Source organism: Polyodon spathula, chromosome 3 (assembly GCF_017654505.1).
Source record: "Polyodon spathula isolate WHYD16114869_AA chromosome 3, ASM1765450v1, whole genome shotgun sequence".
NCBI lineage: Eukaryota > Metazoa > Chordata > Actinopteri > Acipenseriformes > Polyodontidae > Polyodon > Polyodon spathula.
Genome location: NC_054536.1, coordinates 70,784,288 through 71,040,556, shown reverse-complemented (window position 1 = coordinate 71,040,556; position 256,269 = coordinate 70,784,288). Strand labels below are relative to the sequence as shown.

General features: G+C 37.6%; 3 protein-coding genes and 1 long non-coding RNA gene across 11 annotated transcripts in view; 3 read left to right on the top strand and 1 right to left on the bottom strand.

The window, feature by feature from the left end:
* Window positions 1-91,479: 91,479 nt before the first annotated feature.
* Window positions 91,480-213,565, top strand: LOC121309305 (adenylate cyclase type 2-like). Its single transcript, XM_041242182.1, has 20 exons — window positions 91,480-91,554; window positions 94,003-94,200; window positions 121,777-121,929; window positions 155,023-155,172; window positions 170,378-170,526; window positions 176,124-176,235; window positions 178,894-179,021; window positions 179,941-180,099; window positions 181,482-181,614; window positions 185,701-185,877; window positions 188,091-188,128; window positions 188,648-188,728; window positions 203,521-203,691; window positions 205,071-205,155; window positions 206,937-207,095; window positions 208,669-208,815; window positions 209,151-209,258; window positions 211,034-211,148; window positions 211,670-211,794; window positions 213,118-213,565. Exons 1-20 carry the CDS (start codon window positions 91,480-91,482, stop codon window positions 213,268-213,270), a joined length of 2,616 nt encoding a protein of 871 aa, XP_041098116.1. The 3' UTR covers window positions 213,271-213,565.
* Window positions 213,566-213,571: 6 nt separating this feature from the next.
* Window positions 213,572-221,320, bottom strand: c3h5orf49 (chromosome 3 C5orf49 homolog). Its single transcript, XM_041245809.1, has 3 exons — window positions 221,131-221,320; window positions 216,414-216,530; window positions 213,572-214,834 (listed from the first exon to the last, which is right to left on the bottom strand). The coding sequence occupies exons 1-3, from the start codon at window positions 221,251-221,253 to the stop codon at window positions 214,655-214,657; spliced, it is 420 nt and encodes a 139-aa protein (XP_041101743.1). The 5' UTR covers window positions 221,254-221,320; the 3' UTR covers window positions 213,572-214,654.
* LOC121313370 lies at window positions 220,619-224,115 on the top strand. Its single transcript, XR_005949980.1, has 2 exons — window positions 220,619-220,753; window positions 223,287-224,115. It is a non-coding gene; the product is annotated as an uncharacterized LOC121313370 (long non-coding RNA).
* A 28,723-nt stretch (window positions 224,116-252,838) lies between these two features.
* The window catches only part of LOC121313368 (triple functional domain protein), a 194,089-nt gene continuing 190,658 nt past the window's right edge, over window positions 252,839-256,269 (top strand). For 6 of the 8 annotated variants that reach the window (XM_041245804.1, XM_041245802.1, XM_041245800.1 and 3 more), the window contains exon 1: window positions 252,841-253,084. In XM_041245804.1, coding sequence (XP_041101738.1) covers window positions 253,015-253,084 — 70 coding nt within the window. In that variant the 5' untranslated portion in view covers window positions 252,841-253,014. Of the gene's footprint in view, window positions 253,085-256,269 lie in introns of all 8 variants that reach the window. The other 2 variants (XR_005949979.1, XM_041245808.1) reach the window with 1 other exon arrangement.

Genomic DNA, 256,269 nt, shown 5'->3' with positions numbered 1-256,269 from the left:
AGGGTGTGGGGCATAACTGTGCCACAGGCTCGATGAGCATTTGATATATCTTATTCAGGTTTCTAACCTTTAGAAGGAAAATACTCATTCGGTAATGGTTACATTTTTATTTCTGGGAACCAGGGTTGTGATGTTTTCAGTATGTTTCAGCATGCAAAGCGCTGAAACAAGTGCCTGCAGTAAACCTAATTACTGCTACTCAGAGGACAGAAAAACAGATCTAGAATTCCGGTTGCGCCGTCATACAAAGTTGAATGCAAGATCTTTTACTGTCCTGGGTATTCCCTGTGTATTACCAAGCTGGCTTTATAGTAAGAAACCATTTTTAGAAAGTTATGTCCTAACTGAAATATTACTACATTGTTTCTTGATAGCATATTTATGTCTATGTTTTTTTTTTGTTTGTTTTTTTCTTTTTTTTAATATGAGACATTTTAAATTAGTGTGATGTATTATAGGGTATTTTTGCTGGGTTTTTTTTTTTTTTTTAGAGACAATTTTCTTGCTGCACTTCACTTTTTATTTAGTGATTATGTAACAATAGTTTAATCACTAGTACTTCAATATATTTGTTCAATATGGTATTATTTGAGAAATGCAATTGTAGTTCCCCACTGACAGTCTAATCTAATATTCTCTTTCATCTATTCCAGGACTTTACAAAAGTAATTTATCATCCATTGGCTCATGGCTCTAAAACACTTCTCAGCCTAGCAGTGGTAACTATATTTTAGAGTGAGATATATAGAATATACAAACAGCTTTGATCTTAATAAGAGATGTTATTATTATTATTATTATTATTATTATTATTATTATTATTATTATTATTATTATTATTATATGTTATTATCTGTGGCATTTTTGAGTCTTTAGTATAAAAACATGTTTTTCTGACACAACAGAAATAGGATTTAACAGATTATGACCCTGTCAGCTTTTGGTTAAGGTTAGCAGTGGATGCAATTAATGGTGCTCTACATTTTTCATGTTACAGATGGCTATAATTTTGCATTTACACCTGTCAAGGAATGACTGTTAATAACATGCTTGTTCTTTTATTTCTAGTACTTCTGTGTTGGACTAAGTCTCTTGCCAGACCAAAGTCTTTTTAAAGTGTTACCAGACTTGATTATATGTAAGTCTGCATTGCTCCCTTCATTGCAGATAAGTGAACGAGATGGTGGAACCATCCAAAGCAGTTAGCAAGCGAATAGGGTTGGGGAACCAATCCAGCCTTCACCCTGGAAAGAGCTATACATGCCGTCTGGAGGGAGTGAGGAAGTCACTTGAAATTAAAGACTAAATCAGCTCTATGTAGGGAGTTGGGTATGGAAATAGACTCAAGCATGAAGATGGGTTGTGCCTTTCTTCTCATTCTTCCAGCTGTTTAACTCTAGCGCCTACACCTTTTTCTGTGGGTGGCAAATACAGGAAATGAGAGAATCAGGATGTACCCATGACCTATCTTGCTTTCAAAGGAGTATAACTTTAATAATGTAACAATTCAAAACAAAACATCTGAAAAATAGAGGTGCTTTGTATTTTTCACTGGGTTATATATTATTTTTGTAGATTATTAATCTCAGAAAGCTAGCCCAGTGTTTCGTGCCAGTAAATGGATGTGAACCGATGTAAATGAATTAATTACACAACACATCAATTCATAAATCCATTCGTGTTTCATGTTTAATACCATTTTCATAAAAAAAAACGCTTTACGTATTTTATGATAAGTAAAACACTCAACACAAATTATAATGCAGAATCATTAAAAACAATAAGTGTCAGTGTTCTAGGAAAATCACTCAACTTTAAAATGTCTGTTTAAATGCAAGAAGCGTTTAAATGCAATAAACAAACTACTACAGTTGGAAGCTACAGTAGAACACAAAAGGACTGATGCTAGGAGTGTGCTGCAGACCAGCAAGCATGGATACCAACAACAGAACCCCTTTATACAATAACATTAGAGCTGCAAGGAAGGGGATGCCATAATCACAGGGGACCAACTTCCTGGTTATCAACTGCAACAACCCCACAGATTGTGAAATGGTGGAAATGGCAAATTATTGCTACAATTTGAAAATGTTCCTACCAGGGAGAGTGTGTACCTTGATCTAGTATTTTTCAGATAACCAAGACAAGCTGGACAAAATAGAAATCATGGAACCACTCAGAACAAGCGACCATATCATGATCAAATTTGATGTTTACTAGAAATGGAAAACAGCAACATCCAAAATGCTGTTCTTCAATTTCCAGAAGGCCTACTTTGAAGGAATAAGACAAAGCCTGAACAACATAAACTTGGACATGACACTGTCTGTGACAGTGGATGGACAAAATTCAGAGACATCATGCTGGAAATGCAAGACCTTTTCATCCCTAAGAAGGCCAAACTAAACAAACAGTTGCCAAAATGGTTTAATTAATCCATCAAGCAAAGTATCAAGAAGAAGAGGGAGTTCTACAGTGTACAAAAATATGCTTGAGCAGGTGAAAAATATATCTATCTGACACTCAAAAAAAGATACTCAACTCCACATTGCTTCAGACATTAAACACAACCCCAAACAGTTCATTCAATACCACAACAGCAAAAGAACAGTCATTGAAGAAGTGATGCAAAGGCACAATATGGGAAATGTAGTGGCGGATGACACCCTAAAGGGCCTTACTGCATTTCGGAAAAAAAAAGTTGTTGGTGCCTATCAGTCTGGAAAGGGATACAAAGCCATTTCTAAGGCTCTGGGGCTCCACCAAACCACAGTCAGAGCCATATTGTCCAAATGGAGAAAGTTTGGGACAGCTGTGAATCTTCCCAGGAGTGGCTGTCCTGCCAAAATCTCTCCAAGAGTAAGATGTAAAATCATCCAGGAAGTCAGAATGTCAGGCCATCCGTCTGTGAGCTGAAGAAGAAGCACAGCTGGGTCATGCAGCAAGACAGTGATCCGAAACACACAAGCAAGTCTACATCTGAATGGTTGAAGAACAAGAAATTTTAAGTTTTGGAATAGCCTAGTCAAAGTCCAGACCTAAATCCCATTGAGATGTAGTGGCAAGACCTGAAACTAGCAGTTTATACTCAAAAACCCACAAATGTCATTGAGTTGAAGCAGATCTGCATGAAGGAGTGAGCCAAAATGCCTCCATGGCTCTGTGAGAGACTGATCAATAACTACAGGAAGCATTTGGTTGTAGTGATTGCTCCTAAAGGTGGTGTAACCAGTTATTGAGTCTAAGGGGGATTACTTTTTCACACTGGGGCATTGGGTGTTACATAACTTTAATAAATGAATTAAATAAGTATCAAAATGTTGTGTTATTTGTTCACTCAGGGTCCCTTTTATTTAATATTAGATTTTGGTTGAAGATCTGATAACAATTTCAAAAATATGCAAAAATGCAGAAAATCAGACAGGGGGCAAATACTGTTTCACAGTACTGTATCCTTACACCAATAAAGAACACAAAACAGTGGTATTTTCTTTGATACTGCCGGCACCTTGCAAAGGACCATATGGACAGCTGGAAATAAATAACCTAAATGCATGGCTGAAATTGTGGTGCACACAGGAAGGCTTCACCTTCCTTGAACATTGGACCACATTCTACAACAAGGACATCTATATAGGCGGGATGGACTGCACTTAAATAAAAAGGGAACCAATCTACTTGGAGTAAGGATCCTCGAGGATGTTCAGAAGTATTTAAACTAGAAAGGAAGGGGGGAAAAATCAACAAAAAAACATAAGGGAGGCTACATCACAACAAGGGCAACAACTCAGGTAAGGCAGCCATTCAATGCTAGAAGTCTCAAAAATAAAATGTTAGAACTTGAAGCTACTGCACTAACAAGTACATACGATGTGACAGGTGTTACAGAAACTTGGTTATCTGAGAGTGATGGTGATGAATATAATATTAATGGGTATAAACTGTATAGGAAAGACAGGCAGGATAAAAGAGGCAGAGGGGTAGCGCTATACATCAAAAATAGTCTTGAAGCCCAGATGCTAAATTTGGAAGAAAAAAACAAGAATAATGGACAAAAGCTCAAAGGGCATAATAATAGGGGTATTCTATAGACTGCCAAATTCAGACACTGATCAAAATAATTTGTTATACAATGACTTTAGAAATGTGTGTACCAAAGGAGAAGCCTGTTTGTAAACTTGCTTATGTTCTAAATCTAAGTACATTCTTTTAATTGAAACATACAAAAGTGAGTAAATAATTAATTTAAACAGTCTAGTTCATTATTGATGGGTGTTGACTTGTATGTTGTCATTGAATGCTGAAAAGATCCACCAGGCGGCGGTGTTAAAACGATACAATCCGAGTCGTTTCGGTTGTCAGAGCTTCGGACTACATTCATTTTTGAAGGTCTGTGTCGGACAGAGGTTGATATTGTGCATGAAGTATCTTTTTGAATTTCCTGTAGCATTTACAACCCGCTACAAAGACGCTGTTTGAAGTGATGAAACTGGAGTGATTTCCAGATTCTGTTTTCATTTATATAGTGGCCGAATGGCCTGTTTTCATTTACATTTATTCCGAATTGAAGACTAATATTGCTTGACATTTGTGGCAGAGCAGTGGGAGGAAAGATGTAGTCCAGGGGTTGATGCAGGACTACACCCCCCAGAGTGCCATGGGGTTGGAATTAGAGCAGCAGGGCAACAACCTGCAGATTTGTCCCTGGAAGGTAGACCCCCCCCCAGGAACCCCAGAGAGGCCCCCAGCGGCCCCAGCAATGGGAGCCCCCACAGTTGCAGTAGCCAGTATGGGACTCTTCCCTATGCCCATGTGGCCGTTTGTGGTTGTGCCCCGGTTCAGCAGCATGATGATTTGCCCACTTTACAGGGGGAACCTGAGCCCATATTACCACCAGTTGAACCCCTGTGGTGCTCACAAAGAGCTAATCTAGGTACGAGACCTACCCGCTATATAAAGTAGTTTTTTTTAGCAATTATCGGGATGACAATAGATAAAGTGTGTAAGTGTGTGTGTGTGTGTGGGGGGGGGGGGGTCACAAGTGATGATTTTAGAATATATATCGTGTTTTTTAATGTGTAGAATCTGCTCTTCCCAAATCGTGATTTTTTTTCTCTTGCTGGTGGTTAGCTGCAGCACTTCCACCTCAGTAGTAGGAAGTCCCGCCTGCATGAAGCCATAGACAAATGACGATGCAGGGGGGACTATAAAAGGGGTAGGAACTGAGTACAGAGGAGGGCTGGAGAACAGGAAGAACCTGGAGGTTTGCAGGACAGGAAGAACCTGAGGAGTGTGTGCCGGAATAGCACGCAGATGCGGGAATACTTTCGTGAGGATTTGCTATTTTGTTTTTGTTCTCCTTTTTTGCTTTTTTCGCTGGGATTTATTAGAGCGGATTGGAAATTGCAGAATCTTGTGGCGCGGGACAGAGACCACACGAGAGGAATGGGTTTGGAATTTTTTTTTCTGTGATTGGGACATAACAGGGTGGGTTCTTCTTTGTTACTTTCTGATGGTTTTTTTTTATGAAGATGTTTTTTTTTTACTATCACTTTATTAAGATTAAGCACGCTTTTTGATATTTTTGTTTCTTTCATCTGTGTGGTAATTTTGACAGGGAACTTGCGCCCTCCTTTTTTTGTGTGGATTGAGCAGAGCGGGTCTAGCTGGTTCTGAACTGGAACTTGTAATTTTTCCCAGTTGAACTATTGTTAAGAGGCAGGTGACTGAGAGAGATAGAGAGATTAATTATGCCATCCTCCCCTTTTGTGTAGTATCCCACTGAATGTGAACTTTGTTTCTGCTTTTTGCTTACCTGCTCTGGCTGGTCCCCTGACCTTCCGCCTTGTTGTGCTCATGGCCGTCAGAGTTTTATCTACCTTCCCTTACAGGCCCGTGGCCAGGTATCCAGGTCAGGTACCAGCGACAGTGTTCAGGAGGTCGTGACGAGGTCTTCGTGTGTTGACAGTCAGTCGACGGTGGAGGGTTCCAGTGAGACGTGGTTCCCCCGTGGCGAGTGGGAGTCAACACCAGAGTGACAGAGGTGGGCGAGCGGGTCGAGGAGGATCTGGGGGGAGGGCATTGGGGTCCACCTCCCCATTGGATCTTTCTTTCTCTCTTCTTTTTTAAGGAATGGACGATTATTTTTTATAATTTTTTTTTAGAGAATACCAACAGGAGGGGACTGTGAATAATCATAACAGTAATAATAATAATAATAATAATAATAATACATTTTTTCACAATCTTTTGTTCTCTGTTTATCAAAAAAAAGTATACAGTTTTAAAAACTGCTTTTTGTACTCTCATTTCTTTGCTATGGTACACTCAGACCATTGTTATGGAGGAGTATATTTATAGAACATTCACTTTCTATGATATAAATGCCAGTATAGAAATTAGTAAGGAATTAAAACAGCAACACGTTCGTTAATGTTCTTTTTTCCTCTGTACATCTGTGAGTAGAAATAATTGTGATTCCAAACTCCATTGTAGATTTCAACAAAAATATTTTATTCCATACAGGACAGCAGCTGGGTACAATATTTTCCTTAAGCACTAGTCATAATAGAATCCACGATTGAGTACACATGTTTGCATTGCTATACCATTTCTTAACCAATCAGAAAGACATTCCCTTAATGACGTCCATTCTTATCAACCAATCATATCATTGACCACGTAGGTCAACTTTAGTTTTATTATTTACGTGATTGTAACATCAAAGCCTGTTTGACATTCCACTCAGGAAACCACACCATCATAAATTTAATGGAAGATTTTGTGCCTTTTGAAGATTTTAGCCCCAAAATCCCAAAAGAAAAAACAGGGTCTTCCTGCTTCAGTAATTAATATTAAACCCAAATGGCCTTCTGTCTAACTAACTTTAAAACCCAAATACTTACTCAATATAAAACCCAATACATTTAGTAAACTATAGTTCTTTATAAAGTGCATGTTCCTCCAACAGCCAGTAACAAGATAAAATAGATATTACACAAATTAAGCCCCAAGCGTGGTCATAAACAACTCCCTATAGACAAAGTGCTTATTACAATACAAGTGTTAGGACACCATGCATTATTGTTTCTAAATGCATCAAGTCAATTGTGCTCTTCATTGGGAAATTGCATTCTCTTCCAGCATAGCATGTTAACTCACTTGAGTGATTTTTCTTTTATGATTTTAATGTAAACAGTAATCGCTTCTTCAATTGTAACCCAATAACTGGAACTTAATCTCTTATGTCTGAACTTTGAATTCAGGTAGGGTTCTAGTTTAATAAGAGATAAGCTTAACTTGTCTTGTCATAAAGATAAAAAAATTAAGAAATTCTGCTATATTGCTTATACAAATCCTTTCTGATCTAAACATTGGCATTTGAATTGACTGCATTATATTAAAAGTCATGTTAAGCTTCTTATGACTTCATGAGTCACTGAGATATAATTGATCTTTTTTTAAACTTATTTTTCATTTTCCAAATTAGTCACACATGACAGTCCAATTACATAGCAGAATAAAGCTTCACAAATCCAATGGTCTACACGAGTACAAAAAAAAAAAAACATAGTTGTAGAAGAGGTATGATAAATTTCTCTAAGGAGAACTGTTTTTTTTTTTTTCTGAAAAGTGTATATGTTTGAAGTTATATTTGCTCATACAGTAGAGTTGGTCACACATGCATGCTGAGATCAATAAAGCTTACCTCCCATGTCATTAGTTTAAAAGCCTTTTTTTATTTTTCAGAAATACTAGATGCTATTTTCATTTTGTTCTAGATTATTAAATAAATGTATGTTGCTTGTTGAGATTTAATTCCTTTGCAGAAAAATTAGCTTAGTTTAGTTTTCTATGAAACAGAAATTAACAAATGGCTATAAAAGTCAGATGTGTCATGACTATAGCTTAATAAAAAATAAAAAATAAATCAGAAGTCAACTTCTTCAAGAATGCAAGATCCTGATTTATTTATTAACATTCCAATGCATTAAATTTGAATTAATTTCTCAGTTATTTCACATTTTACTGTTTATTTGGATGTTTTTCTCCTTTCCAAAAAATGGTGTGTCTGACACTTAGTACAGTATAACTTTATAATGATAATAAGTGTTTACAAATGTTATTATTGCAATGTTAATGTACTCTGAATTTCCCACATAATATTTATCATCCCCTAGCATACATTAACACTGCAATAATAACACTGATACACACTTATTACCACCATAAAGTTATGGTGTAGTACAAATAATCCTAGAAGGATTGAAAACAATGCAGTTCCAAAAGTTCAAAGCAGGTGATGATGCAGAAAAGAATAAAGTTATCTTAACAAGTAACAATGGCTTTAAAGACAAGAAGTCTAACGGTATGATAATGACTGTAAATTATTTAAATGGATGTAATTCACACAAATCACACTGCCTTTCACGGAATAATTTATACTATATTTTATTACACCAAAAAAGGAGAAAAAAGGCATAGCAATTAAACTTTTTTTAAAGACAATCAGAATTTTCAAACTTCAAAAGAATACCCTACAATACTGTATATGTTATATGACCATAGTATGTGTTATTAAGATCTATCATTTGCTCAAAACAACACAGAGATGCAGATTGTTTGTTTGTTAGAACAATTATAATGTCTAAAATAAATAAATACAGAAATGACTTTGTTCACCTGAAGGTAGACAGAATTAGGAAATGGTTGGTTATCTTGTTTAAAACACAAACATTTACTAATATGGGTAATTATTTAAGAGCAGAGATGAGTTGTTTATTTTTGGCACGGGAAAATAAAATATATATAGCAATACCATTAAAAATGTATTTTAATACTAAGACATATGTTATTGGATTTATACCTACAGTTCACATGACAATGCACAAGTACGCCTACAATGTTATACTAATGATTATTAAACATATGGAGTTTGTCTTCACTTCACTGAAAAGGTTTGAATACTGTAAATAACAAGAATAAGTTGGCCATCTCACTGCAGTCGATTGCGACATTGAAACTTGTATTCTGTGTCATTGACAGTTGACTTCAAAAACATTATCAAAATACAATATCAGTTCACAAAAAGATCTTCCTCAGGCTACAAGTATCATCGCTTCATTTAGAAGCATTGCAGTATGTTTGCAGTAGAAAAATGCAAAGATTAAATGGCTGCCATGATGGGGATAGACAGCAAGGGAAAAGTAGATGGAATGTTCTAGTGTGAGGCTGAGTGAGAAAGCTGATTAGTACTGAGAATTGTTTTGTGCAGTAATTTTAATAAAAATGTGTTTATATAAATATTGCCTTTTCCTTCACTTTGTTCCTACAGAAGGAACATGAACATAGTGTTAAGCAGTGTATACTGTAATTACGGTAACTGAACGGGTTCAGTAACCCTAGTTCTTAACCCTGTGTCGCAGACTTCAGAATGAGGCCTGTCACTACAACGAAGCATCACAGCAATTGTGTATTTTATGAAAATCTTTGGTTTAGCTTCACTTTATTATTCTGCCACCAGATGGCAGACACAAATGAAAGATTAATTAACAAAACAGCAGATGGCGCGCTGGACTTTCAGTAAATGTTTTAGTTAAAATGAACCATGTGATGAAGATAAGTCATCTCACAATAATATCACAAGCTTTATCTTGCTGTGGTTACAAGTACCGGACAATGAACCACCAGCCCCCAACTTTTAGCTGAAAGTAACATTTTCATCATTCATTTCCGGTTTTTATAGCCATGCACAAATAATGCTTGAAGGGAAATATCACAGCTCACATGAAAAAACTAGCTGCTCTATGCATTAATGATTAATGCTCCTTCTGCAATAATGCCTGTGTAGTGTTGGAATGTATTTTCTATTGTTTTGGCCAGGTTACAGTATTAGCACGGTTCAGATTCTTTTATTAATGTTATTAGTTGTTAGAATGAATAGAGCATAAACATAAATGATTAGGCAGTACTCTGTTTTGTACTGTGCAGCTAATGCTACTGAATCTTTAACAGGAAGACCTTATGTACTGTGATGTGGCTGCTGAACTGTTTTGAGTTAGGTTGTGTCGTGGAACTAGGGAGAGAAATCGTTACCATGGGGTACTTTGAGCAGTTGTCTTTGAGTTCTGTATTCTAATGCTGTAACCAAAAGCAAAAAACCTGTGCCAAAGAATACTGAATGTAGTCTTTACATTCACACACGCGCTTTTGGCTTAACGACAACTTTATGCCCCCTGAGTGTTGACTAGGGGCAGAATCCAGTAAAAGGCACTGCCATCACTGCCACAGTATGCAAATTGGTACATGTATAAATAGCTGGCATGGGCAGAAAGAGTGCCAGGGCTGTGCAAGTGAGCCTGTGGAAACACTATGATAGTAAAGTGAAAATACATTTTAAATAAACAAACAAAAAAGATGACCAGCAAAATAATAATACACTCACAAGTGTCTTAATGTGCTTATGAGAGGTAAGAAAATGTTATTAAACCATTGTCTCTTTCCCTTATAACTTTTATTTATATTTATAAAATGTTGAAATGACATGCTAAATATTGAAGAGCCTTCCCATGCATGACTTGCATCTATAATCAGAAAATTATGTGCCTACTGTGTTTCAACAGCCATAATTACAGATATAAATGTATTACATTTTTTGAGCTTTCAAAATGCATCCAAAATGTGTATCTGCATATCAATGTTTGTTTATCTTGCATTTACTTTTTATACAAGGCAAATAGACAGTTTGATCTATTAAATTGGTTTGTGACAAATAAGATGCTGGAAAATCTAATAATGAAGATGGGCTTTGCAAAAATTAAGTTCTTGGATGTAATTACTGTGTGCGTAAAGAATATAATGTACAAATATTTAAAGAATAATGAAAATGTTCTTATATGAATTAAGTAAAGATGATCCATGAAAAACATTTCAATAATTTACACTGATTGTTTTGTTTCATCAAAAGCTATACCTACAATGAATGTAAGCAGAGTGAAATGGGGTATTGCCAACATCATCACTTTGTGAGATGTGCTGTGTTATTTTTTTTTTTTTCATGTGCTTCATCTCACCCAGTGTATGCTGGCAAGTTTCAGTCACAAATATTTAATTGTATCTTACATTTACAGGCCTTTCCTGAGGGTTGAGGGTTTTTTTTTTTTTTTTTAATCTGTTTGGTTTGCTTTTTTTCAAACTGAATAAAAAATATATCCTCAAATATCATACTTGCCAACATTTGGAAACTGTTCAGTGGGATGCTTGTCTCCGGGTGGGGGGTCATATGCATTATACACATGGGAGGAGTCATACGCAAGAAAATACTCATTATCATATAATATACGTATCCCCCCCAACTCAACATGACACGACCATCGTGACAGTAAAAATAGACATGATGAAGTGTTCTTGCCTTTGTATAAGTTTGTGCTCAGAAGATGTGTCAGCTGCACGAAGAGAACATTGTGTGGTTTTCACTAACTCTGCTGTGCAGAATTTTTTATTTTATTTTCGGGACTTTCTTCCTATGCATCAGGACGCTGGACATTTGCTAGGAAATCGGGACTATCCCAACCATATAGGGACTGTTGGCATGTATGAAATATGGATGAGATACATGGTTAGTCCAATTTTAGTATTCTACAGAAAACTGCTGCTAGAATTTTTTTTCTCCAGGATGGTGGTACACACAAGAGGAAACAATAACACAAAGGCTAACGTCCAAAAAGGGAAACAAAACTGTCCACTTGTCCTTCAGATTTTAATTGCTCAGTCCCAGCATGGTCCCTGATTCCTTGTACTGTGAGGTAATGTCATTTATAAAGTTGTTTTGTGTCAAGACAATAATGACTTATGTGTGATAATATAAAGTGTTAAACTTCTTCAGGAAAGGATAAACACAATTTAATAATAAATCAATATATATGAGTGTTCCTTTGCTTTCCTATATTAGTAAAATATAATGTCTTGTAAGGAATTAAATTTAGACCTGGGATAACATTTTAAGAATTGTTCAAATGCACTAAGAAAATGTGTGTTACGGAATGCAAAGTAACTTTTTTTTTTTTTTTTAGAATGTACTGCAATATATTTTGAATGTTTTCTGAAATATATCAAAATATATTTACAAATATATTTCACCATACAGCATATATTTAGAAAAGAGATGACAATATATTACCATGTATTTTAAATATATATTTTATGCTTTGACATATACTGCAATATATATGTGTCCATATGAGAACAAACAAAGCATCACGTTTTAAATTAACACAAACCAATACATTCAAATAATAACAATACATTTATTTTTAAATCATACAACTACAACAATAATAACAAAACCAATATATTTATCAGCAGGGTTTTGCCTTGCCCCATTGAATACAGACATGTCTCTTCTGCCCTGCCACAAAGCTAATTGTTTTTTTATGTTTGTATTTAAGAGCCTGATTAATTTAGACATACATGTATCAATTATGTCAGCTGAAATGAAAATACATGAAAAGCAAACTGTAAGATTCAAAAAGAAGAAATTCTGAAAATATGGTTGAGCCAGGCTTATCTTTTGGGGTTCATTGTCTTTAAAATATATTGGTCACAAATACCTAGGGCTCAATGTAATCCATTCCATATACAAAGAAGCTGAAAACTAGTCCTCCAACAGCTGGATTTCTAAACATATACTCTTGCTATAGATGCCTACATTTCTTTCTCAGGTTCTTAGCACATCACTCGGCTACAAACCTGATCGCTGGGGTGCCTGGCTCAAAACGCATACTGTCTATTTGTTCATCTCAGATCCCAGCCATGTGTACAAGGACAATCATCCTTTTGAGCAGCAGTTGCAGAAGGTGAATATCTCCCAGGTGCATTAAGTAACCACAGACATTTCACTTTGTATCTGTTTTTGCCATTGGGGTTGTGTGATTTCGCCTGATTGAGGTATAGTAGGTGTATGAAGTTATATTAAATGACCATAAAATATATAGGCCAAAGTGACATAAATATAGTGTTAGTATAATATATACACCGTGCTTCATGTAAACCAATTAGAAAACCAGCTCTAGTTAAAGGGTGAGCATTGACTACATTTGCTTTTTTAGTTTGCTGTTCAGAAACTGTGTTGTTTTAGATTCCTTAAAGCTAGGTTCAGCTGCAGGCACACAAGCTTTGAAGTCTTTATGACTGTGAATGTAACAGCTATGCTCCAGCTACTACTTGCATATAACGTTATTTAAATGCAGCAAAACTAATATTTAAGTAACACAATGTTTACTATCCTTTCTTAACTACCACCAACACGTATTTCATGGATCTGTGTGGGCCTTCATTGACTGAACAGTAATGGAAAGTACCCCTGCTCACTGAGCCACTGCCTTGGGGTTTGCAGGTACGTACTCTCAACAAATTGAAATGTGCTCCGTCTGGTATGGAAAATGGACTCAAAAATAGCACCTACTTACACAATGCAGGGCTGGCCTTTGTCCGCCAGAGATTGAAAGCTCATTGACATCCGCTTGAGAGTTCCTGGGTCGTTCCTGGGTCGTTCCTGGCTTGGTCGTGTGATGAGGGGACGCCCACTGAACCTTTGGGTCTCCTGAGGGGGAAATCGATTGGACATTCTAAATTGGGAGGAAATTGGGGGAAAATAATAATTGGACATACAAAAAATACATAAATAAAGAAATAAAGAAATAACGCATAATTGTGGGTATGCCTTGACTAGATACATTTCCAGCTTGGTTGACTACATAGTTGGTCACATGCTATATTAAGAAACATTTATCAAGAACTGAATCTTTTGGGTATAGATAAAGCATGAATTTAGATGTGTCTTAAATAAAATGTTAGAATAAGAGTGTGGAAGAATGCTTTTGACTTGAAGCTACTGGCTGTTGAAATTAGAACTGGAATTAGGCAATTACCCTGTGATGAGTCAAAGGGTTTTCGGTCTGTGATTCAGCCTCCCGACAGTAGATGGCATCAAACCAACTCGGGACTTCCCTTACCAAGATCTCGTGACCATGGCAAAAGTCATCTTTTGAGGGGCGGCACCTTGGTGAGGGGCGGAAGTACGAGTATGTAACTTCCAGCCACTGGAGTCAAGTGAAGGATAAGGACACGTGTCGGTTGGGGATTGGTGTTCCACTGACTACAGAGGCGGGACATTACATACTAAAGGGAACGTACTACTGTGTTCGGGGTTGGTCCGAAAGTAAAGTAGGAGGAGTAACGGGTGAAGGGAGAGACTGGTTTGGTGCAGCGGGATTTTTAAAACACTAACATTTCTTTTGTCTTTTTTTGTTTATGTATGGGTCGCCACGAAGACAATTAAAGACGAGTCATCACAGTTTGTTTTGGATCTCACCCCTGCACTCCTTCCCTCACACCATTTTGTTTTCTTTTGTTATTTAATCATTTTGTTGTGTATAGAGAATAAAAATAAATTATTTTATTTCTGTACACATAAATTACTGTCTGGACATTCCATTTAATACACTCTCGCCTCACACGTGGTGTCAGAAGTGGGATGGATCCAGCTACAGTTTTGACAATGTTTAGGGAGCAGGAGGAGAAGCGAGAGGAGAGAGAGACACGGCACCAGGAACAGCTCGCCCAGTTCTTTGGACAGCTGGTGGAAAAACTATTAATATCAACATCAGAGAGAGCGGTTGCCCGGATGTTTGCAGCTCAGCCTAATCTTCAGAAGATGACCTCGGAAGATGATCCCGAGGCTTTCTTGATTACTTTTGAGAGAGTGGCAGAGGCTGCAGAGTGGCCTAGGGAACACTGGGCCATGAAATTGGCACCCTGCCTGACAGGGGAAGCTCAGGCAGCGTATCGAGCCCTGACGGCCACGAATGCAGGGGACTATGTTAAAGTTAAAGAAGCCATTCTCTCACGCCTCGGGATCACGGAGGAAACATACCGGCGCCGTTTTCGGGAATACCAGCTGTCCAAGGGGATGCGGCCCCGGGTTGCGGGACAATATCTTTTAGATCAGTGCACCCGGTGGCTGCGGCCAGAAGAACATACACCCCAAGAACTGGTGCAGAAAATAGTTATAGAACAGTTTGCGTCTATACCACCGCCAGGGAATCGAGAGTGGATTAAGAGGAATCGACCTACCACTCTCGAGGATGCCATCCTCCTGGCGGAGGCCTACGAAGACGCAAACGAAGACGCCGGGTCAGACCCCACTCCTGCCCCTAAACTAACTCGGACCAACCAACCAATGAAGCCCAGAGGGGGTAACCAGACCTTCAGACCATGGAGGTCGAGGTTAGCCCCATCCGGGGCGAGAGAGAATCCCTCTAACCTGCCGGTCGCGGACTCGCAGGACAGATTAACTCCGTTGATGCCTCCTAACCAAGTGTGCTACCAATGTAATGAGCCTGGACACATTGCCAGGAATTGTCCAGTAATAAAGGTGGACCTGGCGACAAGATCCTGGTCAGCAGTAACAGGTAGGAACACTGGGGAATGTCGGGAGGGCCCTTATCAGTTAAGAGTACAGGTCGGGGGAAAGAGTACTTACGCATTTGCGGACTCTGGGTGTGCACAAACATTGATTCGACAAGCTCTCTTGGATGGGGTAGCCTGGGAGCCACAGGGTAAAGTGGCTATCTCCTGTATTCATGGAGAAACTCGGGTTGGAAACTGTCTGGACATTCCATTTAATACACTCGCGCCTCACATACCCACTTATCCATTTCATGACATCCTTACATGAAAGGCTAAATGCCTGATACACATTCCACTTTGTTCAAAAAATGTATTTTAAATGCAGCTTTCATTCAATTAATTATTAATTGGCAGGTAATTTGTTCTTTATAACATTTTATATATTTTACTACAGAACATGAAGTGGATCATCTTATATTTAATATGCACTCTATAAGGAAGGTCTTGATCTAGCAATCAGGTCTACTTCACCTGACCTGACTGTCAGTCAGTTTAATCAGATGCCATGTTCAGCATCAAAACGAACGAGAAACGAGATGAAAAGCATGTGTTTGCTGCTATAGTCTGATGAAAGGAAATTATATAACTTTGGCACCTGTATATACAAAGGTCACATATTTAGTTCAGGTTCATGGAAAGAGGGTGCCTCACCTGCCAACAGTCAGAAGAAACACCTGATTAACAATACTTACGTTGCAGGACTGTCCACAGTAATTACTTTCTGAAATAGCCTGGTGTTCCTATCTATACAATGATTAAAGTGGCCATTTCAACCTGCTTCTCATGAATTTAATTTTCTTACTTTCATTTAAGACCACCAGTTATTAACTTTGTACTGAATTATTTAATGCAGAATCAATTTATTGTAATGTCCAAGAAGCTTATACACTACATAGGTGTTTGGTTGCATAGGACATGTACAGTCATGTTATAACATTGTGCCTTTAATTTGTAAACTATTCATCAGCAGCAGCATACCAACTGTACTCCATCTTGTTTTTAGTAGTTTACCTTTCATATTTTAATTATATTATTCTTTAGGTAAATTTAATTGGAGTACTTATTTCATCATGCAGAGGAAGAAGAACATTTGTCATTGAATGTAAGTTCCCTTTAGTATTTCTAAATGAAGCATTACTTGTATTTAATAGTTATGGATGAAGTCATCTAGAGGTGTTGTATAAGACCGAATTGCTGGTTATGTAAAATTGGCCATTCGTTTTTTCTAAGCATAATGACAAAAAGTTTAGAAATGTCCTTGAAATAAAGTGTGTAGGAACAGAACATGCAATATACAGAGATAATAGGAACTGTTATCATCCTTTCAAGGGCGGGTGAAAACAGCCTTAATAATTACATTTTTGTCAGAAATTGCAGCTCATTGTTCCATTCTCTGGTACAGTAAACCAAGTGCTATCACAGAAAATGTGTACATTTAAAATATGGACTTATTATATGAGAAGAATGTTAAAATGTCACTTACCGTATGTAAAACAGAAATAGGCTTTTAGTTGTCAAGAAATCTAGTGTCATAAATGCAGAATTGAATTGTATTTTAAGGGGGGGGGGGGTAATATCTAAGAAATCAACATTGTATTTCCTTTTATATTTTATTATAATGCAACAGAACCAATTCCTTGAAAGTCCCTTATTGTTGTTAAGTTTGTTGTTTATTTTTCCGTTTTCCAGATTTCTTTGTTGTTTATTGTTTAGTTTTCTGTTTTCCAGATTTCTTTGTTGTTTATTGTTTAGTTTTCTGTTTTCCAGATTTCTTTGTTGTTTATTGTTTAGTTTTCCGTTTTCCAGATTTCTTTGTTGTTTATTGTTTATTTTTCCGTTTTCCAGATTTCTTTGTTGTTTATTGTTTAGTTTTCTGTTTTTCAGATTTCTTTGTTGTTTATTGTTTAGTTTTCTGTTTTCCAGATTTCTTTGTTGTTTATTGCTTAAGTAGCTTGAACACGTATCACCTTGCTATCAGTACTGTTATTGTGACCATTCGAAGCGTTGTCTACCTGACAGAGCAGATGAGGACAATTTACTCTTCTCATCAATGTTTTCTGATTTAAAGAAATATCACGGACAGAATACACTTAAATATCCATCAGGAGAATATGTTATATGTATCACTTCGTTGACTGCAGTGGATCGCTTAGACAGCTTCAATAATAAACCTTTCAAAACACAATCAACTATTTATACCTATGCTGATATTTTACCATAAGACTGCCTTATTAATCACCTAGATGTATAGAATATGTTTTGTTTTCTTTTTAAATAGCAAATATCCACATTTTAACACATGTATTATATGTGATATATCTTGTTTAATTATTTAGATGAAGGTTGGATTAAAAAAAAAAATTGGAAATCAAAAAGCAATCACTGTAATATAAATTACATATTTACGTCAATGGGCTCAATGTTGTAAATTCTCCTGAGTGTCCCTACTTCTACCTAGGAACTGCTAAGCTACTCAGGAACATATTTCTTAAAGAGTAAGTAGCGGACTTCTGAAAAACGTAGTGTTGTACGTCCCCACATGTTACTACAACTGTGTAAATAACACACCTGTCAATTTCTTTTCATTGTTAACGTCCTGACAACTTTTTACACTTATAACTTTAAAGTCTGTTTCAAAGCCGTTTTCAAAATGTCCGCTCTTGTGCACTGACGGTGTAAGTATTATTGCCCACATTGTCAAACAGGTAATACATGATGTGGTACAGAACAGAAAAGCTGGAGCACTTGTTATGGCTTTAGGTTTTTTTTTATCGCTCTTCTGCAGTGCTTTAGAGGGCAGACCTCAAACGTCAGTGCACGAGAGCAGACATTTTAAATTAAGCTTTAAAACAGACTTTAAAGTTACCAGCATAAATGGTTGTCAGGATGTTAACAAAGAAAAATGACAGGTAAATTATTTAAAGAGTCGTAGCAACATGTGGGGACCGGTCAAACTCTATTTTTCGGAAACCCCGCTACTTAATCTTTAAGAACTTTAATATAATCTGGAAATAAATACAAGAAAACAGAAAAAAATGGAGATCTTTGTATATGTTATATACATGTGTAAAATCTGTTAATTTATTGGTAGATTTACCAGCTCATCAATCAATCTATAAAATAACAAGTATATGTGTAGATTTACCATCTCAGTGGTAAATGTATAAAATAACTGAGGAGATGGTAGTTAATGCTGTAGCATTTGAGGTCAATACGGAAATAAAGTAACACCAGGCCAGGGAGCTTAATGGCAAAAAAAAAGGAACTAATATTTCTGTAAGATCTGTTGTGTAGGGTGTGACGGGGTATACCAAGCCCTTGTGTGTATTTGTGTTACTTTATATTCATATTTGTTGTATTATTATTTAAAATGTACTGTTTGGTGTATTTAAAAACACATCATTTTATTGTTATTATTGTTTACAGCGTGGATGGTGTTAAAATGCTCCATTCAGATAAAAGTGTGAGACGACGCATATGAAAAACCTGCGCGGAATGTGGTCGAGGGATAAGCCGGGTAATTGATAGGCAGTTAATCCATCAGCCACCATAGAAAAACAAGCAGCTTTGGCTGAAAAGGGTTGAGTGTTCAGAGGAGGGACATTAAAATAGCTAAATTAGAGAATATAACCAATTGATACTCCAGATTCTTCACGATACTTGTTTATACAACGTTTTGTTTTGTATCAATCTATTTATTTTGGCCACTGTGCCATTTTGATAATGTTTTGTTTATAATTAAACTCACACATCAGCGCTTTTATTTACCGCAGTGCTGTTTGTCTGTGCGACTATTCTCTTCCAGGTCTGACATCACCACGAAGCCAACCTGTCACATAGGGTAAATTAACAAATGTATTATTTATATTTCTTAAACTCCAGCCTAAGGATTTTTGCTTACATTATTATTATTATTATTATTATTATTATTATTATTATTATTATTATTATTATTATTAATAATAATAATAATAATAATAATAATAATAATAATGTATTTGTTTAGAACATGGCTTTTATGTATTATACATATTTTTACGTAAATGTTTTGTCCCCTAATATACAGAAATAAACCGCAGCACATTATAGTATTAAAGACAGATTTCAGGTGTTATTGCTAAAAGTCTATAGTAGTACAACAACTGTACTTTTGAGTGTTTGGAGTTAAAAACAAGGAGTGATATTTATAGCTTTATTAAAGATTTAAAGCTTAAAACACAGTACAGCAACTTTACAGATTTAAACACCTTGCTGTTACATGATCAAATTGTCTTTGGAATTAATTTTTTAAAAAAGTGAAAAATTCCAAGCCAGTAAACTTGTACAATTACACATTATGGGGCTGATGTAAGGATACGTACAAAGTGATCTGACAAGGAGCACACCTTTGTAGAAGCGAGTAATTAAGAGCTGTATAAAATCACACACCTTCAGAGACCTGTCAATGGCCTCAGGATGACTGCTTGTTGAGGACAGGCAGGAAAACCTTTGGGGGAGAAGGGCAAGATGGAGAAGACCCTGCATATTCAAACTCAGGGCCACTTTGTTTGGGATGGCTTGTCCTCTACAGTGGCCTCTCCACCACTGTCAGCTGTGATGTGGATGGCTGGCGGCTCTCCTGTTCCTGCCACCTTTTCATCACCTGCTTTACTGTCCTCCAGGTAACAAAGAGAGCATTGACTTTCTCAACCTATTTGGTAGCAAAACAGATGTTGGTTGAGGCTTTTCCAAATAACTCAATTTCATGCTGAGTGACTTTAGCCGTAAGGACTCTCAGCTCCTTTTCAGAAAAAGAGGACCTTGCTGCCCTTCCTCTGACATATTGTTTTTGGTTTAGTTTGATTTTTGTGCTCCACACATCTCATATAGCTCCTACTGCTCTGTACTCCTGACTCACCTTAGTTCTGGGCTGTAAGTGCAGCCACTAAATAGCCAGATGCACAGGCGGCGCTCACTGCGAACCTCATTATCATGACTGCAGCTCATTGTTTTGGTTTTCTCGAATAATTTGCATTACTCTTAAGCTTACTTAGGCCAATGGTGCAAAATAATTGCCTGGCTGCTAGGCAATTTGGATTTTGCAGCCGCAATTGTTTTCACTGCACCTACCCTTACATCAGCCCCTAAAATGTTAAATATGAATGCAAGGTTGCAATGGCTAATGACAGTGCAGTTGTAAATGTAATTAAAGGTGACAGCAGAAAATGCATTGAATATAAGAATACCAAGGAAGCAAGCAAAAAGCAGTATGACTACAAATGATGTGGAAGAAAGCATCAGCCTAAACAGTGTCCAGCATTTGGAAAAAAAAAAAAGCCAAATTCTGTAGAAAGAACCACTTTGCTAAAATGTACTTTACAAAGGCCAGAATACAGAAAGAAAGCGCTGTACATATAGTGGATGGGACTGATTTGAGTGAGAGAGTGTTTGTGGGAATGATACAGTGTGATGTAAATGTGGGTACAGCTGAAAGAGAAAACTGAAGAAACTAGAGAAAGTAAACAGCAGAGAGCTTTGAAAGTGCTACCAACCATGTGCATACAGTAACAACTGATAATTGGTTTGCAGCACTAGAGGTGAATAGATGAATAATTGCATTCAAACTGGATACAGGTGCAAAAGCAAACCCAATGCTAATGAAAGATATACAAGCTCTGACGATAAGACCCAAGATAATAAGCAAGAATGTAGCACTTAAAGCATATAATGAGCAAGTTATTCAGTCAAAAGGTTATGTGCAGACTAAATGTTACACTGAAGCAGAAGAGACATGAGACATACGCTGATGTTTGTATCAGAGAGTTGTGACTCGCTGTTAGGAGACAAATCATGTGAAAATCTCTGATTTGGGAAGCGAGATACATCATCAATCACAGTGATTGTGAATTCCATCAGTAATTCACCCACCCTGCAGAATGCCTGAGACTTAAGGAAAGAACTAGAAAGGCTGGTTGAGCTCAGTGTCATCAGAATGATTGAGGAATCAACTCCACAGTTTGTGTAAAGAAGCATAATGGGGCACGTTGTGTGTGCCTGGATCCTAAAGACTTGAATGCTAACATAAAGAAGGAACATTGTCCATATTCGAAAGTAAGAGAGATAGCAAGTGAAATGTCAGATGTGCTATATTTCTCCAAGCTTCATGCCTCCCATAGATTTTGGCAACTGAGGGGGTCGTGCAAGCAGTATTACCCACTACAAGCTGAGCTGACACTGGTGGGTGTAATGTTGCTCAAAGCAAGCAATTCATGATACCACTGTCAATGCAAGATGTTTAAATTGATACACGAAGGACATCTTAGTGTTGAAAAACCCAACAGAATGGCTCATTAAGTGGTTTACTGGCCAAGCATAAATAATGACATTGAGCAGGTAATGTGAGTGAAGTACATGCCTAAAATATCAGCATAAGCAAGTGAAAGAGCCTCGTCAGAAAGTAGGATCTGATCTATTTTACAACAAAGGTAAAGACTACTTACTGGTAATCGGTTAGTACGCAGACTCTGAGATTGTTCTGCTGTCTAACATGTTTGCAGGCTAGGCACATGTTTGTATGCTAGGCACATATTTTCTGCAACTGTGGTATCTGATAATGGTCCACAGTACTGTAGCAGTGAATTTAAGGATTTTGCTGCACACTGTGAGTTTGAGCATGTGACATCTAGTCCACTGTACCCCCAAGTTAATGGCAATGCAGAAAAGGCAATGCAAAATATGAAGAGACTTCTGAAAAAAAAGCAGCAGGCAGTGATGCAGATCTGTGTTTTGCTCTATTAGCTTATCAAGCAGCACCACTGCAATGTGGATTATCACCAGTAGAGCAATTGATGGGACGCAAGTTGCGTGTAAGACTTCCTTCCACGCTACAGGCAAGAGCAGTAAAACCGAGGAACTGAAGTACAAGCAAAAGGAGTACTATAATAGAAAAGCCAAATCCTTAAACCATTAAAGATGAGAGAAACAACATGATCAGAGTTCTACAGTTCTAAAACAAGTAGCACCAAGAACTTATGATGTGACAACTGGGGATGGACAAGTCTATCACAAAAATCAATTTAACTTTTTAAAGCCTATATTTGAACATTGTCAATCACATGAGGGGGGCGTCTACAGTCGATCCTGCTGTCAAAATTCTTTATGCCTTAGTGACGAAGTTGGGTCCTGCAGGCACGGAACGTGAAACTAATGATATTCTGGACTGCACAAGATGGCAGCCTGAGTGGAAGGGAGCTTTTGATGCTGAGGAAAACATGAGTATTTTTCTTACTAAAATAACTCATGCACTGAATTAATCTGGTTGCAACTGTAGATGTGGATTACACCTGTAATAATAAACAAGAAATAACTAAATAACATATCACCCTAACAAGAAATCCAAAATAAGGAGAAAAAATGGATACAAAATTGAATTATTACTAAAATGTAATTTTGATGTGAATAAACTTCCTATTGCTCTTACTAACTTTCATATAGCAGGCATTGCATAATTGGACAATGGTGTACAAACAATATTTTTACCCACACAATTACTTTATTTGGAATAACAGGGATATAAGATATAAAAATAGTTCTTTGTTTTTTCCAAAGATAGTATGATGAGAACATTTTCGTGCTGAGTCAATTACTTAACGATGATGGACAACTGTTAAATTATTCAACATTTATTTTTTGAACTCTCAAACAACATATATTTAGGTGATGTTGTCACCAGTTGTCAAAGCATGAGGCTGCTTAATCTAATACCTTATTAGGACCCGAATTTCAACAAGCTTACACAGGTTTGTTTTAAAATGTGACAAGTTGAGAACCACCACAAACACTAACCACACCAAGAGACAGACACAAATTACATTGTATAAAACAGTTTATTAAAACAGCACAATAAACCACTAAATTAAATCACAAAATAAAAACCTAAAACATAACACCAATGTCAATGGCTAGGGTGTTAACCCTCCTATTAGGTTTCGGGTCTATTTGACCCGACTCCTAGTTTCCAATTAGCTTAAATGCTATTTTTCTTTTCATTTTCTGCATAATATTTTATGACTTTTCCTAAGTTGGGGTCATGAACTTACACAGAAAACAGAACCTTTGAGATGGTTCATTTTTTTTTTAGAACAGGTCATGTATACAAATATGATGTTTTGGGTCACTGTGATCCGTGGCATTTATCTATGTAGATTTGTGTGCAGGAATAAAACATTTATTTAATAAAAGCTTTCTTTAATTTGTTAATTAAATAAAACTTTCTTTAATTTGTTATTTTATTATTATATTTTGTATTATTATCTGGAAATGGCTGCACCTGTAATAAACAAATATATATATATAATATATATATTATAATATATATATATATATATATATATATATATATATATATATATATATATATATAGGCAGAGCCTAATTTTCTCTGTCAGTATTGCAACAGCATCTCACTGGTAAAGACATTCCAAAATGAGGAGCTCCCAGGTTGGCAGTCAAATAAGTTTTATGACAGCTCCTGGACTAAAAGAGCATGAAAGAGTAATACCTTTGCAAATAAAAACATTTAATCAATTTAAGGCTGCTTTAAATTAGTTTGAAATTGCATCGGGTCAGTATGACCCAAAACATAATAGATGGACCTAAATTCTGAACATAATAGGAGGGTTAAGTAACAAAATAAAAGCCCCAACTACAGTGGCTAGGGAGCAAAGTAACAAAATAAATTAGTAAAACCCTCCTATACTAGCTAAGGTGCCAAAGTTTCAATTCGCTCAGTCTCCACTTCAGTCCCCAGGAGCAGGTAAACAGCTTCTTGCTAACTCCGCAAAATCCCCGTCTTTTGTTCCAAGACCAGGACAATCCTCCATTAACATGTGCCCCCTCCTGGAGAAAAGGGAAGGAAAGAACAAAAATAAACACACAGAAGTAATCTATTCCAACAGCACTTCACTCTTTTCAATCACACACCTTGCCAGACAGACTAAAAAGATGGCAATATAAAAATGGCAAATTAAAAACATATTTAAAACTCCACAAAAAAAATAGAAACATTTCCAAATTAGAATCAATACAACCAATGGGAAGAAAGGGTGCGCCAGGGTTCACTGTAACAACTAGGTTTGCTGACAATTGTAAAATCATACTGCAATTTCCTTTACCCAGCGGTCTGTTTAGTACACCCCGTTGTCCAGGTAGCAGCCACAGTCCAACGCAGCCTCGTCCAATAATTCCAGTTCCAGTTCCAGTTCCATGTTGGTTTGTATTATATTGCTATGTTTTGTTGAGCAAAAAAAAAATCCACACTGCACGCAAAGGAATAAGGGATATAAAGAGAGCTTGCGTGAAATGTCTCTGTTGAAAGTGAGTGGAGCAGTTTTATATTTTGCATATTTTTTCAATGTTAAAAAATGCAACAAACTTTTGAAGTTAATTTGACTTTTGATCAAGGTCTCTTGAAGAAAACAGCAACATTGTTAAATCATGACAGAGTACGTAATTATAATGAAAAATGTTATTTTCTGAGCACAGTCTTGTAATGTGGCGCACGCGCAGAAATACAGTAACAGCACAGCCAGCACATATTCTACTGCTGGCACAGTATAGTATTCAGATGGGTAAAGCTGAATAAACTTTCAAAGCTATATCAAATATATTAAAATCCTTGGTTCTATTCTTTATTAATTCATAAAATAAACAACATTTTTAACAGGTTTTCAAAAATAAAATAACCACACAACACATGTATGGGGATGCCTATCCAATGACTTGCTTTGTCCCAGTAGCTTATTATTATGTGCATTGTTAATATGTTTTAATGTTATGTATTCCCATGTTACCAATGCTACCCAAATACTACATAATTAATAAGTGTATTTTATTTTTATTTTAAAATATTATTTGTAATACATGCAATACAATTACTTTTTCCCCAGCATTTATTTCGGTGCTTGTGTTTATTTGGTAGAACTTACAAAAACCAACAAAACATACGCTATAACTGTATTAGGTAAGTTATCAGAGGCTATTGTTAGAAGAAAAGAAAATGTATGTAGTTAAGGCTCACTGTATGATCTGGATATGCATATGTTATCTGTCAATCAAATCCATTTAATATGAAAAGTATAATTATGTAACATTTTTGGTGATGTTGGTAACTTTGGGAATACATAACATTAAAAATCAAAACATAGTATGGTAATAAGCATTACATTTTGCTTTACTAATGCAAATGGATATTTTAAATATTACCGTAATTAAATATTTTGTGAAATAATTAGCTTAATCGATTCCGGAATTCATAAACCTCTTATGTAAATATATAAAGAAAAATGATTGAATGCAAATGATAATAAATTAATAAGGGTCTTTGTTTTATAAATGTATTATATAAGTTACAGTAGTAAATGATCAAAATGAAATTTGAGTATTAGTTAATTTGTCAAATATATATATACTTATTTCATGCTGTGCGAAGTTTTCTGCACATACGTCATCTCTGGTACTGCGTTTGGAAAAGTGAATTTTTATGGTATGTTATCATTGGGGTTGTTTTTTTGTCAGGACACCCTGGGCAATAGTAAACAGGACCACCATTTTAAAATATATTTTAAAATATCAATAAAACTAGATCAAAACAGCTCAATCCCACATTGCTCCATTAACTTCTCCTGAGCTCTTTATATCCCATAACCCTTTGCACGCAGTGTGACAGAAGTCCTGAAAGTTCTGTTGGCAAAAGAGCTAATTTACAAATTAATTTAAGATTTGACCAATTCATTTACAAATTAATTCATTCAATTGATTCATGAATTGACAAATTAACTAATTAATTTACAAATTAACAAATTAATTCATGAATTAACTATTTCATTTTGGGAGTTTTAATGCTCCATACACTTGTCTCCAATGATTCCTTGAAGATCACAGGCTAGCATTAAGTCTCCTGTGAGTCTGCCTTTAGAAATAACTTCTGATACTTACAAAGGACGCTAGAGTAATCAATTTATGTTTAATAAATAAGAAGCTAGTAATGTATTTAGTGTGTGTAATAATAAGAAGCTGGTTATACTTCTTTTGTCTTTTTTCTTTAAGGGGGGTTGTAGTATAGTATAACTGTCATAAACATTACATACGTAAAAGGAGCTGCCGCTCAGTTGTTTTAACAAACAGCAAATGTTGCAGTAAAGATATAAGATCACCCTGTAGTAGTAGTATTGCCATATGAGTATAATTCATGAAAAATATTCCAATAGCCTGGAATACATGCAGTACTGTATTTAGTTTAGATATATTTACAAAAGCTTAACAGATACATACATACTGTAATAACCCTGGGCCTGTTGCAACCACGTTTGGGAAGGTTCTGCGATCTAGAGTCAAAGGTTCAACTGCAGCAGGTGTTCAAGGACGTCAGAGATGGGAGAATCGCCACCATTAAAAAGATGTTGCAACAATCAAGGGACTGAGAGCGGGAAGCCGTGCATGCTTGGGATTAGTGGTTGGTGCACCAGGTGCATGGTCAGGACATGGGGTTAAGAAGTAGGCTGCTAAGAAGAATGGGGTGGTCTGAGACCAAAGAGAGCTAAAGAACAGAAATAAATTAGAGAAGAAACAGCAAAAGAAAGCCAGAGAGAAGCAGGACTAAGAGAACCAAAAAAGAAACAGGAGGCTGCACTTAGGTGGCTGTAGCACACGACCAAAACAGTGTGCTTTGGACTTTCTTTTCTTTTATTATTTTGTCACAGTCTGAGCAGTTGTACACTGCTCAGCTGTAGCTGTACCACTGTTTGGTAAAGCAGCGTGCTTTCAGATCACACTTTACCTATTAAGTGTAGAGTCCCTGGTTAATAAACTGCTGCATTTGAGAACCGGCAATATCTGTGTGAGCCTGCCTTCATTTCCACGCAATGCTACAATACATAAAGGCAGTGGTTAAGAGGCCTTAAATAAAGATGACAGTACGAAAAAAAAAGAATAGATACAGGGGCTGATTTTCTAATTTTTATCTTCAAAAATTTAAGTCCTATTTTTTTAAAAGAGAAACATCCATGCTAATGAAACAAATCTGTTGGCAGTGGTTAAGAGGCTTTAAATAAATGTGTTTATCATGGTGTAGTATTGTCCTTTAAAAAAAATTGAGGTTAATTAAAGACTGGTTGTGGCAGGGTTTTGTTTTGTGTTTCATGTTGTCTGTTATATGTATTATTGTAGTGGTGCACTACAATATCGTAGTGTGGGTTATGTAGCACAGGTGATGTAAAATGTATATTTGTATTTAGGCATGTGGAAATGTACAACCACTTCAGATGCAGATTTAAATGGGTATTTGTATGAGAGCACAGGAAGTGCACAATTAGTCCATGTGCAGTCTGTGCCGAGATTCAATTGAATGATTGATTAGCAATCGAGTCTCAGCACAGCTGTTGAAAAGAATGAATGTTTCATGCACAGTGTACAGTGAGGAGGTACGGAAGAGAGAGGAGAGAAACAGATAAATAATAACAATTGCTATTTGTGCTGGAAGCACCAGTACGGTACTTGTTGTTTGTTAGTCTATTTGTTTTAGTCACCTAGCCATTTTGTTTATTTTGTGTTGCTGTTTTGTTAAACCTTTTTATTTCTTAATTGACAATAAACTGGCGCAACAGTGCATTTACTAAACAGGCTGTTCCTGGTCTGACGTCACCACTCGAGCCATCCTGTCTCACTGTTGTAAACAGTTTAAAAATATACCCCAAAATCCTGAATTCTACTTTGCAAGAGCAAAAATAAATTGCTTTAGCTTTTTTTTCTCTTTTTAGACACGGTCAATTTGTCTCTCAGAGAAGTAAATGAAAAGGAGTGAATGCATGATTGAGAATGTGTACATTATTCATGGATAATCTGGCCAGCTAAAAATAACACAACCCTTGTTTCCTCATTTGAACTTCACAGACTGTAATTACTTTTTCATATCTAATTTTGTGTCTCCAGAGCATGTGAACAACTTTAGTCTAGACCTAATACAATTTATTGAATACATTGGAAACCGTTTTGGATGAGTAGAACAATGGACTTGGTGAAATTGCTTGTTTTTATTTTTAATCCCTTACCATACTTGTAGATCACTCTATTTCACCACAAGCCATGCAATGCATTTTAATGCTAGCACTTTAAACTTGTGATGTATATAGCTATAATATTATAGGGTTCGCTGTTCCAGTCTGGGAAACCATGCTACACTATTTCACTTGTTATTTAATTTGTTGTAGTGCAATCTCTTCTTGTGGGTGCTCAATCATGACTTGAAAGCTTCTCTTTCACTACATAGCCAGGAACATTATAGTACAAAGAGTCTTAATATTTAGAAAAGGCTGTGATGGCTTGGCATCTCAGCCCACTTAATTGGATGGAGAGGCAATGACTGGACACATACCTGTGAACTGGTGGTTTAAAAACTTCTTTCCATTCAACTGCAGAGCAAATTCCCTGGTTGAGAGGTAAGCCTTATGCTATGGAGCTCCATTATAGTTGCAGAAACAAAAATTAACTTTCTCCTCCCCATTACACTAAAAAAACAAACCGATGCTTTAATGATAGTTGGGAAGATGTTTGCTGTTCTTCACAAGCACTTCAGTAGACTTTAAAATACTCTGCTTTTATCAAAGCTTTTAGTGACTCAAGTACAAGCATCAGGAGACATACTGTTTAAAAGGTTATGCACTGGACAAAGATGACCTATATTCAATAACTATGAGATACCCATATGACAAGAAGGTACTGTTAAACTATCTAGGTAAACTGAAACCTAGAATTGATGTAGTTTTCACAAGTGTATGTTAAAAAAAAGTTATTTTGCTTTTAATACATAGCCAACATTAATGTTCCTAATGCAGTTTAATGTACACAAAACAAGTGCTTTCCGTTTAGCAATAACTTTGGACTGAATTCGAACTCGAATTTGTTTAACCACCAGTTTCACAAATTCAGAAAATACTACTGTCAGATTCACTGATAAATATATATATATATATATATATATATATATATATATATATATATATAGTAAACGATCCTCTCACTCACGGTGTTCGTTGCCCCTTTAAGACCAGACCCAGAAATGGAATTTTCTTAGCGCTGACACGCACTTTTAATAAACACCAATCAAATAAATTAAACAAAACAAACAAACACCTAGCTCCTATTTGGAGCACTAACTAAACATAAACAGGAACCTAACTATCACGCAGGACGGCTAAACCGTTTACCTGCCACAAACATTCAAAAACACACCCTCACACAATACCTCGATACGACTGCTCACTCACACAGTCGGGCTCTTCTCTCAGCAGCAGCCTGGAACAGGCTGGCTGCCTCTCTTAAATACCCTGCACCTGGCTCTAATTTACAATTACCACCAGGTGCAGGGGATTACTAAACAATAAAACAATTACACAATTAAACCCCATAACACCCAAATGTGCATTATCACAAGGTTTTTAGCAGGGAAGGATTTTAACCCCCTCCCTGGTACCTTACTATATATATATATATATATATATATATATATATATATATATATATATATATATATATATATATATATATATACACACACACACACTCTAAGCACACTCTTAAACTCAGGGGAGACATTCAGGAAGACATAAAGATGTTTTGGACTCCTGTAAGTGGATCGTTTGTGCACTAGGCTTGCAACATATCCAGATGACTTTTAATAATCAAGAAACTCACACAGACTCATTCAATTTGAAGTTTTAATGAATCAGAGTAGTATTAGTACCCCTTTGGTTTATTAAACGCTTAAAAATGGATTGAGCAGTTACAGACTACATCGAATCCCAGCTGACAGGCAATCTGGGAAGTCCAGTGCCTTAACAGGTATAACAGCATTAATACTTCAATATATTTATGATTATAACATGTTTTGCCCTTAAGCTATGCATGCATAAAGCTAAAAACTTAGACTAAATCCTAGAACATCCAATATATCACTCACTTAGACTAAAACATAAATCATATACCTTATAACAATGCATCAATATAAAAGGGATGTAGATTAAAATAGTTCTAACCTTCCAAAATTATATATGGAAGCGTAGAGTACAATGTAAGGACAGAAACTGTCTTCAAAGGCAAAGACTTCTAAATATGACACAAACAGCAATCAGCTTGATCAGAGATCTACAGAGCATGGATCACATCAGCTTGTGGTTAGCAAGTTGAGTGATACTTGACTGGGATTTTTACCTCTGTTTTTATAGAGTTTTTGCATTCCTTCTTACGTCAGAAGTTTTAATTAAATCTCAAACATTAATCTGCCTTAACAGCTCCTGTCCTTTAATGAATTTCAAAACACCTGGTAATTTCTTCTACGAGATTAATTATCCATCATCCAATAGTCCACCTCTCCTACATCTCCAAAATATGTAAGATGAACTTTTGAACTTATGTTATTCTTTTTTGGTACCAGGGAGTCCTTGAAAACAGCATGCATGTGAATACAGTGCAAGTATATAAATAATACATAGAAAGATATAGTTAATACATAACACCTACTTTGGTTCCAATCCTGGGTTAAAAATGTATTTCCCTTTTAACATCAAAATACTCCTTCTTAATAGGTTGGTTTTATTACATGTATAGATGTGGTTTAATAATTAACTAAAACATATTGGATATGGTTTCATAGCAAACTTCAAAACCTGCAATTATATATCTAATTATTCTCATTTAAATCCTGTCTATCAAGAGCATAGTCAAAATATAAGAGTCCCATTTTAGCTATTCAATGCTTTAAACTAAACTTGACCTCTCTTTGTTTTTACAAAAATCCTATTCAGGCAAGTTCCGAACCACCTGCTTCTCTGTCGAGGTCATCATTAATAGAAAACTTTTCTGTAAGCATTTTCTCAGACATATGGCATAACATGGTCTTACTGTCACTGGTTTTTACCATGTCTTCATTAATTTCTATGATTTAATGAAGCCATATATAGTTCACCACTGACTCCCCTTTCCTGTACCAGGAGGTTTTTCTTATATGTAAAAGATCACTCATTATAGAAACTGTGGATTTCAAACTGCTGACCAGTAAGTCTAGCTTCAGTGCCAAGAGTTATTTTCTCTAGTTACCCATGTGCCTGTTACTGTTTTGTTACAAGCAAAGACAAGGTTAACAAATTAATTACATTATCTTTGGCAGATCCTACTATATGCCTGACACAGACTGGCACCATTTTGCTTTGACTGATGTTTTTACTTTAAGTTAATTTCTGCACTATATTCTCTTATTTTCAAACTTAACAGTTATTCTGTGAAAATAAAATATTTACATTTATATTCTTTTTTAATTATTCTAGAATACCTGTGTTTAGCTTAAAGACTACTTTCAGATCAAGCTTACTTCTCTAAATAAGAGACTTGACTGTGAACATTTGAGTTAATTAAATGAGATGCTTGTTTCTGCTTTTCTCCTCAAGGTTATAAACCTTGGCACCATTAGTTCAGATAAAGACAAGCTTAGCACATTTCACAGTGTTTTTTGGTGAGCATGACCTCAACCTAGCTCCCTTTTTACTTAGACTTACAAAGATACAATAATATTTGTCACTGTTATAACAGAATAAACAGGAATATAGAATGGCTCTAGCATAACTATAGATTAATACAGAGCATATTATAACTTTTTGTATGAACAGTGTATTTAAACAATTAGTTTAGTATTTCTCCTGGCTTTATATTCTTTATAACACAGTACAGTTATTATTACATTTTAACACACATGCAGTTTCACAAATGTTCATTATGCATTCCAAAGATCAGCCTGCTTCCAGTAGCTGTCACAGTCTTGGGTCAGTTTCTGCTCACAGTGAGTCTGTCAAAGCCAACACAGGTGTGCCTTTAAAAGCCTGATCCCTGCAAAAACGTAAATCTTGTTAGCAGGGCTTCCATCTCTACATTCTCATTCCCATCATCAGTGGGAAGACTTCAAATAAATTAAACTGTTTCTATCAAAGAGACACCTATCTCTGCTGCATAACCCTTTTACTCAAACAAATGTGATTAAACCTTGTACATGGGAAGACAGGTACATTACCCAAAGCATTACAGAAAACCCTGCAGTTTTATAATAAAACATTGTTTTACATTTAAATGGTAAACTATGTTGTCCATATCATAGTATTATATATTGTTTTACATAATCTGTCATTTCTCAACCTTTACAAGGGATGTTTGCCATGAGAAAGAGTCTTATGAGCATCAGAATGTATTCAGATGCTGCTCCCTCCAGCAATGTAAGTTGTTTTCTGTTCCCCAAGAGACTAGGGATGCACCGATTGCAGGATTCGGTTTCGGATTCGGCCCGAGTATCTACTTTTTGAGCAGGGTTCGGATTCGGCCGAATACTTAAGATAGGTGATCTGAATCCGAATCCTACATCCGCCCAGACGCACATCCATTGTAATGCATACCTTCAATGAGTGCAGTTCTTTAAATAAGACACAAATCTGATATTGAACGTAACTGTTGTACTTAATAACACTATGTAACACAATTTTTGTTCCTGGGTAGTAAGCGTTATTTCCTAATTGCTTATGCCTCAAAAGTATAGAAAATGGCTAATATTCCCCACAAACTTTGCTTTTGTGACCAGGACAGTGATATTTTGAAATTTACCTATTTCCAATGACAAAGCGGGTGAATTTATGTCTTTTCATTCACATAAAGTCAGAAAAAAACAACATATGAATCCAAATTAACATGTATTTATACTAAAGTAATACAAAAATGACTACAAAAGATTTAGAAGTGAGTAGTTTTTTGAGATTTACGATTATACTGTAAATCACTTTCACGAATCAGCCCCCAAATGTAGTCTCCCATCATGTTCTCGTTATACTGTCCTTGGTAGCGGCGTTCAAAGTCCAGTATATCCTGGTGGAAGTGCTCACCTTGCTCCTCCGAGTACGCTCCCATGTTCTCCTTGAATTTATCAAGATGAGCATCAAGGATATGGACTTTGAGGGACATCCTACAGCCCATTGTGCCGTAGTTCTTCACCAGAGTCTCAACCAGCTCCACATGTTTTTCGGCCTTGTGATTGCCTATGAAGCCCCGAACCGCTTCGACAAAGCTGTTCAAGCTGCTTTCTCCTTACTAGTGAGCTTCTTGGGGAATTCATTGCACTCCAGGATCTTCTTTATCTGTGGTCCGACGAAGACACCGTCTTTGACCTTTGCCTCAGACAGCTTAGGGAAGAAGTCTTGAAGGTACTTGAAGGCTGCCAACTCCTTATCTAGAGCTCTGACAAATTGTTTCATAAGGCCCAATTTGATGTGCAGTGGTGGCATCAGCACCTTCCAGGGGTCCACCAGTGGCTCCCACTTGAAGTTGTTCCTCCCCACAGAGAACTCGGTCCACTGTGGCCAGTCCCGCCTGTGGTAGTGCGTCTTGGTGTCCCTGCTGTCCCAAAGGCAAAGATAGCAGGGAAACTTGGTAAAACCGCCTTGGAGACCCATCAGGAATGCCACCATTTTGAAGTCTCCTATGACCTCCCAGCCGTACTCATCATACTTCAAGGCGTCCAGCAAGGTCTTGATGCTGTTGTAATCCTCTGAGGTGCACCGAGTGAGCCAGGGGAAGAGACGGGTACTTGTTACCATTATGGAGCAGCATGGCTTTGAGGCTCCTGGATGAGCTGTCAGTGAAGAGGCGCCACTCATTCTGGTTACAGGTGATTCCGATTGCCTCGAACAGACTGGTCACATTGTGGCAGAAGCAGAGCCCATCTTGAAGAAGAAGTTGGAAAAAGGTTGGTGACGCTTCCTCTGATCTGCGACTTGCTTTCATCCAACAAGTTCCATTGCTTGAGCCTAGACGTCAAAAGCTCAGCATTGGACTTGGTGAGACCAAGATCTCTAATCAAGTCATTGAGGTCTTTTTGGTTGGGGTAGTATGGGTTTCTCTCCTCAGCTCCACCTCTGAAATTGTCATCTGGATCTACAATGTCTTCCTCGATCTCTGACTTGCTGCTCTCTTCTAAAGACAGCTGCTCTCTCTGCGGAGGAGTGGGTACGGGGACCGTGTACTAGAAATCATTCTGTTGTGGGGGGAGGTGGCTAGTGGTAAATTGTGTTTCAAACTGAAATCTTATTCAGGGATATATTTCCATTCGGTAGTAAAAATACTATTAACTAAAAGTTTCAAAACTATAGATTGTGCGCGTATCCCTTGTAAGTAGTTGCCAGTTTGTTTTTCAATCAACAGTTTCCTTCAATTTTCTTTACCGTTTTTGTAGATTCGGTATTCTGTTTGGTATTTGGTCGAATCTTTTGAGATGGATTTGGTATTTGGCTGACTTGGATTCAGTGCATCGTTACAAGAGACCCAACAAAACTTTCCTATTTTTTATTAAAACTGTATTATTTTATTATTATTCGATGAGCAAGCAAGAGGGTGTTAAAGCATTGTGTGTAAAAGAAAATGGGGTTTACCATCTGTGAGTGAATTGTCTGTAAGAGCAGAGCTGATATTACAGTAAACAAATCAAGAAAACAAGATGCAGTCTGCCTCATTTGGCCATGAAAACAAGACATAGCATTACACAAATATTAAGAAAATAACATTCCGTAAGAAAGATGTGTACTATCCTTGTATGATTTTTTTTTTTTTACTGCATATACAAGGCCGTAGCCAGCTATGAGGCACTCGAGACATGGGCCTCGGTTAAAATCATACTAATAATTATTTATTTAGGCTCTTTTACACTTTGCTTTGCCACAAAATAAAAATAACACTATGTAACACAATTTTTGTTCCTGGGTAGTAAATGTTATTTCCTAATTGCTTATGCCTCAAAAGTATAGAACATGGCTATTATTCCCCACAAACTTTGCTTTTGTGACCAGGACAGTGATATTTCAAAATATCACTATTTCCAATGGGAAAACTGGCAAATGTGTGTCTTTTCGTTCACATAAAGTCCGAAAAAAACAACATATGAATCCAAATTAACATGTATTTATACTAAAGTAATACAAAGATGACTACAAAAGATTTAGAAGTGAGTAGTTTTTTGAGATTTACGATTATACTGTAAATTTACATAGCATGCCAAGGAGGAACTCACAGATCGCAGTTTTTGTGAGTTTTGGGCAAGTTTTTCTAAGCACACGCTGGAGAAGCATGTGTCTCGCAGCTCTACAGAGCACTCGGTCTATTCCAGAACAGTGCTCTTCCCCATCGCCCTCTGTTAAAGAGGTGGCTGTGTCCTCTCCACTTTGCTCTGTGCCAAGGGAGGCATCATGCTCGGGGAAAAAGCAGATGTAGGAAGTCATCTTCACAGTCTGCCTCATCCTCCTTTGCCTCTCCTTCTCCTTCTCCAAGGAAGAGGAAGAGAAAGAGTGACCGATCCAAGAAATAGGCAGACTCCGAACAGCTGGAGAAACTCTGGGAAGCTGTTTTCCTTCAGGGAATGGTGCTTGCAAAGTTGCTATGTGAGCCCTCCAAGCCTGGTTCAATAGAAGGGTTTTTCAGTCCATGTTGAACCGTGGCCACCTGGTGACAGTGTCTTGCCACTCTCTGAAGGCGCTCTCTTGGTGAACACAGCCTGCCTATCTACGCCTAGGCATAGTGCTGGACTGTGTCCGAGCTCGGCTAGAGAGCTGTGTGGAAAGGCAGAAGGAACGAGCGCATGTTTCTCACCCTGCAATACTAAGAGTCTGTGTATTTCCTGGTCTATGAGGTTAACCACACTGCCATCCTGTTTACACAACTATTTCATCTTGCCAAGTCAAGACTGACTAGGTCTCCCCAGGAGCTCACTTCTCGGGAGGGCAATTTTTGAAGGATATTGTTTCTCACTGGAGACTTAACGTGGTGCTTGATGCACTCATGAAGCCTCCATTTGTGCTGCTTGAATCTCTTTGATTGGTTGGGGGGCGGGTCTTGCAGTGTGGCCAATCAAATAAAAATGATGTTCTATTATTTCTTGGGGCTACTCGTATAAGCAAATATTTTTAATATAAGTTAACTGCTCTTAGTCGAATCTGTTCTTGCATATAATTATTTACTGTCTTCTCTATTTTTTGCTATTATTTGATTTGATTTTTGCTATTATCTTATCTGTAATGTGATATTCTGAAATGTGATACTTTACAATGTGATATTTTATAATGTGATACTTTTGTAACAATTGAAAGTCACCCTGGATAAGGGCGTCTGCTAAGAAATAAACAAATTAATAAGAAGAAGAAGAAGAATACAGATTTGTAAATATCTACGAATCCTGCAAATATTGAGTTCACTGCATTTTGCCTAGTGTCAAAATTTGTATCGTTAGTGTTTTATCACACTTCATAAAACCTCACTTTAACCTTTAGCCTTTTTTAGAAATATCCCATTGTCACAAATCAGCATTTTTTAATTTTGAAAACTAATTATTATGTGATTTTAAACATCACTGGGCATCACATCAGCAAACTGATTTTCTCTAGATGTAATGTTGCATTCTGTCAATGATTAATGGCCTTGAGAGCAGCTGCTGTGTTTTACATCCTAGTCTCCCTCGACTTTCTTGTTTGCTTTGCTGTTTTTCCAGAATCTATGAAAGCCGTCATTGAGATTTTATATATTTATGTCAGCACTTATTTTTTTATAATCAATTGATGGATGATCCAAAGGTTGTATTGAGTCCATACCATATCCATAATAACTTTCAAACCAAATGAAAGCTATAGTTGAATCGAGGGCTGGGGAGGGGAGTGGTTGGGCAGGGTGGGGTGGAAAGCAAAGACATTTTCTCCCAACTTAATCTCTGCTCCCACTTCTAAATCAAACACAGTATTGGACAGGACGAACATTGCTCCTGAGTCTTGTTGTCAGAACACATCGCCCATAGAAAACAATTGTGCTTTAAAAACAATTGCTTGTGATGAAATAATAGCAAAATAGTATGGAGATAATATTTCTTTTAAGATATTTTTAAGGCAGTTATTCAATAAAACCAAACAACCCTCTGTACATCATCATCACTTATATAGCTACTGAATGCACATATAAAAATCTTAAAAGCTCAGACAAAGGTTTACTACAGTTGAATAAACCATGCTCAAAGCAAATCATATAAAATGTGCAAATCACACAGAAAGATTCCAAATGGAAAAAAGGTAAATCTTGTACAATCTATACCAAATTCATCTCCCCAAGAGGTCCCATCATATTTTAATTTTGTGTTGAGAGACTTCTGTGGTATATCATGGAAACATCACAAGTTTCCTACATTAGCACGTTGGGTTCTAGAGTTTTACATGATATCTCAAGGGTTAGCCTAGAACAGAATGTACTAAGCAGGTTTTATTGTAACTTTTACTTCAGTCCTTTATTGTAATACACTCTATGTTTAGTAGTATGTGCAACTGTTATCTACTAAACAACATATCCATTGTACACAAACACAAGAAAAAATGCAATGCTATGCAATGTATGCCTCATAAATTGATTATTGTTGCCTTGCCTTTCCAGAACCAAAATGTTCTTTCTGTTTCTAAAACTACCATCAGAAAGAACCATCAGCCTCCAGGCTCGTTGATATTGCTCCATGCTTGTTCACTCCAGTCTTGACTTTCATCTGCATCTCTCCATGGGACTGAGTGGCTCTGCTCCTTTTCTTTGACCGCAACAAGGATGTGGAATCCTGAAGCCTTCGTGGGGTAACAGCATCCTCTGCCACTGAATTAATTTGTCTTATGTATTTCCATTCTTGGCCCTTTTTTTCTCTTTTTATTATGCTTTACTACAATACTGAGGGGAATGTGGCACAAAGACAATGTCAAAGTAGTTGAACTGGGCCTTGCATTCTCCACATGTTAACTCAAACCACAAATTAAATAATTAAATGCATGAAATGAACTAATTATAAAATTAATATAGAGTGAAAAACAAACAAAAGCTATTGCAACAGGTATGTAGCACCCGCATGGAACAGTTTGTGGCGACCTAATTCAAGCATTCAAAATTCTAAAAGGTATTGACAGTGTCGACCCAAGGGACTTTTTCGACCTGAAAAAAGAAACAAGGACCAGGGGTCACAAATGGAGATTAGACAAAGAAACAAAAAATAGGAGGCACTTTTTTACACAGAGACTCGTGAGGGTCTGGAATCAACTCTCCAGTAATGTTGTTGAAGCTGACACCCTGGGATCCTTCAAGAAGCTGCTTGATCAGATTTTGGGATCAATAAGCTACTAAAAACCAAACGAGCAAGATGGGCCGAATGGCCTCCTCTCATTTGTAAACTTTCTTATGTTCTTATGTTCTTATGTATTATGCAGTTTTTCTGTAGCTTGCTAACAACAGGCCCTGTTAATACATGAAGATACTATTGCCCTTATAAATATTTATCAGGGTAAATTTACACAGTACTTTTGCAGCTTTCCCATGATTTTCTGATTATACTATGCATTCACCATAGTTTCCCACTAATAAATGTTACACGCTGGAAATGAGGCACAGACTAATTCCATTCATGTATTTTTCAAAAAATACTACAAGTTTACAAAACAGTACCGTACACAATACATTCATCTCTGTTTCTTGGTCTCTCAATTAACCCCACAGAACACATATATTTAACATAAGCATTGAAATATAGATATACTCATAACCATAATAGTATATTGACATATTCAGATGCCTAGTGTTGTGAATAGTGCAGATTTACAGACACATTCAAATGATATTCTTCATTATGAATGATAGTAGTTATTCATTTTTAATATATATTGTATTTTCATGGCTCTGAGCTTTACAATGCTTACCAATTATTTCACTATACAGTACTTTATTACACTATGCTATGCTTTAATATAGTGAATTCTTGTCAGGGTGTATACCACTCGTGGATAAATTCCCATGAGGCATTCTTTACAGTATGTCAGGCAGTGAACTACTTGAACGGATAGTTCTAGAAAGCTTAGTTGGTTTGTTTAAACTATTTGTTTTGTTTGAACCGTGTGTTTTGTTTAAACTGTTTGTTTTGGTTAAAACATTTTGTTTGTTTGGTCCGCTGACAACGAGTTATATTACGACGACCAAACCAGCGTAGGACCAGGACTTTGTATTCTGTCAGTGAAACCAAATATGGTCACAACGCACAGCATCGCGTTACTTTCCCCTAAAGTGGGGATATTAACCAGGATTAAGAGGACAGGAATAACACACAGGACAACTGGGTGGGGTTATACAAAGGACTGTTTATTTGTAACCCAACACATTGTTTTGATGTGCACCTGGTGGGCTTCCCTCGTTCTCCAGGTGCAGGGGCCGCTGTTCTGTGCTGGTCTTCCGGGGAGTCTGTCTATCTGTTTATGTGGGCTGAAGCCACACAGCTACTTACCTGTGTCACCTCCGCTCTCCAGCAGAGGGAGCCACCCTTCTACGTACCTGTGTTGTCCCCACTCACCAGCGGAAGAAGTCCATCTACCGATGGCATTCTTGTTAGCCTAGAGAGGGTTCAAGAAGTGAGGTAGTTAGCCACCCACCCACAGCGCCAGTTCCAATTGATGGACAATTCTTACATTTGTAAATATTGTAAATAAAAAGTACTCACCGTCTGTAATCTCGAGCGGTTCATTCCTGTTAGGGAAAACTACACTAACTAGTGGCGAGAGTCGGCATTGTATATATATATATATATATTATATAGGCATTTATATATTATATATATATATATATATATATATATATATATATATATATATATAGATATATATATTTGACCAAGTCTCCTCTCAGACCCCTGACCAATTCTCTCATATTACTGAATTACAAATGGTACATTGAAATTTCGTTCTGTTTGATATTTTATTTTTAAACACTGAAACTCAGTGTTTAAAAATAAAGTGGAGCGATAAAGTGGAGCGATAAAAAAAAGCAAAGTTAGAAGCAACAATTCTGTAAATGTTGAGCCCCAGCACCTTTCCAATTGTGCCTATTTGCTTGATGCTTGACAAGGTTGCCCCAATTGCTTCTCCTAACTTGGGCTTTTGTGTTTGATATCACCACTTAAAAATGGCTGTTGCATCTTTCTAACTTATGTTTTTTTAAATTGCTATAGATTACAAATTACGGCGAGGGGCACAAGGCTCGGACTGTGGTCATTTCCCCAACCATTAAATGGACTTGGGTTTGGACACTTCAAGAAACAAGGACTACCAATGCTACAGAGGCTATATATATATATATATATCAGTGGCTTGCAAAAGTATTCAGACCTCTGACCAATTCTCTCATATTACTGAATTACAAATAGTACATTGAAATTTCATTCTGTTCGATATTTTATTTTAAAACACTTAAACTCAAAATCAATTATTGTAAGGTGACATTGGTTTTATGTTGGGAAATATTTTTAAGAAAAATAAAAAACTGAAATATCTTGCTTGCATAAGTATTCAACCCCTGTGCTGTGGAAGCTCCCAGTTTGCACCGATGAAAGAAATTGCCCAAACGAGGACACAATTACCTTACCATTGGCCTCCACCTGTGAACCATTAAAGTTGCTGTTGCATTTTATGAATAAAAACCCCACTATTGAAGGATCGTTGGTAAGGAAAATGAATACTGAAGGAAAATGAAGACTAAAGAGCATTCTACAGAAGTTAGAGATAAAGTAATACAAATGCATAGATTAGGGAAAGGGTACAAAATAATATCCAAGTGTTTGGATATCCCAGTGAGCACAGTTGGATCAATAATCAGGAAGTGGAAGCTGCATCACACCACCCAGGCACTGCCAAGAAAAGGCCGTCCCTCAAAACTCAGCTCAAACAAGAAGCAGACTTGTGAGAGAAGCCACAGAGAGGCCAACAATCACTTTGAAGGAGCTACAGAGTTCAGTGGCTGGGAGTGGAGTAATGGTGCACCAGTCAACCATATCAAGAGCTCTGCATAACACTGGCCTGTATGGGAGGGTGGCAAGAAAGAAGCAGTTACTCAAAAAGTACCATCTGAAAGCACGTCTGGAGTTTGCCAGAAAGCATGAGAGTGACCCAGCTGCGATGTGGGAAAAGGTTTTGTGGTCAGATGAGACCAAGATAGAGCTTTTTGGCCAAAACTCAAAGCGCTATGTGTGGCGCAAACCTAACACTGCCCATGCCTCAAGACACACCATCCCTACAGTGAAGTATGGTGGTGGCAGCATCATGCTGTGGGGGTGCTTCTCATTAGCAGGGACTGGGCATCTTGTTGCAATTAAAGGCAGAATGGATGGAGCAAAATACAGGAAAATACTGCAAGAGAATCTGCTTCAGGGCGCTAAAAAACTGAACCTTGGGAGGAAATTTACCTTTCAGCAGGACAATGATCCCAAGCACAAGGCCAAAGCAACATTGGAGTGGCTCAAGAACAAAAAGGTGAATGTCCTACAGTGGCCCAGTCAAAGTCCTGATCTCAATCCCATTGAGAATCTGTGGCTCTATTTGAAAATTGCGGTCCACAAGCGTCGTCATACCAACCTGACAACCTGGAGCAAATTTGCCAAGAAGAATGGGCCAAAATCACTCCGACACTGTGTGCAAAGCTGGTACATACTTACCCCAAAAGACTTAAAGCTGTTATTGCAGCGAAAGTGGCTCTACCAAATATTAATGTGTGGGAGTTGAATACTTATGCAAGCAAGATATTTCAGTTTTTTATTTTTCTTAAAAATATTTCCAAACATAAAACCAATGTCACCTTACAATAATTGATTTTGAGTTTAAGTGTTTTAAAATAAAATATCGAACAGAATGAAATTTCAATGTACTATTTGTAATTCAGTAATATGAGAGAATTGGTCAGAGGTCTGAATACTTTTGCAAGCCACTGATATATATATATATATATAGCCTCTGTAGCATTGGTAGTCCTTGTTTCTTGAAGTGTCCAAACCCAAGTCCATTTAATGGTTGGGGAAATGACCACAGTCCGAGCCTTGTGCCCCTCGCCGTAATTTGTAATCTATAGCAATTTAAAAAAACATAAGTTAGAAAGATGCAACAGCCATTTATAAGTGGTGATATCAAACACAAAAGCCCAAGTTAGGAGAAGCAATTGGGGCAACCTTGTCAAGCATCAAGCAAATAGGCACAATTGGAAAGGTGCTGGGGCTCAACATTTACAGAATTGTTGCTTCTAACTTTGCTTTTTTTTATCGCTCCACTTTATCGCTCCACTTTACACTTAAATGATCATTCCTTTATCAGCCGGGTAGTAACCAGAATAATGATGCTGAGACACATACGTGCCAAGGAAAGTGCTCAACACAGACTGAAGTGTTCTTGGTTATCCTTACAAGCACTACTACAGAGAGAAAGACAGACAGGGAATAGGAGAGGCATCATCACAGGTGCAGACAAGTATGCTTTGGGAAGACACACAGACAACATGCAGTTAATGCACAGGTAGATCAGGGCACACATGGACAGGCATTTAGCCCATACATACAAGAATACCTGAAAGAGCATGAAGCAATACATTTCCAACAATGAAGATGATGAACAAGACCAAGAATGTCAACAAGTGCAAGGGATAATGAGAATGCAAGATAAGTGTATGAGAAGTGACAATGCAGATCCAGGACAGGCATTGCAGATCCAGGGCTGGGGAGCCTTGTTTTTGGTTGTGTATTGTCAATGTTTTTTGTTGTAGATGTGACTTAAGAGCATTTCAATGTGAAGTTGAGCAAACAAAAAAAGAAGCCAAGTTAGAAGCAACAATTTTGGGGCCAGCACCTTTCCAATTGTGCCAATTTGCTTGATGCTTGACAAGGTTGCCCCAATTTCTCCTCCTAACTTGGGCTTTTGTGTTTGATATCACCACTTTAAACAGCTGTTGCGTTTTTCTAACTTGATTTTTTACATTGAGAATGTAAACAAAAAAAAAAAAAAGTTATAGATATCTTTTTTTTTTTACTTCATCAAATAATGAATACAGTGAAGGAAAGCTATTCGAGAATGTGTATGGTAAATAGACAGACAAGACAAGAGAGTAATAAATAGAGTAATATAACAGAAATGAGAAAATATTTTAAAGTAAAATAATGGTAGAAGGGACTTTTGGACAGTTTTGAAAGTGTAAACATTGTATTCTTTTAGTTGCAAGTGTACATCCATGAGTGGTGAAAACAATATGTATATTTTGGTAGGTATTGATATATTGATATTTACGTAGGTACAAAACAACAATGTTATGAATGGTTAAAAAGGTACATATGCATGTCAGTGCTAAACGGTAGTATACTAACACATTTTATTGCTGAAATAAACATTATTCTCCTTGTTATAGAGGTGTTATGAACTTAGGCCAATGTAAGGCATTTGTAAAGCATTAGATCTCTTCATAAAAGGCCATATCCATGACCTTTGCATTTGTTGGCCATGGTTTGACTTCATTGAGAGCATCATTTGCATGCACCCATTTTCCAGTGGCACCCACAGCAAGAAGAGTCACATAGTGTCCTGAAATAACATCCTGTTCTTGGTGGTCATTCCTGTTGTCCACAGAAATTGTGCTCTTCTGCACAGCAATAAACTTGGCAGTGTGTCACTCTATAACGGTCCTGTCTGGTTTGGACTGCAATCATTCCTCCTGCTGACTGAATAAGTTCATGTTTCATGACTGGAGAAGTTTTGCATTGCCTATATTTGCTACGAAAAATCATTGCCCATTTGTCATTTCTATAAATTAGTTCTTCCAAACACATGGAATCTGTACCATCAGGTACATGTAGAGGGTAAACATGCAGCACCTGTTGGTTTGATGAGCAGTAGATACATCTAGTACATAGAATGTCATGATTTATTGTGACTGAATAATGCAAGATACTTCAGGACAAATTTCAGACAATTTGGTGAGAAACTCTGCAACATCTTGCTGCTCACCTCTATTGAAGGATTCTCCTAAGAAGTGACAAATACCCACAGTAGTTAAAGATGCAGTGGGTGGCAAGTGATTACAGTTGTGAATAAAGCTCCTGATAGCCTTTTGTTGACTGTGTTTTAATGAATCCTTCAGAGGCTGCAAGTGAAGAAGGCACTGCAATGTTTCATTTGCATAGCATGAGGTGAAATTCGGTTTGCTCAAGACTCTGAATGGATGTGTAACTGCAAGTGTTATCTTAGAAGATTGAGGCTTTTGCTGTTCCTGAACATTAGTGATGTCTCTGTGAATGAAACACACTCAATCTTTTACCTTGTGTCCCTTGTGTGTGTTGGTCTCCTTCAAGCTTATCAACTTATGGCAATAAATCCCTCTGAGCCTATTGTACTCTGCAGCTGCAATTTGAGGTGCCTTAATGCAGGTGAGGTCAAAAAGTTGATAAGGTGGACACCATTTAAGGATGTAACTTAAAACTGCAACAAAACTTTGTCCATAGGAGGAAATGGAGTTACCAAGATCCATCATAACTGTTTTTAGAGTCATACCCTGGTATCTGTGGATAGTGATTGCATGAGCACCAATGACTGGGAACTGCTCTCGAACACTGTAGACTCTGTCCATGATTTCAAACTTTGAGCATAAACGTTTAAAGGTATGGGTGACTCCATTGTTAAATTAGATGGTTATTGTTTTGAACATACTTGTGTTTTCCAGATAGTAGGAAACAGCTTGAAGCTTCCCTAAAGCCCCATTGATGAGACCAAACCCATTGTTTTTACTATGACAGTCTACTGAAGGTTTGAGATATTTAATATTATATATAAGTTAATAAAATCACAGGTGCCTAGCTGCCAAATCAGTGGAGAAAAATAAATTAAAAAAACGTAATGCTCCAAAAAGACCACTCCGGTAGTTCTAGTTTTACTCTTATTACACCTTGGCCATGCCTCAGCCTATACTGTTGACTCAAAAAAATAAACCAGCCAAGATTGGCAAAGAAATTGCCCTTCTGTAGTTTATTTAGATTGTCAGAAGACACCTTCTTGTGATCATTAATTGGTACCATAAAATTGAATAAATTAAATTTTCTCATGCAATTAACAAGTTTTAACAGGTTCCTTTCCATTTTAAGTGATGCCCGTCAGTTTACAGCATGATAACGAGGGAATTTAGAAACACAACTATTCAGAGACATGTAAAGGTGTTTGCCTACATTATTATTTACTATAGTTCACGGGGCGATGGTGAGTGGTAAATATAGTGGTTCATGACAGCTCGGAGAGCACCATGATACTTGAAGGGAGTTAAAGGGATACAACAGGAGTCTTGCTCTCTATGATGTAGAAACTTATTGCTGAAGGCTGGTCTGGCGACCCAAGACCCGAAAACACATAGATAGAATCCCCCACTCTGCACAGAGACGCTTCCGTGGTATAGACGATAAAGATAGATGATAAAAGCTAGGATCCAGCTCTGGTTTAATGAAGTAGGAGATATTTGGCTTTGGGAGCAAAAGCGGGAGAAGACTGACCAGGCTGTAGAGTAGGAGGTGTTTGTGGATGGAGCGAGAGCAACTGACATGTACTGCCGAGCTGAGCTGAGCAGATCGGACAAGGAGGAATTCAGTCCAGGATTAGTTGATGGAATTCCAGGACTTGGAGAGGGAAGGGAGCGGCGGAGGGCGTCAGTTGGTGGGACCAGGCTACCTGAGGCAAGAAAGAGCATTGGCAGAGTTATTAAGAGATCCAGAAATATAGCAAGTTTGAATGATGAAATTATTTGAAACCGATAGCCAGACAAGGGGGCATAGGAGTTGCATGATTAGAGGGACTGAGAATCTGCTTTTATTGATAATATGGACTATTGCTAGGTTGTCACTAAAGAATAGAATAGATTTTCTGGCCCAAGTCTTACCCCAGAGTCTGGGGCTGTGACAATTGGGTAGATTGTTGAGGACTTCTGTTGGGGGTGCAGGTTCTGGATTTGCAGGGTTCATTTGCTGCTGAACCATTGTTTTCCAAAGATGCCCCTGAATCCAAGGTAGGAGGCATCTGTAAAAAGTGAGAGGTCTGGGGCTGCGATGAAATCCTGGTAGAATAAGGATAGGTTGTTCCAATGTTGGAGGAGAGTGGACCACATTTTTATATCTTTTCTGGCATCTGAAGGAATGAAGATATGAGAATTGAGGTTTTTTGCTGAAGTGGATAGCCTGAGCAGCTGATATATGAAGGTTCTGCCTTGAGGGATAATGCGGAGGGCATAATTGAAGTGGCCTAGCAGAGAGGGCAGGCTCCGCTTTGAGATGGACCTTTATGACTGAAAGGCGTTGATGAGTGTTCAGATGCGATCGAACCCGTATTTGACAAAGTGGTGGGTTTTTAGAGCTTTGGTTAATGGGATGATGTTTATGGGTGTGGAAACTGAAAGTAGGGTGGCTAGTCATTTGCGGGACATGGGACAGATAGATTTGGAATGGGCCTCACCACAAAGCTGCATAAGTGGAGATAGCGGCAGCCTTTGACCTGGCAGGTTCCAGTATTGAAATTATTGCAGATCTGCCTGGTGCCTGTGAATTTAATAGAGCAGGTGTAGTTAACCTGGGAGCGAGATGCTGACGGGGGTGCTGAGCAGTGAATAGGATTGCCAAAATAGACGTGATGGGTCGAGGGTGGAAAAGAAGGCAGCGGGGTGCGAGAGCTGTGGAAAGCTGTGAAGCGTGGGCTGTCGAAGCACAGATCCCACAATCTGATTGAATAAATCCATGTCTGGAGTGGCCCAGTTGATGATGACGTTGTCAGCTTCCAGGATTGAGGCTGCTTTGGCGGAGAAAGCTTTACAGTAATCATAAAATATGGTACCCCGTATCTAACGGACAGCTCGGAAATGTACAGGAGATATTGATCCAGCTCCTGTGAGGGTAGGCTGTGCAGACGACGTCACAGTATGCTGAAAAAACGATGACCAACTCTGAGGGTGAGTCTTTTTAGAAGCCGTGGATCGCAGGACGGAGAGGTCGCTGCAATCCGCTACCTGATGGTCGAGGTACTGCAATTAGGATGGATACGAGGTTGACGTCCTTACCCTGGATGATTAGGCAGCAGAGATGTGAGGAGATAAAGTGGCGTCTGAAGGAAGTAGAAGGCTGGTAAGATGAGGAAGCAGAGACAGCTGTGGCCAAGTTGTACTGCGGGGCCTCAGGATCGGTCACTGGGAGAACGAGGCCTGAGGTGGGGGCTGAGGCTGAGGCTAGATAGGAGGCCGAGGCTGGAGTGGAGGCTGAGTCTGAGGTGGGAAGGGCTGGTGCGGGTTCATGTCTGAGCTGTGCCTCGATCGATTGGAGACGGGAGAAGAGAGATGAAACGGACTCTGTGAGAGGCTGCAGAAGGCCTTTGATGTCTGACAAAATCTCTCTGTTGAGCATGGATAGGCTGGCTGCATATTAGAGTGTTGGGCTGGATTGTACAGAGAAAGTAACTAGAGCCTGGCACTGAGATTGAAAGTACTGAGCATAAAGCTGAAAAGCTGACGCATTCAGTGGGCTGCGCAGCTGAGCAGGGATGTGCTGGAAGAGGAGAGACAGGCTCTTGATGCTGCTGGAGTAGGAAAGACCGGATTAGCTGACAAGGAATCTCACAGGAGGAGAAACATTGCTCCTCTGTCGGTACATCCTGGTATCGATATTCCAAGATCGAACAATGATTTAAGTAACTTGTTGGTTGGCCAGTCTTTGAAGAAGAGGCAGCTTGGCGATGAATTAGACGGAGCGGATCTCCTACTGTGGCACGGTTGAGGAATGGCAGCAGCTGCTGCTTATACTGGAGCAGAAGAGATATCTGGGAACCATGAGGGACTTGGGTTTTCTCCAAACTCCAGTGGAGTAGAGGTACTGGGCAGAATATCCAAGCTTGATTGAAGCAAAATTGCTGCTAGTGGGATAGCAAGTAGGTGGTAGTTCTCTCTCCCCCTTTTTTTTTTAATAGCTTTGGCTAGAGATATTTTGATTTTTTTTTTTTAGACACACAGTCTATGAATAGACTGGAAGCTTACCGGCTTGTACGAAAAACAAACAAACACTAGAGATAGCAGAAATGGAAATAGGAGACTTATATAGACGAGGGAGAGCAATTGACAGGGAAATTAGAGATACGGGAAGGGTAGACGCAACTCACTAGCGCCCTCTAAAGGTTTACATTTAATAACTATTTCAGAAGGAAATTCCTGTGTCTGCAATCAGAGCATCTTCTTAAGAAAACTCAGAAAAGCTGATTAGTAGGCTTAATTTATTGTACACAGTCAAAGGATAGGATATATTATTCCATCACCTTTAATAGTAATAGTTTAATAGTAGAACTGGCTGGAAAAAAATCCTAGTATCTATTAATCACAGAACACCAAGTAAAAAATTGCAAAATAAAAGAAATACTGAACAAACACCATGTCATACTAAATGGCAAGAAATTAAATATTTTGGGGGAAAAAAAGATTCTATGATGTACCCATTTAATAAATATAAATATGGAGATATGTAATGTTTTCATACAGGTTTGCAGATTGGACACTGGAGGATAGAATATAGATAGAAATAGATTGAGATGGAAAGTGGAAATCAAAAAGAGAAGAACTTTGTAATGTAGTAACTATAGTTGTGTGAAAATGAAGTTACAAAGACAATAATTGTTGATAATTGCAGATAATTGTTTTTGAAACATTCTAGGTCACAATATTTTGGCTAAAAACTGAGCAAAGGTGTTTTTTTTTTTTTAATGTCTTATTCTTCTACTGCTTTGAAATTAAAATCCAGTACTTGTACATTAGTAAGAAGGAAACATTTCTCTACTGTTCTATTGTGACATATAAATGAACACACCGTTCTTTCAAGTTAAAGGACTCCTGGGGCCATTTTAAATTCATTGTATCCATTTGTACTGATATTTTCCAGAATGTTTAAGTCAAAGCTAGGGTAATAGGCATTAATGATGTAAAACATGCACATGGTCCTAGGGAAATTATATAAAAGAGTGTTCAATTAAATCAGATTTACTTCCCTGAAGCCCATTTAATTTCCTTATCATTTACTTTTATCACTGAGCTAAGGATTTGATTAAAGGATTCTTAGTATTACAGGTGTGTTTACATAGTAATCTAGATAATGCCAGTTTTTTTAATCATAGAAATGTTTAAATATCTGCAGCTTCAGTTACATTGCATGGCTTTCTACTAATGGGAGGAGGAGCGGGAGGGGAGGGGCAGACAACAACGACAAACAAAACTAAACAAGATTGTCTCTTGCAACATATATAAAAGAAGATGGACTTTGACCCAATTCCTTTTGTCTGAGAAGGTAATGCTTTCTTGCTGCCCACATTACATCAAGTATCATAAATGCTTGTACCATGAAGCACAAATTGATCTTCAGATAAATTGAATAAAGGGTAAAAAAAGGACAAAGCTTTCTTAAATTATCTTATTTCAAGGAGCTGTTGTCAAATCTTTTTTATTGCTTTATTTATTTTTTCTGCTTATTGTTTATGTACTGGTCCCTTACCTTTTCATGGTGTTCTTAGTTGAATTACTTTATAGTCTGTATTATTTGTATTATGATTTATGTAAACATATATGACGGCAAAAAGCCATGTTATTTGTATTTTATTATTGCTTGGCTGGACGAGCGAGATGCCCTCCGCCATGGTACTGGTTTGTATTATTTCTTGTTTTGAATTCCTTGTGAGAATGCCTTACTGTCAGGTAATGATTATATTACCAGTTGACAGTCTAACAGACTTAATTAAACCCGTGCAGACTATGGCCAGGGGGGTAATAAGATAGATAACCCCTCAGTCATAATATAAAAAAACCTGCAGTTTGCCAGTGCAAGGTGGAGCGTATTTGGAAGGAGGTATGTAAACGAGAGAGAAGAAAGGAGAAAAAATACAGTAATAACAATTGCTAGATGTGCTGGCTCCAAACCCAGCACGATACTTGTTATAGTTGTTATTTCTGTATGTCTATTTGTTTGACCAATGTGCCATTTTGCTTTATAAAGTGTTTTATTGAAATCTTTTGTTTTGTTTATTTAATCAAAACACTGAGCACCTGTGACAAAGTGCCCGCCCCTGTGTGTATTTTCTGTTATAGCTTGCATGTGGTGTGTTAAATGTTGGTGTATAGTCATTGGTACTCGGGATATAAACAGGTCTGTGACAGGCTGACGAGTGGATCGAGGCCCAGAGACAGACTGCAGTCCAAAAAAATAATACTTTAATTATAAATAAACACAAAATAAAAGTGCACAAGGGCAAAAATAAAGATATTTAAACACAAATAATAAAACAAAAATCAATCTTACAAAAATAAAGGTTTCCAGGCTGGGCGATGCCTTCACTGGATTAGAAAAATTCACAAAACCAAAAACAGCAACCACAACCATCTTCTTTCTTTCTTTCTTTCTTTCTTTCTTTCTTGCTTGCTTGCTTGCTTGCTTGCTTCTTCAGCTCCCTCCTCTCCTAATGGGAAGCTGAGGCCTCCTTTTATGTCAGGTGGCTGGGTGCTGACTGATCATTAATTACTCTAATTAACTAAACAACCCCAGCCACCTGAACACAATAAACCCAGGCAGGTAGGGGAATTTAACCCCATAACTGCCAATTTCTAAAGGGCAGAGCTCTGCTCTGCCACAGGGTCCGTGTAACACGAGTGTTTAAAATATATATTTGTATTTAGGCACGAGGATTGCACAGCACTTCACGTGCAGGTAAAATGTAATATGTGATCACCGGGAATTGCACTTTATTAATTCATGTGCAGCTGTACCGCGACTCTAATGGAATGATTAGTTAGCAGTCTAGTCACAGTACAGCTGCATAAAAGCCGTATGTTTTCACATACTCTGGGTTGTGTGTTCGGGAGTGGAGAATGGGTGAGAGAGAGAGAGAGAGAGAGAGAGAAGCGTAATTATAAATATCAATTGTTTTGTGTAGCATTCCTCCACCCTGTTTTTGTCAGTGTCTATTCGTTTTGTTTGTCTATTTATTTTGGCCTTATGTGCAGTGTGCTGTTTTTGTTACAAACCTTTTATTTTCTGTCTGTTTCATTATTAAACTGTGCATCAGCGCCTTCACCATTCCAAAACCTGTGTTCTGAGTCAGTTCCTGTTTCTGGTCTGTCGTCACCCACTGCGGCCGTCTTTGTGACACCACCGTAGCATTTCAGTTTCGCCCCACGGTTGCCTTGTCACTGTGTTTATCTTCCGGGTCTGATGTCATCCACCAGCCAATCACAACATGACTAGAATTATACTAATTTATCAATGACATAAGGCCCTTATGTTGTGAAAACACACATGCACACATTATATACTGTGGGGGTTATCCAGTGCCAAGTCAACCAGATGTGGTTTATTTCTTTAAGCAATTTTCAGGTAACTCGGAATCAGTGAAGTATTAACAGCAAAACTGTACCGTACATAGATTATTTCAAAAAGAATGGTTGATCTCCCTGAACAATATTTAAATGTGTATTGCCAGACCTAAGTGTAAATTTAATAGTGAAATAAACTTACAACAGCAATTCTAAGTAACACTTTTACATTACGTGTCTCTAATTACACATTACTATAATAAACATAATTTGCTATAATTACACTGCAAATAAACAACCTTCTGTGAAAGTACTGTACAATGTAACTACAAAAGAAGATAGCAAATGCTAGCATTTTAAATGTTGTAATTAATATAACATGGGCAATTACTGTGTTATTGCCGTGTAACTACAGTGTGATCAGTGTGATCTGGCAGCAAATTCACCCAGCTAAATGGAGAGGAAGGAGCTCCATGTGACATTACTGAATTTAGCTACTGCATAAGGTTCAGTACCACACTTACTTCTTTGGGCAGCATTTGATTTTTTCAGTGTACAGAGGACAATAACAAACTTAGTGAAAGCCTACTTTGGAGATTTGCAATTTTGTTTTTCAATTTCAGCATTCACTACTACATGGCAATTGGAATTGGAATAATGCCACAATGCACCATTTCTCCACTGGCTTTTACCATGGCAATGGAAGTAATTATTAGGGCATCACAATGGGTGGAGAACACTTGGCTTCTGGAATGCGACTACCACCAATTAGAGCATAAATGAATGACATGACAATCATGATTACAACAGCAGCCTGCACAAATCGGTTATTGGGCAAACTAATCAATAACATTGGTTTAGTTCAGTTTGGTTTAGTTCAGTTTGGTCTACTGCCAAGACTTTTGTGGCCACTCACTGTGTATGAGGTTTCCTAGACAACAGTAAAGAAGTTGGAAACATTAATCAGTTCATATGTCAGCAAATGGTTAGGAGTTAAAGGTAAAGTTATGGTAAAGGGATATTGCAGCTACCAGTCTCAGCTTTAACCGAGGAGTTTAAGTGAGCAAAGGTTCGATTGGAAATGACATAGGTAGAGTCACACAAAAAAATGTGAGAAGGAGGCAGCCCCTGTTTTGAAAACGGGAAGAAAGTGGGTTGCAAAGGAAGCTGTAAAAGATGCAAAGGCTGCCCTTTATATCAGTGATATCATGTGGCAAGTACAGCATGGAAGAGGAGGCCTTGGTCTCAGTTCAGCTCCTCCTACATGGCACAAAGCACCCCTAGCTCAACAGAGGAAGCTAGTAGTCAATGAGGTGCAAAAGCAGGAAGAGAGGATCGGGTGCATAAAGTCAGTTTTCCAAGCCAAGCAGGGAGAATGGACGAGATGGGAAAGTGTGGAACAACGCAAGATCGGCTGGAGAGATCTATGGACAGTGGAACAGAGCAGGATCAGTTTCCCCATCAGGTCAACACAGAACCTTAATCTATGGGTAAGAGAGGATCCATGATGTCCTTTGTGCTCATCACCAGCTACATTAGGACACATTTTGACAGGATGTAAGGTGGGTCTTAGCCAAGGATGGCTTACCTGGCATCATCACCAGGTGCTGCGATTTTTGGCCTTAGCATTGTTAGACAAGCGCAGCATGACCAACAGGTTGCCACCAATTCCAACAATACATGACACAGGAAGAACAAAGTATTAAAACCAAAACTTGCCTAGGGCAACTGGAAACTGCTAGAGACTGGAAAATGCTGGCAGATGTTGGACAGCGGTTTATATTCCCTCCTGAGATAGCCACCACTAACCTTTGATCTGATATTGTCTTGTGGTCTGGAACAGCATGCCTTGTTCACCTTGTAGAGTTAACAGTGTCATGGGAGAATGCTGCGGATGAGGTGTTTGAAAGGAAGAAACTTTGGTTCGTCAACTAGCTGCTGAAACGGAACAGAAGGGTGGAGAGTCCAGGTTTACCCAGTGGAGGTGGGCTGTCAAGGATTTGTGGCACACTCCACAACCCGGTTTCTCAGACATCGGATTTAGTGGTCAAGAGTTGCGAAGAGTGAAGAACTTATCTGAAGCAGCAGAGTGTAGCAGCAACTGGATGAAAAGATTATGTTTGGAGACCTCAAACACAGTAGAAAGAAAGCAACATTGACGGAAAAGGCAGCAAGTAAGCTACGCTTAGCTGAGTGGGGAACGGAGGGGGGTGATGCTGGTATGCCAATCACTGTCAAGCCCTCTTAAGGTGTCGTGGGTGAGTTGACGAAATACCAAGGATGGAAGGTGCCCTTTTGAAGACCCCAAAGAAGTACCATGGTTGTCATGCTGATGTGCTAGGGAGACTGCACAGTGGATCATCCCTGGAGCCAGCATTGCAGCCGTTGTGTGTGCTGATGCTCCAGGGAGGCAAAATAGGCTGATCCCTGGAGCCAGCATTACTCTTCAGCCATCAACACCAGGCAGAAGGATATTTACATCATCAGATGGAAGGAAGTGCAGATGGATCACATTAGTTTACAGTAAAATAAGCTGTGTCTTAGTTGGTGCTTAACTTGGCGAGAGCTGAGTCTAATATCAGCATGAAGTTTTAACACCGTCCATTTTGTTTTGTGTCGGTTTGGCAGATCAACAAAAGAAGTGATGTGAAAACAGTGGTAGTGCAGAGAAACTGGTAGTGCAGAGAAACTGAATATGTGAACGAACATTGTTGCACATAAATTGGCACTCAAATTCCTTTTTGTTTGGTTAAGAATATATATATATATATATATATATATATATATATATATATATATATATATATAAAATATAAGAATATACATATCGACTTGACCGTCATATTGTTCACTGGAACTGTGCAGTATAACAAAATTTGACACAGAAGTCGGAACTGGCAGTATAACAAGTGACACTGACACAGAAGTATGGTTTTAAACTGAGCAGGCTTTTATTTTTCACGGCAACACAAAGTGTATTTGTAGTCATAAAAATAAACAAAACCAAAATAACACCTGCCCACTAGTTTTTGTTAGGAAATGTACTAACCAACTGTGGGACCTCTCAGAGACAGGTCTATTTAACCTGAAATCATGTGAAACACCTTAATTGCACACAGGTGGACTCCATTCAACTAACTCTGTGACTTCTATAGACAGTTGGTTGCATCAAAGCTCATTTTGGTGTGTCATAGCAAAGGGGGTGAATACTTATGCAATCAATTATTTTCTGTTTCATATTTGTAATTAATTTAGAACAATGTGTAGATTTTATTTTTTACTTTGACATTATGGACATTTTTTTGTGTTGATCAGTGGCAAAAACTCCTAATTAAATCCATTTTGATTCCATGTTGTAACACAATAAAATGTGTATATATATATATATATATATATATATATATATATATATATATATATATATATATATATATATATATATATATATTCTTAGAACCAAACTAAAAGATCAAGCTTGGATGCACACAGCACATTGATGTTCATGCCTCCCTCCAATTATGTTCAGTAGACTTTTCCACATCTTTTAAACTAGAAAGCCAGGAATAAGAACTCATGACAAGGTGCAGCTGTGCTATGCATACCTTTCTTTTTAAATAGAGCCCTTGATGAATAATACAAAATTGGCTCAGGTGGTTTATAGTATGTTAATTTAATAATGTTTTTTTTTTTTGTTTTTGTTTTTAAATTTAGTATGTCCAATTATAATTTTCACCCTGATTTTTTCCCAATTTGCTATTCCCAATTACTTTTCTCCTCATCCCAGAAATTCTCCACATGGCTCAGGAGACACAAAGATTCCGTGGACGTCCTCCAATTCCACGACCACGCCAGGCGAACCAATCAAGGACCTTTTGTTTAATAATGTTTTTTGAGCACACACACAAAAATATAGTCTCCTATGTGTGGTAGTCAAATAAAATATGCATTAGAAATTATGGGCATCATTTTCTTATTGAAATTGCCATCTTCATCGGTGCATCTAACTGTACTCAGGCATTAGGATAGTTTAATCAAATACAGTATGTTTTTTTTTATTAACAGTTTATATTTTTTACTTTTTATGAACCCCCATACATTGCTTATTTTCAGACATTTTAATGATTTTTTTTTTTTTTTTCCCGGTCAGATATTTCTTTAGAATTTCAGTGATGCAGTAAATCTAATTTGTCAATTTGCAGCACATGCTGCCATTTCAAGAATTGGGTTGTTTCCTGTCATGTCAAGGTCTGGTTAAAAAAAACCCATCATCCTGGCACATTTTATAGGACTATTTTTAAATGATTCATGAATAGAATGGATGTCTGCTTTCTTTTATAGAAGATGTCTGTAAACCACAGAGTTCTATTATCCCTACCAAATGCTGTCTGAAAGAGATTGCACAACCTTACTTTTCAATGTGGGTTATTGTATTTGTATTTGAAGAAGGATTGGTAACATGCTCTTATAATTGCACTGTGTATGGTTGAACAAATGTTTAAATGTGCATTTCCGAATCTGAGTGTTGGGATTAATAACACAAGTTAATTGTTAAATGTCTGTGTTCTTCCTCGAGTCTTCCTCTGAACAATCTGTCTGTTGAAGCCCCAGCATGATATTTAAACGAGTCTTCCCTTTATTAAGTATGGACTTAAAAGTTTTAAAAAAAGACTAAATATATCCCACTGAGACAAACACCTGGATTATTTAGAACAGTTGTCTACTTGATTAATCGCAGTTGAATTTTAATGGAGAATTGTATAGCACCGGGCATTCACCATTTATTTTGAAGAGTAAGCCCAGGATAACCATAAATAGGTTGTTGACGCATCAAAGGTGATTCCTCTATGCTGTAAAATGCTCCAATAATATTCAGCTGTGGCTTATCTTAAGCTTTGACAACCAAACAATTAATACTTTGGTACAAGTTACTGTTTTTTTTTGTTTTGTTTTGTTTTTTTGTTTTTTTTTTTTTTTTTGTTTTTTTTTGTATGGAATATATATATATATATATCTATATATATATATATATATATATATATATATATATATATTTATATATTTATATGGATACACTGATACTTTTGTTGATCAAGCCCAGTGTTATACGGTTAAAATGACCAAGTTCTTACACAAGTGTTCAGACATATGACAAGTTTCAATGAAGACCTTGGTGCCATGTGCAGTACAATTGCCTAGTATTTAGGTGTCATTGTAATTGGTAATGAGAGTATGGCACACCACAGCCAGACACAGATGGAGCCCATTAAGTATGCATTATGGGGAGGGGGATGAAAAGCAAGCTGTGCTCAATACGCTTCAACTGCTTTCTGATCAACTGCTTGTCCGTGTTATGTTACAATATTGCTGATATTCGCATCAACTGAGATGCAATGTTAAACGTGCAATAGCACAGAACCTCAACCCCCCCCCCCCTCCCCCACACACACAACTCGTTTTATCAACGAGTATTGTATTGATATGATGGACAGCGGTAGTGTGTTTACATATACAGTTATATGTCTTCTTCACTGCTCCACAGGCATACCGGCATGTACCATCAAAATATGGAGATGAAGATTGAGAGAAGGATGAAGAGGGGAGGGGGGTCCTGTCTGTTATCTTTGCTGTGTGTTGTGACACATCTGTAAATTAACTGTATAAATACGTATACACCAATCTTGTGGCGCATTGCTTTATTTGGCTATTCCATAGGCTGGTGAGTATTACTGGTGTAAGTGTGGGCAGGTGCAGTTCAGAGAGCCAGTCACCATCAAGGCACTCTTGCTGTGAAAGGCATGCTAACATTTTGCTAAAGCCAGACCGGTTATACGATCAACCAATCAAAGACCTATATTTTCTCTCCAATCATAAGTTAGCTGAGGTGGGACAAACAGTTCTGTTAGCTGTAATTTCTGGCCGTTTTTATGCAGCTGTCCAGTCTCGTGAATGCCGGTGTTGGATATTGTACAGAGACTGTTCATTTATTGAGAAATCATAGTAGGCTACAATTAACATTTTAGGAACGTATTTAGAATTAATTATTATTCTTACAAAAAAATGGCATAACGAAAAAAATCCATTCTGGCAACACTCAAAACCTTACAAACTGGGCTTAATCATGATGTTCAAATGGGTGAGTAGAATAAATAACATAACGCATTTCTGTGTATTGTATATACAGTGCCTTGCAAAAGTATTCAGACCCCTGACCAATTCTCTCATATTATTGAATTACAAATGGTACATTGAAATTTCGTTCTGTTCGATGTTTTATTTTAAAACACTTAAACTCAAAATCAATTATTGTAAGGTGACATTGGTTTTATGTTGGGAAATATTTTTAAGAAAAATAAAAAACTGAAATATCTTGCTTGCATAAGTATTCAACCCCTAACATTAATATTTGGTAGAGCCACCTTTCGCTGCAATAACAGCTTTAAGTCTTTTGGGGTAAGTATGTACCAGCTTTGCACACAGTGTCAGAGTGATTTTGGTCCATTCTTCTTGGCAGATTTGCTCCAGGTTGTTCAGGTTGGTTGGACAATGCTTGTGGACTGCAATTTTCAAATAGTGCCACAGATTCTCAATGGGATTGAGATCAGGACTTTGACTGGGCCACTGCAGGACATTCACCTTTTTGTTCTTGAGCCACTCCAATGTTGCTTTGGCCTTGTGCTTGGGATCATTGTCCTGCTAAAAGGTAAATTTCCTCCCAAGCTTCAGTTTTTTAGCGGACTGAAGCAGATTGCAGTATTTTCTTGTATTTTGCTCCATCCATTCTTCCTTCAATTGTAACAAGATGCCCAGTTCCTGCTAATGTAAGGAGTATTAATATTCATTTGTATGTATTTCACCCAAATCCTTCCGTTAGTTTTTATTTTTACATATCCGTGGAGAGTGTTGATTGCTCTGTGGTGTATTGCTCTGGCCTGCGGGACAATCCAGTCAGCAGTGCACGGTTTTTACTCCTCAGTCTGTCTTTGGCTCTACTGAGGAGAGGTGTGCTCTGCGTGCAACATAGAGAAGCTCATCACCATTCATTCCATTGTATTCACTGCATTTGTTTCATTTAATTTAGAATAAAAGACCAGAAACCGGCAACCAGTGTCCAGAGTCCTGTTCATTATCCATACACCAGAACACAACGCAGAATCGTAGTCAGACGGGCTACACTCATGAGAAGCATTCCCACAGCATGATGCTGCCACCACCATACTTCACTGTGAGGATGGTGTGTCTTGAGGCATGGGCAGTGTTAGGTTTGCGCCACACATAACACTTTGAGTTTTGGCCAAAAAGCTCTATCTTGGTCTCATCTGACCACAAAACCTTTTCCCACATAGCAGCTGGGTCACTCTCATGCTTTCTGGCAAACTCCAGACGTGCTTTTAGATGGTACTTTTTGAGTATCGGCTTCTTTCTTGCCACCCTCCCATACAGGCCATTGTTATGCAGAGCTCTTGATATGGTTGACTGGTTGCCTGGTGCACCATTACTCCACTCTCAGCCACTGAACTCTATAGCTCCTTCAAAGTGATTGTTGGCCTCTCTGTGGCTTCTCTCACAAGTCTTCTTCTTGTTTGAGCGATGAGTTTTGAGGGACGGCCTTTTCTTGGCAGTGCCTGGGTGGTGTGATGCAGCTTCCACTTCCTGATTATTGATCCAACTGTGCTCACTGGGATATCCAAACACTTGGATATTATTTTGCACCCTTTCCCTAATCTATGCATTTGTATTACTTTATCTCTAACTTCTGTAGAATGCTCTTTGGTCTTCATTTTCCTTCAGATTCACAGCCTTACCAATGATCCTTCAACAGTGGGGTTTTTATCCAGAAAATGTGACAGCAACGTTAATGGTTCACAGGTGGAGGCCAATGGTAAAGTAATTGTGTCCTCGTTAGGGCAATTTCTTTGATCGGTGCAAACTGGGAGCTTCCACAGCACAGGGGTTGAATACTTATGCAAGCAGATATTTCAGTTTTTTATTTTTCTTAAAAATATTTCCCAACATAAAACCAATGTCACCTTGCAATAACTGATTCTGAGTTTCAGTGTTTAAAAATAAAATATCAAACAGAACTAAATTTCAATGTACCATTTGTATCGGTAATATGAGAGAATTGGTCAGGGGTCCGAATACTTTTGCAAGGCACTGTATATATAAATGCTTGATTGATGTTTACTTTGCAGGTGAATGAACTTGTTACATTTACAAATCAGAGAGTGTGCTACCACAGTAGACTTTGTCACAGCATGACTTATATTAAAAATAATAATTATATAATTATTAATTTTTTTTTTATTTTACTTCAAAAACTTACCGCTTTGTCGGATCAGGTGGCCTTTAAAGAAACCTATGTAGTATTTCCTCGTGATAGAATACTGTTTGTATATTCAATAAAACAGTGGCGTTATCAGTACATTCATTTGAAAACGCTGCGCCTAGCTATGGAGCCAATTGTGTATTTGAATGGTCCGTATGTATCTGTGCATGATATATTGTGTACATTCTGTGGCAACACCAATGATAGCAGCTTATCACATTACTAATGGTGACTGTCCATCATTCTGCATTCTCGTTTGGCTGTTGTGTGCAGTTGCTATATTGGTAGTGAATGCGCAGACGGTTTTGCGAGGCACAAACTGATTTGCAAATTGCTTGAAAAACTGCTATATTCCAGTGTCTCACAACTGCTTTGTGACTCTTTGGAATATCTCTCATTTTGTGCCAAAGCACTATTTTTTTGCAAGGCATACATTTAGCGAGGGGATTGCGTGAAGATCGAAGATCGGGCCCATATGTCCTCCAATAAACTGGCGGTCCAGATAAGCTGAGTACCTGCCACTTTTATGCATTAATAAACTCACAAATACGCAAACAATTTTAATTTAATGCATAAAAATGTGCATAGCAATTTTGCTGCAAAGCTTGCCTGCCTCCCCTAACAACTACATTTCTCAGAATACAATGTCTTCAGTTAACTGTGCACAATAAAAACCCAGCCATCAAAACATTATCCAATCTTTGGCTAGCCCTATTGTCTTTGCAGACAATCACAGTAACAATAAGAAAAATGCGAAGCTACGCAGGTTGAAGCTTAAACACCCCAGTCCAGCTACAAATCCAACTGGAACCATCGTCAGAGGCAACCATTACAAAAGGTGCCTATAATACTAAACAAACTGTTTCTAACTTATTAATGCATTTCCTTGTTGTATTTATCTGTATGGCTTTATATTTATATTGTAAAATGTTCACTGAGTTTAAGAATGTAATGTTAAAATAGAAGTTCTGTTTCTGTGTCTATCTTCAAAGTTGCATTGATTGTGGTCAATAAAGTGAATAAGCAAAGTTGTGTTGCAGTTAAAATGGAAGGCTTTAACTTAATGCTTACCCCATTGCCATTAAAGATTGTACAGTCTTTATCAAGAATACTCGTGTCTTCAAGGTAATGTTACATTTTACTTCCTGAAAATACATTTCAGTCTCTCAGTGTTAAAACTAGAGGGTAAGATACCACTAGACCCAAAATGACTTCACAACAGCACATAAACTGGCAGTTTATGAAAATGACGACCAGATTTCAAAATGTTACTGATGAAAACAAAGACGTGCTCATTGAAAATCAGGAAAATGCTGCCACAAGAAAAAAGATGTTGAAGCATAGTAAAAGCATAACTGGAAGAAAGTGGAGAAAACAGGAAAAGTCATCAAATACGAGAACAGCAACTCGACAACATTACGGTTTACTGGGAAGCAAAGACGGGTATTTAATGCGGCACAAATATGACAAATTTAATATGAATTAAATTTACTACTGTAACCAAATGGATGAAAAGTTTAGTAGCAAAACATTACAAAAAAACAAGGCAATGGAAATGGCCATGTGTTCTACTTTTTCAAGCTGTTGTAAATGGCTACAACTAATTATAACAAATAAAGTACACCAAGGTGTGCAATAAAAAGCCTGGAATTGTATCTCGGGCTTCTGGTGACGTGGACTCTCCCACTTCAGTCTCATCATTTATCTTGTCATGATAGATTATTCCTTATTATTATTATTATTATTATTATTATTATTATTATTATTATTATTATTATTATTATTTATTATTATTAGTGATGTTTTATTTTTTTAACTGCCTGTTTTCTCACTTGAGGCATAAAAAAAGTTTATGTTTATATACCATGCGTCAGGGATGAGTAATGATTATTTGTAGTGATTGTGAGAATAAAATTATTACAAATGGAACCAGCAGAACAGATTTGTGAGCTACTTTTTGCCCTAGTTTAAGTCTGTATTTCATACAAATCACGTATTCATTCTGATTACCATAGTATGACACAATAAAATAATGTGATAATGAATACAATTGCAATAGTAAATACGGAAATCATTAACGTGCACAGCAATTGGAATTACCATAAAGTTCAGTGCCCTTTCGTAAACGAGACCCTTAATTTACAAAGAATTTCAAAAATTATTTAATGTACAGTCCAATGCAAGTAGTCTACTGTATATACAAATGAAGGTATATGAATGCGTTATACTAAATTAAAAAAACAAAGCCAGCGACAGTGCCTTTAACTTGTAATACACCTGTAATCCCTAATGTCAGTGTTGCTCCTTGACAGCAGAGACTTGGATGAAGTACATTTTCTCGATGTTTAAAAATGATAAAACCTTTTCTGAACATTGTCCAAAACAGCTCACACATTTTCTTTTTCTAGTGCTAAGTAACAAAGTTATTTTATGATTACAGTCGCCATTCGGGAGCTGTTACTTGGCCCTTAGCACAATAAATTACTAATTAATTACTGCAGGAGTACAGCTTACTGTATGTTCTTTAATCTCACTTTATAGTAAGAGATTGCATATGTTTTATCACTGCATGATATTAAATATTTAATTAGTGCTAGTTTTTAAATATTTAATTAGAAATAGTTAAACATATATTTTTGTATTTAGACACTAGCACCTAAGAAAATAAATAGATAACATAACTTTCTTCACTGGATAAGGGTGTGTCCACACTGCAGCTGTTTAGAGTGTTTGGTCTGCACTCGGTACGGTTCGGTACGTTTGGTGTGAAATGTGAACAACAAAGTCTGCTTGAGAAACGAACCATACCAAGTCCACCTAAAGAGTGGTTCTCTTGCTAAACGTCAATGTGAACAACTGCTGCAGCCCCTTTGCACATAGGAACCAAACTATACAAGGTGACTCAGAAGTAAACATTTTGCACGATGTTAAAATTCTGAGGAAACAACTAGAGCAAAAATAAAAAAATGTCTTTGGGAACTTGTGGCAAAGTGGTTTGCAGTGCACAGGTGTAGAGGTGATGTGGTGCTTAAGTAATTACAAACAAGAACGTTCAAAGTGCAATGGTGGTTTATTTATAATCCAAAGTCACTTGACAACTGTAAATTTATAACCAAGATTCACTTGTTATCTATCGCAGAACTACATTAGGGTTACCAGACATCCAGTGAAAACTGGTATTGTCACATTTTCAGCATTAATTTGTTAATGCATATAACAGCGGTACACACCCGTACCCAAAACTGTGGAAGATAGAAGACAATGATATGGTGCGTTTGTGGTAAACTTACTTTCTAATCATCCTTTATATGATGTGATTAAACATTTGCAACGCAGGTTTTCTGATGTATATGTACTAGATAAAGACGTTATCATTGTTGAGATTTTGAAGGGCGTCTGCTTAGGAATCTATAACACAAAAAATAATTTCTAAAGTGATTTAACTGCACAATTACTTTTTATTGCACTGTTATTATAATGCTGCATTTGAAAAAAAAAAAATCTGTTATTGTTTTGAGGTGATATTATCATGGGCAGCAGGTATTTCAGCTTCTACTCCTGTTAAATTTCTAAGAAAGATGCCAATTTGCATCCAATAGAATTCTGAGGTGGACAACTTCTTGCCACTGCTGAGACCAACTTAGCTAATTTCCCAAAACAGATGTCAGAAGACCTTTTATCACTTCCTCCCGTGGCTTCACCCAAGCACATAAGAAAATGAGATTCAAGAACAAGAATAGGCCATTTGGCCCACCTATGAGCGTTCGCTTTGGTGCCAGCATGGTCATTTAGCTCTCAGGAGAGGAAAAACAAAACCCTAACCAGGTTATAAACTCATTTGCATCCATGGTTTTAAAGCTTTTAACATCATTTCTTCTCACCATCGGCACAGAACAGAATCCATAACGGCAGCGTATCACACAACATTGCCTGTTAGACTTGCATTTATTAAGAGATTATGAGTACCCTCTGTATGTGCCTGCAAAAAACAGGATATTGTTTTGTTATTTACAAGTATGGCTATCAAAAGGGCTAATAGAACTGTACTGTTTCAAATATGGCTGTAAAAAATCTAAGATGAAATTAGAAGTTCTCAACACAAAATTAAGTTGGTACTATAATTATAGATGGTATTTGAATGTGTTAACAGTAATAACAATGCCATTTTTTTCCCATTGCGTTTGCTCCAATAATTCATATACTCTATGGGCTATATTCATTAAATATTAGCATTGACTGCGTTTACATGTGTTTTGATACTGCAGTATTTTGTGAATGGGTGCTCTGCCTGTCTGCTAGAAAAATTCAGTTACTTTGCAGCACACACAGTATAAATTATTTCCCATCTGCTTTGCTAAAGTAAGCTGCTTGAATCCACCCTTTGCTTTTACCTCTACAGGTACTTAAGATATTGATTCCAAATAAAATCAATTAGAAATGTTTTCCTGCAACAAGTTTTAATTATGCATTTATATGGCATGGTGGATAGTGCTGCTGCCTTACAGTGCCAGAGTCCTGGATTCAATTCTGGCCTAGGGGTCTGTCTGTGTGGAGTTTGCATGTTTTCCTCCCTACAGTTTCCCCACCTGTTTTGAAGAGTTTATTATTCCATACAGGGTGGTTTGATTTTTTTTATACAGGCCAACAGTTTACACCTCTTACCTGACAAATGGGCCTGATTTATCAAACAGAAATTAATTACAGCTTCTCTTTTGACCCTTTTTACATTATAATAATGTGAAGACATGCAAAAAAAATATATTGCCTTGTTTGAAAAGTTTTAATCTGATGTGGATGGTTATATTAAGCTCATATGCTAGTAAATACAAATTTAGCATTAACACTAACATTAACTAATTGTCAGCAATTACAGAAACATTAAATGCAAATTGCAGTGGCAATGAAAGGGCATTTGTTTAATAATGTGACTTACTGAGTGCCAGTAGTTATCTGTAATTTCCAAATTATTTTAATGAATATTATTGTTGTTGCTCCTAATGAGAGAGAGAGGGTTTCCATGGAAAAATAAAAATAAGTCTTACCTTTCTCTCATGCCATTTTTGTAGTACGTTTTGGTTAATTAAAGTTGGAGGAATTCTGCTTCCAAATGCAATTGACCTAATTAATATTATAATATAGGAGGTTATATTTAAATGTTTCTGTCTAAATTCCAATTTGGCCTTGTACGACTAGTATAAGGAATGTGGTTTAGGTGACTATGTTGAGTATAATCACCATTCAAGTGTATTGATTCACAGAAACTTTATTAGACAGAATTTAGACAGAATATTTAACAGGGTTTAGACAGAATTCATTGGCTCCAAATAATACAGATTAACATACACTTTGAAAACTTTAATTAAATAAGTTAAATATCAGTGGCAAGGCAAGAGCCATGCTTGGATATTCACTGGGTGTATTGTAATTTTATAATCCACCGAAGGGGTGTCATAGCCAGATGCCTAAAAACTACATTTACTAGAAGCCACTAGTAATGAATGGGAAACACCTGGGTGCAATTTAGGGAATTGTAATGTGAACTATTGTTTGAGTGCTTATAATTATTGGTATGTGCATGGGTATATATATATATATATATATATATATATATATATATATATATATATATATATATCCCGAAACAAACACAAACCCCACGGGAGAGAGAGAGAGAGAGAGAGAGAGAGAGAGAGAGAGAGAGAGAGAGAAAATATTAAACAATTGCTACACTTGCTAGAAAGACCAGCATCATACTTACGTTTGGGTGGAGATGTTTGTGTTCGAGAGTATTTTTTTCAACTTTACCTTTCTCTGTGACCAGTTGTTTGTGTCTTATTTTTTTTATTTTGGTGTCAGCCGTCCTGCCACACATGGTGTTCAGATGGGGTTACGGTGCCCCCGCGGACCCAGGCCAGAACAGGTACAGCGGTTACACTTTTTTTTTTTTTAAGAATAAGTGTTTTGTTTTAGTGGAAGAGGACATGGAGAGATATGAGTGGCCAGAAGGGGGGAGCCCAAGCGTCCAGCATCAAGAAGGGGGGAGTCCGAGCATCCTGTGCCCAGAAGGGCAGAGTCGGTTTGTGCAGCAACCAGAAGGGGGAAGCTCATACCTCCACCACCAGAGGAAGAGTACCCACTGTGGCCGTTGCCTTCCGAGGGTTCACAGCTACTGTTGCTCTCCCGAGGGTCTGTACCTACTGTCGCTCTCCCGAGGGTCTGTACCTACTGTCGCTCTCCTGAGGATTCACACCTACTGTCACTCTCCTGAGGGTCCACACCTACTGTCACTCTTCCGAGGGTTCACACCTACTGTCGCTCTCCCGAGGATCTGCACCTACTGTCGCTATCCTGAGGATTCACACCTACTGTCACTTTCCTGAGGGTCCATATACTGTCATTCTTCCGAGGGTTCACACCTACTGTCGGTCTCCTGAGGGTCCTCACCTACTGTCGCTCTCTCGATGGTTCACACCTACTGATCCCCGAATGCTACCCTTTGTTCTGTCTGAAAGATTCACTTGTGGAAGAAACTATTAATACTGTTTATGTTCAGGTACAATTATTTATACATGCTCCAAAAAATAGAAAATTTGAAATGAGATTTAGGCTCATGTGTAGAGCTGTGCTGTGCATTTTCAGGTTTGCATAGCTGCTCTATATTTAAGGTGGTACTCTACAGTATTAGATACTTTCTGGTAGGCAATGTTATACATGAAAATCAATGCAATACATTACTGTTTTTTTAGTTTGTTATAAACCAGTGCCGTGTTTTAAAAATACACCACCCACTCGATATATCGTGGGTGTCAGGGTACAATATTGCTCCAGTATATATCGAAGGCCACGATATACCAAGAGACCCATAGAAAAACAAAAAGGCTAACAATAAATACTGTACAACCACTCCCTCGTTTTATCGTGGGTGACAGGGTCCAACAAAAATCCTCTACGCAACCTGCTTTTTCTCATTTTTCGTATAAAAAGCAGCACACTGTTTTAATTCATACAGTGGTGGGTAATTGCTTCTCATCAACTTGAGTCCAATTAATTTCACGAGTCTTCCTCTCCTTTCTCAAATACACAAACCCGCTGCATTAAAAAAAAATCCATTCACAACATAGGAGGCTTGTTGCTAAGGAGCTGACGTCACTGCCTTGCGACTTTTGTTAGCGCATTGCTGCCACACGTGAACACCTCATTGGCTAAAACAATCAGCAAGGTAGATATTTGCTTTGTGTTGTGCAATACGTGTGTATATGATAACATTACAATATTAATGTTTTGTTTTTAATTATTTTGTATATTGTTGTTTGTGATGTGCAGTACAAAATAAAACAAACAATAATTCTAAGTGCCTATGTATATTGCAGCTAAGGCATACATAGTTAGACAGTAAAAATGGGGAGCCAACTCCAGGACCGTGATATGTCCAAATCCACAGTATAGCGAGGGGCGGTATAATGAGGGGTGGGTGTACTTAAATTGCACATTTAGTGTCATTCATTTTAAGAATAAGAACAATGTTGACAAAGCACAGCACACTATCTTGTGTAAACTGGCCCAATTACTGTCTGTTTTTCTACTCATTAATGATGTTATTTGGGACAAAGCATGTTCAATTTTGACACAAGTTTGCTCCTCCCCCCCCAGATTTTTTTTCTGAAGTGACGCCCCTGGTTTCTTCCCTAACACTTTTTTGGCACACTGGTACTTGTTACTTGATGAATTAAACTGCAAAAAGGAGCACTGTTGTAAGCAGAGGTTCCACAGTGCCAATGTTAACTTAGAAATAAGAAGCACTGTAACGTGTCAGGGGAGGTACCCCCTATAGTGTTGTAGCACTGTTGCTACATATGTGGGTGTAATTTTCACCCACCTGTCTCTTTAATTAAAGGCATTAGCCTGGCCAAGCCAACCTATAAAAACTACATTTCCCAGTATCCCCATTGGTCCATTCAAATTTTCATCACCTGTCTCTTATTTCTCTGATTGTGGGGGGTTGGGGTGTTGGTTTTGTTTGTTCTGTAGCTAGCACCTTTGTGAGAGAGACTGTCTACCTTTAAAAAACTAATCTTTATATTGTTAGCTAGATATTATTCTTTAGCCTTTGTTTTCTTTTTGTCTGCTGCTTTAGTTTATTGTCTAGTTAACGTTTTTTTACTTAATTAGGTGGGTAGTTACTTTTGTGTTTTTTGCTGGAGTGTGTGGTTGTTTGTTTTTGCGCATCTGTTCTGGATTGTTTGCAACCTCAGTATTCATCAAACCTTCATTTCATCACTCTCAATGTTTTTCATCTCTTGAAGACCTCTACATCATCGTTCACATTCATCCCAATTGATTATCTGAACTTCCATACCGGTTTGGTGAGCTTTTTACATGGACTTTGTCATTGTCGTTGTTTTTGTTCTTTTGTTACTTTTTGGGACTTCATTACTATTTTGTTGATTTATATTTTGTGTTGCATTGTTTATTCATTCTGCGTATTAATCATCCTCTGTGTCAGTAATTGTTAAATGGCTGTGGTTATCTTCTCAAGCTCTGCTGTGTATCTTCATTTATAATCTGTTTTCCTGGGTTTGTTTACTCTTTTCTCTGTCACTCTGTCCCTAATTAATCATTTTTCTACTTTAATTGTTAGTCTTATTCTTTTGGTTAAGGTTGGTGTTCCTTGGAATAAACCCGTTTTTGTGTAGTGAAATTGATGCATTGTGGCGACCCTGTTTTATTGTCTGACTTATTTAGTTAATTATTTGGGCCAGTAGTATCTCCTAGGGGAAGACACTACAGTTGCCTCTCAACTGTGTAGGGTGACTGTTACAGTGTGTACAGTCATGCATATACAGTAGGCAGGTTGTCAGGCTTGGTTGGTGTAGGAATACATCAACCAGCCTGGGAGTGCCTTGTCACATTAATAATTGGGAGGGTTCCCCTGCTAAATGAGTCCCTGTTTACTTTCCTTTATTGGATTGTATTGTCACTAGGCTGAGCATGTTGAGTCAAAAATAGAGACAGGTGATTGGGCTGAAATCCTGTCCATTAGTGATGCTATTTGTAAAGATACAGAGGATTGGCCTGAGAAGACCAGATCAAGATACCAAATCTGTTCTATAAAGCTGTTGTCATGGTGTCCATTAATAAAAAAGAGTGATTTAGGTCCTTTCTGCCTATTGTAAATGCCAGACAAAAGTAGCACTTTAACCCTTTTGTTTAGAGTGAAAACTGAGTCTTGTGGTTTCCTTTCTCCACACCATTAGTTGTCCAGACAGGTCCCGGTAACTGCAACCCCTATATTGTACACAATGCAATCAATCTGCTACAGGACACAGCACGTGCACCTACTCTCAATCTCATGTCTATTACATTGTACTTTCATTTCAAGGATGATATTTGAAGATTATTTACAGCGTATTTAGAAACTAACATGTACTCATTCTGTCAGCCCACTCATCAAGTGTTGCCGTACATTTGTCATGAAACAGTTTTTATTAAAAAGATATTGTATTTATCAGGGTTTTCTGATTGGCATTTGCTAAGCTACTTCCTGCAATGGTGATATTATGGGTGGGCACTTGGCATTGACTGATCTATTTTTGCTACATTTTTTGAATGAGAGAAAAGCACAGAACAAGATTAGGAATGACCCTTGTGCAAGGGTCGATGTAATATCTGCCAGCTAGCATTCTGATAAAATTCAAACCACAGTTTGTCATGATATCAGGGTATTACAGAATTATATAAACAAGTATGAAACATCAAACTGATTCAGTGTATTCTTACTGTACTGACAGGTTAATGAATAATTTGATTCCCATTCCCTGTTATGTTGAAAGCAACGCTACTGTATCATATATATGCACTACATAGATTAAAACTTAATCTAAACACAGCAGCAATGTCAAACATTTAGGGGACCTTAACAGCTTTCACAAGCAAACATGTTGTAACAAACACCACCGTCAAAATCTAATTATGAACACAAAATGTTGCCTGCCTGTTCACGGTGACTCTGTGAAATAGAAATGTTACGTTTTATTAAGTATTTATTCTACCTCCCGACTGTCGTTCTCTCCTCACTGAACACCCAAACCAGAGTGAGTGAAATTGACTTTTTATGCAGCTGTACCAAGACTTGATTGCTAATCAATCATTCAAGTGGAATCTCAGAATTGTGCCCAACACCCCCCCCCCCCCGTGCTTCCATCATAATACGCAGTTTAATCTGCATGTGGAGTGATTGTGCATTATCCCTGTGACTAAATACAATTATACATTTTACATCACCTGTACCACATAACCCACACTCCGTAAACCAATGCATACACACTACATACAATATATAACACAAAATACACACAGGGGCGTGACACCCTACCACATTCCGTTTTAATGTTCTTACAACAAAAACAAAATGTTCGTTTTTGCTCTCCAAAGATTTTTCTTTGAAAGTAACTTTGCTAGCTATCACTTCACCTGCATGCAATGATATTGCATTGCATACAGTTTGCTCAGACCGTAAATTTAGATATAACCTTGATTTCTGATGTCAAAACAATGCTAATTGGCAAATTAATATGATGAGGGTTGAAGTTGTACTGTGGCTGTATTATACATGCTGTAAATACTACAGTATTTGAACAGAATTAGACAATGTATTTCACAACAGATATGCATATTGTACTATGTACTGTATAATACCTTAATTTGCAGATAGTGCTGTACATTGTTACAATTCGATAATATCTGTTTATTTTATAACTTAAGTTTCCTTTTTGATGTTTCTATATCCAGTGAAATTTACATTCTCCTATACACACCAGATTCAGGGCAGACACAGGACTGTAGTGTTCAAATTTTAAACAAATTAGAGAGTTGAAATATTAAGAGAGATTGTCAAATTCATTAGAGACCAGCAGGTGGCAACTGTTTAATCTGTTGGTGGTTGTTTGGTTTCTCTACAGCGGGCGTACTTAGTTGTGTCAATATATTCTCAATAGTCTTTGAACATTTATAACAGACAGTCAATCAGAGGGCGACATACAAATTTTCTACCCATCGTATGTTTTGAGGAAAATGGATTAACATATAAACATAATTATTATATAAACATAATTAATTATTATCAAGGCACTTGAAGTAAATCAAACTGGCACTCAGTTTGAGGTCATTTTGATTAATAAGGATCATTCTTGTATTTAGAGCTGTACATGTTGCAAGAAATACTCTTTCTAATCATTGGTAAAGTGGTTAATGGTTATAAATATAGCTCCTAAATCAATGCTCATAGCCTGTAGTTTAGACTTCAGAAGCAATGCTCTGTTAAAACTGAATGGCCTAATGCTATCCTGCAGAAACACTGAATGGCCTGTTTTGTTCAGCTGCATAACATGATTCTGAGATTTAAATGCTGTTTTCTTGTTTATTGCTCCGATAATTCTATTGGATTAAGTGCAGTAAAAACATGGTTTTAGCGTTATGTGAGTTATTTCTGATGACCAAAAGATCACATTTTTATGGCTTTATGATTGTGGTACATATTCCCAAAAACAATTCTTTTTTTAATTACTGTATTCCTTCAAATTTAAGATACCCTTGAATATACGAAGCTCAAATTTCAAATAAATATGCCTTTTTACACAGATACAACCTCAGTTACGCATATGGAGGCAGTTTGGGGCTGTCTGCTATCACACAGAGCATTACAATTCTTATTTCCAGTCGTGATTACTCAAACTTGTTCTCCCAATTTGTGAACTGTGGTATTGTGTGACATGTTGAAAAATCTGTCCAAGCTGGTATTGTTTGTTAGAAATGCTGAAATTGTAAAAGCTTATCTTTGAATTACTCAAGCTAATGATGCTTCTTTGAAAATGGCTACTTGTATTTCATGGATGATTCGAGATCGGGCAGTAACGTTCTGGTTCGTCTTTTCTCGGCAGTCAGTCAGTTTGCTGCTTGTGTATTTGGGCAGTGACATCTTTTGTTGTCTTTTCTCGGCAGTCAGTCATGTTGCTGCTTGTGTATTTGGGTGGTGACATCTTACTCCCTCTTCACACTTATTAAGTCAGCCTTGGGCCGCCTCAATTTCCGTCCACAGTGGAGGTTTTAGGGGGCCTAAATGCGTTCACATATGTGGCTGAAAAGGAAGACTAAATTACGGCAAAGTGGGAATGTAAGCAGTGAAGTAAATGTCGCATTCCCAGAAATCAACATAAGAGATTGAGCTGGGAAATTTGGCAATCTTATTTTTTGCAACACTTTTGGTACTGTACTTATTGCATAAGATACGATAAAGGCATGTGTTGACAGTGCAGTCGCTTACTGTGGAAAGAAGCGATCGTATTGGATCATGCGTAAATGCAGTAAACAAGAATGTGTACATTACATTAATCACAATACAGATTATTATATTAATGGTGACTGTATGCAATGTTATATGCATTATTTATCAATATTGAGATTTACAATCTTAGCTTCAATCTGAAATGTGTGTGTAGTTTTATCGTTTTAATGAAAGCTGTACGATGAAGAAATATTTACCAGTCATGTCTGACCCAGCATCATCATCGTCAAAAGTGTCGGTGTATTCAGTGCATTTCCCATTGCTATTTTCCGGCCTGGAGATCACTGTGGGTTCCATAAAATCCAAGATCTGTGGTGGGTTTATCTCTGGCCAACTGCTCAGTATTTCCGAGAGTTCTCGGACAAACTTACAGGTTTTCACCACAAATATAACACGGACATAAAGGAGATAGCCACTTCTACATCCAGCGCTCAAAGAATATCATGGACATTTGCAGAGCTTTTTGAGATGTTGTTGTTATAGTAATAAAATAATGACTTGGATCGCATTATTGAGGAGTTTGGTGATAAAACGAGTGATCGGGAGAATATCTACGTCTATAAAGAGGTATTTGAAAAATACAGCGAACAAGATGCAGGACTGTCCTTTTCTGATTCATTACCTTTTAAACCTGCTTTATTCTGGGGGGGGGTATTTAAAACAGCGCGTGTGAAAATAAATTGGATCTGACGCACCTGACGAGCTGAATAAATGGACCGCTAAGGGTTAATTTCTGCATCGTCCCAGCTGCTACCCCTTAAAACCGACATTGTTTGATCTACTACGCTCAACCTAGTAGGGGAGTGGTTTGAGCTACATTACCGCATTGACACAATAAGGCCGGCCCAGGGCCTGCATTCAGTTCACACATGCAGATAGGCCGGCGCTGAGGCAGCATTGGTACTTTAGGCTGCATCAAAAAGCTGGTCTAAATTTCACCCTGCCCAGGGCCACCTTTTAATTTTTCAAGCGTTCACACATGATAAGGCGGCCCTGGGCTGACCTAAACTGCAAGTGTGAATGGGGTGTTTGCTCGTCTTTTCTCAGCAGTCAGTCACGTTGTTGTTTAAAACTGTGTACTCGGGTAGTCATGTATTTTCCTGCCAGAGGGAGCTTGTTGCTGAGGTTAAGTAATTGTGTTTTATTCTGCCTTTGACATTATATTGCTGTATTGTTCTGGGTTGTGCTACACCGCTGAGACAGTCCTGTGATTCCTTTAAAGCGAGCTGAGGAAAGCCGAGGAGATAGCCCCATCACCATTGTATGTTTACCTTGCTGGACAGACAGCTTTTAGAACAGGTGTCCCAAAGATTGAAGTCCTTGGAAGTCCACTTTCACAGACTGGTACTAAATTGAGGGAACTATTTTTATTTTAATTCCCTCTTTTTCTAAAAACTTATTTAGATGGGTGTTGCAGTTTTTTTTTTTTTGTGTATTTATAAACTTGTGCTTATTTATAAACTTGTGCTTGTATTATGTATTTATAAACTTTTTCAAGCTAACTAGTACTAGTTTCAGACATTGTGTAATTTTTGTTTTAAAGGAGTATTTGTTTTAAATATATAAACTGTGATATTTTACTGTTATATTCATGTATAGAAAACTAGGTTATTCACAGTTTCTGCTCAACTTAATGGGTCAATTGCAATAAACTGAAAGCAGCGCACTAACTGGGGATGATCCTGTGATCACGTTAAATACCAATTGCAACAAACTTGGCAGCTGAAATTAGTCCCCCGCTGCGTACTAAAAAAAGGTCTCAATTGCAACAAACCCAAAAATAACTGCTGTTGCCCTCTAGAGGATATTAAGTACGAGCCTAAGTTAGTCTAACCCTTTCTAAGACTAACGATTTATAGTACCGTATTAAAGTGGAACAAATGTGAAAAACCCCAAAATGTATTGACAGCTTTTGTAACTGAACAATTCATAATCACAAATCCATGTACCTGTATTTTACATATAAAATACATATTTATGTGTGTATATATCGTTTCCGTATTATAATGTCGCGACTCATTCCAATATATTACATACACAGTACTGTGCAAAAGTTTTAGGCAGGTGTAAAAAAAAAATGTTGTAAAGTAAGAATGCTTTCAAAAAGACATGTTAATAGGTTATATTTATCAATTAACAAAATGCAAAGTGAATGAACAGAAGAAATCTACATCAAATCCATATTTGGTGTGACCACCCTTTGCCTTCAAAACAGCATCAGTTCTTCTAGGTACACTTGCACAAAGTCAGGGATTTTGTAGGCATATAGTCAGGTCTATGATTAAACAATTATACCAAACAGGTACTAATGATCATCAATTCAATATGTAGGTTGAAACACAATCATTAACTGAAACAGAAACAGCTGTCTAGGAGGAATAAAACTGGGTGAGGAACAGCCAAACTCAGCTAACAAGGTGAGGTTGCTGAAGACAGTTTACTGTCAAAAATCATACACCATGGCAAGATTGAGCACAGCAACAAGACACAAGGTAATTATACTGCATCAGCAAGGTCTCTCCCAGGCAGAAATTAAGGCAGGCAGGGGTTTCCAGATGTACTGTCCAAGCTCTTTTTTGAAGAAGCACAAAGAAACGGGCAACATTGAGGACCGTAGAGGCAGCGGTCGGCCAAGGAAACTTACTGCAGCAGATGAGACACATCATGCTTACTTCCCTTCGCAATCGGAAGATGTCCAGCAGTGCCATCAGCTCAGAATTGGCAGAAAACAGTGGGACCCTGGTACACCCATCTACTGTCCAGAGAAGTCTGATCAGAAGTGGCCTTCATGGAAGACTTGCGGCCAAAAAGCCATACCTCCGAAGTGGAAACAAGGCCAAGCGACTCAACTATGCACGAAAACACAGGAACTGGGGTGCAGAAAAATGACAGCAGGTGCTCTGGACTAATAAATCAAAATTTGAAATTTGGCTGTAGCAGAAGGCAGTGTTCGCCGAAGGGCTGGAGAGCGGTACACGAATGAGTGTCTGCAGGCGACAGTGAAGCATGGTCGAGGTTCCTTGCAAGTTTGGGGCTGTATTTCTGCAAATTGATTTGGTCAGAATTAATGGTCTCCTCAATGCTGAGAAGTACAGGCAGATACTTATCCACCATGCAATACCATCAGGGAGGCATCTGATTGGCTCAAATTATTCTGCAGCAACAACCCCAAACATACAGCAAAAGTCATGAAGAACTATCTTCAGCTTAAAGAAGAACAAGTCCTGGAAGTGATGGTATGGCCCCCACAGAGCCCTGATCAACATCATCGAGTCTGTCTGGGATTACATGAAGAGAGAGAAGCAACTGAGGCTGCCTAAATCCACAGAAGAACTGTGGTTAGATCTCCTAGATTTTTGGGCCAACCTACCTGCCGAGTTCCTTCAAAAACTGTGTGCAAGTGTACCTAAAAGAATTGATGCTGTTTTGAAGGCAAAGGGTGGTCACACCAAATATGGATTTGATGTAGATTTCTTCTGTTCATTCACTTTGCATTTTGTTAATTGATAAATATAATCTATTAACATGTCTATTTTTGAAAGCATTCTTACTTTACAGCATTTTTTCACACCTGCCTAAAACTTTTGCACAGTACTGTGTATATATATTTTATATAAGGGATGGCATGGCAATATATTCGTGTAGCATTGGAATGGGTTTCTTTATTATAATATGGAAAATGATACCCCCACACTGATCAAATTGCTTCCACCGCGAAAATTATCTAACGGCAAAATATTACAATTACGGTTGAAAGGATTTGCTACAAATATGAAATAACTGAATATATTTAAAGACGTACAGTAATTATGTATTACCCACATGGAACAGAAATGCAATATTTAATGAGTAATATATTTAAGTTATATGGAACAGGCTATATGTACACTTGTGACAAAGTGTGCTTTATGTAGCCAATGCTACATATTAGTAGGCTGTAGCATGCATGGAGTAGGGATCAGGACTGGTAGGTGACACAACACAACAATATTGATACTCGTCACAAAGGGGTCACGGCTCTCTGGTACAGTGGATCGGTGCTGGAGGTGCCGAGTTCAATCTCTGCCTGTGCAACCTTTACTAAAAACCACACTTTTAAAATATAATGTGTACCAATTGCTCAGATTTTGAGCCCTGGGCCTCTTCAGTTCCTGTCTGGAAGCACACCAAAGCAAACCACAGTCCTTAGTACTGTACTAAAGCTGGGGATCAGCTAGTCCCCAACTTTGTTCCACTTCTTTTTTTGTTGCAATTAGTATTAAGTTAGTTTGCAGCTGGGATGATACTAGCTGGTATGCAACTTAGTATGCAGCTCCGTACTAACTCTGCAAGTTCGTTGCAATTGACCCCATTTTACTTACCTGTGCTGCTATTTAATTAGCAATAAAACAATTACTGTGCCATTGCTTTGGTTACATTTGAATGCAATAAACTTTTATATAATCCACTTGATTAGTCTCTGTCTTTTTGCAAGGTAGTATTTGGGTGTTACTCGCTTGAAATTAAAAGAACCTGTGTGCTTAGTGAATGTACAATAAAACTTTTTCTTAGGGCGTAATTGCCTAAGTGACGTAGATCGGTGACTACGATAAATGCAATTACAAATATAAACATTTCCTGGGTACTTGGTGTACATCAATCATTGTAAATGGTTCTTGCATATCGGGACTAATTATCTGTTTTCAAGGGGAATGCAGTAAGAGTACTTCAAACTCATTTGTTATTACAGAGATTCCAAACTTGAAGCCTAATTGGCTGTGACAATCCATGAGATTTATAATTGAACTGTATTAGTGGGCCTTTTTCACAACATTTTCAGGACTATTTTAAGGAAGCTACACTTATCACCGTTGATAGGTCCCAAAGCTGCTGTTTAGATTGTTCATTATGCCTATTTAATATTCAAAATACTATAGATATTTTTCAGTCTGCTCTGTACAGTATTGTAGCTTTTATCTGGGTAAACATATTTTTGTGAGGTCATTTCTTACCTCGCAAGTTAATGCCTGATGTTGTTTTGCTCCTCAATTCCTTTCTCCTCATTTCCCACTGAAACAAAATGAAATCATGTAGTTTGTTTTGGTGCCATCTTAAATAGCAACCTTGTGTAATAGCCTTAATAGCTACATTCATATAAAGGTACTCATCTACACTTATAGATAAGTCTAAACAGGTAACAAATGAAAGGTGGTGCTAATTAAATGGTGCTAATAAGACCAGAAGGGGTCACAATATTTAGATAATCCTTGTTATAACACTATTATTTATTTATTTTTATCTCCTCTACAGCAGCTGCCTTATCAAAACGAAGGGAAAAAAAGAAACCCCGCAGGAGAATCTTGATGTTTATTTATATCCTTGGTTGGACCTCTTTAATAGGATCTGGGTGGTTTCTATGGAAACCAGTCACTTTCCGGTATCAGGAAAACCAAGTGTGTACTCGCTGTTTGACTTTTGTTTAAACAAAGAAAATGGAATGTGTGATTGCGCTTCCGAAAGTTATGCTTACAGATGACAATGTCAATCTAAAATGTCTTGGCTATCCCCTGGAGATTAAAAAGGGAGGTTTCCGCCCCCATACTTATATAATCATGGTCCTAAAAAAAAACTTCGTTAGTATCGTTTTGAGGTTTTGTGATGTGGACACCTGGATACTACCAGCTGTACTGAGATCCCACAGACTACCTTTAGCTTGTGCCTCTAATCAATCATCAGATGGCAACTACTTGTGTCCCCTGAACATTAAGCAGTGTAAAATCACATACCCAACCCTTATGACACTGGGTCCTAACCAAAGTAGTTTCTGACCCGGGTAGAGCATTCCAGTGTGAATTTAGAACATGTGCCTTAAATTCAAACTACTGTACCTTTAACAAGCACCAAGTTTTTTTGCCCTTTTCAGCAAAAACAAACTTTTACTGAGCTGATTTCAAATTCAAGTCTAAAACTCAGCAAACTGTAAAGCTGCAATGAGCTGCGTTAACAGGTGGATTAAAACAGTCATGGCTGGAAGTTCTTCATGAACTATAGAACCATGCAAGGCAGCAGGCTGATGTCTTAACCCAGGTAATATTTTATGTTGTCTATCTGTTCTTTAGTAGACAATATTTGTTGAACAAGAAACTGGAGCCTGAAGCAATACTTGTGAAAGAACAAATTCAATTTCTATCAATACTTTAAGACTTTATAATTCTCTTAATGTACACAGAAATCCTCATATGTTTCAGTAAATTGGATATTACTAAAAAACAATCAATTCCACTTCCACAAATATGAAGTGTTTGTACGGGTACTAACCAAAAAATAAGATGATTTAATTGAAAAGACTTGTTCTTACAGAGAGTTGAAAGCAAAAATGTGCAAAATAAATGCTTTCAGTTTATCTTTGGTGTTTTCAGATCACCTACCAGTAAGTCTACAGAGAATTGTGATGACAGCATCAGCGTCAATGCTCGACAGATGTGGAGCAGAGGTGATGTATAAAACAAAATCTGAAAAAAGAGCCAACAGTCGTACTTTATTCAGAGATGCCACATCAGAAGCTATGAGTGTAAAATAACTCTGGTTTTCATTTACTCTGCACACACACTGTCTTTTGTGGAAAAGGAGTAGCCTTTAGAGAACAGATTTTTTTTATTGCATTTTGGCAAATGTATTTCTCATGTCATGTTTTGCGAGTGTGCTGTTTAAAAGCACATTAAGTTATGGATGGTTTTAATTGACAACACATTGTAGTTTTTCTAGCCCTGTTTCATGAGACATACATCACATGGAAAAACATGTGTTTTCATCACACTTAAATTGTACATTAACACCCATACCACAATAAACAAGTCACATCCTCAAATAACTAGTAAATACATGATCATTATAAATTCTACTGGTATTTATATGTTATGCAGGATGTTTAATACCAAAACAGTATAGTTTCAATAAAGTAACCAATAAAGTAGTTTCAATAAAGTAGTTTCATAACTTGTAACTTTGGAATTACACTTCTGCTGCTGGAATTAATTGTGCTACTGCACTGCAACGACAACAGTCCCATATGGCAAAACTCCCAAAAGGAATTACACCAGTTTTTTTCACTCATATAATTAACAGTTTCAGGTGTTTAATATTAATCAGCAGCAGTGTGGTTTAACAGCTTTACAGCCGGGACGAAGTGCTGACAGGAGGTAAAAATAAGTTAATTCCAACTAAATCCAAAATTCGTTTTGGCATCACATTATAAAAATGGTCCCATATGACAGTGAGACACATGCAGTAAGGCTATTTCTGATTGGGGGTGTGAAGAGGTTATCTATCACATCTGCTTTAAAAAATGTAAATAGGTTTTTTTCTTCATAAACACTATACCAAATGAGACTATGCCAAGATTATTATTATTATTATTTAGCAGACACTTATCTAAAGCAGCTTAGAGACTTGGCAACTAGGCATCACAACCGCTGCATGGTGACTTACAATAGGACCCGGTTTTACGTCTCATCTGAAGGACGGACTATTAGGAATATTTGTACTAGGCTTTGCTTTTGTACACTGTAGGTCCCATACTGTACATAAAATAACATGTTTAATTCGTTTTTTTTTTTTACAAATAATAGAATGTTACAATTAGCTGTTTTAATGCAAGCAATTTAAGTGCATTTGTGAATATATTTAATAACAGGGCAGTCAGAAGCATAAAAGCCATTTGCCAAAATTCACAGTTAACAGAATGAAGCACAGCTAACCATCTAAAAATAGGCAGCATTGGAAAATGGCAGTAGACATAAACGTTAAAGCCTCATTCTGGTCAATTTTCCTGCATTAATTTGCATTAAATAAGGCTATGTAAATTGATACAATACAGTGCAGGTAACACATGAATGTTCCCAGTGAATACAGTATAGTGATTAGTGGTAGCCATGGAACACTCATTAACATAAGTCATTAAATCCTGAATAAATAAACAAACGAAAACCTGTTAACATATTTAATCTGTCTATACAGAACCTGTAGTGGTTTAAACATCCAGAATGCTTTGACAGTGACATTCTGACTGAGCTACACTCCTTGAAAAATCAGAACTGTAGTTGCTGTTAATGGGGACCTGACCCCATAATTATAGTAATAACTTTCACAGTATATATGAACTGTAGCAGGTAAATACCCAAATAATCAGATAAAATCAAGAATTACATTTTTTTTAAAAACATGTTTATTTTCTAATAATGTAACACAACAAATTTTGTGCCAAGCAGCCACATGAATGAAATTAAGACAAAAAACCTAGAATGGTCAATCAGGGCTGGCATGCTGCACGTGTGTGTGTGTGTATATATATGATCACTGCTATATATCTGAACACAATTTTTATTTAAAAACCTCCAATATGTGCACGTGCATCAAATAGATGAGACAGTCACAGTATATGTAAGCTGGGCATCTTCCTGCTGTTATATTGAGATCCAGAGATGAAAGTGAGAACTAAAAAAAAAAAAAAAGCTGAAGAGGCAGGAATCTGGAATCCACTGCCGTATTGGCATTTTATTTACTTTTTTTAAAAGTATATTTACTTTTAAGTGAAATCTATTTTCTTACCTGTGCACAAGGGATGAAAAATGTTGTGTATCATATCTTTATTTTTATTTTTCACAACACAGCCCACAGCAGCATGCAAGCTGCCCCGTTATACACCCAACCCCTTCAAAAACATGTAACATTTAGACATAACGACACGTTATTGGGCAACATTCACAACCACACTGAGACCACGACTCGATCATGCTTCCCCCCCCCCCATTCCACCCCACAGGTGCACTCGTTCACATGCACAGGTTCTCAGGACATTAACAAAACATGAAACGGCGACACACAAAACCATATAACACACAACATAGTCCAGATCGCTACACAGCTCCCCCTCCAGAGACGAAGCTACAGTCCTGAAGCGTCTGCTACTTCATGAGGGGCTTGGGCGTAGGTCCCACCACCCGGCTGTGCTGACTGGTTCTCCCGGGATGCGAACGCCAAGTTGTGGGCACAGTCGCGGCACTTTCAGCTGCTTCTGGGGGGCGGGGGGTTTGACCCCGCCCCCCTGACTGTGCTGCGAACGTCTGTCAGGGTGAGAGGCGGGGTACATCTGTCTCCCCCTGGTTGGACGAGCCCTGTCGTTCAGCGTTGGCGTGCCGTGCTCCCTCCGACTCCACTGCCCTGCCTGAATGGGTTCCACCATTCTGCCTCTGGCATCGCGCTTCCTCCTCCAGCTCCGCTGTCCTTTTCGGATGGGTCCTGCCATTCTGCGTCGGCGTGCCGTGCTCCCCCCTGTTCCGCTATTCAGCCTGGATTAGCCCTGTTGTTCTGCCCCAGGCGCCACGCTCCCTCTGCCTCTGCTCCCATTCACTATCTGGTGAGACAACCCGATCCTGCTACCACTCTCTGGAGACACTATGTTTCTTTGCTGGCATGCACTTGACCCCCGGACACTTTTCGGCACCCACTGGAATAACTGCTCTCCCCGATCACAACTCCAGACACTTTTCAGCACCTGCTGGAATCCACTGCTCTCTCTGGTTACATGCTTGCTCTGGTAGGTCTGCCCCTGGCTCTCTGTTTATCCCCAATGTTTTTGTTTCATCCCAATCTAACACCAATGTAGTGTTCCAAGGTAAACAAAAAGGAGGCAGCCGACCGCAGCAAAAGCTCTTTCAGGTTTATTGAGAAGGTCAGCCTACCACAATACAGTCCACAGCAGCATGCAAGGTGCCCCTATACCCCCAAACCCCACAAAAACATGTAACATTTAGACATAACAAGACACATTATTGGACAACATTCAGAACCATACTGGGACCTCGATCGTGCACCCCCCCCTCACCTCGCAGGTGCACTCATTCACATGCACAAGCACTCAGGAACCTCACCAACTGTCACAAATGTGTTAATAGCTTAAAAAAATGAAGTGTCGGGAATTTTTTCCTCCAGATCGTCGTTGATCACATCAATAGCCCCGGGGGACTGAGTAAAAGCAGAAAACTGCCAATCAGCAAAGATTTTTCAGCTCTGTATATTGCATATCCCATGTAATTCATTTATGAGAAATAATTGCTGTTTTTTCTTCTATTCATTATGCAGGGGTAACCTGCGTTTCATCCTTCTTGTCAGACTTTAAAAAGTACGTCTGATTTAATTTGCAAGACACTAATTATATATCGGGTTCTAGTCTGGTGGTATGGGTTGTTGTATTCACTAAATTTAACCTTTTGCAGTTAGTGCCATATATGACACAAATAGTTATTTACATGATTACTCTCTTTAGCCAATTTACATGAATACACTAGATTATGGATTTAAAGAGAAAATGTGTGTGTATATATATATATATATATATATATATATATATATATATATATATATATATATATATATATAACACACACACACACACACACACACACACACACACACATACACACACAAACCAACAAAAATTAGAATAATCATCTTGACATTCTAGGAGTTTGCCAGTGAGACAAGAGACACTATTGGAGCAAATAGAGTTCTTAAAATTGAGAAGGAAAGCTGTGTGACAGACACACACACACAAATACAGCACAAAGCTTGATCATCAGGTTGATCGAGCAGCAGCTGGATTCTTACGACTGACATCACTTAGTGCAGCTATAGCAAACTCTCCCTCCCTCCCTCCATATCTCTCTCTCTCTCTCTCTTTCACTCACTTCATTCCAGTTCAACATGTTTCTGGGACAATGCTACAGACTACATTCAAGCTTTTTTGCCAGCATATCGGATGCATACAGGTTCACTGAATTTAAAAGAAGTCAGTGAGGGTATAACATTTAAACAGGAGAAGGTAGATCACCCCACACCAGTTTCCATGTGGCAAGAGGCGATGAGAAGGAGACGCTACTTGCTGGATAGGACTGAAAATGCCACGGGTAAACAGAAGTCTACAGATTGGCTGTACGAGTCCTACTACTGCATGAGCCAGCAGCACCCTCTGATTGTGTTTCTGCTTCTGATTGTGATGGGAGCCTGTGTGGCTCTACTGGCTGTCTTCTTTGCTTCTGGGCTGGTAAGGACCATCAATGTACAGTAATAGGATGAAGTGACCAGAAAGCCTCTTTGCTCTTTTTCAGTGCATGCTTGATTAACCCCTTGACAGACCTGCTATTCTATTACATTCTTTTCTACTATAATCATCTTTATATTATCGAAAAAAAAAAAAAAGCCAGTTCCATACATGTGTGTGCATATGTTCATACCTGCAGAAAAAAAAGCAAATTGTGGCATTTTTTGGATGCAGTTAGGTAAAATAAGTGTGTGTGTGTATATATATATATATATAGATATATATATATATATATATATATGTGTGTGTGTATATATAATATATATATATATATATATATATATATATATATATATATATATATATATATATATATATATATCCACACACACATAAAGTCAGCAATGTATGGTTTTACAATAGTCCTACATTTAGGGCTTGAACTTAAAAAAAAAAAAAAAAAAAAAAAAAAAAAATCAAATCTCTACCTCTTTAAATGTTAATTAGTTGTTAAGCTGTCCCTGCACCCTAATAAAGGAAAAATTACTAAAGTCTGGGTTTAAGATGCTTTTTATCTTTGCTACAAATCAAGGAGATTTTAAATGCAGGACTTGCTATCAGTGTACACTCCATACTGTGCATTTTATGCTGAAAAGAAAATGTCAGGAAAACTCTGTTAAACGAGTGAAAATAACAAAAGCACAATGATAAACTAGGCGACTGCAAGAATGAAATGCAATTAGGATCAGCGATGAGCAATTAACGTCATTTGTCACTTCTGTTTGAAATACAAAGTAAGCGAAACAGAAACTGAACTAGACTCAGTCAAGATATGAAGGTAAAAACAAGTTACATTGTTTTGTAATTAACAACTTTTTCTTAGTTGAATTAGGAAACAGAATCGGCTCAAAATAAGTTTAAAGGGATGTGTCGTGATCATTAAATAAAAAACAAAAACTTCAAGCCTTACTTACGTTAGACTATGTCATAGTTTTAAATTATTTTCTACCTCTGGAATACAGAATCCAGTTCAGCACATGCTTCTGTTTACTAATGTACATCCTATGGAACACCTACAGCGCAGTTAATTGTGTAAATTTGTAAACATTAATATGGTATGTAAAGAATGCTATTTAACACATTTAATAAACAGCTTTTAGCCCTGCAAAAAAAAATCACTTTATAGAATATTGTGTTTTCTTGTGAGTTTGTGTGATGCATTCTTTTTCATGATTGCTTAATTTTTCGCATTCCCTTTTTCACTTAATTTGGAGACTGGTATATCAAAATGTGAAGGAAAATGGGTAACTCTGAATCATGTATGATGTGTTTTTCTAATTATTTAAATACAGTAATGGTTTGAATAATATGCATAGAAAATCTAACATTAAATATATGAAAAAACTGTAGCTTTAAACTGGATAGAACAAGTAATGAAATTAGGAAGAGACTGAATAGATAACTATTCAGTAACAATATGTGGGTAACAAAAAAACTAACTATATACAGATATATAGCCAGAAATAACTTGGTTGCAAGAAAGACCAATTAAATTGTTGTAGATTCTTGTTAATTTTATACCATTATAATTGTCCCTATTATAATATGTACACTTGCATTCAAAAGTGTACCTTTTAAATTATAGAAGGGTATATTCATACAATATTAGTTAGATTTACTTTTTTTCTTTCAGGAAGATTGTTGCTAAACCCTGATGTGTTCCTCCTGGTAAATAACAAAACAAACAACTCTCTTTTGTATTTGTGTTCTACAATGAGCGTACGTACACGTTTGTTAGTGACAAAGTAAGGGCAAACAGGTTTCAACAGGGAGAGGACGCTTGTGTCTAAAGCCAAAACCTTCTGGGAATTTAAACAATTAGGGTCTAAAGGTCTGCGTTATGAAAAGTAGAATGCTCAGAAGGCCAAACTATGGAAGATTAATGTAAATGACCCCCCACAAGGAATTAGAAGTTCTGTGTAAAAATGAATGTTTATTAGGACATTGCAGCTTTGACAGCCAGTATTAACAAATGAATGTCTGAAACATATTATTGACTGAAAACACTTCTGCAGTCATTAATTGGTGGTTTTTTATTTATTTAATATTTCCACGCCATTCTGGCTGCTACGGACCAAACGCGATGCGGCAAGAGAAACTGTGTAGCGATGTCACAAAATGAATAGAACTTGTACTTTTGCTAAGTACCTTTCACACCACATGTGATGCGGGAGCGACACCAGGGCAGCACTGGAGCGGCATGAAATAGGGTTGAATTCAGTTTTTTGCAATTTCTCGCGCGTCAACTAAGGCAATCGGAGAAGAGCTTCAAAGCACGTAGTCCTTCAGGTTAGTGAAGCAATTTCAGAAATGATGGCAGAAAAAAATGATACTTGCTGTGGAAAAATCGGTTACAAAGATACTTAGATGAAAGACAATATATGGGAGTTCATTTCGAAGGAACTGAATATTCCAGGTATGTACGATTTATTGTCATATATGTTGAAATACTGTCAGAGAAGACACTAACAATTTCCACATCATGTTGACAAATATGTACGATTCTTGATCATAGTTTTGTCAATAGCAATTTTTAACATTTGTATAAATCTGTCGCTTCTGTATGGTCAAGGTTTTTGTCGCCTAATTAAAAAATCACATCACGTCTGGTGTGTGGCAGCCTTTAGTGTTGTTTAATTAAGCCAGTTAAAGGCGCCGTACCTACTGTTTTACAATGTTTCATTTTAAAAGTACATTTCCTGTAAGATGTTGTTCGATATTACAAAAACGTAAAACCCACATTTCCAATTTCTTTACGCTTTTGTTTTTCTTCCCTGAGCCAAGCTAGAGCTTGCTGATGGCATGCATAACCGCATCACCTCCTGGAGCTGGGCAGTAGTGAGCACATGCCTGTGACGAGGAGAGGCAGTGGCAAGAATATTCAAGGAGGGAGGCAGATTATGTGCCTGCAGCCTAAAGTACCTTTAGAGAATGTAAACAAATTGGACAGCCAGCTGTCCAGTGTCTGCAGTAGAGTGCGCTTAAGGCAAAATTATGGTAAAATGTACTAAACAATCACCTGGTAATCAATCAAGATTAATTTCATGGGCAGTGAGCAGCGGAAGGATAACAATCTCGCCTGATAACTTGTTTGTTTTCATCGCATCCACCTATTACACAAATACAGTATGTCATGAATTTTCATGATATATCCTATTTATTAGCACATCTGATACAATTGTTGGGCATTGCAGCTTTAAATCTCATATTTAGTCTTATGTCTTGTATAGCGCTTTGATGGTGATCCAATATGAAAGGCACAATATAAAACTAAAGATTATAATTATATTAAATGGGGTGCTTTAGTTTTAGAGTCTTTACCTCTACATGTCTGTACTATTTTAGTCTGCATGGATGCCAATTGTGTAATTTTACAAAGAAATGATAGCATTAAATAGCTTTGTCACAAATGTTAAAATACCCCCTAAAACAATGTGTTATTATTCTGTATATCAAGGTACTCAGAAACCCAATACCTTTCAGTGCAGAAGACCCTTATTAAACAACCATTTCAGGTCATTAGATGTTTCTTCTTTTTATCTCAGTAATGTGGTTACCATTTCTTTATTGGTAACCTGCCGGCCCCAGCTTTCACAATTCTGTCTTTGTGGTTAGGAAACCCTCAAGCTGTGTTTCAAATCACCTCGGAACACTTTTGTTTTTAGACCACATCAATAACAATAAAATGAGCTGTGGTGTTCAAAAACACAATAGGGAAGTCACATAGGGGTTCCAATCAGAAATTGCCAAGTGGAAAATGCGCTATTATATTGTGTAACTTAAAGTGAAACGTGCAAATTGAAAGATTCGTAAGGGTCTATATTGTTAAATTCAAACGGATGAATGTATGGCACAGAAACAATGTTTGTCTGTATTCATAAAGCATTAGTGGAAAGGAAAGTGAATTGTTTCTAAAATGAGAATACCACTGCTGTCCTCTATTCTGTATGTTGCGTTGATACAGAGAGGTTACCACTGGTTATGCTCACTTCATGCTGTGTAACAGTGCATTCATCATATCTCATCATATAATTTAATTCAATCTCACAATTTTTTAAATTATTCAAGCATAATCTTCTGGGAAATGGAAATTATGTTCGTTGCTGTGTTCCATTGACCTAATACAAGTTTGGAATAGCATTATGTTTTGTTAGGCACTGTTACAGAGACAAGAAAAATACAAGGAGACTAAGACCTCTTGTGGAAACCTTTGACAATTATTTTAATACGTTTATTTTTAATATAAATGATCACTGAAATTTCCTCTTAAAAGCCAAGGCTGAAAACGTCCATATTGAGTGGTATTTCAGCCCTCAGTGAAAGTGTCACTTGTGCTTCACTGCCCACTCACATAGGCAGGACGTTATATTTTTCAATACCATTTTTTTTTTTTTCCATTGGATAATTTTGTACAGCTTAAACCCCAAATGCAACTAAAATTAAGCATAAACATAGCATAAACCTCAAAGAATCTCCATATCTTTTACAATCTTTACTGTTATGATATAAGCATTTGTTTCTGGAAATCTGAAATTCTAGGAAGTACCAGACTTCATGCAGATTTATATATCTGTTAAACCAGGTGACACAACAGCTCTCAATGCCCTTTTCAAATGTCTAGCCGATATTGGAAACTGGATGTCTCAGAATTTCTTAGTTCAATTCTGATAAAACAGAAGTCTTACTTTTAGACTCTAATCAACAGGTGGACTCGACAAATATTGATCTAGGTATGCTAAAATCAAATGTAAAATCTGAAGTGAAAAACCTGGGGGGTTATTTTTGATTCTGCACTTTCCTTTAAACCACATAAAATACATTACTAGTGTCCTTCTATCATTTAAGAAACATTGCGAAAGTTAGATCATTCTTGTCCTTGGATGATGCAAAGAAATTAGTACATGCTTTTATTTTTTCTAGGTTAGAGTACTGTAACGCTTTATTCTCTGGAGTTACAAGTGATGCTATATCACACCCACAGCTAGTGCAAAATACTGTTGCTAGAATGCTAACTAGAACAAAAAAAAGGCTCACATTACGCCTGTGTTGGCATCATTGCATTTGCTTCCTGTGCATTACAGAATTGATTTTAAAATTCTATTCGTTTTTAGCACTAAAGCACTGAGTGAACTATTTCCACAATATCTAAATGATATGCTAATTCCTTATCAGCCTGAACGCACTCTGAGATCTGCAAATGCTGTCATTTTATGTATTCCGAGGGTGAATGGTAAAAGGATGGGAGAGGCTGCTTTCTGTTTTAATGCCCCCACACTCTACCCCCTTTTATCAGAGATTCACTGTCAATTACAATCTTCAAATCATGATTAAAAACATACCTTTTTAATATAGCTTTTCCATAACATTTTTTTTATTCTGAGTTTTATTGTTACTTGTTTTTATTAACTGTACTCTTTTTTTAATGTTTATTGTATTTTTTCTGTATGTAAAGTGCTTTGAATTGTATTGTACATGAATTGCGCTATATAAAGGTTTTTTTTATTATGTAGCACACAAATATTTTTGTCTTAATTGCAAAATCATTGTAGACTGCAACCTCTGTACCTTTTTGCTGGTTGGCTTTTTATTTACATTATTTGTTCTGAGGTTGTGGAATAAACATTTCTTAAAACAAGGTTTGCAGCGGGATTACTGTGTCAGTAAGAGGATGCTTCTTCAATTCGTCACTTGAATTTCACACATTTTGACACATGGAAAGATGTCAATCAATCCAAACTGGCACTCATCTACACCCTGATGGCATGCCATGCTTTGAACACTCATTTCCAAAATCTAGAAAAGTATAGTATGATAATATGATGACATCAAAATTCTGGAAAAAGAATATTCCATGTTAGGTGACAAATCTTTGTAACTAAACCTATAAGAGAATGTGACATGCATACATCTCCAGACCGACATAACATTTATAATGATGTATTCTTTTAAAAAAATAAAAAAATACTGTAGTGTTGCGTGGGAAATGAAGACAGGCTCACACAGCTGTTTCAGGTTCACTAATATCAGCCATTTATTAAGCTGGCACTCTACACTTGACAGGTAAAGCGTGCAGCTAGTGCTACTCAGACTGTGACAAAATACTTGAATAAAAGAAAAGAAAGCCCAAAGCACACTGTTTTGGCTATGTGCTACAGCCAGCTACATGCAGTCTCTGGTTTCTTCCTTGGTTCTCTTTAGTCCTGTTTTTTCTCTTGCTCTCCTTGGCTGTTTCTCTCCAATCTTTATCTCTGTTCTTCAGCTCTCTCTAGTGTCTGCAGCGCCTGTTCGTTTCAGCAGCCCACTACTTACCCCCCTCCTCCCATCCAGGTCACTGTCCTGGTACACCAGGCACCAATCCCAAGCATTTGTGGCTTCCCGCTCTCGATCCCTTGATTTGTTACAACATCTTTTCCCCTGATTTGTGACAACAATGTTGCAACCGGGTTCCACTCGTGCAACAAGCTGAGCTTCTGATAAGTGGCGATTCTCCCATCTCTGACATCCCTGAACACCTACTGCAATTGAACCTTTGACTATGGGTCACAAAATGGCATGGGGGTCTGGTTGGCATCAGGGTCTTGGCTGCCTAGGTGACCCAGGGCTCCCTGTGTCTGTAGGTGGTGGTCTGACAGGCAGGGCAGGGCCAGGGCTGAAGGGTGGTGGAGCAGGATTGTCAGGTGAGGGGGAGGCAGGTGCTGCTGTGCCAGGCTGCACAGGGTGCCATGCTCGGTAGGGAGCGATCTGATCCCGATGGAATACCACCAGCCATCTATCTGGATGGTAGCTGGATCCTATATACCATCTCCCCGATATGCTCCAAGACCTGGCAAAGTCCTAGGCAGTGGCTCCGCTTCCTTTGGGGGCTGTACACCCAGACCAGCTCCCACACTGTGAAGTGCCTCCCTCTTGCCCTGGTGTCATTGTTTCTCTCTGAGGGGCAGCCCGCAGCCCGCAGCCTGCAACTGGTTTCTGGCAAAGCTGTGGGACAACTCCGGTCAGGGTGGTTCAGTGGAAGGGTTCAGCGGCCGGCCAAATACCATCTCGACAGGGGTGTGAAGTTCCCAGCCCAACATAGTGTATCGGGGTGCATTAGTTAAAGTCCTTTTCTGCGGAGTGGCAGACCAGGAGGACGAGGGGCATCCCAGTCATGTTGTTGAGTGGTGGTGGTGATGACCAGTTAAACCATGAGCATGCCCCAACACAGGCATTTGAGGGGACCGCCTGACTGGGGGTCATGTGTGGATCTGGTCTGGAGCAAAGCGTCAAGTTTGGGGTGGACTGACTGTCCTTGGCCACCCCTTCTTCCATCGGGCGTATTAGGCCGCTGGCCTACCCTCTCTCAACCTCCCCGATCTCGCATGGGTCCAAACACCTTCCTTCTCGGCAGCGTCACCAGCCTAAGTGCTTCCTGCAGCATGTGCAGCCAGGCCAGCTGGACCTGCGCATGTAGTTCCCCGGGCCTCCAAAATCTGATCCCAAGCCAGCTCCTCCTACACCACTAGCAGCATGTGGGCATAGGTCCTCCTGGTTAGTCCCTCTACGGCTGCCACTCGTACCCTCATTGGCACCCCCGGCCTCCTGCTTTGGCTGTGGAGCTCGTTGTGGAGCAGTTCCGACTCTAGGCTGTTCCTGAACCAGCACCGCAACGCCCCGTCAATACTCCATAGTCCAGTCTCTGCCATGGTGCCAGGGTCAGCAGACTTAGTCAAGCCCGCCTCCAACTGGAGGGCCTTCTGGCCCTTAGTCCAACCCCCCAACTCGTAATTAGTTTGAACTGTGCGTGGAAAGCTTCTCAGTCGGCCCTGCCGTTGAATTTGGGAGGCTTTATATGGGTCCCTCCTCCCCTCCGCACTGATCTCACCCTGCTCTGTGACCGGTCCTGGCTGCATATTATACAGATACTCCCAAACTGGTTGCTGCTCCCTTACATTGGTGGGAATGGTACTCACAGTATCCGATTATCTGATTGAGTCACATCATGATACAGGATACATGGACGGAGGTGATTCCTACGTAGGGTGCATTCCGGACCATCTGCTCTCTCAGGCCTCAACTTGTACACTGGTCCTCCTGGCTGCATAGGAGCTGTAACAATGTGTAGTGTCAAAGTGGGTCATAATATTCTGTGTGTGAAAGTAACAGAATAGAAATATAGAGAGGATGATTTTAAGCCATTCTCTGTGTCTACTTGGTTTCTGGTCACAAACTCCCCCACTGACAAAGAATGCTTTTAAAAAGTGTCATAAACTAACTGCTGAACAAATAACTTATCTTCATGATCGCTGAATGACACTTTTGGCACTGCAAGCCAGACAGTTTTGAGTACTTATAGGACAGAAAATGATCCATGCGAGGAAGGCAGACCCCTGAAGCCGGACCTGTCCATGCCAGCAGGATAGCCTTCAAGCGCCTGTATTGTTGAAGACACGGATCAGCTGGAGGAGGCAACGCACGGCCATTAAGTATTCAATGAGTAGTTTTTTAATCCTCTTATGAACTTGAGAATAAGCACACCTTAAAGTAAAATTTATATTTAGTTTTAAGTGGAATGTAAATGAAAAGTATTATTGCTTTCAATTCATGCTTTGAGTTAATGAACACTATATTATTTGTTTGTATGTAATTTATACAAATTGTTGTGGGTTTTATAAGGCAATTATCATTCCAAGTTTAAGGCTAGAATTCTCTATGTTGTCTGGACGCAAAGAGTGTCTAACTCGCAAGAGTGAGAATTGCCTTCTGTACCAAAACTATATATTTGAGACTGATTTAACGATGCTTTGATTATCAAATATTAACAAAAGCAAATATTTGTGTTATTAATGATACCCCTATTAAGACTAACCTTTGTCTTAAATAGCTGTCAGGAATGCAGATGTAACCTTTAAGGGAACCTCCCATAGATTGCGTTGGATTGCTTATCAACCAGTGTGAGTGGGGTGTCGTTGTTTAAACTTTCTTTTCTGTACTGTTTAGTTTAGTTCATTCTTCCCTTCTGTATTATTTTAGTTTAGTTGTTGCACCTTTAAGTCTTCCTTTACCTAGTTTTATTTCTAATAAAACTGCTCCTTTATATTCACTAGAAACGTTGTCTAGTCTGATTATTTCAATATAGGTGGGTTCTACATGATTTGAATTCAAATAAGGTATTTTATTATTACAATTTAAACTAGGCCAAATACAAATATATCTTGCACATTACATTTATAGGGACTGCCTCCCACCTATCTGCTAGCTTGCCTTTCACTATTCGCCAGAAGTCCCATACCAACACCTGGTCATTGGCCGATAGGGGTGCATCCTTAGCAGTCTTGTCATATCTAGTTTTCCCTTCCTTTCTACACTCACCTGCTCATGCCCGAGCTTGTTAATAGGCCAAAGCCAATTGTTTGTGATGCTCCTGCACCTATTGTTCAGTAGTACTTCCTGTGTAATTGGCAGGCGTCCCCAGTGCCATCTCTACTGGGAGATGAGCATGCTGACCAAAAATTAGATAAAAGAGGGTGTACCTTGTAGTTGCATCCATAGTATTGTTATAAACATGTAGTGAGGAAGATACTTTGCCCACCTCACATGTTGTTCTGCCTCCAAGGCTCCCAATAAACTAAGTAGACTCCAGTTAAATCATTCACACACTCCGTTTCCTTGAGGATGGTAAGGGGTTGTCCTACTTACCTACACCCATACTGCTGGCACAACTCCTTAACTAAAACTGACTCAAAATTAGAGCCTTGGTCAGAGTGAAACCTTTCAGGGCAGCCAAACTGTTGTTAATGCAGTTTAATCACAAATTAAATTTAGTGAAATCAACAGTTACTAACAGTACATTCTGATACCTATTCCAGGGCCTACTCAAGGTTAAGAAATGTAGGGTTACTATCTCCAATGGAGTGGTTGCCTTCATAGCATTAGAGGGACCCTACTTTCCAGCTGAGCTTTATACAGGTTACAGTGGGGGCAACCCCTAAGCCATTCTTGAACTTCACTTTCTATGCGTGGCCAGAAAAAACTCTGTAGCAACACTGACAAGGTCTGCTCTAACCCATGATGCCCCAAACGGATATACAATTTGAAAAAGCAGCTCACCCGTCCAAGGATCTTCGGTCCGGCAGTACAAAACCATGTCTTTCATCTCTAACCATTTCCATTGCTGTAGTATTTTACGAGCCCCTGAATGGTCTTGTCCTAATTCGGCTGTTGGAAAGCAGATAATTGAATTGCTTGTATAAATAGGCAAATAGTACAAGGTCAGGAGAATATTGAAAATTATTGTATTGCCTTTCTCTCAGTCTCTCTCTCTGACTGGTGTCTGCAAGGTTTATAAAACTGTAACTAGAATTTCTGTTTATCTGAAACATTTTTGAGATGGAATTGATTATTGGTACATCACACAGGCCTCCTAAAAATAATGAGGAAGTGTTTTTTTGTTTTTTTTTAATACAGTGTTCATTTTTTTTGCAGGATATTGAAGACCATGTTGCATTCGTAATCACTGTCCCTACAGCTCTGGTTATATTCCTGACCATCTTCATCCTGGTCTGCATTGAGTCCGTCTTCAAGAAACTGCTGCATATTTTCTCTTTGGTAATCTGGGCATGCCTTGTTGCCATGGGATACCTCTTCATGTTTTTTGGAGGAATCATCTGTCCCTGGGACCAGGTAAGGAGTGCTTGCCTTACATAATGTGTGTTTGTTTCAGCTTTTAGTAGGCTACAATAAGCCCATCATCATACGCAATCAAATATCTACGTTGACCTAAAACAATAATAGCTTATTTCAGTGAGTGATAAAACAAAGCAAATACAGGCTAACTTCACAATAACAAAGCCTTCTTATAACACACACCCTTTTTTAATGATCCCCACAGCAAGATCCATTTTTTTCAATGCAAATTAGCCCTATTAGAATGATCACGTACAGGATCGACCTGGATACAATGATCTCAGTACTGACCTACATTGAACTTTCTTCAGTGTCAGGTGTGTTATTCTCTCAGTGTAAACAAAGACCATGGTTGATTAATTCAAAGATAACGCTAATTGAAAGATTACATGTTGTAGTACGAATCATGCATGACGGATGCAATTGTTGCCTCTGAGTCATATTCACTTAAACTGCAATCATTTATGGCACAGTTGGAACAAAAGCCAAGGGGGACATTGGCCCTACAGGACCAGGATTCCCCACCCCTGGTTTAAATGTTGATCAATGTGAATGAATCTTCATAAAAGTACTATACATTGATGTTCAATTCAAATTTGCCGTTTTGTCATTATTCTGATACAGAAAAATGCCAAACCCTACTATAGTGAACACCCTGATATAACAAACATTTCTCCAGATCCAAGGGGGGTTGTTATAGTGAAGTTAGCCTGTATAATGAAATGACACCACCTTTTGCATGAAGTGTGTGGGAAAAATTAATAGTTATAAATTGAATGTACTTGGGAAAATGACATTTCCATTCTTAATCTATGAGAGTTGAGAGGCTATGATGCTAACTAAATTTGTCTTCCCTCGTCAAAGGACTAGATATTGGTAACAGAGTCGTAAAGATTTAAATTGGGGAATGGCTTAGATTACTTGCTGTGCTGATCGTTAGTCTTGTATGAACAAAGCTTTCTTCCTATAAAGGGTTAAGAAGGGTGACACCTGGTGGATACGAGGTGCCATGACTCTCGCCCATGAAATGACTGAAACTATGATTTCAAATGTAGTTTGATGAATGAGTAACAATATAAAATTGTTTACAATAAATGAAATAACTAATCTTGTCGACACAATTTTACGAGTTGTTTACGTATGTTTTCCCAATAAAATTGAAATCTTTACTGTGTTTTAATTAAGTTTAAAGTGAAAAAAATTCTTAAACTATTTTCCTTTAATTATTGTACAATGGGTTTAACATACTTGTAACAGTAATTTAATTAGGAGAATGAAACTGAAATTTGTATCCTTCTATGATCACTATAACTAAAGTTCTATCAAAAATAAGTTTTGCTCTATACATTTTACTGTTGTTTCTCCATTGAGGCGGGACGCAGTCTTCATTCCATCTAGCACAACAGACGTTGCTTAACACCGTTACTGTACGTAATGTTGTGCACAAATCCTGCATGCACATGTAGTTAACCATACAGAAGCCTTCCTGCTTATGCATATGTTTGTTTAAATGTCCTGCGTGTGTCTATATGTGTCTTTAATTATGGTACCATGATTTCTAACTGTTATATTTTCCTCACTTTTGTGGGCCTTTATAAACTTCATAACTGTTAGGCTATATGTTGTGTTTCTTTGTGCCTGTTAGAAGTGCTAAAGTAAGCATTAATGATTGATTTGAGATCCTTAAACCTATATATTTGAACTTTTAATGCTAGTTTATTGACTTAGTCATTTGACTGGTTAATCTCTCTCTATCTTGAAACTGGAAAGCATATTTTATAGAACTTAGCCTTATATTTATTTTCTATTTTGTTTATAATTCTTTTGATATATTTGAATAACCGAATATAGAATTGTAAATATAATTTTATCAGAAATATTACATTTTTTAAGGACTAAAACCATATATTTATATTTAAATATTAATTGCATAATGGAGATGTCATCCTGCATATTAAGAAGTTATTAAATAATGTTTGAATATTACCAACATATTGTGGGAGTTGCCCAGGATATTGAGTTGTTAATGTGAAATATATATATATATTCAAATATGCGCTACAATTGACAGCGGCCTTGATTGTTTTGTTTTATTTCTATTTTTGCCTGTTGTTCAATTAATCCTGTTTGCAGATCATAACATTCTCTGAAGCTGGAGCTTTGGAACAAGTGTTATCTGAGTTTGCAATTCCTTAAATAAAAATAAATTACTTAGTAAGTACTGTTTTTTTCATTACTGATAACTACTATGAATTACAGGAAATCATTTGTTTAATAAATTTAGTTTTTTGATGACTTACTGAAGAGAAAAGCAAATACATTAGTTAATTACTTGGTGAGAATACATATTAAATAAAACATTTAAAGAGTAAGAATTACGTACAGAAAAAACAAATATGTTTACAATTTTTTAGCAATTCATTTTTAAGTACAATAGTACAATATCTCTGCTGCTAAATGGTTGCCATAGAAACTCTTTTCTGTTTGTAGCTGAGGCTGAGATTTCAACCTTTAAAAAAAAGCATTCATCAGCTTGTTCCTATTAAATACTTTGTTTCAGATATAATAATTACAATAGACAAATAGCCTGGAGTTTTAAAAGGTTATGGTTACATTATCATAGAAATATGGAGACAACAATAATCTATATGGAGCAAAAAGTACCTGAGAAGCAAGGCAATATATATATATATTGCCAGTGATGTATTTTGTTTTTAAAAATGTATGATGTGTAAGCATTCAAAAGCTGTCTATCCAGTACAAGTTCTGAAAAAAGAGCTATTAAATAGTTACCTATAATATGCAGAAAACAATGCAGCGTGCAGCAATATAGATTAAGTGATTTAGGATTAAATGATTTGGCTGTATCCTGGCACTGATAAATGGATACTGTGGGTTTCAATGTATTACTAGTGTAAAGTAGGAAACTGTTAAAGGCATACATGTAATACTACTGAAATTACCTGCAATAAATCACTGGCCTTTATAAAAGTGATATATTTTCTGAACTAAGGTCCCTACAAGCTAATTTCACAACAAGATCAAAATAAATAAAGGCAGGCTGACATTCTCTGAATGGTTAGTTGTAAAAAAGAATGTCTCTTAATTGATATACAGCCAAAGTGGTGGACTTGTGAAACCTGTCAAGAAGACGGGAGGTGATAATACTTCTGACGCTAAAAAAAATCTTTTTCAGAGTTGGATATGTTTGTTTTACCTTACAAGTTCTAGGAGTCTTTGTGTGGAAATGTTTATTTCCATGTAATTGCTCAATAAGAGGAAGAACTATTGGCAATTACACAATGCCCTATAATCTAGTGCTGCAACATGTGTATGTTATTAAAATATAACAGGTGTGATTAATATTTAGCTTTCTGTCTGCATTAGATGATTCAAGTGCTTTTTAGAAACGTATGGGCGTAATCTGTCATTTTGTCACTCATGTTTTATGAGCACTAATTGAGTTCTCTTGAAAATTATACAACAAATTTACTGGTTGTATTGACACAGTTGATGCATACTTTGTTGGTTGTATTGACAGCCTGTGGTTTCTGAACCAATTAATCATTTAATACTCTGCAATAACTTCAGAGAGGATTGAGTGTAGAAGGAAATACAGTCTGAGACAGAGTCTGGTTTTACCTTTTTTTTTTTGTTTGTTTTGTTTTTTTTAAGGCCTGGATTTTAATAACAGAAAAAGGTGCCGATTCATCTCAAAGTCAATCATTTAGATTGTCAACAGGCTGCTTTTGTGATGGTCCATTTGTGTATCCAGAATGGACTTGACAAAGGATAACAGGATTTAGAATCACAGTAAAAGTGAATGGCAAAGAGATTACACTTTTCATAAGAGGAGTCAACTCCAAGACCACGATATATCCAAATCCGCAGTATAGCGAGTGGCGATATAACAAGGGGTGGGTGTATTTTGACCATTGTTGGGACATTATATTTTATTTGCATTATTGCATTTTTTGAGTTTTCAATTAGACAGGGATTTCCAAACAGTAAACTTAATTTCGGCTAGTCCACATTTTTCACTAATTCGGGATCAAATCGTTCCCAATCTGCACAATACAGAAATAAATTAAAAAAATACAGCTAGGTTCCTCAGATCTGGCAATTGTGTTTTCAAACATCGATCCAGACCACAATTGAAGATAAGGTTAATGTCATGCTTTTGAGAGGTTAAAAAAAGCTGCAAGCCAATTTCTTGTTGCAGATGATTTTCCCAGCACTGAACAAAGCAAGGTGAGTTCACTGACTGCTAAACACACTACAGAAACCTCCAGGGTATGTTCAGTTAAGTGATATCACTGACAATAAACCATTCTCTTCAGAGCAGTCTTCAATTTCATAGTTTGTTTTTTTTTTTCATCTAAACTAAATGGCTTTTTGGAATGTTATTTTCCTCCATTTTGAAAGACTATTTCTCTGACCTCATTAAAATAGAGAATATGAGACTTGTCTGTGACATTCCTAGACTTCTTAAAATCTTTTATAATGATATAATCATACTGATGGAGAGAGAGAAATAGGTGATGTTATACAGATCTGTCAATTCATGACCTGTCAAAAATGACAACCTGTAAAACCCACAGTTGATGAGTCAAATTTAAATTATTCAGTGCTAATTTGAAGTCCCAATAGCCTTCTAATCATCATTCTCATGGACACATGAAATATAAGAGACAGAAATAGAGGAAGTTGATTAATATGCAGCATAACTTGAAAGTAAATATGAAAAAATAAGATTAAGAATTTTTTTTTGTTTGTTTGTTTTATATATTGCTTAATAGTGATAGCTTAAACCTCTAATTTAAATTACATCAACAACTGTAGGCACCTAGGTTTTTTTTAAACTGCAATACTCCCAAGAAGGCACAAGATAAGCTAAAGAAAATATTTTGTACAATAAATGAACAATGTGCTGCTTTAATTTATAGGTGGGAAAAAAAAATAAACCAGCATCATAATATTTATTTTTTAAGTTTTCCAAAGTACTGGTTTGCTATGTTTTATATATATATATATATTATATATATATATATATATATATATATATATATATATATATTATATTAATATATATATATATATATATCAGCAGTGTTTAGGTCCTCCATCATTTAAATCAATCGGGTTAACATCAAATTTTGAATAAAGTACACTTTATTATTACACTGGTAGCATCACTAAAGTTCACAGCTTTAATAGGTTAGGTAAAAGGCATGTAAAACACAGTCTCCAAGGGTCTATTTCCAGTTGATGATAGTGTGTGTGTGTATTGCTTAGAGGTCAATACTGCAGCAACATTTTAAGAACTTCAGTCTGCCTCCTAGGTAGAATCCACTTAATAAGCATATTGTAATGGTCGGCTATGGCGGGCAACAGTGGGGAAGAAGAGGAAGACAACAGTGTTCAAAAGCAGTGAAAACTGCTATTTTATTGCCCACTCCGATGAAATTGATCTCTTTTAGCAAATGGTTTTTCGCTCTTTAACTCCTTACACACAACAAAACAGCCCCAAAGCACACTCTCTTATAACCACAATGGCACCCATTATTTTGTCCATTGGCACAATCATAACTAGGCACCCCAATGGCTGTGCAGGCACCCGATCTCTCTCCGTGCGTGATGCTCCACAGTCTCCCCACACACAGACACACGCAACCCACAGGCAAGTCAAGAAACAAGAATAGAAGAGTGTCAAGCCAGTCGAAACCAGCGAAACACACACACACATTCACTCGCTGGCAAAGAACACAAATACAAATGATACTTGCACGTAGAAAAGTCCCACCCTCTCCCTCAGTCTGTAACCCAGTCCATTTTACAAGGGTCCCTAGCAGCACCTGCCCCAGCGCTTCACCATAATTTACACAGAAATGTGAACTTTTTAAAAGCTAATTAAGTGAAGAGCCATCAATGCATCATTACTGAGCCACTTTACCACACACTGATTTGCTACACTGATCGTTAGAGTGGTAATTAGTACTGTGTATTGGGACTTGCAAAGCATAATATTGTTTGGGGGGAAAGGAAAAAAAAACATGAAGTCTCCATGTCAGATACAGTGTTAATTAATACAGTACTGACCATGGAGGAGGCAGGAGTGCACCCTGTGAATGTAGAGTAAATGTAATAGCTTTTAAGAGGTGATTGATCTGAGATAATATGTCAGTGTTATCAGAGTTAAAAAGGCCAATGAGCTAAATGCACACATTATCTTACCTCTTCATCAAACAGGGGAAGAATATACAGTTATCAACAGTATATCTTTTTAAAGGTTTGCCCCTCTTCTCTCTTTCGTTTACCCATGTGTATATAAAGCTGGGACTTCTCTCCATTCTGTCCTGAAGTTATTTTCCGCCTCCTGCCCTCTATTTTTTTGCTGCTATGTCTTCCTTTCGGAGGTTGATTGGATCCCATCAACCACTAGTAGGCTGTAAGACAAGGTGCTGGGCTAAGCCTAAAAAATTGTAATGCATAATCAAAAACAGATCTAGAGGGCTTAGAATTTAAATTCCTAATATTGTGCAAAGAAAAAAATATGTACCCGGGGGCAGAATTATAATACATAGAGGTTACATTTTGTATATACGCATTCACCTTGATCTTCACAATTTTGACAATGCATACTGCAACAGTGAAGTGCGAAGTTTACCCCCTGGAGCATAGCAGTTCCACCTTTGGCTTTCATAATAAGGATAGGATGCCAGCAACATTCCAGCAATTGATTCTGATTGGTGACCTGGGTGAAGAATAGCTTTTTTAAAAGTGTTTGTAATATTGTTTTTTTTTTTGTTTTTTTTTTGTTTTTTTTTTAAATAGGCTAGCAAATATATCAATGATCTTCAAATAACTTAGTTTAGGGTTAAGGTTATTTGGTTAAAACACTTTACATATTAATAGATGGTTCTAGGACCCCTTATACTGTATTTTAGTTGAATCTATAATAAACAATAGAAATGTGTGAAAAGCTTCAAAATGTGGAACATTCATCTTCACTGAATTTAAATGGACTAATTGAATTGCACATGTATGTTAACTGTCGTTTAAAAATAACAAAGTGGAAATTAGCAGCAATTACAGCAATTTGAAGGTGTAACACCTTTTTAGACCATGCTTAACTAAATACAGTCTCCATTAATTCTGCATTTTTTTTCTTGCACACTACAGGAAATATGATTTTCTGCAACTAGGATACATTCTGCTAATTAGGAAGAAAAATGGTGATTTATCCTGAAAGCATCGGTCTGTATCACTTAGTGACTCAGACCCTCTTCATATTAACAAAATAATATGCTATCAACATTTTAAAAGGCTAAAGTTTTGCTTACAAAATATGATAATTAAATGCTTATGTTAAAGTAATTTAATTTGTCTCTAACAAGTGTAACATAAATGCTAAGACACAGTAGCACAATTGTTACTTTTTTCCTCCTCAATTTATGTAATAAGATTAGCTGTAACAAAATATTTTATGCATATTTAACTGAAGACGATATATATATTTGTCATTGTTTATATTAAGCTTTTTTTTATAAATGAGTCAAATATGAATAGTTCACCTGTTTGACATCTTGACATTTACACATATTACTTAATTGTTATAATTTAAAGATTCAATGTATATCACTTTGGTTAATGGATGATTGTTCATCCATAATTATACTCTACAATATATAAAAAAACCACTAAACCACTGCTCTACTTTCAGAATTGCTTGGTGCTTTGGGCCAAGCTCACTCTGCTGCTCTGCAGAGGCCAGAGCAACAAGTCAGTGGTGTCGAGACAGGCCAATCAATCTGGAATGTGCATCACTTAGTCTTTCCCTACTGTATGTCCAAAGTCACCCATGATAAGTTAATAATTAAAAGAGGTATGTGTTCCTAACATATAGTATTAACCCATCGTCAAATTTCGAAGTGATTGATAGGTAGTTAAACTCAGGGCTTTGTTAATCGATGACTTAGGGTTCCAACACGATAATGTGCAGCTTGCATTACACTATCACAGATTTCTATGTGCATGCACCCCTTTTACCTGTTGAAATCTTGTTTTTGTTTCTTAGTTTTATTTCCTACAGCACAGTATGCTACTCGGATTAATATTTGCATCACATATATTTAACATCTAAAGTGACAGCTGCCAAAGGGGACCAGGCCTCTATGTGAACATTCAGACAGGGGGGATTCGCTGTGAAGCAAAGTAAGGTTCACAGCATAGTGGTGTTGCTTCTTCCATTATCTACTGGTGACCTAGATGACCAAGAGAAATACAAGTAGCAAATGTATCTATCAAGACACGCATATTGCATGTTGTTTAAAATTAGATATGACACTTTGTCACCAAGGTTATGTCTACAATAATAATAGAGGGAGTACACTGTAATAGTAGTGCTATTATTCCTGAAAAAAAAAATCTAATTCACGCTCGCCTTTTATTTTCACATGAAGTCACAACAAAGTTCCACTCCCAGTGGGTGTCATTTTTATGGTAATTAAGTTAGTGCAATGCTAACTTTTTGGATGTCACGCATCTTAAAAAGCTAATGTGCACTGCATTAAAAAAGGGTGCTTACAATGACTTTGCAAGATTTAAACGATATTACAGAAACTGTCCGATTTTACTTACCTATTTGTGGCCCACACGGGTATACAATTGACATAAACTCTTCTATTTGTCATCCTTGCTTTTCTCTATCTCGAGGATGGTTAGATGTAATTATTGTAATAGCCTTTTCCCTTTCCGGCAAGAAAAGGCTTTATTGATTGAGCTACACACAGAGTTCAGCTTGCTGCTGAGAAGTCAATGACAGTCTGGTGGTGTGTATGTCTTGACTTGAAATTTATATAAAAAATTACAGTTTAACCTGTATGAGATTATTCAGTAGAATTCCTGAGAATGTACTTTGGACAGTTGTGGGGAAGCAATGTACCCTTTCCTTGGTAGCTTTTTTATATACTGTTTCATTGGCAACTTGTGTTATTTGTTCTGAATTTGTGCAATAAGTACTTATTAACATGATATTTGCTACAGGATTACAGGAGATAAATGATTTTTTTTTATTTTCAGGGTGATTCCTCAATTTGCCCCTAGAATTTGGCACATTTTGAACTGGGAACAATAATCCTACCAAACTGAAATTGGTCTACCCCCTCTAGATGCTCTATGCTCAGAACACACATTTCCAACATTTTGAAATGTATGGAATGATGGTGTGATATCAATTCTAGAAAAAGAATGTTCCATTCTGGGTGCCAAAAGTTGTTGTAAAGAGACTGGTGCTGTATTCAGTATCATTCTAGTCTTAACAGTCACCTTTGCAGTATTGTTGGGGATAAAATATATCCCTTGTTCCAGTCCTTCATTGGTAATAATAGATAATGTTTGGGGTACCACTGTCTTGGATATTATTCAGTGATACTAAGATTTAGTGAATAAGTGGTTTGATTGGGGTGAATTCTTTGCTGACCATATTATGCATTATTTGGTTTCAATTGTGGATACTAATTTAATAATTAAAAAAAAAAAGTATATTTATTCTTAACCAGTAAAAACATTTTTAGGCTGATGCCACATTTAGTGTGGAGTGTTTAGTGGAGTGTTGACAAATAAAGAATTCAGTGAACAATAAGTGCCCTCCTACTGCTTTAAAGTCTCACATACAGTATACTATATGGGGAAATAGCATAATAATAATAATAATAATAATAATAATAATAATAAAGCTCTATTTAATCACTAAAAGTACAGTAAAGCCCTATTCCACTGCTTTATTTCTTGATTTAAAGACCAGGTACCATTCCATTGTCTCTGTTAACCAAGCCATTTGTTTCAGACCCTGCTTATTCATTACCATGGGAGCCTGTCTAGCATTCATATAACTGAATTAGAACATGCTTTCCTTGCGGGATTTTGTTCTGTGGAAAAATCAATGTCTGAGCAAGCCTTATTTAAACAGTTTAGTGGTTTTGAATCATCTTAGATGTTTGCTACAAATATTTCATAACAGAGAAGAGTGTTTTTGGTTAAAATAAAACCATTAGTTATCAAAGCGATTTGGTGATATCCTCAATGAATAACCTAGGTCAATGTTTGTGTAGAATTTTTGACTAGTGCCTTCACCAGTTTCACCAGTTTCTTATATATTTAAGTTTTACCTTTTATTTTTGATTGTAGGTTTTGAAGTTATGGATGTAAAATAGGACAAGCTGACATCTCAGTTATCCATGGAGGACAAGTCAGTTATGTAATCTATAAAAAGCTGACACTTTATGCTTATCACAATACCAACCCTTGTGTTTTGTTATTACTTTGATCTTTCCCCAAAGAGCTGCAGTGCATTTTTAATGCTTGCTGGCCTGCTTCTCGTAAGTATTCTCAGCTTTTGACAATCAGTCATATGTACAGATAGCCATCTTTGGATTCAATATTAATTATAATGGTGTTTTACAGGTCTGGGGGCCAACCAGTGCACGTGTGTGCAAAAGACACAAAAATGATCACTGCTGAATAATGCCAGATTGTGCTTTGTAGAGCATATCATCATTACCTTTGATAAAAAGTGGTAAAACACTGGGCTTGGGTATTAAAAAACTTTTTATACCCAAGCATGATAATAATACATTGATTACATTGATTATTGATCTGCCACTCAAGTATTACATGGAGCTGGATTTAAACTGTGAAATGATGAACGCGGCATTACAATTCATGCAAAACTTGACAGTAATCCTAGGAGGGATTCAATAGAAATAGACAGTTTTTATTATTATTATTATTATTATTATTATTATTATTATTATTATTATTATTATTATTAATAATAATAATAATAATAATAATAATAATAATAATAATAATAATAACCTTTAGGTTGCCTTAAGTCAATAACAAACTTTCATGCGCAGGGCACAGGAGAGCTTAAAAAAATATGAGTACAAATCAGATCTGAAGTGTTCATGCCTCAGTGCCTTACTGATAGCAAAGAAAATGGTTTTGGCTCCCTTGCTGAAGGAAGTGCAAATCATTGACAGTTGACTTTTGAGTCCTTAATGTCACTAGGAGTGTTATCTTCTGTCAGTTGAGGGTACTTCTTGAGTCTTAGCAAGACTCTAAAGAGGAATCAATTCTGGCTTCTAACGCAAACCTGTCAGTGTGGTCACTTTGATGCACGACTTCAAGAGCAAAAGCATAGTGTACACTATGTTGCCATTGCAGTGTTTTAAAGTGGTACAGCTTCAATAAATACTTAACAATAGGTCAATATAGATAGGTAATATAAGTGGCACCCAAATGCTATTTGTTTTTATACAAGTCATAAAGTCACCTGACTGAAACACAAATAATACACTTAATTGTTGTAATATGTATGGGGCAATTTGACCGCACCTGGTCAGAATAGGTATGACGGTATTTTATCTCGCTATTCTCACAATTCTTCAGAATCTCACCATTCTTTCTTTGTCAGGGGAATTAGTACATATATTTAGGAAAAGTCAGGAAAGCACAGATCCTTTTCTTAAACACACGCACAGCAATTTAAATTTAAATTGCAAAATGGTCAAAATGATTGCCTTGGTCGTGCTAGTGTTAATTAAGTAATAGAATCCACTGGTATTGGAAATGTCAGTGCATTGTGACTGTGGTTAATTTAATTTAGTGGTTATGAAAGATGATGGACAGTTGGACTGGCTACAGTCAAGCAGGTGCCAGCAAGTACCATTAAAGCTTCCCCTCATAGCTCACAGCCATTTAATTAATGCTGAATTATGTGGTCGATTTGTGATGTGGAATAATGTCCACCAAACTAATTTCATGAATCCTGATTTGAACCCAGGCCTCCAGACATAAATAATATGCTTGCTCACACCTCTGTATGTAAATACATTTGAATTGCAGAAGGATTTATCCCGAACATATGCTGTTAACAGCCTTTGTCCCATTAATTACTGTCAAAACTGGTCTGTATTCAAGTACTATTAAACTAAACTAATAATAATAATAATAATAATAATAATAATAATAATAATAATAATAATAATAATTCAATTGTCAGGATTGTTACAGAAATACATAATTTATCTAAAATCTACTGTGAATCTTTGGGAGAAAGAACTTACTTAAACTATATACAATCAATAAATACTTTCAGTGACTAGTCTATTCATAATTTAAATTGTGAACCCAAAGCTTTTTTATTTTTGTAATATTTTAAGTTTGGCATTTGTTGTTATTGTTTTTTTATTATTATAATCCAAGTTAAAAAGCTTAAGGAGCACTTTGGTAGGGATGAATATTTTCATGTGCGATGCCCAAATGTTTCTGCCACTGTAAATCAATAGATGCTTACAGCTGTAATTATTTTTACTGCACTGAATGTTTTGCAAGCAGCCAGCACTATTTCCAAGAACACAGTTAGCAGCTATTATAGAAAATTTACTGGCACATAGCACTTTTTCCTGGTGCATCCAATTCTTGTTTTATTATTATTATTATTATTAGGCTTCTGCATTTGGAAATTGTCTTGATTAATTCATCAACAAGCCTTTCGGTTCTAAGCTCTGTTTATTTTATTTTATTTTACATTTATTTTAAAGCGTTTGCATTTTTTCTCGCTTTTTACTACATCTTTTTTTTTTTACATTACGGTCTATTGAGATAGTTAACATGTGTACCAAGGTTTTGCAACTCAAACACGAGAGCCTCCTGTGTACATATCTGTCTGTAAAAATATGTAAAAACACCAGGGAACGTTATATGTATTGATCTAAAACGCCTTGGGTTTGAGGTAAATTAAAACAACTGAATAAACCTGTTTGTTGGTAGTATGTCTCCAAAATAAAAGTTGTTTACTAGACTGTATGAGGAAAGAAACTCCTCTCTAGGAACCTCTGAAGAGCTATGTGATTTTGTTGTGCACTGTACTTTTGAAGATATTAGATGTTGTTTAAAATCTATCACGTCTTTGTTCTTTGCCTCTCTCGCACAGAAATATTACCACATCTTTGGATGTGCAGCTCCTAAAACAAATATTCACTCCCAAGCACAAGTAATCTGAACACCATTGCAGAGCAAGTAAGCCAATTACACAGTATGTTATTTAAAAAATAAAAAAATAAAGTGTTCAGCAAAGCTCTTAGTTACTGCTTCAAACTAAGCCTTTCACACATCGGGGATGAACTTTCACACATCAGGGGGGTGAATAACATTTGAAGTGCTGTGCCAGCTTCCTCATTGTGTAATTATACAGATATTTACCCTTTAATGACCAAGCTTTTTGGCCTGTCAACAGAAGGGGTGGGTATTGGGATTGAAGATATATTGCAATACTGAAGACAATATTACGATATATTGTGATACCTATTGGAATGCCATGCCAAATGATGCTGATGTTGATTTTTTTGACACTAAAATAAATCTACATATATAAACTTCGTTTTTTTTTTTTTTTTTTTGTCATTTTTATGGAATTTTAAGTATTAGAATGTAATATGACAAATTTAAGCTCTCATGTGAAATGCCCAGCAATTAATTTGTGTTAGATCTTCTGAAGTACATGCATGTGCTCCCATTTTGAAAAATAGAAAAGCAGTGCTGGTTTGAAAGATATTTAAAATTCTCTAAAAAAATGTAATTTTTAAATATTTATTTTCATTTTATATTAAACGTGTTTTTCAAAAGTGCATCCTATGACTATGGCCATAAACATGGGTTTAAAGCTGCTTTATGTTACAGTCAGTGCAGAGACCCGGGGTTTGGAATAAACGACTGACCTTGCTTTTAAGATGTAAATGTTTTTTATATATATATATATATATATATATATATATATATATATATATATATAATTAATGTTGGTGCTTTTTTATCTGATGAGATCAAATGCAAGAGATCCATGCAGGGAAAAAAAGATATTCAGAATATAGTAAAATTCCATTGTCCAGAACTGTCGGCAGATAGTCTTTAGAAATAAATGTAAAAGCAATTAAAATTGCACTGATACAGTTCTAAAATTGGTGACAATTTTGTGTAATTCGGAATTTTATTGGATGCAGAGCTCCAGAATAAAAGCAAGTTGGAAGATGTGATATACTGTACAGGGCATCGTGGTGGTTGAAGCTCTGCACTGGAGATGACATCATAATCGAGGCAACACTGATCAAGGGGGAGTAGCCTAAAAGTGGCATGCGAGACGCATGCATTACCTATTAAATGTTACCTCAAGTTCGATGTATAAATAAAATGTGAATTTGTATAATTTGTTTTAGAAAAATCAATATTGTTATTACCGTTCCAGTACTTTAAGATGTAGGACTACACCGCTGTATGTAAGGTTGGTGGTATCGCCAGCATATTTTACTTCAGCCTTGCATAAAAACCGCAATGTTTGATGCTACACAGCTATTCTCTTTAGATTTTGTTATTAGGAAATTTTTCCACAGACAGGACTTTGCTTTGTAGAATTTAAGCAGCTCAAAATCCGTGTACTTCTGAAATTTTCTTTTGTGTTAGCACAGCTCACATTACGAGTTCTCGCCGGAAGCGATTATCTCACAAGATAATAGCCGACATTTTCCAGTAGACATTTCCCTTTAACCAAAGATACCGGTATTGTTGTGCAAATACTGGTTATTGTATTGCCTGATGATATCGCAATATATCGGTATAGCGGTATTATCGCGGTATTAACAGGTTAATTCCATTATAGCTGGATTTGATAGATCTGTTGAAGGCTTCACTCTGCCCATTTTATAGGAGACCAAATGTATAATCTTAATTAGTGTGACAAGTACTTGAACAGCTTATGATTTCTCTTTACCTCCTGAAAAGTGAAAACAGATGGAGACAGTACTGAATTAGCACAAAGCCAATCAATCAGTTAAAACATTATTTAATATAGCACACAAAACAAGAAAAATCAAGGCCATACTGAGCTGAGCTGACTTTGACTGAACGCTCTCGTTAATAAAATAATGAAGAAAGTATCTGTTTTTTGTTGAATTTCTAATTTGATGACAACTTTAAAACTGAAGTGACTCAGGAACCAATTTGCCTTCCTACCTCCTTTAGATATTCATGGATTTGAAAAGGAAGACAGGTGGGATATTCATTATATTTCTCAACAGCTCTAAATGTGTATGCACTGACCTTGAGAGTTTCAAAGTAATTCAATATCAAATCCTGAGATCGTAAGTACTATGATGCTGGGAGTGGGAGACAAATAGACATATTAATGGTGCATATTAACTTAAACTTTCAATTCTGTGGTTTCCATGGCTACCCCACAGTCAACCTCAGTTGCGATTACTGTAGATGAAACCTGGTTTCAGTCTCAATCATTATTTGTTTGTCAGTTTGCATAACGCATAGGTTGTAGGAGTCCGCCTACCCAACTTGTCTTGAAACTGTTGTTATAAAGTTATTTGAAATTGTTGTTATTAAGCATATGTATGCTTTTGTCATAAGTTATTAAAACAAACAAAACAAAAACCCTCACATTTATTGTTACTTTGCTTTCTAGATTACATTTTATTAGTTTTCAATGATGTGTCATTTTGTGGAGTTACTGTTTTACACAAAGGTTATACACAAGTTGAAAAAACACTTTAAAGGATTTAGCTACCAGGACAAATGTGTTACGTATCATTCCTAACTCAATCTGAGTGTAAATAAGTTTTAAAAAGTATTGCTTTTCATTTGTCAGCTTTAAATATGTTACTAACAAAGGAGGTATGATTTGCATGAATCCAAACTTACTTTTGCTAAAATAATGCTTTAATTTTATTTTGACTTTAAAATGAAGCTAAAAAGATCTCACAAAGTCTATGTGAAGTATTTGAAAACATAGCTTAACTTAAAAGAAACTGTTACCCAGCAGCAGCAACACTGATTGCATAAGTATTCAAACCCCTTGCTGTGGCAAACCTAAATTAATTCAGGTGCACAAAATGACCTTAAGGAGCCAAACAATTAGTTGAATGGCCTCTGCCTGTGTGCAATATTAGTGGTTGTCATGATGTCAGAATAAAAACACCTGTCTCTATGAGGTTCCTTGGTCAGGTAGTGAATTTCAAGCAAAGACTCAACCAAGACCAAGGAGCTTTCAAAGCAATTCAGGGATAAAGTCATTGAAAAGCACAGATCAGGAGAAGCGTACAAAAAAATATCAAAGTCTCTGAATATCCCTGTGAGCACAGTCTACTCAATCATCAAGAAATGGAAGGGGCATTGTACCACCCAGACACTGCCTAGATCAGGCTGTCCCTCCAAACTGAGCAGCCGGGCAAGGAGGAAACTGGTGAGGGATGCCACTGTGAGGCCAGTGACAACTTTGAAAAAGCTACAGAGTTCAGTGGCTGAGATGGGAGAAAATGTGCATCAGTCAACAGTATCCAGAACACTTCACAAAAGTAGCCTGTATGGCAGGGTGGCAAGAAGGAAGTCATTACTAAAAATAAGCCATCTCAAAGCCTGCATGGAGTTTGCAACAAATCACCTGAGTGATCCTGCAAGAATGTGACAAAAGGTGTTGTGGTCAGACGAGACCAAATTGGAACTTTTTGGTCTAAATGCCAAGCGTTACGTTTGGCACAGACCCAACACAGCACATCTCCCAGTCAACACCATCCCTACAGTCAAGCATGGTGATGACAGCATCATGCTATGGGGAAGCTTCTCAGCAAGGACTGGAAAGCTTGTTAGGATTGAAGGAAAAATGGATGGACCAAAGTATAGGCAAATACTAGAGGAAAACCTGTTTCAGTCTGCTAAAGACTTATAACTGGGGAGCAAATTTACCTTTCAGCAGGACAATGATCTGAAGCACAAGGCCAAAGCTACAATGGAGTGGCTTAAGAATAAGAAAGTGAATTTCCTTGAGTGGCCCAGTCAAAGTCTTGCAAACGTAATACCGATCCACAAAAAGGGAAACAAAACTGAACCAGGTAACTACAGACCAGTAAGCCTGACTTCTATTATATGCAAACTTATGGAAACTATAATAAGATCCAAAATGGAAAATTACCTATATGGTAACAGGGTACTGGGAGACAGTCAACATGGTTTTAGGAAAGGGAGATCGTGCCTAACTAACTTGCTTGATTTTTTTGAGGATGCAACATCCATAATGGATAATTGCAAAGCATATGACATGGTTTATTTAGATTTCCAGAAAGCTTTTGACAAAGTCCCGCACAAAAGATTAATTCTCAAACTGAACGCAGTTGGGATTCAAGGAAACACATGTACATGGATTAGGGAGTGGTTAACATGTAGAAAACAGAAAGTACTGATTAGAGGAAAAACCTCAGAATGGAGTGTGGTAACCAGCGGTGTACCACAGGGATCAGTATTAGGTCCTCTGCTATTCCTAATCTACATTAATGATTTAGATTCTGGTATAGTAAGCAAACTTGTTAAATTTGCAGACGACACAAAAGTAGGAGGAGTGGCAAACACTGTTGCAGCAGCAAAGGTCATTCAAAATGATCTAGACAAGATTCAGAACTGGGCAGACACATGGCAAATGACATTTAATAGAGAAAAGTGTAAGGTACTGCACGCAGGAAATAAAAATGTACATTATAAATATCATATGGGAGATATTGAAATTGGAGAAGGAATCTATGAAAAAGACCTAGGAGTTTTTGTTGACTCAGAAATGTCTTCATCTAGACAATGTGGGGAAGCTATAAAAAAGGCTAACAGATGCTCGGATACATTGTGAAAAGTGTTGAATTTAAATCAAGGGAAGTAATGTTAAAACTGTACAATGCACTAGTAAGACCTCATCTTGAATATTGTGTTCAGTTCTGGTCACCTCGCTATAAAAAAGATATTGCTGCTCTAGAAAGAGTGCAAAGAAGAGCGACCAGAATTATTCCGGGCTTTAAAGGCATGTCATATGCAGACAGGCTAAAAGAATTGAATCTGTTCAGTCTTGAACAAAGAAGACTACGTGGCGACCTAATTCAAGCATTCAAAATTCTAAAAGGTATTGACAGTGTCGACGCAAGGGACTTTTTCAGCCTGAAAAAAGAAACAAGGACCAGGGGTCACAAATGGAGTTTAGAAAAAGGGGCATTCAGAACAGAAAATAGGAGACACTTTTTTACACAGAGAATTGTGAGGGTCTGGAATCAACTCCCCAGTAATGTTGTTGAAGCTGACACCCTGGGATCCTTCAAGAAGCTGCTTGATGAGATTTTGGGATCCATAAGCTACTAACAACCAAACGAGCAAGATGGGCCGAATGGCCTCCTCTCGTTTGTAAACTTTCTTATGTTCTTATGTTCTTATGAATCCTATTGAGAATATGTGGAAAGACTTGAAAACTGCTGTACATAACTGATTCCCAAGCAACTTGAGAGAGCTTGAAACAATCTGCCAAGAAGAATGGGCACAAATTATACCAAGCCAGTATGCAAAGTTGGTAAAGACTTAAAGTACCTAAAAAGACTTGCGGCTGTATTTGCTGCCAAAGGTGCTTCCACCAAATATTGAGTTGACGGGTCTGAATACTTATGCAATCAACATGTTTCCATTTTTTCTCTTTAGTTTTTGTTGACATTTACTGTAACTTATCTTACCCTTAGAAGTCTTCAGTTTAAGCATTCAAGTCTTGAATAAAATATTAAGTTTAAAAAAATGTGTATGCAAGAATTTGTAATTTCACAAAATGGGACACCATAGGAAGGGTCTGAATAATTTTCAAGGTATTGTATATTTCTTCTGAAGGACTAAGACACAAAGCAAGTTATGCACACTTTATAAATACAGCAGTTACTAAATATACATAACCAACAAATACCATTGGATTTTTTAAGTTTTATCATATGGTGCTTGTGCTCATCACAATAAAGCAACATCATATTTGTAAGACAAAATAAAAATGCCAAAAATAAACTAAAAAAATACGTATATGTAGGGGTTTTTAATTATAGTATGTCACTTTGAAGTGTCTTCTGCTGTTACTGAATAGTGGACCTCTAGTGTAAATCATATATATATATATATATATATATATATATATATATATATATCATAACATATAAATATATAATATATATATATGTGTGTGTTGTGTATATATATATATATAGTATATATGTGTGTGTGTGTGTGTGTGTGTGTATATTGTAAGATAGCAGGGAGGGGGTTAAAATTCCTCCCTGCTAAATCCATGTGAAAATGCACTGTTGGGTGATTGGGCTAAGGGTTTTAATTGTGTTAATTGTTTTTATTGTTTAGTTAATCCCCTGCACCTGGTGCTAATTGTAAATTGGAGCCAGGTGCAGGGTATTTAAGAGAGGCAGCCAATGTTCTTAGGGCTGCTGAGTGGAGAGCCCGACTGTGTGTGTGTGTGTGTGTGTGTGAGAGAGAGAGAGAGCGAGAGAGAGCGAGAGCGAGAGCAGTCGTTGCAAAGTCAGTCATTGTGTTTAGCTCGTGTGTTATGGTGTTTGTTTTACAGGTAAATGGCTTACAACCAAGGGGTCAATCATGACACCTTGGTTGACTAGTGCAACCGCTCCTCCAATCTGTGGCTGCCACGTCGTTTCCCTTCCGGGTCGATGATTTAGTGTATCGCAGCTGTGTCCCCTTTCTAGATGACTGACTTCCTTCTAACCCTGGGAATGAATTGTCAGGCGATCCAGTCCAGGGCACTCTGTTCCCTTTACACAATGTCATCACAGGTCCGGAGGGAGATTTATCACCAAGAATCATGTTGTTTCTGTCACAGTAGGTTTTAGCCAAACTTAAAACAGAAAACAAACAGAATGCTTGCAGTGGTTATTGGAAAGAGGGTATATATATATATATATATATTATATATATCATATATATATATACCCATTATACATGTGCATGCTAGTGAAATAATACACCACTGACTCAGAAACATTCACATATTGATTGAAGAACAGGATAACAAACATGTCCAGGTGTTAGTTGGATGTAAGTAAAGTCACCCTAAAACATAACCAAAGACCCCTTTATGTCTTATTACAAACACAAGAAATAATTGTCCGGCAAATTATAAACTTTATCGTGACCTTCTCGAGTAATAGGACAAAAATGGAAGAGCTCATTACTGTCCTGTGTTTAACCCTTTACCAGGTCTGGCAATACAATTTTTCCTTTCCAGTCCGAAAAGACGTAAAGCACAGGTCTCTAGTGGGTTTTCTCTCCGGAAAAAGCAGAGAAAACCTTTCAATGGCCGAGAGACTGATAGGAGCTGAATGAAACCGAAAAAAGGGGTGTATCTGAGCAATACAGATAGTCCCTGCACCACAGAGATAACACAGACATAAACAAAGGAGATAGCTGCTTCCACATCCAGTAGTCAAAGAATATCACAGACATTTGTAGAGCTTTTTGAGATGTTATAGTAATAAAATAATGACTTGGATCACATTATTGAGGAGTTTGGTGATAAAATGAGCAATCAGGAGAGGACTTATCAGTCTATAAAGAAGTATGTGAAAAATACAGCGAACAAGGGCTGGGACTTGGCTGGAGATGCAGTACAGATGTCCTTTTGCCATGCAGTGTCTTTTAAACCGGTTTTACTCTGAAAAAATATATTTTAAACAGCGCATATAAAATAAACAGCACATGTGAAAATAAATTGGACCTAATGCGCCTGACAAGCGCTGAATAAATGAATGAATACTGAAGGTGAGACTGAAAACGACTCTGATTTCAACTTTATAAATGCACTTGGTCCATGTGACATTTCAGTGCCACAGCATGACAGTGGAACTGTATGTGGAGAGGGACCTGAGAAGGTAAATATGGATGAAAGGCAGGAAGTGAGTGGGAACTGGGTAACTATTAGAAAAACTACAAAGAGGAGAATGACAGTATATTCCCAGCACTAAGCAATGACTAACTAGTGCTGGATGAAAACAGGGGTGAGGTATTGTTAGTAGGTGATTAAATTCTACGCTGTGTTGACAGTGGTTTTAGCCATAAAAATCCTGTAAATAGGTATGTTACCTGCCTCCCTGGAGCAAAAGTAAAGGATATTGAATCACAAAGAAGAGTCTGTGGTCATCATACATGCTGGTACAAATGACATAAGGAACAGAAAATGTGAGATTCTGAAAGAGGATTTTAAACCATGAAGAAAACAGCTGAAAAAGTTATTAATTATGCAGAATTATTCTCTCAGGTCTACTACCTGTTGTTAGTGGTGGGGATTCAGTAGAATTAGAGCATTAAATACTTGGCTGGTTGGTTGGTGTGTGCAAGAAGGTCTGGGATTTATAAACTGGGATTGCTTTTGGAAAATAAATAGATATTATAGGAAAGATAGACAGCAACTAAATAGGCCAGGGGCAAGCAGGCTAGCTGATAACATCAAACATAACCTAGCAAGGTATTTAAACTTTGAACTGGGGAGGGGAGGGAATCTAAAGGGGCATGTAAAATTCAGGTTAAAGTATCCTGCAATTCCCGCTACCCAGTGAGTAAACACAGGTTTGTGCTACAGGACCTTCGTCAAATTCCTATTACCCCTGCTCAATCATATCCCCTTGATTGGATCAATTTACGCCTAGGTTTATTTAATGTCAGGTCTCTGTCTAATAAGGTTCTGTTGAATAGTGATTTCAGGGTTACAACATTGATATTCTCTCTTTAACTGAAACTTGGATTGGACTGAATGACAAGGTTTCCCTGATTGATGCTTCTCCACCTAACTCTTCTTTTTTTCCAGAAAGCTCACTCTACTGGGCCGGGAGGTGGACTTGCTATTGTTTTCCATAGTGAACTTAGAATCAAACAGGAAATTATTGAAGGTTACTCATCTTTTGAAGTTTTAACCTTGACATTAAACAGTCCATTACCTGTTCATATTGTAATTATTTGTCGAAAGCTTAAGTCAGACCTGCTATTTCTAATTGAATTTGGGGATCTGCTATCTATATTGACAGTCAAATATAATAGGATTCTTTTATTGGGTGATTTAACCTTCATGTTGACAATGATTCTGATTCTTACTCCTTGGAATTTTTGAGACTACTGGATTGCTTAGAGTATATCCTTGCATATAAAATGTTCTACGCATAATTGTGGCCATACCATTCTTAGAGGTGAATCTGCTAGTATCTACAAAGACTATGGACCATACATTTAAATCCTGGGTAAATAATTATTCAATAAATGGACTGCAGAGGGTTCATTCATTAAGGAAAAGCAGCTGTGGATTTTTCGTGGGAGTTCGTACATGCGGGAACTCATGACATCTAGTGGTCAACCCATTACACTGCAGGGAACAATCGTTATCATACTAACATACTGATTCTGCTCCACAGTAATCATATCGGTCCACTTTTAAGAATCAACCACTTATAAAAATCCAATCAACCGGGACAGATATGATTCTTATAAGCTGAGTGCACTGTAATTACAAAACTACACGAAACTTACCAGTGCAGAGCACACCATTTAAAGCCCACTGGTCAACAGAAGTGTGTCATGTCGCCAGTGGACTCCGCATTGGCATGCTCTAAAGAAACCCGTGACCAGATTAAGACCCTGAAAATGGCTCTGCAGTCAAAGGGACTCTCCCAGATTAAGTGCAGTAGGAGTTGCAGAACTAGTCAGACCTTGGATCACAAAAAGTTGAATAGATTCCATTATGAATATTTTCTGAGAGTGTAGCTGTACAATCAGATGTACAAGGAGATCTATACATACTGCAAAAATATGTCACTCTGAACTGCTGTTAGTGGATTTTTTTTTTTTTTTTTTTTTTTTTTTTTTACTGAATGCAGTGTAAACCTCTGTGCTATGTAAGTCTTGCGGCAAATAATCACACTGGGTTATTCATCTATTACTTTGAAGTGAAAAGAAAGGCAGGTTGTCAATAGCAGGTTTGCGTTTGTCAAATCTTTGTTCATTAGTCCACCCAGAGAACAGTCATCTGTCATGAGGAAATAGGACTTTGGCTATGGTTGTCATGGAAGATTGGCTTCAAGCTGAAATTCTACCTAGAAAAACACTTTAGGAGGTCTATCTCCAGTGTTACTGATACAAAAATATACAATGGAATAATTTATGTTAGTGTACCCAATAGCAAGTATGTTGGTTTCTAAAAATGTATACATTACCTAGTTTGTAAGGTGTTTTCCAGTCATATATATATATATATATATATATATATATATATATATATATATATATATATATATATATATATTATATAAACTACAATCCACGCCACCCAATGGTATTTGTCAGCCACGGATTAGAAATACAAGTATATATAAATGAGCATCATTAAACATATTTAGTTTAGAAAAAAAGCTAATTCTGGACAGATGACATCACAGTTAATAGATGTGTGTTAAAAGTTTTTCCATTCCAAATATTATTTCAAACTGTAGTGGATACTGTATTAAAGTGTGTACTATATACAGTGACAAAGTGGTTCCTTCTTTGCATACTTTAGTCACAGTTTGAGCGGGGACAACACAATAGACAAAAGAATTGAAGTTATGTTAAACAGGCTATTACCTGTGGGTTTATTTTCAAGGGGAAATCCAGTAATCAGAGTCGTAATGCTAGTCCAGAGTTGATAAACAATCAGGTAGTCATCCAAACCAGGGTTAAAACAGCCAACAGGGTTATCCAAACAGTCCAGGATCATACATAGCAACACAATCCAAAAATCTAAAGAAATACCAAACCTTCAAACCAAAACACCTTCTACTCCTCTCTCACGTGGTGATATCAGCTTGCTCTTTTTTAAAGGGCTGGTCATTACCCTTGATCACATATAGGTGTGCTGACCTACGTCTTGGTTACCTGATCAGGATTCTGAGTAATCTATTTTTTAGTGGGCGACCATTTTGTGACTTGTAGTCCTATTGGGAATTTCATTTTGTGAAAGGGCAAAGTCCTAAGAAAATCTCTTTTTGGTATGCTTTATATTGCTTGCCATAAATTAATATTAAATAGATATGCAATTGCATATTAAATTAATGTTAAATTAATATTTAATAAATATGCAATAGCTGGTTTCTTGCTAAATGTTAACCAAATGTCTATTGAAAATGTAATTGTATACCGCATCCATTTATATAATGTTTTGTTACTCATGAAAATATGTAATAATGCCCATATTGTTTACATTTAAAAAAAAAAAAAAATACAGTTAATCTGACTTAAATGTTAATGGAAAGTAACAAGGAATAATTGAGCGTAAATGTTATATTAATATATTATTTCATATCTATTAAATATTAATTTATGCCACGCAATATAAAACATTACCAAAATTTATTATGATTCATTGAAAACACATTGCTAATGTATTACTGCAGTGCATTGCAGGGAAAAAAAGACATGTTGAAGTGAAACTCTTTGGTGTTATCTGGAGGCTGGTAATATAAACAGGTAATATTTCTGAGGTGTAATTGAAAAAAAAAGCTAATATATATCGACTTGGAAAAATAACAACCTCGGATTGGTTAAACAGCATCACATGACCGTGCGTATATAGTGTATATCAACAAATCCCCTGGGCCGGATGAGATCCTCCCAGTAGTACTCAAAGAAATGAAAGAAGTAATTTACAAACTGCTAACCAAGATCATGCAGCAGTCTCTTGACACAGGGGTGGTACCGACAGACTGGAAAATTGCAAACGTAATACCGATCCACAAAAAGGGAAACAAAACTGAACCAGGTAACTACAGACCAGTAAGCCTGACTTCTATTATATGCAAACTTATGGAAACTATAATAAGATCCAAAATGGAAAATTACCTATATGGTAACAGGGTACTGGGAGACAGTCAACATGGTTTTAGGAAAGGGAGATCGTGTCTAACTAACTTGCTTGATTTTTTTGAGGATGCAACATCGATAATGGATAATTCCAAAGCATATGACATGGTTTATTTAGATTTCCAGAAAACTTTTGACAAAGTCCCACACAAAAGATTAATTCTCAAACTGAACGCAGTTGGGATTCAAGGAAACACATGTACATGGATTAGGGAGTGGTTAACATGTAGAAAACAGAAAGTACTGATTAGAGGAAAAACCTCAGAATGGAGTGTGGTAACCAGCGGTGTACCACAGGGATCAGTATTAGGTCCTCTGCTATTCCTAATCTACATTAATGATTTAGATTCTGGTATAGTAAGCAAACTTGTTAAATTTGCAGACGACACAAAAGTAGGAGGAGTGGCAAACACTGTTGCAGCAGCAAAGGTCATTCAAAATGATCTAGACAAGATTCAGAACTGGGCAGACACATGGCAAATGACATTTAATAGAGAAAAGTGTAAGGTACTGCATGCAGGAAATAAAAATGTACATTATAAATATCATATGGGAGGTACTGAAATTGGAGAAGGAATCTATGAAAAAGACCTAGGAGTTTTTGTTGACTCAGAAATGTCTTCATCTAGACAATGTGGGGAAGCTATAAAAAAGGCTAACAAGATGCTCGGATACATTGTGAAAAGTGTTGAATTTAAATCAAGGGAAGTAATGTTAAAACTGTACAATGCACTAGTAAGACCTCATCTTGAATATTGTGTGCAGTTCTGGTCACCTCGCTATAAAAAAGATATTGCTGCTCTAGAAAGAGTGCAAAGAAGAGCGACCAGAATTATTCCGGGCTTAAAAGGCATGTCATATGCAGACAGGCTAAAAGAATTGAATCTGTTCAGTCTTGAACAAAGAAGACTACGTGGCGACCTAATTCAAGCATTCAAAATTCTAAAAGGTATTGACAGTGTCGACCCAAGGGACTTTTTCAGCCTGAAAAAAGAAACAAGGACCAGGGGTCACAAATGGAGTTTAGACAAAGGGGCATTCAGAACAGAAAATAGGAGACACTTTTTTACACAGAGAATTGTGAGGGTCTGGAATCAACTCTCCAGTAATGTTGTTGAAGCTGACACCCTGGGATCCTTCAAGAAGCTGCTTGATGAGATTTTGGGATCAATAAGCTACTAACAACCAAACGAGCAAGATGGGCCGAATGGCCTCCTCTCATTTGTAAACTTTCTTATGTTCTTATATCATGGCTTACATACTTTTATGCCAGTGCAAGAAGTTCAGCTGGGGACCAGTATTCAGTCTCCAGTTTTATAATGCTGAGCTGAACTAAATACATATTTTAACAGTAGACGTTTTAACATCTCTGCTAACAGCAAGTTTAAAACCAGTAAAAAACATATTTTGAAAAGGATAAAAACTTACTAGAATGTGTGCCTCACATATAACGAGTTTACAAACTCACTTCAAGAAACGGCTTCAGTCTCTATCGCAACTGCTCTCCTTACTTCCTTAGTGTCATTTGAAACTTTGCCCATCATATCTTCTTGTGCTCAGTCCTTTAATTTCTAGTGAGATGGCACTTTCAATGCAGAAATTCACAATAAACAAATATGTGTAATTTATTTCTAATAAGCAAAGCATAAATTAAATTAAATTAAATTTGGGACTATATTACACTGTGGATGTATACACAATAAAAGTTTCTGGTTTTGTTTTAATTTAATTGTGTTTTAATAATTTTTCTTCCCACAAATGACAGGTAGCTGTGTTACATGAGATATAAACCACTTCAGGCCATGTGGTTCCGATGATATATACCATTTCTGGATATATACCACTTCTGGGGTGGTTAAAGGCCCTTAGCTGACGCCTCAGGCACTATCACCACCTCAGGTGTGGTATATATCATGAGAACCACACGGCCCATCATGGTTTATACCTTAATATATATATATATATATATATATATATATATATATATATATATATATATATATATATATATATATATTGTAAAACGATCCTCGCACTCACGGAGTTCGTTGCCCCTTTAAAATAGACCCAGGACTCAAAAAAATTGATTTTTTACGGCGCTGACGCGCACTTTTTAATAAACACAGAAATGAAAACAAAACAAACACCTAGCTCCCTCTTGGAGCTCTGACTAAACATAGACTGGTTCCTCACTAAACCACAGGACGGCTAAGCCGTTTACCTGACAAACACCAAAACACAAACGGGCTTCTCTCAACACTCTCTTCAATACGACTGGACACACACGCAGTCGGGCTCTTCACTCAGCACTTCACCTTCAATACGACTGGACACACACGCAGTCGGGCTCTTCACTCAGCACTTCACCTTCAATACGACTGGACACACACGCAGTCGGGCTCTTCACTCCGCCACCCCGATCAGTCTGGCTGCCTCCCCCAAATACCCTGCACCTGTCTCTAATTTATAATTACGATCAGGTGCCGAGGATTAACTAAATCATTAAAACAATTACAATTAAACCCCATAACACCCAAATGTGCATTCTCACAAGGTTTTTAGCAGGGAAGGATTTTAACCCCCTCCCTGGTACCTTACAATATATATATATATATATATATATATATATATATATATATATATATATATATATATATATATATATGACTTTTTTTTTCTAATTATCTTACATAAAAATACAATTTATATTACATTTTTACTGGTTTCACAGCACCACAGTAACTGTCTTGTCTTGTTTGTCTGCAGGTGTCCTTTTTCTTGTTCATTATCTTCGTGGTGTACACCATGCTGCCCTTCTGTATGCGGGATGCTATAATTGCCAGCGTGCTGACCTCATCCTCCCACACCATTGTGCTGAGCATTTGCCTGTCAACCACCGCAGTGATAAAGGGGCACTTGGTATGGCAGGTTAGTGCCCATTAAAGCTTATTTTCCTCCAGACTTGAGTGGTATTGATAAGATTTCAGAATGGTGCAGCCTGTTATGGTCAAAACTTGGCGGGTAATGGTTAAACAAGAGGGAGAGCAATATGTTATGTTTTGAGTGGTCCAGCAATGTGCATTACTGGTTTGAAGCTGAACACGTGAAAGCCAAATGTGATTTAATAGGCCTGTATATGAAACTACACAACTTTTTCACAACTCCTCAATCTAACTGACTAGAAGATTGTTTTTTCACTTTTTGGTTCCTCAGAAAACCTAAAATACCATCTGGCTTTCTGTAACAAAGTGCCCGCCCCTGTGTATATTATCTGTTATGTGTTGCGTGTGGTGTGTTTAAATGTTGGTGTATAGACATTGGTACACAGGATATAAACGGGTCTGTGTAACACGAGTGTTTAAAAATGTATATGTGTATTTAGGCACGAGGATTGCACAGCACTTCACGTGCAAGTAAAATGTAGTAATATGTGAGCACGGGGAATTGCACTTTATTAATTCACGTGCTGGGATTCAAGTGAATAATTAATTGGTAATTGAATCCCAGCACAATAGTATATATAGATGCACGTTGTCACATACTGGCGGTTGGGTGTTCGGTGAGCGGAGAACGGGATTGGAGACGGAGGAAATAAGTATAGTAGTAGTAATAATAATAATAATAATAATAATAATAATAATAATAAGAGAAAGTATCCGCTCACCGTGTTTGTCAGTGTCTGTCCGTGCACCGTTTTGTTAAGTTTAGTCTGTTTTTGTTTGTCTATTTATTTTGGCGTAGAGTGCCGTGTCCTGTGTTTTTCGTGTTTGTTTAAACCTTTTATTTTGTATTAAACCGGCGCCAACAGGCGTCTTCATCATTTCATTTCATCCGTCCTGTGTTTTGTGTATTTCATTACTTTTCCTGGTTCTGACGCCGCCCACTTCGGCCGTCTCTGTGACACTTTCTAAAAAAAAAAAAAAGAAAAAAATGTAATCCCAATTTTAAATATATGGGGTACCTTCACTTGGATTAACCACAGGAATTTCATTAACATGTGAAACCTAATAGCATTAATTTCGATAGCTATTGGTGGATATACATGCATATATCTGATCAAAATTATGTGAAACCAGGTAGATTATATTCAGTGAATTAGGCTCTATATATTCTTCTGGATGAATGTCATTATTTATAAAAAATTTAAAAAAAAAAAAAAAAGTCTAAAGTAATATACATACATTCAATATAAAACAATAAATAAAATAAAACAGTGAATGCAATGTGAATTGCAACTTTACAGATTAAAAGCAATACTATAAAAGTCTGTTGTGGGCCAGGGGTTGAATAACAGCCCCAGGCCCGCTTATGCAGGAAAATAAAAATGCTGTGTATTCTCTCTCCAGCACACAGTGGCCTGTGATGTATTGGCTCTTAACTGCATCTTTTTCTGACAACATCTACTTTGTTGCATATGGAAATAGGATGAACAGCTTGTTCAGTGACCACCACGATTGAAGAGGCCAATTTTATTCCTCTAAGGCCTACTTCCTACTTATGAAGTAGACAGGATCTGTCAAACCTGTGACAAACCTGCACTCAGGTAAAGCCCCAGAGATGTTAGAACAGAAGGCAGAGCAATTTGGGAGTAAGAGTGACGCTGTTTCTTTTAATGGAAAGGCAGATTAAATCTTGTATTGAGAAAGTGAGATATAATTTCCTGTGCTGTCAAAAACCCTGAGGCAAGGATATTAAACTTTTTTTTTTTCATTTAATCACATTTCTTGATACATACATTTGTTTTCTGAGTTGTCTTGCTTCAAATAAATATAAATGCATGTGATACAAAACAAAATCCCCAGGACAGGTTATTAGTTAAATGTCATCCTGTGATGAATGCAGTTTATCTACAATATATATCTTGCTTGTTTAAATGTTGTTCAGTGTCTAATACCAATATACAGTGGTTTGCAGAAGTATTCACCCCCTACCAATAATGTCACATTTTGTTGAATTACAAATAATGTGTATACAGTTTTTCAAATAAACTTTTTTTCTTCAAAGCTGTCGTAGTTAAACTGAACACTGTTATATGAGGATGAGGTTAAATGTCAGCAAAACTTGCAAACAAAATGCACAAAATCTAATTTTCTGGTTGCATAAGTATTTAGCTCCTTAAGTCAGTACTTGGGAGAAGCACCTTTTGCAACAATTACTGCTATGAGTATTTTTGGATAGGTCTCTACTAGATTTGCACAGTAGGATGGTAAAATTTTTGCCATTCTTCATGGGAAAATTGCTCCAGTTCTGATTAGTTTGTTGGTGATCATCGAAGGACTGCAATTTTCAAGTCTGGTCATAAATTTTCGATTGGATTCAAGTCAGGACTTTGACTGAGCCACTCAAGAACATTAATTCCCTTCTTGTTCAACCACTCCAGTGGGGCTTTGGCTTTGTGCTTCGGGTCATTGTCAACCAACTATTGTTGTAGGGGTGTGTGGCAGGGAGCTTGCACTGCACAATGTTAAATTAGTGTTGGTGTGATTTATATGTGGGCATAGGTGTATTGTGTTTTGGAGTTCATTTGTTTGATTGAATTATTGTTTACAGATGGGTGCTCGATTGAGACTTGCTGCCTGCTAGCTTGGTTGAGGGGAAGGGCAGCAAGTGATTGACTGTGCTGCTCCTCAATCAGCAGATGGGCGGGTTTGACCGAGTATCCGTCATTTTAAAAACATCCGCTGGAGATAGCTCGGGGCTGTTGCAAGGCCTGCCTTTTTCACGGCACCTTTGATTTATAGTTTGTTGTATTGTATTTTATTTTGCACTTTTTGTACAGCTTGCTGTAATAGTCCTCTGTGCGTTATCATTGCTGGTAACGTCACCTGACCAACTTTATTTACTTTGATCGTTTTCTGTTTGTGTTAATAAAACCTGTGCGCCTGTGCCACCATTTCAACTCCACGGCCATGTGTCTCTCTGTGTGCTTAATCAGTGGCTACCCACACACGTGACACAAGCAAGACCCTGTTACAGGGTGATTTAATCAACTTTCCAGCAATGAAGAGAATAGTGGTCATCATAAGAATACGATAAACCAATGCTCAGGCTTCAGGTTTACAAAAAAAAATGTACAGTATAATCCAGATTATCCATATAGCAGGCAGTGCAGCACTTATTTGACATGTAGGAGATGTCTGTAAAGAATAAAAGTTTCAGTTCACAAACTTGATAATTAGGAAACTGGCTGATCTCTGTATCCTGTCACAGCAGCTCCTGTCTGAGTGACAGCTGCAAAATTCCCTAGATTAATTATACTTTTTAATCGTGCCTCTGCAGAGTAAACATTGATTTTTCAATATACGATAGGAATAAAAAGATCAAGTTACACATTTTCAGATATCTGTTTTAAAAGTACATGTTTTTTTGTTTATTTATTTGTTTTGTTTTCTTCGGTTTTTTTGGAAGAGGGGGAATGTATAACCTTAAATCTTTAAATTGCTGAAGGCACCAGGCAACACATTTATCTTCATGACTTGCCGAACTGAATACTCTTTTGTTTTTTCCTACATAAGCCCAGAATTAGCATTAATAAATCCACATTACACTCTTTTTGTGTAATCATGAACATTACTTACCATACCTTATGCTTTACTCTAGGTCTTCATTGATACAAGGAGCTCAGCATAGGGTAGATCACGTGGTAGTTGAACTTGACTTTCGTTAGTGCCCTTGCCTTTGGCTTGACACGGCAGAGCCTTCATCGGTGGACACTGTTGCATAATTGTTATTAGATAAACAGTATTTAGATAATAGACTACAAAAAATCATGCCAAACAATTAGTAAAGTATTTGTTACCAAAAAAAGAAAACGTGATTTCCTCGTGGTTGTAACATTAGTTCCTTCTACCTTGAGATGATTCATATTCCCATTTACAGTGGCTTACCCTTCTGTTGCGATGTCTTACTGGTTTGTCATTTTATAATTGATCATGTTAGATTATGTTAGATTAGACATGGCATGGGCACTCAATCAGAACTGGATGTCTCTACTGAACTGATGTCACAGGTCCACCCTCCCTATGCTGACTAATTCTTACCAAACCCACACTCGCTCAACTTGTGGTTGACCCATGCACAATCAATTTACCAGCCATAATACACCTCTGACCAGCCACAGCCACCAAGTATTGCATAAAAACTGGGACCTCTAATCATTGCACTAAAATTATTGCCCTGTTACAATATATTTCCATAGGCATACAATAAAAAATGCACATTATTATCTTCATGGCTTATAAAAAAAATAACTGTGCACTAAATTCATACAATGCACCACGTCACACAGTGACCAGGTTGTTGTGTCAGTATAGTAAAAATCACAAAAAAGTTGTCAAAGGTTGTTTTTATATCATTAGTAGTAGAGCCCCAGTTGTTTTCTTTCTTGCACAGTTTTAAGGAGGCATGAACCAATTCCTTATTCATCACACACAGTAAAATAAACACTAACTGTAATTGATAAATAAGCACTACATTCAATTCCAATTGATGAATTCTTGTTCTTGGAGCTCAAATACAGTAGATAGTAAAATTAATGACATAATGTTATTGCCCTTAATGACTGAGATGTGTTATTTAATAGATTTTTAAAAAAAAAGCCTTTGGCTTCAGAAAGACTCTAAGGCAATTAAATCAGGCCAAGATAAAACTAGAAATGTCATGTGGTGTCTGATTAAATGCTTCCTGTGCGCATACAATTTGGATAGAGTTCAGTGTTTGCAAGTTAAATTCATTTTGAAAGTGCTTTGTACAAATTTTGCCATGGTTTTTCAGGAAGCTAGTGGTGCAGTCTACATTTGCATTTTATTGCTGGAGGCCTGGTTTTGATGCTGGTTTAGTTCACCTGTGAAAATGAATAAGGTGGTCTCAACTAAAGCCTTGCTACACACAATGTAGCACAGTTGCAGACAGTCTCTTATTGCTTTCAAGTTACACTTTCCTGAAACTCATTATGATGGACTGAACTGGACACAGATCAATATAATAATGGTTGTTTTGAGTGATGTTCCAGATTATTAATCTGCCTATAAAATGGCGAACTATTGAGCTGTAGTTTGTGAGAAAGATTAACCTGAGGAGAACGTAAGGTTGTGGATGCAACCCCGGCTTTCTGAAAGAGAAAATGGGTATCACCGTGAGGTGATAGGATTATGCTGAGCTTAATATAAAAGCAGCCTTTAGGCCTCCGTAGCTCTGACGTCAGCGCCCCACCCCTCGGGTGCTGAATAAAGGAAGCTCAGCCTCTTTTGCTTCAGGCCACAAGGGCTACTGAAGCGACCTCGCTGCTTGATGACTAGTTCCTCTTTCAGAGAACCGGGGTTGCATCCGCAATCTTACGCTCTCTTTCAATTTGACAATAGCCATCAACTAATGGATACTGTGTACCAAAGCAGTCTCGAGGAAGACCATGCGGTAGTAGGACAAGATCAGTCCACATGTAAAAAATAGACAGATCAGCGCCTCAGCATCTGGTTCGAAAGACATACAAACAGAGGGTCTTTAACAGTAATATATCATACTGGGATACTCTTACCACATCGGTAATGCTGGAGAGCGTACTCAGAGAGTACAACAGTCTAATCCAGACTAACACTAAGTGTTCCACTAGTGTAATAGAATCTAGAAAGTGGAGCAGAGGAATTCAGTACATTCAGTCTGTAGAACCTGAATGTAGCCCAGCTAGCCGCAACACATTAGTTGATGGCTATTTTCAAATTGAAAGAGAACTCTCTGTTTTCATAGTCAGACTAATAAATGTTAATAAATAAATAGTAAATGTTTTTTAGGGATGTTTTGAGATTGTGGAAATTGTAACACTGGCTGCACATAATAGTGGCCATGGAAATATCTCTGATATCTGTTTTACTTTCTTTCTTTACAAAAAAATGAAAATGTTATTTTACTGGAAAGTTTAACACAAGGACGAGTCATCATTTTAGAATTTTTCCTTCTTTGATTGGCACTCTGAAACTTTGGCTGGTGATCATTTGTTGCTCACCATGCATTCAGTGTGAAGTGCTTGATGCAAAATAAGGTGGAATAATGTGGCTTGATATTTTAAAACAAAGGATATGTAACTTTCTTAGTATTCTCTTCAATGTTTACCCTTTTAATTCGCAAATTATGAAAAGTTAATAATAATGATGGTTATAGGTAGTTTTGCAGTTCTGTTCAGAAACAATGTTGTAAATTTGAACAGTAACAGACCCTCAGGGCCCCTTATATGCTTGGGATTTTAGTGCCCTTTCATACGTGGTTCATTCATGAAGATCCAATTTAGAATTCACTTGAAAAATACCTCAATTTTGCCACTTTGCTTCAATTGGTTTTACAACAACACATTTCAAATGAACTGCCTCCAAGTGACTTCAAGTTCGCTTTACAGGGTCCTTCACCATAATTGCACTGTAATCGTCTGCATATGTGAACCTGTACAAAATGCTGTCTTTTGACGCCTAGGTTGCTGATAACATATCTACGTCTGTGTCATTACTGGATTATACTATTGCATGCAATGAAAATGTTTCAAAGTGGTATACTGCAGCTTTAAGCTATACTGAGCTAGTTGAAATCTTTCAGCTGTTGATGTCATATTTTATTTGAATTTGTGTAAATAAGAAGTAGGAATGTATATTGCAAATTCACAATAACAAGGACGAATATGTTTTATTTATTGTATCATGATACATGTCGTATTGCAACCAATGTATCGAGATATGTATGATATCGTCAACCCACAGATACATAACCCTTATAGATAGCCTTGGTTTGTCCTTATTTGTTTCTTGTGGCTCTGCAACTGTGCTGTTTTAGGAAAGAATTAGCATAACCTGTAAAATATAGCCAAATGTTTTACCAAATTATTAAAATGGAAGCCACACTTATAGCTTCCAAATAAATGATAGAGAAATCTGAGTTCTGAAATACTGCACTGTAAGCTTGTTCAAGCTAAAACGGATGCTTATTTAATGACAGGGTTCAATGTGTCATCTGTTGCAGAATGTTAAATGTGATGGAGTCAAGACACAAATAAAACTTATTTCTTCTTGCTAGCATGTTGCTGTGTTCTTATTGTATTGAACAGGCAGTTGAGTAGTGGAGAGAATAATGAGTTGGTTTGATAAAGGATGAGTTCTGGCACATCCGAGTTTATCATTTCTGAACTTTAATGTATTTCTGAAACAAGGCTTGGTTGATACTCGTTACACATCATGTCATAAGTGCAAAAGTGCCTTCAGGGTTTTTGTAATACACAAGGCTATATAAGAAAAATACAGTGCAGTCATGCTGAATCACCACTATCTTTAGTGTACGAAAACCATAACTGATCTGCCAGGTTTTTTTTTTTTTCATTTCATACTGTAACACTGCTTTATACATGATAACTGTTTGTTTGTCAAGCTAATGTAAATAAGCAAGACCCATGTAAACTGATTATCTAAAAACTTAAAATGTGTAATAAATTTGTCAAGATATTTTACCTCACTATTTTCATAGTTGCATTTTGATAGATATGTTATGATTTTATCAAATGCTATTGATATTGTAAAAATCTCTCATCAAAAAAATGTGTTGTTTAGTAGAAGAGACAAAACAAATGTTGTGGTTTGCGGGGGTGTGGTAAAGTGGTTTGTAAATGATGCAGTGCTTAGAAACAGCAGTCTAGCAAGGGCTTAAGTGCTTTTAAATAATAACACTGACTATACAGAACAATGTGTACAGTCAGTAAAGCCACGGGGTTCAGTCCCAAAATGACAATAACAATAAACACAAACTTTAAAACACCTACACGATCACCAGTCCAACAGTGAGTGCTCCTGGTGCAGGTGGTGTTGTGAATACATGAAATAGTGCTAACAGTGCAGTTTGGGTTTGATGCTGGCTTAACAGCGACAGCTCCCGGATAATTAGCCATCTACAATGACAAATAACAACAGTTAATAAGACAGACAATATAACACTTAACACTCACAGTTTTGTTTTAATCCTCGAGGTCATTCTGTAACCATAACAGAGGAACAGATCGCTCGGCCACACACCCTAATATACTTTCAGTCACGCCCCCTTTGGTAGCGAGTGCAATCTAATCCATGACTGACTGTGACGGAAAGATGAGTTCTGGTGATAAATCTTCCTCCCAACCTGTGAGGGCGCTAAAGAACGGGAGGAGAAGCATCTGGAAGGGCTGGCCTGACAGTTCGTTTCCGGGTCAGGGAAGTGGGTCAGCCTGGATGGAAGCGCGACTCTGTTGTAAGACCGTATTGATTTGAGAGGTAAACAAGAGGCAGCTGCAAGTAATAAGGCAGCTGCAACCGTTTATCTAGATATCATGCGGGATTACATATAGGGGCCAGGGTAACGCTGGTCTTCTCCTTCGTTTGGGTAAATGTGCGGAGAGAGAAGGAGCGAGAGAGGAGCTCTCGTTGTTGCAGAGAATTACGTGTTGTGTTTTGTTGTGTTTGTTTTGTAATTGTCTGCGTTTTGCACCACCAGACAGTTAACTCACCTATCCGGAGCTGTCGACCAGGGTCAGCACAATCCGGATCACCACTGCACGGAACCGTCACGAAATACAGTGTCTTCACCCACCACAAGCACGTCTGCACTCACCCAGGACTGGTGACCGTGTGTTCGTTTTGTTCGGGACTGTGTCTGTGTTATTGCTATCCCCGTGCTTTACACATTGTTGTGTATAGCCGGGGATTTATTATTTAACGGTCACCAGACCTGGATTATAAATAAAAGCACCTTTTCACTGGAAACTGTTGTCTGCCTGTCACTCCTGCATCGCATCACCGTTACACCTGTTCCCCTCCACTAGCCACTTTGCCACACGTGGTGTCAGAACACGGGACTATGGACCGCAACGCGCTGGCGGAGTTGCTGCAGGCACTGGAGACCAGACGGGATGCAGAGGAGAGACGGAGGGAGGAGCGCTATACGGCGCTCATTGAACGGGTAGGGCTGATCGTTGCTGCAGGAGCGACCCCTACCGGAACATCATTGATGTCGGCCCCGAAGGCACGGGCCATGAAAATGACGGCGGAGGATGATCCGGAGGCATTTTTGGTGGCGTTCGAGCGGCTGGCAACCGCGGCGGGATGGCCTCGGGAGTTCTGGGCAAGCCAGCTAGGACCTTGCCTGATCGGGGAAGCGCAGGCAGCTTACCAAGCCCTGAGCGACCAGTACGCCACTGACTATGACCTAGTCAAGCAGGCTATCCTCCGTCGTCTCAACATCACCGCGGAGACCCACCGGACGCGGTTCCGCGAGTACCGGAGAGCCCCGGAGACACGCCCCAGGGTGGTGGCACAGCGGTTGTGCGACCACATGGTCCATTGGCTGACCCCAGAGAAGAAGACCGCTCAACAAATGGGGGAAGCCATTGTGGTGGAACAATTCTGCCATGTGGTCGGCGCCGAAACTCAGGCGTGGGTACGGCGCCACAACCCTGACACCCTGGAGGAGGCGGTCAAATTGGCCGAAGATTTTGAGGACTCTTTGACGTCAGCCCGGGTCGGGATCCTGTCAGCCCCTGCCCTGCTCAGGAACCAACCTCTCCCTCCCTCTCCTCCAACACCACCACCATCACCCTCGGTCCCGGCACCCAGACCTCCCAGACCGCCGACCCCGTTGGGCCCCCTTGCCTCCCCCCCATGGAGACCGAGGATGGCCCCCAGCTGGGGTAGAGGTGTTGCCCCTGCCCCGTTGCCCTACCAGCAGCGGGACAGATATTTAACCTATGCCCCCTCTGTCCCTCCACTCTGTTTTAGGTGTAACCAGCCAGGACATAGGGCCAGGTCATGCCCCGCTGCTATGGAGTGTGACGTGGCTGCATGCAACTGGACACCTGGAACGGGTAAGCAGGGGGAAAACGGTTGGGAGGGGCCCTGTCTGATTGACGTGGTTTTAGGGAATGTGAAAACCCACGCGTTAGTGGACACAGGGTGTGAGCAAACCTTGATCAGGACAGCTCTCTTGGGCGGTGTGTCGTGGCGGCCACAAGGTCAGGTGGCCATCTCCTGTATCCATGGAGACACGGCGGCATACCCCACCCTAAAAGTATATTTATCGGTAGGACCGATAAAACGTCACCTTGTAGTCGGGGTGGCGGAAAGGTTGCCGCACCCAGTTATTCTGGGCCGAGACTGGCCAAAATTCAAAGAATTGGTGCAAATAATGGCAGTCTCAGCCACACACGTAAACGTGGCAGAAAAAGGGAAAAAGGAACGGATTGGTGATGTGTTTCCTTTTCATCCTGAAATGTTTTCCCCTCTGTTCCGTCCTAGAAAAACAAATAAGGAGAGACGGACCGCGAAATGGGAGGGAGCGTCTTTGAGACAAGGCTGGGGTCTGGTGGGAGAGTGCTGTAATGGTAACAAACGCCAGTCGAAGGGAGTGGGAACGCAGTGCGACCGAGAGAGCGAGGTTACTGGGCCGACTAGGGCAGAGGTTATTCCAGCCCCTCTCAATATACCGGACCCGTGGTACTCAAGCGCGGACCTAGTGTGGGGCCAAAAGAACGACCCGTCACTGGTGCACGCTTGGGGGCAGGTCCGGTCCATTGAAGGTAAGGATGTTGATGGCGCTGGGCCGCTAGTATATCCACATTTCAGTATAAAGGGGCAATTACTATATAGGGTAAACCTAGCCGCGGGCACAGGACAGCCTGTAACACAATTATTGGTTCCCCCGTCTTGTCGGACCGAGGTCATGAGGCTGGCGCATGATATCCCTTTTGCGGGGCACCTCGGAGCCGAGAAGACGAGGGAGCGAATATTGGCTCGATTCTATTGGCTCGGTCTTCATACTGATGTGTCGAAATATGTAGCCACATGCCCAGACTGCCAGCGAGTAGCGCCAGGTCGAGTGCGCCCCGCTCCTTTGGTCCCACTGCCGATTATTTCCACTCCGTTCGAGCGCATTGCAATGGACATAATGGGCCCTTTGCTACCTTCTGACTCTGGGTATACGCATATATTAGTAGTGGTGGATTATGCAACGCGATACCCAGAGGCAGTTCCATTGAGGTCCACTAGTGCAGCTGCAATAGCCACCGAGTTAGCGCACATTATGGCTAGAGTAGGGATCCCCAAGGAGATTTTGACGGATCACGGAACCAATTTTTTGTCCAATACGTTACAGCAGGTGTACAAAATATTAAAAATACGTCCCATCAGGACGTCCGTTTATCATCCACAATCGGACGGTTTGGTTGAACGTTTTAATCAGACCTTAAAGTCGATGCTGAGGCGATTTGTAACACAGGAGCAGAAACATTGGGCATCGCTTCTTCCCTACCTCCTTTTTGCGGTGAGAGAAGTGCCGCAGAGTTCAACGGGGTTCTCCCCCTTTGAGCTCCTGTACGGCCGGCAGCCTCGCGGCATTCTCGACCTGCTGAGGGAGGGGTGGGAGGAGCACAAAGGCTCGTCTAAAAATGTAGTGAAGTATGTGCTCCTACTACGAGATCGCCTGGATTTGGTCGGTCGTTTGGCCCAAGACAACCTCAGATCGGCTCAGCACCGACAACAGCAGCATTACAACAAAAATGCACGGATTCGAACCTTTCGACCAGGGGACAAGGTAATGCTGCTACTTCCCTCATCTGAATCGAAACTGTGTGCTAAATGGCAGGGGCCGTATGAGGTGATTCGGGCTATAGGGAAAGTAAATTATGAAATTAGACAGCCCGATCGCCGAAATGAACGTGAAATTTATCATGTCAATTTATTAAAGCCCTGGCAGGCAAGGGAGGTCTTATTTATAGCCCCAGGCAATATGGAGGATGATTTAGGTCCCTGTCCAGAGACCCCGAGCACAAGAGCGATTTCTATGGGGGAACAATTGGTTCCGGATCAGCAAAGAGAGCTGCGTAAGCTTATTGAGGAGTTCAGCGATGTTTTTTCTGACGTGCCCGGCAGGACAAACTTAGTTGAATATGACATTATCTCTCCACCAGGTGTCACAGTGCGAGAGAGACCGTACCGGATCCCGGAAAGTCGACGAAGTGGCGTTCGCAAAGAGGTATGTGATATGCTCGAGCTTGGGGTGATTGAGCCTTCCAGGAGCGAGTGGTGCAGTCCGATCGTCATAGTGGCTAAGAAAGACGGCACCAACCGCTTCTGTGTGGATTTCAGAAAGGTGAACGCTATTGCTAAGTTCGATGCATATCCCATGCCTCGGGTCGACGAACTTTTAGACAGACTGGGAAAAGCGAGGTTTATTTCCACTCTGGACCTGACGAAGGGATATTGGCAAATCCCTTTAACCCGCAGCTCCAGAGAGAAAACCGCATTTTCAACACCAGAAGGGCTGTTCCACTTTAAAACCATGCCGTTTGGGCTACATGGTGCGCCCGCTGCCTTTCAGAGACTGATGGACCAGGTTTTACGCCCACATCATGAATATGCAGCAGCGTATATTGATGATGTGGTGATTTACAGCTCCACCTGGCGAGAGCATTTGGCTAGGGTTGCAGCCGTTCTTCAGTCTCTAAGGGCAGCCCGGCTGACAGCTAACTTGAGGAAATGTGCGTTTGCCAAAACAGAGACTCAATATTTGGGATTTTTAATGGGGAATGGAAGGGTGAGACCTGTAGTCACCAAAATCCAGGCTTTGGTTGATGCAGCGATCCCCAAAACCAAGACTCAGGTGAGGTCACTACTGGGCTTAGCCGGTTATTACCGCCGCTTCATCCCCGAGTACGCCACAGTGGTTAACCCGTTAGTCGACCTCACCAAAAAGAGTGCTCCAAATTTAATTAAATGGTCAGCTGAGTGTCAGGGGGCGTTTGATACTATTAAGCGTACACTTTGCCAGGCCCCCACTCTTATTACTCCAGATTTCACCAAGAGATTCATCCTCCACACCGACGCATCGAATGTAGGTTTGGGTGCAGTCTTGTCCCAAAAAGTAGCTGGAGTAGAGCACCCGATATTATACCTCAGTAAAAAAATGTTACCTCGGGAACGCAACTACTCCGTAGTCGAAAAAGAGTGTTTGGCCATTAAATGGGCTACTCACTCTTTACGATACTACCTGCTGGGACACTCATTCGATCTGGTCACAGACCACGCCCCACTCAAGTGGTTAAGCACAATGAAGGACAGCAATGCCCGGATAACTCGGTGGTATCTGGCATTGCAGCCCTTCATGTACCACATGGTACACCGTGCGGGGAAAGACCACCAAAATGCGGATTATTTTTCCCGGGAGGGGGGAGTAATGGGGAAGGTAGATTTAGCCGAGTGTTCCTTCGGCTCCACTCTGAGCGGTGGGATATGTGACGGAAAGATGAGTTCTGGTGATAAATCTTCCTCCCAACCTGTGAGGGCGCTAAAGAACGGGAGGAGAAGCATCTGGAAGGGCTGGCCTGACAGTTCGTTTCCGGGTCAGGGAAGTGGGTCAGCCTGGATGGAAGCGCGACTCTGTTGTAAGACCGTATTGATTTGAAAGGTAAACGAGAGGCAGCTGCAAGTAATAAGGCAGCTGCAACCGTTTATCTCGATATCATGCGGGATTACATATAGGGGCCAGGGTAACGCTGGTCTTTTCCTTCGTTTGGGTAAATGTTTGGAGAGAGAAGGATCGAGAGAGGAGCTCTCGTTGTAAAGAGAATTACGTGTTGTGTTTTGTTGTGTTTGTTTTGTAATTGTCTGCGTTTTGCACCACCAGACAGTTAACTCACCTATCCGGAGCTGTCGACCAGGGTCAGCACAATCCGGATCACCACTGCACGGAACCGTCACGAAATACAGTGTCTTCACCCACCACAAGCACGTCTGCACTCACCCAGGACTGGTGACCGTGTGTTCGTTTTGTTCGGGACTGTGTCTGTGTTATTGCTATCCCCGTGCTTTACACATTGTTGTGTATAGCCGGGGATTTATTATTTAACGGTCACCAGACCTGGATTATAAATAAAAGCACCTTTTCACTGGAAACTGTTGTCTGCCTGTCACTCCTGCATCGCATCACCGTTATACCTGTTCCCCTCCACTAGCCACTTTGCCACACTGACACATCGCCTGCCACAGTAAAGCGCTGACTTCTAGTGTTGTGGCTTCACCGCCTTTTTGGATGGCCGTCTTCCAACTGACCCTGAATTGAACTGTCATAGCATCCAGTCTGGGGCATATTGTTCATGTTATACCGTGCCCTCACAGGTCGGGAGGGAGATTATTGACTCGGATTTATTCATTCTCTGTCACAGGGGGGCAGAAGAATAACAGTAATACAATTTTAATTGCAAATCAAATTACGGTAACACTTTAAAATAAGTGTCTGTAAATGATTATTTCACATGTATTAAGGGAAATGTTATGAAGACTTTTTTTTAATTCAATAGGAATTTCTTTGAAGTCAGTAGGAAATCATGTGTTGGTTACATTGGAATTATAGACACTTATTTTAAAGATTAAAAATAATAATTTATTATAAATAATACAATTTATTTTAAAGAATAAAAATTAGACTTGCATATTTGAATAATATTAAATTATGAAAATTATCATTTCGTTTTTACTCCGCCAGCTTGTTTCCTGTTTTTATTCTTTTCTGCTTTGATCTCTGTGGGGAAACATTTTTGAAATTCACAACATATAGCACTCAGCATATTAACAATTAAGTGGTTAATAGCACTCTGAAGTTATACTGTTCACAATTTGCATTCAGCATTTCTGACAGGTGTCCTGTTTGTCAGCATCTCATTAAGCAATAAGTGATACATTGATTGCAATACAAATGGACAACCATAAAAAGCTTAAAAATAAGAGTTCCAAAAAGCTGATTGTTCTCAGCCCAGGCAATGGAACATTATCAAGGATTATATGACAAGTGAAATCTCTCCGCCATTCACTTGGATTGGGATTCCAAGTCCTGTGATATAACGATACAGTGCAGTTTATTGACAGCAATATAACAGTAGCCTATCATTGACCCGGACCCAGAAGTGCCAAAAACAATATAGGCTAATATACAGTATATAATAACTTGGATAATATAGCGTACTTGGGGTCAAAAGTATCCCTTCCTAGTATATTGTAGACTCAGACACTTGATTATCATTCCATGGCCTACTAGCATTGACCTTCTTAGTTGAGCCCAGCCATATGAATAAAAACCAAGTAAAATAGAAGTGTGGAGGGTGAATTACTGTTTTGAGATTTCAAGATTTGTTTTATATGTATGGGCACTGATTTACTTACAGTATTGATCACCCAAATAAATTATTGATCCAAATGAATGGGATGATATTCCTTGATAATGCAGATCTTGAGAATGCTAAAGCAAGTTATGAAAAGCCCAAAAAGCAGAGTTCATTCAGGGTTGGACCCACAAAAGGGGTCACTATTATGAGACTTCATAACATTGGCATTTAAATAGCTATACATCACTGATACCTCTGGGTAAAAAGCAAACCAATTAAGAGACTATTATTTATTCATTCTTGCTTATTTTGTAGTATGAAAATAGTTACCCTGTTTTGATACTTGAAATAACTTTTATTTTTGTCCACTGAGACTATTGTAAAAGTTATTTACTCTAATGTAAGCCTACTACATTAAACTCCTTTTATATGACAAAGGCATTATAGTTGACTTGTTATGCTATGACAAAAAACACAAAAGCATACTGTGTTCTGTTGGATTACATAGCGTTATGTCGCTAGATGGTTAACACTGTCTTCAATCAGTGGTTCTGCATTCAACTACTGTAATGGATGGTAGCCTTCAAATTCAGGTTTACTGTTCTCATTGAACCCTGGGATGGAATCCAATGTCGTGGGGTATTTTATTTATTTATTTTTAATATACAAAGTTTTTGTAGGTGAAGCATCCACAGAGTTTGAATCCAGATCCAGTTGTATATTACTTGACAGTTTTGTCACAGCACTGTGGCAGTGCTTGCTATTATTAATCCTTTATTTTTTTTACGTTACTATTTTTTTTTTTTTCAGATTACAGGTGGTAGAGGCAGTAATTAAAATTCAATTTTCCAATTTTCTATTAGCAAAGCAAATGCAAGCCTTTTTATCAGATGCTTTATAAACCCAGTCACATTAACATCTACTTCATATGCATTCAAACATTGTACAGTGGTATGAGAACCTGTGAGTAAACTGTAAAAAAAACTGTCACAGAGAGGTTTTACAGACCCTGATTAGCACTAATCTTGGAGAACCTTATTTAGGTAAAGTATATCTGTATCGTGCAGTGGTTGAACAGCCATTGCTGACCACATGCAAATTCAAACTTAAATGCTAATGCTTGCCCAATTGATGGTGTAACAGGATGACTTGTTACGTGTGTGTGGGTAGTCAATGAATAATATTGAGGCAGACACAGAGCAGTGGGTGTTGGCACGCAGCACAGGTGCGCAGATTTAATAACACAGGTGCTGCCACTAGGGTAGCTCTAGGACACTTTGACAAAATAAACGGCACTTTGGCCAAAACAGACAAAACACAATACAAAGCAAACATGAAATAAAATAAGTATCACGCTGGTGCAAAGACAGCATGCATAGCAATTGTTCAGGAATTCTTTAGCTTCAATTCTTACTATCTCGCTCTCTCGTTCCACCTCTGAACACCCAACCTCATGCAGCCAAAGCTGCAGGTTTTTACACGTGTGACCATCTCCAGATTAGTAATAAATGAATCAACTGGAGATGGTCACATTCTACACGAGTTTAGAACGGATGGAGCATTTTAACCCCATCCATGCTGTAAAACAACATTGTGTATTTAAACACTAAACAATACATTTAAATAATAACACAAAATAAACAAAATACACACAGGGGCACGTGTACACTGTCACATGAGGATAAAGCAATTAACAGCATTATCCTTTTAAACCAATGTTGCCAGTGGTGCTACAGTATTGTTGTAATCCTACACACCAAAATTGTTCTTGACACTTTTCTCTAAATCTGCTTTTACCTTGATTCAACCTTGTCTGTAGAAGTGCTAAGACTGAACAACCTTCCTCATTCCATTCAAATCATGACAATGTAAGCCCAACCTCTCTCTGTATGTAGAGCAGAAAATTCACATTGTCGCATGATTTGAATGGAATGAGGCAGGCTTTTCAATATTGGCACATATACTGCAGAAATTTGAGAATTATAAAGCCTCAATATGGGAGGAAGAGCCACTCAGAACAATTGCAAGCACCATAAAATAGCGTTTTGTGTTTTTTTTTTTTTCTTAAAGAATAACTGGTTACATGTGTTCTATGACTTTCAGGAAGACATTGGAGAACAAATAATTATTATATTGCTCGAAATAGCTCCTAAATAACATATCCCACAACAACCTACCAATACCAATATCAATGATCTCAATATCAAAGGCTGCCGATGTTTAATTGGAAACAGGCTACAACAGGCTGTAAAAATAGATACATACAGTAACTGATTTACCAGAACAGGAATACACAGACAGAATGAGCTTAGTGACTCTACTGTTCAGTTTATTATTTCCTCAAATACTGTAAAGCCATAAATATTGCAATCCTTTTATTTTGCGTTTTTCATGTATGAAAAAAAAACTGATATTTTTGGCACGAATATCAAATTCCACTAACAGTACATACTTCATGTATTGCAGCAATACACCAACATTTCTGGAGCAAAATAGGTTTTATGGGTGTGATATATTGGTCGCAAATATTTATGGCTTTACAGTACTGCATTTTGTCAGTGCATTTACATGGCCGCTACATCGAGCATATACAGTATTATACAGTAAAGCTGCTATCTGAACATCTAGGCTTGCTACATTTATTCATTTTGACATTATGACAAAACAATGATATAGTGACAAACTCATTGTGAACACTCAGAGGCAGAAAATAAACCAGAGGATAAATAGTGCTTTCAGCACAGAGACATCATTCACAGCAATAAGAAATAATCTTTCTTTTTTTTGTTCCAGTGACCACCTTTACCATAATGAAAATAATACAATATTGTTAATACTAATTTAAAAAATAAAAAATGTTTCTTATAAGAACGACAAATAAAATATAAAAAAGAAAAATAAGGGCTACTGAGAGAAATGGCAGATGAAAAGACATGGCTGACATATAAAAGCAAATGAAAAATTATAAACATTTAAAATGTACAAGTAATAAAATAACACAACACAGAATACAGAACAACCCAGAACAGCCCCAAAACAAGTGTCCTTGCTCGATTGCCGCACACGCTGCCGCTCACACCAGTAGGGAAGATGAATCACTAGGAATCCCAGACAATTCATTCCAAGGGTTAAGTGAAAGTCAGCCATCTAGAAAGGGGGTGGAGTTACAGTATACTAAATCATCGACCTGGAATGGAAGCGATGTGGCAGCCGCGGATTGGAGGAGTGGTTGCAATCGTTAACCAAGTGGGCATGATTGACGGTACATAAGGGGACGTAGCAAGGTGATTTGTTTCTTTGTGTGGTTAATGTTGAACCGGAGAGAGAACCGTGTTATTATCGTGGTTGTTATTAGACAGCTAACACGATCCGGAGCTGTTTAAATACAGTGTTTATTATTTCGGGACAGAACCCCTGGATTTAAACAGAGTAGTACACATCTTTGTTTATTTTCTGTTTTCTGTATTGTTTACTGTTGTCATCAGACTTGGGATTATAAATAAACCATAATTTCATCAGTACTTTGTTGTTTGTCCTTGTCCTGAGCACTGCATCACCCCTACACCTGCACATTGCAAACCCCTTTGCCACAGAGAGTTATAAAACTAAAATCTATTGGTTAAGTTATAATCAGGAAAGTCATAGTATAGTATCTCTCAAAATGCACTGCAGTTTAAACTTCAATTAACTGTCACGGCTGTGAATAATAATTCCTGTTACGTAAATGTTATCCTGGTAATGAAACAAAGCTATAATGTCTGGAAACATTGTTGGGGTACATGAATTGCACTGTTGTAACACTATAATTACATTGTAAATGAACAAGCATATGTACTATTACAATAGTTACAATTAGTTGTAATTACACATTTATAGATCATTTATTCTGTATTATTTCTGTTTGTGTTTCCCACAGTGTGATTTACTTGACCTCCTATAACACTTACTATATACTGTAATTTACTATAAAAATACAGTACAGTGGTCTGCAATTGAGCCGGTTTGTCATTTGGATGGTGCAGTAATTTATTGGAAGGCATTTAAGCAGGATAGAGCCACTTACCAATTGTATTTCATAATTGAAATCATAATCTTGCTATCCTGTTTGACCTTTGACTCATCATAAAAACTTTTCCACTGTCATTAATAATGTGCACCTGTTTAATGCTTTTTTGACCAAGAAAAAAAAAGAAAAGCAAAATAATCTGTTTATTCGTGGACAGTGCTTAAAGGCTTCAAAGCTCTGCAGTGTCTCACAGGGTAAGCTAGTGACAGGCCTGTATTGATTTTATGATCATAGTTTAGGGGCAGTTTGAGTCCTGCTGAGTAGCAGATCTATAGAAAGAAGAAGGAGACGTTAAAATGTGTTATCCCGCCTGCAAAGAAGACTCCACCATCCTCTTACAGATTGACATTAGAAGGCAGCATCCTGTTTTTGTGCATTTATTTTATAGATTGGTGTGGCAGCTTGGCTGTAGTGGGTAATGTCAGACCAGAAAGTAAAGGGAACACACAGCACCTGCAGGGTAAATATAAGACACTAAGGCGCTCACTTTATTAAACAATAATATACTTTAAATAAACACAAAACAAAAGACCATGTTGGCTAAAGTAAACAAACACTATAAGAGAACACAAAACAACTGAAAACGAGTACCCTTCACGAAGGTAAGTAGGCAGGTAGGGTTTGTAGGATAGCAATCATATTTCCAGTCTATCTCTCTCCAGACAGACATGTTTCTGTTCTCCACTCCCCTGCAAAAGCCGTGGGTCTCCAGTCATGTGCAACCATCTCCAGATTAACAACAATCAATCAATCAACCGGGAGAATGTCACATTCTACACAGGTTTAAATTAGTCTGCGTGACTGTCAGCCAATTCAATAAATACTTAGCCGACAGTCAAGCATTCTGTCGAGAGGTACAACAAAATAAACAACACAAATGGCGGCAACTTTTTGTATTATTTGCTACTTTTCGTCACTTTGAGACAAGATGCTCTGATCATAAAATACCCCCTATATCACGTGGTTCTTGCCACGGGAGGGTGACAGAGTAAAAAAAAAAAAGTCACATAGTTTCCAGAAAGTTGAAGTAGTAGCTCCTACCTCAACTGCTAATTCAGTTTCTGGCTGTTCTGTGAGCCTCCCTCAGATGCTGGACACCTTACAGCCTCATTGCCTATCCTCAGTGCCAAAATGCCATCTAAAAAATGTAGGTTTCCGGTTATTCCTAATTTGTATACAGTACTCATATATATTGAAAAAGATAAACAATGTTATGGCAATAGAGTAGGTGAAGTAAATTTAATACAATAAACAAAGTGTAATACCAATAGTAACCTATTGTATACTCTGTACTGTATTTTTTATTTTCCAACCAGCTGAAGAAACCTTAGCAAGCTTAGCAAACCTTAGCAGTTAACCTTAGCAAGTTCAACTTTCTTAAAATGACATGAATATGCACCACAACTTTGCATGATCTGTTCTAATTAGTTCAGCAGCGCCGTTTCACATGAGCACAAGGACAAAGTAAGAACAGCTTCCACAGCCCTAAATTAATGAGATCCATGTTAGCTGTTGCCATTTGTTTGTATAGCTAAACCCATTAAAGGGTAACAAGATTTCCTTACCAATCAGTTCTACGTACTTGTTAGTCCCAGCTGCCAGCTTTTGCTTGCTGTGCTATGGATCCAAGATGATTGCCCAACTTTCTATTAGAACTGAAGGTACACTTAGTAGAACACAGCAATGGCCGTGGTTTTCTCTGTTTTTATTAGGATTGTGAATGAGTGGTATTGGCACTGACGTGTGGTGTACTGGGTGAGTACATGCTCAAGTACTGGCTGTGCAAAGTTGTTTATCTTTGATGGGGATTCCTCAGACCGGCATATTGGCTGTGGGGTCTGGCGATACCGAAGCAGAGGGCGATACTGGATCCATTTTGTTTCAGAAGACAACAGTGCATATGAATTACAGTATGTAATGGTACTATGGTATTATAAGTCCATACGAACATAAGAACATGTATGAATAAAAGGAAGCCAGTCGCCCTCTGCTACGTTTTACGCTGTGTTTCATTGCAAGTGAAGAGTTGCAGCTAACAATAACATATAGTACTTGCATAACAGTAAAAGCTCACTCACAAAATTGAACAGACACTACAGTATTTGCAAAACGGCAATAAACCTTCAGTCACAAAATTTAACAGTAAGTACAGTACAGTACTTGCATCATGGCACACTGTCTTCTTTCCCGTTGCTAACCATAGCAACAGGAAAGAAGATCATTGATTGGCTATAAAGGATGACAAGGCATACCAATCCCCAACTAGCAAAAGACAATGTGAGAGTGACGTTTCCTTTTCTGTTTTAGTTTATTTTTCAGCATTATTTTGCAACGAAATTACATATAAATAATAGAAACATTGTAGTCACAATAAAAGTTGCCGCAACTATAAAAAGTTGTGGTCTGTGTTAAAAGTTGCTGTTTCTGCAAAAAATTCACAGCCCGCGATTTTCTTACAGCCTTATCTATCATGCTATAATGTTGGATACAGGTGTTTTTCCAAAACGGTTTTTCCTACTCATCTTGGTTTTGGGTGTTTTGTGACACCAAGCAAGTAACATTAAACTGTGCCGGTAGAAGACAATGGGGATGGAAAAAAAATAACCCGCTGCAGATTGTTGAATTCTTTGAAAAGGGTTGCACTCTTGAACTGCTCACAAGTCTTTTAAATGCTAAGAGTCCAATTTGAGCCAAAAAAACATTTCTTGGTGTTCCTATTTCCACTTCAAGCTTTAATGCACCATGTGCCATCTCGATAAAGCGTTATCCATTTTTGCATGTCTTGTTAGACTAGAAGTTGTCGGTTGGTGGCTTCTCTTTTTCATACAAACTAAACCTGTCGTAGATTAGACAGTGTTATTTCTAGTTCTTTTCAGCACTTTGCACTGGACTTTAGTTGTTATTTACCCTTCTGTCTTTTACTGTCCACCTTCAAAATAAAATTTAGATTTAAACAATTATTTTCATTATTTCTCAACCATTATCTACATCGGTGGGTACATGCCCTCAACATTGTTTCATACCATTGATAAACTCTTAAACTCCAAAACAGCAGTTCAAAAAGGTGGTGATCATATTGGTCGGTTGAATCAATGTTGGAATGTCTTCACTCAAAAGAACGGAATGGATCAGAGCTTTGATGTCCTCTGCTACCTCTGATTTCATACTGTATGTATTTAACAAGGGGCTGATTTCAGCTACACCAATGGATTCATTTTTGTCCAATATCTTGTAGAATGAAACCCTAGTTTAGTGTCTCCCTGTGAGTCCAGTCCTGACACACACTGTAAATTCTTTATTCTCATGATGGCTACTCAGCCCAAATTATTAAAAACATTTTAGTCTGGTCAGTAATTACTTTATTTTGGCTACAGATGTTGGATAAACAGCTCTGTTATATCTCTTTATTTCACACATTTCATTAAGAGAGATTAAACATTTGGGAATCCAGAATCAAGTTGACGGACTGAGATATACCGCCATAAACTGACGTACAGTGCTTGTCCTGCTTCCTTTTACCTGGAAAATAGATTGCAAATGAGGAGGAATTCATAAGCATTCAGATACAACAGGTGCCATAACATATAGTTAAATATATTTCTAATTTAACATTAGGCCACTTCATTCCATTTGGGTTATTTTTAAATGTACATATCTGCTGTAAAATGCATATATTTTATATAGAATTTAAACAGGTGAACATGCAGCAGGCACAAGTATAATAAATGCCAGTTTATTACAATTGGACTGCAATTCAGGCCTATCTAGCTTGTCATGTAGCAAAATTAATATAAAGTACATGTTTACAAAGGCTGTCCTCATTGTCAGTCATTTCATTTGAGACAAAGGCTTTATAATTGTGTGACAGGGTGGCGACACGGCCAGGATGTTTATCAGCAGGGAAAGAGACTCAGAACACAGAAGCTGCAATTTTAACAGCAAATGCACACAAAAAATGGACACAAACAAAAACTCACAACAATACAGGATGAGACAGCATCGAGACACATACCTTTATCACCAACATTAATTCTAATCTCCTCTAAATAACACCCATGAACATCTATTTTATACACCTGTGGTATTCCCATGTGTTTTGACAGGGAGAAATTTAACCCCCTCCCTGCCAACCCAATATTCCCCACACAAACACATACACACATGCAATCGGCAGGGCTTTCACCCTGCCACACATAGACGTGTCAAGAGGACAAAAAAAATAAGGTGTGAAATAAATTAGAAAACGCATACATGTTGCCCACCATTGTCTAGAATCTATACAGCAAGAACAGGAAGATAACTAACGTGCCCCGTGTGTCAGACACCTTCAAAACCAATGGTACAGCTGAATGCATTAGAAGGTCTGGAATGTCTGTGTTACTCTCAGGAGGCATCTGCAGTCTGTTGGATGAAACGGAAGCTGACAGAAAACCTTTTTTTATATATATTCCCAAATGTAACACTGAAAAGAAGAAAGGGTAGCAACAAAAAAAAAAAACTTTAATGAAAACAATGTGTCCTTTGTGGGGGTAAAAGTCAATGTTAGAGCTAAAATTAAAACATTCAGTGGAAGATTTAGGGGTAGATGTACTAAGTTGTGACAATTCGCAAAATATACATTCTGTCATATGTACTAAGTGAATATATGTTAATGAAGAAAGCCGCAATATACTAATTTAAATATTTGTTGCATCATCTTAGCAAGATCACTAGCAATGCGAGAATCGTATGACATTTTTTTCAACTAAATAATGAAATACAGTTTGATAGTGGGGGCACCCCCAAATAAAAAATGTGTTTCTGTCTAAAAGCTTTTCATAATCTACAGTAGCCCCTCACTAAACCAGACATGTTTGCCCGAAATAAGGAGGAGTCAGGTTTAAAATAAATACAATAATATCGCACACACAATGAGCTGGAGGGGTTAGCAGCAGTGCGGCACATGTGAGCAATCTATTGCTCCCAAAACATTGGGGAAACCAGAAATATCATAGAAATTAGATTTCAAGGCTTGGAAGTAGACCCAACTTGTAGGGAAAAATAGTTATTTGGGGGTTTGCCTCAAAATTGCATTGAGCACAACTGGCAGTGCACGATAACAAGCGGACTGGGAAATGCCAGCAACAGCTGCCACAGTCCCCTGAAAGGACCCAGAGGCAAGATAATGCAGGATGGATAATAGTTTGACTGCTGCAGGGATACAAGGCCAGCGTCAGGGGGAGCGTGAGGGATGCGACAGTCCATTATTGAAAAACAAAAAACTGTGGCAAAGTTGTACTGTCAGTCAAAACACACATTATCAAATCAGAGCTAAGTAGGCGGGACTCAGCGTGAACATTTACAGTGGGTTAGTGCAGATTAAAAAACAACAGACTGTTCAGTTTACGGGGGGGGGGGGGGGGGGGGGGTTTGTTGCATTTCTTTCACAGCTGATGTTTACAAAGATTATAACAACAAGTTATATAATCAGAAATACTTCTGAAAAAATTAACACATAGGCCTACCAGTCAACTTTAATTCTCTGTGCGAACTCCTACATCACACACCAATTTTCCATAATAGACTTGACTGGTAAAAAAAAAAAAAAAAAAAAGGCTCTGTGGAAGTAAGCTAACTTTTCCACAGTTGTGGAAATAAGTAGATAACATATGGTATATCGAATATGGCATCAAAACACAAGTCAGGTTGTTCAAAGCAAAAAGAGCAGAAAAGTCAGCTAGAGTACAGTAAATGGTTTAAAAGTGGGTCGACAACAGCAGATGGAAGTATAGTGCGGCAGCGGAACTGCCAACCTCCTCCTCACACGAAAAATAAACAACAGTTTAGCCAGAGGAAAGACAAGAATCAGAGACATCGGATTGGAAATGTACAACAACAGCAAATACAAGGTACTGAATCATGTATTGTAAGCCTAGTACCCAGTCAGGCACCTTTATGTGATTTTTATGATCCAGCTGCTTGGCCTGACTTTTGTACCAAAGAGCTAAGAGTTGAAATCATGAAACCTAAAACTGTGCAGCTAAAGAAACCGATGTTGAATTCCCTAATAATCATAAGATAAGGAAGATAAGGAATAATGATTGCCTATTGGGGATTTGGGCTGCTTATTTACATAATGACTTGGTTTCTGTTTAATGAGCTGCTTGCCATGCTTTTTCTTCATCTCAAGCTTTGTTTCTTTTTATAATTCGTTCATGATTAGGACTGTCTTAATTATGCTGCTGGACTTGAGAGGTAGAATTAAGTTGGGAAAGGGTTTCTATGGACTGCAGCCCCAACAATCGAAGCAATTGCTGTTTTTATTCCTCTTTAGGATAAAAAGTTAAATACCTGATTACATTGAGAGGATAATCTGACATATTTTTAAACGTAAATGTTTTCATTAAAATACTTGTGATTTTACATGCTTAGTGCTCGATTTTGATGAAACGAGTGTTTGAAAGGCTTCTGCCCCGTAGGGCGTGGCTTCTCCAAAAGTGATTCTGATCAAATTAAAAAACCCAACGCAAGCGCATTTAGTGGCGCAGTGACAGCGCCCAGCCAATCAATGCTGAGTAGGTTGGGGAACCTGCTATCCAATCAGGGCCAGACAACAATCCCTTTATAGAGACAGAATGTGCTTGCGTACCGCAGGGCTCCGTTTTGAATGTAGACGTAGCGTTCATGTCGAGCAGCAGTAACACAGAGCAAGAAAAAACAGCGCAAGTCAAAACAGCAAGTAGTAGGTCACTCGCCGAGAGAATACGTAAACCATGCTAATAGAAGAGATAGAGGCAAGTAGGGCAATAATTTATTATTTATAATAATTATACAAGGTACATTATTTCATGCCATTGATATTACTACATGTAAAGTGTAAAATACTTACTACCCTCCCTGATCTGTCTACCAGAAGCAGCAGCTGATCAGAAGCAGCAGCTGATTCATTTTCTAGCAGGACATGAAGTGCTGCATCACGTTCCCTCTGAGCTTGTACTAGAGTTTCAATATAACCAGGACTTTAATTCTCATATTTCCCGGAGCCCATCCATTTTTTTTTTTTTTTGTATTCAGTGACAGCTGCAGCATCATGCATTGCATCTTGTTAATATGGCGGGCGAACAGGGTGATCGGCTTCTGCCCTTATGAGGTCAAGTGTGGGTGGGTATTGTGAGTGCAGCAGTTTTAAAATCGCTGTAGATTATCCCAATAAACATATATAAATACATTTTCGATACAATTTTTTCTCCACTGCACGTCTGTCTTAAAATATTCAAGTATGTTTAAATATCTGAGTAGTTTACATTTACAGAGCTCCAAAGTCACTACATACTGCAAAAGACAACGAAACCTGTCATATTAATCGTAATAATTATTTCTCAAAATATTATATAAGTCTTACAAAATATAATTCTTTGGATTGTAAAGTTCAGCTAGATTACAGTCGGCACAAATTTCTTAGTAGATTTCATTGTATAAACGTTTTTGTAAGGGCAAGCGGCACTCTGAATTTTGAGGCTGAGTGAAGCCATTTTCGATTGCTGTCTTCCTGCTTCAATCCAGCCTCATTGTTAAAATTATTTTACACCTACAATTTTGTTCTTAATACATTTAATTCCTTTCAAACTTTCTGCATACCAGACAGCATGATAATCTGACATTCTGAACAATGTTTTTGGGGGCGGTACTGCGAAACTTTACCCACGATGCTGACGCCCAAAAATAGATGAATGATTAGCGGTATGTGTCAGGAAAACATACCTCTTTGAATTAGTAACCTATCCAGTGGGGTTTTCGAGATATACGGGTTGGATTAAGTGACTTGCATCAGGTTTTTACAAGCGTCCAGTCGAAACACAAGCGTCCATTGTCTCCCACTGAGACAATGACAACAGGTACTGCTGTGAGGCGTGAAACAGTGATACGGCGAAGCAGCATTCCTTTTTCTGCAGAATTAGACATGTCATTATTAACAAATGGGGTGATGCATGATACCTATACATTTGGTAGAAGTAAAGAGACGGAAATGACTGCAAGCCTGCAAGTAACATTTTTGTAAAACTGAAATCTCTAACACTCTGCTTTCCTAGACGTTAGGACCGTTTTAAGGTGATATTCACGTGGATACTTTCTTGCAGTATTCTTAGTATTTGTATTCTTCAAACTGTTGCTCTACTCCGTAAGCGGTTAGAACGGAGCAAACCGAACAATCATCCGCGAAATATACAAGGCTCCCAAAATCTCATCAAGCAGCTTCTTGAAGGATCCCAAATTTGATTCCATAACTTTAGAAATGTGCAGCATGAACACTATTTCAAATGCACTATATGCACATATATAAATAACAATGATTAGTGCGTGTCGAAACTCTGCTAAGAATATGTGGGATACATTTAAAAGGCACGTTTGCAAGCAGACGAGTGATTGACAGCAGTGACAATGGTATGACTGGTCGGTACGACAGGACAGCTCAGATAGTGCAGACACTCACAGGGCTAGTAGATACAATTTAGTTGGATCTGATTCTGCAAATATGCTAGACCGTTTAAATACATTGATTTGTAATATAGAAAGAAAGTTACAACATTTTCAAAAAATGCTTCATATTAGTTAGTTTTATAGATATTCACATTATCTGCTATTTCAGTGGCAAATGCATTAATTCAATGTTGCATATAATAGAAGTAGGCTTACTGGTCTGTAGTTACCTGGTTCCGTTTTGCAACCCCCCCCTTTTTGTGGATCGGTTTTTCGTTTGCAATTTTCCAGTCTGTCTGTGCCACCCCTGTGTCAAAAGACTGATGCATGATCTTGGTTAGCGGTTTGTAAATAACTTCTTTCATTTCTTTACTTTGAGTACTACTGGGAGGATCTCGTCCGGCCCAGGGGTTTTGTTTTAAGAGCTCCTAGTCCCTTTAACAACTCTGCCTCAGTTATGCTAAAGTTATTTAAAACTGGATAGGAACTGGATGACATGTGGGGCATGTTGTCAGTATCTTCCTTTGTAAAAACTTGTTAAAAAAGTAATCATTTAACATTTTTGCTATTTTTTTTTCTTCATCTACTTTTTTGCCATTTGTATCTCTTAAACATTTAATCTCCTCTTTGAATGTTCTCTTGCTGTTGTAATCTTGGAAAAACTTTTTGGAATTGGTTTTAGCTCCCTTAGCAATGTTCATTTCTATTTCTCTCTTGGCCTTTCTAACTTCCTTTTTGACTTGCATTTGCAGTTCCGTGTACTCTTTCTGCGTACTTTCTTTTGGTCCTTTTTTAATGCTCTATAAAGTGCCTTTTTTTCGCTGAATATTTTTTTTAATTGATCTATTAACCATTTTGGCAATTTAGTTTTACATTTAGATTTGTCTACTTTAGTGATGTAATTGTTTTGCGCCTCTAGTACTACATTTTTGAAGAAAAACCATCCTTTTTCTGTGGATGTTTTCTCTATTTTACTCCATTCTACTTCTGTTAGTCTCTGTTTCATGCCTTCATAGTTTGCTTTTCTAAAATTGTAAACCTTAGCTTTAGTAATAACATTCTTTACAAATTATTAATATGAAAAAAAACATTGTTATTATGACTTTTTGACCCCTAAGAAAAACTACAAAACATATTGCATAATGGGTATAGTTATAATATTGTAAGACAAATAAATGCCCTTTAAAACGTGCTATAACATGTTACGTTTCTGTATGTTATAAACAAAACTCATGCATTTAAAAATGACGGCAATGAATTTTTTGCGGTACAGATCTTTTAATTTCAAATCGCAATCTAGCTTTGAATTAATTTTTCAAATTAAAAGTTTTAATCTTTAGTGACAAGTTTTTTATTTTCTTTTTTTTTAATTCCAAAAACTAAAGTCATTAGAGTGCAAAACTTAAATCAAAGATGGCCACCGGGTAAGAGCTGTCATGCATATTTCCGTTGTATATCTAGGGTTTATGTCACAACTGTGTCCTCGTTAATTACCATTAAAAAAAAAAATATACATATTATAGTTCATAACATAATTATTAACCATAATAAACACAATACCTCAATAAGAACTAGTGATTCTAGCTTAATTATCCCTAGACTCATAATGAAAAGAGATTAACAATTAATATTATGTATGTTTAAGTATTTCTAATCAATTATAAATGTGTATTTGTTATAAGACAAAAAGAAACTTAACAATCCAAATTATTATTACATTTATTCATATTCTACTCTATTTTGTTAATTTTACCACATTTTATAGTTCCCCTAGTGTGTGTTTCTCAAAGCACAATTCATGCCAACATTTTCAAAGAAACATTAGTGTGAAAACAAAAGTCCAACTTTGCCTGCAAATAGTAGCGTGTAATGAGGATTCAGTATGGCATAAAAACATAATTACGTTTATTTGGATTGGGGATTGCCTGGGGGTCCAAAATAAGGCGAAGCACCTCCAAACCCTAGTCAAACTTATGCAAAGTTTGCAATGCATTCATAAACTCTGCTATTTTTTGTACTATTTTATACTAATGTTTAAAAGGGTGAACAGAGTGCATCTGTGTGAGGTTATATTGGCAAAGTTGACGTGAACAACAAATTATTTTACCCTAACTGCAACCCTAATTTAACTCTGTACCTTGCATAATTGACATCAATCATACAAACACTGGGGAAAGCATAGCCTTAGTGGGCTCGAACACACATACTGACATCATCAAAGGCATCCCTGATGGTTTGCTTCAAAACATAAGCCTTTTAAGAAACTTTTCGATGCAGTCTCCAATCCCCAGTTTGTCACTTCATTTATTCCTTTAATTACTTCTAAAAAAAAAGTTTCATGTGGCTCTTTACTTATTGTTAGTATGCATTGTTTTTACAGAAAAATAGTTTTTATTTGCCTATCATTTGCTGACAAGATTTCACTTTGGTGGAAATAACAGCTCTCATCTAAAGATGATCTGCACAGACATAGCTGTAGTTTAGCCTTAGTGTTTAAAGATGTGGATGATTCTTCAGTTGCTGTAAAGTATATTCACATATTCATCTTACTTTCTGATATGCAAAACTCTGCATAATTCATCATAATGTATTTTAAATGTATGTTTTACTACCTATGGTACTGTTAGCAGAGGCAAACTGCTCTGCATGTAATTTTATGAGGTAATCATGCAAACGCACAAAGAATTAAACTTAATAACCCTTAGAAACTATCAATCAGTAACCCTATAATGAGTATTTATTGAATCCTGTGCCATTTTTAAAGGTGCATTAGCAATGCACTTGCAAATTTACTTAGTGTTTTTCACAACAGTTCATTTTCAAATTGTTAAAATATCCAGGAAGTGTTTCAGTTAGAGGAGTACAAGACAAATCGGGAATAAACAATTTAAGGGTGATCAGCCTTAAACGTTATTATGTGTCTCTAACTACATAGTAATTGCATTTAACACAGTACTTTATTACACATATGAATGTGTAGTTACAGGGCAGCACCATCCACTGTATGGTGTGAATGCTTAGCTCAGTGTTCAATTTATGGTCGTAGTCAACATATTTTCTGTGACACACAATTTTCTCTGTGACACATTTTGCAGAACAAAAGATATTTCTTGTGTAGCAGGATAGCTTGTGGGTGATGTCAGACCAGGAAGTTGGACATAGTATGGTGAGTGAAGCGCTGCTGAGCAGATTTATTAAACAAAATGATTTAAACAAAACAGAAACAAAACACTGAACCCAAAACAAAAGGCACGTTGGCCAAATATAGACAAACAAAACAGTGGACAAACCCCAAACAAGTATTGTGCTGGTCCTTCTAGGATGAGTAGCAGATGTCACCACCAAGCCATCCTGTCTACACAGGCCAATGAGCACAGCGAATGCAAGAGAAAGTACACTTTCAAATAGATTAAAGGTAGCCACGTACCTATATAAACATTTTAGAAATCATTACATCTAAATAAAAAGGACAAAACATGATATTAACTTGCTTAATCTGAACATGTTGTGTTTTAAACATTTAGAATGCTTTGTCACTGACATTCTGAGTGCGAGGTCTACGGTCTCAACGAAATTACTGCCAGTAGGTTCCAATGAGGGTGTTTAATTCTTACAATGAGCACTCTTCATGGAAGTAAGCAACATCTTCCACTGCAAAAACAGGAAGTAAAATACATCTTGTTCCAGTGCCTCTTTATTTTTCAATAAGCTGAATTGCCTCCAGTCCTGTGTTTTTATTAAGTAACCTTGTATTCATATCCTTTTGTACCAATTAGGCTGATAGTGTACCAGTGAATCGTTACACCCCTACTTTATAAAAGATTGTGGCAAAGTGGTTGATAGTGTGCAGGTGCATGTGATTAAAGAACAGAAAAACAATTGTAATCCAAGTGAAAAGGTTTGTTTTATTTATTTTATTATTTATATAAGTCCAGTGCCTGACAGCAAAACAAACAGTAAATAATAATGGAGGTAAGTAATACAGCGGTGTGTATTACTTAATTTATAATCCCTGTGTTGCCCCACAAATAATAATCCTGTTATTATTATACACCCACACAAAATACATACACAAGTCTGTTAGTGTGTGAGTTAGTGCTAGTGGTGCAAATACAGTTTTATTTGTGATACAAGTGCAGTGCTGTTCTGGTTTTGTGCTGGCCTCTGGCGACAGCTCCGGAACGTGTCAGCTGTCTAGTGATAACATAACAAATAGACAGAACAAAACAAACACTCCAGCTTACTTAATACCAACCAAAGCGAAGGAACAGATAACATTGCTTCAACCCCTATTTATACCGTCACTCACAACCTCTTGGTAAACAATTGCAGCTGCTTTTTATGATCTGCAGCTGCTGCATCATTTGCCCTCCGGGTCAGTGAGTTAATGTACCAAAGCTCTGTCTCTTTTCTACATGACTGACTTCCTTTTGACCCTCAGAACAAAGTATCAGGTCAAGTAGTCCAGAGTATTCTGTTCCCATTACTTAGTGCCCTCACAAGTCAAGAGGGAGATTTACCACCAAGAATCATTGTATTTCTGTCACAAAGGTACATCTTATTTTAGTAATTAAAATCTTAATAAAAGGATAAAATGTGTATCTCAATAAACAAGAAAACAGAAGTTGTTATTGTAAAGTAGGTGTATTGATACAGAGCACCTCCTAGGTGCCTTGGGTGAGAATTAAAAAACATAAAAACAAAACTAGTACTGTAATCCACCATGTTCATTAGTCAAGAAAGCCAGGCATTAGGGCTTTATTTAACTTCTTGCACCTCACAATAATTATTGAGCTACACCATGTTTGTATTCTTTTTTTAAGCCTATCTGTGACCAAGGTCAGCTTTATCCTGTTTCCAGTTTAATTTGATCTTAGGTGTTTAACGCCCAAGGCATAGAAACCAGAGGTAAAATAACAATAGCTCCAGTTTTTACAAGGAGAAAGATTTTTAAACTATAGTATTCTCTATTGTTTCTTGGGGTGAGGGTCTGTCTATTCATACGACCAACTGAGTTAAATTGTGAGATGGTTTTGCTTAGGGTTAGGTTGAGATCACCAAGCCCTTTCACTTATGAAGTCAAATCCAGACACCCAGAGAATCTGTGTGATGTATGATTGACATCCTCTGGAAATGAAATGAGAGCCCTTGTTTCTACTATGCTTAAGAAATGAGTATGAATAAGAAATAAAGAGGTCATGAGTTAAAGATGTGATTTGATTTGAACCCTGGCTCTCTTGGCTAACAGGAGAAACCATTTATTAAAAAAAAAAAGGTATAAGTATCTATAAAAATGTGGAGCTTATTTAAGTTTTCTTTTTTGGCCTTTTTTTTCTTCTAGATTTTGGCAAACATCATAATCTTCATCTGTGGGAACCTAGCAGGTGCCTATCACAAGCATCTGATGGAGCTGGCCCTGAAGCAGACCTATCAGGACACCTGCAACTGCATTAAATCCCCCATCAAACTAGAGTTCGAGAAACGACAACAGGTTCAGTTTAATTTAATTTCTGCAGTGACTTGTATGTGTGTTTGTCATTTTGTTAATCATTCAGTGTTTTCAAATTGGCATCTCGGCCAGACCTCAAATGGGGCAATGGAGCAAAAATGGCCAATTTGATATATATATCTATATATATATATAATTAAATATATATATATATATATATATATATATATATATATATATATATAATATATATATATATATATATATCTGTCTCGTTTGAAAGAATCTCATCAAGCAGCTTATAGTCTTCACTTTTTCTAAAAAAAAATTGTTGTCCTCTCACCTTATTATGATGTTTGAAATTATTGCAATTAATATAGTAGTGTGTGTTTTAAACCCTGAGTACTACAGTATTTACCTCTGTGATACACACTAGATCAACCACCAGCACATTAAGAATCACTCAGGGAGATCGCAAACATCATAACATGGTAATGAGGCAGTAAACTAAACTAAGTAATTTAAATTTGAAGCTAATTAACTCAGATTAGGAATAGTAGCTTCTACAGCATAGAACTCTTTTAAGATGTATTACCATGTAATTTGTCAACAAAAAAAAGCATCTTAGACCACCACTGACACTAGTATCTAATAATCTAGACAAGATTCAGCATGCAGTACTATAAATATTCTGGGAGATACATGTGTCTGCCCAGTTCTAAATCCTGTCTAGGTCATTTTGAATAACCTTTGCTGCTGCAACAGTGTTTGCCACTCCTCCTACTTTTGTGTCGTCTGCAAAATTAACAAATTTGCTTACTATACCAGAACCTAAATAATTAATGTAGAATCTATAGAAGAAGACCTAGGAGTCCCTTGGTACACCACTGGTTACCAGAAATGTCTTCATCTATGACAAAACGATGTTGCATCCTCAAAAAAATCAAGCAAGTTAGTTAGGCACGATCTCCCTTTCCTAAAACCATGTTGACTGTCCTGGAGATTTAGTTGACTTGTGAAATAAGCTTTGCAATTATATATTATCGATGTTGACCACCACTGATCCTCAAAATTAATGAATTTAAAGAAGGGCTGTATGACTGTCTCCAGTACCCTGCTTACATTAGGAGTTTTGTAAAAATGGATCGAGACCAGGGGAAATCAGTATAGTTACATTATGTACAATATAGTGTGTGTGTTTTACCCCTGGCCTACAGTTTACCTGTGAAACGGCTCCCCCCCCCGCCCCCTTATCAATCCATTCAGAGGCAAGGTACTACCTTCCATTATTGGCCAGTAAGTCAAGCCTAAGATCGTTTCGTATAGTAGTATACATATTAAATCTCTCAAAAACTACTCACTTCTAAATCTTTTGTTAATTTATAAAAAAGGGAAGTAATGTTAAAACGTACAATTTAGTTCATCTTGAATATTACTGGTTACAGTATAATCGTAAATCTCGAAAAACTACTAAAATCTTTTGGTCATTTTTGTATTACTTTATATGTTAATTTGGATTAATATGTTGTTTTTGTCTGACTTTATGTGAACGAAAAGACACACATTTGCCCGTTTTCCCATTGGAAATAGTGATATTTTGAAATATCACTGTCCTGGTCACAAAAGCAAAGTTTGTGGGGAATAATAGCCATTTTCTATACTTTTGAGGCCTAAGCAATTAGGAAGTAACACTTACTACCCAGGTTACATGGTGTAATATATGAAACTTTTGATTGTTTTTTTTGTTTTTTTTATCCAGTTTAAATTGGTATTTTTCATTGATTAATAAAACAGTAGGAATTTCCCTTCAGCATTTCAACCATTCATTATCAACCAAATGTTTTCAGGGTTTCTATGTCAGTCTAAAATTAGTTCCCAGTATTTCCCAGTGCTGAAGTCCAATATTAAGAGGGTCGGTAACACAAACATTAGCATTGAACTATACACTGGCTGACAATTATAAAATAAAATAAAAATGGAAAATATACTCCTCACAAAGCAGCTGGCTGATTTCCCTGAGCATCTACAGCCTATTTATTAAGCCTATATCAGACATGGTTATGGTACTTCAGTAGTCACGTTTTATCTAGGATAAATGAAAATTATGGTGACAGTTGGGATTGCAAAATGATGGCTCCGGGGGTGTTCTTAAATGTTTAACTCAAAAGGAGATGCCCATAAAAAGAGAACTTGAATACACAAATTACAGATACTTTCATCATAGTTAATGATATACTACTGAAAGACATCTATATAAATATATAAGGTTGTATTTCGGATAAGTTCCAGGGACTAATCTAACCTGCTCAGTACATCTGAGAGAGAGAGAGAGAGAGAGAGAGAGAGAGAGAGAGAGAGAGAGAGAGAGAGAGAAAGTAAAGGATTAAGACATCTGGACTAAAGAGAATTATTTGGCAACATGTACAGTGAGATCACTGTAAGATTTATGCACAATGGGAAACATCAAGCACGTGTGGATATTATTCTCCTGGCACTAGAAAAAGACTACTAGACCCCCTTTCACACTGGCGCTCCTCCATGGGTACTGACCTGGGTTCTAGCTTCCCGGGTCACAGTCCCACGTAGTGTGAAACCACATACCTGGGTCGACCCACCTCAGGAAGTGGGTTGACACACTTTGACCTGGGTTGAGCGAGACCCAATGCATGATGGCCGTTCGTAAGAAGACAAAGTAGCTAACAGCCAAGCCTTTGTGAAGGTTTAAGTTTCGCAAGGAACATTTCTGTTTTTTCTGTTCAGCAATATTTATGTTGATTGAGACACACCATGAGCTAGATTGCAGTAGGGTTGAAGAAACATTTCGGCCAATGATTCAATACAGAGACGCTTACATGTTTACAGAGTTTTCTAACACCTGGGCGCATCGTCTGACCTAATGCAGCTGCCATACTGTGGCAATGTGACTCTTTGCCATTAACAAACAAACATGTTAAGGTACTGGCTTCAAATGCAGTACACTGCTAAATTCTATTACTCTTTTGTTCATCTTCAATTTTACTGTATACTGCAAGAGGACTGTTAGTCAGTGGTAGTGTAGCTTTGGTTTCTGTACATGTCAAAACTTTTCGATGTGCTATTCAGTGCATTGCAGCAAGCCCCTTTAAGTGTAGGCATTGTAAGTCCTAACGATCAGGGTCCTAGCCACCAAACTCATTAGTTATGAGTTAATTTTATTCCTACTGTATGTTTTATTAACATATACAGTACACAGTGTTCTGAATTTTTGTTTATCTTAAAAAAAAATAAAAAATCCAATATTTACAAATATTAAAATTGGGAAAAAATCGGTAAAATATTGTTTCTAATTGAAACATCTGTAAAAAAAAATCTATGAACATTTTTTGCAGCATACACACTTAACATGTAGAATATGATGCACAGCTGTTCTGTTTTTCCTGGGAGCTCATTCATGGTTGGGTGTGTTAAGTTCATTGTCTGTCCAGTAATTAACTCATGAGGCATTAGTCCTGTACTTCTACTATAATATTGCATGAGGCGATAGTCCTGTACTTCTAATAAAATATTACAGATTTTTAAATCTCCCAAAAAAAAGTTTCTCTGTGAAAGTGATCCTATTTAGTCCAGTCAGCTTTCAAACAGCAGTGTCTCTATATCTGCAGCTGTATGCTTGCAGCTGCATGCTGTCTCCTCCTATCACTGTCTGTCTTCATGATCCTCATAATCATCTGCCTCATGAGGTGCTCTTACTGTTGCAATGTGTCCCTCTTATACATTGTAAGCTTTTCTTTTAACACTAGAACGACCACGTTTATAGGCATACCTAGAACAACCTAGTCAATCTGTTATTTAGAAACGAAATAAGAGCCAATGAATTTAAAGAAAGTTATATTTCTACTAAATGATCCAGTGCTGTTCCAAAAGTGATCAGGGAATCTGAGCCTTTGAATATTTTTAAAAGCCATCTCAAAACATTATTTTTTAAACTTGCCTTTCCATTTTTTTATTTCTGTCATCGTAAAACTTCCAATAATCGCTAGGTCTTTTTTAAACAGCGAGTTATGAATAATAATGCAATGTGCGTCATATTGGATGTGATCTTTTTTGTTGTCCAAAGCCAAGAGGCGATACTGTGTCGCCAGTCAGGAATTGCTAGCTATGGTGGTGGAGGCGCAACAGTTCCGCCATTACCTCTGTGGCCTTCAATTCACCATCTGCACAGACCATGCTGCACTGCAATGGTTACTGACACTCAAGGAGCCAGAGGGCCAGGTTGCTTGGTGGATTGAGCAGCTGCAGCCAGGCAGGGACTTTCCCGGCAGGTGAAGTGTCCACTCTGGATTGGCTGAAGCGGGCACTGCCTTCCTCCGGCTACCCTATAAAAGGTGCTGGGAGCTGGACATCAGGGTTAGCCTGGAGAAAAGGGACTGAGACCTGGAAATTGTTTAAACTTGTTTGTTTGGTCAGTGTTTTGTTTGCAAAATAAAGCCAAGTGTTGTACTTCGAGAAGCTCTGTTTTGTTCACTTCTTGACATTGCTCCATTATTATTATTATTATTATTATTATTATTATTATTATTATTATTATTATTATTATTATTATTATTAATAATAATAATAATAATAATAATAATAATAATAATAATAATAATAATAGATTGTGATGACCCTTACTATTTTTGACAGGGAAGCAGGAGACTGAGAGATAACAATTACTATCAAATGTATTATACTTGATAATAAACAAGGTCCCAGTCCGGGCCAGGACCACACCACGCAAAATAACAAATGCTAAACCTCAATGAGACGGCTTCACTCAGCAAATGTATGCTTGCAGTGCAGATGAACATTTCTCAACACCATATTTGTAATATTCCTTATTTAAAATTGATGTCTTCTTGTCGAAATAATACACCAAAGGGTATTGGCTACTGTGCCAATTACGTTGTGCATAAGAAGAGATTACAAGTGAATACGTTGTCATGACAAGCCACTAATGTAAAATGACTAGACACCAATGTAGGAAATACGTAGCTTGTGTCATTTGTTTAGAACACGTACCAACAAAAATTGGTACACATAGTCATTTCTGTGCTGTGGTTGGGCCAAATGAGTACGTGTAGCGAATATTTGAAACGTGTACTACACAACACGTTTTTAACCCCGATGGCCTTTCATAATTATGCAGTGTTGACTGTATATACTTTCAGTGCACATACAAGGTTTTGAGAAATATGCTGTAAGGGTTCCATTCCTATTTATTATAGCGCGAATATATTCAATGAAATGTGTACATTTATTTCATAAGTGGAATATGTTTTGTGCTGGAAAAGAAATTAAATGTAATAGTTACTCAAGTTATGGTAAATAATATATGCTCTTTGTAAAATCTGAAATAAAGCTACTGTATGTGGTTTAGATTGTGTTTTTTTATATTAGAATATACATGTACTTTCAATTATTACACATAAAAGAAATTGCTGTATACAAATAAGTTATTTTCAATATATTTTGTACATATTCCGCTCTCTAAAGCTGGAGAGAGGAGAACCATAGGTGCACAGAATTACAGTATTTACTGCATGGTTAAGAAAATGCCTCATCACATAGGATAAGAGTGCTTTAAGTTCAAAAGCACCACACACTGGAGTCTGATCCACTGATATGAATAAACTCAAATATCATGATGTTCTCCTTGAGGGAAATGGTGGTGTGGGGAATTAAGTATTTCATGGTGTTTACAGTTCATCTGCTTGCTGTTGACTGATAATTATTGATTGGCACATCTTTTGTGAGGCCAGTGTTGCTTTATTTGTTTCCGCGTTGGTACTGATATTTAGCATCATGAGTTTGATACATTTTCTTAACTTATAATAAATCTGTCAGCAGCCCTTTTTTCTTAAAACACCCTGTGGAGTTTCTTGCAGTAATCTACGGTAAAAGCATAGCTTTTATTTGTTTACCAGATTAAAATAGCCAGCTTTTCAATGAGTCTGTAAATACCCTTGTGGGCTGATTTTCTCAGATTTTATATATACAAAAAAATACCTAAAAACCTACTTACCACTATTAGGGCAATAATTAAGAAGTTCAAAACCAGTGGAACAGTGGTAAATCTGCCTGGTAGAGGATGCAAGTGCATCTTGGGGTCACCAAGTCTCCAAATCACCAATTAGACGTCACCTCCATGCCAATAGCCTATTTGGAAGGGTTGCCAGAAAAAAACCTTTATTGAGAGCAACCAACAAATGTAAGCACCTGGAGTTTGCTGAACGGCATTGGCACTTGGATTGGAACAGGGTGCTTTGGTCAGATGAGACGAAAATAGAGTTCATTGGCCAAGCACACCAGCGGTGGGTTTGGCGTCAAAAGAAGGATGATAATGCAGAAAAGAACCCCCTACCTACTGTAAAATATGGTGGTGGATCTTTGATGTTATGGGGCTGTTTTAGCTTCCACTGGTCCTGGGGCCCTTGTTCAGGTTAATGGCATCATGAACCAAGTACCGGGACATTTTAGACAAAACCTGGCTGCCTCTGCCAGGAGGCTGAAACTTGGCCACAGGTGGATCTTCCAGCAAGACAATGACCCCAAGCACTCATCAAAATCCACAAAGAAATGGTTAATTGACCACAAAATCAAAAATTTGCAATGGCCATCTCAGTCTCTGGACTTAAATCCCGTTGAAAACCTGTGGTTTGAATTGAAGAGGGCAGTCCATAAGCGCAGACCGAAGGATATCAAGGATCTGGAAGGATTCTGTATGGAGGAATGGGCTAAGATCCCTTCCAATGTGTTCTCCAATCTCATAAAAAAAATGATAGAAAAAGGCTCAGTGCCATTATCCTTGCAATGGGAGGGTACACAAAGTACTGAAAACAAGAGTGCCAATAATTGTGACACTTAATTTTTTTGGAAATTAATTTATAATTTGAGAAATATGTAATTTTGGTTGATTCCCTTGAATCATTAATAAAGTACAATATATTCCATATGTTGGAAAATTACAGTATAGCTCATTACCTGTGTTTATTTTATGCAGCCTTATTTGCTCATCTTTATCAAGAGTGCCAATAATTTTTATATATATATATATATATATATATATATATATATATATATATATATATATATATATATATATATAAGTGGTGCATTTCTACCTGAGAAATACACCAAATCCAATTCTAAAACTAATAAGAAAATAAGAAACAACTTTAGATGACTTGCACACCGCTAAATTCAATGTGTGAGTTGTTTGCTTCTGTTTTGTACCTTTTATTTGGTGTTTTTTTACTATCTGACAAAATATGATGAGGAGGATTTAGACTAAAAGGCATCTAGTTAAGTCCTTACTCTCATAAATCTATGATGATACTAAATGTATGAACATTACAAACAATTAGAAACAAATAAAAAAAAAATATATATGTATTTTTGTCTTCTTCAGGTTATTATGGTTAAGATTGCTTTGAAGCGCAAGAATAAACTGCAAACCCTCTTGAGAAGGTCTAAAATGAACTTCCTGACACACACAGTACTACACAGGTTAAACTAATCATCAAAAGAGAAGTTGTAGGCCCAGATATTAGAAAGGTTTGCACACTGCGCAGAGGGTTATACACATCGCAAATGGCCCTTATGCGTGAATACACGAAATGTACCATATTCAAAGCTTCTTTTTGCATGCAACAATCCGTTTTGCATAGCGCAATTTGGCGGGATCCTGCCCTGTTCGAAATTATGCGCCAAGCACAAAACTAGTTTTGCAAGGCACAAAATAACGCTTTTAAAAAGCAAGCCTTAACTCCAGGCACATCACTCCAGCACTCATACCTGTATACCTGTATAATGCAGTAACGCTTTACTTTAATAGACACATACAGCAGTATATGAACCCTAGATTGATCAAGCAACAGTTTGCATCTCCTTACCTTGCATTCACATATCAAAGACACTGCTTATACAGTAGTAAGTTCATGTAGTAAAGGTGCTTATTCCACTGCCCGTTCAGCCCATTTTTTTTAAGTTGAATTAATTGCCCCCCAGGTTTTTCAAGCAAGTGTATCATATTTGTGTGACACCTGTCAAAATTATGGAGACAGAAGTAAACTTACTTCCCAGCAAACAGCACAGCATAGATACATCTGTTTGAATTCTGTATAATTTGTGATGGCCCTTTAAATATTTAGCTTATTACCAGTGCTAATGACTGTGATAATGATAAACATTAGATACAAATGTATGCATGCGCACATATTTCATATACTTGAAGGAACCAAACAGGATAACAGGATCAACCAACAATCATTGGGTACGGTTTTGCAATGTTTAGTTAGGAATTTGTGAAAGGAGGGGGGAAGGGCAGAATGTTCCAGTACACCATTAGGTTGGGTCAGATGTCCGGGGCCATAAAGAGGGTAGAAGGAGAATTGGAATGTATGCTCAACCATGAAATGCTTGCTAGATCATAAAATCTAGTCTGAGATGAACATAACAAAGGCAATGGAGGGGGCAATCAAGCCCTACAGTTGCTATCCATTGGTTAAACTGAGAGAGGGGACAGGTTTAGGGGGTAAGGACAAAGGAATTGTGTGCTGCGTGCCAAATCTTGATAGGAGCAAGGAATTTTGTGTGAAACATATATAACCCATGTACGTGCTTTACCCCAGAGGAATACACTGGTTACTGATAAAGTGACCGTTATTCTCCGAAGCGCTCTGTTGTTTGATGACCACTGCAATAAACCTTTGATGCAACAATCGGTGTGATTGAATGTCTCTGTACATCTCTGCATTTTATTTTGCGACCCTACATACAACATGTAGGGACAACATTATTTGAATTGCTCCAAAGGCCAAATCTGAATGAAAATGGCTAATGTTGTGCATTTCTGCTATACTGTATTGGTATTGAATGAGCAGGTGGTTTTGCAAGGCACAAACACATTTGCGAATTTAGTATAAAAACTGCTATTTTCCAACTTTGCACAACTGTTTTGTGCCGTGTTGGAAAATATACATTTTTGTGCAAAAGCACAAATTTTGCGAGGGAATTGCGCATCGCTTCGAATATCTGGGCCGTAATCTCTTCAAATCATCCATATTTGAAAGAAAACCAAAAATATATGTGGATCAATTGCACCCAGTTGGAATACATTTTACTCACAGCTTTCATGCGATGAAGTGCAAGGTGAATAAGAAACCATTTCATGAGCAAAGCGTTAACTCAAGCACTGATTGCGTAAGACTTGCCTTGATTATAACCCCATGCTATGATTCTATTGATCTTGGCTGTATGATCAAGTTCTGCATAGCAAGTCAGATGAAAGAGGTGCTCCTTGTAATAGGCAAATTCATCATATGTGCACATGCAACTTTCAGTTTAAACCAGAATTTAGTTGAGCATGCAATAGGTTCCTCGTAAATTACAAAACCCAATGACATTCAAAAATGTTCAAAACTATATTTGGATAAAAAAAAAAGTTATAATTCTAATTATTACACATAATAATTTGGACAATCTTATCATTGAAAATTAAATAAGAGCCAATGAATTTAAAGAAAAAAGTATATCTAATAAATTATCCAATGAAAAATGTACATACACGTGCCATTACCGCCCAATTTGTGGCAGTACATAAATATAATTGGAAAATAATAATAACTAAAAAAAAAAAAAACAGCTGGGTAGCTTGCTAATTGAAACTGAATCATGTGGCGGTCAACACTGTCTGTCAAGAAGCCGGCATATTACCAGATTTCCAGAATGGAAAAGCTGGGAGTTTTGGTTTTTCTTCATAGCATAGCAGCTCTGAAGAGGGTAAATAACTGTATACTAATAACCTAATCATAATTTAAAAGTTAAACATCGGGTGTAATTATTGCACATCACAAATTATTGCTGTTGTTTTTGTACAAAAATTGTGTACAGTAGTAATAACAGGGTGGCACAACAATTGTAATTTTTCTGACTTCAATTTTAATCTTTCCTACCAGGACAATAAAAAAAAAAAGAAATCAGGGCTGAAAACTGGGGCAATCCCAGTTTCCCTGGGACCAGGCCCACCGAGAGGGCTTGGGGGCTAGGAGGCGGTTTCCCCTGATCCCTCTGCCCCAAAGGGGGCCCTGGAGAAGGCAAAAAATAAAATAATGCTTGTCAATCAATACCGAACATTTCAACATTTAAAAAAAAGTAACACTGTCAGCCCTGTCCTGCCCAGGACCATTGCATTCGCGCTCACCACCTCATGAAAAGGTTGTTTTTTTTTAGTTTTCAGGGTAAGGTTGTGCTACACTGTACTATACATTGAGCACTGAACCAATGTGCTTCTGTGGTATCCTACACGGCAGTGCAGGCGTGTCAAAATACTACTAATTTATTTTAAATTCAATATTTGAAAAATATAGTGAGAATCATGTGGTGTGTGTTATTACTTCCAACTCTTGCACTACAAATACATTTTACACAAGTGTGGATTTGTTGAATAAGTTGTTTTGTCAGTTTTAATGTTATTTCTGCATTTTATACTGCAGCGAAGCTTGGACCCTGGAAAGAAGGGTGAGCAGTGTGTATTATTTGGACAATATTTGGGTAAAATTGAATTGGACAAGAGATGTTTGTATTTTTGTACATAATTAAAACATTCATGGCATTTTTGCTTTTAAAAGCTTTAACTCCTTAGGGTCTGCCTAATGTAAAATATCCCACCAGTAACCTGGCTCTCTATCTCTTTTTACTCACGCACTATGAGAGACAACCCTGCTTGGAAAGAGGAGAGTCTAAGCTTTCAAAGAGGTCCTACTTGTGTATTTCCAGTAGATGACCATATTAGGAGATAGGGCTAAATGCGAGTGTTTTGGAATGTTGTCATGGTGCTGATAACAGACCTACCTCGGTGCAGTAAACAGACATTTTCACACACAATTTTTACAAAGAGAAATGGCGACATTGAAGGCACATATATATTTGTTTTTCGTGTTTGTAGCTCAGATGCACGAGACAAGCGCTGTTAGGGTTATATAGCCCCGGTAGCCACCTTGCTGGCCACTCAAGCCGTAGTGAACAGCCTCATCTTGTGCCACATGATCAGGGTGACTGGGACAAATAATTTGAGTGGGTTTTCTTTTTTTTCCTTTTGTACATTTTCAATTAATCTTTTTTTTTTTGGTTGCTTTTTGGTCCCTTTTGTATATATCAATCAATCATGTAGTTTTCTATTGCGCCCCATATACGTAATAAAATATTTAAAGGTGCTTCACAAAATCTACTTAAAAACAAGAAGATATCTCATTATAAGCCTGGTCTAACAAAAATGTCTTCAGTCTAATTTTAAAGAAAGGGATTGTGGGAACTATCCTGAAGCCTCTAGGAAGAGAGTTCCAAAGTTTAGGAGCAAGACATCAGAAGGAGTGTGCACCAAAAGTAACTGTCCGAAAAGAAGGTACACAAAGTAAGTAAGCATCAACAGAGCGCAGTGTTCGATTTGGAGTATAATGTTGTATATGTTCAGACAAATAGGAAGGTGCCAGGCCATGCAAACCCTTAAAAGTAAACAGAATTACTGTGTACTGTATTCTGAGTTACAGTGAGTCAATGGAGGCCTAACAGAACTGGGGTTATGTGATGTCACATCCTAGTATGTGTCAAGATTCTAGCCTCTTTGGATGTGTCAAGATTCTAGCCTCTTTGATTCTAGATTCTTTGAATCAATTGAAGCTTGGCTGTAGTAGTTTTTGGAAGCCTGGCAAAAAGAGCATTGCAGTAATCCAACTCTGATGTAACAAAAGCATGGATTAAGGATTCTGCTGCAGGATGGATGAACCGGAGCAATATTTCTAAGATGAAAGAATTCATTTTTACAGACAGATCGAATATGCGCAATTCTGGATCAAAAGTAACACCCAGATTCCTCATCAAGCAACTTAAATCAAGACAACAACTGACCAAAGTCACAATATTGTGACAGCCGGATTTTAAAAATTGTTTCGATCCAACACACATAGACTCCATTTATTAACATTTAATTGTAACCCGTCCAGTTTTGGAGGTCGAACAGACACTCTGAAAGCAGAAATGCATAGTTGAATATCGTCAGCATACATATGAAAACCAACACCCCTATTCTGCATAAATTAACCTAATGGTAACATAGATTAGAAAAAGAATAGGGCCCAAGATAGATCCCTGGGGTACTCCAGATGTCAATTTAGCAATATGGGATGAACAACCCCCAACAGAAATATAATAGCTACGGTCTGTGAGATAGGATATATGGCCATAATTCCCTTATTTATTATCAGATTTGTTTAATTTTGTTTTCCATGTTCCCTACATGTTGTAGTTTAATTGTACACTGTCAGATCTGAGCTGGCCATGCTAAAAGTATTTTAATGCTAAAAGTAGCAGAGGTTGCTGTGCCCTACGTTTAATTTTTTTCCCATTAGCTTTGTGGACACGGAGAGGAGCTTCAGCAAATACAGAACCTGCTGACGGAGAAGAGGGAATCGCTGACACAGGAAAACACGAAATGGCTCACAATTTTGTATCATAATGGGGATGTCTGCCAGAGGTGGACAAAATAAGAACTGTGGACAGTAACCATTCTGAGCAGATAGTACTGCAATGACACTATGTTTACAGACTATGGGCTTTGGCATTCAGCAGTCAAAGTCTCATCCTTTTATTGAGATATTATTAACAATGAAGCCATTCTGTTGTACTGTACCTGGACTGGTCCTGTCTGCCACAAAATAATTCAATACAAAACTAAGAAATGTATGTAATGTTACTTTTATACTGGTGGATTACTGCAGTCTCATGCAGGGATTCGAACCGGATTCTGAATTTTTGGCTCTGTTTCCGAAAGTTCTTAATGGCTGATTTCGTTATGTTCTTGTTCGAACATTATTAAATACAGGTTACATTTTTTTTCTAGCCAAGTATGCTATTGCATTGTGACAAATTATCTGTCTGTATCAATAAATGCACTTAATTCCTGTCTATAGAAACAACAATGCCTACGTTGCGGCCTTTAAAGAACAATGCCTACGTTGCAGCCTTAAAAGAAAATGACAGCTGTCCGCTGATTTTTTTTTTCTTTTCTCTGTTGCAACTTTCTTTTGCCTGAGTTCGAGTTTACAACTTGCTTGTTTTGTAAACACACACTCATAAAACAAATAACTAGGAAGTACAAAAAAAATCAAAAACCTTAAAGCTATATGGCTGTAATCTTAAAAAATTATTTATATATATATATATATATATATATATATATATACACACACACACACACACACACACACACACACATATATATATATATATATATATATATATATATATATATATATATATATATATATATATATATATATATATATATATTACACTAAGAAGCCACATTTTTCTAATAGATAAATAGATAATGCCATCGGCCCCAGTTCTGTTCTGTTGCATTTGAATCACAGACAACTGTGCATGCGTTTATTCATATGTTTATTCATATACATATTCGGTGAGTTATCGGGCTTATCACGAATGCAGGAAAAAAAGCCTTGGGGGAGAAAGTTGGTTAAATTAGGTAAAACAGGAAAAGCAGACGCCCTAATAATCAGTTAATAACTGATTTATTCTGAGTGATCATTTAACGTGGATCCGGAAGATGGAAGCCTGACCTGAATTTAGTCAAATTAAATATAGTGCTATTGCTATCCGAAAAAGCAAGCTAAATGTAATCTTGAATTTCATTGGCTGGCTGTGATGTAATGCTTTGTCGTTGACCGCTGGTGTGTAAGACCATGAGAAAGGCGCTTTTTCAAAAGATTATATGTTTGAAAACAATGGAAAGGAGACAGAACAGGCTGAAAAGGAACGGGGAAAAAACCTGTTATTAACTGATAAACAAAATCTTTAATATCGTTTTCGATCCAGAACGTAATAAATACTTTTTTTGTTGTTTTTTGTTTCTGTTCCTTGAAAAGTGTCGTTTATTTTTTTGTTTCTTTCCTGTTCCCTTTCAAGCCCGAATCTCTAAAAACATGAATAGCTAGCAATCCTTGTAAAGTCCAATACTAAGGGCGGTAAATAGACATCAAGTAAACGTTTTACCCTGAGGGAATGCAAGTCAACCAGCGAAGGACAACCCATTGAGAACTACAAATCGGCAGACGATGCATTACAGTAACCACCTCAGTCAGTACGTTTACAGGACAGCGTTTTCGGAAAACTGAATCAGAAAACTGATTTTCTTAAAACCACTTTTCTTTGTTTACATGATTAACAATAGAAAATCTAATTGGAATTCAACTGTATATATGGATTGAAGTTTTCGGAAAACCCAGGATATTTTCACATGCAAAGTACTGTTGTAACCGAAGTACGATTTGAACAGACCGGACATTTCTGCGACAGAATGGAGACCAATCCAGTAGCTCAAGTGTTTTATCGAAATGTCAGGTCTTCAATTCAAAGAATACTATACCTCTATTCAGATTTTCCACAATGTGCAATGAGCCTTTCCAACAGCTCATCCTTTTCTATGTTACCAGTTTCTTTTGCAGACATTATTTTAAATTACCATGTCATTTTAAAACTGGAAAACGTTTACTGCCTTTGCTTCACTATGGGCTATTAACAAATACATACAGACTTTAAAAAATGTATTACTTTATCCATAACTAGACAGATGCATGTGGATTTACTATAGATTATTATTATTATTTTCTCTGTTTTCTAAAACCACGTGCAGAAGAAAAGGGTCAAAGTGTGCACATGTGCAGTATGCTATTTCAGTAAGTTTTCCGAAAAGTGTATACATGATATACATTTTGTTAGTTTTCAGAATTTAAATGGAAATTTCTAGGTGTTGTTTTCCGAAAATTGACTTTAGGAATATTCCGATACATTTTCCGAAAACTGTGTTTACATAACTTTTGATATCAGAATTAGTTTTCCAAAAAATATCGGAATTCTTATGCTCATGTAAAGGTGTGTCATTCAGAATTCAGAAGAACTATCCATCATTAAATCAAACACACAGGGTTCACCATAAATCATTTTATATAAGATATGTTTCTAGGTGATGTAGCAAGTCATGTAGCACCAGATCACCCAGTATGGCCTCTTAGACAGACATTAATAGATAAGCTTTCCTGGGCACGTGTGTTTCACATTATTACGATGGGACATGGTAAAAGAGGGACAATACTCTTAGGGTTTGTTTTTGTTCTGTTCTTCTCAAATTTGTTTTCTGATTTTTTTGTTACAGGAACGTCTGCTATTGTCTTTGCTTCCTGCTCACATTGCCAGAGTAATGAAGGCTGAAATCATTCAGAGGCTACAGGGGCCAAACTCTGGCCAGATGGAAAACACCAACAACTTTCACAATTTGTATGTGCAAAGGCACACAAATGTCAGGTAGGCAGATCACCTTTCCATTTTTGGATATCATCGCTAATATAAATCACACAACTACAAATAAATGTATTTTTATTTTAAGTATTTTAGAAACCAATAATTCATGAATAAACAATCCCCCAACCCACCTGCCCCCTATGAATTATTGAAGATGGTACCAGTCAAACTGCTGTTTTGGCTGCACACATTTTGAATGATTGCTGTTTTGGACACACGCAGTATGAATGTGTGTAGCAAGAGGTTGTATGTGTGAGCTTAACAGGAACAAAGACCCAAACCGGCAGACACAGCCACTTTTTATTCCCTCGGTCCTGCCCCTTATATGCAAATATAACATTCTACTGTCCCTACCCTTGACACACCCAATCAGAACACATATTTTGACAGCCCAGCAAGCCAAAGCGACAGCACCACACAGTGAACATTATATTGCCCAAACATTAGCTCTTTTTCTCCCCGTAAAGCTACTGAACATCCCATAAGGCCGTTCAGGTTGCCACCGCACTTGGCACTGGCAGTCCTGGTTTTTGGATAGCGAGCAATGCAACATTCCTGATTGGCGTGAATTAAACCCAATAGCTCCCCCCGAGTGGCAATACGCTCTGGACCGGCAAGGTTGGGGAAATAAGCAAACCAGTTGGGCAGCGGTTCCAGCACCCAGCTTGGCTCGGTAGCATAGGACACACAGTCCCGGTACCTGGTAGGCTTCCAGGCCGTTCCATCCTCGATCCTTCAGTTTGACTGAAAAGAGGTGCTAAAACTCTTGGAGTAGCACACGGAGTTGGCCGCTCTTCTGTTCATCCAACCCCTCACTGATGTGCTGGTGCTCGCTCTCCACCGCCTCGCTGAGGGTAGCTCCCATTCTCACCAGGCGTGGAACTGCTGCCACTGTCCTCATTTCCCTCATGTGCCTCATTCCCTGTCTGCAGCCATTTGTAGGAGCCCTTAACAGGGCTGGTACTTGCCGTGGTTCCAGCAGGGATTTTTGTGCTTGGTGCGGTGACTGGCACATCTAGGATTAGCGGCAGTCCCACTCCAAACTTCCCCATTCATCTTTCCAGGTCCAGCTGTCCTCTTGCCTGCTGCAGCAAATCAAGCCTGATTATGCATTGGTCTTGAATGTCTGCAATCCAGATATTGTGATCAAAAGCAGTCTCACCCAGGTGCAGCTGCAGTAGCCCTCTCCTTCGCATCTGTGACAGCGGCCCAGTCACCGTCCGCAGTTGAACCGCAGTGGGTTCCATCTTGGTCAGACTGGTCTCGCTGGCCTGATGGAAGATGTCTGGCCGGACAAGGGTGACGATGGACCCAGTGTCAATCAGCGCAGTGCCAATAAAGCCCTCCTATTGGCAGTTTAAGTGGAGGTGTGCCCTGATACTGGTTCTGTTGATGATGGCTGTTGCGGTGTTTGCTGCATTCAGATTGGGGTTGGAAGAGTGGGCCGATGTTTCCCTGTTACATTGGTCCGTGCCCGTTTCCCGCCGGTGGCTGGTTGGGTCTGAGTCACAGCTTAGCACAGATGTGGCCGGGTTGACCGCATCCCCAGCAGAGGTGGTGGGTGTTTGATGGGGATGGGGCCAACCTCCACAACATGGTCTGTGGACAGCCCCAATCTCCTGCAGCATCTCAGACAGTTATGTGGTGCCCTGTTTGGCTTCACCTCCCACTTGTTGGACTCCCTACACTGCATGCCACTGAGTGGAGCTGCTGTCTTCCAGGGTCACATTCTCCCACTCAGGGGCACATCGAAGAGCAGATTGCAAGGACTTGGATTTTGCAAGGCGCAAGTACTTGCGGAGATCACCCGGTCCCATGACTTCAACAAACTGGAGACATGGCTTGCTCCTCCTGTTCGCGGGCTGTAGCATCAGCATAAGCTTGCCGGGCTTCCCTCTCCAGGTCCGTCACCAGCCAGGCATTGCTCCCTCCCATTGCCCGCTCTCACCTTCAGAATCTGGCTCGCAGCAGCTCTGGTTCTCCAGTACTGCTGAACCAGTGTTGGAGGATGGCAGCCAAGATGCAGTAACTGCCCACCTCCTCTTCGGCAAGGTACAGCAGCACCATCTGCGCATCACCTTTCAGTGCTGCTGTCAGCTGCTGGGCCTTGTCTTCTTCACTCCAGCTGTACTGTCTGCCCAGCACCACCAGTTGAGCATGAAAAGCCTCCCAGCTAATGGTGCCATTAAAACTGGGCAGCTTCATTGTCCTCTGTCCCGTCACGACAACGCCACTGTCGGGTTGGATTGTCCCTCACTGTTCTGGTCCTCCGGCGCAGCACTCTTTGGAACCCAGCTGGGAGCCGTGCACTCTGCCACCAGTAGGTGCCATTCTCTGGCACTGTCCAAGACTCAGTTCTCTTCCGTCTCTTGACGGCTCTTGTTTCATGCTGCCTGGATCAATCTGCATCCCACTCCTAACTCCAATGTAGAGTGTCGGCAAGGCAGAAGGAAAACAGCGGAGACACTCTTTGGGAATTGACGGTCTTTTTATTTAGCTCTTTTATTTAGCTCTTTTATTAGCTCTCATTTCAGTTGCACCACACGTACTTAAGACAATATGTTGTTAGTTTATCACTAAGAGTGGTTGATACTAAGTCGATGATGTCATCACTGCTCGGTAGCCAATTAGAAATAACGATATTTCAGTGGGCTTGGTCAGTGATACAGATGGAAACTCCCACTGAAGCAACATATATGGACAGGACCTTTAAACTAAAAATAAACAAAGGGTAGGGCCAATAGCAACAGGATGACCTTTTAGGGGTGACGTCAGACCAGAAATGCAGACTCCAAACAATTAGGAATGCGGTGAATCTGTGGCGTTACGGCGTCCAGAGTTTTATTGCAAATAATAAACAAAAAGGTTTAAACAAAACACACAAAACAGGCCAAAATAAAAAGGTAAACAAAATGGACAACATTAAACAAGACAGTGGACGAACAGTCAAACAAGTAGCGTGCTGGCACTTCCAGCCTGCTGTAGCAATAATTATTTCAAAACCCAAAAAAGTTCTCCCCCCCCACCCCGAGTCAGTGAAAACATGCAGCTGTACCGAGACTCGATTGCTAATCAATCATTCAATTGGAATCTCGGTATAACTGCATGTGAATTAATTAAGTGTAATTCCCCATGCTCACATATTACATTTTACCTGCATGTGAAGTGTTGTGCATTCCTCGTGCCTAAATACAATATACATTTTAAACACTTGTGCTTATAACCCATATTTATATCCTGTGTATTTTATACATAAACACCAACATTAACACACTACATACAACATACAACATAAAAGACTTTTAAACATAAAGGGGCGGGACACTCCGCCACAAAGGGTGTTGTGTTAGTTTGTCTGTTACTTTATTATTATAGTTTATTAATATACACTTGTCTATTTCTTTTCTCTTACTTATTCTGTTCATTTCATATGTTGATGCACGTGCGTCATGACGAGTAATACATATTGATGTATTCATTGTGTCTGTTGGTCAAGCTAGCCGACTCAGAGAACACTTTGGCAAAGAGAATACTTCACTTGCTTCCCGAGGGGTGTTTTCTTAGCCAGAGACTAACTGTACAAGCAAAACAATTCATAAATTAAATTAAGACAGTGGTAATTAGTAATATAGCATTTACTGTAAGAATATAACAGTATATCAATGTTAATTTGTTATGAAAGGTAAGCTTAAAGTACACATAATGCATCCAAAATACAGAAATCATAATACTTTAAACCACCTTTTAACGTTTAAAGTATAATCTGTTTTTCTTCAATTTTAATAAAGCTACATATTTTACGTTACTTTTGTGTTTCCTTTAAAAGTTTTTTTTTTTTTTTTTTTTTAAAACCAAGCATAAATCAATCAACCATGACAAATATGTTGACTTTCTATGAACAGCCTTCTTGTGTGTCCTGGAGTACTGTAATTTACATACTGGAGTTTGTGTATGTTCGAATATGAAGTCTGTGAGGAAAACATTGATTGGCTGTGCTAACAGTCACTTCGGGTTCACATTTTAGGGTACCTCTACTTTTTGTCCCATAATTTGAGCACTGAGTAGCAGCTTGCTTCCATTTGCATGTCTCAGATTTGCAAATATTGACTCAAACAGCAGCAGAGTTTTTATTGTTTATAGAGCATAGCTGATCAATTCCATCCAACAGTGATATGCTTATGTCTAATAGACAATAATGCACCCTTTCACAGTGCCCACATTATGTGTAAATGGTTTGTGGAGCATGACAGAGGCTTCAGGCTCTTTCCATGGTCACCATAAGCCCCAGCTATACCATGCTGTCCATATCACAGCAATTTTTCAACATATTCCCAATAGTTTCTTATTTTATTTATACAGTAGGTAAATAGACTTGTACATTACTTCTTTTCAGGAGAAATCGTTTTTTTTTTTTCCTTAAACTTTGCAATGTATTCAGTTCATGCTCTCTCCTGCAACAATACTGGTGCTGTGATTGAAATGAGTGTTGTATTGTGGGAACAGAAAAGCAGCCTTGTTACACAGGGGAGAGTGATCTGGATACACTGCGATTCTTAGAAGATCTTTTTTTTTTTCTCCTGGCGAACGATACATGTTCAGAAAAATGTTCTCCAGTTTATTTATGAGCCATTATGTGTAATTAAAAACTTCACAAGAGGCAGCACTATGTTTAAAAATATAGCACTGCAATACAAACAACATGGGACACAGCAAAGGTAATGTAATTTGTTCCCTGTAAACTTTGAAGGGTATTCTGTAACACTTTAATAATATAGGCAGTGACGAACACATTTCCTCCAATTGCATTTATAAATCTTTTTTTTTTTTTTTTTTAAGTAAAGTGGGTGAGAGGCATATTTTTAAACTAATTAGTATCACATTATTTAAAAACCTTGATAAATATGATATTCTCTGTAATTTATTGTTTTTAAACTATCTTGCACTAGTGGAGTTTTAAGTGCTGTTGCTTATATAAGCCCACATTAGATAACCAGAACAACCGCCAAATGTTGTGTCTAGAAACTCTCTAAGTGCCTTTTCTTTGTTCAGACTGGTTTAGCTTTGTTGAAGAACAAAAGTAATTTTTGGTGCTTTGACAGAAAGTATGCATTTGGATTATGAGGAAGGTCAGACATACAGATCAGAACAGCTTACATCAGAAGTGGATGACCCTTCCCTTTGTAGAGCTGCAAAGGTGACCTGTCACAATGCTGAAAAAACCAGACAGCCTGTGACTGCAGAATTGACTTGGCATTGGGTTGAAAGGTCTATATTATTACTCAATGTGTATTTTTCCTTCTTTGGTTAAAGCTATTCATTTCAGTTTCTAGTTTCTGGCCAACCCCTGTCAACAGCAAAGAACAAAAAACAACAAAGTTATAGTAGGAGATAAAGAAGCTGCTTTTCTGCTCTACTTTATATGTTGGCTTGTTCATTTTCAATGTGTATTTTTCAGGTTCTCTTAAAATACTTTTTAAAGGACAGCACTTTATTTTTAGGTCAGGTTCGTCAAAAATATGTGCATAGCTGTGTAAACTTCAAAATATGTTTCTTTTTGATAATTTTTTTTTTTTTTTTTAATGGGATTTTGCTCTCTTTAGTATTTTATATGCTGATATTGTGGGATTTACACGCCTGGCCAGTGACTGCTCACCAGGAGAGTTGGTCCACATGCTAAATGAGCTCTTTGGCAAGTTTGATCAAATTGCTAAGGTAAGCACACATAAGCAAAAGAATAAATGTGTATCTTCAATTTAAGCAAATTAATGCTTTTTTGTTATTGTTATTGTTTTATGTTATCTAGTTAATGTTTGTTGTCTTGTTGGTAACAGATGGTGCAATGGGAACCTGGAGTCTTACAGCTTAACATATTTTCCATAGGGTAAAAGCACTGATATATATTTGTGTTGGCATTGCCTTACAACTACAGCTATGGCCAAAAGTTTTGAATCATCCTATAGAATGAACTAATTTTGCTTCATAAAGTTGAATGAAACCTGCTGAATAATGTTATGTTAACTAACATATTGATTACATACCATTATGTAGTTATCCATATCCTTACTGAAAAACTGAAAAATTGAAAAATGTAACATGAAATACTGTACAACTATTAAGGCTTCCGGTAGACTTTTGCAATATCATTTTGTAGTTTCTTTGATTACATGTTTGTGTGTATATATATATATATAGATATATATATATATATATATATATATATATATATATATATATATATATATATATATATAATGTTCATGAGTCTACATCACTTTATATAAAGAGTTACTAAGAGTTAGTTTTGAAATGAAAACTGGTAATCAACTCTTTGTTGTTTCCCAGAAAAACTTTAGTAAAAAACAGTAACTTTTTTTTCCATTGAGGCCAAGTTTCTCCTTCAGTCAATTAGTTTCCCAAGAAAAGCTCACTTTCTGAATAGCAAAACAAAAAGTAGATCTAACAAGCTTTTCTTATTCTTTCTTCCGACTCAAGCATTTCCTTTTCCTGTTGGCAGACCTTTTCCTGGAAAAGGGTACTGAAATTGCTGTTTCCTTTCAAGTACGAAATGTAACCATTACCAAACGGGAATTTACCTCCTAAATACATGAATCCAGAATAGTGTATACCAAACCTGCTCACCAAGCTTGTGATGTAGTCATTACCTGCCCCCAGGGCACAAAAGGACTGCGCTCACAGATCTCACAGATCTCTGACCTGATTGGAGAGCATTGTTCAGATAAGTACATCGTTGACTCTATCGGTATATATTTCGCATTTATTTTGATGCCGTTTTGTTGACAGTTTTTAGCATCACCATTATAACTGCTGTTAGTCCATTCTAACAAGTAGGCTTGTACGTTGCACATTTTCAGAGAGATATGCTGATGGTGATAAGTATTAAAATAGTAGGCTACAGCAGTTATTTCGTAAATCAACATAATTTTGGAAATTACATTAGCACGATTATTTAATAACAAAATAGGCATAACAACTGCTTGAAATTGCCAAAATCAATGCTACATACCGGTTTGTTCATTAACATTAGAGTTCTCTTTCAAGTAGGGAATATTAACTATTACAAAATGGGCGTTTCTCTTTAAGACACTCGAACTGAAAACTGTGGCTCTGCCCCGCAGCCATAAAACAGCAGCGACCCCTACAATCAATGCCTTTTTATTTTTTCAGCTGTGATGATTACCCCTTGAGACAGAGCTTTCTCCTGAGTATGTGTATATATATATATATACACACACACACACACACACACACACACTGAACAAAAATATAAACACAACATGCAACAATTTCAAAGATTTTACTGAGTTACAGTTCATATAAGGAAATCAGTCAATTGAAATAAATTCATTAGGTCCTAATCAGAAAACCAGTAAGTATCTGGTGTGACCACCATTTGCCTCATGCAGCGCGACACATTTCCTTCGCATAGAGTTGATCAGGTTGTTGATTGTGGCCTGTGGAATGTTGTCCCACTCCTCTTCAATGGCTTTGCGAAGTTACTGGATATTGGCGGGAACTGGAAAACGATGTCGTACACGTCGATCCAGAGCATCCCAAACATGCTCAATGGGTGACATGTCTGGTGAGTATGCAGGCCATGGAAGAACTGGGACATTTTCAGCTTCCAGGAATTGTGTACAGATCCTTGCGACATGGGGCCGTGCATTATCATGCTGAAACATGAGGTGATGGCGGCGGATGAATGGCACGACAATGGGCCTCAGGATCTCATCACGGTATCTCTGTGCATTCAAATTGCCATCGATAAAATGCAATTATGTTCGTTGTCCGTAGTGTATGCCTGCCCATACCATAACCTCACCGCCACCATGGGGTACTTGGTGAACAGCTTTGTTATACAATATTCAGGATTCGGGTCTTTAGAAGGTAAATACCCATTTGGTAATGGTTACATTTCTATTTCAGGGAACCAGGGTTATGATAATAACCTAACGTTTGTCTTTTTTTCTCTATAATGTTGTTTTTTTCCCTTTTTGTTTACTTTTCTTCAGTTTCAATGCTTTCATTATATTGGGCTCCTCCGTAACCTTAGTTTTTGCATCTATTAACTTGGAAATGTTGCATCTGTGAATGCAACCATCTCCCCAATCTACCAAACAGCACCTTTCTGTACAATCTATTTGACATTTTGATGTTCTCCTAAGAGATATCTGAACAACACAATCAACACAAATTTGATGATTACAAGTTTTGGGTACATTAAGTAAAGAGACTTTTTACTGTATTTATATTCTCTTTTTGATTTTGCTCTTATTTACTACTGACAATATTCAACTTTACAGGTTATTTATCTGCAAAATGCATATGAATTTTGCTCTTTGTTTTTTGTAGGAAAATGAATGTATGAGGATTAAAATTCTTGGAGACTGTTACTACTGTGTGTCAGGCCTACCAGAATTTCTGCCAAATCATGCTAAAAACTGTGTGAAAATGGGACTGGACATGTGTGAAGCCATAAAGTGAGTGGAAAACTAATCTTTAATGGTTTTAGTTTTTTTTTTTTTTTTTACAATTCCTCCAAACCAAACTATATAACTGATCATGGAATAATAGTCTGCAATATTTTATAACATATGGTGGTTGTCGCTATAAATCTTGATGTAATTGTGTGTGTATAAACTTATAATAATAATAATAATAATAATAATAATAATAATAATAATAATAATAATAATAATAATAATAATAATAAATATTAGTAGATATGTTAGTACTTGCAGGCTTTGTATAATTTATGTTGAACTTCATGTTGCAATATAAAATATGCTTGTCATTCTGCACAATACAATCAGTACTTGTAAAATCATAATTATTGTATCTCTGAAGCAGACTTGGAAAGCTGTGACAGTCATGTCTTCAAAAACAAATTATTCCTTTTCTTTTTAAAATAGTGTGATGGTTTTATTTTAAAAATTAAGTTGTGAAGAGGGCTAAAAATGGCTGGAGTGGCTTCATTTATAACAATGGTAACATTAAACAAGTTTAGCCAATACTTAAGTAAGTGGTTGATGCAAAGCATTCCCTTTCAGCCCCATTTCAACCCCTTACTTTGCTGTGTTGTATATATTCCACCAATATATGTTTGGCATTTTATTTACATAGCCTGATTCCGCTTGTTAGTAAAACTTGACAACTCACGATGAGCACACAGTGCAAGTTGAGAAAAGTTTTGAGTTGATCATTTATTTTATTCCAAAGCTGTTTATGAGCAGTAGTGTGTAAATTAAAAAAATGGAACAAGCAATGGTTGTTAAGCAGATTTCAGAGATGATGATACTGGCTCAAGGGCTTTCAAAGCTCTTTCAAAGGAAAAAATGTTAATTTCATCCACAGTCTATTAACATGTAATGGTTAAGTCTGTTCTCTTTTTTACACTAGGAAGGTGAGAGATGCTACAGGAGTTGATATAAATATGCGTGTAGGGGTGCATTCTGGGAATGTTCTCTGTGGAGTCATTGGGCTGCAGAAGTGGCAGTATGATGTTTGGTCACATGATGTTACTTTAGCCAATCACATGGAAGCTGGTGGAGTTCCTGGGTAAGTATGCTATGGTGCAGGACAATGAGGTCTATTTTGAATGCAATTGATAAAAATAATAATAATAATAAAAAAGAAAACCTTACTAGGGTAAATAAGAATTCAATGGACAGACTTAAGTCTTCAATTAGAGCAAATACAATATAAAATTAGGTGATAAATTCTTTAATACAGATAGATGAACAACACACACTTAGCAAGCTTTTGCTCCTAGTTTTTGTCTGTTACATTAATCTCTCAGAAATTACAATATTTTTAATTGGAGCTGTTTTAATGAAAACTGTGTTAATACATGTTAATGTGACCACCTCCCCCTTTTATTCATGTGCTATTCAATTTTAGCAAATGGTACCATGTAATTTGAACTTACATGTATATTGCTGATAAGTTTTTACTATACAGTACTACAGTACAGAATACAACAGTTCACTGTTTGCCCTTCATTGATAAAATATATTTCGTCTAAAATGAGCTCATTAATGTTAGAAAATAATTACAGATGGATTTAAAGATTATGCTGCTGGCCTACACTCTGCTATTGATATTCCCCACTATGCTGTGGAGTGTTTCACATCAGCCAGCATGCCAAAGCCTTTTTGATGGGAAAGGATGCAGCAATCAGTACTTGCAAATTGATACTGTTAGTGAAGCAGCAGGACTTCTTAATTCTAAAAAAGCAGACTGAATTTCACATGAATATGTATTATATGGTCTAGCGCTTGTGAGAAGGAAACAACAATTGTATCACTGTCAATGTTTTCCTTGCGCCCCTATCTCACTACAAAATATCAAATTTCTTTAACACCCTTTTAATCTTTCATTTGTTTGTGCAATAGCCTTTTATATGTGTACTTTTGAATGCACAATGATTGCACTTGCTCAATCTGCTTTATACACTGTTCAGCCTTTATAACGCTGTAGTTGTATGTCATAGTAACGACACTGTGCCATTTGCGTTCTGGTTAATAATGAGAATGAAAGTGTGGTAGGGCTCATGGGAGCCATTCCATCTGATGAACTGTTCCGCAGTATAAAGAGGGGAGCAGTGCATGGGCTAGTGACAGTGACCAGATAGGGAAGAACTCTACAAAACACACCCCTTCTGTCCACTTTGAACTTAATCTTGAGAGCCATGATGTAGCCATGTGTACGGGCTTTGCTGCTTCCTTGATAGGAGCTGTTCATCCAAGCTCATGCAGTACTAAAGTTGCTTCAGTTGCAGTTCATCAAATACTGTGGGCAAAGTTGAAAAGCACTTTGCAAGTGTATAATGCAGTGACAATGTAAGCTATCCCCAATATATTCCCTTATTCAGATCTGATCACACTGTGCCAAACACCCCACTGGAGGTGTTTTTTTTGTATTACTTTTCTCATTTACAGGCGAGTTCACATTACATCTGTCACATTGGAGCACTTGGATGGAGCCTACAAAGTGGAAGAAGGGGACGGGCAAGTCAGAGATCCCTATCTAAACGAGCATGGTGTTATAACCTACCTTGTCATCAATCCCAAAGTAAGAATATAACATAATAAAACAGAATGCCATTTTTTTTTTTTTTTTTTTTTATAACACTCTCATCACTTGTTGTGTAAAACCCAGTTACATTTATATTGTTTCTTTCATGGGAACACATTTCAAAGCAGAGAGAGGTATTGTGTCTTTTTGGCTGTTTTTCTAAAGCTAAAAGAAGTACTCGGGACTAGGAAAGGAAATATGTTGCAAATCCTTCTAAATGCATTATTATTATTTATTTTATTTAGATTCTTATCCGGATTAGTCTACGGGAATAGATCCCACTGCATCTCAATTCATGCTATTTATCTATTCTTTCTAAAGTTTATTTTGGTTAATGTTTTTTACACTTATGCCAATGGAAACTATCATTTTAGTTCATGTTCTAACGTTGTCCCTCGTGAGGGGAACACGGAAAAATAAATTTTTATACATACATAATAAACAACAATAATTATTATTTATTATTATTATTATTATTATTATTATTATTTATTATCATTATTATTATTGTTGTTGTATATGTGTGTGAGAACAGACAAAAGCCGTCCGACATTGTTTATTGTTTGAGACTGGCGAAGAGCCCGTGGGAATGTGGCTGGAGCTTTAATAAGGTAATTGTTTAATGGGTTAATAAGGCTCCAGCCACAGTATAAAAGACCCACTCCGGTCCAGACAAACGGAGAGCTTGGAAGGGTGTTAGAAGAATTAAGGAGAATAAGAGCGAGTGCTACCAGCCAGCGAACAAGGTATTCGTGTGCTTAAAAGAAGTAGAATTGTTAGTGTTTGTTTTACTTTGGCCAGAGTGCCCTTTATTTTTGTGTTTTGTATAAACTGCTTGTTGATTTTTGTTTATTAATTATTAAATCCGAGCGTAGCAGCACCATTTTGACCATACAACCTGTGTTTATGTTTCATTTCCTGGTCTAATGTCACCACCCACACGCCACACAAAGCCATCTGTGAAGAAGATACAGAAAATATAATTTAATTGAGGGCAGTAGTAGAATACAGCAAAGTGTGGAACAGTTAAGTGCATATACAAGCTGATATAAGTACTGATATAACTGGGTACCATATAGTCCAGTATAGTTGTGAGATTTACAGATGCTGTCTGAACAGGTGTGTTTTGAGGGGGCACTGGAAGGAGACTGAGCAGTCCTGATATCCTTTGCTGAGGAGCAAGGGTGGAGAAGGAGTGGGCTCTGGAAGTGGAGGGGGGGGGGGGGTACAACTAATCTGCCAGTGGCAGAGGAGCGGAGGGTGCGAAAGGGGGTATAGGGAGAAATAATATTCTGGAGGGAGCAGAAAGGTCAAGGAGAACCAGGCAAGAGCAATGTCAGAGAGTCCCAGGTTAGCAAGGGAGGACAAGAGAATAGACTGGTCGACTGTGTCAAAGGCAGCAGAGGTCGAGCAGAATTAGAACAGAGGAGAGGGCTAAGGAGGGAGGAGAAGGTAGAGAAGAGTATACATGGATTGTTGGTAGAAGATAAACGACAGAAATTGATTAATGTATTGAACACACTTAGGCAATGTCATCTTGCTACATAACTAGCTAACTGAAATGCATTGATAGAAAAAAATGAAATTACAGCAGAAGAGATTATTAACAAATGTATAAAACTCCAAGGGAAGACTAAAATTAAAATAAACACAGGTTTAATTGCTATCTTAGAAAGCTTCTTATGCTTCAGTATGTTACGTTTTATTATGCTGTCATGTTGTCTCATCTGTTTTTAAATTTCACTGTGTATTCCCATTACATTTTTTTCTCAGCTATTAATAAAGCAACTCATAACTGAATTTCAGAAGATAATTAAAGTAATAAATCAAGTTACAGCACAAAAACCTGTCAATTAGCAGCCTTTTCAGAGTTTATGTTCATGGTTAACAAACCAGAGGACAGAGGTGATTGAGTAGTGATAATGGCACACAGTCCCGGTAGAATACTAAAGTAAAATATTAAAATGTGCCAAATCAGAGACAAAAACTAATTATATTTTTATAGCACCTGTCATCAGAGGTGATCTTTGAGCTCTATGTACTAATATTACTTACGTGTTCATAAATACTGTGAATTTGTAGAGTGCGATGTACTAAACAGCTCTTTTTCGTGAACAACTATGGCTTCTGCAGATTCCGGCCTTGGTACAACAATGGCACCGGCCAAAAAGAAAAGGAAAACAAATTTCTACAAAGATGAAATTGACCTGATAGTTAAAGAAATGGAAAAAAAAATGTCAGGAAATATTATTTAACACTTTGCAGGGCCTAAAAACATTAAGAAACAAAACACTGAAATAAATAACTAACAAAATTAATTCACTGGGACCAGTACTATTAAGACTGAAGTAACCACCCCCCACCCCCAAATAAAAGAAAACATAAAAACGCAGAGCGCTGCTGCAGCACAACGAAAACCTTTTGAAAATAAATAAATCAGCAGCATATTTTTGGTTTCTTTTATATTTTAAGGGGCTTTATTTTAAAGTAACTAAAAGTCCGGAAACGTTTAAACAGGAAGTTTCACATACGAGCAGCTGGTTGAATCTATGCCAGTGATAGGCATGCGTAAAATAACAGGCGCAAGCTATAAGAAAATCAGGCGTAAATCAGGAAAGAATTTATTTACATACAAAAGTAGTTTGAAATGAACAGTTGTGACTAAACTACCACAGCAGGGATGAAACTAAGTTACAGGAGTGGAAATTAGTTTACTACATCGCGGCTGGGTCTACGAAGTCACAAAAACCTGCGAAAAGTCAAGATATGAAAGAAAAAACAATAATACATAGAGCCCTTAAGGGGCAGTAAATGAAAACACATGCAAAGTTAAAAAAAATGTGGAGTACATTTTTGTCAAAATTATAATCAGGCCTGTATCTGACAGTGTTATGCAAACCAGTTTGTCCGACACAGGCCTGCTTATTAGACATAGTAAGTTCTCGTGTTTCACAAGGAATCTCAAAAGTGCTGACTATTGGCCTCTTCAGACAACAGACTTTGTTGCAGATTTCCACCCAGAAAATCCCCAAAATAACAAGAGATGTTAATCGTTGAGGGCTGGTGATATCCCTCTCACACATTGGAGACATACCCCATCATTGGTTCTGAGATTTGATAAGATCAGCTTTCAAGGTGTAAATAAATAAGTAGACCCACAGGACTTGTTTTGCATGTCTCACAAAAGTCAATAACTACAGTATGCAGTACATCCTTGCTAGTTTTATAGTACTGTATAAAATTAAACCAGTGTTTTGCATGGGCCACCGTGATTCATAAGATGTCAGAATATTATTGTATACACTTGTGGCAAAGTGGTTTGAAGTGCGCAGGTGTAGTAGATGTCATTATGAAACAGAAGACATACAACATAGTTCACAATCCAGACAGGCTTTATTTGTATAATCCTGGTCTGGCGACCACAAAAAATAATCCAAGACAATACACAGCAATGTGTATTGCTCTGTTTCAAAACAACAGGTTGCAGTCCCGAAATAGTAAGACACAGTTTGTAAATAATAAAGACAGTAGAATACACACAAAGACACACACAAGAGTGAGTGTTATAGTGCTCGTGGTGAAACACAATTTATCCATGTACAGTAGTGTAGTGTTGTCCGGGTTTAATGCTGGCCTGCAGCGACAGCTCCGGATAATGTTAGCTGTCTAATAATAACAAACAAGTAGATTTTAGACACGACAAAACAAACAAAACACTCACGGTAAATCATAGTACTCCTTTCGTAGTTCATCATAACCATAACAAAGGAACAGATCATCTTGCTACGTCCCCTTTTGTACCGGCAGTAACACCCCTTGGTTAGGTAGTGCATCCGTTTCTCCTCCAATCCATAGTTGCCACATCACTTTCCTTCTGGGTCGATGATTTGGTGTACCATAGCTCCACCCCCTTTCTAGATGGCCGACTTACATCTAACCCTGGGAATTAATTCTCAGGGCATCCAGTCCTTTACACATCGCCCTCACAGGTTGGGAGAGAGATTTATAACCAAGATTCATTCTTTCTCTGTCACAATACTGTATACCACAATGTTTTTAACATCTGTTTGCTATGATTTGTAGGTTGAGAGACGGAGCCCCCAACATCACTACAGGCCAAGACACGGATTAGATGGAGCCAAGATGAGAGCATCTGTGCGGATGACTCGGTACCTGGAGTCCTGGGGAGCAGCCAAACCATTCGCCCACTTACACCACCGAGACAGCATGACAACAGAGAACGGCAAGATCAACACCACTGTAAGGCTTTTCATTGGACTGTTTTGCCATTAATCTTCACATTAAGTAAAAGGTGTTCCTGCAATTATATATATATATATATATATATATATATATATATATATATATATATATATATATATATATGTTATAATAGTGGTTAAATAATAAAAACAAAAGGTGCTAAATTAACTATACTTGTCACACCTTTATCAAATATGATTTATAAGTGAGTAGTTTTTCAAGATTTACGATTATACTGTATACATTAAACTACTCACTTCTAAATCTTTTGTAGTCATTTTTGTATTACTTTAGTATAAATACATGTTAATTTGGATTCATATGTTGTTTTTTTTCTGACTTTATGTGAATGAAAAGACACAAAAGCTCCCGTTTTCTCATTGGAAATAGTGATATTTTTAAATATCACTGTCCTGGTCACAAAAGCAAAGTTTGTGGGGAATAATAGCCATTTTCTATACTTTTGAGGCATAAGCAATTAGGAAATAACACTTACTACCCAGGAACAAAAATTATGTTACATTATGTTATCAGTTATTTATTGAAAAAGTCTCTTTAGTTCAGAAAAATTACTTCTCCCCTCCAGCACTGCACTTCCTCAGCTTCATCTGATAGTTGCAGTCAGACTGCCTCACTCAGTCAATTATAACGTACTGTATGTCAGTTAACACTGAGGACACAGACATTCTAGCAGGACAACATTTATGCCAAGCCTAAAAATTGTAATGTTTGAAATGCAATGTGCCTTTATGTTGGCTTAACAACCTTTACAGATGTACTTGTGCTGAGTGAAAAAATGTCCATGCTTTTTTTAGGATGTACCGATGGGACAGTACCATTTTCAGAGGCATTCAGAAAGGTTAGTAAAAACATTATGTATGTTTAAACATATATCTGTTGAGTGGTTCTTTTGCCCCCACAAAATGGCTGTTAATGAGTGGAGTCACCAGATACTCCATGTGTGACCTAATATTACCTGTATGATCAGAATGGTACTCAGGGATGAATTTAAGGCTTTCTGCTATAATTAGCTTTTAAAAGCTTTTCAAAAATCTTGGCAGAAAAGGTCTTTGACTGACCCAGTGATAAATCAAACCATCTTAATCTTAGAAACATAAATTTAATATATAAATTATTGGGGGTTTTTTGTGTTTGTTTTGGTGAAATGCATAACACAAATAGGGTAGTTGAATTACCACCATTATTATGGTCTGTCTTTTAATATATCTTCTTTCAGATACATTGACTAACTGCCATAGGCAATTACATTTCCAGTAAAACATATTAATGGAAACGTCTTCAACAATGTATTTATTCTATCAGTTCACTATAGCAGTGCAAACTGTTTTCACAGCTAAAATAGCATAACCTTTAGCCAATTTTGTGACCCCTTGTGACAGGCTGGCGAGTGGAAAGAGGCCCAGAGACAGACTGCAGTTCAAAAAAAAAAATAACGATGTTATTACAAATAACACAAAAATAAAAGGGCACAAGGGCAAAAAATAAAGATATTTAAACACAAATAAAGCAAAAAGGCCAAGCAAAACTTACAAAATACAGATTTCCAGGCTGGGCAATGCCTTCACTGGATTCAAAATTTCAAAAAATACAACCGACCGACCGACCGACCGACCAACCGACCGACCGACCTTGGCCGACCAACCGAGAGTCCAGGCCTCCGACTGATTGACCGTTTATTAAACTAATCATCTAACCAACTAATCAACCCCAGCCACCTGAACATAATAAACCCAGGCAGGTAGGGGAAATTAACCCCATCCCTGCCAATTTAAAAAGGGTAGAGATTTGCTCTGCCACACCCCTTATTACAGTTAAATCTACAGGGGGTGAAACAATCCCATGTCATGCTGGAAGTAGCAGGAATGAGCAATTGCATGTTATTAGTCCCTGGATAAACAAAAGCGTGATAACAATCAGGGCTTTCAAAACTTAGAATCCGTGCTTTCATGTTAGTTATTTCCTATCTATTAAAAATGTCAAGTTGGACATTAGGACTGACAAATCAGAAATGGGATGAGATCTGATGGTAGCATTAGTTGCTTTGGAGTTCTATAAAGTAAAAAAAAAATAAAAAATGGTGCTACATGTCTGAGAATTGAAAATCTGCAGCCCCTCATTGATAAATAAAACTAATACATTCTCCTCCCCCTCCTGTCTACATGAACATGTTCTCGGAATTCATTCTCCAGTGTTTACTGGCTAACGGTCTGTCTGTGATAGCTCCCAGGTCGGTTCAATATTTTATATTTACAATCTTCCCATGGGAAAAAAAGACTTTATTCTTCCAGTCCACAAAATGAACCAACGTATTGCAATTATTATTATTTATTTTTTTCAAAGAATATCACGTGTCTCTTAAAGTGATAAGTCATATCTCAGCACCTTGACCTACACTTGATGGTTTCATGTCTGTGTAATCTAACATTCACTATAATGTATTTTGAATGTACTAAGGCAAAAAGATATTCTGGCCACCATTTAGATGCAAATCACTATGGGAAGGAATATCTGTAACCAGTAGCTTCCAGTGAGACAGGTGCAGGTGTACTTAGCTCACACTGAAGCTCATTAGTCAGTGTCACCAGGTAATAGGGACTCTGCTCTTTAATGAAATAAACGAAGGAACTCAAATGACGTGGTTTACATTCTTTGTACACATTCCATAAATGAGAGTTCCTTTCAAAATTCAGATTCTTGCATCATCATTTTGATTCAGTGGCTAACAATTACCCCTTGTTTTTTACAGAACAAAATCACAGAAAAAGAGGTTTGAGGAGGAGCTGAATGAGCGAATGATTCGAACTATTGATGGAATAAACTCCCAAAAGTAAGTGGTGGTATTATTCTGTTATCTATAAGCAATTCCAGCATTCTTTAGTTCTGAAGTCTCCAATGGATTTTGGAGTAATTGCAAATTTAATTACTTTCTTCACAGCTAACATTGGTATGTTGTTATATTGTTTGTGAAGCATTAGGAATCCTTATAACTGAGGTTTTTTTTTTTTTTTTTTTTTAAGACAGTGGTTGAAGTCTGAAGACATTCAAAGGATTTCTCTGTTCTTTCATAATAAAACCTTAGAGAAGGAGGTAAGCATTGGTGCAAAAGTAGTTTACTCAAAGTGTTAGGTGTTATTTTATTGAACGAGGGTTCCAATAATGATTAGTGAAACAAACAAATAAAGTTACACCTTAAAGTTTGACATTGGGATGAAACCCCGAAAATGACAAATCTGAAAAAAAAATTCCATTCAGGTCAGTGTGCCTGCTCCTCATATACAGAGTTACAGGAAGGTAATATTTTCTGTTTGCTGTGAAATAAATCAAACCTTACCCGCCTTAGTAAGTATCTGCCTAAATGAAGGAACAAAACTTTTTACCATATGAAACAATGCCTTCTTCCTCAGCTTTGGGTTAATCTAAGCCATCCCAGGAGATTGTCAGTTTCTGATGTATTAGTTGTAAGGCTTGAATCTGGGTCTGGGAAATGAGTATGAATAATCACACAGACTCAAGTATTCAAAGTTTAAAGAATCTGAGTATATATTTACTTCTTGGGTTTATTAACGTAAAATTAAAGATTATGCTTACACTCCGCAGAGAAATATGTTTTATGATATATAACAGAACAAAGAAAGGACAGTTGAAACCAGAGGCTCTGAATACAACGCGAGCAGTCAACTTTTAAGATAAGGATATAGGAGATTTTTTCTAAAACTAATAATATATGTGTTTGTACCATGGAGTGCCTCTCACTTTTTCAGATAAAAATTATAAAAGTGACAGGCCCTTGAATTGGAAAACCTGCTACGTCAGTGAGTTAAAATGTATTTTTCTGGTACCATAAGAATCCATGGTACTCCCACAAGATAAGAAAAGAGTAAAAAAGCGAGTAGCTCTCCTGTTCAGTTACAGCTGTTGATAAGAAACTCAGCTATATGTGAATTCCAAGAGGCCTCATCAAGGATATTGAATTAGGTCACTGTTTTATAGTTTCACTGAGTCTCTCATTTAGGCTAGATTTCTGCAATAATATTTCCGCTTAAAGCTTTAACCAGTACATAGTTTTTAAATAATATTATTGCCCTTAACAGTTACTTTTCTTCCAATTATCTTTTCAACACAGTATCCAGTTGGCTTCCAGGATATCAGAGTGCTCAGAGCAGGATTGGAAATCTTTTTCTGGTTCTGTTCTTAAAGGTTCCTTAAAAGACACCACAGTGTCCGGAATCCAGCGCTGAGCATCACAAGTGTGTTTTACTAAATCAGTTACCTGGTATCTACAGAATACCAGAACTCAGTTAGCAGGTTTCCCATCTTTGCATTCTAACTTTCCCAAATGACCCCATCTCACCTGGTGAGGAAAATGATCACTGTGGATCATCAAGGACATACTCAAACATTATCCTATAATGCTTTAACATATGGGTACATGCAGGACAAGGTTTTGGTTCTGCTAGTGATAACTAGCATCTTTGATATCCACATATTAGTCTGGGCGTATGTAAGTTAGTCTCCCTTTTCAGAGAGAGTTTTCCACAGGGAGTAATGGTTCTGGACTGATAACTTTCATTTATACATTTCAATTTGATCACATGGTTATTTTGTTAGGTATTCCTTCCATCCAAAATATCTGAGTTGCCCAGAATTCACTATTTTTCATATTGGTTCCCAAGCCTCATTATCATTTCCATCATCAGTGGGGACCCCCCCCCCCCCAAAATGAAGTTGGTTTGATCGAAAGACTTTGGCTAAATAGGCCTTCCATTCACAAGGAACCAATACCTTCTACAAGAGAGAAGGGGTTTGCGGGTCACTTGTGATAAGAGGAAGCAGCCGATTTATTAAAAAAAATGATAGAAGCCATTGAAGTTCAACATACACTCCAATACAGTACGAGTAAATACTACTTCATTGAATATATGTAGTTACCCAAAAATGCATTCAAATACAGAACAAGTGAAATACTATTGTTTTATAGAATTAGGTATAGGCTCAACCAGGAATTTGAAATGAACCAAAACTGCAACGATAAACAAAAATAAAAAAGTTAATTTTTCATGGAACAGAAACAAAAAAACTAAACAAAATTAATTTATTACATTTTGTAGCAAAAATGGTATTCAAGATTTTGTGTATCAGTTAATGTTTTTTCTTTCTGTTTCTTTCTATTGTTTTCAAACATACAGTCATTTAAAAAAAACGCTCTTCCCATGGTCTTACACATCAATGGTCAACGACAAAGCATTACATCACAGCCAGCTAATGAAATTCAACATTACATTTAGCTTGCTTTTTCAGAGCAGCCAGCAAATCAAATAGCACTATATGTGTCTTCAGTTCAGGCTTCCACATTGTCGGAACTGAAAGCAAATATAGTGCTATATTTATAGAATGTGTCACTTTAATATTCAGACTTCTTTGGATGGGAGACAAATTAAATAAATATTACCTTCCTGTAACTTTGTATATGAGAACCATGGCATTTTTATAATTTATATTTTTGGGGGTTTACCCCAATGTCAAAAAATCCAAAACTTTAAGAGGCAACTTTACTTGCATTTTTGTTGAGCAATTTCCAATAAAAATACAAAACAAATAGTAAAAGAATGATTAAAGGTAAGGGGGGGGAGGGGGGGGGGGGGGGGGGGGGGGGGGGGGGGGGGGGATCCAAACCACTCCATTACTTTTGGCACTTGATCGGGCTAAATTTATTTATTTATTTATTTATTTAGCTTGAAACAACCCAACACACGAGATTGGTATAAATCCCCAAAAATGTAGGTGATTTGTCATGAAATTATTTAGTTTTGTGTCAACAAGTACATTGATCCCTCTGTCCTAAGTCTGTCTAGACTTAATTTCCAACTGTGTGCTTTGGTACCGGTTTCTAGCTCAGTCCTTTAAGCACTTTCTCAGAGTATTTTTGGAAGTGTAAGTATATGTCATAGGCTCTTTTTGTGCTTGCAGGTTTGTCAGACAGAGACATCCTTTTATAAATCTGTGTTTGCTGTCTTCTATAATGCCATTGTTATATACTGAGGTACTCTTCTAGTTTCCCTCTTACAATTGATTCCATGATTGTACATGTTATGGAGGTGAGGTTGATTGGTCTGTCTTTCTCTGGTTCTGCCTCATCCACTGCTGTGATTGATTTCTGAAAAATATTTACCAGCAGCTTGGAGAATACCTCTCTTGGTTCTTTAAGCACTCTTGGGTATTTGCCATCTGCACCGGGTGATTTGTTCATTTTGAGAGCCCTCTCTTGTGCCTCTTAAAAACATTACAGTGAGACATGGTGTGGAAGGGGTGTGGGTAATTCACTGACTAGGAGACAGACAGATGTAACTGAAAACACCACACAGGTGCCCAGTTTTATTTTAGACTAGTTCTTACTTTTTCCGGCAGAGGGCACTTTTGACCGTGGGCTGCCTATCAACGATGATAGACAGCACCACGGAAATACCACAGCCGGTAAGCGAACAGCAAGTGCACTCGCAGGTGCTCAAAGAAATAGTAATGAAAACAGAAGGCGAAAAGAACAAGGGAAAATAAAACAGTAATAAAACTACAAATAAAAGGTGCTGCACTCAGCAGCGTTATCCCGGTCGCCGCTACCCGCACGACCCGGATCACCGTCCTACTCTGTCGGCTAACTAGCCTGCTCTTTTACAATACACTGGGGTCTGCCCAAGGGTTCCTCGCTCTCTCTGTCTCGCTGTGAAACTCCCGGCTGATTTACGGTCCTGAATCAGAGCTTCCGCACTCTCAGCGCGTCTAAGTGGGCAGACCTGAGGAAACAGCAGAGTATTTTTTTATAGGGCTAGCAATCTGCCAAGACTCGCCTCTCAGCCATTCAGAGAGGGGGAAAGTCCACACACCTACCTTCCCACCTCCCTGTGTCACTGCCATGACTCACAGGCGGTTGTTGGAAGACTGCCGCCCTCTTCCTGCAGTACTGTGAACACGCCAGCAGAGTCAGCACAGATCTCTCCCTGCTACACATGGATAGCAGTTGAATGTGCTTGTTGAGTTCAATATAGTATTGTGTCTTTATCTATAATCCTTTTAATAATGTAACCCATCCATATCCATTATCAAACAGAAATAAAACTATATTCATGTATGTATTTTATCTAAATTAACATTCACATACTACATTAGTTTTATAAATACAAAATACAGGTATTTTATTCTCACTTAAAATAGAAGTTACTGAAACACAATGCTTGGGTAAAATCTTGGATTCTTAGTTTTAAAAGCCCTGATAAATAATTACATAAATAAGGCCTAAGTTTTAAAGCATGGATTCTAAGTTTTAAAAGCTCTGATAAATAAATACATAAGGTCTATAACCAACTCAATTATTAATTTGCTTTTGCACCAGTCATATGTAACTCCTGGGTTCCAATTTTCACTCCACATAAAAAAAAAAAAATCTAAATATAGGTCTGTTATTCTTAGTCATAATGCCCTGGCTGCAAAACAGTAACATTGCTACATGGGGAGTGAGAATAACATTAGTAATAATGAATACCTTAAAACAGGTATTTATCTTAGGCAGGGACTCAAAGATAGGGCTGGTCTAAGCCTATAATTTTCAATGCGGAAACAACCCTTGACTCGCTTAAGTGAGCACTGAAGTGTTGTTTATGTATATGGCTGGTTCTAGATCTTCTAACCTTTTAAACTTTGAAATACTTCAGAAAGGACAAATATCCAAGTGAGGAACGCTCAGACGTTTAAAAGTCGTATGCATACTGGTTTAAAAAAAATAATAATCTCAACACATTATTAAAGTGGTTTTATCTGTAGTAAATGCCAAGTCGCAGTGACTAATTCAAATTTAGCAAAGGTACTTGGACCAGAGGAAGGTGAATGGAGCGTGGAGACAGATTTAAGAAAAAGTGGTGAGAGGGTTCATTACAAAGGGTTACTAAGGCACGGTGTTTTCGGATGCATTGGGATCCTTGAAGAGCCACCTGCAAGTGCTTCTGGCATAAATTAGCTATTAGGACCCATACAATCCTCAATGGGCCAAATGACCTCTCATTCAAAAATGCTCTTACAGGATGTTCTTATGTTCTGTAGTAAAGAATAGTGAATGCCTGGTAAAACATAGATTACATGGCTTACACAAGAACAGAAACGTATGGTAAAGCACGTCAAACTATTGTTTTGGGAAATGCATAAATAAGCCATCGATGTTCACATTTTCAAGGGTTACTAGTAATATTCCAAGCTAATTAGGCAAGGGGGTTGGTTTGACATTATCAGGTGACATCTATTGTATAGGAAATCCAGGGATAACTAGGGAGTGCTATTTGATGCAATCACAGGAGATTCTCCAGTAAAAATATCTAATATAATCCTGTGATATAATCAATTTTATCCCGGTTCTGTATATATTGATAAAATCGACAACTAGGTAAATTAATGGCAGAAACTGTAACTGAAGATATGCTTGTTATAACTTGTTCCTCATGGATTGACATGTAACTGAGTTTCCTTGTTTTTTTTCTCAGTACAGAGCAACTACCTTGCCAGCCTTTAAGTATTATGTCACCTGTGCTTGCTTGATATTTTTCTGCATCTTCGTTGTACAGATTCTTGTGTTGCCAAAGTAAGTATGCCTAGCTTTCATAGTTTATTGTCAGTGTGTGTGTGTGTGTGTGTGTGTATGACACACATTGCAGGGCTCTACGTTTAGATTTTTAACTACTGGCTCATTGAGCTACTGTTTTTACTGGCCTGGATGCAATATTATCTGGCCTAATATATTTATATATTTTTTCATGATGGTTTTCATTTTCAGTATGGTTCTAAATGTATATAGTAACCAAAGAGAGCCCACATCTCAAAAGAAAGTGGCTAAACGAAGCCTTTCAGTATATGTTACTTCAGCCATTTAACATGCACACATTTGTATACTTGTCAGAAAATGAAAATACTATTAAGATTTTTTTCACAAGCAAACATGCAACCGAGCTGTTACCATATGGTCACAGCAACGCTAAAACTGAATAATCTAATCTATCCTGCGATCTCAACCGGCCCCTGGCCGCCAGACCATGATTAATGTCGAACCTTACATTGTAAATCAAACCTGAGCCACGTCAAAGGTATAATTTTTTTCAAAATACAGTTTTCTGGGTCCACAAGAGGCTCAACTATTTGGTGTGTAGGTTGAGTCAGTCAGGGTAGTGTAGGTTCATGCTTGACTGTGCAGAGTTGCCGGTCTTCCCTGCAGGTTATGAGGGTAGGGGCTGTTGCTCATACAGAGGACTCTACTGGCCAGGCACCTGATGAGCTTGAAAGGACACTTGCATGGCTGGCTTTTGTCCTCTAGAGGCCGGTAACTTGTCCATAACCACTCTCAAGCTCCTGGGTGTAAAAGGCAGTTGGCTTGGTCATGGGTTCTGAGAATGCAAACTGACCTTTGGGTCTCCCAAGATGTTGTCTTTGCAGGTCTTTTTCAGAAGTTGAACCTGTTGTTTCAGTGCCATGCTGACAATGTATTTTAAGCATTTACCTCTTTGCATATTTGTTTCAAGTTGAATTTGTGGTTTCAAATGGCTTGTGGGGCATGTTTTCCAGAACTCCAGTCCTCGGGATTTCATTTGGAACTGCATTCCTTATACTGTCCTTCATCTTGCTGATCTGCTTTGCAGGGCATCTTCTGGTGAGTACACTGAGCAGAGAAATAAAGTAAAGACTTTAAGTATAGCACAAAAGTATCTGCAAAGTTTTAAAATATTCAGACATGACTTCAAGACAGGGTCAGGATTGCCAAAGAATAGAAAAAAACAAGAACATTCAACACAATGGCAATGCTTTTCTCAATCAAGCAGAATGAAAAACAATTAAACAAACAAAAAAAAAATCTAGCCTTGTTTATTTTCTGCCAAAAACAAAGACACTTTGTAATTTATGGATTTAGGGAAAGGAGTATTGAAAAATGTAAAAACAAATAAGTGAGGTTTAGGTTAAGGATTTGAATTCTGATTTACATTAATAGCAAGGCATCATTGGGTAGGATATTTTGTCACATTTATGGAATCTTGTCAAATTGTTCAATTAATTTTGAGTGTAGTCAGGTTTCGGATGCTAAATCCATCAAATAGTATTTCACCTTGTTATGCTTTCAATTTATGGTGATTAAATTGTGCTGTAGTGGAATTTCCCTTCATTAGGCCGTCTGTGAAGTGCCAAGGGTTTAATAAACATGCAATGGAGAGGATGAGGTGAAAAACAAACACAAGATAAACCTATTAAAATATTTTAAGTGTGTTGAGTAACTGCTGAGCAGCTCAGAGCGCTACAGAGCAGATTTCATTGTTTATCCAAGCGGAATATTCTCGCTCTGAACCACTTAGTTACTTAACGCTCCCAGTATTGTCAGTATTGGAAAGTAATGTATGTTCTTTTGTATTTAAAGAGACATTGTAAGCCCTGGCACTCTGACATATGTCTCCTATATTCTGACACACTCTTGCAAGGTTCACATTAAGCTATACCACAGCTATAAAGTGCCACATCAGCATGTTATCATTTGCTCTGGAAATGCAATTTGTTAAGTGATTTATTGAACTGTTCTTAGGCCATATCTCCAAGTTTAAAACAGTAACCATATTGGCAGCAGCAATTTTAAACCTTTCGTTGAGCGTCAACATTGCATTTTGTTTATTTATTTTATTTGACTGTAAAATATTGGTTTCTGAACCTCTGGTAGTGTAGCTTCAGAGGAATCAGAAATCAATTTTGACACATAGTACATATATTTTATAAATGAAGAAATAGAGTGTTGACTGAAAATAGCTGAGATTTGATGTGAGTTTTTTTCAACAATGGCTTTCTTTTTGACAGTTTTGTGAAGCACCGGGGCTATTGTTGCCATATGCACAGTGTCTCCCAGCTCAGCCTTGGAAGACTGTAACTCCTTTAGAGTTGCCACAGGCTTCTTGGTAGCCTCCCTGACTAGTGCCTTTCTCAGTCATACTCAGTTTTTGAGGACGGCCTGTTCTAGACAGATTCACAGTTGTGCCATATTCTCTCCATTTCTTAATAATGGACTTTACTGTGGTCCGGGGGATATTCAATGTCTTGGAAATGTTCTTATATCCTACCCCTGATTAGTGCTTTTAAAGAACCTTATTCCAGATTTGCTATGAATGTTTCTTCGTCTTCATGATGTAGTTTTTGTTAGGAAATGTACTAACCAACTGTGGGACCTCCCAGAGACAGGTGTATTTAACCTGAAATCACGTGAAACACCTCAATTGCACACAGGTGAACTGATCATGTGACTTCTAAAGACAATTGGTTGCACCACAGCTTATTTAGGGGTGTCATAGCAAAGGGGGTGAATACTTATGCAATCAATTATTTTCTGTTTTATATTTGTAATTAATTTAGAACAATTTGTACATTTAATTTTTTGACATTATGGACTTTTTTGTGTTGATCAGTGGCAAGAACTCCTAATTAAATCCATTTTGATTCCATGTTGTAACACAATAAAATGTGGAAAAGTCCAAGGGGGGTGAATACTTTTGAGAGCCACTGTGTGTGTGTGTGTGTGTGTGTGTGTGTATATATATATATATATATATATATATATATATATATATATATATATATATATATATATATATATATTTCTCTGAAGCTTTTCACATACTTTATAGTAAGTCTTTGGATTTCTCTCTCGTTAGGCAGTTTCAGTAATTCTAAATAGTCCCAAATGACTGAATATATACTTTTTCTTACAGACTAATTTGGTATTTCGTCCAAGCGCTGGTTCCAATTGTTATCATTGCCTCCTTGCACAGGCGATATATGATGTTACATATCTCTGACTTACTACCTTTATCAGCACCATTGTCTTGTAATATCATGGTAATTGATTTGACAAACGATATAAATGATAACTGGTAGATCGATGCAACCCTACGTGTAGATTTTCTTCAATATGATAGAACATAAGTGCTCTCGAAAAACATTTTAGATTCAGGTTTCATATTTACAAACCCACACAATTTGTTTTTGATTCTGAACGTATATCGAATATCCCTTGTGGACATACTGTAATGATAAAGCATCACTTATTTTATTTAGTAAGGTCACCGATGATGCTATAATCATACTTTCCTCTGTTTTTCAATATTGAATGTCTCTTAAACATGGATATTTAACTTAAACGGGCATTTTCAACACAAGTGGAAAATCCAGGCAAGTGTTCTGAAAGAATACATTATGCTGTGCCACAAAAGATGCTTAGTTTCTGTCAACAAAAACAATAATATCTTGTTGAAATGCCCAAACACTTGTTATGGGTCCTGCTTACTGTAATTAAATACATGCCCTGTTAAAATATAAAAAGGTGCAGTCCAACATTTGTTTCTGTCATAATTAAAACTCAAAGCCACTCTATCCATGAATAAATCTTCTACCAGGATGAGTTATGTGGCAGTTTTAGCTAATTAAATACATAACACATAGCCCCTCTGACAATACAGAAGTTGGCTAATTTTCCACTTCCTTTGGTGTTGGCTGCGTTGACCCCATGAAGGTTAAGTAAGCATCTGTTGAAAACCTTGAACATTGCCTAATTAGAGCTTACTGGTTGTATCAGAATTAAAAATAAGCGTGTGATTTCCTTTCCTCTCATCTCTTTCTAGCAATGCAGCAAAAAAGCTTCCGCTTCGTTAATGTGGATTCTAAAGTTTTCTGGAATCATTGCCAACAAACCCTGGCCCCGAACCACTCTCACGATGACAACCACTGCCTTAATATTAATCATGGCTGTATTCAACATGGTAAGTGTAATATCCTCTTGTGATTTGATTAATTCACTGGCTTAGCCTCATGCTGAAGCTAACCTGCACTTCTAATTCTGGCAGTATAAGAGGAATGATCAAAATGTTTCCCATAACCCCTAGACCCACAGAACCTGGCCAGACTTATAAAGTGCTTGGGCCAAATTAAGTTTTCTATTCTTGAAAACTCTAACTCTGGCAATCTAACTTGTTTTCTTTTGAACTGGTCAGTGTTGTTTTTTACTAGTTTTCTAAAATTGTGTGAGGTGAGAACTGTAAACTTTAATCTTTATAACCTACAGTACACCACCACAGAAAACAACAAAAATATTAAAGAAATAAAGAAATTAAACCCTGGAATATCTATAAAGTGTTCTAAATCACATCCCTATTGTAGCCTACGAGGATTCAGATACCTCGCTGAGAATAAGCTTTCATGCAGCCTTACCAAAATCAAAAGAGCTTTTCTCCTTGTCAGTATTGACATTTAATCTTACTTAATGTTAAGAATAAAGAAAAAAAAAACAATGATACAAGCAGAGTAATTCTAAACAGACAAATACTAAGCTTTTATGTTTTTACAAAGATTATGATTTAAAGTTAATTTAAAAGGCTTGAGTCATCTTTTTTGTCTTTTGACCTGACACCTTCCAGGCCTTACCTCACAGAATGTATGAGAAACCACCCTTGTCCAATTGAGTCCACATAATCGAATAAGAAGACCAAGTGGATTTTGTTACATTTCAGCATTTAGTCTACATTTATGTTCACATAATGTATAGTTTCAAATCTGGTCCTATTGTAAAGGGAATTAAGTGTACTATAATATAAACTTTGGTACGCTCAACTGGCAGCGAGGATGGAGAGTCCAGGTTTACCCAGTGGAGGTGGGTGTTGAGGATTTGTGGCACACTCCACAACCCGGTTTCTTGGAGACATCGGGTTCAGTGTTCAAGAGTATGACGCACAGTGAAGAACTTATCTGAAGCAGCACAGAGGAGCAGCAACTGGTTGTGGTTGAGACAAAAATATTCTGGTTGGGGACCTCAAGCACAGTAGAAAAAAACGTTGATGTAAAGGAAGGTAAGTAAGCTGGACTTAGCTGAGTGGGGTACGGAGGGGGCTGATGAGGGGATGCCAGAATCATTGTTGAGCCCTCTAAAGGTGTCGTGGGCTAGATAACGAAACACCAAGGATGGAAGGTGCCCACTTGAAGACCCCAGAGAAGCACCCTACTCAACTCAGTCCAGGCGGTTGTCATGCTGATTCGCTAGGGAGGCCGCACAGTGGTTGATCCCTGGAGACAGAATTGCAGCCGTTGCGTGTGCTGATGCACCAGGGAGGCAAAATAGGCTAATCCCTGGAGTCAGCATAATACTTCAGCCATCAACACCAGGCAGAAGGATATCGACATCATCAGATGGAAGGAAACGCAGATGGAGCACATTAGTTTACAGTAAAAGAAGCTATATCTGGGGGCTCCTGAGTGGCACATCCGGTAAAGGAGTTTCGCGTGGAGTGCAGGATGCCCCCTATAGCCTGGACGTCGCCGGTTTGAGTCTAGGCTATTCATTGCTGACCATAGACAGGAGCTCTCAGGGGGTGGCGCACAGTCGAGGAGGGGGCCTTAGGTTGGCCAGGGTGTCCTCGGCTCACTGTGTACCAGCGACACCTGTGGTCTGGCAGGGCACCTGCATGCTTGCCTGTAAGATGCCCAGAGCTGCCATGTACTGCGACGCTGTAGCTCTGAGGTGGCTGCATGGTGAGCCTGCAGTGTGTAAAGAAGCGGGTGGCAGACGGCACACGCTTCGGAGGACAGCATGTGTTCATCTTCGCCCCTTCTGAGTCAGTGCAGGAGTGATAGCAGTGAGCTGAGTCTAAAAATAATTGGAAAACTTTTTATTACACGTTTTGAGTGTTTTTTGTGCTGTGAGCCAGTAAATATACGTAATGTATTTATCAGGATCTAAATGAGTAAATACAATTTTTGTTTCCTTAAGACCAATATCTTGATTCAATATAAGAAAAGAGGTCCATCTAACAACTTTCTCTATATAATATGTAGAGGTACCAAAACTAATTAGACAATTTGTATTAATGCTAAATTTTCCAAGAACATCTTTGTCTAGCAGGGTAGGATATTACATAGTAAGAATGGTGCACTCAAAATACAGAGACATGAAATGTCATTTCTCTAAACGTAAGTGAAGGAAAATTAGTCTGTGCCTATTTGTTACCCATTACAATAACTAAGATAGAAGTGTCAGTCCTTGAAAATAATTTCAAAGCACTGGCTTTGTGTCACAAAGATGGCTGCAGTGGGTGACGTCAGACCAGAAACCAGGAACCAGGAAATAAACAACAGATCGGTGGAGTTTGGTGAAGCTGAGCGATTGGTTTTGCTCAGCGTTTTATAATGAAACAGACAGAAAATAAAAGGTTGTAAAGACAAAACACACAGGACACAGCACTTTCGTCAAAATAAAGAGACAAACAAAAACAAACTACACAGACACACACGGTGAGCAGAAATTTAACTATTATTATTATTATAACCTCTGTCTTCAATCCCGTTCTCCACTCACCGAACACACAGCCCCAAGTAAGTGAAAACATGCTGCTTTTATGCAGCTGTACCAAGACTCGATTGCTAATCAATCATTCAATTGGAGTCTCAGTACAACCTCACGTGAATTAATAAAGTGCAATTCCCCATACTCGCATATTGTTACATTTTACCTGCACGTGAAGTGCCTGTGCAATCCTTGTGCCTAAATATAAATATACATTTTAAACAACTTGTGTTCCACAGACCCATTTATATCCTGTGTACCAATGACTATACACCAACATTAACACACAACACGCAACATATAACACTGAAATACACACAGGGGCGGGCAACATTGCCACCCTTTGATATATTTCTAGATTTGTCTTAATATATTTATGCACTTTTAACAGACTGTGTGCATCTTGGTACTCTACTAACAAAGGAGAGTACTGTTGACAAAGACTCCTCTGCTGTTGAAACTGAATGGCCTGCTCTGAAATGTTATCTACAAAGAGTATTGGCCTTAGAGATATTACCCTGTGTACATTTATTATGTTAAACTGATGAGATGACTACTAGCAGAGTCTCAAATCTCTGTGAATATCTTCATTAGAAGTCATGGGTACCTTCCGAAATTCATAAAATAATTGATTTACATTTTTTGACAATTCCATTGATTAATCAGAACACGTGAACAATCAATTAATTGCATGTTTTATAAGACCATTTTATATGGTTTTGTACTATTAGTTTATCCCAAAAAATAGAATAAAATATGACTGTTTACATTCAAATTAAGCTCTAAAATATCATGTAAAAGTTTTTGTCAGCAAAGGCATTATTGACTGAGCTACACAGAGATCAGTTGCTGCTAAAATATAAACATCAGTTTGAGATTATTTAGAGAAGACTGTTGTAAAATTCTCTAATGTACTTTTGACAATCATGGGGAAGCACTCATGTAACTCTGTGCCATTTCCCTGGTTGACAATTTTGTATGTATTTATTTGTTTAAATCTGAGTTTCGTTGGCCCTTGTGTTATTTATTCTGAAGTTATGTGATGTGCATTTCCTAACACAAGATTTGCAACAGGATTACAGGAGAGATTACAAGGCCAACAATTTCTATAAAATGAAGACCATTTGTCCCTTGAATTTATCACATTTTGACCCATTGAAAGATGTTAATTGTACCAAACTGGCATTGGTCTACCCTCTTCAGCTGTTCCATGCTTGGAACATATATTTCCAAAATATGGACTTCAAAGTTCTAGAAAAAGTTTCTGTAAACATAGCCATTGTTTTAAATAATTAATTTCACTGAAGTCACTAAATACTGTACTTTAGATGCGGTTATTATTACTAACTTATTTGTCTAGCTATTAGCTCCAGTTAAAGTCAAATTTCCAAAGAGTAAAATCTGTTTTGCAGTCCATTTACATTAAAATACTTTTTGTCCTCAGTTCTTCTTGGAAGACAACTTGATATCTTCTGTCCCTGTGTTAAACACCTCTAATGAAAGTGTATACAACTCTAACGAGAAAAACAACTTTTACCTTCCAGTAAGTACCCCTGACAGTGGTCTTTCTGTCTTCCGTTTTGTTTTTAGTGGTCCAAATTGAACAGAAACTACCTAGTGCTATAATGAATATTTGTATGCAGGAAGATCTGGCAAATATGATTCCCTTTGAATGATGATTTAAGCTTAATCACAGGAAAAAGCGTGCATTTATTAAACACAATAAAATCTCAAACACTACTCACAGAGCAAAATAAAAAGTTAAACAAACATGAGCACAAAACAAAACAATACATATGTCCATCTGGGCATTCGTCTTCACAGACCATAAACAAAATTACACAGCACCCAGCAAGACTCACCTCATTCCTTTCCTAATGCACCCTCAAAGAAAGCATTTTCTCCCCTTATATCCCATGTGGCTAGAGCCTAATTTATCATCAATTATTTAATAAAGGCTCCAGCCACATTCTCACATGTTTCTAGCAGGGATATATATTATGAGGACAAGTTGGTGTATGGATTGGCTTGAAAGATGGTTAAGGAGGACAACTCTTCTTTGGCAGGAGAAGCTACTGTATTTTCCATTATGTTTTCATATCATGGCAAGGTCATGCAAGGGCAGGGTAAGCCTTTGGTACTGTCTGGTTTAGAAATAAATGGCATTCAAAAAACAATTCTGCTTTTGTACTTCCCTGTTCTTTTCTTCTGTGTCAGTATTTTATATACAGCTGCATCCTGGGCTTGATCTCCTGTTCTGTGTTCTTGAGGATAAACTATGAGTTGAAGATGGTGATCATGCTGATAGCAGTTGTGGGATATAATATCATTATCCTGCATACTCACGCCTCAGTGTTGGATGAATACAGCAAGTTTCTGTATAAAACAGAGGTATTGGAAAGGTAAGCTTTATTAATGCATAGAGGTATTGAGTGGTGGACAAGGTACAGTATTACATACACACTGACACATGCACTCTTTATACCCATCTTTGTCATAGCCTGACTATAACAGTCTCATAAGCCCAAAAATTCATACAGGCATCAGCCTGTTCTAGCATTATGAGGTGGGAAGTGCAGCATATATGGTAATGATGTATTTTAGTTATTTTTATTGTTTTTTAGTTGTTTAACCTGTTAATAACTACCTTACTAAAATGATTAATTTGGTGTTTCTTTATCTGTTAATGGTTAGTTAGTATATGTGAATTATTTCACCTTTTTAGGTAAAGTCCCCCCCATCTCCTCCCCACATTCACTACACATGATATGTGAAATGGCTTTTAATAAATATAAAGGCTTATAAACTGCCTTATATACTCACTAAACATTAACAAACAAACAAACAAAAGAAAACTAAAACTGTTTTTATTAATATCAAGCGTGACACGGCATATATTGATGAGAAGATTTATGCTAATATGCATTTCTGAAAATATCCAGTTGCCATTTCTTATGAAGATATGTTTAATTTTTAAATAACTAGTTTTTTTTTTCATATTTCATATACAATCATATTTATAAGCAGCATACAAATACAACACATTTTCATTTGCACGTTTTCATGTTGTCTTCATCTGGTCATCCTGTTTCCACAGCTGATGTTAGCCTAGAAATGGATTCTGGTGTACTAACAATATTTTACTATTTGCAGTGGACTTGCATACCCAGGCTTAAAAGGAATGGGAATTAAAAAAAGGTCCATCACTGCACTATTAATATTCAAGCCATTATATTTCTCATAACATTGAGATTGCCGTTAATGGAATAAAAAAGCATTTTGATAGCAAGGTGTGTGTAGAAGTGATAAGCAGGTGGATGGTCTTATTGTTTGTCTGATAGAGATATTTATTCATGCTGAGCAACCGACAGTAAGTTTATATTAACATATCACACAGTCAAGCAATCTGTAAATGAGTGATAGCTATAATCTTCTATTGGTATTAGCACTAGTTACAGTTTCATAGTTCTGAAGGGGTTTTTGTATGTTGTAGCGTAGGAAAAGCTAGCAAGTATAGTGGTAGTGATTACTGAGTTCAGCATTTTGAAGAGATGGAGCAGAAGTAATAGGATGAAAATGTTGTTAACATGTGAGATGAAATCAGTAGATACCCACTGGGCATGTGCAAAGTAGAGCATCGTGGCCAGGATCCAAAGCATTCAGCTCGTTAACCATTACTGACTCCTATGTGCTGCAAGAAGTAGCCATTCTGTAACTAGGAAAACATGACTTGTTATTTATTGAATTCCGATTAGCAAACTGAATTGCTTGTTTTTTCTAGGCCTGGAGTTCTGAAGGACTTGAAGACAATGGGTTCAGTCTCTCTGTTCATATTCTTCATCACACTCCTTGTTCTGGCGAGGCAGGTGAGATAACTATTTTATTGACAACCCATACAGTTGAAATTGGGTCATCAGGACTAAGTACAGTATGACATGTTTTTCAATGGTCGTTAACATATGTAGCATCAGCAGTTCATTAAAGCTTATATTGCCTTAATGTCCTTTTAAAACGGGGTTTGCTTGTTTACAATCATTCTGAGTGGTTCTGAGTTCTGTTATCCCAGGCTTGAGCTGTCATCATAAGCCACGAACAATCTTTCCTCTAAACTGGCTCTATTTTGTCTATTTTATGTTATAATATGAACCTAGCTTAAATATGGTACAATTTAACTTTTAAACTGTGAACTCAGGTGTCACAAATGCAGTTTCTTATTTTGCATGCACATTCTATAGTATCTCTGGAAACAGCATTTATCTCATTTGCATTAGCTGTCACTCATGCCCTCTTAAAGACTCCTGCAGGGACAGGTTCCTGAGACACAGGAACTATATACAGAAGCACAACATCATATAGGTAACAAAAGAGTTGTAATCAGAAAATTATTTTTCATAGATTATCAAGTAATTCGATTTTGTTAATAGCTGCTTGGAAGGTAAAAGTAAATCACTAAAACAATCCAAGGACTCGAATAAAACTAAAGGACATGAAAAGAAGAGTGCCCTCTGCTGGTATATACCGACTCCATTGAATTGATACAGCATTGGTTTAGTTTAAGTTACCTATATGTTATTTTAATATATGGACATACATGGTATACTAGTAAAAATGTGTATTTAAATGCCATTAAAAATACATATATTCAGTGACAGAAATATTTTTTTGCCAGACATTAGCCAGGGGAATACGTTATCTACAAAATATTTTGAAATACGAATATTTAGTGCACGTTGTCACGGCTAAGACTTGAGCCTATACTGTACAGTGCAAGAGACTGCAGACCTTCAGTATTCAACTTGAAGAGAATCATGAAAAGAATAGTACTTTCTACTTCACAAGCGATACTTCTTTGCAACCAACCTCATATCCTAGACAACAAAAATACTGTAATCTGAATAAATGAAGGGCTCAACCCTTGAATAATTGCGAATCCACATGCACATCCAGGTCAAGTTCAAATCCACTTCATGTGTGCTTGCTTTCCACACAGAAAGGTGATGTTTTACCTTTTTTTTTCTAAATCCCACCCTTTCATTTCCTATTTCAGTCTGAATGGGAAACATCAAAGAGGAAATGGAGGTGCAGGGTTTAGAAAAAAAGGCGCGACAACGCCTTCCTGTCCAGGCAGGAAGAACTCATGAAACTAAAAGAACCGAGAAATACATGAACAAAAGAAATGTTGAGAATACTGCAGAATAAACCACCCAGAACAATTGTAAACATGACAAGAGGCAAGAGTGCTGTTTGAAAGAAGCCAAACTGTCAATTATGTGCTTTTTGCTCTTGAAAGCCTTCTCGGCCAGGCAGACTGTCTAAAAGGTAAGTCAATTCTTAGAAAAGTTCATTGATAAGGGATTCGTAGCTACTCTTTAATAATCAAATTTATAGAGCACTTTTCATGCAAATGTGTTTTTTTTTTTTTTTTTTGCATGTTGTGCTGCTAAGGTATTGCACCACAAAGCAGAAACTTAGCACAGAAATGGCAAACAAGCAGGATACAATGAGGGTATCTTAGATCATATATACTGTGGACTGTAAGCAGCACGGGGTGGGGGTGTGTGGGCATGCAGTTATTCTGATTATCTTTTCACGCATGAAGGTGATCCGATGCCTACTGTTTCTTTACCTCTGTGTCCTCTTGTAACAGAATGAATATTACTGTAGGTTAGACTTCCTCTGGAAGAACAAGTTCAAAAAGGAGTGCGAGGAGATTGAGACCATGGAAAACCTGAACCGGGTGCTTCTGGAGAATGTGCTCCCAGCTCATGTGGCCGAGCACTTCCTGGCACGCAATTGGAAAAACGAGGTGAGAATGTCCCAGAGATGAACAATCATTTACAACAACCAATCTTCACCCATGTGATATACAGTACACACAAAAAAAATACTGAAACAGTGATCAGTAACAATAGCAAAAACAGATCTTTAAAAAAAAAAAAATGAAAACTCTTAAACGGTGGTGGAGAGATAGTAAATGTGTGTAATAAAATATTACAAGTTTTCATTTGACTTAATGCATATGTAACAGGCAGAGGCTGTGCATGAACTTGCAAGCACCCACAAGCAAGCATCTTATACACAATACAAACAAGCCTGACATTTTGACCCATATACAAACAAGCATGGCTTTATTGTACAATGTTTAAGACGAGACTTCGTCCTTTAGTGGTTAAGGCTCCTATTACTCTATTACTTAATTATTTTTGTGATACCAACTCTATGGGAACTGATGTAAGGATATGTGCAAAGTACTTTGCGGCTGCAAAACTCCCATATTGCTGCCAAAAACCATGTTTAGCTGGCGTAGAGGGACTTTAGTGGTCACTATAAATGTGGCACATGTAAAGAATGGTTTTAACCTGCCGTTCTGCACCCGCTATTAAATTAGCACTTTGCCATCATTAGTCCATTTAAGTGATTTTGAAATGTATTCAAATGAAGAAAAGAACATGGAATTGGGCAGGCATCTGGAATACTAAGGGGGTGCAAACATTCTAATGAGATGCAAGGATTTTGGTTGCACCCTCCAAAAACTTTGCACCTCCTCTGACAAGATGTAAATCATTCCAAAAGTGATTAATTAGAGTTGTATAAAACCACACACCTTTGAGAGTCATTGCCCTCAGGATGACTGCTGTGGTACACTTCCTGATGCAACGACGCTTGCCGCTTGTAGTGGAGAGGCAGGAAAACCTTCAGAGGAGAAGGGCACGACGGAGACCCTGAAAATTCAAACCCAGGGTCACTTTGTTTGGGATGGATTGTCCTCTCCGATTGCCTCTCCAGCATTCAGCTGTGATGCGGATGGCGGCCCCTCCTCCTTTTCCTGCTGCATGCCTATGCTCACTTGCAGATTCTTTCGCCGTCCTTCTGGTAACACCGACAGCATGCATTTCTCCACAGTAGAGGACCACATGACCTCTTTGGTAGCATTACTGATGCCGACTGAGGCTTTTCCAAATAACATAATTTCATGCTGAGAGACCTCAGCCGTAAAGACTCAGCTCCTCCTTAAAAAACTTATTTAATTTTCCATGTGCCAAGAGGACTTTACTGCCCTTCCTCTGACATATTTTTTGGTTTGATTTGATTTTTGTGCACCAAAAATTTCATACAGCGCCTACTACCCTCTGTACTCCTAACTCACCTCACCTCAATCCTCATCATGATTGCGGATCATTATTTGTGTGTCTTGAGTAATTTGCATTGCACTTAAGCTTACATAGACCACAGTGTAAAATAATGCCCTGGTCGCTAGGAAATTTTGAATTTTGCAGCCACAATTGTTTGCACTGCTCCTATCCTTACATCAGCCCCTATATTTCTTTAATTTGTCCATTCATGAAACAGTAAATTGGTTTTGTTTGTTTCTTTAACAGGATTTGTATCACCAGTCATATGACTTTGTCTGTGTCATGTTCGCCTCCATCCCTGACTTTAAGGAGTTTTACACCGAATCAGATGTCAATAAAGAAGGCTTGGAATGCCTCAGACTGTTGAATGAGATCATTGCAGATTTTGATGAAGTAAGAGTCCCAGTAAACAAAGTGTAAAGTATCTGTAACAAACACCTATTCCTTTGTACTTTTTTGTTTTTCTTTATATTGAAAGTTTGCTATCTCTCCGATGTAAATATCATTTGTAGTAAAGAACAATATGAAAATAATTGATGCAAAGTTGCCCTGTAATGTTGTACCAACATCATTTGTGTGGCTATTATGAGTTTATTAGCTAAGAAATACTCCCTATTTCTAATCTTGCTTTTTTGGTTTGTTAAAGCATTGTGAATTGTGACAACCATTTTTTGGTAATGCATGAGGCCTCATATGGCTGGAAGTAAATGCTTAATCCTTTTCCACAGCTGTTGTCTAAGCCCAAGTTCAGTGGAGTGGAAAAGATCAAGACAATTGGAAGCACTTACATGGCAGCAACAGGACTGAATGCAACATCTGGACCAGAATACCTTCAGGTATAGTACACACCTATAGTTTAGGCTGGGTGGGTAATGTCACAGACCACAAAATACAGGCACACACACAAGGACTGCGGAGTGAGTTCCCACTGCGCTCTTTCTTAAATTAAATAAAATAAATCCAAAAAAATGACTTGTACAAAAACACTCAAAGCAAAAGGCACGATGGCCAAAACACACACACATATGTACACATACATACACACACGTTTGTTTTCCTATACTTGTGGGGACTTGTCATTGACTCACTATATTTTTATTTACCATTTCTAACTCCGGTCAGACAAAACTCCATACAGGGTGAAAGTCGACAACAAACTAAATATTTTGGCACTTTTTTTTTCTTTCTTTTTTTAAAGGCATATTTAGTTCTTAAAAAGGTGTTTTACAAAGTGGGGACATCCCCACAATGTTGTTTTTTCAGGAGTTACTATCTTCGTGAGGACATTTTCTCAAATTTTGTCCCCACGTTGATAGTAATACCTGCCCACACACACACACACACACACACAAACATGTGTCGTGCTGGTTTATCCCCAGCATCAGTAGCAATTGTTTACCTTTAATTTATTCTCCTTTGCTTTCTCTCCCATTCTTTCTCCCTTTCACCCTCTCTGTGACGCTCTGATATATGTGGCCATCTCCAAATTGATAATCACTTAATTAATTTGGAGATGGCCACATTACACACATGTTTAGCTGCATGGGGAATTTTAACCCCATCCATGCTGCAAAACAACAATAAACCATTCCTTTTAAATCATAATAATACAGAGGGGTGGGTGTCACCAACAAACCTGGGAGAATATTACAATCGCTGTACACTATTTGCATAGTCAATTCAACGTATCATACATATTCTAAATTATTATGAGGTCACTTTAGTGCCTCATATTCTAAGGCTGCCTCAGGCAATTCGTAAAACAAATTATTATTATTTGATCTTGCAGTAAATCAACCACCACAATAGTTTCAGTACTTATTTTAACATTCTGTAGCTGGTGCTGCCGAGGGAGGATTTCATATAGTCTCTCTCTGATCCACTCCTTAAGGAGAAAAGGGGGGTGATCTAAAGCAAATGTTGATCTTATATAAAATAAACATTGAAATTGTAATTTTAACTGCACAAAGACTGAGAGTACAGTGAAAATGGAACAAAACATTAAGAGTAAAAGGCTAACAAGTTCATTGTTAAACTAATCACAATAGCCATGTCAACACAGATTGCAGAACACCTTTTGTGTAAAGTATAAACAAGTACATGAAGTTTTTCCTTTCAGTGTTGCAAATTAGGATAATAACTGTACAAATTGCAGTTTAATCCAGTTAAATCATTTGTGCATCAAAGTATTGACTGTAAACACCATCAGCTGAGCTTTTCAACAATAAAAAGGAGAACATTTTGTATTTAAACATTCCTTGAGCCTAGAAGTATACCTGTCAAGAGTGATAACATAATTGGTGTATTCCTTGATTTCCATCAGGCGGCAGAAATCAAGGTATATAATATAATTTCAAACTGGACAGACCATAAAACAGTTTTACAATTAAGACAATAAATTATATCGATTTTATTTCTTTGGACTCATTTTTGGAAAACTGAAGCATTCATTTGTTTTCTGAATAATTAAAGTAATTGGTAAAAGTAATGAAATAATTTGGATTGCATTTACAAGCATATTCTGGGATGAAGAGTTTACAGTTTGTGTGTAGTGAAGGTGAAATGTGTATACAAATAATGGGTAGTATCATGCTCCTTGGTTTCTTCTCAGGAACATGACAGGCAGTACATGCACATTGGGACTATGGTGGAGTTTGCCTTTGCAATAGTGGCAAAACTTGATGTCATTAATAAGCATTCCTTCAACGATTTCAAACTCAGAGTTGGTAAGTACAAACAAGGGTCGAATAATTCCTTGTTTCAGCTGTTGATGATATATAATGGCCTATTACTATAAAATGTAATTTCAATCAAACTAACCAGGAATCTGAGCCATGCAGGCTAACCAGCAGTGTATTTCAGGTAAGATTAATTAAATTTGTGTCTCAGCTTTTAGTCCTTAAAGATGTGAAGCAAGATATTTTTTTAAACTGACACTGTGGTGCTCTTGTTTATCACCTACCACTCCAACCTCACTTTAATCAAAATTGCTACCTTTTGAGGCATACACCCATTCTTATGAAGCAGAACCCAAAAACTTGAGAGACTTTTTGTCAAAACCTTTGTCACTGAATTTACTAATTTCCCTTTAGTATTTTTAAATTCCCCATTGTTGAGTGTTTATAGTTATGAAACATTTCAAAATGTTCTTTATATTCAAAGCAGTAACCTTGATATATGCACTGAATTTAAAACTGATTTGGATGAGTTGTACCATTTATGTGTTTTTGTTTAATCTCTGTGACAGGGATTAATCATGGTCCTGTGATTGCTGGAGTAATTGGGGCTCAGAAACCACAGTACGATATCTGGGGAAACACAGTCAATGTAGCAAGCCGGATGGATAGCACAGGTGTGCTTGGCAAAATACAGGTAGCTAATTGTTACCATATGTGTGGTTCGTGGGGCAGGGTAAGGAAAATGGACTCCTCCCTAGTTCATCCAGCCAATCTATCAATTAACCTCCTTATTTAGGCCCTGGGTCGAACACTCATTTTCTGTCTTGCTTTTTGCATTTTCCACCTTCCCCTCCTCCTACAAAATGCAGCCCCACTCTGCAACGGTCTCCTGGGGGAAAGTGACGTTCACTTCCCAACCTTAGGCCCATCAGAGCTTGCCTCGTCCTCAGCCAGGAAGATTCTTTGAGACCCAGAGGGGACCCCCGGCCAAATCTATCATAACAATCTATCGTTCCAGGTTCCCCCTGGGGCAGTCTCTTCCGACAGGGCGACTCTCCCTGCCAAGGGGCAAACCTTGTTTTCTTTGCTAACAACTTGCTTCGCCTATGCCGTTGTTTCTATATGGCCCATTCTTTGCATGTTCATTTCCTTCTCTCTTTCAAAATTAATGTCTCTGATCTCCCTAAGTGTAGGCATTCCTTGTTAGTTGGGGAGACTTCTTTTCTTAAATGTAGCCGCTATGCTCTTCATTTTCCCCTTGGGAGAAGTACCACTTGCTTCCTAGCCTTGGAGGTTGATCGGTTCGGTCTCACCTCCGTGAGGGTGGCTCTCTGCAAAGCCACGTGGAAAGCATGTCATCTTCATAAAGTCACAGGCATATAATTCCTATTTCAAGTCTCAGGGCTTATTCCTCGCAGCCCTTGCTCCTGTCTTGTGAATTTACTGTGCTACTGCGTTTAGTTTGGCACAGATCAATGCAGCCCATATGTACAATGTGAAATATGAGATAAAAGTACCATCAAAGGGTAGATAAATCCAATTTGGTCCCAAAGATATTCCCTAATTTAATCTACTATTACCCAGTCCTATACCAACAGAAACACTTGAAGAATCATAACAAATGTCAGTGCACAAGAAACCTCGGGTGCTTCCTATGACATTTCTGGGCTTAATTAAAAACCATTGAAGCAAGCCTTGTATTTTATAGCTGTCTTTTAACTTAATTACATTTTAAAGAGGTAATATATTTTTTGATTATGTTTACAGAATTTTTTGATTGAGTGAAATAAACTAGAACTATGTTGCCTGTTTCCATTTATACTAACTTTTATTTAATACAAACTTACTTCTGTGGTGAAATAGGCAAACGAAGGAAACAACTAACCTTTAACAATACTTGATTATTGTATATTATCGTTAATGAGTATTGCTATGTTTACTGTAGATTAGGTCAAGTTAATGTGTTGAGATTTAAAATTTAGCATAATGTGACATTTTTTCCCTCTCTTTTTTGAAGGTTACAGAGGAGACAAGTAAGATCTTGCAAACATTAGGATACATGTGCACATGTCGGGGAATAATAAACGTGAAGGGAAAAGGAGAGCTGAAAACCTATTATGTCCATACAGAGATGACCCGATCTCTTTCACAAGGGAATGTGATGCCTTGAAAAGACTAACATGCACAAGCCTAACCAATCCCTGTCAGAGACTGACTAGTTAAAACATCAAAAATCACAACATCTGTAAATATTACAACCCTGTCCTTAGATGCACGAATGTTGGATGCGTTTAGGAGTGAAACCTCAAAGGCAGTGGAACATACTGAGGGAACTCAGCTTTGTACACAGACAACAGTTACTCACAGGACCAGTTTTGTACAAAAAGAAAAAGAAAATGTAAAAAACTGAAACAAGTGTTTTAATGCCATTGTTTTGTAAAACTCATTAAAAGTTTGTATGTATTTCCGGCTTTATGAACTTTTTGTTTGCTTAACACACAAAACTATTAAATACAGAAAGCATTTGGTGGATGAAAAAAATACAAAAAGGCAAGCAAAAAATAACAGAATTACTAATACTAAAGGAAGTTGGTTGGGTTCGCAGTGACATCTGTGAAGCCAGGGATACCAGCCCTCCTTTACAAATAACATTAAATATTTGCAGGAGAATCAAATGTATTACTGATAGCTCTTCATTTCTGGAAGCGACCGTAACTGTATTACTTCTGTGGGGAGTAGCAGGAAATTACTTTCAGGTTCTTAAAAAAGACAGTTCAAAGAAAGCAAAGAAAATGTAATAAACTGACACTAAGGAATCATATTTAAGTATGTGCAATGCATAATGATTTTGGAACACTAGTTTTTTGTCATAAGACTGTTCTATAAATGTGTTCCACTGAATTCACACAAACTTTGGTTCTTATATTTATTTTTATTTTAGTTCACCTTCAAATAATGGAAAAGAGAAATAACAGAAATTGAACATCTTTCCTACATATTACAGAAACTTAAATTTAACATGTTTTGTGCACTTGGGACCAAAGTTTAGCATTTATAACTGTGTTAAAATATACCAAGCTGTTAAAACATTTAAGCAATTTCCTAAAAAATGCAGCCCAATGCAAAAACTCTTGGTTACTAAATAATAACAAAACACATATAAAGCCATGGTAAGTGTGGGCAAATGCAGAAACAGAAGTGAAAATCTGTTTTAAAATAAATGCAAAAATACAAGCCTAATCACTGTACTGACAATATATTATACTGTTTATCTCACTATTTCCCAAGCAAATTGTCATATGCTTGAACAGAGGTACAGAGGAGAATATACTGAGGTTTATTCAGTGGAAATATGGAATATTTCTTTCTTTATATCCCGTTTTGTTGCACCGGCATTCATTAAAATACACAACATCCTCAAATGTGCCTTTTTTTCTTCAGTTTCTTTACTAAACAAAATACTAGAAGGTATCAAAAGCTTAAATTATAGTTTCTATATTATTTGGTAAGGTTTAATGCCCTATAATCTGTGTGCAGATTACACTCACAAGGTTTTAGGCAGGTTTGACAGATCCATAACCTTCTTCAACAGAATGCTCAAATCCATTTCTCCTGTAGAATTCAGAACGCACCAGTCCAACTCTAACGCATTTACGATCTGGTTTGTCTACTGCGATAGACAGGTGTCGTCCATATTCTGAAGATGACAAAACCGGTACAGGTCTTGATATTTCCTGAAATTAGACAAATCAACTTTGAACTGAATTTATTTTGTAACTTTCAGTCCCTTAACAAGTTCACATATATACAGGAAAGGGGTATTCCATAAAGCAGGGGTGCACAACTCTGGTCCTCAAGGGACATTATTCATCAAGTTTTAAAATGCCAATTAAATAATTAACAGATAATGAATTGAATAGAGGTGTAAATGGTTTAATTAAGTAATTAATTGTGTGGTTGTAACAAATATCTGGGTTAGACTGACCCTCACTGAGCACCACTGTCCCAAAGAAATTAAACTTCACAGGCAGCAAAAGTAGATGTATTTCCTGTTTGTACTGAAAAAAAAAAAAATCTACTGCAGCTGTACTTCTACATGTAATTACTTTTTTGCACATCCAAGTCACTTTGAAGGGGGTACGAGCTAGAAGACGTTGGAGAACCATCTGAGGATGAATTAAATCTAAAGCTAATGCAGGTGTGTGACTTTCCAGTTTGTGGTTTCTCTTATGTACATATCAAATCAAACAATACCTGAAATTTATGGCACTGCAAAATGGAAGGAGGATATAATGTGGGGATGACCCTAGGCTCACTGCAGGTTGCAATATTTTTTCTTCTTAATTAATACTATTATATGATAGGCTACACTGTGTTTGTGTTGATGACATGGAATGCGTGAAGGTATTCAATAATAGTGTGCTGGTTTATAGTGGTACTGTAAAATTAAATTCTATACCTAAAAAAGGTATAAATGACAAACTCTTTGATTACTTTGAAAAACTCCATTATGTAAACAAGGATTTTACTGCAGATATACCATTCCAATGGGACATGTGCGTATTTACGAAGCATACTATTTTTATAAACGTAGAAAAGAAAAATCACATGACATAATTTCAGACTGCAGAGTCAAATTTACATAGATTTAAGACACACAAGACTTACAAATCATGCCGTATTCACCGATGGATAGCATCGGTGCCACAAATTCATGTCGATACAGAATGCCGGTTTGTAGAGGGGCTGGATTAGACAGGTTTTATTGTGTACTTGATTACTGACCCTTTAAAAACACAAATCAATGTATTTTCTGAAATGTTGTGTGTTGTTTGGTATACTTCTGTATGATATAATGTCCATTTTATTTTGTATGCTGTTTTATTGTTTTTTTTGAAGGTATAAAACAAAAAGTCAAAGCGCTGCATAATGGAGATTTTGCTGCTTCTCTAACCTGTTAACTTACATTTGTAATTTAATTGGGTGGCATTGTGAATTTTTGTTTTAATAGCAACATTTATCCAGTCTTAGCTAAGGCAGCACACTGAATTTAGATTTAATCTGCCCCCTGGACTCTCTTTATCTCTTTCTTGCCAAATGTCATTACTGATTTTCTTTTGTCTGAACTCTGCAAGTTACTTTTGAACAAACTCTACAATACAAAATATACATTTAAACTAAATGTTTGAGAATTATCAACACAAATGTAATTTTTAAATCATACATTTGTTTAAAAAAAAAGTGAATTACCTTCATTCGTTATAAAATTCATAGCAAATCATTAAATAATGATGTTCTTAAACCAAGGCTTACCTCGTTGTTTAGATTCAGTCCTCTGCTCTTAGCATGCTCTCTGTCATCACGATGAAGTTTCTGATTGTAACTGTCTGGTCTTTTAAACAAGCAGTCATATGTTGAGACTTCCACATCCTTTGAATAATAACAATAAATAGAATGTATAGGTGTAATAATATTGTATATTTGCTTTTATTACATCACAATGGTCCATTCAAAAAACAAAATGACTTTTTGCTACCATAACCTGAACCAAAACACAAAAGTAAGTGATAAGTTGTACGGCTGTGGATGCTTACATAGCTGCATTTTGATGAGCAGAACCAACAACAAGAGAATGAAAGGAACAACATCCAGGACCCTATTGACAGTGGTGACCAGACAGCAAAAAGAAGGGAGGTCATGATTGTTGGGGACTCCATATTGAGAAACACAGCAAGTTCAATTCGCAGTTTGGACCCCCTTACTACAACAATGTGCTGCCTTCCGGGAGCCTCGGTCAAGCACATCACTGAAAACGTGGACAGGCTCCTAGAAAGAACAGGAGACGACCCGGTAGTAGTCGTCCACATCGGTACAAACAACATTGGAAGAGACAGACCAAAATCCCTGCAAAACAAATTCAGAGAGCTAGGAAGGAAATTAAAAGAGAAAACCAAAACTGTGGTATTTTCTGGTATACTACCCGCACCTTGCAAAGGACCATATGGACAGCTGGAAATAATTAATCAAAACGAATGGCTGAAGACGTGGTGCACACGGGAAGGCTTCACCTATCTTGATCATTGGACCACATTCTACAACGAGGACTATCTGTATAGACGGGATGGACTGCATTTAAATAACAAGGGAACTAGTCTACTCGGAGAAAAGATCCTCGAGCAGGTTCGGAAGCATTTAAACTAGAAAGGAAGGGGGGAGAAATCAACAAAAAAACAGAAGGGAGACCGCATCAAAAGAAGAACAACAACTCAGGTAAGACAACCATTAAATGTATTTATCTAAATGCTAGAAGTATCAGAAACAAAATTCTAGAACTTGAAGCTACTGCACTAACAGGTAACTATGATGTGATAGGTGTTACAGAAACGTGGTTATCTGAGAGTGATGGGGACGAATATAATATTTGTGGGTATACACTGTATAGGAAAGACAGGCAGGACAGAAGAGGAGGAGGGGTAGCGCTATACATAAGAAACAGTCTTGAAGCCCAGGTGTTAAACCTGGACAAAGAAAATAAAACCGAATCAATATGGGTCAGAATAACAGACAAAAATTCAAAAGGCATAATAATAGGAGCATGCTATAGACCGCCAGATTCAGACGGTGAGCACAATAATCTGTTATACAATGACATTAGAAATGTGTGTAGCAAAGGAGAAGCCATACTAATGGGGGATTTCAACTTCCCCCAAATAAAATGGGAAAACCCGGTGGGTAGCGCGAAGGATGAAATAGAAATGGTGGAAATGACAAATGACTGCTTCCTAACACAATTTGTCAAGGCACCCACTAGAGGGGAGGCATGCCTTGATTTAGTCTTTTCAAATAACGAAGACAGAATAACTAAAACAGAGGTCAGAGAACCACTGGCAAACTCAGACCACAACATGGTCTCATTTGAAGTGTTTTTTAAATCCCCAAAAGTAAAGACTAAAGCTAAGGTTTACAATTTTAGAAAAGCAAACTATGAAGGTATGAAACAGAGACTAACAGAAGTAGATTGGAGTAAAATAGAGAAAACACCCACAGAAGAAGGATGGTTGTTCTTCAAAAATGTAGTACTAGAGGCGCAAAACAATTATATCCCTAAAGTAGACAAATCTAAATGTAAAACTAAATTGCCAAAATGGTTTAATAGATCAATTAAAAAAAATATTCAGCGAAAAAAGGCACTTTACAGAGCATTAAAAAAGGACCAAAAAGAAAGTACGCAGAAAGAGTACACAGAACTGCAAACGCAAGTCAAAAAGGAAGTTAGAAAGGCCAAGAGAGAAATAGAAATGAACATTGCTAAGGGAGCTAAAACCAATTCCAAAATGTTTTTCCAATATTACAACAGCAAGAGAACATTCAAAGAGGAGATTAAATGTTTAAGAGATACAAATGGCAAAATCGTAGAGGAAGAAAAAAAAATAGCAAATATGTTAAATGATTACTTTTCACAAGTTTTTACAAAGGAAGATACTGACAACATGCCCCACATGTCATCCAGTTCCTATCCAGTTTTAAATAACTTTAGCATAACTGAGGCAGAAGTGTTAAAGGGACTAGGAGCTCTTAAAATAAACAAATCCCCTGGGCCGGATGAGATCCTCCCAGTAGTACTCAAAGAAATGAAAGAAGTAATTTACAAACCGCTAACCAAGATCATGCAGCAGTCTCTTGACACAGGGGTGGTACCGACAGACTGGAAAATTGCAAACGTAATACCGATCCACAAAAAGGGAAACAAAACTGAACCAGGTAACTACAGACCAGTAAGCCTGACTTCTATTATATGCAAACTTATGGAAACTATAATAAGATCCAAAATGGAAAATTACCTATATGGTAACAGGGTACTGGGAGACAGTCAACATGGTTTTAGGAAAGGGAGATCGTGCCTAACTAACTTGCTTGATTTTTTTGAGGATGCAACATCGATAATGGATAATTGCAAAGCATATGACATGGTTTATTTAGATTTCCAGAAAGCTTTTGACAAAGTCCCGCACAAAAGATTAATTCTCAAACTGAACGCAGTTGGGATTCAAGGAAACACATGTACATGGATTAGGGAGTGGTTAACATGTAGAAAACAGAAAGTACTGATTAGAGGAAAAACCTCAGAATGGAGTGTGGTAACCAGCGGTGTACCACAGGGATCAGTATTAGGTCCTCTGCTATTCCTAATCTACATTAATGATTTAGATTCTGGTATAGTAAGCAAACTTGTTAAATTTGCAGACGACACAAAAGTAGGAGGAGTGGCAAACACTGTTGCAGCAGCAAAGGTCATTCAAAATGATCTAGACAAGATTCAGAACTGGGCAGACACATGGCAAATGACATTTAATAGAGAAAAGTGTAAGGTACTGCACGCAGGAAATAAAAATGTACATTATAAATATCATATGGGAGATATTGAAATTGGAGAAGGAATCTATGAAAAAGACCTAGGAGTTTTTGTTGACTCAGAAATGTCTTCATCTAGACAATGTGGGGAAGCTATAAAAAAGGCTAACAAGATGCTCGGATACATTGTGAAAAGTGTTGAATTTAAATCAAGGGAAGTAATGTTAAAACTGTACAATGCACTAGTAAGACCTCATCTTGAATATTGTGTTCAGTTCTGGTCACCTCGCTATAAAAAAGATATTGCTGCTCTAGAAAGAGTGCAAAGAAGAGCGACCAGAATTATTCCGGGCTTTAAAGGCATGTCATATGCAGACAGGCTAAAAGAATTGAATCTGTTCAGTCTTGAACAAAGAAGACTACGTGGCGACCTAATTCAAGCATTCAAAATTCTAAAAGGTATTGACAGTGTCGACCCAAGGGACTTTTTCAGCCTGAAAAAAGAAACAAGGACCAGGGGTCACAAATGGAGTTTAGAAAAAGGGGCATTCAGAACAGAAAATAGGAGGCACTTTTTTACACAGAGAATTGTGAGGGTCTGGAATCAACTCCCCAGTAATGTTGTTGAAGCTGACACCCTGGGATCCTTCAAGAAGCTGCTTGATGAAATTTTGGGATCCATAAGCTACTAACAACCAAACGAGCAAGATGGGCCGAATGGCCTCCTCTCGTTTGTAAACTTTCTTATGTTCTTATGTTCTTATTTGTGTACAGTAATGAGGACTAGAATTGACTTTTTACAATTTCATGTTTTTAAATTTGACAAAAAATATAAATTAGTTTAAAATTCAAGTTGAAGTTAAATTGCTTTATTTTAAAATAAAGTGCTCTTTTTATTCCAGATGATATTTCTCTTTTTAAAAAAAAAAAAAAAAAAAAAAAAAAAAAGGTTCTTTATGCACATAACAGGGATTACAAAAGGGCCAGACGATATGATTACAATCAGTCGATTCAATGGGATGTTGGGCCTGTAGGTACCTACTAGCCTCCTAACCCCTAAATCAACCATCTACCCCTAAACGCAATCTCTACACCTAAATCTAACTGTTACTATTATTTCAACACCGCTTAGCACCCTCTAGCGGCTAATACATCCGCCATTAAAGCTTGATCCGGACCTACTCTACCTGTTGGGAGGCGAGTAGGTACCTGCTGGCTCGTTCCTATGGCTTGATTTTGCTTGATAACGTCCCATTCAATCTTCTGATTCTAATCAGATAGGGAGCAGCGGCAGTGAAAAGGTAACATCTACTACAATATTCTTGCATTTTACACATTTAAACACAATCTTTGAAAACTATGAGACATTGAAAGAGAAGTAAATAATGTAAATGTATTTAAACAAAAACATAATTTAAGAGTGACTTAATGTTAAGCTTTGGTGCAACAGCATACAGCTTTAGGAAACCATATATCATCTTAGAATAACAGTCATACGTTACCACCAGTAAGATTTTTCGAACCAGAGAGGGACAGGTTTGAATTACGATTAGTGACACTTGCAATCGGAAAGCATTATTCAGTTTTTTTTTGCAAAATCCTCTTTTCGTACCTGTGAGAGCTACGTAACACGTTTCATGCATTAAATGGGTTAACATTGTTTTTCACCTTTTCTTACCTTGGTTTTGCTATTGAAATAGGTAAGCTCCTTCGGATCACTTCTTTTTGGAGGAATGTAGCTAAATGCAGACAAAGAAGAAACAGGAAGGGTTCCATTTTTTAATGTTGTTGCCATTTTCATAAAACTTTTAACGAATATCAACTAAGATCAAACAGTCCACTCGAACACAGAACTATGGCTGCCGCGTCCTTTGGTTGCTAAGAAACAAGAACCAGCACACAGGCTGCTGGTGTTCACTTGAATTCCATATTGTAAAATGAAAGTAACTACTGTGTAACTGTCAATAATAATATTAAATAGCTTTTTTTTTTTAAGTGATAAAAATAAATCCACACACAGTTGGTACCCATTTCTAGCAGTCAAACAACCGTGCCACAACAAACAGTTCCCCGGATAATAAAATAAGATGGTGCATTTAGTTTGCACACTTTTTACACATACAATTGTAATGGTATGTGACACTTAATTTAAAATGTCACCACAATAGTTTTTAAATGACAAAAGGGCATCCGTGTTACATTTTAAAAACAAACAAACAAGTACCTGAACAGTTGCGTTTATATAAACAGATATCCCTGCAGTGCGTTACAGCATTGTCAGACTGGGGAGGCAGCAGGGTCTTTTGTTGGGAGAGAGTAATCCTGCGGCTCTGGGAACCCGATTAAATTTAAGGTAACCCGACTGAGCCAAGTCTCTGTTTTAAATAAAGAAAAGTGTAAAAACTGCCTCCACGGGCCGGTTGCACTACAGAGATTAAAAAAAAAAAAAAAAAAAAAAACAAATATGGGATCGGGGCCGTTTCATTCGCGTGGCAACATCCTGATTCAAGGAAACAATTGACTACAGGCAGCGAGTTCGCCTGTCAATCTCTGGTACTTACTTAGATCCTGCAATGAACTGACTGGATAAAACAGAGGTAAAATATATGATTGTCTACTGTAAAATAAAATGTAAAAATCAATGTACAACCACTAAAACAGATGCTTACTTTTAAGAATACAGCTAAATATAAAATGCCGAATTATGTTTTATAATTAAAATGTGATAAATTGCACACTATCCCAAAAACTTGCTGAATGTAAAAATCATTTCTCAACAGAACACGGCTTATCTATTGAAGGAAAGTAATCTGAAAGTGGTAGAGCGTGACATTTTATTACATGTGACTCGTAGTCAAGGGAATTCCTTTTAAAATTGGATTAAAAACTGTCATTGCACAGGGGTCAGACTGTGCTAAATGCATTTTTATCAGTATGATTGGAACTGTACTGGTGTGTGGGGGTGTTTCAATTACTTCAAATTTCAACTAGGGACACATACATAAGATAACTCAATTTAACCATCTTCTTTTTTTCTACACAGTATGATGCCCAGGAAACTCATTATTAATTCCAAAATGTATAATACTATGTATTTTTATTAATGTCATGGCTTGTTTTCTAAAAAAAACTACCTATGTCCTATATTTATCTTTAAAAAAAAAAATCTGTCACAGCCTGATTCACTTATTACACATCCATTAAGGGTCTATTTTAAGAACCTAAACAGTGGATGATCTATATCCCACCAGTCTAAGTTAGTATTAGTGTTAGTATATTTTTCATCAGGGGTGATTTACTGACCAATACAAAAACTATAGTGGAACACGGTCCACAAGTAACTGGTTTAGTTTTATCCCTCCCACTGACTCATGCAACTCAGAATCAATGTTCATAGAGACCTAATGCACATTGTGAAACAGCATCTATTTTCCCTTCATGCAGTGTTGGAGTATTTGAAAAATATGTAATTTATAAGGGCCAAAAACAAAATGCAGCTCTCAGGCCTTACTTTCCAAGCTTGTGACACATTAGTGCTGACAGAATGTCAGTAGCCTTTTCTTTACAAAAATACTAGGTCTAAGTTTGTTGCAAGCACCTGTAATCACTGGAACAGCCTGCCGACAAACCAACGACAGGCAAAGCGGGAGCCAGATACAGGACATTATTTGCACTGAAGTTTTTACCTGTAGGTGGGTTATACTGTTTCTAAACACTAGGCAAGAACATGTCAAATCAACAAGACCACTGAACTCCTGTTTACCAGGAATATAAAAAATCGGGAACTTTTTTTGTGCAGTAACTTTTTTTTTTTTTTTTTTTAATCCTCACCAGGGTCCCAAGGCAAAAATGTTCAGAAATAAATTTAATGGAAATTAAAAGCACAGATTACACAGATCTTCCACATCCAGCATTTTCATCCATAGAAACTCAGAAAGCTGAAGACTATCAAGCTTACATGTGTCATTGCTGTCAAGAAGCCCGGGGGTTGAAAAACCCTGTCATCCAGAAGCAGTTGGGTCTTCCCCCAAAGATCCCGGAATGGAACTGGCAGTTACTTTCCAACAGTTCAGTGAACTAGAATCCCAGGAGGCCTGAAAGCAATATGTGAGTTTCTTCTAAGGCAGGCATATCCCAAAAGTATCCAAATTTGCGCCTCTCCTGCACGATGGAATGAAGGAAGGCTACTCCGTAGAGCATTGGCTTCCATTGGGTCATGTTGCTAACATCTAATATGTCCTGTCTGATGCCTGTCAACATAAAACATTCATTCAGATTCCAGATGATGATTCTATTGCCTGTGAGATAAAACAAAGTGAAATACTGCCGAGCTATTATATGACAGTGCTACACAATCATACATGATGGACATGCAGAGTTATATCTCCGTGTGTAAAAGTAAGAATAACTATTGTAAAGAACCATGAATCCTAACGGAAAGCAATAATAACAATGATAACTGAAACAGGTAAATATATAATAAGGAGACTGGTGATTTTGTGTACTTGTTTTAGGCACATTTGTATTAATTTCATGGTCCCCAGATGTATTGGAAACTATAAAAAACCAATAATGTATTAATGCAATTCATGCCCTCACTTGGCTTATTTTATACTAAGAAATGCTATTGGAAAAGGGCCCAAATAAACATGTAAGGCACTTATTTTGCTCACATTCAATATATTTTCAATTGGTGCATTGCAGTCTTACCTCTGTGAGTTCTCCTGAGACCAGCCTTGAGCCCTTGAGGCAGCTCATTAGTGAATTTGATTGACATCTGCAATAAGGTAATTGAGAACTGCTTGTGGATGTCTGTGCTGAACCATAACTGGGATGTCTCATGCACTGTTTTTGTGACAGTGTCCATCAACTCATCCAAGAACTCAAGCCTTAAGTGGCAGTTCTGTAACAAGGCCTATCCTTCCTTATTTGTCAACTACACTGGTCACCTCTTGATATAACTTTAATATCTGTTTCAATTTTAATTGAACATTAACATATAGTACTTTTATGAACGTTCCTTCACATTGATCAACATTTAAACAGTACTGTGACAAGTTACTCATGTCATGTGTGGGTAACCGCATTGCAAGACAGAGAGACATGGGAGTTGGAGTTGAAATGGCAGAACAGGCGCTCAAGATTTAATAAAAAACAGAAAGGAAACAAACTGGTCATGTGACGCTACCAACGATGGTAACGCACAGAAAGGACACATACAGAAGACAAAAGCCAAAATAAAACACAGTACACAAACTGCAAATAAAAGGTGCCACACAAGGTGAGCGCTAGCCTCACTAGTCATGCATGATTCGTACTACAATAAGTCGTCTTTGAATTAGCGTTATCTTTGAATTAGTCAACCATGGTCTTTGTTTTCACTGAGAGAATGACACACTTGACACTGGAGAAAGTTCAGTGTAGGTCAGTACTGAGATCATTGTGTCCAGGTCGATCCTGTACGTGATCATTCTAATAGGGTTCATTTGCATTGAAAAAAAATGGTTCTTGTTGTTAGCCTGTATGTCTGTTAAGTATTTTTGGTACTAACTTGATCAAGAATGTCAAAAAACTGTCTGAGTTTACTGATCTCCACCAAATTTAGCCAAGTCGTGTGGATGCTTTTGGAGGATGCCTTAAGATCCAAGGAAGCACCGCCTAGACAATATTAAAAGAGTTAGACGACTGTACAGCTCATTCCAGGCACAACTTATTTTCTCTTTGTAATACTATGGAACAGCACAGAATTGATTCTGATGGTGTTCAGCTTAAGATTTATCCTTATACAGTATTACATGATCAGAGGAGCATAACAGGTGAGAAATTGTTATTGTTGAAAACAGCTATTTACAGTGGCAAACGAAATATTCTGAAATGTAAATGTAACTGCAAGCTAATTTACACTGTCAAAAGACATTACTGTGATTTTCTACCAGACTACATAAAAGTCATCATTACTTTTACAGAAAATAAATGACCTAATTGGTGCAAATTCCTTATACCTTTGGCAGCTCATTACTTTCAAACTGCATTGTCATTTATCTTGTTACCTGGATGGCATCAACCATCTTGTTTAAGCATTTCTCAGTTGGCAGCCTAATAGCACAGTAAATTTACAGGGCATTGTGCAAAATTCCATAGAACTCAAGAGAAATGCACAAGCAGTTTTAAAGAACTTCCAGCACATTGCAGCACTACCTGGCCAAGGAGATGTCAAAGAGTCTGAGGAACTGGCGCAGTGAAGTTTGGTACATGATGTTGAGCATGCTCGTCTCTGTTATAAGAAAATACAGGATACTGCCTCTGGTTGCAACTGTAAAAGCACACAGTGCAAATCAGATGAGTCAAACAGCTTCTCTTTATATTCTACACATGTAATGAATATAAAAATAGCAACACAGAAAGTGAGATTAATTCCACCTACCATGTCTCCAGAGGAATGGATCATTACCAGGTGACTAATTTTCAACAAGCTCATATTTCAGTTTCATGAGGCATAATTTTGGAGCAGTGGATAATGAGAACTGTTATCTATCTTGTAAAGGCAGCCCATTACTATAAAAATTAAATGTCATTTGTCTTTAATAAAACTGCACGCCAACAACAACACCCATTTTAAGAAAGGATTTTAATTGTTCTATTAAAATATAGCAATTGTCATACATTTAAGACTCTCTAACCAATTAAACTAACCTAAGCCATTTATAGTTCTTTGCACACATTTTCAACTAATGGCAAGGCGATAATTACTAAGCATTTGCATTAAAAAAATGTATTGCATCAAACAATCAAAAACTGTTTCATCATAGTTTTGCCTGGGTTAAATGTTTTAACAGTTTGTATTTCTTCCTAAAACATACTTGCTTTATTGCCACATGAAAAAGATAAAAATAAAAAGATTAATAAATCAAAGCCACCCCAATAACCCTTTGCGGTGTGCTTGTGGGACAATTTTTAAGTTGCCTATATCCATTATGTTCGATTGTAACCTGTGGAAGGTGTCAATAAGATGTAAAGGGTTCTATGAGGAAATGAAGACTTGACAGGGCTGCAATATAGTTTTTTGCTGCAATCTGCAGTTTCTGAGTGACTTCTTCGGAAGTTCTCATGGTGTTGCCCAACACTATGATGAGACTCTCATCATCAACTAGAGACCCCTCTAGCTCCTTCATCTTTCACTTGTTTGTGGTCACACTCTCCATGAGGTCTGTTCTCTCTTTCTCCAACTCCTGTTTGTACACAATGAGAATGGATATATTTAGCTTGGCTCTTATCTCCAATTCTGTATGAGGTTTTTGTAGTGCAGAATGGGAACCAGGTAATGCCAATCACAGCCTTTACTCCACGTTGTCCTTTTGGACATGTGTAAATCGTATTCTACTGAGATGAACCAGGTGTGCATAACCACAGTAATTCAGACAGCCATCTCAATTTAGATCACCACAAACAGCTCAGCATCAAAATGAGCCATGCAGAGGATTGTATGCCAAGACTAAAAAGCCATGTTTAAACTGGAAGCACCCATTTCCTCTCAAGAATAATTTTAAAAGCACATACCTCCTTTTCAGTGAGGATGACTCTTCCCAGTAGCTGGCCCTCCAGACCTTTCATGGCGAGAGTGAAGTCAATGACTGTGGTGTCTCGGGGGGTGTACGCAGTGTTGGGTAGCTTGGTGGTGATGTACAATCTAAATCTGTTCATTACATCCACCTCCTTATCTCCAACTTTTACCTACAATGAGACAATACTTTGTGTTTAGAAAGTTGTAGACTCAGGGGCTCCCAAATGAGGCACCCAGTAAAGGCACTCTGCATGGAGTGCAGGATGTGCCCCTATAGCCTGGAGATCGCAGATCTGTGTTGTCCTCCAGCACTATAGGTCTGGTGACATCACTGTGGATCCGCAGTGCGAAAAAACACGGATTGGCAGGAGCACGTTTTGGAGGACGTGCGCTCCAGCCGCCATTTCCTGAGTCGGCGGGGGGTCTGCGAGCGGTGAACCGAGGCTACAGATAATAATTGGGCAGACTAAATTGGGGAATAAACCGGGATAAAAAATTGGCGACAACTAAATTAAAAAAAAAAAAAAAAAAGTTGTAGACTGTTTCAGCAACATTTTGTCTTTATTATTTTTTCAGATTTTGATATTTAGACCAAGTTTGTTTTTTGTAGACACTTGACTTCATTTCTGGGTCCAACTCCTCCCCCACATTTTCTACCCAAAGCAGTCTCAGATATAAACTGTCCTCCAGGTGATTCCTTATTGAGGGAGGTAATCTACAAAAAAACAAACAGATTAATACATACAACACATGATATTCCTTAATAAATTAGGTGTTTATTCTTGGACCTTGATAAAGCTTCAAAATACATTTTATAACACTAAGGATGAATTAGATTAGTAATTATAAACTGCACTTCATAAGCCCCCTAAATAAAGATATACCAGATGTAATAACGATCACTACGTGTATATGCAAAACATATTCGGATGCCTTCAGTATTGCAAGTAAACATATAGAATAATGTATAGAAATGGGTTTTAATTACCTGAAGTTCATTTTTAGCTTCCTTGTTTTTGATCAGATTCAGATCTTGCCCTGTGTTTGTGGGTCAATCAACAAGGGAAAGCGAGCTGCCATTGCAACGATTCCATTTTGTATGGGCAGATCATCATTGGGTAATCCCTGAAGGTCACATTCACTGACAGTCAATGCGTCAATCAACATATCTGTGAGACCGAGGTTGTTTCCAAAGGGAATCTTACGTGTCATCATTTCTGTCTGCCAGTCAGTCAGAAGAAGGTTACAAAACTCTTTATTGAAGGGGACAGAATATGACAGAAAGGCAGTAGCCACCAATATATCCCCTAAATAAATGAAAAGAAAAAATATGATTTTATATATTATATTAATTAATTATTTCGAGTTCCATCTCTTTGAGAATTCATAATACAAATAGATGAGCTCAGTGCCAGTTTCTTAATGTCGCATTTACATAACTAAAACGACAGTAAGCAGCTTTTTTCATCAGCCACAATCCTTTGTCTCTCACAGCGGATTCCCACATCCATTTACACTTACCAACAAGCTTCTTGGTTTGTGCTGTAAACTCTTTGCTCTGCTTTGTCATCTCTCTCCAGCGAGACCACTGATCAGACAGGAGGCTGTCCGCATCTTGTGTCTAGGCTCTGCATCCTTCATCAAGGTCTGCATGAGAAATAACATTATGATGTGAAATTCTTTTTGCAGGATATATTAGCTGAGTTGCAGCTTCTCCTTTCAGGGATAACCTAATCCCAATTTCTTCCTGCATACTCTTTCGGCTGTTTCAAAAACCCTCAACACTACAAAGGCTTTTTAAATATGCATTTTCCAGGGCAGGTGAGAATTAACTTATTTTACCTGTACTGGAATATATCCAGACACCAGTATTAACCCCTTAATGCCATGATGTAGCTACAGGAAGGGGGCAGAGTCCCAGTGCCCAAATTCATCGCCCTAATGCAACGCGCGATTTGTCAGTCATGGATTAGAGGAGACGTGACTAAGGGTATAAAAGGGGATGTGACGATGTAATCTGTTCCTTCGTTATGGTTACTGGAAGGACCCATTTGGGAAACTAAGTAATTAATTATTGTGAGTGTTAAGTGTTTATTTTGTTGCTAACTGTCTGTGCTTGTTATTATAGAAGGCTAACCACCGGGAGCTGTAACTAAACCGCCAGCAATTAAATATGGACCACACTTCACCATTTTACAAATCACCACTTTCACTAAGAGCACTCATTCTGGACTTGACCGCGTTGTGTTTGTGTGTGTCTTGTTTCGTGTATTATTATTATTTCAGGACTGAACCCTGTGGTTTTCCCGAGCGATATACATCATTGTGTAGAGCCAGGTATTATTATTTGTCAGCAAATAAAAAGCTGCTTTTTCACCATGAACTGTCTTGTGTCTATCATTCTTGAGCACCACATCACCACTGCACCTGTGTACTACAAACCACTTTGCCACATGGCCACTCAAAAGGACTATCTATAGACAGGTGATCCTTCTATAGCTGTGGTCTTTAATACAGGGTCAAATGTATTTTATGATCCACTACATCAATCTAAAACGATCCATCTTTGGCTGCCGATCACACCTGTTTTGTTTCTAATTGAACACCTGATAGTTTAATTGAATTAAGACCTTAAATACTCAATTGTTCCTAATTTGTTAGCACTGAGGAGGGTCATGTGACCAAAACATCTGCACTGAGCACTTTTTGCACTACATAATTTTTTTTGTACCTGTCCTTCTATAAATAAAATACTGTTTTTTTGCATCATTCTGGTTTTGTAGCGTTCAGATTATTTTTGACTTTTAATTAGTTAATGCATTTTTGTTCCTGAAATGATTTACAATGGCCAAATTAACATTATAGTATACCATGGAAAATGAAGGAAGGAGACACACAATTTGTAGATACTCAAGTCCACGGTATTGGGATGATTATTCCTGGCTCCTGTCAGCCTGGGCCACACCAAAAACAGTCTTGCACATTCACACATCAGCTTCTCTGACTCAGCTGTCAGTTCTGTTCGAGTTGATGTAGGCTTTCATGGCCCCACGTACCCAGACATCAATCAATCCTGGCAGAGGAAAGCTTACCACTTCCCTGCTTACACATACACACGCAGGGTCCGCAGACCACTCATGTTACAGTATAAATCCCTGGTTTTTACAATATATACAGTATCATAGAAATTGCTGTTCCACCAGTTTAAAGTTTACAGCACTCTTATGTAAATTGTTTATTTTTTATAATAAATGTATAAAACTGTAAATAAATAACAAAATGGACAGAAAATTAAGTTATTCTTGCAGGACAGAACAATAGCAATCTGCTGGGCAGCTACTGATAGCACTGGAAAGTCAATGCGGTTAAACTCAAAGCAGCCTGTGACAGAAATACAATGATTCTTGATTGTAAATCTCCCTCCTGACCTCTGAGGGCGCTAAGCAGCGAGAACAGAGTTCTTTGAACTGGCTGGTCTGACAGTTCATTCCCAGGGTCGGGAAGTCGGCCAGTCTGAAAGAAGGCGAGACTCCGTTGTAAGAACACATTGACCTGGAAGGGAAACTATGTGGCAGCCACAGATTGGAGAGGTGGTTGCACTCGTTTATCAAGAGGTCATGTGTGACAGCATAAAAGGGGACAGAGAATCATAATCTGTTCCTTCGCTTTGGTTTATGTGTTATTAAACTGAGAAGGATACCAAGAGATCCCTGTACGAGAAAGCTGTTTTGTTAGTTTGTTTATCTGTGTGTATTTCTCTTGTTTTTTACACCACATTAGACGGCTAACACGATTCCAGAGATGTCGCCGAGGGCCAGCATTAAATCCGGAATAGCACCATAATTGTCACAGCTTTAACCTGTATCATCCACCACGAGCACTACTGCACTCACCCAGGACTGGTGACCATGTGTGTATAATTATTGGGTGGATACAGTGTTTGGGTTATTGTTATTGCTTGGGTCTGCAAACCCATTATTATTTGTTATTATTGTTATTGGTCGCCAGACCTGGATACAAATACCAGCAACACTAAAACATTTATTTTTCAACTGGATTAAACCTCTCTGTCTATTTCTTTAACACACTGCATCACCCCTGCACCTGCATCCACTCAGCCACTTTGTCACAGTTCTGTATCTCACTCCTCCCCTCATCAGCAACTTCTCCCAGGTATACCATAGGGTGTCAACCTTCTCTGCCTCCTCTTTCACCACAAGGAGGTCTGTGGCAAACTGGTTTGTAGCGCACAGGTGCAGTGGTGATGCGGTGTTCAGTAATGACAGACATGAAGTTACAGTTCAAACAGTTCTTTATTTTCTTTCTTTGCATTGGTTTGAGACCATGAAATAATAAATGCTGACTCTACCCAACAATGGGTATTGTCAGTCAAACCACAGGGTACAGTCCTGAAATAATAATACATAAACAAACAACACAGACACGGCCACTTCTCCCGATAGTGTGTGCTCCGAGTGCAGGTGCGGTGCAAGATATTTTACAGTGTCAAGTGAGCAGTGTATTCCGTGCTCGTTGCTGGCCTGTAGCGACAGCTCCTGGATCATGTTAGTCATCCAACAGTGACAAGCACAGACAGTTAGGTTTCACAAAACAAACAAACACTTAACACTCACGATTACTTTTACATGGTCAGTTTCCTTTTTGTTCAATTTCGTAACCAGATCAAAGGGAACAGATTACATTGTCACATCCAATTATACCTTTAGTCAAGCCCCCCTGTGATAGCTAGTCCAGTAACGTTTCCTCCAATCCATGACTGACACATTGCGTGCCGCTTTAGGACGACTTTGGGCATTGTGACTCCACCCCTTTCCTGACTGGTTAATTGACCCTGGAATGAACTGTCAGACCAACCAGTATGAGGCACTCTGTTCCTGTTAAACAGCGCCCCCACAGATCGGGAGGGAGACTGTTGATTCGGATTAATTTGCTCTCTGTCACAAGGTCATACTTATTTAGCATTGCATAGGATTCCTGTGAATAGACAGCATATGAAATTACTGTATATGTCACTGGACTAAACTGGGTACAACTGACATTAGATTATTTTCTGTTGTGGGATACATTTAGAAAAAAAAAACAATATAATAAATAGTTTTATTGTACTGGAATTAATTACTAGTGTATTTTGGTTCTTACCATTGTGATACTATTGGTATATCAAAGCGTAAAAACATATTACCACTTTGGTAACATTCCACTTTTGGATTATATTACTTTCGTGTAGTTTCGAAGGTCACAAGCCTGTCTTACCTTTATAGGGCTAACTTGAAAATCAATAGCAATTTTTTGCTCTCTTATTTTTCAGTGAAGCCATGGCTATTCTGATAGCATCCAAGGTCTTAATGGGACGGTTCATCTTCTTGCAGGCTTCTTCCACAAAAGTGAAGATGTTCTCCATCTCTGTCCTGTACCTTTTATTGCAGTGACGCCCAAAGTCTACCATCCAGGCCTTCGTCTCTGCAGTCAGAGCCCTCTTCAGTCAGCTGTAATAGAAATGTTAATTACTTAATATAAGCAACTCTGTAAATGCATTTTAATAAATAGCATGCATCTGCTGTATTATGGTGCAGTTACAATGCAAAGTTGAACCTTGTGACACAACCCAGTGTTTAGATTATTTGCTACAAAATAGCAGAGGTTAAAAACTGCAGGTGCTCTGGGATTAATGATAGGATGTCACCATCTTCAACCTCCATACCTCTGATCAAAGCACAACAGCCACTGAATAAAATTACCTGTGTAAAGAGCCAGGGCTCCAGCAGTGATTCTGGTGATAAGACTTGAAAATGAGCTGTAAGAACTTCCTATTGAACAGGAAAAATGACAATGATAATTGATAAGTAATATACAGTACTCTTTTCCAAACAGCTTTTTTTTTATATGATCACTGGCAGCAGCCAGAAACAGCCTTAATATTAATAGATTTTTATTTTTTTTATTATTATAAAAAATTAAATAATTCCAATAAATTTCTGTAGCACTACAGTATTCGAAACAAGTATGTTGAAAAAACATATAAGGCCATTCAGTTTTTTTTTTTTTTTTTTTTTTTTTTACTTAATTTCCTTTGAGTTTTGTCTCCAGGTATCACTGAATTCCAAGATTCTAATTGAAAAGGCCTTATTACCTTTTTGGTGGAATTAATGGCAGTGCTCAATATAGACACCAGCTTCATAATTTTTACTGTTTTCAGACACTCTTGTAGTAGTTCCTGGACTGAAAGGGGACCACCAAGTTTACAGAGGCAGATGTCAGATGTACTGCCATCTAGAAAGAGAAAAATTAAAATACTGAAACAATATTTTTTCTAATTTGCAACATGTTAAACAAGATGCTTGGTCCACGAGACAACGTGTGATTATTATGATGCCACACTGGAAACACAAAATGACATGTGCTAATTGGGAAAGATTTCAGTGACATGAAGGGGAGGTGTGATGTTTGTGAAGAATGAAAAACAACTTCCTTGCAGATCTTATTCTCACAGAGTTAGGAGACAAATGGGACAATAGATGATTTGAAAAATTAGAACACTTTCGGGAGAAAAAAAAAAATCTAATAATTTTGTGAACCTAACTGACAATGCAGATGCGGTTTATATTTATATTTACCATGGATACTTATGAATGCAGTTTCCCCATAATCAGAGTCACTATCCCTGCTGTTACATCTCAGAGCTGCAAATTTTCCTTTCATTCATCTTCCTCTAAAAGGATAAAAACAAGATAAGAATGCTTTCAAAATCATATATAAGACATAAAGTAGTTTACATGTCAATATATTATCACACTACCAGAAGAATTTGCCAACCAAAAAATGACTGACTGATTACTAATCAAGCACAAACACACACATTATATATCCCCTTCAGTCACTGAGTGACTAATTGTACCATGTTAAGTTTCCTGTCAATGTGTCTATTTTATAATACATATATGTTTTTTTCAAAGTTTTGGTAGGGCAACTTCTCAAACTCCACACAGTTCACACAAACTGTTTTAAAATTTCTAAAAATGTAACAAAAAAAAAGTCATGACCGAAGGGTATATAGTAAAATGATAAACTATTTAAGGTATTACCAATGTCATATTTACATTCAAGTCAATTGAAACTATGCTCTCCTAAACTTTAGTGCTTCTAATAAAAGATACTGAAAACAATGATAGGGATATCCCTGAGAAACCTTGGATCTCCTTTCTTTGCTCCACTCCCTGACTCCCTTGGTGATGCTGATAATGCACCCCACCGTTCTGTTCAGACCCTGCTGCTCTTCGTCCAGAGCAGGCGCCATGCTAACGTTAGGGATGGAGAGGGTGATGTTTGTCCTGAAGATGGGCTGAGCAATGATTAAGTGCATATGCTTCAGTCATAGTCACTCAAGCGTGTCATGGTCAAGGATGAATATTTAAAAATAAACCAAAAACATTGTCAATGTCCATCATTTATATACCTTATTTTGTTTCGAAAATAAATGTGTTATAATAGTGATTAGTTTCTTTTGATGCTTGATATATGTAGGGTTTTGACAATTATTGATTAATATGATATGTCAATGTATGTTCCATTCAACACTTTATTCAGCTTTATTAGACCTAGCACTTGGGTATGGCTCATTACATTCTGTACCTCCACTCTCCCCTTTTCCATTTTTACTTTCACTCCTATTCTCTTTGGACTTCATCTCATCCTCTTTCTACAATTCCAAATCCAGCAACATATTAATTTCCTGCATCTTCGACCAATGATCTTTTAGAATGCAAAGACTGAGCACCCTTGATGCAGAGTTCTTGTAATTAAAGGAAAACATTAAAGCAATTAAAATGTGCTTCTGTATTTCTCACATATTACTGATACTTACCTGAACCTCTATTGACAATCAACTTGGTAAATTGTTGAAGCAACCTGGTTAGCCAGGGCTTCATGGCCTTGACATGAGCTCCGTTGACCCCATGCCATCTTATTTTATAAAACCTCAATTAGCCAGGCTTCTCAATCTCTGCAAGGTCAGTTTTTTCCTTCTCTCTAGACTGAGTTCTAGAACACATCATGCAGCCATATACACCGTACCTTGGTCATCTGCACAAACTCATCACATGTGACTGGATCATCCTCTGGTAGTTTACACAGTGCTCTTGAGTTCATCTCCTACAACATTGCATCAGTCTGGAACTCCACCAGATGAGTCACATGGTCCGTCAGAAGCTCTAGCTCAGCTGTGAAATAAAGACAAATACATTAAGACTAGTGGCCTGTGAACAGGATGGCTTGTGGGTGACAACAGACCAGGAAGAGAATGGGAATAGGAAATACTATCAATGTTCACAACTACTACAATTAACTGGCCTCCTGCTTCAGCAACAAAATATCTTCATTGAAAGTATACATAAAGCATAAGCACAAAATCAAACGGAATAGCCATCCCTTATACACTAGCTCAAGAAGAGATTTCCAAGTGAATCAGCTACATTGCAGACAACTGACCTTGAAAAACACTGCATTGTACTGCATTTCTATATCTCTCAGTGACTTAAACTACATTCTTGGCCATGCCAGTTTTCAAAACATGTTTAATATAAAAGTTATAATTTTCAAGGCATATACAGGGTGTGTTTGTTTTTACAAGAACATTTTATTGTTGAATGATCAATCCCTAACTAGCTGCACACTGTTACTTCCTGTTCATAAGGTTTAACCCAAAAGAAACACAAAACAAAAAAAATCCATAATTCTGTACTGTTCTGTTTTCAAAAACAAATGCAAATGACTCAGCTTGGCCCAGCTTTTAAATATGCATGTTCTTTATGCCATAATATTTTCCCCAAGAGGGTTAATGTGTCATTACTGTTTGCCATGTTTTCTTTCAGACATTTTTATACAAATACAATCATTTTGTCTGATAAGATATTGTTTAGGATTGAATTTTCGTTTTGGCACAGTTTTAGTTTTTTGTATAATGTATAATACTTGTTTTGTCGGCAAGATTGATTGTCTTTTCATTTCCTTTACTCTGTGTTTTACACTTACCACTTACATACTAATTCACTTCACGATGACTGATCAAGAGAAAAGTAGTTTCTCTTCTACAGACTAGAAGGTTCAAACTGATAATTTTCGAACAATGCATTCCAAAGGTTTCCTAGTCTGCATCAACATTGTTTCATAAGGGATCAACCATGGGTATGATACTGAAGGGGTGAAAGTTTTTTTTTTTTGTTTTACCAGTTTGCTACACTCTGATTCAACAAGCTACAACTTCCTTTAAATAATGCATCTCTTGAAATACTAAATTCAGAAAGTTATTGTTGTCCTTTCAACGTTCTGCAAAATTTCAACCACAGAAGCTACATACAGGAGCTGTGCAAACAAAAATGCACTATTGTTGGATATGATTACAACTAAATTATGCATGCTTAAGCAACAATTTATAATTCAGGATGTCAGATAGGATAGGTGTCAGCCAACTTTCATTCCCCATGCTCCTTGTGACTTTGGGCAACTAAATTAGTAGCATAATCGGCATAAGATATTCAATGGAAATATACAGCTATTGCTTGTGGCTCTTTGCCCCTCTCCAGAATTCACTATGGGACGTAGGAGTTAATTAAAAACTGCTGTCTCATCTCATTTTATATTTTAATTGTATTCAATTCAACACTGCTTTAAAATACATACATACATAAATGTAGATATAAGAATTGCATTACTTTATCTGAGTACATTAAACATTCAGTACAGTAAGCTGTGATTGTAAAGTTTTACACATACTTTAAATGCAGTGATCTGGCTATCAGGGATGACTGCAGCTCTCATTTACTCGTGTCTTGGTATTGGCAGTGTTTAGTTCTTCCTGGCAGAGATCACCACTCACTTCTTCCAAGTCCCAAACTTAGTCCTAACTCACTTAAGAAGACAACTCTGTCGAACTGAGCCAACAGTGCTCCTCCCGTTAAATGCTTATAGAGGACATAAGTTTTCCAAACAAGTTACCAGCCAATGCAGGAGAACAAGCCAAAGACATCCAAAAAGAATACAATTCAAGAAAGCCACTTGCCTGCAGGTAAATCAGGTTAAAAATGTATACAGCATATATATCTTCTAAAGATCCAGCACCAATATGATGCTTAAACAAAAAGTGAACTTGGTCAACCAGAGAGGTAGGCTCAACACAATCAGGTAAATTGCTTTTGTCTAGCGTAGCATCTAGCTGATACTGCCCCGTAACCTTTTGCAAAGCTTTCCCAGACACTGATGGAGTATAATACCATCATTTTACACAACCAGACACCAGAACAAATAACTTTCCCAAATAAAGTCTTGCTGTACCATGGTCAAACTATAAGAACTGTAGTAAGAATCATTCAGCATATAGACTTGCATTAATGAAATCAGGGCCTCCTTATTAAACAGTGGGAAATAAGTAACTGCAGTGAGTCATTACACTCTGTTGCTAGGTAACCGTGTAAAATCAAGCCAATAAAAGCTGGGATTTTTCATTTGCAGTTCAGAAACAGCAGTGCGAGTATGATTCAATACTCAAGCAATTATGACAGGATAACATACGGCTCACTGCTGTATCCTGCAACACTCTGAATCTTTCAGGAAGGAAAACCAAGACTCTTCAAAACCCTACAAACAGCTCAAGCTCTCCTGGATAAACTGCACGCCTCTAGATCCAATGTGTGAGACTTTGAACCTTTTTCCCATTGCTTGAATTATTGAACAAGTACCAGTTAAACTAAAATGCTGTATTGGTTTAAAAATATAATTATATTGTAGCTAGATGTGGTTTACCGATTGAAAATGACCCCCTTGTGCATATCTTAGGAGCTCCTATGAATGTACACTGTGAAATGGATAAACTCATAAGGGGTCTTCTAGCAATGGCTAGGAAGTGTATCTCAACAAATTGGATTTTGGACAGACCATCTACGATTCTGCAGTGGTGCAAGGCTATTTACAGTGTACTCCCACCTGGAAATGTTAAGTTGTATTGAGGATAAAAAATTAGGACACTTTGGAATCCTTTTCTGTTACAAATTGGACCTGCTCTCTCAGATCTAATATTAAGAGGGCTGCACGTCATGGCTGAGGAGAAAACATTTATTTTATTTCCCATTTGTATCCCTCTGCATTTGTAATAATATTGACAGCGGGCACTCTGCAATTTATGTAATGTTTACCATGTTGTAAATATGTACAATAAACAAGTAAAAATAAGATAGGTTTTGTTTATTCTGAATGGGTGTCTGTTAGTTATTCTAACAATTTAGTAGTGCCAATTAATTTTACCAGTAGCAGTGCTCAATTTTGGACTAATTCACACCTGTATGAGGTTCATGTTAATGACTAATAATATTAATACCTGCTAAAACACTAGTTCCTCTTAACAGGACTGTAGCAGCGTGGTAGGAAAGCCCTGCTGTTGAACTAGTTAAACCCCTCAGCCACAGTATAAAAAGCCTGCCACGCTCTCAGTTCCGGGTGGGGTGTTGGAGAGGCATAACAAGAGCGAGCGAGGGAGGGAGGAGATTAATTTAAAAACAAAAAAAGAAACGTCTAGGAACAGTGAAGGCGATTTGCCCAGCCTGACTTGGATCGTATTTGTTGTGTTTTGTGTTTATGATTATTTTGTTTACATCTTTTATTTCGCTCTGTGAGCAAGTGTTTTGTTTGTTAAATTATTTTATTTTATTTTTGCATTAAAATAAAACGGCACAAGCGCCATTGCACCATACCTGCAGTGCTCTGTATTCTTCCTGCATCTAGCCTGATGTCACCGCTCAGCGTCATCCTGTCACAAGGACCATTAACAGATTTTCACACTTCATGATTTGGGGGTGGAGACCAAAACCAGATATACAAGAATTTGAACCAAAACTCAATCTAACTTTGAAGACATTGAGAGGAACATGTCTTCTTTGGATTCAGGACAGTTTTTGTCAGCATGTATAAGCTTGTTGTTTAGCCCTAACCCTCTCCTCACAATAGATCAGTTTCATCTGCTCAATACTTTAAGGTTGTCTTCAGACTCATTTCAGCAGTGCTCATGGGGATTCAGAACTGGGCTATGACATGGACCAGGAACCTTATATTCCCACGTTATGTTTCCACCCCTGTGTTTTAAAATGTAATCAAAACCAACATCTATTCCATGCTACCCTGGGGAATAATGCTGAATAAGATATTAGCATACAACATATAAAACCCTATTGAAATAAATAGTTCACTATTTTGAGTAGCATTTCTACTGCTTGCAAGACACGAGACCTGTGGAGTCCTTTTTCGCTGCTTACAACCTAGTTCTTACTGATTTGCCAACATATTTTCTACAGTACTTATACTTGACCTCAGAGAGGCTTCCAAATAAGATACCAATTAATTAGTGCCAGATATGTTTAATTTTGTGGTCTTGACATCTATCCAATATAAGCATGGCTCACATTTCATTTATTTAGATTCAAAATTGCTTTCTTAACTGAGTCCCATTACCTAGGTCCAATTATCCCCTTGCTAATATGCTAATCCAAAGATAAATACAGATACAATTCAGTACACAGCTCTAGCTCTGATTGTTCTCCTAAAGTAGAAGCCACATGCATCACGTAAACATACTGTACTTCAAAAGGTCCAAAGCTTGCCAAATCTGCCTGGTTTGTTGCTGTAGAAACTGTTAAGACAGGTAGGTGATTTCATCAAGTGGCAAATAAAGTCCAAACAAGCTATTTTCAATTTTGCTGTGGATCTTGGTTCTATCCGACTTCCAGCAGCTGTGTTTAGACTTCTCTGAAAAAAAATCAAACCAAGCCTAATTCCAAACAGACAGACTGTTCAGATCAGTTCAAGTCTGACCTGCTGGAGAGCAGGTCTCAGATTGGTTTTAGACAAGAGTTTTCACAAGATTGGTTCAAGTAAATCTGAACAAACCACTTCTGTAATGGGTTACCTTTCCAAAGACACTTGTAAGGGGATGAAATTTCCTTTGGATTTCACTGGAGTAAGACCTACAGCACAGAATTTTCAAAAAAACAGTGTTATTGTATCAAACTCGCAGTATAGTAATGACAGCTTTAGTCATAAGTGATTTTCAAATGAAATTTGTTAATAAAATGAATCCGTTAATGCTTTGAAATTGAGTTGATGAGGTTGCGCACTGCGAAATGGTTGCATTGCAATGAGGTCCAGACTGTTAACCCCTATCTTCGTTTAATATATACAATTATTTTGCTTAATTGCACCTATTGCTTTGATTGTCCTTTTTAACGATGGCAATGAATAAAAAAAAAAAAAAAAACACAGCATCCCCACAAAAAACTCCCAAAGTTAAATGTTTCAAGCCCCCTGGTTTGCCAACGATCTGGCGGCAGTGATATCTCAAGCAATTGCTGCTCAAAGAGACTCGATATGCGGCATGGTATCTGACATGTCTGATGCTTTGGGGACAGCACTGGGCCCGGTTAAGGATTACATTGCTGAAAACAGTGCCATGCTTCGATCACTTAAGGAGGATATCAGTGCTCATACTAAAAACATGGAGAAAGTCTCCGCTAAAGTGGACAAATAAAAAAGGACACTAACCTTTGCCTCACCCAAATTGAGAAATTCCAAATTAAAATTTGGAAGACCGATCACATCAGAATATAAGGTTGGTAAACTTACCAGCGTGCCTTGAGAGTTACAGCCCCATTCATTATCTACAGAAGATGCCGATTTGCTGGATCCAAGACCTCGCTTCGGCTGCCCCTGCACTTATTGAGATCGTAGAGCCCATTGTGTTTACATGAATCATTCAAACATTTCACTCAGTCCCTGTATGCTGCTGTTCAGGGATCCACGTTATGCTGATCACCAGGCTATTCTGCAGGGAGCTCGCAAAGTGCAACCAACCCTTGCAGGAGGCCTTTGTCTGGGCTTCTATGTGGACTACAGTCCGGCAACAGCCCAGAGTAGGAAGGTCTTTACAGGAGTGTGACGGAAATAATGAGTTCTAGTTGGAAATCTACTTTTCCTTGTCTTGTTTGTATCACTAGATGGCTAAACACGAATCCGCAGCTGTCGCCAAGGGCAGGGCACAAAACTGGATCAACACAGCACTACTGTCACGATTAACATGTAATTAGCACTAATTGTACTGCACCAGAAGCACTGAGAGCACTTACTTTGGACTTTGTGAACATGTATGTCTAATTGTGTGTGTTAAAACGTACTGTGCTTATTATTTACGGGACTGCAACTCTGTTTTTCACCAATATGTATTGCAAAAGCTTTATTAGTGACTGGCTGGTCATCAGACTATTGGATTTAAAAACAAATAAAACAATCTATTTCACCCGTACTTTGTTGTCCATTTCTTCTTTGGGATTACTGCACCAGCATCGCACCTGCTAAACACCTGCTACTAATTGCCACTTTGCCACAAGGGGTTAGAGCTAAACTTTGGCAAAATGGTGTGGATTCCTTTTTCATCTACCCGGCAGTCTTGAAGATCACCCACAGGGGTGAGAAGCTTCCTTTCGACTCACCAGGAGAAGTGGAGGATTTTTTGTATGGCTTGGATTCCTCGGCATCAGTAGCTTTAAATGCTAGAAAATCCTTTCAGTTCCAATGTGCTATTCTTGAGGAAGTCCCTATGCAAGACAAATAAGGAGGGAAGAATCGCTCTATCCTGAATTTAAAAGGTGACTGGTATTGTATTGCATCGTATAGTTGTGGCCCGCGAAGCCAGGCCATCGTGCCCGCGGCAGCCGTTCATAAATTACACTATGTAACACAATTTTTGTTCCTGGGTAGTAAGTGTTATTTCCTAATTGCTTATGCCTCAAAAGTATAGAAAATGGCTATTATTCCCCACAAACTTTGCTTTTGTGACCAGGACAGTGATATTTTGAAATGTACCTATTTCCAATGAGAAAACGGGCAAATGTGTCTTTTCGTTCAAATAAAGTCAGAAAAAAACAACATATGAATCCAAATTAACATGTATTTATACTAAAGTAATACAAAAATGACTACAAAAGATTTATAAGTGAGTAGTTTTTCGAGATTTACGATTATACTGCAAATCACTTTCACAAATCAGCCCCCAAATGTAGTCTCCCATCATGTTCTCGTTATACTGTCCTTTGTAGCGGCATTCAAAGTCCAGTATATCCTGGTGGAAGCGCTCACCTTGCTCCTCCGAGTACGCTCCCATGTTCTCCTTTAATTTATCAAGATGAGCATCAAGGATATGGACTTTGAGGGACATCCTACAGCCCATTGTGCTGTAGTTCTTCACCAGAGTCTCAACCAGCTCCACATAGTTTTCGGCCTTGTGATTGCCCAGGAAGCCCCGAACCACTGCGACAAAGCTGTTCCAAGCTGCTTTCTCCTTACTAGCGAGCTTCTTGGGGAATTCATTGCACTCCAGGATCTTCTTTATCTGTGGTCCGACGAAGACACCGGCTTTGACCTTTGCCTCAGACAGCTTAGGGAAGAAGTCTTGAAGGTACTTGAAGGCTGCCGACTCCTTATCTAGAGCTCTGACAAATTGTTTCATAAGGCCCAATTTGATGTGCAGTGGTGGCATCAGCACCTTCCGGGGGTCCACCAGTGGCTCCCACTTGACGTTGTTCCTCCCCACAGAGAACTCGGTCCACTGTGGCCAGTCCCGCCTGTGGTAGTGCGCCTTGGTGTCCCTGCTGTCCCAAAGGCAAAGATAGCAGGGAAACTTGGTAAAACCGCCTTGGAGACCCATCAGGAATGCCACCATTTTGAAGTCTCCTATGACCTCCCAGCCATACTCATCATACTTCAAGGCGTCCAGCAAGGTCTTGATGCTGTTGTAATCCTCTTTGAGGTGCACCGAGTGAGCCAGGGGAAGAGACGGGTACTTGTTACCATTATGGAGCAGCACGGCTTTGAGGCTCCTGGATGAGCTGTCAATGAAGAGGCGCCACTCATTCTGGTTACAGGCGATTCCGATTGCCTCGAACAGACTGGTCACATTGTGGCAGAAGCAGAGCCCATCTTGACGGGTGAAGAAGCTGGAAAAAGGTTGGTGACGCTTCCTCTGATCTGCGACTTGCACACTTTCATCCAACAAGTTCCACTGCTTGAGCCTAGACATCAAAAGCTCGGCATTGGACTTGGTGAGACCAAGATCTCTAATCAAGTCGTTGAGGTCTTTTTGGTTGGGGTAGTATGGGTTTCTCTCCTCAGCTCCACCTCTGAAATTGTCATCTGGATCTACAACGTCTTCCTCGCTCTCTGACTTGCTGCTCTCTTCTAAAGACGGCTGCTCTCTCTCCGGAGGAGTGGGTACGGGGAGCTCATGGCAGTGTGGCACCGGGGCGATGGATGAAGGAAGGTCCGGATACGTGATAGCAGGTGCATTCTTGCCAGTCCGACATTTGGAAGGGTCCACCATGCAGAAGTAGCAGTTGCTTGAGTGGTCAGTGGGTTCCCGCCAAATTCTTGGGATAGTGAACTTCATGGCTCTCTTTTCCCCTCTGTACCATCCTACAAAAATACATTTATTTCACCCATGACTAATGTGTAAGAGATTCTCGCAACATTTTTCATATATGATATACTTTTTCAATAACATTGAAAATTGTAAAACATTTTAAAATTAAAAACTTTTACAATTTTAAAAATGTTAACAAATTTTATAACATAAAATTCCGAGCAACAATTGTCCATCTTACCTTCCAGAGTTTTTTTGCAGTGCTTGCAGGTGAAATGAGGTGCCCAGGGTTTGTCTTGATCCCCGACAGGCATGCCGAAATATGCCTTGTAGGCCTCACACATCTTAGCAGATGCTTCCACGGAGTACTTTTTCGCTCTTGTCTTGATAAATTGGCCGCAGACATAGCAAAATGCGTCTGCCGGATGCTTGCAGCCTCTTGATGCCATCTCAGAAAAATGCAGATATGTATCCACTTAGGCAGCTGGAACTAAACTGAACTGGTGGGTTTAAGGCCCCTGTATTTATACTACTATTTATATTACTGGGAAGTTCTAGAAGTTACTCCAAGTTTACTCAGCACTGAATCTATCTGGAATGTTCTGGAAAATAGGTAAATTTCAAAATATCACTGTCCTGGTCACAAAAGCAAAGTTTGTGGGGAATAATAGCCGTTTTCTATACTTTTGAGGCATAAGCAATTAAGAAATAACACATACTACCCAGGAACCAAAAAAAAAAAAAAAAAAAAAAAAAAATTGTTACACGGTGTTATGGATGTTATGCACTTGTGTAAAGACCATCATCTGTAGACAACTGTCATGACGTACGAATGCTTATGCTGTGCTTGTACGTACGCGACATTTTTTTTTTCCCCGAATGGCTTTTGCGATACGATCAACCAATTGAATAGCTGCATTGTCTCTGCGGTTGCCCAATCATAAGTTTGCTAGGTGGGACATAAACTATGTCTGTTTCAAATGCAGGTACTAACTGTAAGTTTAACCAATAGGAGAGTCAAATATCTGCCAAGTTTTACGCAGCTGTCAATCATAAGCAAACAGAGGCTGTTCACTGCATTTGTATGAAAATTGAAGGCGCGAGTAGCCAAATGGAAAGTGAAAGATCTGACAGCTGTCCAATCATTCGTGAGCAGAGGCGGGGTGTTAATATGCTGGGTAAGCGCTGAATTTCGCCGACTGTTATTGAGAAAAATAATACATTTCAGTATGTAGAATTTAATTTTCTATCTCTATTTTTTATTTTTATTTCACCAGACAATGGAAACACCGTAGTCGATTTAGTTACGAATCCACTTTCTCTGAATAATTGTACTGGAGATGAGCGATCTTTAAAACAGAGTAGTGTTGACAAATTTGTCAAATTGAAACAAAGCGAGACACTATCTACACTTTTTTATTTTAGTTTATTCATGGTTATCTGTGTAACATGCTTTTTAAAAATATTTGCATTGTGTATTTTATGTAAATTTAAAGAATAAGCGCAGCATACACAATTACTACCTGAGACTTGGCCTTATTAGAGTGCCTTCTCGGGACATTTTATATATATATATATATATAAAATAGTAAAAGATCCTCGCACTCACGGAGTTCGTTGCCCCTTTAAGACCAGACCCAGGACACAGAAATGGAACGCACACTTTTAATAAACACCAATCAAATAAATTAAACAAAAACAAACAAACACCTAGCTCCTTCCTGGAGCACTAACTATACAGTCTGGAACCTAACTGAACCAGGACAGCTAAGCTGTTTACCTGTAACCCAAACACAACTCACAAGGTTTAACACAGCACTTTACCTTGACTGCTTGGAAGTAGGCCACACCTTCTGCCTCCCTACGCACAGCAGCCCCGAACAAACTGCCTGTCTCTCTTAAATACCCTGCACCTGGCTCTAATTTACAACTAAAACCAGGTGCAGGGGATTACTAAACAATTAAGCAATTAAACAATTAGACCCAAACGTGCATTCTCACAAGTTTTAGCAGGGAAGGATTTTAACCCCCTCCCTGCTACCTTACAATATATATATATATATATATATATATATATATATATATATATATATATATATATATATATATATATATATTCTATATATATATATATATGTCGCGAGAAGGCAGTGTGTAAGATAAGATCTTATGCAATAGTCAGTGTGCCCGCAAACAGCCAAGTAAGATCAATTTATGCCCGTGCCAAAATTACTTTGATGACCGATGTGTTAGGATTACAATTACATGACTTCGAGGTCTGCCATGGCCAGCTTTTTCTCCTGACCCAAGTCCAATAGAGCATCTGTGGAACCAAATCATCTGGCTGCAGCTGCACAGGAAGAGTGACGGAACATCCCACTGCTACACTGACCTTAAATAATAAATGAAATGTAATTCGAGAAAGCACGAAGCATAGCATCTCCAGTTTATCAGCAACTTTTGACATCACCAGGCAGTGGCCAATAACAAAAGTAATGCAAGCAATCAGTCATCTTGCAATTAGGTAGGATGGCACTTTGCTGTAAAGCAATATTTTTTTTGTATTGTTATTATTTATTTTTTTATAAAGGTTCATAACAAATTATGAATGGTAAACAATTAACACTTAATTGTTAAACTTCATACACCAATTTACAACAATGCTACAATAGTCCAGTTTATTAGGGTAAATTGTAAATATCATCATTAATTATTTATGTAAAGATCAGTCTCTATGAAACAACTGTTGTGCCCCCAAGAAATTAGAAGCAGTGGACCATAACTTCTAACAGACTCTGCATTCTGCATCATACCCTCAAATGGCAGAGATCACAGAAGGCAAGCATTTCACTTTGCTATAAATATCCAAACCTCAGTCCTAAGGTTTAAGATAATATCTAAACATCCATCAAGTGCAAGATTTCTGAATGGAATAAAACTATTTGAAAAATAAATCAGCAATCTTTTGCACAATCTCTGCATCTGCATCGTCTGCTCTTTTTGTTTCCTGTATCTACTGCTGTATTTTCGGTGCTATAAATTTACTTATTTTTGTTTTAAAACATGTACAACAGGTTTCACAGACCCTAGTTAGCACCAGTCTTGGACTACCTTACCTAAAGTAACATTAGGCAGTCCAAGACAAGAGCTAATTGGAGTCTGGGAAACCAGCTGATAATCAATAATCATTTAAAAGATCTTGTGTTGGCTTAAGTGTTAGTCAAAATGTATTTACATCTTACAGAAGTCATTTATTATTACTGTTATTATTGTTGTTTGGTGACGATTAATTTTCTGTTAGTAAAGCTTTATTTTTTCCCCAGATTTAAGGTTTCAGAATAAGTCTACAAGAATATATTTTCAATGAATGCAAGAATGATTCAACGTGGATTTCCCAGCACTCAATATCACTATTTACATAATGGCAGTTTTCTCATCATTAGTAAAAATGTATGGCCTTTCATTTAAAAGATTGTGCCTATTTAAAATCACTAAGAAACTCAGATAAGACGACATATATTTTGGCTGGTGACTTGATGAATGCCCAAGCCAAAATATTTGCTTAGTTGATTGAGTTTCTTAATAATTTTACTTCCAAATCAAGCTGCTTGTACTTCTGTTCGCATAATTACATACATGTGTGGGTATGATGTCATCTAGTGGCAGAAGTAATAGTTGCAAGGTCCACAATTCATCTAAGGACCTCCAGGAATAGGAATGACCAATTTGTCACAGTTCTATCAGTAAATCACAAATGTTTTAATAACAACCTCTCCAGTGCAAATAATAGGCTAATTAATTTGAAAGTGTTAATCTGGTATTTGACAAATCCCAGTTAAAGTGAGCTTTAAAATGATTTGTATTTAATAATTTGATTAAATATTCAGAAGAATAAAATACATTTTAAATCACAGTGAGACTTCATGGTTACTAAAGTTGACACAGCATTTCCCCTTGAAGTCACTGTCTCTGGCTCAGACTTCTTTAACATGATTAAAGACATTATTGAAATCTCATATACATAGGAGATAGGATCCTCCCACACCCACCCTGCACTATATCACTGGTTATTCTGAACTACTTGAAAGTTGCCCCTTTATGCTTTTTTTTTTTTTTTTTTTTTTTTTTTTTTTTTTTAAATAACTCCAGTTGCAGTTCAGTTCGAGTTGCTTGCAGTAAGCATATGTAAAGTTGGCTAGACCACCCAAAGTGGTTTTATATTAACAAACACCAAAGCCATCTAGTGCACAGAAGTGTATTGCTAGCAAAAAAAAAGGAAACTTGATACAAAGTGGCAGATCACCAGATGGCGATGGCTCTATAAAGACACTTTTGATGAACTAGCCAATGTTACCTGCAAAAATAAATAGATTTGAAGCTACTTACTCTTAACCTTCCACAATGATACCAATATGAGCATGCCCATATTCCTGGTCACTGGTGTCATCTTGGGTAGAGGGCACCCTACAACTGTGTTTTGTGTATACACACTGTTTAGTACAGTGAATGGTTTTGCAGTATGATTTAATTGTTTGGTTAACTTTATATAGAGTATATAATACACACCCACTGCTCACAAACTAAAGCTTTACACCTGATATTACAGCTCCACACCAAACAAAAACTTATATTTCATTCCATGGGCATAATGCACGTTCAGCTCTGGCACTGCATCCACACATTACTAAAAACTGAAATCCAGCTGTAATAGGTTCAGAAGCAGCACTCGGGCAGTCATTGGATCAGATTCATGACTGCAATTGGCAAGAAAAAAACAGTCAAAAGCAAATCTCTTGAAAGAAACCTGCTAAAATTTTTTACAGAATTTATATTAAAAAAGTGTAACATTGTACATTGTACATTGTAAGACAGTATCAATCCATTTGCCATACAGTACACTGAAATCATTTTCTAAACTGCAAATCAAAGTTTTCAATCCTTTATTATGTTTTTATTAACAGGGTTTGCGCTGCAACACAGTAACACATTTTTTGTTTTTAAAATTTAGTTGTTGCCAATTATTTTTGTTATTTTCTCCCAATTTGAAATCCCCAGTTATTATTTAGGCTCAGCTCACCTCTACCACCCCTGCGCTATCTCGGGAGCGGCAAAGATGAACACACAATGTCCTCTGAAGCGTGTGCCATCAGCCGACCACTTCTTTACACATTGCGGATTCACTATGCAGCCACCCAGGAGCTACAGCGCCGGAGGACAACGCAGATCCCAGGCTGCTAACAGGCTAGCCCGCTGGCGCCCAGCCAGACTAAAGGGGTCGCTGGTGCGCGGTGAGCCAAGGACCCCCTGGCCAAATACTGTATTTTTTTATTTATATAAACATAATATGTATTATCCATTATATATAGATCTCAAACGTTTGTTTTCAAAACACACTTCCCCTTGACAAATGTATGTTAAACATAACAAAACACTAGGAAATTGGCTCTTTTGAGCAAAATAAATAAATAAATACTATATTATATCTACCGGTACACACACACAAAGATCTTCAATGCAAGAAAAGAGAGCAGTGTGATTATACCACAAACACTATTATCACTAGTCCTCCCATTTTGTCCAGTGTCTGATGAAATTCTGGACTCATTTCAGTTGAAATTATATACCTTACTGAAACAACAAAACCCAAACCATCTGCAATTGATGTACCTCAATGAGGAACAGCTGGATTAAATTACTAAATTTTCAAGAGTACTACTGGGACTGCTTTGCAAAATAACCCCAACAAAACATATTGGTTGATTTTTCCTCCAAGCTTGGTATTGACTGTTCAACCATATTGACTTTTCAACCCTTAATTTAACAACAATATACATGCAGATTGTCTAAAATCTGTACATAGAAGTAATACCTTCATGCGCCACAAGGAAAGCAAATAAGGATAGCTCAAACACCTAAGCCCTGAACAATGTCTTAAATATGTTCAATCACAGTTGGATATATGATTCTCAAAATATATTTACATGCCTATGTAATATGTACACATGCCTCTACTATATTCCTGTTGTCTGGGATAGCAAACAAAAATAAAATACATGTTTCAAATCTTAATAGCGCAAAATACCCTCCACACAACAGACAAGGCTTCAGCTCTTGGCAAATGTCTCTGCAAGTAATAAGTAGTTTTGCCGGTAGCTCTACTGCACAACTGCTAACATCACATTTTAACAATCGTGGCTAACTATTATTGTTAATAAGAGGACATGGAGACATATGCACATTGATACAGTAATAAGCACAGCAAGGATGATTTGGGACCATTTGTAAATGGAACAGCTCACTTAACGTTGCTGTATAAGTATTAACTACATCTCTGTGAATTTTCTGATAGCAATGCTTTTACACAGTTAATTAATAATCATCACCTGCCTCGCATTGCATTCTCACCCTATCCATTACGTATTACAGAAAAGGTGATAAAACCAAGCCTCACCCAGGACAACTGGAAGCTGCTACAGACTGGAAGATGCTGGCAGATGTTGGTCAACGTCTTATTTTTCCACCTGAGATTGCCACCACTAACCTTCGACCAGACATTGTCTTGTGGTCTGGATCAGCACTCCTTGTTCATCTGATAGAGTTAACAGTGCCATGGGAGGATGCCGTGCTCTTCAACCCTTCCACTGCTTGTTGTCTAACTTCTCTCATACAAATACTTTTCGCTGGCGTCCCGGACACTGTTGGTATTGCCTCATCATTAATGTAGAACCTTTTATCTACTACTTTACCTTTCATTATAGAGATGCTCCTTGATTTAGTGGGCTTGAATTGCATTAATGGCCATTCAGTATTATTGGTTAATTTGCCTAATAACCGATTAGTGCAGGCTACTGTTGTAGTCATTGTTGTCATGTCATCCATGTATGCTCGAATTGGTGGTAGTCGCATTCTAGAAGCCAAGCACTCTCCTTCCACTACCCATTTTGATGCCCAAAAAATTACTTCCATTGCCATGGTAAGAGCCAGTGGAGAAATGGTACATCCTGCCATTATTCCTACTTCTAGGCATTGCCATGTAGTGCTGAATTCTGAAGTTGAAAAACTAAATTGCAAATCTCCAAAGTAGGCTTTCACTAATTTGTTATTGTCATCAGTACGCTGAAAAAAAAAAACAAAAAAAAAACAAAAAAAACTATACACTTAAAGTTGGTGCAAAAAATAAATAAATAAAAGAATCTCCTACGTAGGACTTTGGATCTCCTGTGTAGGACTTTCTACTGAGTGCAAACATGCACTTTGCCCATATTGTAATTCATGATTGTTTGAGGCAGATGACTCAAGTTGTGCACATTTGTACTTAAATGACTAGTGTCTTAGGTAAGTAAGTTTTTTGCCTTTAGGCAATAGCTAAATGGAAGTCAGTTGCCATGAATGTATAATCATCTTTTTTTAGTTCCTGTGATATTACTTATTCAAGCAGAAAAAATACCAAGATTGAGTTGTTTGTCCTGTAGATGGCAGCAGCACGCTAGCTTTACCTTTCTTTCATCTTCCAGCCTCTACAATACACTGTACAAAGATGTTCTTTCTTACCTTTGTAAATGCTGGGTTCTTTGTTATCAGTGTCCCTTTTCTCGAAGTAATTTGTCAAATCACTAGCAGTTTAGCAAATGTTCTTCCGACAGTCTGTCTGCACTCAAGCAACATGCAATATAGAGCTTGAACAATTTTCATATTGCACAGAAAAATACTAAGAAAAAAGTGAACTTGTAAGATAGATAATAACATAAAATTCAATTTATAAAGAAAATATAGAAAACACATTGCTGGTAATTATGTCTTTGTCTGGTCTTATTGCTAAAAGTAACAAAAAAACAGTGACATGTTGCAAGAATCCAGTTTTCTGCTTGGCTGGTTTGTGGATGTGGGTCGATGCACTTTCACCCGGGTTGAGTGGGACAAAATGTATGACGGCCGACGAAATAACAAACAGCCACACCTGCATGAAGGTTTCACTTGCACAAAAAACGTTTCTATTTTTTCAATTTAGCCATAGTTTTGTTTCTTGAGACACACATGAGCCAGATTACAGCAGAGATGAAGAAACATTTGCTCTAATCAGTATTTGGGCCGACGGTTCAATCCATTGAAGCGCCCGTAACAGGCTGCTTCTGGGGAATTGTTACGTGCACTGTGTACTTGCGTCTGTCACCAAAAGCAGTGTGAAATTGCGTAGGCGACCCGCATGACACCGGGTCCTGGCCCAGGTTGCTTCGGACCCAGGTTAGAGCATGCCAGTGTGAAAGGGAGAGACAGTGAACACAGACATCAATAGTTATGCACTGGTTTCAGATAAAGTATAAAAATGCATTGTAACACTGCACAATGTTATTAAAAACAATTGCACCCGGTTCCCTAAATATTGTGAAATCTTAAAATAAACTGGTGAGTTTTTGATACGGATATAAAGACAAGCTTAAAATTGACAAATAGGTCATTAATATTTGAAAAAAATTGTGAATGTGTTTTATTTTATTTATTTTTTTGTCTCTGGGGTTATGGAAAGTTATTGCAATCATGTACAGTAAAATGAACTGGACAAATGTCATTGATTAAATACTGTTGACCAAAACACACAGGGATCTATTTTAACTGAATTCTGCTGGTGTTTTCCCTCTGATTAGTGATTGACACACTAAGTATCTAAGCATTCTAAAATTATAAATGAATGGAATAAAACAGAACAGATGTGGGTGAATAGTAATTTAGATGAAATTAACATAGCATACAGTTATTGTCCCTTTGCTGTATATTGTAGCATTCTCACCTTCCATTCTGACAAGAAGCCCTGGAAAAGATTGCACTATAGGGTGCCCTTGTGAGTTAGCCAATTGAGCCTTTAGCTGAGCTGTGATTTTCCCAGGTATGGTAAAAAGAAAAAATAATAATAATACTGAGCTTTATGTGTGAAATGAATTACAGTGCATTGCCTCAAGAGAAGTATATTTAATTTAAATATACTATTGTGATAGCTGGAAATATTTAAAATAACTATTTAATTTTAGTGTGACACTAAATACTTAGTTACATAAATATATGCAGTAACTACTTCCTAAGCATTGGACTACTTAGGATTATGATATAGGTTTGACATTTACAGATTTGTGGCTGCCATATAAACCACTGTTTTGTTTCATGTAGCAACATTTCTATACACCTATGCATAATGTAAAGGCGTTTTCTGCTCAGTGCTGTTGGTAGACAAGCTTCCTCATTCTGCGCAAGCAACCTTCTGCATCCACAACGTTTCTGTTTCCGGAGGTTCCCGGAGACCCCCGATCCCTCTACTTTCCTCGTAGATTTTCCTCTCGTTTCCACTCGGGGAGAACCGCCGGCCGGCGCTGCTGATTTGTGTTACCCAAGATGGAGGACTGCTGGTGCTGTTAGCATTGAGGTGTGACTCTGACTGTGTGTCCCTGGATGCGCCTTACAGCTAAAGAAGACACACATTTAACGCGAACATTTAATACATTTTGAAAAAGTGCTTTTGGGGAATTGCAACTCGCTTTCCAGCCATGAGCTCTGGAGAAGGAGCAGAAGAGACTGCAAAGGACGCGGCCGACATAGCGGCGTTTTTCAAATCTGGTAAGCAAGAAAACGAGGCGAGCAGCAGTTTCTGCTGCTGCCAGTTTGAAAATGTGCAAGGGACATTGTTCCCGAGCAGTGCTACACCGACTAATATCTGTGGGGTGGGGGAGGTCAATCGTGCACACAAGGAATTAACGTTTGTTTGGCTACTACCAGACCACAAATGGCATTTTATACCCTGAAAAATGGCACATTTTTTGTGTTATGTATTTCTTGTTGAAAAATATGACTTTTGTTTTTGTAGTGTAATACAATATTGCACTGTGATATGATTGTACATTACATGTACGTGCAAGACGAGTAAAATGCGTGTAGGCATACATTATTTCATTCAAATATTTGAATCCGGTGTTTGATTGCAAGTTCTGTATTTAAGCATACAGGATATATTTGTGAAATGCGTTGGAATATGCTATTTGAATTGGACATTCAGAGGTATAGCTAATTGCACCACACACGATGCAGTTGTTATTTTTAGATGCATTTCAATGCAAAGGAGTCATAATTATATAATAATGCCAACAAAAAACACCTGATGTCGGTGGTTAATTTTTAGCGTTAGTTTATAATTCAGAAGAATTGATGTTAAAATTACTGTCTGTAGGTAGGCACAGTGGGTTGGTCAATAGACACATGAGAAACGACTCATGACAAGCTTTTATATATTGCTTGAAATAAAATATAAATACCCTATATTTGAAGTAATGTTATCGTTTGCATGTTTACAATTAATAATATCAAACTTTTTTTTAAAGAAGATGGTGTGTTATATTGTAAAAGCTGCAGTTGTTGCTGTTCTTATTGCTGTATAATGCTTATTGCGCAGTCATTCAATTGCAAGACGATTTAGAATTTGAAATCTAGGTCATTTAATGAACACGCTGTCTGGAGCCAAACATTGCACACTAGTATTGTCAAATTACGAGATCTACAGCCAGTATGACCTGCGAGTTCATACAAATGGTTATACTGTAGAAGTTTTATTTGGCAAGCGTCATGTATACAGAGCGCTTTATTACAGTTGCAAAACGCAGGAGGCTGTGTGGTCCAGTGGTTAAAGAAACGATTCCCGGTTCAAATCCCAGCTCCGCCACTCACACATTGTGTGACCCTGAGCAAGTCACGTAACATGCTTGTGCCCCGTCTTTCGGGTGAGACGTTCTAGTGATTCTGCAATTGATGCATAGTTCGCACACCCTACTCTCATATCTAATAACGCGCTTTTGTGGTCCACCATGAAAGGCGCTATAAAAAAAAAAAAAGAAAGAACGACAATACAGGGAGTGGTTATTATGGTTATAAAATGGTTATTATAATATATATATATATATATATATATATATATATATATATATATATATAATTATACACACACACACACACACACACACACACACGAGCATACTGTAGTTTTGAAAGGACCCCTCCCTCCAATCCCATCTATGTATTTATCAGCTCCACAACATCCGGGCAAGAATATGAGTAATGAGCAGTTTTTTTGAGCAGCTCAACTTTATGCCAAAGACAATGTACCTCTTTGCGTTTTTAAAATACCATTCCTGTTTGGGGTTGGGTAGGGTAAGTTGCTCAGGTAAGGTCAAATGCACTATTGTCTATTGTAGTGCTTCACCACTTGTAATTTGCATTATGAGTGCTGAATGAATGTCCATTTGTGTGGCTCAGATAACCGAACAGCCCAAAGCTGAAAGGTTTCAGTGGTTTTTAGAATAGGGGATGCACTAGCACGAAACATATTTCATTTATAATTATTAGGGATGTAAATATTGTTTAATAAGAAATCTGTTTAAACTATTTGATTTCTATTGTTTTAACCGTAGTTACACTGTCACATGATATACCATTTAAATAAATACACTTTCCATATATATTTAGTCTTTGTCATGCATTGACATTTGTTTACCAGACACAGAGGCAGCTTAGAGCACAAATCCTCTTTAATTGCTTTACGATTGTATCACATTGACAATGTGTGTACCGGTACACCTTTGTAAGTTTCAAGTATCACCTTCATAGTTAATCTCGTTCCACTACAAAAAAAAAAAAAAAAAAAATACTTTACCATCCCATAAACTTAGCGTAGCAATCAACAATTTATTTTTCAAGATTCTAAAGAATGAGTCAAATTAAAAAAAAAAAAAAAGTACGTAAGACAAGATTTTTTCCCGTTGTTTGAAATGACCACAGATAAACTGCATATATATATATATATATATATATATATATATATATATATATATATATATATATATATATATATATAAATATAAATATTTTAAATAAGTGGTTTTTATTTTAAAAAATTAACATGTTGACGTGTTTCGGTATGAGTCTTGTATTCAACTGACTTTGTTCGTGTTTATTTTATGTAATATTAAACCATTTCAAATTATACTACATTGTTTTTAAAACTTCCATTTTGTGCATTTTTATATGATGAGATCTGAAATAGGAGTGATGATAGACTGTCATTGGTAGATTTCTCAACGCTGTGCTGACATTTGACTGCAGATGGGAATGGGTTTGCAATTCCCTGGAATGACAGTGAGAAATCAATGATGCACTGTATGAATACAAAGTAGCTTGGAACTGAGCAGGAGGGGATCTCAAAGAAGACAAGCCATGTTCTATTCAGTGTGAATGCAGAGCATGTCTTGTATGGATGTTATTCTATTGCAAATAGAATGGCCAAAATACCTGTATTACCATTACCACAGTGAAAGGCCAGAGGAGCATGGGGCAGCATTGGCTTTTCTAAATTGCTGTAAACTGCTGTGGTATGCACTGCATGAAATCGTAATAGAAGAAGCTTTAGGAGGCACACCCAATCTCCATTATTATTGAATTTAACATTTATTTCAGTTGTGGCTAAAAAAAACAAAACAAAAAAAAAACCCTTTGGTAATAATTTAGAGAAACCCTTGAAATCCCATAGATGAGCAACAACCAACTGACTTAATTTAAAAGATTGTGTTTCACAATTTAGGGATACTTCCAGTAAAAAATGACTAAGCTTCAGTCACCTGCAGTAGCTTTGCCTTGTTGTGAACTGAGCCATCTCATAGATAATGATAAATATGTCTAATAAAATACTGTTATAAATACATTATAATGTTGATCAAGAGCAGGAGTTATGCCATCCAGGTCTTTGTGTAGTACTTTAC

Excerpts from the sequence above, each read along its gene's own strand:
- LOC121309305 (XM_041242182.1), top strand. The coding sequence starts at position 91,480 with ATGGTACTCACAGTATCCGATTATCTGATTGAGTCACATCATGATACA. Across the intron at positions 185,878-188,090 it reads ACGGCAAGATCAACACCACT|TGTTTACTGGCTAACGGTCT; the intron begins GTAAGGCTTTTC and ends TTCATTCTCCAG. Across the intron at positions 211,795-213,117 it reads GTGTGCTTGGCAAAATACAG|GTTACAGAGGAGACAAGTAA; the intron begins GTAGCTAATTGT and ends TCTTTTTTGAAG.
- c3h5orf49 (XM_041245809.1), bottom strand. The coding sequence starts at position 221,253 with ATGAAAATGGCAACAACATTAAAAAATGGAACCCTTCCTGTTTCTTCT. Across the intron at positions 216,531-221,130 it reads ATTTCAATAGCAAAACCAAG|GATGTGGAAGTCTCAACATA; the intron begins GTAAGAAAAGGT and ends TATTATTCAAAG. Across the intron at positions 214,835-216,413 it reads GACTGAATCTAAACAACGAG|GAAATATCAAGACCTGTACC; the intron begins GTAAGCCTTGGT and ends GTCTAATTTCAG.